This window comes from Notechis scutatus, chromosome Z (assembly GCF_049901735.1).
Source record: "Notechis scutatus isolate UNSWTSFEM ecotype Mainland chromosome Z, rNotScu1.2, whole genome shotgun sequence".
Classification (NCBI taxonomy): domain Eukaryota; kingdom Metazoa; phylum Chordata; class Lepidosauria; order Squamata; family Elapidae; genus Notechis; species Notechis scutatus.
The window spans coordinates 103,381,645-103,633,347 of record NC_142025.1 but is presented as its reverse complement, the minus strand read 5'-3'; the positions used below and the strand labels follow the sequence as shown (position 1 = coordinate 103,633,347).

The window sequence follows — 251,703 nt, the reverse complement described above, 5'->3', positions numbered from 1 at the left end:
TGTTATGGTTGAAGCTGAAGTATTCATTGACAGGTAGGACATTGCAATGTATGATTTTATATACTATACTTAGATCGGACAGAAGACGGCGTAATTCAAGGTTTTCTAGGTCTAGAATTTCAAGTCTGGTGGCATAAGGTATTCTGCAGTGAGTAGAGTGGAGAACTCTTGTGAAATATTTCTAGACTTTCTCAACTGTGTTAATCAGATACGTAACGTGGGTTCCAGACTGATGAGCTGTATTCAAGTATTGGTCTAGTAGTGTAATATGACCAGAAAAAAAACTACATAAGATTAGGTTAACAACTCTTAATGCCTTTTTGGCTATGTAGTTACAGTGGGCTCTAGCACTTAGATCATTAGAGATGAGTTCTCCCAAGATCCTTGACACAGTTTGGATCATCAACAAAGTCTTGACTATTCAGCCTGTATTTTATTTTCTGATTTTTTCCCCCAATATGTAAGACAGAGCATTTATTTGTTGAGATTTGAAGTTGCCATTTGTTTGACCAATCTGATATATAGTCGAGGTCTTTTTGAAGGGTAGCAGTATTGTCTGTGGTGTTGAATAGCTTTACATCATCAGCAAAGAGAACGTAGTTGCTCTTAATATGATCACAGAAGTCATTTAGGTAGAGTATGAAAAGAGTTGGTCTAGAGGAAGCTATGGAAGCTGCTGTGACCAATCATAGCTTTCTTAGTTCTATTCTCTTGACCCATTCATTCGTATATTTGTTTTGCAATTCAATTCTCACTCATTCTCTGCATGTGATGATGTTTGAACATGTCTTTGTATTGTTTGCTGAATTTGGTGGTTTAGCCCTCTTCCATTCATTCTTGTTTTACCATGCATTCCTGTTGCATTCAGTTGCATTCAGTTTTTTTATTTTTTATTTCTCCTGACATACCCACATTTCCATATAACAAAGTGAGAGACAAACTTAGTCCTTGACTTATGACCAACATTGAGTCCAAAATTTATGTTGTTGAGACATTTGCTAAGTGAGTTTGCCCCATTTTACAATCTTTCCTGCCACAGTTGTTAAGTGAATCATTGTAAGTGATGATCTCTGTAGCAAAATTAATGCTCTCTCCAAAGCACCATGCCAAAGGGCACCATGCCAGAAAATAGTGATGAAATCCAAAGCACCATCTTCTTAACTTAAGTAATTTTCCTGGGATCAGGTGGCTATAACAACTTTGGCTTTAGTTCCAAAGAATTGCTTCTTAAACTTATTACTGCTTACTATACTTACTACTTATAAAACAATTAAATGTAGGAGGCTGCAGCTGGTATTGCATAGGCTCCAGCCCCAACAAAATTAACCTTTGGAATTAAGACTTGGAAGTATGACATTTTTACCAAACGGTGCAAATATATATAGAATTACATCGCATGTTACATTTCAGAGAAAAAAAAACTCATTTGATACCAAAGAACTGTCAGATTATTTAGACCAGGGCTGTCAAACTTGCAGCCCACAGGCCAGATGTGTCATGCGCTGGCCATGCCTACGCCCAGTTTAGTGAGGTGGGGGAGTCGCGATATGTCATGTGATGCTGCAGTGATGATGTGAGTTTGGCACCCCTGATTTAAACTATACCAGATCAAATGCAGAAATGAGGGGTGTTGAATTACGATTCCTATCACCCTTGTCAATTAGCAAAGAATCTTTAAGTTTTTTAAATTTATTTATTTTTATTTATTTTGTCAAGTGATTATAACAGGTATAAGTATAAACATAGTTATGAATACATGAAATGGATACATATAAGAAAAATAAAAGAAACAATAGGACAGGGACGGTGAGGCACGTTGGTGCGCTTATGCACACCCCTACAGACCTCTTAGGAAAGGGTGAAGTCAATAGTAGACAGTCTAAGGTTAAAGTTTTTGGGGTTTGGGAAGAAACCACAGAGTCAGGTAGAGTATTCCAGACATTGACCACTCTGTTGCTGAAGTCGTATTTCCTGCAATCAAGTTTGGTGCAGTTAACCTTGAGTTTGCATCTGTTGTGTGCTCTTGTATTGTTATGGTTGAAGCTGAAATATTCATTGACAGGTAGGACATTGCAATGTATAATTTTATATACTATACTTAGATTGGACTGAAGGCGTTACTCTAGAAACACATTTTCCAGGATTTTATCACTATTTTACCACATCCCACAACCAAGACTTTGTTATCCAGAATGCATAGACATGGGTACCAGCAAATATTTTTAAGAGATAGTAACAAAATCCACAAGTGTATACTAGGGAGGTGAAAAGGCTCTAATTCCCTAACCTAATTCCCTCCAATTAAGGAGCAGTGCAATTCCCCTTGCTTCCAATTGTACAAGAACAGATCAAAATTCATTTAATTGTTTGCTAGATCTCTTAATCTGTTTCAGAACGGTCAGTTCCTCCATGAACCAAGTGGAACAATGGGAGCGAAGGGTCACAAGAGATCACATAGGCACAATCTTGTCCAGTCTCAGTGGTCTTTTGGTTCCAAACCATTAACTAAAGTTTTAGCAGGATCATATAGCAAATTACCCAGGTTATCCCTGTTCCTTCTGGAACCCATTTGGGTCCATCAGTCTCCAAGATGGACCATTCTTACAAATCCAGTGTTCTTATGGAGGAGGAGGACATAAGGGATATCAGGGCTGATATTATCATAATGTGGGGATAACGTTAGATTCCATACCAGATAACATTGACATTGCTTGGATAAGAATATTAGATTTGGTATGTGACCATTGTTCTAAGTTGGACCTGTGACTATCTGGGGTAAGTCCATGTCCGTCATGGAGGATATGAACTCTTCAGCTGCTTCTAAAGCCAAACACAGGGAAGGCAGATTTAAGCCACCCAGAAGCATGAGTTTGGGAAACTCCACTGACAATCTTGAGATGGCTTCTAGCAGTTTAGGCAAGGAGGTTGCTATTCAGCCGGAAGGTCATTATAGTAAAACAATCCCAGCTGATCCTTTGAGTCCCATATCAGAAACAGAATCTCGTAGCCAGAGACTCAGGAAGCAAGGCCGTTGAAGGTGGAAAGCGTTTCTCTAATGACTACTGTGACCCTGGGGTCTTGGCTGCTGCTCTAAACTCTAAACTTGACTGGACACAACTCTGAGAGGTGAACTCCCATCCAATGACAGCCAGGTCTCCATGATGTATGCCAGATCAGCATGTTCCTCCTCAGTAAGATCTTGGATGACGGGAGCCTTGTTATTAACCAGCCTGGCATTCAGCAGTAGTAGCCAAAGCTCCAGGCCTCCTGTCCAGGGATTGAGCGTGAATTAAGGCAGCCAAAATACGCCACTGATACTAAACATCGGGAACTCCATAACAGCCTGCCTTTCTGTTCCCATAGAGTCCTATGCCCATCTCTATACTGATGCAATGTCCTACCCTATGGCTACATCCCCTCCTAGTTGGCCTCCCTGTAGAGCCCCATCCCAATCATTCACATGCATCCACTAAGCCTTTCTAGGGAGGATAGGAGTGGGAGGAAGCTCCCACAGTGCAATAGCTCAAGCTTTGCGCCAGGGTTTTCTCCCATTCCATTCATTCTTCAATAATCACGATCACAAATTCTTGGAAAACTCTTTATAATCTACTTAGGTTTAGGAAGTATCCTACATCATGTTCCTGTTCCCATTTCCCCCACAACTCTGGAAAGTTGGATTAGGTCATAATCTAGGTAATCTAGTCCATCCTCAACCATGGAAGTTTCCTGTCTTAAAATAGCTTTGGGCCAGTTACACCTTAATCAAGAAGGTGTATCTCTGCTCTGTGCATCTCTGCTCTGTGAACTTCACTGGCTAATGGTATGCTTTGAGTGTAGTTCAAGATGTTGGTTATAATCTTTAAAGCCCTTAATGACATAGGTCCAGGCTACCTGATGAACTTCTTCTTCCCGCTAGGCTAAGCCTGTCCTTGTGCCAGTAGAGAAGGCCTACTTTGAATCTCATTGGTCAAGAAAATCCGACTATTGGAATCCAGAAAAAGAGCCATCTCTGATGCAACCGAGTAACACCATCCTCCCTTAAGAGCCTGAAGACCTGGCTCAGCCATTTGGCCTGGGGAATTCCATGCTGGAGGTAGTTGCTTGATTGATGGCAGATTCTACCCCATTCCCTCCTTCCCCGTGCTCTGCTCTCCACCCATTCATCTTTTTGGTGATCATACTGATGTATGCTCGTTGTGTTCTTTTTCCACTGTTTATTTTATTGTTTTATTATTTACTTTTGTTCTGTTTACACTCCTTTGATTTTCTTCCATTTTATTATTGTAACCTGTCTAGAATAGCCCTACGGCAATTAAGATGGCAAATAAATTTAACAAACAAACAAATTAATAAATACGTTTACAAATTTGATAGGCTAATTATCTAACTTCAGTACTCCTTCATGACAGATTTTTAAAAAGGAGGCAAAGTTGGCATCATTGGGCACATGCCAAGACCCATATCAGTGTTTGGATATTCTTCTCCTTGTTGATCCATGTAACTTGGCCCCTGTCTTTCCCTTTGGAGAGTAGCTGTTTATTGAGGGTACAGAGATGAGGAGAAGAGATGTCGCAACTCACCTCATCCCAGAACCCATAGGAAAGAGGGCAGTCAGAATTTTAGGCAGTACTCAAACGACATCACAAATCACAAAACTTTAATTCATAAATAAACAAATGGGGAGTAAATTCTGGGGAAAGTATAGTGTCCGCTCTCTTATTGCAATATGGAATTTTGTCTTACATTTGGATAATCTGAGCAAATTTCTGTAAAGACAATGCTGAGCAATACAATGTTTCTCATGTAAACCCCCAGATTGTGAAAAGGCTTCCTTCTTATTTCCCCTTCACACACTTCCTTTTTTCTCCTCTTTGGGTTTATAAATGCCCATGCTTATGCAAAAAACACAGAACTTAATCATTGTGCTTAACTGGAAGATAAACTGGATTATGTCCTGAAATAACTCTTGAAAGTTATGGGTTCAATTTTATTTATAGTTCTATTTGTTTTGCACATTGTGCTAAACCATAACATTATTTCATGCTTTTGATTCAACGTACTGTATGGTCCCAGTCAATTGTCATTTATCTAACAAATCTTAAGCAACCCAGATACTTAGTACAGTATCTGAATCCAGCTACCATGTAAAGTTTTTAACATGTTCGAATTTGTTCTGGGAGATGATATTTTTTCAATTCTCAGTCATGAAGCATACTAAAAGAATGGATTGCTTCTTCTTACAATCTAATACATCTTGACTTTTCTTTCTATAATTCATGCTGGAACTTGTTTTTCAAGAATAAAGTTTCTTTGTCAGATCCCTAACAGACTGCTGCTCTCCATATAAAGTTTAGAAGGTGGAGGGACTTTATCACTGTATTATTTGGTGCTCTTTTCGTAAGCCATCCCAAACAACTGGAATGCAAAAAAATAAATAAACATAAACGTGATTAAGAAAACCGAAACAGAGTGCTATAAAAATTGGATTTAAAGGATGTGGAAGTTTTGAATTCAAATCCAGAGCCAGTCTGAAATTCAAGGGTGGCCTTGGGAAGAACTTCATTCACCTGTACCATATAAAGTCTGTACCATATAAAGTTATGAGAATCTATAGGTTTCTATAACCTTTTTAAAAATTAGCACTATACATTTATTGAGGAAAAATATTACTGTTTTTAGAATAATATACATTTGGCAATTTAACAGCTGAGATAGTGCTGGATTATATTTTGTCAGAAGTTCAATCATTATGACAATAAGAGAGTTAGTAGAAAACAGCAACATCTAGATATCAAATAATTTCTATATTTTAATGACTTCCTCTTCTTGTATAGCTCTTTTTGGAAAGCACTTTCCAAATAATAGCTCAGGTGGTTTTAAAAGCCATTGGATAAATTAATAGATCAGTCTATTGGTTCCTATTAGCAATTAACAAAATGGACACTCCAAATAGAGAAGTAGGGGAACAGTTGTGCAGAAAAGTTCTTGTTTGATTTATGGAACTATTAAAAGTGTTTAATAGTTCTTTTTTGTGGGAAATAAAAAGATACTGGATTAGATGGATTGCTCTATTCTTACAGGATTTTTAATTTTTCACACTAAAGGGCATAACAATATGTCACAGGCACCTATCAGATAATGCCAATATGACATTACCGGAAATGTGTAGAAAATTATTTCTGTTCCTCTCTAAGCTTGTTTGAATGTCCTATCAATTTCAAATTGATAATTTTCTCTGGGTTTCCTCTCATTTTTTTTCCTTTATCCTTTTCCCTGTTTAGAAGCGATGTGGCTATCTTCTCAAACACCCAAGAACATGCTTTGTGCAGAAAAAAAATGATCACAAAAAGATTCTGTGTGTGTGTGTTGTGGTTTGCTACACACTGTAGCAAAGCACTTAAAGTGCTTGATATGATATCACTACAGGCATTAATGTGGCTAAACCCACATTAATCCAACATTTACCCAACATCTTCAAAATTAAATTGGATCCAAATTTAAAATAAATGCAAATATAAGCATTCTCTTGGGAAAGCATGAATGCATTCTTGTATAGTTTGGCCTTCAAGGATCAGAGTAAAATAAAAAATAAATAACAAAACCAAGCCTTTATCTTACGTTATTGCAGTTTTTTTATGAATAACATAAAAATAAAGAGGCGTTTGAATCAGTTGGTCCACCTGATGACAATCCATGCAGGAAATGTACCCGTTCCTGCTCTGACCCCACTTAGCTTTTCTTAACCATCATTGACCAAGACTTCCACCAACCATAGCACACCCTGAATCAACTAATTGGGGGAATAGCTATCACTGTGACTAATGATTGCTGCATTCCTGTTGCATATTTATTTATTTCCTTACTCAATTCCTTTGTAATAATAGCAATGATAATAATTTGTTCAAACAATCTAAACTTCTCATTTTCAGGATTGGAAATGTTGGTACTTGGACCACTGATTGTCATTCTTTTCCAATCCCGGGTTGCAAAGTAGGACAGTGAATTATACTTCCAAGTCTAACTCCCTTGGGGGGAAGGGAAATATTCTTTAGATAGATATCCAGCTATGTATTCTTCAGATATTTCGGGTTTCCGTTTCCATCAACCCCAGCATTATGACCAACAGCTTGGATGACTAGAGCTCATGGGAACAGCAGTCCACAAATCTGGAGGGGTATCAGGTCAGAAACAGTACCTCAAAGTAGCAAGCCTTGGGAATATTGTGTCTTGGTTTCCATAGTACCGTAGGGGTTGGTGTATAATAGTTCACCTAATCTCTAGAGAAACAAAACGTTTTTTTTTTTAAAAGAACAGAAATGGCAATATTGAGCTCACAAAAGATTGGTTTGTTATTGAATTGGCAATATTGAGCTCACAAAAGATTGGTTTGTTATTGAAAGATTAAAATATGTTCAGAGAATAAAAAGTCCCTCAGAACAGTCTTTCTTTTGTTTGGCATTTTGCCCTTCAGCCAACTACACACTTTTATCACTCCTGACCTGTTATCAAGCCTCCAAGAGATCCTAATCTATTGTGCTCTTTTATAGTTAAAATCCCTTTGTACTTCCTTGAACACAGTATGAGCAGATCCAGGCTGTTACATTATGTTTCACTTATTTTGTATTGTATTGGCAAAAGATCTAAACCAATTGGATGACAATATTAGTAAACTAGCCACTGGGGTACTACACTGGATAATTTTAGAAGGTCAATATTAGGAATGGCTTCTTCCCATATGTGTTTGCTGAAAAATGTTGCTCTGATTTTGAGGTGTTTTTTATGTTTATATGCATGGTAAGCTATATTTCTTAAGATCTGAGACTTAGTTAGGAATGAACAGTATACTTTTGCATGTGGCTTGATTCTTCCCACCTGCTACTTTCTGTTAACAGCAGTAGATAAACAAACCTTGGTAACTCCTACTGTGGTTTGTTTAATATTGTATGAAAATTTAATCTGTTATTGGCTTTTGACTTTGATTTATTCTCAAATGGCAATCCATTGATCCATATGGAAATAATGCTAAGCTAGTAGTGGAGAACCTAAAGTTGCAGATTGTAATATACCATAGTGGTGGGATTCAATTTTTTTTTACTATCGGTTCTGTGGGTGTGGCTTGGTGGGCTTGTCAGGGGAAGGATACTGTAAAATCTCCAGTCAGAGGTGGTATTTGCCGGTTCTCTGAACTACTCAAAATTTCCGCTACCAGTTCTCCAGAACTGGTCAGAATCTGCTGAATACCACCTCTGCTAGTGCCATATAGATACTATGGTATCAGCACCCAGATTCCTATGAATGCATTTTCCATAGGGAATGAGGGAAAATGTGATTACTCCTCTTGGGTCAAGCTAAGGAGCCTATTTCCATGCAGGATGCTTATTCTTTTCCATATTTTCCTAAGCCAGATTGTGATTAATTCTATTTTTTTGTTTTCCAATTCTTAGCTATGCATACCCTATTAGGAGATTGAGTATTAATGTATTAATCTTTGATGTTTTTGCATATCTACAAGGTTTATTCTTTAAGCCAGAGCTGCTGCTTCTTCTAATGACTAAATAATCATTTGCAACTACTGACTGGAAACAACTAATCATTTGAGTTATCCTTTTGAATCTATGCTTTTTATATCCCACCTCCAATTCCATGATTCCTGCTCTGGGCTTTGGAGAATACCAATAAACTGCTAAGGGCAAGGCATTTTCAGATTACATTGTGAATTATAAGAAAGAAATATAAGAACTGAAGTCTCATGTATCACGGACATCTGGGCCAAAGAATCCTGAATTTTTTCTTAGAAGAACTTTAAGCCATTTACACGAGACCTGGAGTTTTCCTGAACAACAAAGATATTTACCATGCTTGGTTTCTTAGCCTGTGAATCTTGGGCTCCAACTCTTAGTTCATTCCAAAAGAAAGATGTTCCTAGAGTAGTTTTTAGTAGTATTGATGTCTTCTGGGTGTGATATGCTATATGATGGCTGGAAATTAGAAGTTGAACAAGTCATACACCAATCAATAGATTTGGAGCTATCCTTCTTCTTCTTCTTCTTTTTCTTCAGCATTTGTCTCGCGCTCTGGCGAGGTCCGCTAATGTCCTTGAGTACTGCTTCCACGCCTCTCTGTCTGCCACGTATGTCATAGCTTTCTCACACGGTGCAGGTGCGCCGTGCTTTCCGCGTGGACCATTTCGTTGATTTTTGATGCAGGCCAATGGTCTCCTGCGCCCGTTGGTTCCCCCGAACGCGGTAGCATTGGGCGTGTGTTCTGTAGTGGACGTTTCCACCATGTTGATGCGGCATTTGAGTACTCCAGCCGGCCTGTCGCGTGGGCCTGTCGTCGGAGGGTCTGCTCTCAGTTACGGTCAGCGTTTGACGGCTTCGCGCATCCAGGGGACACCACTTGGAGGTGGCAGACCGCTCGTCCCCCAGATTTGGAGCTATCCATTCAACTGAAACCCAGCATTTCCAACTTCTGATTTGGATTTTATTACGACCATAAAATCCAATTCCTGTATTACCAAATCCAGAGAGCCTCAGTGTTTTCTAATGATGAGATCTATTCCCCCTTTTGAAGTTTAGGAATTTCAACAGGGCTATTGACTTTGTTCAAGGCCATGAAATGGATCGAAATAATGATTTGGAAAGTCCCTGTTTGTAGAGCTGGACAAGGAAGAGGAATGGATGTGGGGGATCCCCTACTTAAGAAAGTACAGTACTTAGGAAGGTAAGTGAGGATTAACAGACTAAAAATGAATTAAGATGCATTAGTACTATACAGCATAAGATGAAAGACAAGCTCTTACAGAATAATGCAATATAATGCAATGGTGGCTTATTGCTTTGAGGAAGAATCAAAGTGGTCTATAAGAATCAAAGTGGTTTGCCAGAGGGGGATTGGAATGAAAATGCCGCGGAACTGACATAAATCCAACTGGTCACATGACATTTCACTTAATGATCATATCTTTTAATAACAGAGATGCTCATCCCAACTACCTGTTGAAGAATTACATAATTTTTTGACCAGACAAACCATCAATATATTTTTATTATATAAATAATAAGTAAGCAGCTGTTTTCTCTTCTCCTACTTCTCTTTTTGTATTTTTTTCTGCTGGAGCATTACCTCAATGTTTTTAAACACACTGTAACTTGGATCTCACCTTGCCTTTCTTTTCTGCCAATCCAAGCTAATCTGTATGGGTATGTTAAAACCTACAGCAACCACAGTGGTCCATGAGGAAAAATATAAAAAATGTTGCTCCAACTCCAGTTTCTAGAATTAGTAGAATTACTGAGATGAAAAGCCATCTAGATAGTAGGGGAGACTGTGAGATTCTGATATAGCCTTTTCCAATGTATAAATGCATTTAATTGCAACTTTCACCATTCTAGCCCTGATCATGCTAGTTAACTGGAGCTACAGCTATGCAAAGCAGTCCAGCTAGATTCCAGTTCCCTGCATGCCCGCAAAATCCTACTCTTTTTTTGCTTCCAGCTCTAAGGTTTCTACCAGGAATATTTAGAAAATGTCACATCACTATTCTACTTTCCCAATTAATTCTTTCCCCACTTAACAACAAGAGAGAGGAGTTTAGAGAAAACATAGGAAAAGTTCCAAATAAAAGGTGATGTTATCTGACTCCCCAGTGTAAAATATTTGTAAGTGGCTGAGACAAAGTGATAGTCCTCGGTGTACAACAATTCATTTACTGACTGTTCAAAGTTACAATTGCCCTAAACAAAGTGACTTATGACAATTTTTCTCACGACCAATATCTCCATGGTCATATGATTAAAAATTAGGCCTCTTGGCAACTGGCATGTATTTATGATGTTTACAATGACCTAGAGTCATGTGATTAAATGCCATCCCATGCATTGGTGGGATTCAAACATTGTTGCCACCGGTTCGATGGGTGTGGCTCGGTGGACATGCTTTGCGTGCGTGCGTGCATACACTTTGCGTGCATGCGCACGCCAAACACACACTTTGCGCAGGTGCAGAGGCATTTGCGCAGGCGCAGGTGTTCTAACTTGCCTCCTGCAAGCCTGCACTCTCCCAGTCGCTTCAGCAGCTGCCACACAGCACTATTCTGTGCCGCACAAAGCAGCTGTGCTTCAAATTCAGCGGATAAAAGTGAGTATGAGAACCCGGGCGGGCAGGTAGGCCCAACAGCAGAATGGCGGAGAGAACCGGTTTCTCTACTGCTCATCACTCCCACTGGCTCACCAGAACTGGGCCAAACCGGTCGAATACCACACTGATCCCATGACTTGATCCATGATTTGATCATGGCATAATCTAAAACAGATAATGCCTGACAAATCTTATTGCAGTGACAAAATTAGTAGGCCAGAGACATGCTGTGGGTATAATTTACTTGGACTTTAGTAGGGCATTTGATAAAATAGATCACAATCTACTTCTTGATAAAGTAGTGAAATGTGGGTTAGGCAGCGTCACCAACAGTAACTAGCCTATAAACTGCACTCAGTGTGAAGTCCTTAATGACACTGCAACTACATGGAGGGATGTATGCAGTGTGGGTATCCCAAAGCTTTGTCTTAGACCCAGTACTCTTCAATATTTTCACCAACAATTTAGATGAGGGGATAGATGGGGAACTCATCAAATATGCAGACGACACCAAGTTGGCAGAATAGGTTTAGATATAGAAAGATCTTGACAGACTTCAACAACGGCCCTAGCTAAAAAAATGAAATTCAATGGTTAAAAAAAAAGGTTCTACATTTAGGCAAGAAAAACCAAATACACAGGTACAGTATAAGTCAATGGTTCTCAATCTGTGGTCTGGAGACCCCTTGGAAGGGGGAGCATGATGTCTTCATAGAAGGTGTTGAAGAAATGTTATGATTTAAATCTTGAGTTAGGTCTTGGTGGTCTATGATCATGGTCTGTAGCCACAAAAGGTATTTAAAGGGAGTTTGTGGTGAAAAAATATTGTGAATCACTGATACAGGTGATAACTGGCTCAATAGTAACTGCAAGAAGGATCTTGGAGTCCTAATGGGCAATCATTTAAATATGAGCCAGCAGTGTGCTGCCAAAAGCCAAGGCAATCCTAGGCTGCATTGACAACAGAATGGAACCAAGATCGTGTGAAGTGTTAATATTTTATAATGTCTTGGTAGGAATACTGCATGCAGTTCTGGTCAGCGTGATATAAAAAAAAAAGTTGAAACCTTAGAAAGAGTGCAAAGAAGAGCATCAAAATGAATAGGGAGCTGGAGGCTAAGATGTTAAGAATGGTTGCAGGAATTGAGTATGTCTACTTTAATGAAAAGGACTAGGGGGTAACATGATAGCATATTTGAGGAGCTGCCACAAAATGGGGAGTCAACCTATTTTTCCAAAGCACCTGAAGACAGGACAAGAAGTAATGGATGCAAACTAATCAAGGAGAGAACCAATCTAGAACTAAGGAGAAATTTCTGACAGAATAATTAATCAGTCCCAACATCACAATGTTAGAAAGACCTGCCCCCAGAAGTTGTAGGTGTCCAATACTGGAGGCTTTTAAGAAGAGATTGGGCAGCCGTTTATCTGAAATGGTGTAGGGTTTCCTGCTTGTGCATGGGCTTGGACTAGAAGACCTCCAAGGTCCCTTTCAAATCTGTTATTCTTATTACCTTTTGCAACCTTCTGACAAGCAAAGTTAATAGGGATTCCAGATTCACTTAACAACAGTGTTACTAACTTAACAACTACAGTGAGTCACTTAACAACTGTGGCAAGAAAGGTCATAAAAATGGGGCAAAATACACTTCACTGTCTTCAGGGGTGAGATTCTACCGGTTCTGTTCAGCTCTACAAAACCGGTAGCTCTGAAGAACAGCAGACACAGACTACATACATTAATTCATTAAGAATTAAAAATTGTAGAAGGGCTCCAAGTATTTCAACCAAGGCTTTTAGGGTTGATGGGCCCAGGGCCCAGGGGTGGGATTCTACCGATTCTGTCCTCCAACTCCGGTTGGTAGTTCTGAAGAGCAGCAGACAGAGAGCATACATAGAACCTGTTCTATGTCTGCTGCTGTTTTGGCCCACCAAAACCTTTATTTCCTGCTTTTTCAACCGCAGCTGCTTTGCGCGGCACAGCTGCGGTTCAAAAGGCAGAAAAAAAGGGCTTTTCCAACTGCTGCGCACCCACACACAGCGCTGCTCAGCTGTCCGGGCAGCTCAGAAGGTCGTAAACTGCACTCGCGTGACTCACACGACTCACACATGCGCGTGTGACGCAGAACAACAGAACCGGTAGTTATACCGGTTGGATCCCATCCCTGACTGTCTTGCTTACTAACACATTTTGGGTTGAATTGTGGCCGTAAATCAAGGGCTACTTGTAAAAATCTCACCAGGAAAATATTCCAAGTTAAACATGAACAGCTTTGCAAATAATAGAAGAACATTCTCGAGTGTGTGTTTGTTTCTGGTGGTCATAAGGGAAAGCAGTAGATGAGAGGTCACCCTTAAGACAAAATGTTCAATAATTTTCATCTTATTTCTTTTTCCACAGCCCTTGGAACAATTGCAGCTTTCTGCTAGCTATTCATGCACTGCTGGTGAATTCAGATGACTATGTGAACAAGACATGGACTTTCCCCAATCAGATTTCTATTATGCCATTCTTCCTAATTTTTTTTTTAAAAAGATATTTCATCCATTGACAAATATCTACCTGTTTTGACAGCTCTTGGACCATGTCACACATTTTCCTTAACAGAGATTTATTGGTTGCTTTCTATTTCTCCTTATTTTCTGTGGATTCATAGTATCTTCTTCTATAGCCTGTCTAATCTAAAGCAAAGTTACTTTTCTTAATCCAGGAATAAGAACTTGTGGACTATGAAATCTATTTCAATTTTCAGAAGATTTCTGGAATCTTCTAACTGAAGCCAAGAGCAAAAGTAGAAAGTTAAATGGTGGGCATTGGATCAAAGACCAAATCTTCTTCCAGAATTCATTTTTCAGTACCATATTAGAGAGCTCATATTCAAATACACTTCTTTAACTCCCATTTTTTTAAAAAAAAATTCAGAATGATTGCTAAAATTAGCAAGGTCAAAACCTCTTGCTGCTTACCACAAAATTGACCTAGATAATGTTAAGCCATAGTTTTTAATCTATTCCATTTTATCCCTTCTATCTAACAAAAAGGAATTTGGCAACAGCTGTTTAAAACTATATCTCCCACTGTGAATATTAAATTGTTACAACAGAACGTAATTTGTAAGAAAGGCACATCTGTGCTCAGATTTAATTAGAGCATTGTCTAGAACAAGGTTGTGTAAGAAGATTCTCTTTGTGGACTTCCGGTGACGAGATATGGGCGAATGGAGGTGCTGAAGCTCGCTCTGGGTTTCATGCTATCTCCTCTTGCTGTTGGAGTGACCCTTAGGGGTGCACGCATCTTGTAGAGAAGTGTGCCATTGTGGGGAGACTCAAGTCGTGGTGTGGAAAAGGCAATTCTCATCACGACGTAGAGAAACCCTGCGGAGACCGACAACAAGAGACTGTCAGCAATGGCGGTCCTAAAGCCTTGATCGTTGCATACAAGAAGCGAGTGAGTGACAGATTGTGGTGAAAGAAGAGTGCGAGTGAAAGAATTTGTGATCCTGATTGAGCGTTGAATATTGGAGTATCTTAGTCGGAGCGAAGCCCGAAAACAGCGGCCAAAGCAGATACGAGCGGCGGTGAAAGCGAAAGAGCTCGTGAGACGGAAGAGGGTAAGAACGCGAGCGATCGGACAGAGAAGATAAGAGAATCAGAGGGATCTGAGAGACTGATAATAATTGGGGGAGAGGAAAAAAGAAGTAGAAAGAAAGAACAATAATTTAATTTAAGGGAACTTTGAAGGATTTGAATTGTGGACTTTGGGGAAAATTGGAAGGACAAATTTGAGATGGGGGAAGACTTGAAGTAAGGAATTAAACTACAACTTTAAATATTCCACGAACGAAATTGAATAATTTACTAGTCTCCTTTTGGATTATTGGACTGGAGCTGTAATAAGTGGAGTTTATTAAAGAAAGAGACTATTTGAATCTAAAAATTGACTTGTTAAACTTTCAAACGAAAGGAGAAACAACTACAGTGGAAAGTGTGGTGAGATAGTGAAATCAGAGACATTATTCAGCAACTCTGTACTTCCGGTGCACTCGGTGAAGGAATCTTGAAGAACTGAAGAATTATATTAAGACACTTTAAGCATTTAAATTTGCGGATTGCAACAATTATTTCTTGACACCAACTTAACTGATTTTTGAATGTGGTAAATGTAATTTATATATATTTAATTGAAACATTAGTAATATTGTAGTTTATATTTGGTTATAACACACATAAAAAAGGGAGATGATAATTAATTAATTATTTAGGTATTGATATTTGATTATAGGCGTTGAGTAAATTGAATTAAATAATTAATTGTGATTATTATAGATTAACTAATTAATTATTGTATGGTAAGGTTGATATATCTATATTTAGATTTGTAAATATTTGAAATATTATTTTATAACACAATTTTGAGATTTGGGATTCTATAGTATTTATAGATATACAGGTTAATATTATTTAAATTTAAATAGAGGAATTTGATATATTATTAAGAATTATAAATCCAGATATTTGATTTAGAAATTAGCTGTAAAAGTGTTCTGGAAAACATATATATATTGATAAGAGAGGTTAATCCTGTAATATATCATATTATTTAGTGTAGTGGCCATTTATAGTTGATATTTCTTAACAGTGAATGTTAATTTGGGACAACATACTTAATATAATACAAAAACAAAAACAAATTTTACAAGAAATGACTTCTATCACTAATACAATGCTTAAAACTGGAAAGAAGACTTCTTCAATACAAACAACTTCAATGCCATCAACCTCAGTGATGGCACAAAAGACAATTGAAGAAACTTTATCTGGAGAAAAACAACCTATCATCACGAATGCCAATATTCAATCGACCCTTCTTACTTTACAAGAGTCCATGCTGAAGCTTCAGGGAATAGTGATAAAAAATCATATCGAATCAAGAGCTGACACAAATGAACTAAAAGAAGAGATGGGAAACTTAAAGGCAGAAATGAAACTAGACATTCTAAAGCTGGATCAAAAAATTGAAACAATACAGCAAGCACTAGAAAGGAATGAATCAACAATAAAGGAGGTTGAGAAAAGAACGGAAAAAACAGAAAAGAAGCTGGAAATGGTTGGTCAGCAATTAAGAAATGTGAGTAAAGAAATGGATGACTCCTTGGTATATTTGAAAATGGATAAGGCCGCAGCATATCTAAGATCCAAAATATAATGGAATCTAAAGAAGAGGACTTAGAACAGGTGATGGCAGGAATATTAGCAGACCTATTGGAAAAAGATAAGGACGATATTCTGAAAGAGTTAGATGAAGTATACAGAGTGAGCACAAATTATGCAAGACGACATAAACATCCAAAAGAGGTCCATGTGAGATTTGCCAGAAGGAAAGTTTGAGATATTATATATAAAACTTCTAGAGAAGAAACAATTACATACAAAGGGAAAGAAATCTTGGTGCTTAAACAAATCCCAAGAAGAGTGAGAGAGCAGAGGCGAGATTATAAATTATTGGCGAACCAATTAAACCAAAAAGGTATCATATTTAGATTGCTAATCCCAGAGAGAATGCTAATCACTTGGTAAGAAAGAAAAATTAAAGTAGATTCCATGGAAAAAGCCCAAGATTTCTACGAACGATTGATAGGCCATGAACAATCGAGTAGTAGAGACGAGTTAGAAATGAATTCACAAGACAACCAAGACTACCAAAAAAATAGAGATGGAAATTGTAGGAATTCAAAAAATAAACAACATCAAGAGAGAGAAGAACTAAAGACGCACAATCAGCCACAAAGAGACTCTTGCTAAAGAGCAAGAGTCAATTAGGTGATGGATGAAGAAAAAAAATACTATCAATTAACATAAATGGCCTAAACTCTAGGATAAAAAGGAAAAGAATATTAACCAAATTAATTAAACAAAATGCAGATATAATATGTTTACAGGAAACTCATATAAGGAAGGGAGAAGAAAATATTTAGAATATGTTTAGAATGCCCCAAGCTAGGGAATTTGTATACATCGCTAGCAGATTTTAGGAAAAAGAAAGGGATAGCAGTATATGTGAAAGACGATATGAAAGCAGAGCCAATTTGGATAGACCCCAATGGAAGAATTCTGATGTTACAAATTTGGATTAAAACAATTCTAATTCTACTAGTGGTAATCTATGCCCCTAATGATAACCAAAAGGTTATTTTTTAAACAATTACATGAGAAATTAGTGGAATTAGATAAAAGGAATATTTGTATCTTGGGAGATTTCAATGCTATTGTGGACCACCAGAAAGATCATAGTAGTGGGGGGGAAAGAAGAAAAAAAGAGAACTACCAAAAACATGTGAAGAAATGATGATTGAACTAAATTTGATAGACATGTGGAGGAAATTAAACCCTGAGAAAAAGCAATTTACATTTTACTCCAACCCTCACCAATCATGGACACGAACTGATATGGTGTGGATGAATGGTGAATTAGTAAATGAATTAAAAGAGATTGAAATCTTACCAAACGAATGGGCAGATTATAACCCGATCCAGATAGTGTGGAAAGGCAGGAAGAAACCAAGGAAAAGGTGGACCTTAAATACACAGTTAATTAAAGAGAAAGAATTTATGAATAAACTTGACGAGGAATTAGACTATTTTTTAAAAGACAATAATAATGAGGCAACTACGAAACAGAATATTTGGGATACAATGAAGGCAGTAATAAGAGGCATAACGATATCATACACTGCTAAAAGAAATAAAGAAAAATATGCCCAACAAAATAAATTAGAACAAAGAATCAAAGAATTAGAGATTACAAACTGAAAAAACAGATGATAATAACTAAACATAAATTAAATTTAATCGAACAAGAAGGAATGGTCTCAAAGTTAAATACAGCCAGACAGATATTTTTTGAACAGGCCAATAAACCAGGAAGGTGGTTGGCCTATAAACTTAAAAAAGAAAAACAAAAAAAGATTGATCTACCAATTAATAGATGAGAACGGGGATGCCCAACAAAGGATAGAACAGAAAAAAGAAATTGCATGTAAATTTTTTGAAGATCTTTATAAAAAGGAGGTAAATGAAGATATGATAAGAAACTATTTGGGTATTACTAAAGATAAAATAATTAAGGAGGAGATGAAGGAAATGTTAATTAGAGATATTACGTAGCCCGAGTTAAAAGCAGCAATAGAAAACCAAAAGGACAATAAAAACCCAGGACCCGATGGGATACCAGGGGAACTTTATAAAAAAATAGGAGAACAAATAAGACCTCTCATGGTGGAAGTATATAATGAGGTCCTACTAGCAGCAAGAATGGCGGAGTCATGGAAGGAGATATTGATATCGTTGATTCCGAAAGAAGATTCAGATTCACGACATATACAAAACTATAGACCAATTTCCCTGTTAAATACTGATTATAAAATATTTACTACAATTATAGGAAATAGATTGAAAAAAATATTGAACGAATATATACATAAAGATCACAACGGATTTCTTCCTAATAGACAAATCATGAATAATTTAAGGATAGTATTAAATGTTTTGGAATACTACGAAGCCCACCCGGAAAAACAAATAGCCCTTGTATTCTTGGATGCACAGGCGGCCTTTGACAATTTAAATTGGCAATTCAACAAATTTACAATATGAATCTAGGCACTAAGTTTGAAAACTTCGTGACTACAATTTATGATTCACAAAAGGCGAATATTATAATTAATGGAGAGTACACACGCTCAATAAAAATAGAGAAAGGAGTCAGGCAGGGATGTCCATTATCCCCCTGCTCTTCATATTATCTTTGGAAACATTGCTTACACGAATTAGACAGAACCCAGGAATAAAAGGACTAAAAATTAAAAAAGAAGAATATAAACTCCAGTCATTTGCGGATATGGTATTTTTCATAGAGGAATCAATTGAAACAGGTCAAGAATTACTGAAAGAGTTAGATCAATTTGGGGAAGTTGCAGGACTTAAAATTAATAGGGAAAAAACAAAATTAATAACTAAAAATTTAACAGAAAAACAAAAACTAAAATTGGAAAGGATAATGGGATTACAAATAGTAAAAAAAGTTAAATACCTAGGAATTTGGTTGATGGCTCAATGCAAAACTCTAATGGAAAATAATTATAATAAATTATTACAGCAAGTTAAAAAAGATTTAGAGATATGGGTTAAATTGCAAATCTCCTTATTAGGGAGGATTGCCACTATAAAAATGAATATTCTGCCCAAATTTATTTACTTATTCCAAACAATACCAATAAAAATACATAAAAATTACTTCGTGGAACTTAACAAGATAATCACCAAATTTATCTGGCAAGGGAAAAAAATGAGGATAAACCTAAAGGCAATGCAAGATATGAGGAGCAGGGGAGGTATGGCACTCCCAAATTGGGAATTATATTATAGTGCAGCCTTCTTACTCTGGTTGAAAGAGTGGGTAAATCTGTCGAATAAAAGGATCTTATTTTTAGAAGGCCATGATTTACAGAGGGGATGGCATGCATTTTTATGGGACATTGGGAAAATTAAGCAGAAGTATTTCCACAGACATATAATTACAGATTCCTTATTGGCTAATTGGAACAAAATAAAAAAAAACATTATTTAAAAATCCCAATTTGGATCTCAACGATGGAGGCGATGATACATCCAAACAATCTAGATCTTAATAAAATAATAAAATACAAAAACCTTGATGCGCAAGGAACTTTAAAATCATGGCAAGATCTCCAAGAACAGGGGCTACAAGTAGACCGGTGGGCTTACTTGCAAATTCAAAATAGATGTAGCCAGGACAAGAAAATTTTTGGAATTTATACTAAGGCACAACAAATAGATAAAATTTTATTAGGTCCAGATAAAAAAAATATAACTAAATTTTATAATTATTTACTAGAGACGGAATTAGAAGAGGAAGTAGTCAAAGGCAACATGATAGCTTGGAGCAGAAACATAGGACGAAGCATTACATTATTAGAATGGGAAAAGGTTTGGACAAGGAATAATAAAATTACAAGATTAGTAGCATATAAAGAAAATGCCTATAAAATGTTTTATAGATGGCATCTCTCACCGTTGAGAATAGCGAAAATGTCTCCTAACATGAATCCGAATTGCTGGAAATGTAAAAAGAAACAGGGAACATTTTTTCATAGGTGGTGGTCCTGCATTGAAGCCCAAAGATACTGGCATAGAATAAAAAAATGGTTAAAGGAAATAACGGCGGAGCAAACTGAAATAAAACCAGAATTCTTCCTATTGGGGATATTTAATAGACAAATTCCTAAAAATGTTAAATATATAATATTGCACATTCTTACTGCAGCCAGAATAACCTTTGCACAGTGTTGGAAACAAGCAGATATTCCAACAGATGAAATGGTCATTCAGAAGATAACAGTCTGTGCAGAGATGGATAAGTTAACCTTAGCACTTAAGGAAAAAGAAACATCAGAATATTATAGAAGCTGGGAATGCTGGTATGATTGGATAGAACAAAAATAGAAAATATATTAGTAAATAACGTAAAATGTAAATCATAATTATATATTCGCAATAAGATGTATTTGTAAATGTATCACCAATATTGATAACAAACAAGGAACCATAGACTGTCGATAGTAGAATTGTTAGTTTTTTAATCATTTCTTTTTTTCTATTTCTTTTCTTTCTTCTTCTGTGTTGTGTTTGTAATTATTTTGGTTTTGTAATCAATAAAGTTTTTTTTTTTTTTTAAAAAAAGAAGATTCTCTTTGCAATACCCAACAGATTCCTTATCTTAACCAAGTTATAATTAAGGAGCTGATACTCTGTAATGCAAAGCATCAATGTTTAGTAGGAATCATCTTCAGTTAAAAGAATGACTGTAAGACTCATGTACTCCCCATATGAATTCTTAGTAAATTGTATATGGCTCAGTTGAAGGAGTAAGTTTCCAGGCTCAATTGAAAGGGTTGATTATCCCCTATAAAGACTACATATTGCCTTACTAAGCAGGATAGAAAGGTTCTGCTGAAAGTCCTGTTTCCTATAAAGTAAGAGAGGGGATGGTGGATTATAAAATATATTTTTTAATATGTAGCCCTAGGTTGTGGAATACATTGCCGCTGGAGGTATACTTGGCCCACTCCTCTTGATATTTTGGAAAGCATGCTAAATTTCACCCCACTTTTTTTTTTTTCAGTAGACTTTTGACCTGGAATGAGGAACTGTAGGCAACCAACCAAGATTATGATATATTTCTAATGTGGGTGGATTAATTAGTGTCCCATTCTATTTTACATTTTGACCAAAGTCTGTGGATTGGGGATAATATGCCAATATGTGAAATAAATAAACGAACAGATGGAGTAATTAGAACCGTGAAAGCTGTTTCATTTTTTACAAAACCTCTGAAATCTACTGACTGAAGCCAAATGCAAAAATAGAGGATATCCATAGAACAGAACATTACATAGCTCTGAGTTGAACTGTGGTGTCCTTGGTTATTTCCTTGCAGAGCTTTAATTACCTGATAAGGTAACATTATCAGTTCTGATGAATATGGGGGTCAACTAAGAAAGCCTATCACAGACAACATAATGTTGCTTTTGCCATACCATTTTCTCTATTCTTTACACCCCCAGGCTACAATGTATAATCTTACTTTATCCTATCTTTCCACATCTGATAACTAAAGTTTACAGAGACTGATGTTACAATAAATCTAATAAATAAATAAGTCCTAAAGATATCAGGAAGCTTTCTTAGTTAACATAACAATGTTAGAATGACTGGCTTATCATCAGTCCCTGCTCTGAACAACCATTTTGTTGAGATCATTCAGGCTTACTGAAAATGGTCACCAATCCTACTTCATGTATGCAGTTTATCTTTTTTTTCCTGTCAGGCTGTACTTTTCCGTAAATTTCCTTAAATAAATAAATGACTCATGTGAGAACGAAGTGCAACTATACTCATCCCACCCCAGAAAACAAATAGGCAGAATGAGAGGGGGGGGGGGACTGGAATAAATAGTGGTTGTACAATGAAACAAACCCAATTCTTGATATGTTATGGTAATTAAAATAAACTAAATGTTTATTTAGTTAAAAAAGCTAGTTGATGGGGGAGACGGAAGAAAAGACCCATATGGTATCTTTTGGTATTAGTGTAAATTGTTTTAATCCTTAAACTTGTCATTCAAACTGGATCATCTTGAAATCTGCTTTTTCACCTCATTTTTAAACCAGTAAATTTTTTTATAAAAAGTTCCCATAAATTGATTAGTTTGAAAGGTTTGATGGCCACAGCAAGAAGAGAAATAGGAAAGTGGAAGAGGGTAAAGGGTATTTTTCTGCAAGGTTTGAATAATAGTTAATGTGATAGCCAGTTTAATCTAGTGGTTAAGGCACCAGGCTAGAAGCCAAGAGATTGTGAATTCTAATCCTGTCTTAGACCAGAAAAGTAGCTGGTGACTTTGGACCAATCATTCTCTCACAGCCCAACCTACCTCAAAAGGTTGTTGTTGTCGGGAAAATTGGAAAAGGAAATAATAGTGTGTGTGTTCACTGCCTTGAGTTATTTTTAAGAATAATAAAGGCAGGAAGTAAATAAATACAATCTATGGTGTAGCAGAAATCTATCTTTCCATTCTTTTTGAAACCAATATAAGATAACTAACCCAGCCAATTCCTACTGTAATTATAAGCCTTGTTTGAACACAAACTGAGGGTTTATTTTCAAGAAAACCAAGGGATTACTCGGATTCATCTCAAAAATAATACTTTACCTTATCCCATCTAATGGTTGTCACCAAAATCAAAACTTACTATCATAGCAAGTTTTCTGGTATAAGACTGAGAAAACTGCAGCAGTGGCCAAAGTATTTTAAAGATTTTGGAAAGCCCAGAAATAACATATTAATTTGAAAGTTCCCTTCCATCCTACATCAATGTGTTTTATTTACTTCATTGTGAATATTTGGAGAAATCTTGGAAAAAATAATCAAGTAATGGGTTGACAAGCACTTAGAAAGGAATATGATGATGCTAAAAACCAGCACAGATTTTTCAAAATAGATCATGGCAGACAAATATTTTTATCCAGTTAGTTTTCAAAAGAGCAACTAGATCAATAAACCAAAGGAATGATGTAGATATTATACACTTAGACTTCAGCAGGGCTTACAATAATGTTGACCACCACTTCCTTCTTGATAAAATAGAATGATTTGGGAAGGATGGTTCCACTACCAGATGAATTCATAATTGGTTGAACAACCATACCCAATAAACAAATCTGTATCTACCTGAAGGAGTTGGTTCTATCTTAGATTCAGTGCTCTTTGATGTTTTCATACATGACCTAGACAAGAGTATAGAAGGGCTGTTTGTTAAATTTGCAAATGACACAAAATAGCAGGGGATGGGGATTGCTAATACTTCAAAAGACGGCTCCAGTTTTCAAAATCCCTTGTTATGGAAGGGAAAGAATGCAAAGAATAGCTACAAAAAGGGCAAGAGGCCTGAAGGCTACGAAGAATGGTGAAAAGAATTGGGTATTGTTTTGGCATAAAGAAAAATAATAAGGTGATAGCAGTTTTTCAATGGTGAAGGACTGTCACAGGGAAGAGGATGTGGATTTATTCACCATAGTGCTCAAGGGTTGATCAAGAATCAATGCATGGAAGATAAACCAAGGGAAATTAAAACCTAAAACAAGGAAGAATTTTGTAACTGGAAGTCTGTTAAGTGGTGGAATAAACCTGCCTCTGGAGTTGAGTTTTCCAACACTGGAAGTTTTCAAGCAAAGGTTGGGCAGCAATTTCTCTAAGATGTCTGAGTATTCCTGCTTTGGGCAGGGGATTGGACTTCCTTCCAATCTTACAATTCTTGTTCTGTCACAAGTATAATGGTTCAGCAAGTAGAAATGTTGAGATATTTTTTAGAAATCTATTTTAATGGATTAGTTTGATTGCCTCAGATAAAAATATTGATCTGGTTATTTGAACTCTACTGTAGTTTAGATAGGGATTCCCCTCTTGAAATCCATGTGGCCCCAAAGCCTGCTGGCTTTTAGGAAGGCAATTGACTTTTTAATTGATTTTTCTGAACTCCTTGGAAATTGCCCAGAATTATTGGCAAGCAGGCAAGCTTAGAAATTAATTACGTAAGCAAATAAGCAAGCATGTGCCATTGCCTCCCTTTAAAAGAGTCCTGACTGTGGGGTACTCTCCTACTATGACGGGGAGAAAAGCTTTTGCTGTTTTTTTAAAATAAACATTTTTTTCAGGAAGAAAACATTAATAGGGACATGGCGACATCCCTGGAAGGGGTGGAGTCAGTTTTCCCATTTGGGGGGCCTTCAGTAGGTCTGGTAAGTGGGTCTGGAGACGTATCATACCTCTTACAGTTCTCATTTTGAAAGAAATCAGCCCATTGTCTCTTGGTGTTTTCCTACTGAATTTCAGCAGCAGGAAGAAATGTGGCAGGCCCTGGGGGTTGCAGAAAAAATGATAGTAAGACCATGTGTGGCTTGGTGACAGTTGATTGCTCAACCTGTTCTAAAAGATAAAGGCAAACTACAAACAATTTCAGTATTAAGGAAACCATCTGTATTCTAAATTGCCTTATTCCTGCTTTCGATAGCTTATTCCCTGGGTTCAGAGATGCTTCACCTGGCTAACAGATTAGGACATTTTGCACAATTCACAGAGTACTACATTTAAACTAGTTGAGCTTTATGTATTTATGTTGCGGCAATGAAAGCAACTAGAACTTTAACTGACCTTGTTAAGTGTCCACTGGGTTAACAACTCTCATGACTTGCAACCATAATAGGCAGGAGACATTACAGTCATAGGTGGAGGATTACCTGTATAGTTAGCCCAGAAGAAATTGATTAACTTTATGCAAATTGGTACTTATTTGCATAAAAGGTTTGAACTAAAGCCAAATTGTTTTGAGTACTGAACTTTATAAAGAGAAAAAACAGTGTTTCCCTATTTCAAATTCTGGGGTATTTCTTTTCCATTTATTTGGGCGAGGCATATACATTACATTGTGTTAATAAACTGCCTCTGTATTTCATTAGGAAGTTGAAGGGGAAAACCCAGTGGCCACAGAATATAATTGGAAAGGTAGAGCAGTTAGAAGCTGTAGGTTTTGTACGACCTCTAGTGGACAGTCTTAAAGTCACATGGAGGAAATCCCCATTTTCCTGACAAGGCAGGGGTTTCCCTAATTGCAAATGGGAAGTTCCAGGCCGGCAGATTTAAAGGCAGCATTGGGAAATATAACATTCTGGACTACTTTTACTTTAGTCCTCCATAGGTCCTAGATTGAGAGAACTGATTATTTATCTGATTAGATTTAAAGGCCATTTGACTACAATATATACTTTTAAAAAAAGGGGGGGAAACAATGTAAAGCAGAAGAGACCACACACATCTGGCATAACAAATGAGCAAAGCTATCAACTAACCTCCACAAGGCCTAGGAGAACAGCCTACTTTTAAAGACTTTGGGAACACCATCAAGGTGACAGCCACACAGACTTCGGGGGTGGCAGGGTACTATTTCAGAGCACAGGAATCATGCCTGCTTCCTAAATGGCATTGTTTGACAGGACCCGAAGTATATTAACATATACTGGTGCCTAGCTCCAAGGAAATTTCAATAAATAACCAATTTTGTAATTAATTTTTGGGGAAACTAGTTCAGAATCTCCTGTATGTACTCTGCCCTTACTTCAGAGAACCAGAGAACTATGTAGGACTGTCCCTTCCTTTATTGTATCATCACAATGACCTGGTTGTAGACCTGGCTAAGTGATCATATCTGACCCAAAACCATGTAATTAAATTATATTAATTAGAATTTAAGTCTCTGTAGCCCATAGAAATGTTGATAGCCTAATCCATGCCGAGGGCATCCTTGGGCCACAATGTGAAATGCACACAGATCTTTAAGAATGCTAGCTTTCAGCTTCCCTTGGATCACAAAACTCAAAAATTCATTTCACATGTGGCATTAAATATACAATGTAAAATGACTTGTACTGGCAAAGAAATATCTTGTAGACTCAACCCTCTGAATGTAATAAGCCACAGTCAGTAACAGGAATAGACAATTATGTTTTAACTGAGGACTGCCCTTTTTTCTTCTGTAGTCCTCACTTAGCAACTACAATTGGGAGGCAACATGATCGCTAAGTGGGAAATCACATGATCCTGACTGAAGCATATGAGCTTACTTCACCTTTAGTCGTTAAGTGATATAGTCACTAAGTGAAAAGTCATGTGAATGTGACTTACGATTTTATTTCCACCTTTCATACTGTACAATGTTAACTGCTTATCACAAGCGAAAATTGCTCAATGGTTGCAAAGCACATGAATAGCAATCATATGACTGCAGGATACGGCAACTGTTATTAAATGTGAGGATTGGTCACAAACGGTGTTTTTTTTTTTAGCATTGTCACAACTTCGAATAGTTGCTTGCATGAGACAATCAAGAGTGGAAGCCTGTGTGGTTTTTTTTTTTCTTCGCCTTATAGGGTTGCAAAAGGTATGAAGGACAAAACTGGAGGATTAAGACATGCTCCATGAGTTCATATTATCTTAAATTTATAAAGAAAACAAATTACTCACATAGTTAAAAATCCTAATTTTGCTGCCACTAGAATGTTCCAGGGACTAAACTCTTGCTTTAGCGGCCAGCATGTGACACGGAATCGGCTATGGTGGGGTACTTGTGAGTACACATACACACTCACACACATCCTTTATGAATGGTAAGTGAACTCAGTCAAGTATTCTTAAGAACTTTGCTTCCTTTCTCTTCAGACAAGACCCTGGCTTTCCACAACCCCCCCCCCCCAATCCCTCTCCCCTGCCCCAATTAACTACAAGGGAGCATTTCTCACCCAGGAGAACAGTGAGATGTTTCATTTTCATGACCAGTTTATTTCTTCTGGGTATTTGCCTCATACAACCAGGTACTACATATGGCAATCTCCTCTTATTTTCATTGTTAGAACTCTTCCTTCCCTAAGTAGAAACAGTTCTCGGTTGTCTTGCCATCGCTGTTAAGTGAATCTGTACATTAACTTAACTGCAGTTAAGTTAACGATGCAGGGCGCAGCTGTTTGCTGTTCACAAACAGGAGAGGGTGCAGTCTTTGGAGGAAAGGGTTATTTTTTTTTTCTTCACTTCTCCCTCTTCCCACTCAGAAGGAAGTTGGTGACCGACCTCCCCTCCCCCAAATCTGAAGCAATGGAAGAAAGATGGCGGAGAAAACGAAAGTGCTTAGTAGCTCACTTGACTCAATTCTTTTGGCAGGATCCCAGTCCAGCCATTGTAAGGCTTATGCTGAATCCAAAGACTCGCTACGGGGAACATGCCTGCTGGTGCCACTGGGAGAGGTCTGCCTCTTCCCCAGTCTCCTTCAAAAGGTCTATTCGTGGACGTCCCAGATCTCAGACAGAAGTGGCGGAAGCTTCTTATCTTGAAGGCGCAAGGCAAAGACCTGCTCTGAGTGCACGCTGCTCAACGTCCGCAGGCTCACCAGCTTCATCAGCATGCGGGGAAACATCAGGTGGTCCTGTGGGAAGAAAGGGAGGCCAAAAGAGGTCTGGTGAAAGGCGCGACGCCTTTAGTCAGAATTGTGTCATTTGAGAGGCTCCAGGGCTGTGTGTGTGGTCCAGAACCTTCAGAAAGTTGCCTTTCAATGTTAAGTGTCTGAGAGGAATACAAACTGATTAAATGCACGGGGAACTAAAATTTCATTTTACCTACAGTTAAGAATCAGCTATGATGGCAGTTGGTACTGGGATTGCCGTCACCGAGCGATGCAAAGCACAATGCGACGTGGCCGCGTTGCTCACTGATGGCAATCCAGGCAGTTCCAGTTGCTGTTGTGAAGCTGGAGACACACAACAAATTAAGAAGGAAGGAAGCAGCAGCAGCAGCAGCAGCCCCAGGTAAGGAACAAGGGGTGTGTCACAGGGGAGGCCCAGCGCAGGTGGGGCGTGAGTTGGGGAGGAGGTCCTGTGGAGCAGCATGAACAGAAGAAAGGTGAGGGAAAGAAGAGTCACGGTGTGCGTGAGCAAAGGGAGGGAGGAAGGATAGTATAGGTGAATGAAGGGGGGGGAGGACACTGTGTGTGTGTGCGTGTGTGTGTGTGTGTGTGTGCAGGTGAAGAAGAATGCAGTGAGAGAGAAGAAGAGCTGGGGGAAAGACTTGCCCAACTTGTGATCTTTTCTGCTAGGTTCCCCACTGATTTTACTTGGGAAAAGCCAGCAGAGAAGGTCACCTAATGCCCCCCTCCCACCGTGACATCAGGACCCTGCCACCATCCTAAATACAACCTGGTTGCCAAATTTGGTTGACCCCAAATTTACGTGACTGCAACACCCCAGAATTTCAAGGAACAAATTTAAATCCCTTTGATTTTAAATCCCTTCGTTCAGTGCCATCGTAACTTTGAAAAGCTGCTGAAAAAAAAAATGAACTCTAGGTGAGATGGCGGCCGACAAGTCTAATAAATAAATATACAAAAATGAATGTTAAACGAGGCCTGACTAACAACCATTCATTTAGTGACAAATTCAAAGTTACAATGGCGCTGAAAAAAATCACTGGTGACCATTTTTTCACATTTAAGACCACTGCAGCAACCCCATGGTCAGGTAATCAAAATTTGGATTCTTGGCCACTGACGTACGACGGCTGCAGTGTCTCAGGATCATGAGATAACCTTCTGCAACCTCCTGAGAAGCAAAGTCAGTGGGAAAATTAAATTTGCTTAGCAATCACGATACTAACTTAAACAGTGGTAATGATTCATTTAATAACTGTGACAGGAAAGGGTGGTAAATTGGGGTGAAATTCACTTAACAATGATCTTGCTTAGCAATGGAAATTTTGAGCTGGATTTTGGTCGTAAGTTGAGGACTATCTGTAAATTGAAAACGTTTTTTACTTAATCCTGCCCATCTATCTGAAAATAGTATGTATGTATGACTATGGCCTATGAAAGATACATGATTTATTAAGATACAACCTGAAGGAAAAAAGGAACTGGAAGAATTGGGAAGGGGAAGGAAGGAGCCATTGGCCTACTCAGGCCCTTGACAGGTAGTATCTAGTGAAAGCAGGACAGAATTGCACAATCCAAAAATGTTTCAGGAAGAACACTTGTCTCCACACCCTGTCACCACAGTCTAGCTATAGGAAACTGTCAGCAGGACTAGAGGCGATACTTCTAAAGATTGCTATTTTTGTGATTGCAGGATGGTGACATCCTTGGATAAAGCAGGAAGAAAACCATTTTTCCATCTGACAAGAATGGGGGTTGAAAAAGTTTTTAATTTAAGCGCTAAAATAAATCTACTGGAGACTTACCACACTTACTTTTTAAATTAGAAGAACATCATGCCACAAATACTGACACTTTGTCACTGGTTTTTGGCATTGCAATATTGGGAAATTTCTTGGCAAAAAAGAACTTCAAGGCTGTAAAAGGCCTTCTTCCACCTCTAAACCCAGCATGTTCAGTACAATTTGTGTTGTTACGCTTTAAGGTCTGGCCTAGTGTACTATGCAGTCCCAGCAAACTTTGAAGGAATATGCCTAGAACTGTTGCACTCTTTAATATTAAAGGCTAATCTGAAGCAAACTTCCCTGGGATTCAGAAAACATATTCTTATGATTTTGTGTCTTCAGTTCAGGGACTGTTCCACTCTGCAGTTCTTACTGCAATAGAAAACTATCCCTTTCTCCCCTGCAAACTAAGAATTAGCACTTGCTCTGCCAAATCAACTAAAGTGAAAAAGAAAATGTCTGTACAATACAGCCTTCTAGACACTGATCTCCTATCATTCATGCTCAGCATAAAAATAGTCAGTGGAGATGAGAAGTGTAGTTCAGCGGATGGAACAGGCTACTCATTTCCCAATCCTGTCCTAAGATTTACCAGGGACACCCAAAGTTATATTGGCTTAAGTCAGCTGTGGTCTTTGCAATCTAATAAAATGTGCTAAATCGTGAGTTTTGCCTTGGGCCTTAAACCAGGAGGAATGTTATTTTTTTAATCACTTTTCTTCCACCCAATGATGATAATCTATCCCCTTTGCTCTATGGTTTTCTCCCTCAGCATTCACCGTTGCCCTTCTCCCCAATCCAGATACCTGTGGCCGATTGAGGTGGATGTAAGAACTGAGGGCCTCAATGTAGGGCTGCTGCAATGCCTCTACCAAGCCATGGTCCTGCACATTTGGCCTGTCAGCAGAGAAGATGTTGATTGCAATGAGAAGGGCATATTCGGCATCATCCAGCTGCAACTCTCGCATGGCCCGGGAAAACTCAAATATGGGGTTGATGAATTCGACCTGAAGACCTTGTTTTGGGGTGAGGGAATTGGAGAGGGAGAGAAATAAAACATTAGGGAACGACAGATGTCATCTACTTTTCTATGCTCAGACCTCCAAGTGTATTTGTTGTGTGTTTTAGATTTCTATCCTACCTCACTTTAGCCATTTTGTACTATAAGTGCTTCAAAGCATAAATGCATAAGAGAAATTAAGTTGGGGATGCAGATAGACATGAAGATTGAAAAGACTCCCCAGAAGATGGCATCCTATAGATGCAGCCATAAAAATGAGGAGCTAATTTATTATAACGGTAACTATCTTTTAAAACAGAAAACAACATTGTAATTTCATTAGACAGTAGTACAACCAGAGCATTGTTAGTGGCACAAAATAATCTGAAAACCTGGCAGGCTAAATGCTTAAGATTTCTTTTAAAAAAAAAAAAAAAGCCAGGCAGAAGCAAGAGAAATAAGGTTGATACAGATTTTCTAAAGAAATTCAGTAATCATCCACAGCTACAAAATATGTTTTCTCCTTAACTAACCTTCTTGACTAGCAGTAAAGTACAATTCTTCAGCTGAATTCAGGATGCTGATAGTTTAGTAATAAATAATCTTGATTGGATGAATTTACCATAAACTGTCAGCATTTTGAACAAGGCTTAGAAATGAACATACAGTACAACTAAGATAACAAATGCTTGCTACAAAATAACTCTGGCTATAGGCAAAAAGAAAATATGTGAAGAACAAATACTTTTAAGTTCCTCTAATACAAATTCATCCAAGCTTTCTTCCAATATAGAAAAATTTTATAGAATATGACGTGTAAACAACTGTTCCTTTACAGAGGAAGGACGATAGAAACTAAACTAGAGAGCCTGAACTAACACACCCTTTTCACTGCACAATAAAGATCCCAGAATCAAGACCAGACATGCAGAAGATACAAAGGACAATCTGTGTTATTTCCAAATATTTAAGTCTTGCCTCATAGGTTCACCTCTGCAAAAGGATGATTGGAAACAAATGCAAACTCTCATTAAATATGAAAGCTCAGTAATATTTACGACACCTTTTCACTTGAGATGTGAAACATGGAATCAGAAGAAATCACCCAGAAACACATCACTGGTCCACCCAGATTTATCCCTTTGGAAATATATTAGTAACCTCAAATATATTTTTGAAAAATAAAATCTATCTCCATCTCGGTAAGAACTTTAAACAAAACACATTTTGGGAAAATACAAAATATATATTTCTAGACAAAATAGTAATTCTGCTTACTTTGAAATCTACTCAAAATATATAGATTTGACTGCAAAACTTGGGCTAGCAAGAAGCTTCTCTGGAATGGAGAATTAACCAACATTCACATATGCTAGGTTCTCAGTTTCTCCATTTTGTATCTAAGGGGAGTCATAAAGTGCCAAGAATCCAAATGCCAGAAAAGGAACTGCTAAGATTTTGCCTTCTGTATGGGAATAGGGCCTCTTCTTTAAGCAGAGATAACCATCCTGGGCAATTTAATAAAACATATGAAACTAAAACCTCTCTTTTGTGAAGTTTTATCAAATGTGAGATTTATGTGTGAAGTATGATTATTTATACTGTCAAGGCAATTTTCTCAAATCTGGTTCTCCTTGTGTTTATATCACAATTCCCATCACTCCCAGCCAGCTAATTCTTCTTGGGTGGACCCAGGAATTTTTTGGGAGTAGCTTCTACCATTCCATACACAATTTTGATTCCCCCCTCTGGCTGCAGATTTCTTGCCTACATCACCCCGTCATGAATTACTTTTCACTTTTCACTCACCTGCACGGTGAAAGTCATCCTTGCTGTATGTAAAATCTTTAAGAAATGTAATGCACTGAGTCTCATGATTATAGCGCCGGGCTGTCTCTAGTAACATGATCTAAGAAGACAAGCATGTGTCAAAGAACAGCTATTGCCCTTCTAAAAAAACTATTTGTGGTATGTGCTTAGGTAGATAACTTAATATACCACATGCTTATTAATTCTCTAGAAAGCTAAACTCTCCTTCCTTTTCTCTGCTTAAAAAAATTATATCCTTTCCCATTCTGAGGCCCTAAAAAGCAGAAGCAACACACAATGCAGTACACAGTTCAATACAGTAAAAGCAGTATTAACAGCAAGTATCATAAATACCCACTCTGTGTTCATAGAAAAGTTTTTACAGTACAGCCTAATTCTCATAGACAGTAGTCTTTGTACCTGGATTATAAAACTACAGAGCCACGTTTTAAAATTCTATTTGAAAAACTTTGAATAGAGAAATTATTGTTATTTTGCTTTAAGATGAGGAAGTAATGATCTTTGTGAGCAGGTCTGTGTAATTTGTTTTGGTGAATCATATATTGTTAAAAATAGGATTGTTTATACTAAAGGAACTCATTTTCCCAGTGTCTATCAATGTTACCCAACCTTGCCATCTTGAAGAAATGGCTGACTAGGGAATTCTGGGAGCTGAAGTCCACACAAGCTGCCAAGGTCGAAATCAATGGCAGCAGATTACAAAAATCTCCTTGGCAGAAAATCTTTTTCATCACTCGCTACCTGGTCCACTTTTATTGGAAATATTACTGATTAATCTGTTTGTGCAAAACATGTGCTATGCCAGATTTCATTGAGTTATTACTGTAAGGTGTAGGATCGTTGGCTACACAGACATTTTCAGGACATCAGCCTTAGCCAACGTAAGACTTTTAGCTCTTATAGCTTTGGAAGCAAAAGAATCACCCCTGCTCACCTCAATGGTAGAAGCCTTCAGCAATGCGATTTGGTCTTCTCGCGAGAGCTGCAGGAAGCCAGGTACTTGCTTGGCAAAGTCCACAATCTCTTGTACTGAGATGATGGCTAATTCTGTAAAATGGGCAAAGCGCTGCTGGCGTGCCTCCCGGCTGTTGGGGTCACTGCTCACTGGCCAAGGCTGGAAAGTAATGGGAAAAATAAGAGATAAGGGAGGAAATAAAAAGGGAATGAGGTCTGTCCAGTACACTTTATGGCTTATCCAGAATAACAGAGTTGGAAGGGACCTTGGAGGTCTTCTATCCCAACCCTCTGCTCAGGCAGGAAATCCTATCGCATTTCAGACAAATGGTTGTTCAATCTCTTTTTATAGAATAGAATAGAATAGAATAGAATAGAATAGAATAGAATAGAATAGAATAGAATTCTTTATTGGCCAAGTGTGATTGGACACACAAGGTATTTGTCTTGGTGCAAATGCTCTCAGTGGACATAAAAGAAAAGATACATTCATCAAGAATCATAAGGTACAACACTTAATAATAGTCATGGGGTACAATAAGCAATCAAATCCTACTAGGAAACAGTCAATATAGATTGTAAGGATACAAATGACAAAGTTACAGTCATACAGTCACAAGTGGGAAGGGATGGGTGATAAGGAGTGGTGAGAAGATTAATAGTAATAATAATCCAGACTTTGTAAACAGTTGGACAGTGTTGAGGGAATTATTTTTTCAGCAGAGTGATAGCATTTGGGGAAAAACTGTCCTTGGGTCTAGTCCTTTTGTCCTTATAACCATGGAAGTCACAGTTCAACTTACTCTGGAGACCATTAGGACAGGAAAGCTGTTCTAGAAAGTCATTAAGACTATTGCCTGCCTTTGCCATAGGCTGTAGCCTTGGAACTAGCCAGGACTTTACACCAATTTAGGTCTCTCTCTCTCTCTCACACACACACACCCACTTACTGTGACTTTGGGCTGATCGCTAAAGCTCCTCTTGTTGCACTGCTGTTGGGCCGCCACCAACTGCTGGATCATGCCCTCCTGCTGTGGGGTAAGAGGAACTGGCTCAGGCTGGGATAAAGCAGGATCACAGAGCAACGGAGGTACTCGAAGTACTTCACCTCCATCTCTTTCCCCAGTTGGAACCCCATCTCCCTCGTGCTTAGTGATCTTCTTCTTGCGGATTTGCTCTTCTGAAAGGACACCTGGAGACAGAGAGAGAGTCTGGCATGAAATGAAAAGACCTCAAAAGTTCAACAGAGAATTCCAGATGCACTTAACATTTTGAAGAATCATCTTTCTCAACTGTGGGATGCACTGCCCAGAAAAAATTATTTCCTGCCTCAGTACTATTTTCCCTCAGAGTACAATCCAATCTATCCTGTTGACTCAAAACTTCACACTTTCAGCATTTTCTTTTTCTTTTTGATGTTTGTAACTTCCCAGTTTCTTACTGATAAAAATAAGGATCATTCGGCCTATCAAATGTGGACAGTACTTCAACTCCCATCGTTTCTCACTATTGGTTATTTTGGCTTAGTCTTCAGCGCCATCTGGTGGGTTATAGATCTCTCATTTCTGCAGCAATGTTTCTCAACTGAAGCAACTTCAAGATAGGTAAGATTTTAATCCCCAGAGTTCTCTAGCCAGGTTAGTTGGTGAATTCTGGGAGTTGAAGTCCACACATCTTAAAAGTTGCTCAGGTTGAGAAACACTGTCTTAAGAAGAGTGTTCAATCTTTAAAAGGTCAACGAAGCATTTAGAATTCTGGGAGCAAATTTTCCTTCCTGTCTTCTCTCCCAACTTTATTCCATTAGGATGGTCCCTGCTAGTCTGCTGGTTCTGTTTATTTCCCAGGCAGATCAATCCCTTCCAAAAGGAAGCCACCAATCATCTATTTTTTAAAGAATTGTCCCTTGGACGACAGGGCCCAGTGCCATTCTTGGAAATCATTATAATGGAGGCAGTGCCTGCACCAGGACAGTTCCCATTCCTAGCTAGGCCCTGAGAAGTGACCTCAACTGGTTGTAGTGGCTAAGATTCCATGACCTACATTCTTCCCGCATGCCTGCTTGTCGGCATTTTTTCAACCGGCATTCCTGGCACTTCCGGCGCATGTACATGTCCATGTGGCACTGCCCACTGCCCTTGCAGGTATACTGAGCTCCTTTGATGAGACTGCGCCGGAAGAAGCCCTTACAACCCTCACAACTCAGGACATTATAGTGAAAACCCGAGGCCTTGTCACCGCACACGCTGCAGACTTCATCCCCCAACATCTTGGGGGCAGGTCCCTTTTTGCGTTTGCGGGCTGGCTCCTCAGCTGCAGAGGAAGAGAGAGAAAACCAAAGATAATGGCTATAAGAGAAATAGGGGTTTCCCCCACACACGAACACTTCTTAATTGCCAAGCATTAATTTCAATGTTTTTAAACTGCTCACATGCCTGACTATTGCCGAAAGAGTGTACTTGATTTATTCTTAACCCCTCTACCATCTCCAGTGGCCAATCATTTGGTAGCATTTTAAAAAAATAAGCAACCATGAGTCATGATGGAACATATAAGACTGATAGAGAAGGGATTGCATTTTATTGTGGTTAGTGTTAAGCAGTGTTTTTCAAACATTTAAGATGCGTGGACTTCAACTCCCAGAATTCCCTAGTCAGCATATTTCCTGTTATATCCAATTAGACAGGCAGACTTAACCACTCTTCCTCCTCTTTTTCAAGTGGTATCTAGCTACAAAGTCAGACTGTTCATGAAAACAGAAGCTTTTGCCCTGGATCTCCTTTCATTTATTTAGTTGCTTGCTACCAAACTACACAATCTAAAACACTTGTTCAGCTCTCCTAGGCATTTATATCATGTTGAAAGTGCCTTGATGGTTTTTAGTGGTTTGTGGCTTCCATATTCCTGTGAAAATATGTGGTTATTATCTGCTTCTTTCAGTTCCTGAAAGTCTTGAGTGCAATCTTTGCAGTATATCCATATGTTACCATATATGAATTATAATTTTAAATGAGGCAATGGGCAAGTTGGAAATTATAACAACTGAACTAGTTAAATAATCAACTTAATTAAGTATTAATCAAATTTCATTTCTGACTAAACCAATTATTTTTGAGATTGATGCATCAATATGAAAAGACTGTCTTTTTGTGCCACCCATACCAATATAGTTGCTTAATTATTCCCACTGGATGGAAGAACAATCAAATCAGGACAGGCTGCGTAAGTACATTATCCCTAAAATAAAATAAAATTCATGGGAATCTGGCCTATTATTTCATACAAACTAGTTATTTTCTTCAAATTTCCATATAGAAAAAGAACATACAAACATTTAAAACATAACAACACATGGACTTTTGCTTTAAATTCCTACTACGACTGTACAGGCAGTCCTCAATTTATGACCGATTGCTTGGGAACTGTTTGAAGCTATGACAGACCTCCCTCCACAACCACATGACCATACTTCAGATACTCAGCAATCAGGTCACATTTACAGCTGTTTACAGTATCTTGCAGTCACGCGACCACATTTTATGTTTTTGCCAAACATTCTCAGTTAATTCAAGTTTTCAGCAAAATTGGGCCCATGGTGAACTATTGCTTCGCTTAATGACTACGGCAGTAACTGAAGGGTCGCTGCAAAAAAAATAAATTGTAAAATCAGGTTGGTCATTTGGGCGACCTGATTTATGACCATCACGTTAAAACTGTGACGGGCTTGCTTATTACAGTAGTAATTCAGGACTGCCCGTAATGGTAATTTCCGCAACAATATTCCCCTTTCTAATACGCTTCAGACTGCTGAATTGATTATTTTGCTCACCAGGGCTGTGCGTAGAACTTTCGCCATCATCTGTGCAAATAACTTCAATTTTCACTGTGTTCTGAGACTCTGTCTTTGCCACTGACCATTCATTTTTGATCTGTGAAGTGGGCTCCCCACAGTCTGTTTCTTTGAAGGAGGAGGAAGGAGAAGTGGAAGAGGAGGAGGAGGAGGAGGAGGAGGGAGGAGGAGGAGGAGGAGGAGGAGGAGGAGAGGAGGAGGGAGGAGGAGGGGAGGAGGAGGAGGAGAAATGGAAGAGGAGGAGGAGAAGGAGAAGGAGGAGAAGGAGGAGGAGAAAAAGGAGGAGGAGAAGGAGAAGAAGAAGGAAGAAGTGGAAGAGGAGGAGAAGGAGCAGGAGAAGGAGAAGAAGAAGGAGAAAGAGAATAAGAAGAAGGAAGAAGTGGAAGAGGAGGAGGAGGAGAAGTGGTAGAGGAGGAGGAGGAGGAGGAGGAGGAGGAGGGGAGAAGAGGAGGAGGAGGAGGAGAAGAGGAGGAGGAGGAGGAGGAGGAGGAGAGGGAAGTGGAAGAGGAGGAGGAGAAGGAGAAGGAGGAGAAGAAGGAGGAGGAGAAAAAGGAGGAGAAGGAGCAGGAGAAGGAGAAGAAGAAGGAGAAGGAGAAGGAGAAGAAGGAAGAAGTGGAAGAGGAGGAGGAGGAGAGGAAGAGGAGGAGGAGGAGAGGAAGTGGAGGAGGAGAAGGAGAAGAAGAGGAAGTAGAAGAGGAGGAGGAGGAGGAGGGAGGAGGAGAAGGAGAAGAAGGAGAAGGAGAAGGAGGAGGAGAAGAAGGAGAAGAAGAAGGAAGAAGAAGTGGAAGAGGAGGAGGAAGAGGAGGAGAAGGAGCAGGAGAAGAAGAAGAAGGAGAAGGAGAAAGAGAAGGAGAAGAAGAAGGAGAAGGAGGAGAAGAAGGAGAAGGAAGAAGTGGAAGAGGAGGAGGAGGAGGAGAAGGAGAAGAAGATTAAACTCTGAAAAGTTTCTCCTTCTTGTTCAGCAGTGGGCCATCTGGTGGATTTTATTAAGCTTACCTTGTGATAACTGAGGCTCATTGTTGCCTGTTTTGGCCATCTCAGGGCATGAGCGACGGCAGCATTATATAGCTAGCTTTTGAATCAGACAACAAAACAGTCCCTTGGAACTCAGCTTCTTCAGTCCTCTTTCATTTCCTTGGGAAAGACAAAAGTCCTACCATTCTCCGTCTTGTCCTGGGAGAAGTGCTTTATCTCAAAAGTTGTGCTCTCCTGCCTGATAGGAAAAAGAATCCATATGCACCTAAGTGCGCCCTCAAATAACCAATTCTGCAAACAACATAGGAAAACTATTGTCACATGGATCAAAAGTAGCTACTTTGTGAAACATAATTAAAAAGATAAGCCAGATTTACTGAGGACAGATCAACAGCTCTTATCTATGATGGCTCCATGGAATATCCATATTTGGAGAAGCACATCAGTGGATTCTAGATGCTGAGGGCAATAGCATAAATAAGTTGTTTCTTCATACTATGCTTGTGATAAGGCCATTTTAGAAATTATTACTAGATTGCCTTTGCCTTGATTTAACACAAGTCTACTTCTACACCAATGATGACGAAACTGTACTTTCAACTAAATTTCAAAGACCTCAGCGAGTAAGCGAATCACAAGCAAAGAATGTTTGCCTTTCTCACTGGATAGGAAACAAATGATATAGAGATGGGGGAGACGGAGGGGGATGGCGAATAACAAACAGAAAAGAGGAGAGAGAGGAGAGAAACTTCCACCTACATGTAATTCTTACTAAGGTGAATAAGGTTCACAAGATACAACTATTAATAGACTTTTCCCCATGAATATACAAAAGGGAAAATGTGAAAAAGGATCATCTTCATCCTATATATCAACAGCTCCTCACATCTTTTATTTTTGCATCTTCCTATGTCAACCCTCCCCTTTCAACATTTATCCACAGGCAAAAGCTGCTTATTCCCCTCCCCTGATCTTCTTTTCCAAAACTGTTACTTACCCTCATATAGTTATTTGCTCTATGTCAAACATTCCATGAGAACTTTATCCAAGGCGGGGAAGTTGTCCTTAAATTGTGTTTCACCTTCCCCACCCCCCCAAATATGGAAAGATATTCAGCTAATATACAACCGCATAGCAGGGTTTATGAAGGGGCACAGCAGCAGTTATTAAGAAGGGGGTACAGATGACCTAATTACTGCCTGGAGGTAAAAAAAAAAAAAGAGAAAAAAGCCTGAAAAAAGAAAGAGAAAGAAGAAATCAGCAAATTCCTTTATTGTACACCATAATATATGATTGTGTGAAGGGCATAAGGCAGTTTGACTAATACTTCGTTTTCAACATGTTGATACGGGTTTCCTCTTATATGTCCAACAGTATTAAAATAAAAAGTGAGTAACCTATGGCTCAAAGCCATATACAGAGCCTAAAACAGTTTTTTTTTTTTTTTGCAACCTCAGATCTCAATTATATTAATGAATTTTGTTTTCCTGCTCTTTCCCAAGGTGTGAAACCTATAAAAATTATTACTGAAGTCTAAAAGAAGTTAAAGAACATTTTTGAACAGCTAAAAATATCAACAATCCACTTACCCCATAGTCCTCCCTGCAAAAAGCCAGAATTCTGGCTAGCTATGACAAAGAAATTTGAGGAAACAAGTTCACCCAGAAAAAACCGTAAAAATCCTTGTACATCCTATCAATATATTTACTAATATATTCTTTTTATGTATTTATCAATAATATATGCTTTTGTTACCCTATCTTTGTGACAAACACCAATATAATCATACATCAACCAAATATTTAAAAAACCTAATTACAATTCCTGTTCTAAACGCTCTTTTAAAAACTGAGCTTTTCAGGGACTCCTGCTTTAAATCCTTAAGGCAGGTATTCATAGCTATGATGCCCAGAATTATTATCTTAACATACAATAGTCTCTGAATGAAGGCTGATGTAAAAAATTGTAACATTTGTGTAACTTTCAAAAGAGAGGTAACATTCTGAGATCTCCGAATTTTTAATGTAGTCTATTGTGTAAGGGTCACCCCCCCGCCTGCCCCTCCAATAAGCTCTCAAAGCAAACTTATCGGGAGGCCTGGCACCCCTCCAAGCTAACGATCTTCCACTCATTGGAAACTGACGTCTCCTCCCACTTGTAAATTGCCCTAGCGAACGGTTTGAAGCATTTGGTGTCACACCTCTTCCTTCGTCGCTGATCCTCTCCTGAAAGCAGGGCCAAGATTTCTCTTTCCCAAGTTCTCTGCCTCCCTCCCACCTCAACGAGTCGGAGGAGTGATCTGGGGATCCTCCCTGCTCAAAAGCCCCAAACCTTTCGACACCGCTCCAGTCTCGCTCAGAAAACCTTCCCTGACCGCACAGGATTTACCCCCGAGAAAACCAATATGGGACGACGGAGTTAACAGGATGCGAGCAGCTGAGATCTCTACCCGTCCTCTGAACTGGGGACTGCGGGGGAGTGAAGCTTTACTTCCCAGATTTGCCCCAGAGCCTGCGACGCAAGGAACCGGGAGCCCAGCCACTATAATCCCCATCCTCGCCCGGTGGATACCACGCGATGTCCCTCTCCCGCGTACAATACTTCGAGACCACTCTTTACCTTCTGTTGTCTCGGAGTCCCACCACTTGCCTAAACCAGTGAAAACACTTCTTTCGCATACAGAAGCAAAGCGTTTCCGGGAACCCTGAGCAGGCGTCACTTCCTTTCCAACGTGGGAAACCACCCCTTCTCTGGAGGGCGCGCCATCCTCTTCCTCTGCTCTACGTTTGCCGTCGCGCTACTAGCTGAATCGGGGGTGGGGGGGGGGAGTGTTGCACAACACCGAGCGGGGGTGGACCCGGGAAGGAGAAGAGCTCTTTGTGCTTCCAGAAAGGAGGGGGGGAGGTGTGTGTGTGGGGGGGGGAGTTGTGCAATTCGGACTCCATTTAGCCACATCACAAGACTCTGATTTGGCAGCCTCATTTATATCCACTTTGCTGAGTGGCAAGTGCGTGGATTTCACGCGCGCTACTTGAAGCAAGTTCCGTGGTGATGGTTCACTCTTCAACCACGGGGTGTATTTTTTGCGGGCTCCAGGTTGCTTTTCACAACGTCTTCACACAAAAACAATGCATTGATTAAAGTTCTCTTTTCCCTAAGAAGCAAACCTTGGATGTTCTATATAGAATCCAAACATTCTAAAGCCAAGTCAGATTGAATTTATTTTATTCTCATCGGTTATGTTATACAGTTATGCAAGTACAATTACAAACTTTATTTGGCCTTAGAATTACATCAAACAACCGCAGTGAGAGACGTCCACATAATTTGATATATAGTGAGTCTGACTTGTCTGGAATGGCAATCTTGTTAAAGTGCATCTTGATAAGTACAAGATGGCAGATAATTTATATATTCATCTGAATGCATAGGGAATATTTTAATAAAGGGAAGAAGCTTCCTTTGTCTCAAATCAGAATGAAATTCACAGTTTAAAAGAACATGTTCAATAGATAAGATTTCACTTGTCGCAACTGGGCATAAACCAGGGGTGGGATTCACATTTTTTAACAACAGGTTCTGTGGGCGTGGCTTAGTTGGTGGGCGTGGCTTGGTGGTCTTGTTATTGGCTGGGCATGGCCAACTCAATATCACATCGAGGCATGCATCTCCTCGCCTGGCCTCTCATGACTGTGGGGATGCTGCAACAGTCATAAGTGTGAAAAATGGTCATAAGTCATGTTTTTCAGTGTCATCGTAACTTTAAATGGTCACTCCACACAAGCAAAGTACCAGCAAAGGAGGGGGAAAAAACTCAAGAGAAGTTCCTGAGACAGGAAGTCTAGTCCTGCCAAGAATGTAATAAGGGTTAACGGAGAGGCAGTTTCTGTAAGTAACACCAGAATTTTTCCTTCCTGCCTTCCTTACAGGATTAGGCCAGTAATTTCTTCTAACAACCGGTTTTCCAAAGTGCTTAAAATGTTAACAACAGGTTCTAGCGAATAGGTGCAAACTGGTAGAATCCCACCCCTGGCATAAACTTTGTAATATGGGTGTTTTATTAAATATGCATTTTATAATTGTTTAGACTAATGTATATTATAACACAACTAAAAGGAATTTATGCAGCAATTGCTAGTGAATACAGGTAGTCCTTGATTTACAACAGTTTGTATAATGACTGTTCAAAATTATAGCAGTACTGAAAAATGTGTCTTATGACCATTTTTCAGTTACAACCTTTGCAGCATCCCCATGATCATGTGACCAAAATTTAGATATTTGGCAACTGGTTCATATTTATGACTGTTGCTGTATCCCAGGGTCACATGATTACCTTTTTGCGACCTTCTGACAAGTAAAAGTCAATGCGGAAGCCAAATTCACTAACAACTGGATTACTAATTTACCAAATGCATGATTCACTTAACAACTGTGACAAGAAAGGCTGTAAAATGGAGCAAAACTCAATTAACAAATGTCTCACTTAAAACTGAAATTTTGGGCTCAATTGTAGTTGTAAGTCAAGGAGTGCCTGTAGTTGAAAAGATAATAAACAAATCAATAGACTTAAACAGGACAAGATTTTTGTTGATGTCTATGGAGATTCTCAATATTTTAGGTCATGACTGTCCCGCAGGTGCTTTTCAAAAGGCATCTGGGCTTTTTTTCCCCTTCAAAACATTTCGCTCCTCATCCAAGAAGCTTCTCAGTGCAACAATTTGCCTCCAAAACTTGTGGGTGCTCCAACACTGGGTATTTTAAGAAGAGATTGGACAACCATTTGTTTGAAATGGTGTAGGGTTTCCTGCTTGAGCAAGGAGTTGGACTAGAAGATCTCCAAGGTCCCTTCCAAGTCTGTTATTCCTTTGAAAAGTACCTTTAGGGTTTTCGTTGATGTTGCTGCCATGGATGAAATGTAGCTTGTCTTTGTGCATTTTACTGAAGGGATGTGTTTAGAATGGGGACATTAATGTGGAATACTGTAAGCTATGGCTCTCTCAAAAATCAATACTCTCTCTTTTCCTCACTCTAAAATGGGTAAATTCTGATCAGGATTGCCCAAAGCAAGAAGGGTTTATTCAGAATCTCTGCTTTTGCTTAAGAGTTATTTATTTATTGCTAAAATTGGTTTCTTATTATTGAGTACACTAAAACTATAAGCTCTAAAAGCTATAAAGTATAATTCAACACTGGACTATCTTTAGGGCTATCCTTAATATTTTGAGGAACCCAAGATCTGCCTGAAAATGGCTCTGCATCTTATGTGGGAGTGGAGAGAAGCCTAGATATTTTTTATGCATGTTCTCTCTCTCTTCTAGATCTATTTTAGAACCGTGACTATAGTTTTCATTTGTTTCCTATGTTAGAATGGTAGGAAACTACCTTCAGTTTTTAGAACTCATGATCCATATTTTTTGTTTCTGATCATTTTGATCATTTTCTTTTCTCTGGACTGGTTTTAATTTTTCTGAGTACTTCCTGAAGTGAGGTGCACAGAACTGGATACAATGCTCACAATAGAATTCAACTTTGCATCATTAGCCTCTACAAAAATGTACATCCCCCTGTTAATCAAAATTTGGTCTCTTCTCATTTTATTCAGTGACAACTAATTTTACTGTCATTGGTGAGATATTTTGTCAAAAACATTCTGGTAATTTAAGATGTCAGCAGGTTAATAATTCCATTGCTGATTTCTTCCAAGAACTGCATTTTTATGGAGCTGATTAATAGTCTTTATCTCTATATCCTAGATAAAGTTGAAGCTGCATGTAATTACCAATATTACCAATTACCAATATTCCCTTCCACTTGTTTTCTCTAAGCATTGTGTGTTACATATCATCTCGGTCAAAGTTGCTGTGGTATTACACTGTTCAGATAATATCCATCACTTTCTCAGTCAACTTGAATATAAAGTTATCTTTATTGAAAATTTTAAAAAATACATTATTTACAACACTGAGACATTATTTGACATCTCATCTCAGGTTTTATCTAGATAAACATAAAATGGAATATCGTAATGGCTGCAACTTTAAAAGATATCAAGGGCATTGGACAAATACAAACCTAAAGATCTGCAAAGTCCTGAAGACGTGGCTTTGTGCTTACAATCCTGCAGCCTATGTGCAATGAAGCCATTTCCTGTTTACACTGAATGATAATTATTGCTTTTATAATTTTCTCAGCTGCTATACATTTTATATTTTTTGTATATGTTAGCTTATCATTTCATCATTTTTTAATGTTGTTAGCCATTCAGGGTCATATATTTTAAATAGGCAGCCATATAAATATGGGAAATAAATAATTGCATAAAATAGTTCCAGGATTCATAGGAATTATAAGAGAAGTTCTCTTATGATTAATACTGCAAGAGCTTGGGCTTGGTGGCATACTTTTATTTTTATTTGATTTGTCAATCGCTTACAAGATAATAGGTATAAGTATATACATAGTTATGAATACATGAAATGGGTACATATAAGAAAAATAAAAGAAACAATAGGACAGGGACCGTAGGCACATTGATGCACTTATGCATGCCCCCTACAGACCACTTAGGAAAGGGGTGAGGTCAATAGAAGACAGTTTAAGGTTAACATTTTTGAGGTTTGGGGAAGAAACCACAGAGTCAGGTAGAGTATTCCAGACATTGACCACTCTGTTGCCAGGTAGGACATTGCAATGTATGATTTTATATACCATACTTAGATCAGACTGAAGATGGCGTAATTCAAGGTTTTCTAGGTCTAAAATTTCAAGTCTGGTGGCATAAGGTATTCTACAATGAGTAGAGGAGTGGAGAACTCTTCTTGTGAAATATTTCTGGACTTTCTCAACTGTGCTAATATCAGATACATAATGTGGGTTCCAGACTGATGAGCTGTATTCAAGTATTGGTCTAGCAAATATTTTGTATGCTCTAGTTAGTAGTGTGATATTACCAGATAAAAAGCTACATAGGATTAGGTTAACAACTCTTAATGCCTTTTTGGCTATGTAGTTACAGTGGGCTCTAGCACTTAGATCATTAGAGATGAGTATTCCAAGGTCCTTTACAGAGCTTGGATCATCAAGGTCTTGACTATTCAGCTTGTATTATATTTTCTGATTTTTTTTGCCAATATGTAAGACAGAGCATTTATTTGTTGAGATTTGAAGCTGCCATTTGTTTGACCATTCTGATACATAGTCAAGATCTTTTTGAAGGGTAGCAGTATTGTCTGTGGTATTGAACAGCTTTACATCATCAACGAAGAGAACGCAGTTGCTCTTAATATGATCACAGAGGTCATTTATGTAGAGTATGAAGAGAGTTGGTCCTAGAACACTGCCTTGGGGGGACACCACTATTGACAGGTACAGAATTTGATAGGACACTCCCAATTTTGACCATTTGTGGTCTATTTGAAAGGTATGCTTCTATCCAGTTATGCAGTTGTCCAAAGATACCATAAGATTTTAGTTATAGGAATAGTTTGTCGTGTACCACTGAATCAAAGGCTTTACAGAAGTCTATGTAGATTGTGTCTATTGCTTTGCCCTGATCGAGTTGTGTAGTCCATATGTTTTTGCAGTGTAAGAGTTGCAGATTACAGGATAGTTTTTTTCTGAAACCAAATTGTTTGTTAGAGAGTAGGTTGTTTGTCTCTAAGTGGAGGATAATGGATTGGTTAATAATTGATTCCATGACTTTACAGGTGGAAGTGGAATCCAAAGTGTGGTTCTTATAGGGCTGTGCTGCTCAATCCTAACATCATTCAGAAAAGCATAATCTATCTTTTTAAAAATTGGTATTCTATACCTGAGAAATATTTATTCTTTCTTTGAAATCAGGCTGATGAGTGACGGAGTTGTAAGATTGTTTGTGTCTTCCATGATGCAGTAGGAGAGTTTCTCAGCTACGGCAGCTTGAAGATATGTGTACTTCAACTCCCAAAATTGAAATCTGCACTTCTTCAGATTGCGAAGGATGAGAAACACTGCAAGAGAGCATTCATTATAGTAGTGGCTTAAAAAAACAAGGCTAGATAAAAATAAATCTTAGCTGGGCATGAAGTTCCCTGGATGGGCCCTGTTAGTCAGTTGTATGCTCTATCTCAAATGCATCTCATAACAACAAAAAATAAAAAATGATCAGAGTACAGCCAAAGATTCCCTTTCCTCCTTATAGAAAAAAGGTCAAAATTAATATAACATACTATTTTTAGTCTACAATACCCTTCAATTACACATTCCACATACTTCCAACTCACTTAACAGAAGGTATATTTTCCATTGTGCCACATCAGCCTTTATATTTAACCAGCAGGTCCCATCTGATAGACATCTTCAATACATTTATTTATCTTCCTGATATGTGATTTGTTTAAAATTTTCCCTGATTGCTTTATTCTAAACATGATTCCAGCTTTGACCATTACAATAGCGACTCAGTTCTCAAGGGGCTATCAGTGGGTGGCGGGGCGGGGGACGGGGACGACGACTAAGGGATACAGAGCAGATGGTCTGCATGCATCCTTGGCTGCAGCCGTGTACGAGGCAGACCCCAGGGCCTTATTCTAGCTTCTTTTCCCGGAAGATCGAAGAATGAAAGTTTCAGGAAACTGCAACTTAGCGGCGGAGAATGATGGGCGCATGCGCAGACCGGTAGGGCAAACTTTAAGAGGAAGTTTGAAGGAGATGGAGAACGTTTCGTGCTGAGTAGGTAGAAATTTTTTCTGCGCTAGTGCTTGTGGGTTAAATCTATTCTTCGTCCATCCTAAAACGGAGTTCTTTATCTCAAAATAGGGTGGGAAAGGGCAAAGAGTGGGAGAAGAGATTCGGGCCAAAATAGGGTGGGAAAGGGCAAAGAGTGGGAGAAGAGATTCGGGCCGAGAGAGGCAATGAATGAGCCGCGGGAGAAGAAGCTAGAAATGCAGGTTTCACCCTGTCTGGTCTTCTCTAGAAATCCCGCTGGACTCATTTAAATTTGCCTCTTTTTAGAGGTTGCGTTTAAAGTTGTATTTCAGTTTTAGACTGAGTTGAGGATCTGAAAGTCAACCGAAAGACCTGATAAGAAAATACTACTTTCGGGTATTGTAAGTATAATTTATTGCTGCGGTTTTGAGAGAGGAATTATGATGGCAGGGTTGAATTGTAAAGGGGGTTTTAAGAAACAGATGAAAGAGGCAGAAGAAGCTATATATTGGCTACTAGAGCAGTGTTTCTCAACCGGGGCAATTTTAACGTACAAAGAATGGACTTCAACTGCCAGAATTGTTGTGTATAGACTTCAACTCCCAGAATTCCCCAGCCAGCATGGGGATCTTAAAGTTGCCAAGGTTGAGAAACATTGGGTTAAATGGTTGGACTGGAGAGGCCTAGGTCCCAATCTCCATTTGATCACAAAACTGACTGTTTGATATTTTGATGTAGTTTACTTCCCATGAAAACTGTGAAGATAAACAAAATTACATAGCCCCAAATTATGCTTCCTACTGCACCTTGGAGAACAGGAAATAAATACAAATCCTAAAAGAAGAATATCATATGTGGAACAAGGAAGTGTTTTTTCCCCTATTACTCTATTGAAAGTGATGCAGTGTTGTTGCCCGAGTATGTATGCTTGTGTTTGTTTGGCACAAGCAATGATCCTAAGCATGATTTGATTCTGCATCCCACAGGATGGATGAATAGATACCTTCGATTTCAGGCAGGCAGCTAAATAAGGTTCTTGCAAATTCAGGAGAGAACGGGAATGTGACCATGGTTAAGATCTGTCCAGGGAAACAGTGAGAAAGCAGGTGCAAGAGATGATGAAAAAAAGGCAGCTGGCAGAATAAAACTAATACAGTATTTTCTGTGGGTTTGTCTCCCTTTTCCTTTCAGGGGTGATGGTAGTTGGATGAAGAAAGAACTCTTCCCTGCTTTGAAGCGCCAGCCCACCCTTGCATAATTCCAAGCTCATGGCTGGAAGTCCAGTGCCCCGTAGGAGGAAGGTGGTTGAAGAGACGCGGCTGGTGTTGGAAGCATTCTTGCAAGGGGCATTAAACAGCGGAGAGGATGGGGTCCCAGGTCATGTGGGCCGTGGCTATCATGACCCCCAAAGTTACATGTCCAGGTAATGACTTTGCAGTTAAAGATTTGGTTTACCTGTAAAGGAAGGAAATAAACAGTGTTTCTCAACTTTGGCAATGGGACGAAGTGTGGACTTCAACTCTCAGAATTCTCCAACCAGCAGGGGAATTCTGAGGAAGCCTACATATTGTCAAGCTGCCAAGGTTGAGAAATGCTGAAATAGTGGGATTTGAGCAGAAATCCAATAATCTATAGATGGCAAGGGCTTCTATAGTATTGAAACTTGAAATCCAGACTTGGATTTTATGGGATTAATCTTCTGGCCTAATAGAAAGGCTTTTGATTTTAGTAGAAATTTGAAAACTGAGAGACAAGAAGCTTAAATAATTTGACCAGAAGTGCTGTGATAGTCAGGATTTATTTTTTTTGAAACACTTCTTCCAGTATCTCCACCCTGACATACAAAATACCAGTTTGAGACTCATTTTCTCCAGAACACTATTACCATGTCCATTTCATTAACCCATCCTTTTAATATTATATAGCTAAAGTTTTTCTCCCTACCTCAAATATTTAACCTTTCTGACTTCATTTTTTAAAATAATTTCCCCAACCCTTTACCATATGTGTTGTTCTGCTGCTCCTCAGAAACCATTTTATTACTTTCAGTTTCATGAGATCAAATGGATTTGCTGCTCTGAGATGCCTCTTACAGAATAAGAGAAGAAATATTTGCAAATTAAAAAAATGACAGAAATCAACCAAGGAGGTTGAGGAGTAGAACAACAGACTATGCTTCCCATTTTCAGTGTGCTTTCTTCTGTCCACAGGTCTCCTGTAGAACATTTTCCAGAGTGTCCTGCCTGTAGCCCTGTCCATGAAGGAAGTAACTCTGTGGAAGGGAAAAAACATGGCTTCCGCGCCAGCATTAAACACCTGTTGCAGAAGCGGTCCAGTTCTCTAGGACACTCAGATAATCTTCCCTCCCCTGGAGACTCTTTAAAGAAATCTAAGTCAGGACCTGAAGGGACCCACCGCAAGCACCACTTCTCCTTCAAGGGCCTTCTGAAGAAGAAGACTGCTTCAGTAGAGATAACTGACTCCAATGCTCTCCCCAAGCGGCCTGACACTTTACCTGTCATAACCTGCTATTGTAAAAAGCAGGCAGCTGAGCCAGAAGAGGCCCAAACAACAGGCAGTATGAAGCTTTGCTCCTTACTCTGTTTTCTTCTTCTTTCTTAATTGTAATGCTCAGACCTTGCTTGGAAAGATGGATGGAAACATATCTTGGCTTGTTGGAGGAAGAATAAGATAAAATTATGTTTTATCTTTCCAATGTTCATTTTGAACAAAGATTTGAGTCTGGGCTTATATTTGCTCATTTTTAATATATTTTCAACTTTCTTGAAGTAATGGGAACTTCCTGACTCCAGGCAGGATGCAGCCCTCAAGATCTTTTTATTAGCCTACTCAGACCAAGGTAGAAATCCCTCCCACTTTCCATAACCTATTTGAAAGCCAGTTCAGATCATTCCATAGTTCGCTGCATGTACTCAAGGATCATCTTATTCTTGGCACCCAGAGGAACAAGACGTTACCTGTTTATAAGGCCTGCTTGGCAAATCATTGACTTCTCCAAATAGCGAATTCAAAAAGTCTGTTAGCAAATAAATTTGAAAGCAATTTCTATTGCTATTTTGAGGGATTCCATTGCTAGGCTATAACTATGGTTGGTAATTGACTTCAGGAACTTTTTTTTAATGCTGTCCTGTCTTTTTCACAGAGATCAAGGACATTTTTTGCTGGCTTCCCCTTAGCTAGACAGATTGTAGGCCTCCTGTGGTTGAGGTCAATTGAAATTAGACAATAGGTAGCAGAATTTAGGAAAATGATATACTTTTTTTTCCACAGAATGACACAGAAAAAAAAGTTTTAAGTTTTTGGATTGGTTTAAGAATAGTAATTCCTCCACCAATCCTAACATTTGAAGTATTGTCCCCATGTCCTATTGCCCATCACTGAGCTAGAAAAATTGAGAAATACTGTAGTCTTTGATATACAACCATTTGCTTTATGATTTAAAGTTACCGTGGCACTGAAAAAAGTGACATGACCAGTTTTCACATTTATGACATCCCCCGCAAACATGCTCAAACTCTGGGAGCTTGGCAATCGATGGTTGCAGCATCCTGAGTTCATGGGATAGTCATTTGCAACCTTAGGGAGCTTCTGACAAATTAAGTCAATGGAGAAAGTCAGATTCGCTCAATAACTTTAGTGGTTTGCTTAAGATTGTAAAATGAGTCATGACTCACTTAACTATCTCACTTAACGGAAATTGTGAATTAGGTTGTGGTTGTAAGTCAAGGATTGCCTATAAATAAACTGTACAACCTCAAGCAGTCTAAAAATCTTTAAAATACCCAATTCTTGTAGTAAAGCAAGATTGGATAGGTGCTAAATATGGATATTTCAGGAAAACTTGAGCTGCAAATAATTTTGTCTGTAGGCGAACAACAAAAAACAATTTGGATATACTCCCTAAATTAATGGAAAACATGCAATATTTTTTGCTAGAAGAAATTAATTATTGGATTAAGGAAGTTATACTTAAGAAATCTTGTCCCTCAATTTCAAGTATACCCTTTCTATCTCTACCTCCTATCGCTTTCTTGGTGAAGCTCATACTTGGCAATATTAATAATTTATTGGGCAAATCTGAAGTCATTCAAAAATTCAGACTGTTATATCTCCCCTTGACAATATTCATTTAATTTGCTTTTTTTAATCACTAGAACTGATAAACCATGATGTACAAATAACATTCCACTCCAATATTAACATATTCTTACAGTCACTTCCCACCTTAAGTATACTTTTATAATATGATATTCTGTATTCAGGACAAAGTGTTGAAATAAACATTTATTTGTTAAGATTTAGAACTCAGGCCCATTCAAGAGCTCAAAATAATATATAAGCACATCTTCCTCCTATATTTTTTCCCAACAGCAGTCCTATGAAATAGGTTGGGTTGAGAGAGAATGATTGTTCCAAAATCATCCAGGCAGCTTCTATGGTTAAGGGAAATTTGAACTGAACCTTTCCGTTACTAGTCCAAGTCCTTTAAAAAGCAGTGCGACCTAATACCTCTTTATATAATCAAAAATATAGGCTGAGTTTCCTTTTCCATGCTACTCTATATCAGAAATTTAATTATGATATTGTAATAAGTAAATTCAAAGCTGCTTGAAACACTTCACCCCGTAGCATTCAACAAGGTATCATTTTCAATATATTATATTTATTATGGCATTTGTTTAGTCACATCTCTCATTGTGACTTGCATTTGCCTTTCTTCCAATTCTTTATTTTCCTCAAAATCCATTGCTTTCTGAAGAGAATTCAAAATCTCTGATATTTAAAAGTGAAAATCACCTCTTCCAAATTATCCCCACTAAATGGAATCTTGTTTGTCAGGAAAAAAAAATACTCTTTTCTCTTAGAGAATTCTAATTCTAATTGGAATGACTTTAAGTACAATTATTTCTGTATTATTAATTTTTCAATCTGTGGTTAAAATGCTGCTACAAAACTGGATCTGTCTTCATGACAAAGTATAGAAGAACGTCATTTCCCAAATATTACATAGTTATTGGATAGATGATCAAGTTATCTATCAAATCAAGCCTCAGCAGATCACAACACTTAGGTGGTTTAGTTGATCTCAAAACACTAAGTAGGAATAGACCTGCTTAATTCTTGATAGCAGCCTATTAGAATATTTCAAGTAAAATGGGAAATAAAAAAGATCCTATAAGAAAGCAATGGCAAAAACTTCTATATTGCTCTATCAAAACTATACAGACTTGTTCAGATATTAGTAGGAATTGGACTTGATTTGATGGAATCTGTACTTTTATCATGTTAGTATGGTACCATATTCACCTTTTAGTCTTTTTGCTGTTCACTTGTTTCTGTAACCTCCATGATATACGATTTGATTTTTTTTTGTGCACCTTGCTTTAATAACTTTCCACTCTTTTTTTCCCAGATGGTGAAGCTGAGGATGCTGAGTTTTATACTTTGGTGGCTCAGAAACTAGATTACTTTGTGAAACACCAACAACGGATCAGCCCCATAGCTGCAAAAAGCTCAGTTTCTCCCAAAGATCCAAACATTACAATTTCCACAGATACAATCTCTGACAATTCAGGTATTACATTGATTTTCTTGTGTGTTTAAGCTGCCTCATCCAAAAACTCTGGGTTTATAACAGTGATAACACAGAAACCCTTTCTTGATCTTTGAATCGGGTATCTCAGTGTTTTCTGTACTGCATTGCCACCTTCCTGTTTTGTTGAGACTTTAATTTCTCAACATTCCAGCCAACTTTTGGCCAATACGTGTGGAAAGCACCAGATTAGAGAAGTATGTTTTGGATTAAATCATGGGGAAAGAAAGATGACTCTGAGTTTAAAACAATCTCTTCACCTGAAAAATAAAGCTTAGATGAAACAATTCATCTCCTTTTACAGCAATCTTACAAATCTAAATAGATTCCTCCATTTTAAATTAAACTTAATTTAATTTAATTCTATTTATCTAAATTTGGGGGGGAAACTAGCCTTCCTTTGAAGAATAGGTAGCCATAGGACGATGGGGATCAAATGATGACAAGTAAATCTTGAAATCATCACAAACTGATATATTTTCCTCAGATCTTAAGATGCCTCTGACAAATTATATAATATTTATGCAATGACTTTACAACACACATGCTGTCATTTTGACAACTATGTGGCTTAAAACTGATGACTGCTCTTTCAGGGAAATACTGTTTATATTTTGGAATCACAATAATATGCTTTACTCAGTTGCCTTGGAAAAAGTGCCAGAACAATCTGATGAGAAACAGAAAGAACAAATCCTTCAGAAGTTGGTTGCCCTTCTGGAAGAACAGGCTGCTGTCTTCAATAAAAAGGTACACATGCAATAAAGAGTTACCGCATAAAGTATTCACATTCAAAGTGCAGAGCCAGGCACTGGATGTATTGTGGCTGCTGTGTGTAATTTTACACAATGTTGAGTTGCTTTGCCAAATATATTCTTCCTTTTTTTTCTGAGTATGTTTTGTAAATCTTGGATTTTCCCTGTCTTCAAATAAGTCCCTGTTGTCTTTGATATTTCTGTTTTGACTGCATATATTTTTTATTATTTGTTTATAAAATTTATAGCTCCCCCATTTTACCTCAAAGTAACTAGGCAGCTTTTTGGGACGTAAGGTTCCATACACAAGTCATATGTTTTGTGTGATATTATAAAGTTAACAAGTATGTATAAAATCTACCCATTTGTTTTTCTCTGTTTTGTTTGTGGAATGGGTTTCTTTTTGGGCTGTGTAATTTAGATTTGATAGGGAAGGTATGCTTCAGAGTAAGTAGGGATGAGAATACAGCATCTGTCTGCAACTCATTGCAGCAATCGTAGAATACAGATACAGAGACTTTATTGAGTCTCAGACTTCATATATTTTTACATGTTCCAAAGCATTATTTTTTTTAATCAAATCTGTAAAATTGCAAAACTCTAATCGTTATTTAGGGATCTATTCTGAAAACAGTACAATTTAGTATAGTTGCACTAAACCGATCATTTTCCCTACTGTTCTCTCTCTGAATGCTCAGCTTTGTTTTTTAGATCTTCCATTAACTAGTTGAATGTAGCCATGTTAATTTATTTGTTCAATTAATCATTTTTTTCTGTACTTTTCATGACTACAGTCATCTCAAGATGGGAAAATAAAAAATAAAAATGCAGTCAATTCAAGTCAATTATAAAATGTATAGAAATAATTAAGAATGAGAGAATTAACAGAACAATACATGTAAAACTTTAAAAAGAAAATAGCATTTGTGATAAAAAGCAGTAACTATAATAAAAGTCTTTCCATAAGATAGCTTACTTCTTAGTCCAGAATTTCAGAATATAGGGCAACTTTGGTAATCTGTTGCTTTAGGATGGGGATGGGCTTGATATAATCTGTTTCTCAATCATTTAGAGGGTCTGGTACTTATAAATAAATTAAAGTTTTAGAGTATTTAATAAAACAGTATATGAACAGATAACATGAGTATAAATGGCTTCAATTTAAATAATCAAAATATCATGCTTATTTATAGATTGACTCTTTTTCTTGATATTTATCAGTACTTCATATGTAAACTTTTCTCTAACTTCTTTTTTCACTTTTTGCTTTTGTTAAATGAGTTTTTCCTGTCCCGCTGACTACTACCAACCTGTCATTGCTTCTCTCTTGTAGTTCATATAGCCCCCTGCTCGACTTGCCTAATAAAGAAATGCCCAGTTAAGTGTTTATTTGCCTTACACTCAAGCAACAATATCATTTTATCACATCCACAAACTGTATAACTCTTAATAAACCAGCAAATAGGGCACTTGAACTGAACTTCTTTGTTTTGGGGGGTTTGTAGTTTTGCAAGAGACATGGTTTTATATAGCCTTTTCTCATCATTTTTAATAGTTGCATTATTTCCCCCAAAGGACCATAGAAGCAGCTAATTCAGAATTGGTTTTATAGACCTTTGCTGGAGCTACTGCAAATTCAAAGTTGCAAATCCCTTAGGAATACTTCAGTGTTCAAAGCATTTAGGTAAAAAGTTACTAGACCTGAATTGCATATGTAAAACAAATATTTATATTTGTAATGGTATTGATCAAGTATGTAATTGTGGAATCTTATGTTTTCTTCATCTCAAGTACACAAAGGTGTATCTTCATATAAATAAAGATTCCCCAAACATAGGCTGATTAATTTTGGGATGAGTAACTCTCTGAGAATGTTTATATACCACCTGAATTCTGAAACATTATAAAAGCAGAATATAATTGAAAATAGTAGGATTTATTGTATGCATGCTACCCAAATTCATTCTTTTCACGGATACACTCATGGTTTTTTTTTTAATTTGTGAAGCCATATTTTCATACTCTCCAAGAAAGGAAAAAGTATGTTAATCAAAGGGAAAAAAACAGGATTTCATTCCTGGACTAGATTTTGATTTTTTAAAATGATGACTCTTTGTTAAGTACATATTACTTAATGAGTATGCTCTTGAGTTCCATAAACTTTCTAAGGAATAGCTTCCAAATGAAAGAAGAACAGTAGTAAAATGTTCCTAAGAGTAGGGAGTTGCCTAGTCCCACACAGGTACCTCAAGCAAATAGCTGTCCAGCCTTTATTTTTTTCACCTCTACAAAAGGAGACTCCAACTCATGTCTCTATTGTCTATAAGAAAATGTTCCTATTGTTTTGTCTGTTCCTTTGCCATTGACACTCATTCTACTCCTATCAGCAAAAGAAAATAACTACATCTTTGATGCAACAACATTTCACATATTTGAATGCTGCTATTAGGTTTCCTCTCAGCCTTCCATCTCAGAAGTTCCTTGTCTGGGAGACAGTGAATCATCTCTTTTTAACTGCTTCCTTTAACATTTACAATCTTGCCATTCATGTCATTTTCTTTCATTGGCAGATTGAAGCTGACCCACTGCTACGCAACACTATCTCCCGTCTCTCATACCGCAGTTTTACACACCTGGCTGAAGCCTTTACATCACGTACCCCACCTGGGGTCTCTAACCCTGAACTAGCCAAGCTAGCCCTTACCATGGAACTCACAAGGAAAGTGGCCGGCATCAACAGCCATGCAGTACATACCCTCATGGGCTACAGTTTGCAGTATATGGATATGTTCATACCTTGGCTGCAGCAGCAAGGTGGCTGGGTATGTGGAGAAATATCTGTTTCCTTGGGTTTTACTTATGCTAGGCCAGATCACAAAAATCCCCCCAAAATGAAACAGAGAGAGAAAAAATCCTGATTATTTTGCTCAAAATATAATTAAGGTGACGAGGTTCTGATTAAATACTTTGGGAAAAAACCAGACATCTCTTCTGTGAATTGTCTGCTTTTGAGGGTTACAAAATTGGAATAAGACACCTTATTTAGCTGAATATATTGTCTAAAAGTTGCAACTAAGAGCTCATACCATAAGCATCTCAGTTCTATATTAGAAAATAACCTGTATTATATGCATAATATATAATATATAGTATATGATCTTGTGTTCTCTACCCTGCATTATCAAGTACAATTGTGTTGCAGTTGGCAGCTGACAATTTATTTTTTCTTACAAAAAAAAGTTAATTATTATAAGTTTACTATAGCAGGAGTGTTAAACTGGATTTTTCGAGGGTTAGATCAGCATTGTAGTTGTCCTCTGCAGGGAGGGGGGAGAGACTGGACAGACGTCTCCTGCAGCATCCTGCTGGTCAAAAGCACCCCATTTTTGGCTTGGGTGGCCTCCTGCAGTACTCTGCTGGCCAAAATGGGGTGCGGGAGGGCTCATGCGGCCACCCCACACCCCATTTTGGCTGCCAGAGGCACCAGGGGCTGGTCCTTTGCTATTTCCAGGCTGGCACTGTGGGCCAGATTTAAGCACCCTGAGGGTTGGATCCAGCCCACAGCCTTGAGTTTGACACCCCTGTACTACAGGGATATTTTCTTGTGGTCAAGGGACTGCATTTTTGATCTCCCAATGGAATAATAGTGATATAATAGTATTGATGCAATGGGCCATTTTTTTGTCTTCTAAAATCAGAGGGTTTCCCATACTATATGTCACAATTCTGTTTGTTGTCAAAGTTGGAGCATAACACAATGGAAAAGGAAGAAAGGAAGGGAGAGTGGTGGGGGGGAGAAAGAGAGGGAAAGAAAGAAAGAAGAAAGAAAGAAAGAAAGAAAGAAAGAAAGAAAGAAAGAAAGAAAGAAAGAAAGAAAGAAAGAAAGAAAGAAAGAAAGAAAGAAAGAAAGAAAGAAAGAAAGAAAGAAAGAGAAAGGAAAGGAAACCAAGCAAGCAGGCTTAATGGTGAAATGGAACTAACTGTTGTTTATTTTTTTTCTTAATAGGAGAACATTGTAGCCCAGGAGGAGATATTCGACTTGCAACTTGACTGAACAAACTTCCATGCACCAGTGGCAATGCACTTATGATGAATCTTATTTGCAGAAGATTGCTGGGTAGAGCTGCTTTCCTCCTAAACTAAATTCAAAGGGACATTTTGTTTTAGTAGGCATGACTGGAGCTAATTCTGAGATATTAAGAATTAGCAGAAATCAACATTAATATTTTATTTGGAGTGAACTACAAAATTTGACCACAGTATGCTAAATGTTTTTGTCAAGTATTCCTGCAGAAGTTTGAAATATTTACTCCCTCATAAACCTTCCAATTGTCAAAATATTTCTTAAAGGCTGTTCTTCAGAAATCAGAGGCAAGAAAAGTGATGCCCTCTGTGAGAGCCTCTGTTCTTCCAAGTGAGCTTTACTGAGGAAGGCTAGTTGGTTTTTTTTCCATCCAGGATGAACTGTCCTCAGATTTTATACTTGAGTTTAAATAGATACATTCAAATCTTATTTTATCCCTATTTTCAGATGGATGGAAATTTTCAGGTGTGCCTTTTCCTTGTTCTGAATTTTTTGTTTCGAAGTGCTCTGAGAATTTTTGGGATTTTAGAACAAGAAAAAGAATTCCTATGCAAAGCTGGCTAATATGAGGAGACTCATATTACCGTAATTTCAGTGGGACTAAGTTTTGTGTAAATAGGAGGAGAAAAGAAACTTAATATCAAACTCAGGGATATGGAAGCATGTTTGTTTAACAGCAATAGCTTCCCTGAAGCACTGTGATTTTTTTTTAAAATAAAAATCTAAAGATTCTTATATTTTGGTGTCAAATACTTTTCCTAGCATCTGTCACTTTTCTTTGGGCAAGCCTATTCTAATAATTTGATGAAACATAACCAACTCTCTTTTGGCTGTGCTAATGTGGAAGTGAAGTTTGGAAGTTCTGTTGGAAGAAATATCCAGGTCCAGTTCCAAGTTCGGAATAAAATGGAGGCTGCTTGGAAAGGAAAATTCTGTTTATTGGTGAACAGAACCAATACACACAGCGTGCAGTTCTGGGACAGCTGACAAAATGGAGTTGAGAGTGGGTGGGTTTTTATACTTATTTGGAATTTGTATTTGAGCTTCCTGTTCCTGTGCAACATTCCCTTTATTTATTTATTTGATTTGTCAATCACTTACAAGATAATAGGTATAAGTATATACATAGTTATGAATACATGAAATGGGTACATATAAGAAAAATAAAAGAAACAATAGGACAAAGAGGTAGGCACGTTGGTGCGCTTATGCACACCCCCTACAGACCTCTTAGGAAAGGGGGTGAGGTCAATAGTAGAAAGTCTAAGGTTAAAGTTTTGGGGGTTTGGGGAAGAAACCACAGAGTCAGGTAGAGTATTCCAGACATTGACCACTCTGTTGCTGAAGTTGTATTTCCTGCAATCAAGTTTGGTGCGGTTAACCTTGAGTTTGCATCTATTGTGCGCTCTTGTGTTGTTATGGTTGAAGCTGAAGTATTCATTGACAGGTAAGTCATTGCAATGTATGATTTTATATAATATATACCATACTTAGATCAGACCGAAGACGGTGTAATTCAAGGTTTTTTAGGTCTAGAATTTCAAGTCTGGTGGCATAAGGTATTCTACAACGAGTAGAGGAGTGGAGAACTCTTCTTGTGAAATATTTCTGGACTTTCTCAACTGTGCTACTATCAGATACGTAATGTGGGTTCCAGACTGATGAGCTACATTCGAGTATTGGTCTAGCAAATGTTTTGTATGCTCTAGTTAGTAGTGTGATATTACCAGAGAAAAAGCTATGTAGGATTAGTTTAACAACTCTTAATGCTTTTTTGGCTATGTACTTACAGTGGGCTCTAGCACTTAGATCATTAGAGATGAGTATTCCAAGGTCCTTTACAGAGCTTGGATCATCAACAAGATCTTGACTTTTCAGCTTGTATTTTATTTTCTGATTTTTTTTGCCAATATGTAAGACAGAGCATTTATTTGTTGAGATTTGAAGTTGCCATTTGTTTGACCATTCTAATACATAGTCAAGATCTTTTTGAAGGGTAGCAGTATTGTCTGTGGTATTGAACAGCTTTACATCATCAGCGAAAAGAACGCAGTTGCTCTTAATATGATCACAGAGGTCATTTATGTAGAGTATGAAGAGAGTTGGTCCTAGAACACTGCCTTGGGGGACACCACTATTGACAGGTACAGAATTTGATAGGACACTCCCAATTTTGACCATTTGTTGTCTGTTTGACAGGAATGCTTCTATCCAGTTATGCAGTTGTCCAGAGATACCATAAGATTTTAGTTTTAGGAGTAGTTTGTCATGTACCACTGAATCAAAGGCTTTACAGAAGTCTATGTAGATTGCATTTATTGCTTTGCTCTGATCGAGTTGTGTAGTCCATATGTTTTTGCAGTGTAAGAGTTACAGGTTACAGCAGGGGTCCCCAACCGCCGGTCCGCGGACCGGTGCACCGGGTCGTGAACAAGCCTTACCGGGCCGTGGTTGCTGGGCGCCGCCATCTTTTTGTAAAAAGCGCTTCTGGTGAGCTTTTCCGGGTAGAAAGCTCACCGGAAGCGCTGTTTCGTCATAAAAGATGGTGGCGCCATGCGCTCGATGAGCTTTTCCGGGTAGAAAGCCATTTCTACCCGAAAAGCTCACCAGAAGCGCTGCGCTATCTTTTATGACGAACAGCGCTCGGTGACGTCACCGGAAGCGCCTTTTCGTCATAAAAGATGGCGGCGCCAGTTGACGCCAGTACCGGGCATGCGCCCAGCTGATGTCGGAACCGGGCACGGCGTCGAAAAGGTTGGGGATCCCTGGGTTACAGGATAGTTTTTTTCTGAAACCAAATTGTTTATTAGAGAGTAGGTTGTTTGTCTCTAAGTGGAGGATAATGGATTGGTTAATAATTGATCCCATGACTTTACAGGTGATGCAGCATAAAGAGATTGGTCTGTAATTTTCAACTAGGCTGGGGTCTCCCTTTTTGAAGATGGGGATGACCATGGCTTGTGATCATAGGTTAGGCAAGGAGCTGGTCCTGAAAGATTTTTCAAAGATTTAATATTCTAATTGCTGTTGTCAGATTTCTATGGGTCATGGATGGCTCTACAGGCAGAAGGGAAAATGCAAATCCTAGGTGTTTGTCTGAGTTAATCTTGTCAACCTAATTGCTTATCTGGAGTTTCTGTCTGGGCCAGTCTTTCCCAAATGCCAAATCTGCATTTCCAAAAGCTCAGTTTCTGCTTGGTGCAGGTGGACTCGTGCTGATTTCTGCCTCCCTTAAGATTTTTTATTATTATTATTTCTCCTTTAGGGGAAATATTCTATCCTGCCTTTTTTTAATATTCCCCAAAATATTTAATTGTGAAACGGTATCCGGAGCAAGCAGCAAATATTTTTTTTCATTTTTTTTTTCTTCAGAGCAAGCGGGTCATAGACGCACCTAAGATCAACATGATTGAAACGGCCCCCGAGGACGTGCAAGAGGCGGGTTGACCTCAATGGTGCCTGCAAAGCACCAATGAAAGCGTTCGGGGCACTTCCATCGAGAGGCGAGCTAGAGCGGTCGGGAAAAAAAATCACTCGGGGAAGATTAAAGCGATCATAGAAGCTCGATTACAAATTCACCCGAGGCACTTCCTGTTTCCGGGTTTTGCTCCCGGCCTCCAGTGGCTTGGAGAAGGCGGAGCGGGCTGCAGCTTAGAAACGGCGCGAGAAGGAGGGTTGCAGGAATAGCAGCATGGCAACGGCCGCGGTGAGCAACAGCCTCGTTTTCGTTCTAGGAAGAGACTCGGCTAACCCTCTTCCCCCACACGAGTACACTCCGGGTCCCTGGTCCTCATTGAGCTTCTGATGGGGAACCGAGGCCGGAGTAACCCCCGTGGGTTGCATTAGTAGTGCTTTTCCCCATTCACTCCCTTCTAGAAAATACTAGGTTTCTGCCTGCCTGCTTTGCTTCAGATGCATTGGATTACAGCTCCCATCATTCGCCGCCAGTCCACGTGACAAAAGTGGGAACAGTAGTTCGGCTCGTTGGGAAGACAGCATTTTGGGGACTGGGATACATTTCCATATCGTGTGAATTGCATTTATGTATAGCTTTTCTCCGAGGGGTTTACCTAGTTCTGTTTCGCCGCTTGCCAGCTTGTCCTTTAAACTTTGTAAACTAGGTTGGGATTCTGATTCTATACAGAAAGATTTTTAGCGGTGCGGTGACTTCTTCTGTACCGATTTCCTTTTGAGTTCACAAAATGTTAATCAGGTGGTTGAGGCTTAGCAATAATCTTTGTACAACATGTGTATCATGGCTAAGGTTATCCTAATGACTTTTTGCAATTTAACAATGGTTTAATGTATATTTTCCCAAGATACATTAATTCAGTTACTTATTTAAGCAAGTTGTGTGAATATTGCCTTTTAGGGTGGATTTCCACTCCCAGATATCTACTGCACATTCTCATAACTTTCCTCTTATCCCCTTTCCTGAGTTAGTTATACCAGGCCTATTAGGAGGGAGTTGAGACAGTGATTAACTTGTCTTCCAATGATTCTAATTAGGATTTCTACTTGTCCATTATCAGAATGGAAAAGTGGCCCCCCCCCCAAGCAACATCCAAAACAGTTTGGTGAATATCTGAGAATTTTGAGAATTCTTGTTGCCCCAGCAACAATGGATCCTATTAAACAACTGATACACTGTCTGAAAATTTAGTGGGAGAAATTGGAATGTTATATATAGTATATTGCCAATTTGATTTAATGGTTAAGGCACAAGGCTAGAAATTGGAGGACTATAAGTTTTAGTTTTGTGTCTTATGCACAAAATCAGCTGGGTTCTCTTGGACAGTCAATCTCTTTCAGCCCTAGGAAACAAGCAATGGCAAACCACTTTTATAATCTTGCCAAGAAAACTGCAGGGACTTGTCCAGGCGGTTGCCAGGAGTCAAAAAGTGACTGGGGGGGATGTCATTTAGTTTGCCAAATCACATTTTGAACTATTTAAGAGTAAGGATATTAATCTAGATCAGTGGTGGCTAATCTTTTGGTGTGCCAAAAATTGTGCATGTGCTCACACCCAGAAGGCAAGGCTACAGCCCCTGTGCATGCACGTGCAATCCCTCCCCCTGTGCCCCCTTACTGCGCCTCACAGCTGATTTTCGGCTGGTTTGAGGCCATTTTTGGCCTCCTAGAGGCTTGAAAAAAAGCCTCTTGCAGGCTTTGCAGACCGAATAATAGGCCGGTAGGAATAATAGGCCGGTAGGAAGTGACGAAACAGGCAGAAAATCAGCTGTGAGGTACGCGCATGCCCAATGAGGTAAGTTTGCCTGTGGCTCGCATGCTGGCACAAATGGCTCTGTGTGTCACTTGGGGCACACATGCCATAGGTTCGCCATCATGGATCTAGATTATCTCTGACACTAAAATACCATGATATTCTAAGCACATTATTGTATGCTCGGGCTCTCAGGTTTACAAAGTCTTCAGCTTGTGTCCTTTTATTCAGTGGCCATTTAAAGTTATGGTTGTGCTGAAAAAAAATATGGATGTAGATAAGTCCCCAAAGTTCTGGCCATTGAAGTACCCCTGTGGTCATACAATCACAATCCAAGCCCCTGTGTGTTCAGCTTATGGCAGGAACATTGCAGTTCATGTGATCACCATTTCCTATCTTCCCTGTCAGTTTCCCACAAGTAAACTGAGTAGGGAAGTCAGCAGGGAAGGTCGGAAATCATTTCTCTCTTTTTCTCCCTCTCACAGCACTTCCCTGTGTTCAGCCTCTTCACCATTCTTTGGCCTCCTACAACTCAAACAGAACCTGTGATGGCCCTCCCCTGCCTCCTGTGACTTGTGTGCAGTCTGCACTGGCCCTTCCTCAGCCTCCCCGCACACACACCTGGAACTCATACCTCTTTCTGCTTCATGTATCTTGGGGTTAGGAGGTATCACCGAACAATGCAGTCACATGATGCCACGCAACCACATTGCTTAGCAATAGCAATTCCAGTTCAATTGCCATCATAACCCAAGGACTACCTATATGTGCAGTCACACAAATACAACACTTATACAAATGTATGCTATTATTCATATAGCTACTGTATTCTTCAATTTCCAGTGTGACCTTGTTCACAGTACAATGCTGCTTCAACTTGTCTTATCTATTTCTTTGCTCATCTTTCTTTTTTCCTCCTTTCTCTCCCTGTTCCAATTACATTTTATTTTGTTCCATCCATTCGATTTCATTCCATATATATATATATATTGATTATTTTATCAAGTGGTTGATTGGGGTCATGTTGGGCATTTTCTAACAACATGTAATCTAATTATAAGATATTCTGTGTTTGGAGTGATGTGAGATGATGAGAGTTCAGCTTCAGCTCTGACTAAAGGATGCAGAATAGAAGGATTTATACTGCTTGAAGGCAGCTGGTCATTTGCACTCTAGAAAACACCTTTGGGAGCATTTTATGTTTGGATGCCACACAGTTACAGTATATATCACTTTATATGAGGTGTTTCCAAATGAGATAGCTGTTTTGAAAGAGATATAGAGAATGATCCATTCTATATCTATTTAGATGAAAAATTCAAACCAAAATGTGTTACTTATTTGAGGTTTAGGACAGAAAAGTTTTGATATGTGAGCATATCCTCATCTTCTCTCTTTTCTCAGGCTACAAAAGTTCCTGAAGTCCGCGATGTTACCCGGATTGAACGTATTGGTATGTTTTCATTGCTGCCTGTTCTTGGAACGATTTCCAATTTTATCACTATGGGGTAGTTCATCATTAAATCAATAATTATGTGACAAATCTAACAAATCAATGTGCTTCTGTCTGTATGGAAATGGCTGCCAAATCAAAAGCTCCTATAGAGTTAGATGGAATTGTAATTTTGATTCTTCATATAGGGCAAGGCAGTCATGCTGAGTCTCAGGACAGATTTTTTTTATTTGTGGCTTCCAAATAAAATGGACAAGAAATTATCTTCTTTATTTTGAGTGAGAAAAATTAAACATTTTAGATAGATCTTTAAGTAGACTTAACTTACTAATTGAAGAAGTCACCTTCCTCCAAATTAAAAAAAAAAGACTTAAAAAAAACTTTCCAGAACTGTCTTCATCTACTTACTTGAGGTTGTCTCAACAACTTTGCATCATTACATGTGGAAATTGCCTTCCCATAAAAAATATTAAATAAAGCCTCCAGTCAGAAAACACTCTGCTTCCAGTATACAATGTCACCAACCTCTTTTCAAATAATCTTTCTCTTTCATGTACACAGGAGCCCATTCTCACATTCGAGGACTTGGCTTGGATGATACCTTGGAACCCAGACAGGTACTTGAGAAACTAGTTCTTAGAAAGTTTTTGGATTGTTGGGAGAAGAACCAGTTTGTTCAAGTTAGAGAGAGAAGAAGAATTGCTGTAATAATTGAGGATAGAATTTTAGTGTTTAAATTTAAACTGCAAGAGAAGAAAAAATATTCATTAGCCAAATTATTCAATTAATTTGCTTTATCTATGCTGATGTGTTTGTCAAATAAATGAATTTCATTATAAATAAACTATCTTAACTTTTAAAGAATAAAAATATGTAGAACATATATAGCTATAAAAAAAAACTAAAAAAAAAAAACTAAGTTCTTCAGACAATTATACGTATCTCATGGTGGGGGTGCTTGGTGTTATAACTTTGAATCTGAGTTGTATCTTTTAGGAGGACAGTCATAACTTCAAATGGTCACTGAGTGACTGATCATAAGTCAAAACTATCAATATGCACCCGCACCCACCCACACACAAGGCAGTGAGGTTTTTTTTATCAAGATAAAGACTAGTCAGCTTTGGATTAGTTTTTCTCTAGTCATTTTTATTTACAAATATAATGTAAGTAAATTCACTACAATTTACTACTTGAATGTTTTCCAAGAAATTATTCATCTTAACTATCTCCTACTGTCATAGAAAATAAGCAGGACAAATAAAGTTCCTGATTATAATTTTGCAATCTAAATTACAATCAATATAGAGTTACATCTATTACCCATTAAATGCAGTATTGAAATAGTGCTAAACTGCCTTTTAGGAGAGATTAATAGGTCAAGTGTTATAGCATGGGAATGCAAATGTGAGAAATATGCTTTGAGGATTGAAATAAAGGAAAAGAAATATCTCCCTCATGTCTATTTTCCTTCCTTTCCCCCCCTACCTGTTAGGTATCCCAGGGCATGGTAGGACAATTGGCTGCTCGTCGAGCTGCTGGGGTGATTTTGGAGATGATAAAGGAAGGCAAAATTGCTGGTCGGGCTGTCTTGATTGCTGGCCAGCCAGGCACAGGAAAAACAGCCATTGCCATGGGTAAGGGCAAATTCTATGAGTTGCTGATATCTTGAATGATGATGGGTCTATCAACAAGAAGATTCCTCATTCTGAATCTTTTTTCTTGAATAATTTTGGCTGCATTCTCTTTATATTAGTAACCATGCTATTGTCTCTCTTCCAGGCATGGCTCAAGCACTGGGTCTTGACACTCCTTTTACAGCGATTTCTGGAAGTGAAATCTTCTCTTTGGAGATGAGCAAAACTGAGGCATTAACTCAGGCTTTTCGGCGTTCCATTGGTGTTCGCATCAAGTAGGAAGTTGCCTCGAATTTATCTATGAAATGCTTATACATTAGCTTGTTAATTGCAATATTTTTTGTGTTGTTTTCAATGACTTTTGGCAATTATTGTGCAATTACTAAATGGGAAGTAGAAACAAATTAATGAAAAGATTTCTTGATTGACTTATATTTCCATTTTTTGTGCAAAAGAAGTTTTCTGTAATGAGACATGCTACCATATGTCCTCTTTTTCCAATGACCATTTTAATGCTTTTTTACAGGGAAGAAACAGAGATAATTGAAGGTGAAGTTGTGGAGATTCAAATAGATCGTCCAGCAACTGGAACTGTGAGTTGATGGTAGAATAGAATAATATGGGGAAAATGAAGTTGATTGTCTCCATTGCCCAGTACTGTCTATAGAAACTGTCTATAGAAGCATCTTTGTTAAGGTCATGATCACTGGAGAATATTGATTGCTCCCTTCCTGTTGCAGGGTGCCAAAGTTGGGAAGTTGACCTTGAAAACTACAGAGATGGAGACGATCTATGATTTGGGCACCAAGATGATAGAGTCACTGACCAAGGAGAAAGTGCAAGCAGGGTGAGCTCAGGGCAAAGAAGGGGAAACAGTTGTAAGAGGCAGCATTAGGCACAGAAGAAAATCAAGGGCTTGTAGGAGATAGGTAGTGGCCAAAACTTGAAATATTTGATTTGTCTGGTTTCTAGAGAGTCACTTTGTGAAAATCACTCAGTGAGTTCCATGGTCAAATACAGACTTGAATGTCAGTCTTTCTGGTCCGGTGCTTTTAACTCTATGGTGTCTGGTTCTCCAGCAGACATTAGGATGGCTTATCAGTGCTGTCAATGTGGTTAATGGAGATCATACAGTGAGAAGCATGTATACGTTAAAGCAAAAAGGATAACAGATGGGGAACAGAAAATAAGTTCATCCTTAAAAATTTTTTTGCTTCATTCTTCTTTCACTTGTGGGTAGAAAACAGAAATTAGCTGGTACTTCTGATGTCATAGATTTTCTTCATAAGATGTCTTTCATTCAATGTTGAATGGCAGGCCCAATCCAAAGTTACCTCTGTCTGTTTCTACAGGGATGTCATCACTATAGACAAAGCCACAGGAAAGATTACCAAACTAGGACGTTCCTTCACACGGGCCCGGGATTATGATGCAATGGGCTCTCAGGTATTGTCATGGGGCAGAAGGTAAATTTGGAAGGCTATAAAGAGACCCAAGGTTCACTGTGGGGAGTGGGGAGGCAGGGATTGTGATCTGAGATGGGCAGCTTTTACAGGCCCTATAGACTGGCCAAGATGTGGAGGGTTTGTTTGGCAGAAAGCTTCCAATTTAGGCCCTGATAAAGGATCCTAGGAAGCAGAAAGACACCCATCCTATTTCTAGGAGAGTACATAATGTTGGGCTTAGCTGGATGCTATAACAGCTTTATAAGTATCCATTTTTCAGATACTTTCTGCCTGAGCTCAGAATTGCAGGTCCCAGCTAGGAAGTGATAAGTTAGGGAGGATTCAAGTTTTAACTACCTCTGTCTGATTTAGACAAAGTTTGTGCAGTGCCCTGATGGAGAATTGCAAAAGCGTAAGGAAGTCGTGCATACAGTCTCACTACATGAAATTGATGTCATCAATAGCCGCACCCAAGGATTTCTGGCGCTCTTTTCTGGTAGGAAAATGGAGTGGGAGAAATGGAGACTCTATCAAATTCTGGTATTGGTATTTTCAATCAAGGAAGAGGTCAAAACAAATAATAGCATTCCAGTATAATGTAAATTTTGAATGGAATGATTGCGGAAAAAGTTCCATATCTTATAATTCTTCAAAATTTAAGCCTTTGGAATTCATGGAACACTTATTGTTATTAAAAAAATGTTTTAAAAATACATTTTAGGCACCTTATATGCAGAGGATATAGGATACCTAAGGACTGATATTTATATTTATATTATATTTATTTATTTATAATGGTGATTAATGGTAAGTATTCAATAGCTCAGTATGGTATTTTTCTGTGTATTTTAACAAGTATTGAAATTATATCTGATAGTTAGATAAATGGGAAATGTAAATATGGGATAACAGTAGTTATGATCTTCAACAGTTACCCTTTTTCTTTTATTTACCAAAAAGTATTTTGGGTAGTATTTTCAGAAATTATAATTACTGAATCCTTTTTAACTGAGAAAATATCTGCAAAACTGGAGAACAGAAAATAACTTTTTTCAGGGGGTAGGGTGGGGGATTTTGCATTTTTAAAATAATGCTTTTTAAAATTATTATATTAATGTTAATAAATTTTAATAAGAAAAGAAGATAAAGGATAAATTATTCTGATATATCTACTCTTTCAATTAAAGTGAGGTTTTTAGATTCCATCTACATTTAGAGACAAAAAGTATGGGTTTCCTCTCATTTCTGATCCTAAATTTCCAGGAGATACAGGAGAAATAAAGTCAGAAGTGCGAGAGCAGATCAATGCAAAGGTAGCAGAGTGGCGAGAAGAAGGCAAAGCTGAGGTGATCCCTGGGGTGAGTTGTACATTTTAGAATGTGGATTAAATCTCCACCAACCATTCATTCAGCAACCAAACTTAACCATGGTGCTGAAAAAATAAGTTTACAGCCAATTTATGACTTCGTAGTGTATTTGATCATGATTACAATCAATTTGTGTTGTGCTTGACCTGTGGGGCTTTTCCCCCACTAACTTGTAGAGCAGGGAGATTGGAAAAGAAGGGATTTCAAGAGAGTAAGCTGTTTACACAATAAGAAAGATAATAAGTCTCTTGAGCAGTCAGAAAGGCAGAGGAGTGGTTAGTAGGCAAACAAAAGCCAAAGTGGCAAAATGGAATACCATTTTGTCTTTCAGCCAAAAAGCACAGTGATGGTCATGTAATTTCCCGCTTAGTAACCACTTAGTTTAGCAGAGGAGTTGCCAGTCCTACTTAGGAAGATTAAGTGAGGACTATTTGTATTTTTTTTTCTGACTTAAAAGTTCTGCAAGAGTAAACCTCCCATGTAATATTTCTTCTCTCCCTATTCTATAGGTTCTCTTCATTGATGAAGTCCATATGCTGGATATTGAGTGTTTCTCCTTTCTTAATCGAGCCCTGGAGAGTGACATGGCACCTGTCCTCATCATGGCCACCAATCGTGGCATAACCAGGTTGGTATCAGGCGATTCAGTGAGTAGTTGAAAAATTTCATCATGGAGAAATGCATTAAAAACCCAGTTTCTACAGTACCCAGAAAACTAGTCTAGGCTGCAGTCCCATTCTTCTGTTTCCTGCATAATTTCTCATGTGGTTGATTTTTACTCTTTACTATTCTGTAATTATTGTAATGCTTATATGGATCATTACTCCCTTTTAATGAGATTAAAATTGAGCTGCAATGAGATTTGCTCTGCAGTGAAGGAAGACAATGAGATATTGATAGACAAGGATACATTTGAAAGAAAGATTACACATGATCATAGTGCATTGTTGAGTGGAGAGCTGTATTAGATGTGCTGGATATTTTTAGTAAAGTCAGCTTAAGATAGCACAGAAACTATTTTCAAGTAATGACTTTTAATGGGATAATATCAAACAAAGGTGAATGTGATAACAGATGCTGAAGATTTACTTATATTCATTAAATGTGCAGAAGAGAAACCTGTTATCCAAAGATGACCCCTTTGTATTAGATCTACAAGCTATTCTTTCTATTGGCTTATTAGTCCTGTGGACCTCCTCATCAATTTCTTTTCCTTGCAATGCAGGATTCGTGGCACCAATTATCAAAGCCCCCATGGCATTCCTATTGACCTGCTGGATCGTATGCTGATTATTTCAACCTCTCCATACAGTGATAAGGAGACCAAGCAAATATTGAAAATCCGGTGAGGAGCACATTGTATCAGCTTCTGCCCTGAAACAATGCTCCTACATATTTCCTGTATCACAGATGCCCCCTTCCCAACTACAATAATAGTTTATTTTTCTACTTGAGATGAGGCATTCTCGTGCTGATTATTGTCAGACTTCTCTTTCAGGTGTGAAGAGGAAGATGTTGAGATGAATGAAGATGCCTACACAGTACTAACCCGCATTGGTTTGGAAACTTCTCTGCGGTATGCCATCCAGCTCATCACAGCAGCCAACTTGGTGTGTCGCAAAAGAAAGGTAAGCTCCGACCTGGTGTATGTTTCAATGTCTTTTGGACAATGTCTTCTGACAATGGACCATGCTACTGCTCAAGGTCTTTAGATGGCCAAGAACATTCTACTGTTCTTCTCAACGCCACCTGCAGTAACTACGCCAGAGATATATCACTTTTTGTGGACAGCTTTAAAAATTCCCTGGTACATTGTTAAGATTAAAAGTGCATTAATAAAAACTTTTTATTTATTAAAGTTTATTAATAAAAACAGAGTCATAAAACAAGGACAGTTTGACAATTTGGAGTGCAGTTATAATTTCGAAGCCTTGATGATTGTATACGGAGTCCAGAAAACTCATTCCTGCTTGTTCCTTTTACTCAAGAGATTCACACATGTAGGACATGCATGTTCACAATTTGTATTGTTTACCCCTTGAACTAAAACCTTCACTTTTCCACACATTTTTATATTCCTAACCAAACTAAAAATCTTACCAGAATAAGCTAGGTTTGAATGCCAAAAGAATCAATGTGGAAAACGTTTGTGATATCTTCTTGATTGCAATGGCTCCCGAAGTCTAGATTTCCATGAATTTTATATTTCCCAACAAAGTTTGACAAATCCATCCACATTGGTTGTTCCCATGTTGGTACTTATCTTACATCTCCCAGTACTATGGTGCATTATTGCTTCATCCACTTAATATGAAAACAGTGTTGTTTTGAGAGCCCTTGTTCATAATATGTCTTCTCCAGTCATTACTGCGGAAACTTTGAAAGGAATCTTTCTTGGCTGTTTTCTGCAAGTTTCAGATCTCCTTATTCAACACAAATACTGTACATGACATAAAACTGTCCATCATTAACCTATGGTGATTATTCCATATCTTCACAATGATTATGATATACTTATAGTGGGGAGTGCAGTCATGAGCAGAACAGTTTTACTACTTCAGTTAGTGGGGGTCCTTTTCATGGGTTGCTGCCTGTGCACCAGGAATAGTGACTCTTTCTTTTCATGTCCTCAGGGCACAGAAGTTCAGGTTGATGACATCAAGCGTGTATACTCCCTGTTCCTGGATGAGTCACGCTCCACTCAATACATGAAAGAATATCAAGATGCTTTTATGTTTAATGAGCTCAGTGAGTAAAAGTATGAGTGAAGAATAATCAGAGCTCCCAGTCCCAAAATCATCCTCCCCTGTAGCAGCCGGTTTTCCTAATGGCAACATTTATATACTCTGCTATAACATTTGGGTTTAAAAAAGCAACATGCTAAATCATGAACTATCAAAAGTACATTATGGCAAGGGGTTATATGAACTCAAATCATTCTATTGAAATTAAGGCTTAATCAACAAGGATACAAATTAATTGCAAACAATTGAGCACTCTTAACTTCAGTCAGGCCACCAAAGGTTAGGACTCCACATCCTGTGTTTATTGTTCTTTTAGAGTAATTGAGCATGTACCAAGCTTTTCCCTAGCGAAAGACCACCCAGTTATGGCTTGTCTTCTGGAAAGTATGAGAGCTGCTAAACAAAATATGAAATGGGAATATAGAACAAAATGATCCAAAATGCAGACTTGACAAGTATGGGCACTTTTGATTCTAATGCCTTTAACTTGGTTATTGATTTCAACTGCTGGAGGCTTCCTAATATAATTTTGTAAAAATAATTCTGAGAATTATGTGGGAGTTTCATGGAGTTGAAATTTTAAAAACAGGCCCTCTTACACAACATCCTTGTATGTTGATGATCTCCTGCTCATCCCCCAAATCATCTTAGTAGAGTTTTTCCATCTTGTGTTTTGTGTTTATTTTTCAGAAGGAGAGACCATGGATACATCATGATGAGGTTTAAATACCCAGAGCAGACGGAGCATGAATTAGTAATCCTTTATGTTATTAGATTTTTATACAAATAAAGCTGAATTACTGAATTTCTGCTTGATTTGAATTTAAAAATCACCATTTTTATTATTTCAGTAACTGTTTCCTACGTGTCTATACTGTGCTGTAATGGAAATCGATTACAGCATTGCTTATTGCTCTAAATACAGTGCTTTCCTCAAACAGATTTAAGACTGTTAAATTCTGCAAACTTTTTTCTGCGACACAACAGATTGATTCATAAAAGGATTACATACAATGAGGAACCAATTCTGTTGCTGGTATTATCATTCTCTTTCTTTTTTCCCCAATCTATAAATTAGCCCATGTTGTTGAGTGGAGAGATTTACAAGAAAAGACAAAAGCAATTTGACTTTCAAAACTTTATTTCAGATATCTTCTCGGGAAAAAAAGTCATTATAGGAATGTCTCTGCCCCATTTTAGAGTTTCAGCCCAATTACAATGTTTGACCAGTTGAGAGAACTTAGGCACTCCATAAGTGTGCCTTCTCTGGCAAAGGCAGGACAACAAAACAAACGTGTCCAATATTATGCTGCTGGTTCATCCTTCTGAAAACTGCCGGTAAAGTGATTCCAATTTGGAGTCTGTAAACTGAGGCACAAAATTAATCTTGAGAATTTCAGAGAAACCCTCCTCGAGGGATGGTTCCACGTACTTACTCCTGTCAAAAAGAAAAAATAATCATTAAGTAGTCCCCAGAGTTGGGAACATTTGCAGAGTTTTATTTAACCAGTCTGTTGGATTTTTGTAAGGATGGAAAGTGCGAAAGTGCCTAAGAAAACTGCCTGAGGAAAGTAAAAAGTTGATAGTGACAACCCCATGACCTATTGGGTCATTCTTTCCAGATGTAATATAGCACGGGTGTCAAACTCGTGGTGTCACATTGCCATCACGTGATGTTTTTTCCCATTCACAGACCTGGATGTGGCCTGCACATGATATATCCGGCCCAGAGGCCACCAGTTTGACATCCCTGTAATATAGGTTTGCATCATTTCCCCTAATTGGAAGGCATAGCACTGAAGGGATTCCAGCTTTCCCAAATTTCATTATCATGGGGATCATAGATTCTGGCATTCTGTATAGAATTAGTTTAGTTGAATAATTGTTGCCCTACATTTTCCAGTTTCACTAATTTGAAGCTTACAGATAATGTGAGATTTATTTATTTATAGAGAAGTAAAGAAAAGGAGGAATTTTACTCCTTGATTATATTTGGCAGGGTAAGTCTGTTTATAACTTAGCACTTTGAAAACTGCAAATTAGCTTTTTGAATTCAGCTTTTGAAAATAAGTGTTAGCTAATACTTCTAAATTTCCAACAAAAGTAACTACTCTGGGAAGAATAGATGCCCAGGAAGAAATAATTTTCCTTTCCTGTTCCCACTCTTAAGATTTTCAGAAACTTACTTATAAGTATTCAATACAATGTTGTTGACTGGCACATGTTCTTTCTCTGTCATCTCTCGGAACTAAAAAAGGAAAGAGTGTTCTAGTCAGCAGGACATAGCAATGGGGAAAATAAATTGGATAATACTTAACTTTTAGAAGAAATACAGTACAGGGAATCCTTGACTTACGACCACAACTGAGCCCAAGTTTTCTGTTGCTAAGTGAGAACATGATTAAATGAATTTTGCTCCATTTTACAGCCTTTCTTGCAGTTATACAGTTATTAACTGAATACCACAGTTAAGTTAGTAACTGCGTTTAGGGAACCTGGCTTCCCCATTGACTTTGTTTGACAGGAGGTTGCAAAACGTGAACACATGACCCCAGGATACTGCAACACTCATAAATATGAACAAGTTGTCACACATCCAAATTCTGATCACATGGCTGTATGTTGCCAAGTACCCACAATCATGACCGACCACAGGGATGCCTAGAATTCAGAGAAGCAGTTGTAATCACTTATTTGTTCATCACCTTTGTAACTTTGGTCACTGAACAAATATTATAAATGAGGGGTCCTTGGTACTCTGGGCTTGCTTGTTTTCTTGCAGATGTTTCATTATCCAAACTAGGTAACATCATCAGTGCTAATTTTAAAGTTACCGAGTAGCCTAGTTAGTGCTAACCTAATGTTACCTAATTTGGGTAATGAAATTACTGCAAGAAAACAAGCAAGGTCAGAGAGCACCAAGGGCCCCTCTCATGTCAACCCTGAGCTACAAACATTTCCTTTATTGGAATATTATAAATCAAGGACTACTTGTACATATAGAGAAGGACAGTAGAATATCACAGAACCCAGGTATTGATTTGGCTTGTGGGATGAAGAATTTTTAGGAAGGGTTTTGTCGGGTCTTTATAAGACTCCAGAATCAGATCTTTCACCTTCAAAGACAGAATACTTGTACTAGAAGAAGCTGCAAGCTACCAATGCTACATTCATCTTTAAACAAAAATGTGATTTATAGCAAAAAAAAATCTAGGCATGTAAAACTATTCAGATTCAATGTGGAAAAGATGCGCTGGGTACACCACTCTATCTGTCAGTGTCACTTGAAGTACCTTCTTCAAATCTGAACAGTAGCATATTTCTAATCTGTACTTACATCTCGTCTATTTCTGAAATGCCACAATTTATACATATCTTGCTACTGCCCTGTGCCAATGGTTCCAGAATTTAGATTCCTGGTTGGATTATAAGAGAAAAGTAGGAAAGTCTGCAAGTCCTCAAAAGGGGAGTAGAGATGGAGACTAAATTCAGAGAAATTAGCTTTCCCAAGTGAAGAAGGTATAGCATGGTATAAGGCAGTGTTTCTTAATCTCAGCAACTTTAAAATGCCCTTTATTATTTTAACACTTCAAGATGAATTATTATAAAATCAGTATGAAAGATGATGAACATGCCTAATACTCCTTCCTTTTCCTATGTTCCCTTTAACAACAAGTCTGTGTGGCAAGTTGAATTCAGACAGAGTAACTGGCCCAAAACCACCCAACTGTCTTTCATACCTAAAGGAGGGCTAGAACTTACAGGGTGCTGTTTACTAGCTTGGTGCCTTAACCTCTAAGCTCAGCTGGTCCACTGGGAGTCCATCCATCTTAAAATTGCTGATTGATCCAAAGTACTTACTCTGTTGTTATGCTTGGCTTGTTCCAATGAGGCAGTAAAAAGAAAGCAGCGGCAGGGAACCTTGGCCTTCTTAGCACATTCAATATACCTAGGTAAGGGAGCAGCATTTTAATTTCTCAACTTGTCTGATTATTTCCCATCTTTGGGCTTGCAGCTTACACATGATTCTACTAAACTTAAGGGAGGAACCTTACCTGCGTCTCGATTCCAGTTCAGGGTTGGTATTATCTACTACTACACTTTTTCCTGCTTGCAATGATGTTTCACACAATGCCACACATTTCTTCCATGAACCAAGGGTGTCCTGAAGGGGAAAAACGAAGGATATAAAGGAAAAAAGGAAGCAATAAAGTACGGTGAGAAAAGTTTTAATCTTCATTACTTACCTGGTTGACATATGCATATCCAACTGAGACTAAATGTTTCTTCAAAAAAGTTGATTTGCCAGCTGGAGTGGAAAAGAAAGGTGGAGGGAGTATGAACAATGGGGTAGAGCAGAGATTTCTAAAAGTCAACAGAACACAAGGAACATCATCAATACATGCCTTAATTGTGCATACATTTTTTAAGATGGCATCCATGTTCCTTGACACATTCGCAACTAGTAGTCAAAATGATAAAATTCCTTAATTTCAACAACACTTGGACAGACTTAACTACAGTTTCAGCTGGGAAACTGACCACACTTGACCAAGCCAAATCCAAAAACTAGAGAATGCCAAGAAGCCTGGCAGTCTGACAAATTGGCCATTAATAGACATCAACAACATCAATATATCATGAAAAAGAGACAATCAACAAGCCAAAATGGGAAAGACCAAAACACCTCCTCCCCAGCAATCAACACCCATATGAGCAATAGTTAATACCAAGATTAACATTTGGCCAACAATCAAGAAGCAAAGACTATCCCAATCAAGGAACTGCCAAACAGGCTAACAGTAAACATTCCAACCAAACAATCACCAAGACCATTCCCACTAATACTAACAGGATAAAAACGAGAGCAAAGCCCATTCTCTATTAGCACTGATGATGTTACCTAGCTCAGGTAATGTCTGCAAGAAAACAACCTAGCTCAGAGAACACCAAGGACCCCTCACTTCAACCTTGAGCTACAAATATCTTCTTATCTGGTAGGGCTGTGTAACATTCCAGATTGACACTGGAAAACAGGATTCAGACTGAATATAAGACTCATCTCAGAACTTATTAAACTAAATATGAATTTTCCTGGAACTTGCCAATCATCTCACATCTGTTCCAATCACTGTTTCTCTTTTGAAACAGGATCACTGCATAATCTTCATTTCTAGACACCAAGACTGAAAAGGAAATGTGGTTTCAGAATATTCCTCTTCTACAACACAAAGCTCTTCTGAGATACAGATTATCTCATTTTTGGGGCTAACGAAAGAAGAAAACTTGAAGAAGTTTCATTACACAACACATTAATGCATGATTAAATGAACCATAGTTTATTGGATTAACTAAATTCCAGACTTCATACTGCACTGTCTACTAGTCAACCACTTGCTAGACATACACAAATAGCAATAACACTTAAGACTTATATACAGCTTCACTGTGCTTTACAGCCCTCTCTAAGCGGTATACAGAGTCAGCATATTGCTCTCAAACAATCTGGGTCCTCATTTTACTGACCTCAGAAGGATGGAACGCTGAGTCAATCTTGAGCCGGGTACGAATCAAACTGCCGAACAGCAATTGGCATTTAGCAGAATTAGCCTGCAGTACTGCATTTTAACCACTGCGCCACCAGGGCTCATTGAATGGTTGTGAGTGAAACTAGTTCGGGCTCACCACTCAAGCCATAGGGAAATCTGGCAGATGACCAGACCAGAAGTTCAGAGAAGCTCTGACCTTGAAGACTTCATGTATCGCATACTACTGTTCTCCCAATTAACCTTAGTATTTGAAGATCACACTGTGTGAATGCTGAGGTTGCAAAGATCATCACTCACCAGCAGGGAAGCCAACAGCTACAACTAACTCTGAGGAGGATGAGATCAAGGAAGCACTGGGTGGATCATACAGTTGAGCTTTAGGGTCCACTGCCCGCTAGATTAGGAGTTAAAGAGAAAAGCAGTATTTTAATACTAGAATACAAACTTGAATCCTGGATGTGCTCTGCAAATCTTAAGTGAGCCTAATTTTTTTTTACCTGTTGTCCTAGTTTTGCAGCTTGTTAGATCTTACTGGGCCCAGTATCATTAACTTGAAAAACCACACATTTTTCAAGAAGCAGAGTATTAATGTAATGTGAACATAAAAGAATAAAAGAATGTAGTTTAAAATAATGGCTAATTTATAATAAAGACTCGTTAACTCATTATTTTAACCTGTACAAGTACAATTTTCGCAATAGTCACCAGGTGAAGGAATAGCACCCCAAATTATTTTACTTTTATGATGAAACAATAAATAATATTAAAAAGATTGATACAAACAAATAAATAAATGCTGGAAGAGAAGCTGTTTTTTTAAGAGACAGAGAAGTTTCTCACCGGATCAAAGTTGGGGAGTGCAAACAATGCCTGTTTCCAACCCAGGAAATATTCTTCAGGCGTATGGAAGGGAAGCCCAGCATTCAAAGCAAACTGTAAATAAATAAGGTAGCTTTCAATGTGGAGGAAGCAGATCAAAATGTTTTCTGGTATCCTGAAGATATGAGTGCTCAAATCTATTCAGTTTACTTCTGATTCTATTCATTTTGCATCAATTGTTTCTAAGCATGCTGAAAATCTGAATCTGGGACCAAAGCTGATAAGTATGCATATAACCTTTTACCTTCAGTTATTTTACTATTGATACATTTTCTTTCTTGTTTACAAACTAAGAGATAGTAGCATGGAATGGAATAGAATGAAAAATAGACTAGACTAGACTGGAAGGGACCTTGGAGGTCTTCTAGCCCACCCCCCTGCTCAAGCAGGAGAACCTATACGATTTCAGATAAGTGACTATCCACTCTCTTCTTAAAAACCTCCAGTGATGAGCACCCATGATTTCTGAAGGCAAGTTGTTCCTCTGGTTAAGTGTCTTCATTGTTAGGAAATTTCTCCTTAATTCCAGATTGCTTTTCTGTTTGATTAATTTCCAACCATTGTTTCTTGTCCTGCCCTCTGGTCCTTTGGAGAATAATTTGACTCTCTCTTCTCTGTCGCAGCCTCTCAAATACTGGAATACTGCTATCATATCATCCTAATTCTTCTTTTCTTTAGACTAGACAAATCCAAATCCTGCAGCCGTTCTTCATATGTTTTAGTTTAAAAGAAAAAGGTTCAGTTTGGTTGCCAAATTTCTTACATGATGTAAAACCAAAAGCTATTTTTTTATTTCAGAAGTTCATAATTTTTGATAGAGAAAATAATTGATGTAGCTCTTAAAGCAGTGCTGGGAGAACCTGTGGGTCTGTGGTCTTGCTGAATATTGCAGAATCACAAATCTGAGCACCCCCAAAGTCATAGGATTCCTGTTCATATATGAAAGTGAGTAAATTGGAAGGAATTATGCAGATGTGAAGACTACCAACTCATAGCTGGAATATTCTATGCTGATGCAATGCTAGCTTTTGACTGTGGAGAAATGCATATCCCTGCAGCTTTTCTGCATTTTTTTTCTCAGCAATAAACCCCTGCAAATTCCTATTTTTCACTGCTTAGACTGCCAAACCCTTCCTAGACCTCTAATCAACTTTGTCTGCCCCAAGAAACTTAATTAATGTTACAGCCCTGTTTAGGTTAACTATGACTTCTATAATTTAGAATAATAATTTTGAACTTTAACAATTCTTACATTCAAACAAAGAAGTGATCATATATATAATTCTGGATCAATTTTTCTATTTATTTGTAGGATATATTAGATATTTAAAGAGGGGGAAATAAAGTGAGACAGATAAAAAAATTTCCCTCAATTTAACAAGAAAAATATTAAAAACGGCCTAGCACACTTAGAAAAAGCAGGCTACCAATTTTTGAAATATTTTTTTAAATATTGGGTTTATTTTACCTCAGGGGGAAAAAATAAATTCATAAACTCTGGATCTGACTGAAAGCAGCAAGGCAAACACACTGTCACACAGAATTCTGCACACATAGTGATTGTATCAAACTATCATATCACAGACAACTAAAAACTAAAGAGATCTATCAATCATCCTGAAAACTGGATTAAAGATAAGAGAAACAGCAAGGGATATGAATGCTCTCAAATTGATTATATTTTCATCCAGGAAGTTCAAAATGATTAATCCCGAGACAAGAAATACTGTAAAATGTAAGAAGGAGCATGTTTTCTCTCTTACCAGACGGTCACTGCAAGAAAAATCTTTCTTCTTCTGCCCAGGGGCCCAGTTTGCTGGACGTCCAGCAGCATCTATGCAACAGAAGAAAGATACGAACACATCCATTGCCTTGAGATGGGAAAGTGATCACTAGGATATCATTAAAGTTTAAAAACTGGGCCTTGACTTTGAAAGCTTAGAAAATATCATTGGCCAAGGCAGCAAAAGTAGATTCTGGGAGTGAGTCAAATCTACTCTTCTATTGTCATACCAAATGACTTTTCTGATGGCGGAATTCATCCTGGTGGCACATGGTTCATCTGTAGTACTACCAGCTAACTCTGTCCACAGCCAGAAGTTTGATCCTGACAGGCACAAGGTTGACTCAACCTTCCATCCTTCTGAGGTCAGTAAAATGATGAGCCAAATTATTGGCGGCAAAATGCTAACAATCATCCACAGAGTGCTCTAAAGCACTATAGGGTGATATGTAAGTCTATGGTGCACTTGCTATTGCTTCCTTTGTGCTTGACTCACCTCCTACATAGACACTTTCTTGCAAAGACACTTCTAAGCCACCATTTGCCTTGAAGAAAGAGGAGAGAGAGAAAGAAAGGGAAAATCCAGATATGGAATAGCAGACTATGTTTTTGCTCCTTCCCAGCCCTCTTCATATGCACACCCTCTTTTAGTACCTTTTTGCAGAGATAATCCCACATGCCAAGGACAGGTTTGCGGTACATTCCTGAATTGGTTGCCACAAAGACCTGCAGAGAAAGTGAGGTAATGTAAATAAATATTCCAGTTGGGCCTGGATCCCATTCTTCCCTCAGAAGCTGATTCTTACTTTCAGCAATTATTATTTAGGTCCCAGTCCATGACTTGGGTTGAATATTATTATAATTATTCATTAATTATAATAATATAATTAATTAATTAATCATTATAATATACTCCTAACTAATGAATTCCACTCAATTCCTCATAGGTGACATAGGTGAATGAGGAGTTGAAACATTTCTAAAAAATTATCCATTTGGGATACCCGATTCATCTTTTATCACCTCAAAATGACAATGTACCTGTAGTAACTGTAAGAGACTACAAGTGCACAAGCAGCAGATACAACTTTTGAAGAAAAGGAACAAACCAGCCATTCATGTTAACTAAGGATCAATAGCTATTCTTCCTATTTCCTTCCTTCCTTCCTTCCTTCCTTCCTTCCTTCCTTCCTTCCTTCCTTCCTTCCTTCCTTCCTCCCTCCCTCCCTCCCTCCCTCCCTCCCTCCCTCCCTCCCTCCCTCCCTCCCTTCCTTCCTTCCTTCCTTCCATTTGATGCAACCAAAATAAAGGCTGTAGAGGAACATAGCTTGGAGAGATAAGAAACCTTCCACAACTTGCCAAAAGCAATTCTACATAAAAACCTACTTTCTACTTGAAAATATTTGTGGTATAGTTTTCCTTTAAATCCTAATGGATCCACAAGACAACTTAATAACAAAATAAAAACTATACTATTAAAGATTTAAATGGAAGAAAAGCACCTGATAGCAGTATGAATAACATGCAAACTAAAATATGCCAAATTAGCTAAAAAAATAATGGTTACTTATTATCTTTTTTTTCTGAAATAGAATATAGTTCCCAATTTACACTTCCATGTCAAATATTATAAACGATGGGAGTAACAAATTCAACCCATCTAAAAAGCACAGCAAATGAGACAATTGCTACAATTTAGGTGCTACAACCTAGAAACACTTGAGAAATTTTTACATATTCTCTTAAAGTCTTAATGGTCTCCCATGTTTCTCTTCTGAATCCAAATCTTTAATGAAACCATATTTTCTTTTCCACACTTTCTTTATTCCATGTGTCTTAATATGTAATAAAAAGGTTATTTAACACTGTTAGCTCTTCAAAGTTGTCATGATGAGATAAGCAGCCATACAAATGGAAAAGGATTTCCCCCCCATGAGATTAAGTGGACTTTGCCATAGACATTCAAAGGCCCCCTATTCAACCTGCAATGTTTGCTGAGCAACCTGGACGAGATACTGTCTCTCCTAGCAACTCACCTGCAATGGGACACCCAATCGCTCAATCACAGCTTCTACTTTAGCTTTGAAAATTTCAGGCCTAAGACGCCCACGGCCAATGCCCAGTTGATTGGTAAAGATCACAAGCTGCCGATGAGATGAGAAGACGAAAGATTACTTACAATGAGAAGGGGGTAATACAGAAAATGGATTTGAGACAGGAAGGACCATACCTTGTATCCTTCACTCTGAAGTTGCTTCAGCTTGTGAGGTACTTCAGGGTACAGGATCCTGCAAATCAGAGAAAGAGTTAAGGCTGCTGTCTAAACACTCATGCTATTATCATTGCTAAAAATATGTAATCCTTAATGCAGAAATGGCACTCCTAATTCACTTTCAGTCCTTTACTCTGCAAAAGTGCTAAGTATTTCTTACGGTATTTGATCTTTCCTCATGGAAGCATGACTAATCCCCATTCTTCTTTTCAATTTTTTTTTAATATTCTATCTGACTTGAAGGAACTCTGGGTGATGTAATTCCCTTCTTCCTCCATTTACATCAGTGAAAATCCTGATATGTTAGGTCAGGGCTAGAGAATGAGGTTGGCTGAAGTCTTCCAATAGCATCAAAACTGGCTGAGGACTTGCAGGTATTTGCAGATGATTTAGAAACAGGACCCAAACTAATGGGGAAAATAGAAGAGTATGGTGAAGTGGCAGGATTAAAAATAAACAGGGAAAAAACTAAATTTTTTAGTGAAAAATATTACAGAAAAGCAGAAAAAAGAATTAATGATGAGCTTAGATATTCAGATTACTAAGAAAATCAAGTATTTAGGGATCCACTTGACAGCAAGATGTGTAACGATTAAAGAGAATTATTTTAAATTGATACAGCAAATAAAGATAAATCTGGAAAAATAGGAAAAAAATTGCAATTATCACTAATAGGAAGAATAGCAATAATTAAAATGAATATACTGCCAAAGTTATTATTTTTGTTCCAAACAATCCCAATAAAATTGGAGAAAAAATATTTTGAAGATCTTGATAAAATAATACTAAAATTTATTTTGCAAGGGGAAAAGGCTAGAATTAACTATAAAATGTTACAAGATACAAGAACTAGAGGAGTGTTTGGATTACCTAATTGGGAGTTGTACTACCAGGCTGCAGTGTTAATATGGATGAAGGAATGGATTGTGCTGAAAAATACAAGACAATTGACATTGGAGGGACATGATTTACAATTGGGTTGGCATGCTTTTTTATGGCATGGGAAAAATAAGATACACGGTTACTTTCAAAGACATTATATAAGAAATGATTTATTGTTAACATGGGGAAAAAATAGAAAACAGCACTATTTGAAGGTACCAGCTTGGCTTTCAACAATGGAAACACTTATTCATCCAAATGTTATTAATATGGGAAATATTGTTAGATATAAAGATACCTTGAATGAAAAGGGTGAGCTCAAAACTAAACAAGAATTAAATGAATTAATTTATATAGTTTGGTATTCATATGTACAAATGCAGTCGAGATATGAAAAAGATCTGAAACAAGATGGGTTCTATAAAGAATTGACAGAACTGGATAAAATATTAACAGGAACAGAAGAATAATTGATAAAAGGTTTTATAGTTACTTACTGGGTATTAAAATGGAAGAACAACAAGTGAAAGAGACAATGATTGCATGGGCAAAAATGTTTTTGTTACCCTGCAGAATTAGATAAATGGCAAAAGTTGTGGGAGAGAAATTATAAATTAACAATATCAACTGCATACAAAGAAAACCTGTATAAGATGTTTTATAGATGGCATTTTGCACCGGCAAGGTTGGCAAGGATGTTTAAAGATAAATCAGCAAAATGCTGGAAATGTCACCAGACACCAGGAACATATATAATATGTGGTAGCTATGCGTAGAAGCAAAAAGATATTGGACAAAAATACATACGTGGTTGGAAAAGATGATACAACCATAATATTTAAAACCTGAAATATTTTTGTTGGGGATCATACCAGAAACTTACAGTAAAGATAAGATAAATTTAATTATCCATGTAGTAACTGCAGCTAGAATTGTATTTGCACAAAATTGGAAAAATGAAAAGATTCTGACAGAAGGGGATGTAATAAAGAAAATACTAGAATGAACAGATTAACACTTGCAACTAAAGAGAAGGAACAAACTGAATATTATCAGATATGGGAATTATCAATGGCTAGAGAAAAAAATATGAAAGCTAGAAATAATTATTAGAGCATTGAAATAAAGAAAATATGTTAATAGAATTGAATATGTAAAGAAATGTTATAGTAATAGAAATAATTTGTATACTAATATGATAAGAATGTGGTAATAGAGAATTAATATTAAAATAATGAATATGGTTGTAAAATTTAATTGTTATGGCACAATGTAACCAGATGACACACCTTTGAATGAAAGATGAATTGAATGTACGTATTTTAAATAAAAAAAATGTATTTAAAAAAAGAAAGCTGCCTGAGGATTTCATACCAATTTTTCCTGGCAGAACACTAGTGACTTCAATGGCCTGATGATATTTAAATGGCTGTCCATTAATAATTATATTCTCTGATAAAGTGATCAATTACCAAGACAATTAAACTAAAGTATTAAAATATAAAACAAGAGCAAATTAAATTTTGGTTTTAATAATGAGAGCTCAATTAATAACACAGATGAAGAATCAGGATTTCCTGATACAAATAGCCTTCCCAAAGTAAAGGACTGTAATTTCATTTTGTAGTGCAAAAAATCTGAAGGGAATCAGTTTGGAGAACAGTGATTTACACCCTTTCCCCTTGCTCCAAGGAGCTAAAGATATGGCAGCCTGCTGCCCTTCTTTCTCAGGCCTCATCTACATAATAGTTTTGCAACATTAGGTTGAGAAAAAATTCCACAGATTTAAAAAAAATAGATTTTCAAATCTAGCACTCACTTTCTTCATCTAAGAAAGAACTTGCCAACTAACTGGCTGTCTACAAATCTGCTCTTCCTTCTACATCCCTTCGCTCTGTGCTTACCTCCAGTCATCAGGACTTATAGGAAACACTTTTCCAGATTGTGTTGTGATAAGGGTTCCATCCAGATCAAACCCTGCCACCTGGGTGAAAAAGTACCACAATAACCTCACATCCACACTCACCAACCACCCATAATCAACACTACTTTGCCTTACTTTTTATTCATACATTTCTTTATTACAATTTATCCCATCTTTCATTCAAGAACCCATGGCAGCTATATAGTATAGTGTGTTCTTCTCTTCCATTTTTACTCTTATTTGTTGGGGGGGAGGAGAGAGAGGGAGGGACGGAGGGAGGGGAGAGGGAGGGGAGGGGAGAGGGAGAGGGAGAGAGAGAGAGAGAGAGACTGGCCCAAAGTTCCCAGTCAACTTTCATGTATGAATTTAAACAAGAAAATCAATCCATTAGTTTGCTAGATTTCTTAGGCATTTTTGCAAACAAAAAGTGAAATGTCCAGACTTTACAAAATCAGGACATTGCTTGACAGTCCTAGTGATTACCAGATCATTGCAAGATATACTTTTAACAACAAGAATCACCCTAATACACCCATTCCCTGGATTGCTTGGACCTATGACAGTATACTGAGTTTCCCCAACAATAAGACCCTATCTTATATATATTTTTTGCCACCCAAAAAGGCATCAGCTCTTATTTTCGGGGGATGTCATCCACTGACTAACTTCACTTGCATGCATCGCCCCTGGCCTCCTTTTTGCTGTCAGAGGCCTTCAGGAACTTTTTCTTGTGTGGCCAGCAAGGCTTTTCTGAAGGCCTCTACAGCCGATAACAAGAGCTCCAGATTGATCTGGGACTCTGTTAGGAAAGCCTTGCTGGCTGCAGAAGAAATGGGCCAGCAAGGCCCATGTCGAGGTGTGCGAGGCCCGGCTACAACTGTCCAAAGGTAAATAGTAGGACAGTTCCACCACCCCCACCCCCACCCTAGCTTCATTTTTACCCATGCACTCTGGAATGGGCGGGCTCTTAATTAGGGCTTATTTTTCAGATAGGGGGCTTATATTGGGTGCAGATGTAAAAATTAAGCTAGGACTTACTTTCAGGGTAGGTCGTATTTTCAGGGAAACAGGGTAGTAATAATTGAAATTGGAGCGCCTCCAACAGGAATGTATGTATGTATGTATGTATGTATGTATGTATGTATGTATGTATTTAACTGAAACACACTGGATAAAAGGCGCTTTCCCAAAAGTGATACCGATTTTGATTTACTCAATGGAACTTGCAACTAAATATTTTGTGGGGTCCTTGGTTCTTGCTGAGCTTAGTTGTTTTCTGCTACACATTTCATTACCCAATTAGATAACAATGCTAGCAAGAATCCCAAAGTTCAACCTTGAGCTACAAATATTCTTGTCTATTGATAAATACTTTGTCTACTGATAAATACTCCTTAATCTGTGCATTATTCCTCTGCATTTGTAAACAAAAAACAAAAACACAAGAAATTGTTGTTCGAGATAGATTTCTACTCGATTTGTATAGCTCTGGACCAATTACACAAACCTTCACTTTATACTTCAAAGAACAGGACAGAATGCAGAAATAGTCTTTTTTTTTTTTAGCAACATTCGAATAAGCAGTATTCTTGAGGCTACATTTCAGAGTAACAGGCAAGGAGACTTACTTTAGTACTTGATACTAATCCTTTTTTGGTGAAGACCAGCAACTTGCCTTGGTCCTCCCAAGAATCACAGGGCTGGGGGGCCAGTTTTGAAAGAGGCTTCTGAGAAGAGTGTGCCTGTGCTGCTGTCTCTTGCAACTGCCTCAGTTTCTCAGTTATAAATGCGTCGTCGTCATCCTCTTCTTCAGAAGGACAGGAAACTTTGAGACGTTTGCCTGTGTGGCCCATGCTGTCTTCTTCTGCCTTCTGCTGAATCTGCTTGCTGCAGAAGAACTCCAGTGGGTTCTTCTTTGTGGAGTTATCATCTTGCTCAAAGCGGATGCAATAAGGATATAGTCCGTTTACCAGGCACAGAGTCTCTCCTTCTTGGAGTGTTGTGCTGTCTCCACAATGCAGGTGTATCTCTTCCACAGATGTGGGATTTATACCTCGCTGCCAACACATAATAATATGAGAATGCCATGCATGATCAGTTGGCTCTTATACCCAGGGGCTGGTTAATTTTGAAACTGCTTCTGCTCCTGTACAAGAAACTTCCCTTTGGAATCAAACAGGATACCCCAAAGTTTTCCCCAACTCACCTGGGTGACTCGAACTGATCGGTAGGCATAATTTGCCAGCAACTCCACTATGAGAACAGAAAAAGAGAAGATGATTAATTTTCAGGGTGTGAAGAATATTTCAAGGTCAACTCTTTTTGATTCTAAAACTATTCAGTTCAACTTTCCTAAAAATGTTCCAACTAATCTTATACTCTGCTTCAAAGCTGGGCCAAGATACTTTTATGAATGAAAATGAATATACATGTTCCTTGATAAAGTTGCAGGACCGATTTCTGCATCAGTCATCAGGCCAGTGGTTTCCGAGCTTTTGGACTCATGCTAGAGTCTATCTTCAGGGAACTTCTTTTCAACAGAGTGTGTACTGTTCTGTGTGTGGTATTTATAGTGTGTGTTGCATGTGGCCTTTTAGATTGGGATGTGTTTGTTATGATATTTACAGAATAACCCTTGAGTAACAAGGATATGCACATGGAAACATTTATGGGAATAGTTATTAATAATTATCCAGCCACACACAGATATACTAAATTGAGTTAAAGTTTACTTTAAGAAATAGCACAGTCCAATAAACGGTCCAGGTCATATATGTTTAACCGTCCAAAAAATATCCAATTACGAAGTCTTCTTACCGGTTGCCTTTGTCATTTACAGTAAACAAAGATATCAAAGTATAAGTACAGCATAAATACAACAGAGAATCTTAGATAGCAACAGAATGTCAGAGAGACAGAATGTCAGAGAGAGCAAGCTGTGATCTCTAGCTCCCTTTTATGGTAGTTTGCAATATAATCAACCAATCGGAATATAGTATAAATCAATACAGTGATTTAGTCTTAAAGCTACAAACATACATTGTTGGTTTATATATTGCCAACCCAACTAATTGGTGTACAGATTCCTAACATTCTCCCCTTTGGGTTGGTCAATATATAATACATTACATCTTTAAACCATATTTCTCACAACACTCTTTATGCTTAATTGCACCTTGAGCTTTCATGTAATGATCTGCAATATTATGTTCAGTCATGCAGTATTCTAACTAAATTAATTTATTTTGAGCACACTGTCTAACGTTCAAATATCTCAAATCAGTATGTTTAGACTTTGTTTTAACAGCTAAATTAGTAGCCATACTAATTGCAGATTGATTGTCTTCATAAACAATAAATGGATCACGTACAGTAATTCCAATATCCTTCAACAATTGTTTATAATATATCAACTCTGTACACATTAATGATAAACATAAGAATTCTGCTTCCATAGTGGATAAACTAATATGTTGTTGCCTAATAGACTTCCATCCTATTAAAGCATTACCCAACATTACCACTATACCTGATGTTGACTTACGAGTCATTATATCAGTAGCAAAACTTGCATCAGCATATGCAGTTAACACTAATTCATTACTTGGTTCTAAATATAATGAATAATGGATTGTGTGTTTTAAAAATCTAATTATTCGCTTAGCTGCTTGCCAATGCCTTTCATTAGGTTCAGCGCTATACCTAGCCAATTGGTTTATACTGTAAGATATATCTGGTCTAGACCAATTACCCAGATATGATAGACTACTGATTAAGGATTGATATATTTCCTTATCAAACATAGGACTTTCGATATCACTATGTGTAAATTCCTTACTCATTGGTGTCTTAGCAAATTTACAATGCTCCATGTTATAGCATTTTAATAATTGGCTAATCTTCTTGGCTTGTGAAATTTTAAAACCTTTATTCGTTTTCACTATATCAGGACCCAAATAATGCTTAATTTCCCCTAAATTTCTAATCCTGATCTTTTTCTGTAATCTATAAACAATATCATTTGCTTCTTGTTCAGTTTTAGTTATAATTGCTATGTCATCCATAAATAACAGTAATAGAGAAATTAAACCATCTTTTTCTCTTTGGAACAAACAAGGATCAGCTATACCAGCTTCAAAACCTATTGAAACTAATTCCTTTACAACACATTTATTCCATTCATAACCGGATTGCTTTAGACCATAAAGACTTTTCTTTAATTTCCAATAATCAGTTTTTCCATCATCCTTTAAACCCAATGGCTTTTTCATATAGATGATATGTTGTAAAGGTGCATGTAGATATGCAGTTTCAACATCTACATGGTTTATTTTACATTTATTCTTAGCTGCCCAAACTAATGCTGCTCTCAATGTATTTGCTCTCAGACTAGGTGCAAACACTTCATCATAGTCCTTATCTGACTGAGCAAATCCTTGAGCAACTAATCCTGCTTTATGGGTAATAGTCCCATCCACACCAGTCTTTATCTTATACACCCATTTGCAACCTATTGCACACTCACCTGGTGGTAACTTTACATCCTCATACACCTCTAAATCCTTTAACGATTTTAACTCCCTATTCATAGCTTCCTGCCAAGCTACCTGATCCTTTGTAGGATACAGTTTTATTTCATTGAAATTAGAAGGTTCTGTCTTACCCTGACATACAATGCTTGCTTGAAATCTGTCAGGTGGACGTCTCTCCCTAGTTGACCTCCTAGGCAACTCAGTACATGTTGTTGGTATGTCCTCTTCCTTTACCTTTCCTATCAAATCCTCGTTTTCTACAGTCATAGAGCGTTCTTCTATTGAGGATTCCTCCATTGAGGATTCCTCCACTATCTTATCATCAATATTATTATTAGGATTATCTGTAAACAATGAAGTCTCAACAACAACACTATCCTGTACCTTATTATATTCCTGTTCAAGCTTTCTCCAGCCAACATGCTCCAGAAATTTAGCACTTGCACTGCAATATACATTAGTAGTACCTGGCTCCCAAAATCTAAATGATCTATGATTAGCTTCATAACCTACAAAATATAATTGTCTCGCTCTATGTTGTTTCTTTCGCCTTATTTGCGTGGAAATATGAACCCATGCTGGGGTTCCAAATGTATGTAAATAACTGAGATCTGGCTTTTTTCCATTTCAACGAGTAAATGGTAATTCACCAGTTGTTGAATTCACTACATTAGTCAAAACATGGTTAGCACACATTATTGCTTCACCCCAAAGTTTCTCTGATAAACCAGAATCTGAAATCATAGTCCTAGCCATAGCCTGTAATGTTTGTCCTCTACAGTCAATATATGAGTTACGTTGTGGTCTATAAGGAGCAGAACGCTTATGTTCAATGCCAGGCTTTCTGTAACATGGCTTCAAATTTTCTATTGATAAATTCAGTACCATTATCTGTTACTAAGCTAATAATTTTCTGTTTTTTTTTCCTTTCACCAAATTTTAGCCAGTTTACAAAATGCTGGTATGTTTCTATTTTCGTTTTCATTAAATAATAGAAACCATATCTGGAAAAATGATCAATTATACTTAATATGTAACAGGCTCCACCTAAATTAGGTTTCTTAGGTCCAATAATCTCAACAAAAACAACCTCTAATGGTTCACTGGTTTTGAATCCATTTACCCTATTTGCAGGAGTTACCTTGCTTTTTTCTTGATTGCAAACATTGCAATTTAAATACTTTGTACAAGGTTTTAATTTTATACCATTAGATAACTCAACAGTTTTCTTTAGCATTTTGAAATTTATATGTCCCATACCTCTATGGAGCAGATGAATACATTCATCATGAGGCTTTTTATTCTCATAAACTGAGCTAGCATTAATTAATGGATTATCATGTATAATAAACAAACCATTATCCAATCTTGCAGTAATGATTTTACCCTGTTTTTCAGTTAAACATTTATCTCCCTGAAAGGTTACAACAAATCCTGCTTTTACCATTGCTCTTACAGATAGCAAGTTAAATATCAGTCTAGGTTCATATAAAATTGGTAAACGTTCATTAATACATGAACAATATGCAGTACCTTCTCCAGATGCTCTCAATTTCCATCCAGTAGCTAATGATACATGCTGTTTACTCTTTGTAATGTTAACAACCTCTCTTTACTTTTAGTTATACACTGCGATGCTCCATTGTCAACTACCCATATATCATGGTTTACAGTTGTAGTTGTACTTGATATGGCTAAACTAACATCTTTATAAGCTCTCTGTATATTAATAGCATTCTGTTTCTTTCCTTTTTTACAGTATATTATTACTATATTACCTTTAGCTCCACAAGAAAAACATTTCCTGGGACTTCCGGTTTGCAGGTCTTCGGCGGCAGGCAGGAATCTGCGATTGTGCGTGGTTTCTGCCTGGGCTCACCGCTGGAGTGCCCCGAGTCAGTTGGCTTCGGGGCTAAGCCACCCCGTAGAGGTGGTGAAGATGGGGGAGAGCCAGCAGGGTCGAGGAGAGAAGCATCTCTCCTCTTCAGCTGGCCAAATTCCCTTTCCCGAAGGTGGTAAGAGCGGCGGTCAGAAATGGCCGCCTCAAAGAAGCACTCAACTGGAAAAGAAAGTGCAGGAGGAAGTTAAGAAGTGAAAGTTTTGGCTGACCGGGATAAAAAGCAACAACTAAGGTATCCTGGAATTTAAATTTTATAAAAGATACATCACTCCCAAAGAAGAGTCAGAAGCAGCGAATGAAAGTGAAAAGGGAAAGTTTTTTTTTTTCACTCTCCTTCCCTATGTTGACAGAAAAGAAAACTGAATGAGAAATTGGAAAAATCCGCTTTAGCACCAATAGGTAACTAAACTGGAAATATAATTAAATGCCAAGGGGACAATAAAGATTTCTGAACACTAAAAAAAAATTTTTTTTTTGCTATAAGTGGGGAGGGAGAGGAAAAGAATAAGGGCAGGATTTGGAAGGAGGAGTCTGCCTGGAATTCAAAAGAATCTAAAGTTAAATCTTAATAAGACTTCTCAAAGATACATTCTAACTGGAACTTTGCAACTAAATAGTAACCCCAGGAAGAGAAAGTGAAAAAAGAAGAAAGTGTTAAATGAAACAGCTTGTGTGTATTTGGATTGCTTGGTGACATTGGGATTTCTGGAAATTATATTTGAATGACTAAAAACAATTGGGTGGTTGTTTAAAAAATTCTACAATGGCATCACTTCTGGATGAACTGAAAATGGAATTTAAAAAATATAAAGAAGATGCACAAGAAGGGAAGGGCTCCTTTGGCTCCGTTTTTCAATTCTTAGAAATGGTGATCTGCACCTATGAGAAACAAGAAGAAAAGATTGCACAACTAGAAAAGTGGGACAAAGAAGAAGCCATCTTTAATGAACAAGTAACTCTATCTGGGGAAGAAAGGGGAAAGGGGGGAAAGAGAATGGAGAATTTAAGACTTAAAAAAACAGCCAAAAAAGGGAAAAATAATGTAAAAAGTGGATATAATGTTGGAAAGCAACAGAAAAGGGGAACACAGAAGAGGGAAATGGAGGTGGGGAGACAAGGGGGTAAAAAGGGGAGAGAGAAGAAGAAAGGGAAGAAGGAAGGGAAGAGAAGTTACAAAGGTTTGGAGCAAGATGTAAAGAAACAGGACTTATTCAGAGATAACGGGTGAAAATTTAACTGAAAAAGGGATTCTGTAAAGGTACATAAGATTGTATTGTTATATTTGTATTAGAAATAATGTTAGAAAATTGGAAACAACATGTGATTAAAAAGTGGGTTAAAATAGTCAGTGTAATTCAGTGAAACTTTTGTGAACAAAATAAATGAAATGAAATAAAGGAGAGAATTGAATAAGGAAGGAATGGGAACATTTTAACTAATCAATGTTTTATAAAATATAAGTGAAGTGGGGGGAAGTAACTATGGAAAATTTATAAGTGTTCCCATAGAAGTATGATATTTATTTGAAAAGTAATGTGTAAAATGTTTAAGATTTAAATGAATATTAATATTAATGATAGAATTGAGTTGGTATGGATTGTCGTTTTAATTATATTATATATTTATAATTTTTTCTTTTTTAAAATGCAGTGTGTAGTTTTAGAATGTACCAAGCAGAATCCGAACGGAAGTTATGTATTATATTAAGTGTTATAATTTTAGGGGAAAGATATAAAGGCGTCATACTCCAATCAATGATTACAGGAGAAATTTTGTTTAATGAGAAAAGATAATAGATAGCTGAAACAGGACAGACAAAGAATATAAGTACAATGATTTGAATTGAGATGAAATAAATAAAATAAAATTAAGAAAGTTAAAAGAGGAGAGAAGCTATATAGAAAATGTAGAATGGTAATAAGATATGGAATGGTATATAAAAATGAGCATGAACTTGAATTTGTGTCTGTACGAAGAGATGTAACCCGGGATCAGGCTGCTTTCAAAAAAGATGTTTTATGTTTTTATGTTCTATGTTTTGTTTGTTTATGTTTGTTTTTAAAAATCAATAAAATTTTCAAAAAAAACATTTCCTAACAATATAGGCAGTTGAAGATAGTCTTTCTTCCTGTGGTTGTCTTTCTCTCAGTTGATTTCTATCTTGCCTTCTTCTTGACTCTTCTAACAGTCTTCCAGTCAATGTAAGTTCATCTCTGTTTAAAACTTCTAGTGGAAACACATAATCATCATAAGTTTCATCCAAAGAAGAAAGAATGATGTAAACTTGATGCAACTCAGAGAAAATCAGCTCCTTTTCTTGTAGCTCTTGTAAAGTCCTTTTCATAAACTCCAAATGAGCTAACATATCACCACCTTTTATAAGACGGGCTCTAAACAGTTTATGTGTAAGGTGTATCTGTGCACCCATACTATCTCGAACATAAATCCTCTTCAAAATGTCCCAACACCTAGCAGCAGATTCTTCATCATGAATATGGACTAACTGCTGATCACTCAGTGTCAGTCCAATTATACTAAGAGCCTTTTCATTATCCTGGTTAAAGTCAGCTATTTTCTTTTTATCTTCATCATTCAATGGGTCCCAAGCTGTTATATCCGGTGGACTATTAACTACAGTCCACAATCCGTCTTTACGCAGAGGTAGGCTGAACTTCATAGACCAGGAAACATAGTTTGTTCCATCCAACCGGGTTATCTGGGATATACTGGTTGACTGTTCTTGTGCCATTGGTAGTTTAACAATAAACCGCAATCAGCTGGCTGAATATGAAACTGTGTATTCACATTGATTCTCAATATCTCTCTGGGCCCATAAGCAATGTTATGATATGTACAGAATAACCCTTGAGTAACAAGGATATGCACATGAAAACGTTTATGAGAATAGTTATGAATCCAGCCACACACAGATATACTAAATTGAGTTAAAGTTTACTTTAAGAAATAGCACAGTCCAATAAACGGTCCAGGTCATATACGTTTAACAGTCCAAAAAAATATCCAATTACAAAGTCTTCTTACCGGTTGCCTTTGTCATTTACAGTAAACAAAGATATCAAAGTATAAGTACAGCATAAATACAACAGAGAATCTTAGATAGCAACAGAATGTCAGAGACAGAATGTCAGAGAGAGCAAGCTATGATCTCTAGCTCCCTCTTATGGTAGTTTGCAATATAATCAACCAATCGGAATATAGTATAAATCAATACAGTGATTTTGTCTTAAAGCTACAAACATACATTGTTGGTTTATATATTGCCAACCCAACTAATTGGTGTACAGATTCCTAACAGTTTTAATGGCCTTCCTTTGCTTGTGTCGCCCAGCCTTCTCCTTCTAAGTACTTAATAGGCTTGTGGTAAATCAGCGCTCCTTTTTACTGAGGGGCCTGTTTCCCAGACTTCAATCACTTCCCTGGCTGTTTTTGTGCCTGCTTGTCCAACAATCTTACTAACTGCAAAATTGAATATGTGACCATGTTCACTGTTGGACTCTACAAGATACTTTTCAAAATTACTGTTTTACAATTACAATGTATAAAGCGATTCAGAAGGAATATGCATAAGACAATACCAAAAGAACTGGAGTGATAGCATTATTTAAAAAAAAAGAATGGTGAGAATGTTGAGGAAGAGGGGAGGGGAGAGAAATAGACAAAGGGAAAAAGAAATGTAGAGAATAAAGGAAGGGAACAAGAGCAAAACAAAGATCATTTACCTTATTGTAATTGTATTGTTATTTATTAGGTGTCAAACTAGAAGAAGACCAAGTGAAGGAGACGATGATAGCGTGGGCAGATTTTTTTGGGTATGCTATAGAATTAGATAAGTGGCAGAAGCTATGGGGAAAAAACTATAAATTAACAGTATTGAAGGCATATAAAGAAAATTTGTATAAGATGTTTTTATAGATGGCACTTTGCACAGGCAAAATTGGCAAAGATATTAAAAGATAAATCAGCCAAATGCTGGAAGTGCCATCAAATAGCTGGATCATACTACCATATGTGGTGGACATGCGCAGAAGCTAAAAGATACTGGACAAAAGTACACACGTGGTTGGAAAAAATGATAAAGCAACATATAGATTTAAAACCTGAAATATTCCTTTTAGGGATGGTACCTGAAAGCTATGCCAAAGAAAAAGTATATTTAATTATTTATGTATTAACTGCAGCTAGAATTGTATTTGCTCAGAATTGGAAAAGCGAAAAAATTCCAGTAGAGGGAAAGATGATTGAGAAAATATTAGAATGTGCAGAGATAAATAGATTAACATTGGCAATTAAAGAAAAAGAAGAAATTGTATACTATATATATGGTATGAGATCTATTTTATCAATGGTTGGAAAATAAAGAAATAAGTTAAAATTAAGTAGATGAACATATAGAGAAATAAGTTAAGATCGTTATAAAGATAAAATATGTAAGCGACAATGGTTCATAAAGAAAATGTGATTACTGATATTTTGGCAAAGAAAGTATGTTAATTATAATTGTTAGCACAAGGTATATGTACCCAGTCAACACACTGTTTAAATAAAAGATGGACTTGTTGTAAATATAAAATAAAAAACTTAATTTAAAAAGTATAAACTAGTTAATACTGATGAAATTTGCATTGCATTTGAAAAGATAGCCAAAATAAGAAAAAATAGGGCACAAAAATATTAAAGCTTTTGGATTTCTAAAAGATAAAATATAGGGGAAAGATGCAAGGTCCTGAAACAGCACAGAGAATTGAATCTTAGCTAAATTTCAACATTCCTGACATGGTTTATACAGAATACCAATTCTTTTCTAATTATAATATTGCGCAGGAAGAATTCAAAACATGGTACACCACTTTAGACACAACAAATGTTATGACGGTCAGTGAACTAACTGAGGAAGAAGAAAACTTCTATAAATACCATACACACAAAACACGCACTCTAGTAGAGAGAAGTTCCTTGAAGAGAGGTTCCAGTATGAGTCTGAAGGTTCAGAAGACAAAACCACTGGACCTGGACATTGACCCAGATTGGATCCTGCAACATTATCCTGGGACACATATATTTGCCTTCATTTGTAAGAAAAAAAACTGCTCCTGAAGGCAATTTTTTTTGTACTAACAATGATATCTTTTCAAAAAAGAGAAAACCTACAGACCTTGAGTTCGAGAACATTTCTTATCAGTGACAAGGGTTTCTGGACCCCTGCCTAGAACTACAGTCACACCATCTGGCAAAAGAACTGGATCATGTCGCTTATCTTGACTGATGAGAAAGCACTGCATACTGGTGAGCATCCTGCAAGCAACGAGAGACATTTGGCTTCCAAGTAACATAGTGCCATGTTTAGTTTTCCACTATCCCCAAACATAGTAAATCCCACTGAAAGCGTGCAAGAAATACATCCCACACTAAGAACATGTGTTGAACTTTGGGAGCAGGTTGAGAAATTGTTGCATGAAGAGAAAGCTAAATTTAGAAAGTATTGTTCTCAGAGACATTAAATCAGTGTAGACAACTTGAAGATGTGTAGACTTCAACTCCCAGAATTCCCTAGCCAACATGGCTGTCTAGATAATTCTGGGAGTTCAAATCCCTCAACTTCAAGTGCCAAGGTTGAGAAATATTGCTATAAATCAACTAGAGAAATAAAATATATTATCTAAATTAGTGTTTCTTAAAAACTTTTTGCATTTAGGATTCCTTCCCACTTTTACAAAAACTGCAGAGGACCCCAAAACACTTTTGTTTGTATATTTATCAATATTTGTCCTATTAAAAATTAAAACCAATGCATTTGCAGAATATTTATTGAATCATGTAAAATAACATTAAACGCATGGGATGTTAATATAAAGTATATTTCACAAAACTCCTTTTAAATATTGAAAATATTTGCAAACATTTAAAACAATGTCATGTATATAAATGATATTGTTTTAAACGTTTGCAAATATTTTTTAATATCTAGCAAATCATTTTAATTTCAGATCCCTAAGAGAGTCCTGGGGAAGCCCAAGGGTCTTCTTCACATCATGCTTAAAAATACAGTTCTAAATGATTTAAAATTATGGGTAGCAGCCAAAAAAAGACTGGGAAAAAAAGAGGAAATAATTCAACAACCTGGACTGGGATTATATACGTTTACGCGTTTAGAAAGAGGTCTTCTTTTTATGAAAGGATTTCAGGTTCTCTCGCCCACGTGAAGTGGGAAGCAAAAGTTCCACTTTACCAAGGCTCCTAACTAGTAAATGGGACCATAACAATCTTATTCTGCATCCGCAGAAACATGAAGACCTAGCTGAGACGTTATTCCAGAATACGAAGTCCCGAAAGGCGGAACAACACCTTCCACCGATCCGAGTAGGAAGTGAACTTCATCCGCCCTCGGACGAAACAGTTTGTGAAGCTTTCATCCAAGATATTCCGCTCTCTATAGAGGTAGGAAACTAGAGAAAGACGCTCTATCTTCACTGGGAGGAGAAAACGAAAGGCATTCAATGTTCATGTCCTAAGGATGCAAAGAGTCATAAAGCTGGAAGAAAAGTAATCCGCTTTTAGAGGTAGATTTTCATTAAGGCTCTAAAGCTGCAGCCCCGCACACTTTTGCCCAGGACAAAGCCACACTAAGCACAAAATCGGAGTGTCATCTCCCCTTTCAGAATTCAACCTTTCCTGATTCAATCTGTCTGTCTGTCTGTCTGTCTGTCTGTCTGTCTGTCTGTCTGTCTATCTATCTATCTATCTATCTATCTATCTATCTATCTATCTATCTATCTATCTATCTATCTATCTATCTATCTATCTATCATCTATCAATCTATCTATCTATCTATCTATCATCTATCTATCTATCTATCTATCTATCTATCTATCTATCTATCTATCTATCTATCCATCCATCCATCCATCCATCCATCCATCCATCCATCTCCGCAGAGATGGGTTCTTCATTATTAAAATTTTCAATTCCCCCCACCCCCCACCGCACCCACAAACGCAGGTGTGGGAAAGCGAGAGTTGCCTTGCAGTTGTTGACACAGATTGCAGGGAAAAGATTAAAACTCCTTTATTCTCCTGGGTTCTTGCTGCCATCAACCCAGCAGCCCCCGCCCTCCTCCGCCATCAACCTTCCCCAACCTGGTGCTCTCCAGATATAATTAACCGTTCCCATCCACTGGTGGGGAAGTGTGGTATTGTCCTCCAACAACGCGTCTGGAGTGGGGGGGAGGGTACCAAGTGGAGAAGGGAAGCACACCCAGACACGGCGGGGAAGGAAAAGTCACAGATTCTTCGGCTGTGCTCAGAACGATGTAGTTAGAAATTGCTTGTAGGTATAGATTGTCATTCAGAAAATGTATCTGTGGGATTGCTGGTGAAAAACGATTTGATGGCATATAATAATAGTTATTTAAAAAAAAACCTGCCCATCGAGTAAGCGACAAATTACCCTCCCCAAACACACCTTAGGCTGCGGCAAAGGTCGGTCTGGTCAAATGGCCCAAATTCGGTGCTGAGCGATCCGCAGAAGCAACAGCTTCATACTCCAGGGACTGGTTGGCGTCAGACCAGCCGATTTAGTGAAGCACGGTCACAATTTGGGTCGGAAATAGTATACAACTCTCTATTCCTATCTCTACCGTAGCCCGGCGCTTCGACTAGGCCCTCTTCCGGGGGCGCACGAGAAGGACTGGAAATGAGTTCCGGCAACTTTGGTTCCCTTTCAAGTTGTTCCCTGGGAATGAAGGGACTCCTATGACAATAGGATATGAAATTTGGGGGCCTGCGTCGGTCCTAAATAATAACCGGTCAAATAGCCTGTAATCTTTTTTAAGCTTGATGCTGTTACAAACAAAAAAATATGCAACATGGATGTTGTTGGGACAAGAGGGCTTACATTTCTAAAGTGAGAATTGCCGTGAATGATCATGTCACTCTGGAATATTAGTACTAGCTGGGGAATTCTGGCAAATTCCACAATTTCTTAAATTGTTGAAGGTGAGAAACACTGAGGTATGCCTTTCTTTCTGCCCCTTTTTAATGATACATGGTTAGATTCCACGTTAATAAATCTGAAGCAGTTTACTTTGTGAAGGGGATTTCATAGGCATGATGATCAGGAATTATTGTGCAAAAAGATTTGAAGGTTTCTGGATTTAAAAAAAAATACTTTTAACTTTCCATGAAATGCATTTAATTAAATATATTATAAAATACCACATGATTAATAGTACAATTTCCTTCTGTTTATTACAGTTTCAGAAATATGCATTCTAACGCTTCTGTTATGTACTTCTAGCAATGTTAGAAGAAGTAATATTAATTTAACCATAAAGTGGCATTTATAAAGAAAATTGATTTGGTAAAATGGCTTGATTTGTAAATACCCTTTCAGTAACCATTTGGCTCACAAACAAGTTCACAGTTTAAAAACCCTAAAAAGACTGAAGGCTAATATTGAAAACTAAATGCTATAATTATTCTCTGGAACAAACTTTATTTTCTAGCAATATAATACTATTCTGCAATTACCTGTAACTGACCATCGCTACTGTTTGCCCCCCTTGCTAATCTCCAGAGTCCTGGGACTGTTTGACCCATGATTATAAACAAAGCTGAGAATCAATATTTCATTAAGAGAGCAGCAGATTTTTTTGACCTCAGGTCAGGTTGTATCAAATATGATGGAGAGTTATGATCCTCTTTAATAGGATTGTCTGCTGGGTTTAAGAAACAAACTAAAAACAGCTGTGGAAATGGGCAGGAAGTAACAGAGTTCAAAATTATTGTCCTCATAAAGCTGCTCCTAACATAGCCAGGAGGAAATAAATATGATACCATGAATACTGATTTCTCAATGAAATCAACCATATTTGAAACAGTTTTAACTTGATAATGGTACAGGAGAAACTCTAAATGCCTGATTTGCTCACTTAAATTTGCCTAGGCATGTTTAGTTTTTTGTCTGCTATGAAGTTTTCTTAACAAATTTAAAAAGTACAATTTGTTTTACTGACCAGACATTACGTATGTTGAAAATACCAAGAGGGAAATTCAGGTTAAATGCTGCCTTTTGTCTGTTTACAAACACACAACACCCCCTCCTGCATATAAAGGATCTTTGGTCATGTGCAGGCTGAAATGGATACAATATTCTTTGTATTTCCCAGCACTGAGTGGGTTAATCAAAAGTCTTAGGTGATCCAACTTTTTTTTAACCCTAGAATCTTAATCATCCAGTAGATGTAATTTTAAAGTATAAACTAACCAGGTTTTCTTCTCAAGCAAGTCACAAAAGTATTTACATGATTAGGGAGTATGTTCTTTTGGCTTGCAAGTATCAACCTTGCTGTTGTCTGTAAATTCCAGCCATTAGATCCGGTGGATATATCGTCAGTTAGAAAAGTTCTAGTTTCTACTCATTGTTATATTAGAAAATGATATCACACATGACTTCACTTACTCACACTTGCAAGGGCATGGCCCTTTGGCTGATTGAAAGACAACTAGGAATGAGATGTCAAGCAAACATGCACTTGAGAAATTAATGTCAGCCTGGATTGTCCATATGAAGATTTATGGAGCTAATTATCTTAAGAATACAGAAAGTTGTTTTGTAATAGGTCATATCATTGCATTATCTATTTTCATTGATAATAGGTTTAGAGCTTTCAGGAAATAAGAAAATGTTTCTATCACCTGCTACATCAAGATTCTTTTGACAGGAATGCCATGGACTGAACCTTGGGCCTCCTGCATATGAAGCATGGACTTTAATTAATTCCCATGTATTCCTTTAAAGCATAGCATGTCCTACCTATTCCATTAATATTATATCAAGTGTTTTATTTATTTATTTATTTAGCGTATGGCATGTATTTAGCCAGGGATCACTGAGGTGGCTGGCTGCCTCTGTGAAAGGAATTTTTACTGGTGGTGTTATCTTTACCCGCAGGACACCTGAATGCCAGTAGGCAATCGGGGGAGGCTCCTTTCTTGTCCCTCTGTGGTTTATTTGCTCACGGGAATCAAGCCACCGAGCTGCTGGCCTCGGTGATGAGCAAACCCAGCATCTTACCATGTGAGCCACCGTGGCCCCTATATCAAGTGTATCATCAAATTTCCATCCAAAAGCTCCGAGCACTATACCAGAACCACAATTTCTTGCTAATTTATGTCAGGAATCATGGGAAAACCAAAGTATAACCAATAAAAACAAAGAACATTTTCTCAAACACCCCAGAAAAGCTAATCAGGTTTGCATCACATTATTTCTTTTTGAACTTTGAGGAGCTCAATGTAATTGTGGTCTAGCCATCAAAAGATTGCCCATCTCAGTATTTACACAAATATATTATTTTAGCAATAGCACTTAAATACCACTCCATATAACAGCACTCTGAGTGGTTTACAATGTTCTGAGTCTTCATTTTACTGACTGCAAACAAAAGTAGCAGCTGATTCAGTTATTAATATAAGTATAGGACAGGATTATTATCTATTGTTTTTGCATGTCTGGCATATCAATATTTTAACCGTCCACATTTCTTTCTCATTGAAATGCTGTGAGGTAGATAATTCATATTTCCAATGAAGAAAACTAAAGTCAGACGTAAGGTATTTTGTAGCTGAACTGAAATGCGATCCTGGATTCTCTCAATTATTTCCTGCTGAAGTCTACATTTTAATTCTCTGAGAGATCAGATGTTGAGACACTTTTGGGATTTTGTGAACAGCAGCAGCTGATATTTCTTCCCTGTCTTTTGTCATGTGCCATGGAAAAGTTCAATCTGTAAGAAAAGAGAACAACAAAAGATGTGAACTACTGTACTATTCTGTTACATCCAAATAATCCACTAGGGGGCAGTGATTCTCATTAGTCTTAGATGAGATTAATTGTACAGGTAGTCCTCGACTTATAGAGTTCATTTAATAACCGTTCGAAACTACAGTGGTCCTGAAGAAGTGACGTATGACCATTTTTCTCAAAACTATTGCAGCATCCCCATGGTCACATGATCAAAGTCTGACTACTTGGCAAATGACTCGTATGTCCTGGCATCATGTGATCATCTTTTGCAACCTTCTGACAAACAAAGTCAATGAGAAAGCCAAATTCATGTAACAATGGTGTTATTTAACAACAGCAACTGTAGCAAAAAGGTCATAAAATAAGCTAAATTCATTTAATAACTGGCTTAGCAACAGATATTTGGGGCTCAATTATGGTAGTAAGACAAAGACTACCTGTATTCTGTTGGGGAGTGTTTCTTCTGAAATAAGTGGGATTTTCCTCAGCAGAGGAATAAATAATTTGATTTTCCCATTCCACACTTGGCAACTAGTCTGATAGTTAGCAACCCTTTCCACCCCTCAGAGTGATGCTACTTGATCTTTACCAAAAAGAACTTGTGTGAAGAATAAAGAGAACTAAGGATCAAGAAGATTTGGGGTGCCATCGCATCTAATTATTGTTCCTTTCAGGAACTCTAGTAATCTAGCTATAGTTTGTCACATTCTTATAATGGAACTCAAATTGCCCAGTAATACTAGAAAGTCTAGTTAATCAAGAGTGCATGCCATCTACATCCACACGATTGCTGTATTCCTTTTCACCACAACTTACACCCATCTTTGTTTTGCAAAGGAAACACAGAAGATTCAGCGTAGATGCAGTTAACTAAAAAAGGGAGATAATTTTCTTAAACCTGTATTTCAAGCTCTGTTGAATGTCAAGAATGTGAATCATGATTGTATAGAAATTAAGTAAATAAATAACATCAATTGAAAGTACAGTATAATTACAGCACTGTTTTTTAAGTGTATGCTTGCTTTTTCTAAAATAGTAAAAAAAAATTGGAGGAGCAGGTTGAAGTAAAACTATCTTAGATCATAGAATTCTTTATTGGCCAAGTGTGATTGGACAGACAAGGAATTTGTCTTGGTGCAAATGCTCTCGGTGTACATAAAAGAAAAGATACATTCATCATGAGTCAAGAATCATAAGGTGCAATATTTAATAATAGTCATAGGGTAGAATAAGTAATCAAATCATACTAGGAAATGGTCCATATAAATCGTAAGGATACAAGCGACAAAGTTACCGTCATACAGTCACAAGTGGGAGGGGATGGGTGATAAGGAGAGATGAGAAGATTAATAATAATAATAGTGCAGACTTTGTAAATAGTTGAACAGTGTTGAGGGAATTATCTCTAAATCAGTGTAGCACCCCAAGCTCCAGATTATTTTTTACCATTCTTTTCTTGCAAGAGCTGTGAAAAAGACTACTTCAGATGGGGATTATCTAACCTCTCTGTGTTCACAATGAAGCTATGGGAAGATCCAAAGTGTTCAGAATTCATAGAATTAATTATAGCATAAAGAGCCCCAAAAGAAGCTGTGAAGGAGGTGGCCCAAAAGAAGTTGCAAATTATGTAAATCTATAGGTGTCGTGACACACCTTTCCTAAGAAGGCCAATAATAAGAAAGGAGGAGGGATGCAAATAAATATAATGACATCAGTGAAGATACTGGAACAATTTAGCCTAATCCAACAAAAGAAAAGAAGGTGCTCCACTCTTTCCTGTCTGTTTTGTTGGTTTGAGTATGATGGAGCTTAGGAATAAGGTGGTTCTGTCAGCTCTGGATTTCACCACCCTTATCAATAAGGAAGCTTTCCAGAGGAATGTATTTATTGAACCCAACACATTTTGCATTTCTTCAAAGGGGTGTGGAAACTAACATCTCTGCTTCTAATTCTCTTGCAAGAGATTCCGTTGCATGGCTGCCTCATCAAATCTAGAGAAGCCTTGGATCATTCTTCTCCATTTTTTTGCCCTCTAGATGGAAATATGAAAAGGAACTAAGTATCCCCATGCCTATGAAGCTTTTCTTTAGCAATTTGCCAACTTTTCTGAAGTTCATTCCCCACAAATTCATTCAGGGCAAATTTTGCATATAGATTACATGTAGATACATGCACACATGCACATTAAGAAATCTACATAGATAAATGCTATCCTTTACTTAGAATAATGCTTATTTGTCCATTAAATATACATATCCTTAAGTATTTCTGAATTTTCCTGTCTACTTACCTTTTTTTTGAATAGGTGGAACTTGTTTTCCTTTTGCTATGTCACTCTGGGCCAAGATATCTACTACCCAAGACAAGGCACTGGTACAATACTCCATCTATTGTGAGTAAATGAAAGAAACATATTTGGGAGGTAGTCTTTTTGAAGGTTTATGGGATACAGTTGTCATATTATGCCATATTGTGTTTTTCTTGTTGCTGGCTTAGCCAACCAGTGTGGCTTTAAAAAAATTAAAACATTGTTAAAACCAGTTGTGATTCCTTTAGATGTATTTAATCCATTTAGTGAAAAAGTGCAATTTCAGTCTTAGAGGAGAAATCTATGGTTGGTGTACTACAACATCCAGCTATGGTTGGTATGGGAGCTGGAGAGAAAAAGTCAACAACTTATTGAAGGCCAAAGATTCCCCTATCCCCGAATTTACTCTCTTAATATGGCAGGCCTTTTTCCATCTACTGCTGCTACTTTTCACCTTTGCTGCAAAACCTTTGTCCTATCAGTTCCCATTTTCGTCCCATTTCAAAGAATCCATTACTATTCCCATACCTGCATCTCAAGGGTCTTCAGACGTCGCTCTGATTCTTTGATATCAGAAAGCTGCTTTAAAGCCTGATCGACTCTGCAGAATTAGAGGTGTGAGGCAGTTACAAAGAAAGGAAACAAGTCAGTCTTCTTTTTCCTCTGTAGGGGCTTGAGACAACATTTTATCCTCTCTGATAGTCTCCTATATTTGATTCCAAAGCTCTCATTTCCCCCACATAAGGATGCTAGAAGTGTTTTTGCTCTAATACATCTAGGCAGAAAGATTGGATTTTAGGAAATTATAGACAGGCTTTTTTTAGAAGGAAGGGTGAACACTTTCCAATCTCAATATTGAGTAAAGAAATTGGTTTATGTGTGCATCAGTATTAATAGTTGATACTTAGAGCCATTGAAGTGAATAGGACAAACTAGTAATAGCTAATGTAAATCCTATGGGTTATAGTGGGTCTTCCTAAATATGGAATTTCCATATGGTATTTGGAACACAGGCATGGTGAAGAAAGTGTTTTTAAGAGGAGAATGCACCATCCAGAAAGTCTGCAAAGCTACAGCCCCCAACCCAGCACACACACACACACACACACACACACACACACACACACACACAAAATACTTGCAACAACTCTATAATGGTTCTGAATGCAGCCTAAGGCACCTTCCGGAAACATTGGACTGCATTTTACCACACTATTGTTCATTTTAGGAATGGTTGATCAATAAACAGGGAAGATTCTCCAGATGTAGCATGCATAGAAACTTTTGTTCTCATTTCCCAAGCAATATCTCTGGAAGAAGCTACCGAAAATATCTGAAACAAATCAGGTTTAGGAAATCTGTCTGTAACATGCTTTTCGTAATTAAAAATGGATATGAAATTTTATCTAAAACTAGCTCGATACCCGTGCTTCGCTACGAAATTATGTGGTCGGGCTTAGTTTTTGGGGAGGAAAATAAGGGGGGGAAATGTCCCTCTGCCTACCAGCATCCATCGGTATTCATCTGGCTAGCATCCTGTCAGTTTGTAAGAGAGTTGAGGGCTGTTTGGAAACTGAAGCAGTATTTGTTGTGTGAGCAAGAAGGAGACAGCAAGAACCCTGGGTGTGGCTTAGCTCAACTGTTCTGTACTAAAGCTGCTTGGTGCTCTGAAACTAAAACTGAAATTCTTCTCCTCTGCTTGTGTTTTGCATTTGGAACAGATTTCTTTTCAGGTGGGGAGGGGGAGTAGAACTCCTTAGCATCAGAGCATGTTAATAATAATATAGGAAATACTAATGCTCTGAGGGTTATTTTGAAAAATCCTTTCTTAGTGAGCACCTAGAGACCAAGAGGAACATACGTGCCAAATTTCAAGCTTTATGTTCTGGAGATTTTGTGATGATGTGTGAGTGGTATTTTGATTATATAAAAATATATATATAGATTTCAGTGTAAATTGATTTGATCTGCACATTCTGGTCAAACATGCTGGGATTGTAAATGTACTTATATTTTGGATTTTGCATTTCTTTGCATTTGATGAAATATTCATGATTCAATATATTTTAAAACATATTTTGAAATTAAATGATTAAATTGCATTTTTAAGAAAATGTTAAAATATCTATTTTAAGTCAATTTTCACAAACTTTTAAAACATTTCCGTATAAAAAAAATATCTTAATTAACAAAAAAAAACTGATTCAATTTGGACTTAAACTGATCAGTCCTTCTCTAATCTCAGCCTCCTCCTTTTTCTTTATTGTCTTCTATTCCCCATTCTTACTTTTGGGAAGTTCTCCGAAGTCGCTCAGTGTCGCTGTCACGTTTCTGTCGAGCCTGGGTTACTAAGTAATTTTCTTTCTGTACTGATTCCCATGTCAGTAGTCGCCTATTTTGGATCTCAGAGAGTTCTAGCACTGTCCAAAATAGATTAATTATTGGTTCACAGAATGATAATGATTCAGGAGTCAGTTTAGTAAACAGCTACCTGCAAGTCTATCCATTATTGGTGAAAAGAAATGGCTCATCACTAATTGATGTGCAATGCAAGTCTCTGCCCTAATGGATCAATGGATCAGTTAGCTGTAAATCAGAAATAGTTCTGAAATTCTTGAAACTATATCTCTGTCATCTCAGTAAACCTTATTAATGATTCTCACAGAGGGAGAATCTTGCTTGGAAAAAGAGGAAAACTTGGGAAGGAGCCAAAAGCCAGGCACCTTCGGCGCAGAACCAGGGGCATTAATGATTGATAATGACATAGAGTTAGAATTAATCATTTTTGATAATCATAAAGAGCTGATGTAGAACAGTGATTTCAGCATTATTGCTGATCTAGTTACTTGCTCTTCATCTGTAAATCTATTTTGTGGAGATGAACATAGGAAAGTCCTTTCTTTGCCGCCTTGAGCTTTCAGTTGAATGGCAAAATATAAAGACAACCAATGAATGAACGAATGACCTTGAAAACCCTTCCCATATGTGATGTTCTCTAGATTGGTTAACACTGCAAGAGTTCCAGCATTCCTAGGCAGGTTATCTCTATCTATCCCAAAATTGCCTATAGCACTCACAGAAGTCACGTCTCTTTGCCGACTGCACCTTGTGGATATGACGCTTGCACAAAAGATGTAGGTGGCTGATCAGGATGAAGGGTGGAGCCAATGCAGGCCGGCTATGATACTCCAAGATAAGGTTGTAACGCTGTGATTTCCAGTAGATATCACTGTTGCCTTGCACTTTGGAGAACGTGTAACTATTAGTGGGGGAAACAATATGTTAGTCCTACCTTTCTCCAAATTGGAAGAGTCAACTTCAAACTGAATGGCTCATCCCTTAGCTGGCACACAATCGTAGACAGCATATGGATGGAAAAGAAACATGAACCAACATATTTCTACATTTCCTGTTCTACATGAAAATCTCAACAAAAGACCATACTGTTTAATCAGAACAATTAAGGGTGGGTTAAAGAAAATGTACAGGTGCAGCCGTCTTGTTCTATCATTCACTGGCCTAGCAGCAAATATTTTTCTTTCCCTGAACTTGAGCCGTGGAAAAAGTTGTAAAAATATTGTGAATGTATTTTCATAAATATATGAAACTGCCATGTTTGAAGTATGATCATAGAATTAATTCAACAGCTTATTCTTTAAATATTTTTTTGAAAATATTTTGCTGAAAACTGAACTTGAAATGGCTAAAATAATTACAGTCTAAATTACTTTTGAAAAGTATAATGTCTTATTGAACTAGGTTTGGACCATAATCTTATTCCTATTTTTATTATGGAGATTTGTGTAAGGACTTTTTAAAGATTTTTTTTAATCCTGTTTTGATAGAATTCAGGTAGTGGTACCTGAACATTGCAATCAGCAAGTTGAGGAGCAGAATATTGGCTACCAACAGGAAGATCACAAGAAGAATGAGCACCAGCCAATTAGCATAGGTATTGGTACAAGGATTCGCGTCCTCCATCAAAATGGCTAAAGGGTCATAGGTGCAATTCGAGGCCGTAAACTGGGCAGCTAGGGAAGAATATCAAAGGAAAAAATGAGATGAAAGTCATAGATTGAGGAAGATTTTACTACTGCCTTTCTAGAAGAAAGAATGCACCAAATTCTTGTATAGGGTAGTTTTAGCCCTAGCTGGTTTAGTATTTCTACATATTTGGTTTCCTTCAGTTCTTTGGGTTTACAGTTGGGCTTACAGTTCTCATCAGTGGTGGAACCTGGCTATATTGGTTGGGACTGATGGGAGTTATGGCCCAAAAGTTTTGGTTTGAAGGGGCTGTTCTGGAATAAAAGGTAAAACTCTTAAAAATATCTACTCGATCAGATTAGCCTGCAGAATGCAGAATCCCATTCCTATCAGTGGCCACCCAAATACTTTATAGAAACTACAGGTTTCTCAAACAGACCCCTTCATAAAGTTGGCACTGTCTCTCCTTATTTGCCAACTAGCATTTAATATTCTGAAATATACTATTAAGCTTGTATAAAAATATGAAGGCCTAGTGGGAAGAGGAAAAAAAAAACTTTAAAAATATTTCAAATTATTTCCTTTTTTTCTCCTTTCAAAAGCCTACTCTTAATTTTATTAGTTGTTTCCATCTTATTTTTTTAATTAACCCTCTCAATATTGTAATTGTCTTGCTTTTTATATTTTCCATCTTAGACTATCTCTGTCATATATTTGGGGACTAGCTTTATCACCGTAGCTAACCGACATTCCATGCAGATGAGGGAGCAGACTGTCAGAAAAGAGATGGAAAGCTCTATCTTTTTTCTGCATTAGCACAGAAACTAAATCAAATATAAATAAATAAGAAATAAAGGAGTTGTTTAACAATCCTCAGCAGGCAATTGCCTATTTGGTACTTTATCTATAACATGCACTACTCTTTCCTGGGTTTCAACAGGCCAAACTGGATGAGAATCAGAGAAGTCAGCAAGCACCCCCAAAATACACACCATCAATTTCACCGAGTGGGATCTGTCCAAAAATTTGCAAGTAAGGTCGGTAGAAAACACGTCGAAATATCCAAGGGATTCTTCGATCGTGGGGGAGAAGAAGACCCTCAGTCGTGACCCCATAGGCTACCAGCCATACCCCAAGGAAGAACAGAAAGAAAAATACATCCTTCATCTAGGAAGAGAAGAAGGAGAGAACAAAGGAAATTATTCCACCCATCTCACCTAGCAGCAATTCTAGGTTTCTTGCAATGATATAAAGCAACAAGATAAAACATTAAAACAGACATATCCAACTTGCAGCCTCACAAGATCGTAAACTTTTAACATTACTATGTGATATTTAGTTATATTTACTATATTATTGTTGTTGTTATTATTATTAAATTTATTTGCTGCCTATCTTACCATGGGCTATTCTAGGCAGATCGCAACCATAAAAAACAATGAAATAAAAAGGAAATTAAAACAATGCAAAAAGAAAATAATAGAACAATAAAAAAAATAAAATTACATATTTTGTATGCAGCCCCAGCCTCTTAACTCAATGTAGTTTGGACATGCGTGCATTAAAACATGAAAATAAATAAACGTTAATATTAAAATTGACTTAAAAATTAACAAAGATGGCATGGAAGAGAACAAGATGCATGTGAGAAGGAGGTGGGGTCTTATCTGTCTGTTAACCACCTCTATTATGACAAAACCAGGTTTGAAGGCCTTTTTGGAAGACCAAGATGAGGGTGGATCTTATTGGGAGTGGGGGGGGGGTGTATGATATTCCAGAGGATAGGAATTATGACAGGATAGGCTCTTCTGGACCCAGCCATCCAGAATTCCTTGACCAACAGGGTCTGCAGCATGCTCCTTCTGCCAGCACAGGTAGGGTGGGCCAATTAATTGCCATATTGAAAGACAATTTGCTCTCCTATGTTAAATCCAATAGACTTTGCAGCTCTATTTCATTTGCACTTGGCTTAAATTTCGTTAGACAGTGCCCGTTCATTCTTAAGCAAGCAAACAACCCTCCTGCGTATTCAACAATCCTCTTTCTGTGTATTATTCCATGTGCATAAAAAATGCACCTTCTCACCATCTTGCCAACGATAATCATCTTGGGCCCCAACTGTTTGTTGACTGCAAAGATGTGGATGAGACGAAGGGTGAAGATCATGAAATCCAGGCACAGAATGGTGCGTCCTGATTCATATGATGAAGGAAACAGCCTGTGATTTAGACAGTGGAGTAAAGAAAAAGAAAAAAGAAAAGAAACCGATTCTAAACACTACCATTTCTCTTTATCTTCAGCTGTATTAATCACTGATCTCACAAGCTCACTCAAAAACATCAGAGTAAAAGAATAGTACTGAAGTCTTACAATCCAGAAGAGCACTTACCTGCACACTAGCCCCACCATGAAGAGTAGCAGGGCCGTGATATCAAACTGGTTCCAGGTGTCCAGGAAGTACCGTTGTACTCTCTGCAACAAAGGACGGGAACCCACAAAACATCCTTGACGCACCTCTTCACAAACCAGTGTGAAGACCCAGATGTACAGAACTATCTCAGTGCCAGATGGACCTTTGGGAGGTGGAGGGTCAAAATCCAGCAGCAGGACGTAGGAGAAGAGGAAGAGGAAGAGCAAGTACATCACCACATTGCCCAGGAAGGCTGTCACAGGTGCCATCCAGAATTGATGCCACCGTCGTAGCCAGAGTTGTCGAACAGAAAGAGGGGAAGGAGGTTCCAAACTTCTAAGATATGAAAAGGAAAAGAAGGGAGAAATGTTTTGAGTCCCACTGATAAATTGACTCTATTGCTTGAATAATTAATTCATTAATTAAATATATTTACATATGAATAAATGTTTGTCAGCAACTTCAAAATGTCCCTCCTGAAAAGAGGCGATTTAAATAAACAAGAAGTGTTCTTTTAAAAAAAAAAAGAACTTTAAGCTTCCATCAATAGTGGGGAATGCTAGAAGTTGTAGTTCACCTAAATTTCAAGGACCACAGTTTCCATTCCACGTTTTAACATTACTTTTTGACAAAAGCTGGATATTCACCGGGGTAGGGGGGAACCTAGAATAGCTTGAAGAGATCCAGGCTACCCATCAGTCCCATGCATCAACAGCCTTCATTTATGCTAGCCCATACTTCCATCCTCCCACAAACCCATGTTCCCAAAATCATGACCATTCCCCCTACTCAGACAACATGTCTCCGATGGTACTTTTCACATCTGTATCAAGACTGTCCAGTTCAAACTGTTCCAAGGAATCCAGACGCAGATCTTCATCCATGTTCCTATTAAAGATCACATTATGGATCAGCATGACCACCTTGACCACATTTAAATGCAGATGCTAAAATTTAGCCATAAAATTTAATGCTAGAAATTAAATTGACTGCTAGAAATTCCAGGGACAAGGACTTAAGATTTGAATGTATTGGTTCTACTTGTTCTGGAAGGTGGATTAATTGTCCTGTGGCAGGTCAATTGCAGGTTTTGAAAGAGCTATAACAGAACGTGGATAGGTAAATATACCTATTAATGCTCTGTTATATAAAGAAACACTCGGTACTTTTTATATTCAGGAATTGCAGTTACTACTGTAAATAACTACAGTATAATAGCTACATTGTAGGCTGCCAGCAATGTACAGTTCCTCTCTGCCACACTATTAAGTGTCAATCAAACCATGCCCAGTAGCACCCACCTGAATGTAATGAGTTCAGTAAAGATGAGAGGGGGGCAAAAAAAGGTTAGAAGAAGCTTCCAGACAGAGGTACTTCGGTCCATTTCTCCCCACCAGTTTTGGGTAAGCAGGGACTATTAGAAGAACACAAGAGAGAGAGAGAGCGCTGAAAAATACAGAGACCAGCCATAATGTCACTATTGTATGTAATTCAATAATTAGCTTAAGAAGCTGCTTATTAATATTTGTACTAGTTTAGTTTCTCCCATTGACAAGGCTTGTCAACTAAGTGAAAGGCAGGGATAAGGTCAATAAAATTGACAAAGGTGTGTTTTGTGTGCCTTTTGTTATATTTTTTTAATAAGGGCCTTCAAAGTAGTGCAGCGGTGTACCGTGCTGTCCTTTTGGAAATCTTGACTGCTCTGAAGAAAAAGTTTTATTTCTCCTTCCCAATCTTCTGGTTTTAGAAAATGTCTGAGATAGAGCTTAGAAGAAATGTCCAGCATATTAATTGCATGGTAATTAGCAGGTTCCTGTTAGTTTGCCCTTTTAAAGGTTGGGTATATTATGCTTTGTTTCCAGTTGGGAGATTCAACACATGTTTTATCTATTTCTCAGAAGAGTTCTTGTCAGGATGGGGATCCACCAGGAATCATATATCTTGTCTGTCACTGGAAGAATTGTCCTAGTGAGGAACTTTTTCAAGGTTGGAATCAGCTGCTGAGAGACTCAGATTGTGAGACACCTGGCCATCTGGAAACATGCTTCATTTGGTAGAGACTGTTGCTAGCTCAGGATGTGGGCAGCTATAAATGGAAGAAAATGTTGGTCCAATTTTGAACTGAGATATCTACATGAAGCATGATGTGTGTGGAAATACCATTAGCCACAATTTCCAAAATTTCTTCTCGTTTTTAAGCTAAGACCAAGTTCCCTCTATTGATCTCTATAGTATGGCTTTATAATTTTACTATTAATTGCTATATTATTCTATTTTATGCCATTCCTATATTATATGACTTCTGGTTATAATGATTTTATTTGCTTACATTCCATATCCTCACCCCAACATTATTAGCATTCCATGTAGTGCTTAACAATACTTGTGCCCTGCGGTTTATAAATCTAAGCATCCAGAACCTAAGAACACCCAACTCATAGTCATCAATGGGAAGTAGGTACATCCCAAGGCTGGAGCTTCCTCAAACAGCTGGTAGAATGAATCCAGGAATCAGAGTATTATAGAACTGGAAAAAACCTCAACAGTGATTTAGTTTATTGCTACAACATCATCAAACATTATAGCATACATAGTAATTACCGGTACCCATCCAATTTTGATTTAAAAACCTCTGATGAAAAACAACAACCCTCCATTGCCTAGGTAGCTTGCTCCACATGCCACCATATTATTTTAATGTTCAATGTACCTGCACACCATCCTGTGCAAAAAAGAGACGGGCATCAGCCTGGTGAGCCAGATGGAGGATAGTGGCTCCACCCCAGAGGTGGGAACAGCGCACCAGTAGTTTGTAGGCCCGTGGCTCACTATTACGGTAACATTCATTGAATACTCCTAGAATTGTGGAGTTAAGAGGGAGGAGAGAGATATTTGAGTATAAAAAGTCAAGGAATTACAATATCTGCACAATTCACAACTTTCCTTAATTTAAGGAACTGTTAATCATAGAACAAGATTAATATTAATACTTTAAACTCAATGTAAATCGTTCTAAACTTGACTGTAAAAAATATAATTCTGTAACCCAATTGTCAAAGTCTGTAATGTCCTATCCAATTCAGTTGTCTCAGCTACAAATTTTCACAGTTTCAGGCACAAATTGACTTCCGTGGATCTTACTTCATACGTAAGTGGACAGTAGAGGGGATATCCATAAGTTCATTAATGGGCCTATTGTCCCTTCCCTGTCATTGTATTTTTATTCTCTTATTCTTTTTCTCATTTTTGTTTGACAATTTCCAATCAATCAATCAATCAATACAACATTCAAAGACTTCCAAACAAACCATCCGTGTGCTAAGACTTTGCAATTCATGTCCACATTAATTCGTAATAATTCTGATCTGTCTTTGGATCTTTCCCATATTCATACTGATATTCATATTGTTAAAATCTATCCTTTTGCTAGTTTGGAGCTCATAGAGAAGGTCAAAATCAGAGGTTTTCCACTTGCTCTAAATAGGTCAGTAATCAATTGTACTTAACTAAAAATGTTCTGCGTGCTAACAAGAACAGTTTGAGTCTTCCAGTCCACAAAAATGATATAAAATCATTGTCTCACAATACTCCGATACACGCATGCCTATATATTTGTCTACATTTTCTCACAACCATCTAAGAAACTTAGAAATGAAGGCAATGGAAAATTAATCATAAAAATAACAAATATTCTTGGATATGGCAGTTCCATGATAATATAGGAATTATTTTAAACCCCAAAACTATTGTCAATTAGACAATTTGACACCAACATTTCATTCAAAAACTTCTATAAGTAACTTTTTATTAAAGTTTTTCCAAGTAACTGCAAACATTACATCAAACCTTCATATACGTATAACGAAATGAATCAGTTGTAAAAATGTTATACTTTCCCTCTTTTCTGAAAAAACAAATAGCTAAAGCTAAGTCAGGATGTGGGAGGTTATAGTAAGAAATTGCTCCTATGGAAAACATATACTTGTTAGGCTGCTTATATACTGCAAAAAAGTTTTTCTTTTTAATAGTAAACGTGATAGGGGGCTAAGAAATACTGGATTTGAGATGGAGCAGCTTAGATATCACCCTACCAGTCAGAAGAAAAAATTCAAAATTGGTCCATTTACATCAATTTTACAAATTAGTGGAGACTGTCAATGCAAAATTTAATCACCTGAAACTAGTCAGTAAATCTATATTTAAGTAATAAAGAATTTGAAATCTATTTCAGTTAAATGCCAAACTGTACAATTTTTAATTTTCAGGAAAACCTGGGAACCCATCACTGGGTTTCTCCATAAAATCTTTCATTTCATGAGCATTACAACTTACCGTATTTGCCGGCGTATAAGACGACTTTTTTGCTCTGAAAACATGCCTCCAAGTGGGGGGTGCGTCTTATACGCCGGGAGGACTCGACTCCCACTTGAGCTTGAGTTGCAGCCGGGAGGGAGGCTGGGGGAGCGGTGTATGTGTGTGTGTGTGTGTGTGTGTGTGGCGGGTGTCACTCGCCACGCGCTGCTGCAACCTTTCCCCTCTTCCTTCCTTAGCGGTGTGGGAGGAGAGGATTCGAAGATCCTCACGTGCGGCGTACTTTTCTTTTTCTTTTTTTCTTTCTGCACGCAGGTTTTGCATGCGGCGGCTGTAGGTTAAGGATGGGGAGCCCCGGGTGGGTTATCAGGTTTTACGGTGCTTCCAACATGTGCGAACGGTGGGAGAGCGGAGAAGAGAGCGAGCGAGCGCCCTGCTGTGTGAAATCCTGCCGTCAAAGCAACACTGGGGGAGGCAGGGTATAAATTTACCAGGTTAATGTAGCAATGGTGATTAATGCCCAGAACATTGTTTGCGGGTATTGGGGTGTGTGTGTGTGTGTGTGGTGGTGGTGAGGAGAGGTTGTCCTTTGAATGCGGAAAAGTAGGTGTGACCTTGTGTAGGAAAATAAAGAGATCCTTTTTAGCGTGTTTGGCTTCTTTGCCTCCCCTCGTTCGTTTTGACGTGGAGATAATGGCCTTCGGGCGGGAGGGGAAGAAAACGGTAGCTGGATCATTTCAAATTTCACTTACTCTCCTGCCTCACTTCAATATGTCTGAGCGACTCCAGATACTGGAAGACTTTTTGAATGAAAGTGTTACCTCCATTTTTTTTTTTAAAGAGGGCCACTTGGGGAAAAAAAAGATTCTAAGGAATTCCTTGTTTCTTGATTAAAGAGAAGGCATTCAATATACTGTTCCTTGGCAGCCTTTTCAGTGTCCGGGTTTTTGGTGTGTGTGTGTGAGAGAGAGAGAGAGAGAGAGAGAGATCAGCTGTATTGAGAAGAGAACGTTTCCTGTGTTCTCATTTTATTTACAACATATTTTACGCTTAATGGTAAGCAATGAAAAATATTTTAAAACTCATTTCTAAACTCCATAGCTATTTGCATATTCTTGGTTCAAAATTGGATTAGCTCATTTCAAAATTGTCCAAAGCAGAAAAGTGCGTCAAAAAAAAAAAAGTGCAAAAGTGGAAGGTGTGTGGAAGAGGGGGTAGTCTTATACGGCGAGTATATAACAAACTCTATATTTTGAGTGGAAATGTTGGGGGGTCGTCTTATACGCCCAGTCGTCTTATACGCCGGCAAATACGGTACTTCTTTTCCTTCTCTGTTATAACTCTTCCTATATTTGCCTGCATGTTGTATTATGCCAATAAACTCTTCCATTAACATAGATTCCATCCTATGATTCCCTTAGGATGGCTTGGAAATCTCTTAGTATTTATGCCTGTTGTCATGATGGGGATGGTAGGTTGGTATATCTAGACTGATTGGTCTAGATCAGTGTTTGTCAACCTCAGAAATTTTAAGGGATGTGGAATTCATCTGAATTTTTGAAGTTGAAGTCCAAACATCCTAAAGTTACTAAGTTTGAGGTACAATGGTTGAGATAAATATCTTTAGTTATATCAAAAATCAGCCCCTTTCCCTTAAGCAGTCATTTCTCCCATCACCCCTTTTCCCATCTCTCACCTATGGCCAAGTTTTCAAACTGCATTGCTAAATCCTTCATGGCTGCCGCTTCCTCTGTCTCTGTCTCTAGATGTGAAAGTTCCCGCAGTATTTGTGCTGCTGCCAATGCCCCAGCCACTGCATCAGGTGCCTGGGGTTGAAATGAAAAGAAAATTACTGGAGAAGTTGGCAGATTTGCAATGGGTTTGTAACCCATCAGTGTGATATCTGCTTTGACACAGAACAAATGGCACATGGTCCAGCATATCTTTTGTGACATCCCTGCACTGTGAAATACTGTTTGTTTTAAAGCTGTGGTGCATGTAAAATATTTTTAGAAGAAATGCACAGTTGCTATCTGTAGAAACAAAGAAAAACAAGCAAACAAATCAACACTGTAAAACTGATCAGGATATACCTTTGATACCATAGAAATACGTATAACATCCCTTGACACCATTGTAGCATCCCTGGACACTATACAAGCAAGTTTAACAAACCTTGAAAAAAATGAGACAGCACAAAAAAATGAATATCAAACATCCACAAACCATATTTCTACCCAACAACCGCAACCAAAACCCAATCCACAAAAACAATAAATCCTACAAATATTGATATCCCCATCTTCATCAAAGAAGCCTTTGAGTGTGAACGGAAGCGACCAAATGCCATCTTATTTGGAATGACAATGATGACATTACTAACGTTTGAAACATCGTCAGAGAATATCAAGCATCAACCATCTTCCCTGATGAAATTTCCCATGTTGGTCCTGAGCTCAAAAAAAAGACAGATTGATGACCCCCACGCCTCTGCAGGGTCGTTTGCAAAAACAAATCAAGCAAACACAAATTCATCTTCTCAATAAATTCACTCACAAAGAGCAACAACAACCATAAGAATCTTCGTTCTCACCCTGATCTAACCTTACAGCAACATGTACAATCCCAGAAACTACGTTCTGAGCTCAAAAGACTACATGAATTAGGTAATTCTAATCTATACATTGATTACCGTGCAGATTGTGCAAGAGCCACAACCCACATCACAATAACCATCACCCAGACATGCCCCTTACTTCCTCCAGACCCACGACTTCATATCTTAAATGCAAACTACCTCACAAATAAAATGCATGAATTCCTCATCTTACTAAGCACAGCCACATTCGACATTATATTTGTCTGTGAGACGTGGTTGAATGCATCTTTTTCCAGACTCCATTACCACTGTAAGAGAATATCAAATTTATCAGTCTGATTGCGAAATCCATAGAGGTGGTGGAGTTGCTATATTCTATAAAAAGTCTCTAAATCTAAAAAAGATTCAAATTATACAAGAGCTTGCTCTTCCTGAGACCATTGTCTGTGAACTGTCCTTAAATACTTCAATCCGCTTCTTATTTTGCTATCGAGCCCCTGACTATGATATAATTCATGCAAACAAACTAACTTCACTACTGACATGGGCTGCCTCTTGCCCACACCCTCTTATTTTTCTTGGTGACCTCAACTTACCTCTTATAAATTGGACACTAAATGAATGTACATCTGAACCTATTCATACAACCCTGTACAATGTTGTTACCACATTGGCACTGGATCAATTAGTATATAACAACACCAGACTAAACAACTGCCTCGACCTCATCTTCTACAACAGTTCAAACTCCATTTATGGCCTACAAATACAGGAACCATTTTCAAACAGTGACCATAGCATGATTGACTTTTGTCTAAATTTACACCCTCTCAAAGAGGATCATAATGATGGATCTCCGAAATACAATTTTATAAAAGCCAATTATGAACTCATAGCTGCCAACTTTTCATCTCTCGATTGGCACATTCTGTTCTCTGGCTGTAACACTACAGAAGAACATTATAACTTCTTCTTGCTTGAACTTGAAAGAGTCATTAAACTATATGTTCCACTAGTAACCCCCCAAAACAAAATCAAAAACAATTTACCCAAAATAATAAGAAAACTTCAATCTAAAAAAAATCCTTATGGCATAAAAACCAAACTAAATACGTAGCTAACTTTAAAAACCGATACAACACCTTATGCTGACAGATAAAGGCAGAATGCACCAATTACCACTGCAAGCAAGAGGAAAATCTATGCACAAAATCCATCCGTGCCTTCTATAACTTTGTAAACACCAAACTTAAAGACTAAAAAACCATCCCACCCCTAAAAGGTCCTAATGGGAAAGACTATAGCGATGAAGCCATTAAGGCAAACCTCTTCAACATGTTCTTCAGTTCAGTCTTTGTGAACAGTAATGGCTCATGCCCCACATTTCCTAATCATACAACAACTAACTGCAATGATCTACAAATTGACTTTACTGAAGATAACATAGAAAATGCACTACACCACCTAAAACCATCCTTATCCTAAAGCCCTGATGGCTTATGTGCATTCTTCTTAAAAAAGCTCTCCACTACCATAGCAGAACCCCTAAGCATAATATATGAGATATCATTCAGAACCAGCTCCTGACCAAACCTATGGTCTTTAGCAACGGTCATCTCTATTTTCAAAAAAGGTGACCCCTGCCTGGTTGAAAACTACAATCTCATTGTGTTGTGTCATGTGCAAAGTTATGGAATCAATTATTAATCAATGCATTACCTTCCACCTAGAATCAAACAACTTACTCTCCAATAAACAATTTGGTTTCAGAAAAAAATTGTCCTGCAATTTGCAACTTCTACACTGCAAAAACATATGGATTACACTACTGAACCAGCGTAAAGCAATAGATGTAATTTACATTGATTTCTGCAAAACTCAGTGGTACATGACAAACTACTATTAAAATTAAATTCTTATGGCATTTCCGGATCCCTTCACAAGTGGATTACTGCCTTCCTGTCAAACAGACAACAAATAGTAAAAATAGGAAACACCCTATCAAACCCTACACCAGTTATCAGCGGTGTCCCCCAAAGGAGCGTTCTAGGACCCACACTCTTTACCTTCTATATAAATGACCTTTGTGATCACCTTATTAGCAACTGCATCCTCTTCGCTGATGATGTAAAAGTATTCAACACCAGCATCAATGCTACCGTCCTTCAAAAAGACCTTGATTATGTGTCTGAATGGTCTAACAGTTGGCAACTCCAAATCTTGACCGACAAATGCTCTGTCCTACACATTGGTAAAAAAGATCTATATACCAAATACAAGCTAGGTGGATATGACCTTGTTGATGACCCTCACTCTGTCAAGGACCTTGGAGTTCTCATATCGAATGACCTAAGCACCAAAGCTCACTGCAACAGTATTGCCAAAAAGGCTTTAAGAGTTGTAAATTTAATTTTACAAAGCTTCTCCTCTGGTAATACTGATTTTCAAACTAGGGCATTCAAAACCTTTGCTAGACCAATACTTGAATTCAGCTCTGCTGTCTGGAATCTGCACTGTATATCAGACATAAATACAATTGAGCGAGTCCAGAAGTATTTTACCGGAAGAGTACTACATTCCTCTGTTCGCAACAGAATACCCTACAGCACCAGACTTGAGATTCTAGGCTTAGACAACCTTGAACTACGCCAGGTAAAATTGAACTTAAGCATAGTACACAAAATCATATGTTACAACGCCTTACCAGTTAATGAATATTTCAGCTTTAACTACAGCAACAAAAGAGCACACAACAGATATAAACTTAATGTAAACCACTTCAAACTTGATTGCAGGAAGTACGATTTCAGCAACAGAGTGGTCAATGTCTGGAACTCACTACCTGATTCTGTTGTCACCTGCTCAAACCCCCACTCCTTTACCCTCAAACTAACCTCTGTTGACCTCACCCCATTCCTAAGAGATCTGTCTGTAAGGGGCGTGCATAAGCGCACAATCGTGCCTACTGTCCCCGTCCTATTGTCCCCAATTATAAGTTCCTATTTCTTGTATTTAAACTTATGTTTGTTCTTGTTTCTGTTATATTGTAAGCTCTTGACAAAATAAATAAATAAATTTTTAAAAAAAGGATTTCAGAAACTGAGTAATATTAGATTTCATCTAATTGTGAAACTGATTTAAGATTAGGGGAACTTTTCCTCAATGTTTTCTTCCTTCAGGAACTCTATTTCTTGTCTGTAAAATAAACTGCAACAAATGCTGAGGGGGAAAAAAGATTATTTGAGTTTGCCTGTAATTGCGGAGCAACAGAACTCTGCCACTGCAATGTTATTAGTCACCAAAACACATTGTTCCTATAGCATCTTCTATTCCTTTGACAATTATAATGTGTTTTTATTTTATTTGCACTTGCTTCCTGAGCAGCAATTTCAGTTTAGAAAATTATTACTACTGCAAAACCTCATACATCCTTCTGTGGAACATTTATTTCTATTGGCATAGAAAATAAGTCATTGACTTTCATTCTAAGCATATTCTTCTGCTTTCTCCCCTATCCCATCCACTCAGCTCCCGAAAAGGCAATTATATGAGACCCACAGAGTCATAGTTAAAGCAGACACTTTTTAAAATGTAAGAGCAGCTGAATTAATTAATTAGCAAATTTTCTCTTTTCCTCTGAATCATTCCTGGGTTTGACTTACCTCCCCACCCTCTGGCTACTACTTGATAATGGAGCGGGGGAGGGAGGAAAAAGAGGGAAAGGGAGAGGGAGAGAGAGGGAGAGAGAGAAAGAAAGAGGGAGAGGGAGGGAGAGGGAGAGGGAATGAATTAGGAATGCTTTTCTGAATTGGATTCACTCATTTACACATCAGCGCCATGGTAATGTGGATCTGGCGATGTGTTTCTATGTCTCCACAATGCTAAAGGCTTGGATCAGCCTTGAGAAGGGAAGAAATTTGGCAACAGCAATTCTTCTTGAGCTGTAGGGTAGGGAGTTTCCCACTGTTGGAAATACCTACTTGTTTTGTGGCTTCTAGATTCAACTCTCTCCCTTCTGTGTTACCAAGATGTCTCATCACTATCCATTACCATCCGTTGCTAGTCATTTCATCCCCATCCATTGTTATTCCACCAGCACTGTGACAATTGTGGGCAGGCTTGTTTCTTTGCTTTTGCTCACCGCATAAAGCATATATATCAGGGGTGTCCAACCTTGGCAACTTTAAGACTTGTGGACTTCAGCTCCCAGAATTCCCCAGCCAGCATGGCTAATTGAGGAATTCTGGAAGTTGAAGTCCACAAATCTTAAAGTTGCCAAGGTTGGACACCCCTGATATATAGCATGAGATGAATGACTGCCACCCCTATATCCTTTTAGTAACAGCATCCACATGCTCCATTAACCATTTTGGGACATTTTGAAATGGGTGTCCCAATGACATTGATTTTGTCTCATCCCAAGCCCACAAGAGAAGCAGTTTAAAGTTGTCTTAAAGTTGTTTCACTTTTATTGTAGCACTTTCCCTTTTCTCCTGATATGGCTTTTGCCATGGTGCTGTTATCCTTCTAGGATGTTTCATCAACAATTTATTTATTTGTCAAGCTATTATAAGATAACATGTATAAGTATAAACATAGTTATGAATACATGAAATGGATATATATATAAGAAAAATAAAAAGAAACTATAGGACAGAGACAGTAGGCAGGTTGGTGCGCTTATGCACGCCCCCTACAGACCACTTAGGAAATGGGTGAGGTCAATGTAGTTGATGATGTGACCAAAGGTTAGGAGCTTCTCTGCTCCTATTGACTCCTAGAGTGACCTCCTCCTCTAGCCATTTGCATACTATTCTCCAGGGTCATTTTTTTTAGTTACTGGAGAAACCAAACACCTATCTTTCATGGCGGATTCTGCCCTAATGTTTGCCTGATGCCTTTCAAAATGCTTGTGAAGTCTCATGTAAGCTCTTTGTATACATGGCTTTAGTGCCTATGGAGATTCTCAATCATCCAGGTCATGGCTGTCCCAAAGATGTTTTTCCCAAAGGCAATTGGACTTTCTTGAGGTTTTTTCCTTGAAAATGTTTCACTTCTCCTTCAGGACTGAAAATGTCCAGTTGCCTTTTGAAAAAACACTTTTGGGACATGGGTTTAGTGTTTTCTGAAAGAACACTAGACCTGTGTCCAGTAGTCTTGCACCACACAAGAAAGTCAACTTAAATTGAAGTAAGAGCTGGGTTCTGCTAGCTACATGCTGTTGCCACCAATAAGTGTCTTCAATGCATTTTTATTACAGGACAGACCAGCAAACCAGTAAGTGTGTAAACAGATTTTCTTCTGCTTCTGCTGACAAAGGATTTCATGCAGTCATAGTACTCACTATTTCTATTATTTTCAGGAAGGATAGTACTGTTATTTTATCTACTCTATGGCTGTTATCATTTGCTGTTGCGATGCATTTCCATTTCTTTACAACACGAATTGAAGAAAGAGCATGTTTGATATTGATTGACTCTTTTGCTTTATCCTTACAAGAGCAGAACACACTTATGATGAAGAAAAGAACCTTACCAGATAAATTGTAAGAGCTTCCTGTTGCTTCATCTCTTGCTCTTTCTCCATATATGCACCTGCCAGACAGCCTTATATTTAAATATGAGTTTAGCACTCTTTTAAAAGAGTACTAAAATCATGTTCAGAAATAGGTTGATTGACAGAGCTTACGCATGGAAGGCCCATAGTGTCTGTTAATCAAGCAACTTGACTGTTGACCATGCATGATTTCCACAGTATCTGCTTACATTCCTAATCGCACCCTACCGTCTATTAAAGAAGGCCCACCCATTATTTTGCTTAACTTCTTTTGAATTTATATGTGAGGGAAAGCACTGAAGTGGCTCAGCAAGTTCTGTGATAGCAGAGGAATTCGTAGCAGTTATATCATCCTTTCTATGCGTTTGCAACATAATATTTCTATGGTATTCTGTAAGAGACACTGCTAAATATTATTGCTAGATTCATATAAAAATACAGACCATTTCCCAGAAGTAAATTGCCATCTCTTTTCGATTCAGCAACACTGCCCAGATAAATAGATCAGTCCATGGGTTTGGTGACAGCTCATGTTGGTATGTGGAATCTCCATTTAGTAATAATACTTTTTTCTAAGCAGAGAAAACATCTTGATCAGCACGAGGAAGAAAACATTCACAGACACACATTCTTGTCTTGGGTTGGTTTCATACATTAATCAAAATCCATTATCAAAATTGAAACCAAAACTTAACTCAAACTTTACCCTTAGCAACATCAGAAATCCGAAGATTTTTAAAATAAAGTTAATATGTTCCAAACCTCTCAAGCGCTAAAACTGTTTTTAAAACAGTGCCTGTTTCCTCACAATGAAACTGGAAACTATTTTTAAAACTCACAAAATCTGATATCAAAAATGTGTTTCAGCCACAACAAACATTGTGAATTATACAGATTTGAACTTCTACTATTACAAGATTATAAAATAGATCTACTTTTCAATTTTTGAAATCAATTATTTTAGTAATTACTTGGAATAATAATGTACTACCATAAGTGATTTTTGAAACAATGCATGCCATTTAAGTTCAAAGTGTTAAAATGCCTGGATAAGCCAGACCTTTTAGGAGCATTTCCATCCTTTTGCTCATAAGAAGAATGTTGTAGGGAGGAAATGGAAATGGGAGAAATTTCTTGAAATTTGACACTCAGAGAACCACAAAGGTTCCTTTCCCATTTTTTGAAATTATTTTATTTAAAATGCTGCCCTCTTCTAAAGCAGGGGTCTCCAATCTCAGCAACTTGAAGACCTGTGGACTTCAACTCCCAGAATTCCTCAGCCGGCTTTTCTGAAGTCCACAGGTCTTCAAGTTGCCAAGATCGGAGACCGCTGTTTTAAAGAAAAATAGGTTTAAAGCAGCAACCATAAGAGAACCACATTTATTTAGCTTATCTCCTACTTTCCCTCGGAGAGTCAAGCTGAGAAATGAACAGGGTAAACTCTGCACATATTATCCTCGCAACAACAAACCTGTGAGATAAGCTTGGCTGAGACAGACAACTAGTGAATTGCGTGGTTGAACAGAGTTAAGAATCTTGGTCTTTCTGTTTTCAATCCAATATCTTAACAACTAGAGTGCCTTGGTGTTCATGCTTCCCAGTTCTCAAAGCATCCTACTTGTCTTCATGTACTCCCTATCTAATTGAATGTACACAGAATATTACCACTTACGCCTATCCCTCTGTGGCCAGTAGGGTATAGTCCTGCATAAAAAGGAGCACAGACATTCCCTAGTAGCTCGTGCAGAATAAAAGCCACATGAGATAAATGGCAATCAGGCAAAGATTGTTTCAGTAGCAAGTCTTCAGGAGAGGTTGATGGCTCAGAGCCTGTCCCATGGCATCGCTCCAAAAGTTGGTGCAGCAGTGAGACCTTGGGGGACCCAGCATACAGCTGTTCCAGTTTTCCCCATGTCAGGAACTGTCCTACATCCAAGCCATTCTCCACAAAGAGGCGCACTAAGTCAGTTCGATTACCCAGCAATGCATCACGCATTGGGTTCTCCAGCAGGCTGGGCTGCAAGAAATGAGAGAGGAAGAATAAGAATAAACTATTTATGTCTCAAGAGAGTAGATGTTTGCAATTACCTGGAGATCAAAGTATGTACTCCAGTAGCTAAAGTGTAGTAATAGCAACTTGCAGGGTTATGGGTAGAACAAGTTATTCTTCTATGAACCCATGACTGCTCTCTTCTAGTGCTGTGCTAGAGGATATTATTCCATCACCAGGACTCAGATACGTTCAGCCAGTTCTGTTTCTGAGTACCATTCCATCCTTCACCTTAGCCAGGAACATTTGTTGATGCAGCCCTGATGATCCTTGGCAATGTGTCATTCACAAAGTCAGTAAGACTTTTGACAGATCATCATACTTTAACTATCCTGGAAAGGTTTTGGGATGAACAATGGGCATATTTTTGTCTCTCAAATAAAGGATTCTCCTTGTATTGCCTATTCTCTCCATATTCTGCTTCTTCCCAAATAATTTGTGGCTAGTCTTCAACTCATCTCCCTTTTCCTCAAAAAGAAAGGAGAGATGGAAAGCCTCATTACCCCAGCATAAGTTTGGGAAAGAATCCAAGGATAATAAAATGGGCAGAGGTTTCCAAATGCAGCAGCAATGGCTTACCAAATCTCACAATTTATTGAAGAAAGAAAACATTAGGTCTGAACACTAAAATAATTGAATGGCATCACTGTACTTAAAAAAAAGTATAATTTTGCAAATATGGACATTGTGGGAAGAGAGCCATGTTAATCTGTACTATAATAGCCCCAAATCAGGTGGAGCCTACTAGTACTTTACCAGACTCATAGATTTTATTAAATGGCACATACTTTTTGTGAGTGGCATACTACCAGCTGATGAAAGCTTTTGTCTTTTTTAAAAACATTGTGAATCTAAGAAAGTGCTACTATGTTCATCTTGATTTTTTGAAAGTACAGGGAATATTGTTTAAAGTTGGAGTACCAATTCTTTATGAGCACTAAAATAATATTTCTGAGCAGGTCTGGTATACATTGGCATGAGCTATGCACACATCCAGCCAACCTTCACAATCAATTGATCCCCATATGCATTTGTTCAACCCATATGCTACTTTGAGGTTATGAAAACCAGAGTCCACCAAAGACAAAATATAGGGAAGGCTCTTTATATACTCAAAACAACTTAATTCAAGGCTTATTCTTCTCTATTCTGTGTTCCTCACATACTTTTTTTGTATGTTCCAGTAAAGGATTAAATGCTAAAACAAATCTGCCAACCCACCTCCCAGAGAATGTCCCCACGGAACAGTTCTGTGCTGGCAATGTCCACCCGATTCCAAGCTACTGCCAGACGTAGCTCATCCAGATAACAGGTGGCCTTGCTTGACCGCTTGCATGCTGCCAGGAGGAGAAAAAAGAATTATAAACATCCTTGTTCATAGTTTTGTTATAATTTAAACGTCAGTTATTTTTTCTGCCCAGCTCCATATTGATAAAACAGCTACTGCACTTTTAAGGCAATTTTTGCAATATTTATAGGTAATTCTCGACTTACAACCTTACAATGCTTAGAGTTTTCCAGGGATAATTACGATCCAGTTCTGAAATTCCAACAGCCACTCCCACACAGTCACATGACCACATTTGGGATAATTAACAATTGGCCTGCATTTATGGTTGTTTGCAGAATCCTACAGTCACATGACAGCATGTTATGTTTTTGTCAAAAACTGGCAGCTACTTGTTTTCAATGGAACAGGTTCTTACTGGTTTGCTTAGTAACCCCTGCATTTGCTTATCAGTTGTCACAAAAAAGTTGTAAAATCAGGTTGGCCAATTATGACCACAATGAGGTTTAGGATCATAAGCTGAGGATTATCTATATCTTCAGTGAGATATATGCATGACATCATCTCCAAGATTTCCTTTCTTTTATTGCTAGTACAGTCTCCAAATCTCCCACTGTCAAAGGTGTGTCATAGCATAGTCACTGTCTAGTCATTTAGGAATGTCTAACCAAGCTGTTGAAATCATAATAGGATGTAATTTCCATGGGTACATATGATGCTATCTCATCAATTAATCTCAAATAAGGGAGGGGCTTCATGAATGGGAGTTGAGAACATTAAGACAACCATAAAGATGTTTGCATATTTAGGAGCCCTGACAGTGGTTGGGTTCCAATTTTTTCCCTACCGGTTCTATGTGCACCTAAAAAACCAAGGAAATATAATGGCAAGGATGGGTAGGCGGGGCCAGCCAGAGGTAGTATTTGCCGTTTCTCCGAACCAATCAAAATTTTGGCTACTGGTATGCCAGATCCGATCCGATCCAGCTGAATACCACCTCTGAGCCCTGTGTGTTCGTGGCTGTGCCACTGATTTGCAAATACATGTTATTGCCAAAGTGGCAATACATGATAAATAAAATGGAGTTGCCAGAGAGATTTCTTATGGAGTTCAGTCTTAGGTTGTTTGTGATATTTCTTACATAGTTGGGGACAGCAATTCTTGGAACTGGAATCTTAGTGAATCCAGCAGACACCCTTTGGGGACAAGGCTCCACTAAAAAACAACAACACCCATGTCTAAATATTCCATATAACATTAACTTCCATTGTATTAAAATAAGAAGACATAATTACTGTTTCTCCTAATCCTAAAAAAGCATAACTGATTGGAACCGAGTTGATTTATTTAAAAGGAGGGGTAATCTTTTTTTTTTTTAACTGAAGCTCCTAATTTACCTGATCCAGCCATATGCCAAATAGTATGTTGAGGTGGGCATGATGCATTCTTTTAAAATCAAGAAACTGAATGCTTTCTGCATATGGTCGGCTTAAAAACTACAGTAGCCTCATGCCAGAACAGAATACAGGCAGTCCTCGACTTATGATCACAATTGAACCAATTTTTTCTGTTGTTAAGTGAGTTTTGTCCCCATTTTATGACCTTTCTTGCCCCAGTTGTTAAGTGAATCACTGCAGTTGATAAGTCAGTGGCCTGGTTGTTAAGTGAATCTGGCTTCCCCATTAACTTCACTTGTCAGAAAATCGCAAAAGGTAATCCCATCCCATCTGAATTTCGATCACTTGATCACGGGGATGCTGCAACGGCCATAAGTGTGAGTCACTTTTTTCAGTGTCGTTGTAACTTTAAACAGTCACTAAACAAACTGTTATAAGGCAAGGACTACCTGTACACAGAATGAAGCTGATAATCATTTCCCCTGATTTAAAATTAGAAGGAATAGCATCAGACTAAAAAAATCTTCTTAAAACCCATTCGCTTTTCTGAGCTGCCCATAAAAGCTCTTTTAATTAAAATATGTTAGTTGGAAAAGATGATCCTTTTGATTTTATGTCATCTTTGACTAATATTGCTCTTTTCCTAGAGTGTCTCCCTAAATTGAGTATGTTATAACTTTTTAAATATGTACAAGATTATTACTATATTTTGTTTTTATTTATAACTGATGATATAAATATAAGGTCTTCATGGGATCTGAATTCTGAAATACGGGATATAACGTAACAGAATAACAGAATTGGAAGGGACTTGGAGGTCTTCTAGTCCAACCCCCTGCTTAGGCGGGTTATATACCATTTCAGGCAATCCAATCTCTTCTTTAAAACTTTCAGTGTTGGTGGCTTCCGGTTTGAAGTCTCTTCAGCGACAGACAGAAATCCGTGATCGTGCACGGTTTCGGTCTGGGCTCGCCGCTGGAACGCCCCGAGCCGGCTGGTTTCAGGGCTAAGCCACCCTGTAGAGGTGGTGAAGAGGGGGGAGACCGCCAGCAGGGTTGAGGAGAGCCACATCTCTCCTCCTCAGCTGGCCATTACTCCCTTTCCTGAAGGCGGTTGCAGCAGTGGTCAGAAATGGCCACCACAAAGAAGAACTTGACCAGAAAAGAATGTGCAGGAGGAAGATAAGAAGTGAAAGTTTTGGCTGACCGGGTTAAGTCGAAAAAGCAACAACTAAGGTACCCTGGAATTTAAACTTACAAAAAAATAACATCGCTCCCCAAGAAGGGTCGGAAGCAGCGAAGGAAAGTGAAAAGGGAAAGGTTTGGGTTTTTTTTCTTCTCTCTCCTTCCCAATACTGACAACTAAGAGACTTAAATAAGAAATCGGAAAAATCCGCTTTGACATCAATAGGCAATTAAGCTGAAAATAAAACAAAATGTCAAAAGGATAATAAAGATTTCTGGACACTAAAAAATTTTTTTTTTCATAAGCAGGAAGGGAGAGAAAAAGAATAAGGGCAGGATCTGGAAGAGGAAGGAGACTGCCTGGAATTAAAAAGAATCTATAGTAAAACTTCAACAAGACTTCTAAAAGATACATTTTAACTGAAACTTTGTAACTAAACAGTAACCCCAGGAAGAGAAAGTGAAAAAAAAGAGCAAAAAGAAACAGCTTGCGTATATTTGGATTATTTGGTGATCTTTGGATTCTTGGTTATTACATTTGAATGACTAAAATTAATTGGGTGGTTGTTTAAAAATTTATACAATGGCACCACTTCTGGATGAATTGAAAATGGAACTTTAAAAGTACAAAGAAGATGCACAAGAAGGGAAGGGTTCTTTTGGCTTCGTTTTTCAATTCTTAGAAATTGAGATTTGGAACGAAACAACAAGAAACGTCTGCAAAACAAGAAGACTGAGACAAAGAAGCAGTCATCTTTAATGAACAAGTAATTTTATGTGGGGAAGAAAAAGGAAAGGGGGGAAAGAGAATGGAGAATTTAAGACTTAAAAAAACAACCAAAGAAAAGAAAAATAATTAGAAAAATAAGTATAATATTGGAAAGCAACACAAAAGGGGAATACAGAAGAGAGAAATAGAGGTAGAGAGACAAGAGGATAAAAAGGGGAGAGAGAAGAAGAGAGGGAAGAAGGAAAGGAAAAGAAGTTACAAAGGACTGGAGCAAGATATAGAGAAACAGGACCTATTTAGAGATAATGGGTGAAAATCTAACTGAAAAAGGGATTCTGTAAAGGTACATAAGATTGTATTGCTATATTAGTAATAGAAATAACTTTAGAAAATTGGAAACAATGTATGATTAAAAGGAGGGATAAAATAGTTAGTGTAATTTGGTTAAATGTTTGTTAATAGAATAAGTGAAATAAAATAAATGAGAAAATTGAATTAGGAAGGAATGGGAACATTTTAATTAGTTAATGTTTTATAAAATATAAGTGAAGGGAGGAATTAATTAAGGAAAGCTTATAATTGTTCCCATAGAAGTATGATATTTAATTGAAAAGTAATGTTAAAGATGTTAAGACTTTAATGAATATTAATATTAATGATAGAATTGAATTAGAATGGAATGTGTTGTTTTAATTACATACATTTATAATTTTTTCTTTTTTTAAGAATATAGTGTGTATTTTAAGAATGTACCAAGTAGAATCCGAATGGAAGTTATGTATTATATTGAATGTTATAACTTTAGGGTATATATTGAAGCCTAAATAAGAGTTAAATGGATAAACTTAAAAGATATAAAGGCGTCATACTCCAATCTGTAACTACAGGATAAATTTTGTTTAATGAGAAAAGATAATAGATAATTGAAACAGGACAGACAAAAAATATAAATACAATGATTTGAATTGAGATGAGATAATTAAAATAAAATTGAGAAAATTAAAAGAGGGGAGAAGCTATGCAGAAAATGTAAATAGTAATAAGATATGGAATAGAATATAAAAATGAGCATGAACTTGAATTTGTGTCTGCACGAAGAAATGTAACCCGGGATTACGCTACTTTCAAAAAAGATGTTTTATTTGTATTTTTTTCCTCTTTGTGAAAACTCAAATAAAATTTACAAAAAAAAAAAACTTTCAGTGGTGGAGCATTCACAACCTCTGGAGGCAAATTGTTCCATTGATTAATTGTTCTAACTGTCAGGAAATTTCTCCTTAGTTCTAAGTTGCTTCTCTCCTTGACTAGTTTCCACTGATTGCTTCTTATCCTACCCTCAGGTGCTTTGGAAAATAGCTTGACTCCTGCTTCTTTGTGGCAGCCCCTGAGAGATCAGAACACTGCTATCATGTCACCCCTAGTCCTTCTTTTCATGAAATTAGACATACAGCAACTGTTCTCCGTTCCTCTATTCATCTTTATTGCTCCTCTCTGCATTCGTTCTACTGTTTCAACAATTTTTTTAGACCATGGTGACCAAAACTGGGTGTAGTATTCCAAGTGTGGCCTTACCAAGGCATTATAAAGTGGTATTAACACTTCATATCATCTTGATTCTATCCCTATTTATTTTATTTATTTGATTTGCCAATTGTTTACAAGATAATAAGTATAAGTGTATACATAGTTGTGAATACATGAAATGGGTACATATAAGAAAAATAAAAGAATAAGAGAAACAATAGGACAGGGACGGTAGGCACGATGGTGCGCTTATGCACGCCCCCTTTATATAATGTTTTTCTAAATGATAAAGAAGGTTTGATAAAAATGAGAAATCAAGCTAACAAAATCTGCCATTATGATTCTTGGATACGATATGTGACACATTATAGAAACACACACATCAGTAAAATCAAGTCTTGTATGAATTCAGTTGTTTGATGAAATCCAAACCATAAGACTGTTGAAAACTTCTGAGGTTTGATGATGTAAGTTTTTTTCTGTTTTCAATTCAATCTAGGTAAAAGTGTCCACAGCACTGTATGAGACTGCATATTTGTATCCATCGCTATTATGTGAAAAAGCTGCCTATCTTTGATTTAGGGATATATGTGATGAACTAATTACCTTTCACCAGAGCTTTAAGCAGGACAGTCTCAAACTCCTCCAAACCTTCTTGGTCTGAATAGACAGTCACCAATTCCCTCAGATTCCCAATGCTTTCCACCTGACAAGAAGACATGTAGACAAGTCAGTACACTTATCTTAGAAAAATCGTACAGAGAGAGAGAGTTAAAAAGAGAGAGAGACAGAGACAGAGATAGATTTATCCAGGGCCAATATCTTTTGGATTTTTGAGTTCTGAAATGTAGTCCAGAACAGGAGGAAATATTGACATAAAAAGAAAGGAGAGATGGAAAGGCATTGCATACTAGGTCCTACCTGCTCAGCCAACTCCTCCAAATCATTGTCTGGGAATTTCCCCTGCATTTTCTTCATTGCCAGAGTTTTCAGGGACTCCCCAGGTTGGGTCTCTTCCAACAATTCAGCTAAGCAGTCTGCTGCTCCCCCAGATCCAGCTAGAAGGAGGCAGGGAATGGAGGCATGCACAGCCTCTGATACACGCTTAGGAAATGAACAAGGCAGAAACAATTGGTATGACTAACATGCACTTCAGGAAGGAGCTACAAAGATTCATCCTCAATCTAGTGTTTCATCTTCTCTCATCATCTCCAACCAGCTTCATCCTCCCCACACATTCCTCATTGTCTTTCTCTTGCCCTTTGACCTCTGAATTTTAATTTGTTAATGTCTGATCAGGTTCACTGCTGTTCTCAACTCCCATGATCTCACATCTTTAACTTTCTCCTCTCGTTGTTATTGTCCCACCTATCTTTAAGAATTCAAAACCTGGATATATTTTCCGCTCACACCTTCTTCCATAAGGATAATTGCTATCTCACATTTCATGATCCTTCTCTCCATCTCTTAGTTTGTTTCCAGAATGCCTTATCTATATTCTATTGTCATATCTTTCCTTCCTTTTCATTTTTTTAACACATATGAATTTCACCAGGGGTTTTACATATTTTTCCCATATTACATATACTGTGCATAGGAAGACCAAACTTTCCATCTTGGTCTATTCCATTTTTCAGTTCTGTGCTTCTTTTTTGTCTTTCTAAACCCACAGCCGATTTAGGTAACTGCAATTTTGGTCTTAATAGTCTTATTATTGCTTTCTCCTTAAATTAATTTTGTTCTCTCAGTCAGTGGTGGGATTCAAATTTTTTTTACTACTGGTTCTGTGGGCGTGGCTTGGTGGGCGTAGCAGGGGAAGGATACTGTAAAATCTCCAATCAGAGGTGGTATTTGTCAGTTCTCCGAACTACTCAAAGTTTCTGCTACCGGTTCTCCAGAACTGGTCAGAACTTGATGAATACCATCTCTGTTCTCTCTCCAAAAAAATTTATGGAGCACTCTTTCACTGGAAAAAGAGGGTTACATTCCTTCATGTCCAAATGTGATAACTTAACCCTGTTATCCTTGGAGTGGAACTATGGACCACTTCCTTAAAAACTGATGGTGAAACTATTTCTGTTCCAGGACACTACATCTTCTTCCACAAAATCTCAGTTCCTTTACCTTGAATATGGCTGAGTCCCCACTGATGAGCAGTAGCAACACAGGAATCTCAATGCTCCCTTCACCTATAGGGTGGAGGAATGGCAAAATGGGGGGAAATTAGTTAAGGGAACAGTGGCCAAACCAAGTCCAAGTAAAATGATGTTGGAAGACCAAATGCAAACATATTTTGCTACCGCTCTGGGAAGAAAATAAGGCCAAGATAATGATATCCTCAAACTAAATTGAGTTTGAACTTAGTTGATGAATGACATAGATACATCATATTGGTTTTTGGCCATAGTATGAAAGTGATTTGTCACTGCTTTCTTTTTTCCTACTTTTTCAGTCTTGCCTACAACCATGGGGTTTTCTAGAGTCTCTTGTGTAAGTGGTGGCATGATGGCTCAGCTCTTGGGCAGTGTGATGGCTCAGTTGTTAAGAAACTGGGCTTGTCAGCTGGAAAACCTACAGGCCAGGTTTGAGACCCAAGCATCTTCATCTAGCTCCTGCCCACCTAGCAATTAGAAAGCACACAAATGCAAGTAGATAAATAAGTACTTGGGGAGAAACAGTTCTCTGTGATGTCACACTGGCCACAGGAATGTCTTTGGATAGCACTGGCTCAATGGAGATGAAGTTGAAATGGAGATGAGCATGGCCCCCTGTAGTCAGCACTGATTTTATTAGAAGTAAAATCAGCAGGGATTCCTTTCCTTTCCTCTTGTAAGTTGTTATCCCGGTTCAAACCTGCCTAGCTTTTCAAGGTCATTGCAGAAGAAAAGAAATTTCTATGAAAAAAGGTTAATCTGGGGCATAAAGGTATAGAAGAGCAGCCCACATAATTATGAGTAAATATGGATTAACCACTATAATTCTCTGGCTTGGGAGTAATTAACAGAATTGATATTTAGGTGCAAAGTGTCTGTAATGAGGCTTGCCAGAACATTGTATTCCTAAAGAATTGGAGGAAAGAGTATCCTCTGATCGAAGGACAGATAAACTGTTGTTGTAGACACAGTGGAGTCAGCAAGCAGACTAGAGTCAGAGACTTACAAAACAGGAGGGGGTTTCTTTTCATAAAGTAAAGATCCAAAAATAAAGGAAATAGAACTAGAGAAGAACATAAAAGTTGTGAGTCTGGATGAACCTTCACCTCCGAGCAGGAACCCCTGAACACAGAGCTTATACTTCACCCTGAGAAAGCTAGCTTTCGGACCACATTTTAAAGGATGCAGAACAGATTTCCCCCAATTTAGTGACTTTAGTGATATTAAAGTGCAACTCTTACTGTATGTTCTTTAGATTTACCTATCTAAGGATTATAGAAGCTGAAGTCTGACACATCTGGAGATAAGAAAATACTATTAGTCTGTTGCAGGGAGCATGATAAACAGGGTAACTTCCTGTTCCATGTTTTATGTTCCTGTCTACATAAGAAATTCCTCACCTCCAGCTCCCACTTTTTGCTGGGCAATATAGCGTTCCAAACGGGCTCGGAAGGCGGTCTCTCCGCCTGCTCTGCCCAGTGTCCCATTGTCCACCAAGAAGAAGGCAGAATGATTGGCATCTAGAGGGCAGAAAGGACTCGCAGGGTTTGTCCTGGGGTAACGTGCTGGGAAGGAACCCTTTTGGATAAGAAAAGAAGCAGATTAATCAAACAAAATAAAGACAGGCATCATTGCCTTTTGTCACTTTGAGTTAAATTAGGAACTCAACTTTTGAGAGGTCAAGAATTAAATGGCTTGCTGGGAGATATAGAACATATAGGGCAAGGGAAAAGAAATGGGTAAATCAGCACTGTAATAATTAACTGAATTAATTTAATCAAATTATTCAAATATAGTTAAAGTAGCTCACTCTTCGTGTATTAGTTTTCCATTTTGGATATTAAACTTGAGTGTGGACTTTTATGGACCATGTTTATGGGTTCCAGGAGGTGCCTATGGTCTTAGGACTTCACACCTCAACTTGTAACTTTGTTAAACTTCCCAGCCTTAATTCATCATCTCTGGTAGCATTTCCCTTCTCCAGCCCTCCTACCTTGGGGTTGACAAGGCAATGGTGCTGTTCAACGATACCCCATGGAGCAATGCCCATTGCTACAACATGAGTGCTGCGGCTGGTACTGGCCATAGCGTGGTCTCTCACCGCTTCTCCCACATACCGGCCCACACCAGCTTGGAGACCACTTGTCATAATCCAGGCACCTGTGTAGGTGTAATAAATACAGTAAGAACTACATAAGTATATTGGCTATTCACGGTATTTCAATGTTTGGGAAATCATATGAACATTGAAATTAAATAAATTAAGTATTATTCAGTTGTTGTTTTTTAAATGATCACAAGACAGTTTAAGAAATCATGATGAAAAACATGATCAGATTTTTTTGGCCACACTGTGGAATCCTAAGCCAAGCTATCAGAATTATGCCTGAATATTTCCTTTACTACTATCACCCAGCTAGATCTATTATGATAGCTCACATGACTGACCTTGCATGACCATTAAACAAACTGCAACCTTAGTACATGTTACAGTATAAGTTCTTATCTCAAAAAGGCACCCATTAAAGGATCAATCAGGTTACAACCAGCCTTTTCAGCAACCACCCATCCATAGATTCAGCATTATTTTTTCAAACACAATTGCTATTACACAACCAGAAACACCTGTATTATGCATATAAAGTCAGATTTTTTTTAAAAAAAAGACACCCTTAAGGAAGGGAGAATTTGTCCATGCAAGTGTACTCCCTGCTGAATAATTACACCACCCCTCCACACCTTTCTTTACTCCTGCAATAAGTTGTATCAGAAAAGTCTTAGCCAAAACCATACAATTTGCCAAACACGGAACAAAGGTTTCAGTATTTTTCCTGCATATCTTGCTAGTAGAGGCAGCCAGATTAAGCAGACACAATTCACCACCCAGCAAACTGAAGAAGCAGTATATACAGTTCATAAATTAAATTCTGTATTATGCGATGTCCTAAAACTTGATTTCTGTTCATTTTTTCTTTATCCCTATTCACAAAATGCTTCAAAATTTTAACATCTCTTTTATAAATCCAATGTAAGCTATCCACAGTTTGTTATTAGCATATTCCCTTTAATTAATAAGACATCAGCTAATTTTATTTATATATCCAGTATAACACTGTTTTGCATATATTCTTAAAGCTTATCATTTTTAAAACCACTTTCAGACCAGTTTCAATCTTGTCCAGTGAATCTTTTTCCTCTTCCACAATATCTTTTAAAGGTTATCTATACTGGTTACGTTCTTAAAATCAACTTCTGGATCCATTGTTCAAAATATCCTTCATTATTTCTTTGTTAAATATTCCTATTCTTTTTATATTCAAGAAACCTAAACTAAGAAGCATGTTTACTTAGGTTTACCTAATTGCTATGTAATATGCACACGTATCTTTCAATAACTTTACACCCAAGAAAGCCTTTCTTAAGTAATTGTTGCAATAGCAAAGATATGCTAGCATACCCATTCATCATTATTCAAATGTACCCCACATCAAACTAACTGTTGGCTTCCCAACCCTCCCTTCAAAAGCTTCAGCCCCTTGTTCTGCAGTGATGTTTTAAATGATTAATAAAATTAAAGCAAACCGCAGGAAGAGATTACCTGTGCTCTGAGCTGCTTTAACCAGCCCCTTTCTCAGCACATCTTTGAGCCAGGCCTTTACGGGCCCCTCACCTTCGCCTCCTACCACTGACACCACCAAGTTGGGATGTGGGATTTTCCAGTGATTCGTTACTAAAGCATAGGCATTTGCAGGATCAGATGAGTCGGAGAGGCGAATGAACTGTAAGGGAGAAAAAAGGATTAGACCAAAGAGACTACAAACCCTGAATAGCTTTATCTAAAGTCATCTGTGCTTTGTCGCACTTCAGGCATCTTACACTCTGGACTCATTGTCTTTCTTCCCAAATAAGTGTATGGGCCACTTTGAGAGACTTTTCCAGGTGATCCTTTATTAAGAGGTCTGGAATATTTACCTGCAAAGATACCCAGTATGGCAATTCATTGCTACAAGCAACCCATTCAGACAGCTATCTAGAAAGCGGCCAGTTCAATAGTCAGCCAGAAGATTTGGCAGGAGTAGTAAATTTGGCAGGAGGAAACAATAAGGGGAATTTATTTATTTATTTTTATTTGTCAATTGCTTACAAGATAATAGGTATAAGTAAAAACATAGCTATGAATACATGGATACATATAAGAAAAATAAAAAAAATAAAAGAAACAATAAGACAGGGACGGTAGGCACGTTGGTGCGCTTATGCACGCCCCCTATAGACCTCTTAGGAAAAGGGTGAGGTCAACAGTAGACAGTCTAAGGTTAAAATGTTTGAGATTTGGGGAAGAAACCACAGAGTCAGGTAGAGTATTCCAGACATTGATCACTCTGTTGCTGAAGTCGTATTTCCTGCAATCAAGTTTGGTGCAATTAACCTTGAGTTTGTATCTATTGTTTGCTCTTGTATTGTTGTGGTTGAAGCTGAAGTAATCATTGACAGATAGGACATTGCAATGTATGACTTTATATACTATACTTAGACTGAAGGCGGCGTAGTTCTAGGTTGTCTAGGTCTAGAATTTCAAGTCTGGTGGTATAAGGTATTCTGCAACGAGTAGAGGAGTGGAGAACTCTTCTTGTGAAATATTTCTGGACTTTCTCATCTGTGTTAATATCAGATACGTAATGTGGGTTCCAGACTGATGAGCTGTATTCAAGTATTGGTCTAGCAAATGTTTTGTATGCTCTAGTTATTAGTGTAATATTACCAGAGAAAAAGCTACATAAGATTAGGTTAACAACTGTTAATGCCTTTTTGGCTATGTAGTTACAGTGGGCTCTAGCACTTAGATCATTAGAGATGATCTGCATCCTGCTTCAGGCACATGTCCTTCTGAGCTGCTTTATCCTCCAATATTCCATCATTGGGTCATCCCTGGCTGTATGCCCTCCTTCTTGTTATTGCATTTAGGGTTGGGAAATAGTTGTTTTGTCTTTAGCTCCACAGTCTCCTGCCACAATCCTGCCTTCATCCTCTGGAAACCTTAGCTTAGCTTTTGTCCTATCACAAGCTCACCTTGCTCGGTCTACGGCTAGTGCCTAGAAATTCCACCTCCCCATAGGCATCAGTTGGCCTCTCTGTGGTATGTTGCGCTGAGTCCCATTTGCTGACAATGGCTGCTCCAAAAGCATCTTCTATGGCGACCGACGTATGGTTTTTGCGAGTACTGCCACACTGGCAGAAATTGGAGGCACTGTGAAACAGAATGATGGGGAAGGGATCAGAACAAGGTTACACTTATAACTCTGAGGCCCAGTATAACAACTTGAAGGAGATAGGTGGTTTAGAAATATGAAGTATCAATAAATAAACAAATTCTCTTTTATCTTTCACATTTTTTAATGCTCAGTGGAGTGAGTTTTTTGGGGGTGGGGGCAGAGTATTCCTTTGGGTCAATGTTGACTCCTGGCAACTGTACAGACTAGTTCCTGCAATTTTCTTGGTAAGATTTTGGAACTTGTTTGCCATTGCCTCCTTTTAAGGCTAAGAAAGAATGACTGGCTCAAGTTTATCCGGCTGGCTTTGGGCCAAAGATAGGAATAAAACTCACGATCTCCCAATTTCTAGCCTGGTGTCTTAATTACCTATTACAAACTGGCTTTCCAGTTTGCTCAATAATTCAGTAATGTTCAGATATGTTCAGATATAGGTAACTCCTAGCAATAATAAGGTGTTAGATAGATATACATATAGATATAGATATAGATATAGATACACATACATACATACACGGGAAAAGTTCTGGAACAAATGCACTAGTTAATCAATCTGCATTGAATCAGTTATTTTGCACTAGGTGTAATGTGTTCAACTTTGAGTATGGCCTGAAGAAAGGATACAGCACAAACTGATGGCTCTGTAGATGTTTGGCTCTAGTTCTTGTCATCTCTGGCTACTGGTCAAAATGGCTGGCGCTGAAGGAACTTGGAGTCAAGAATTTGTGAAGGTGAACAAATCCCTCATTCTTGATATAAGCAAACTGAAAGAGATTCAGGAAGGACAAAGAATTTGGGGAATTTGGAAAGTTGAAGGAACAATGTATGCTTAACTTCAGAAAATGAAGACTCAAAGTGGCCATGCTCAGAAAGTGATTTATTTATTTATTTATTTATTTGATTTGTCAATTGTTTACAAGATAATAAGTACAAGTGTATACATAGTTGTGAATATATGAAATGGGTACATATAAGAAAAATAAAAGAATAAGAGAAACAATAGGACAGGGACGGTAGGCACGTTGGTGCGCTTATGCACGCCCCCTAGCATATGAACAATAAAAGCACACAAAGTACATATTTAGGGAGCTTTGTGTTTATGGGATAGAATAATTGTTGCCAAATGCGGTACAAATACTTCTGAATGTTAATACAACTTCTAGCATTTTTCAGAGGTGGTCATGCATTTTAAAATGTAATTAAACGAATTCAAAAAGAGAATGGATGGAGTTAAAGCATTACAGCACGAACAGAGGTGAAACAGTCATGGATGGAGAAATAAAAAAGGTACTAGGAATTGAAGCCATGGGAGAGTAGAGGTGGGTAGGAGACAGAGGGAACAAGAGAGAGCAAAGCAGAGGGAATCTGTGTGGAAGGCTGGTTAGAAATCAAAAGACAAAAATGATTATAAATTTGAATATGACTAGACAAACTTATTTTGAGGATGCTAATAAGCCAGGAAGATGGCTATCTTACAAACTAAAAAAAAAAAAAAAGGAAAGAAAAGAAAAGAGATTGATGTGCCAGCTAATAGATGGAAAGGGGGATATACAACAGGAGATAGAACAGAAAAAAGAAATTGCCCATAAGTATTTTGAAGAGTTATATAAAAAGGAAGAAGTTAATGAGGATAGAATAAGAAACTATTTAGATGAAGTGAAGGATAAAGCAATTGGGGAAGAAATGGTAGAACTATTAAACAAAGACATCACTTGGTCGGAATTGAAATCAGCAATAGAGAACCAGAAAAACAATAAAGCCCCGGGCCAGATGGGATTCCAGGGGAGCTGTACAAGGCAATTGCAGAACAAATTGGACCTCTTATGGTGGAAGTTTTTAATGATGTCTTATTGGCAGCCAGGATGCCGGACTCATGGAGGGGGGCATTGATTTCGCTGATCCCGAAGGAGGATTCGGATCCCCGATATATAAACAATTATAGGCTGATTTCACTTTTAAACACTGACTATAAAATATTTACTTCTATTATAGCAAGTAGACTAAAAAGAATGTTAAACGTGCATATACATGAAGATCAAAATGGATTTCTCCCGACCAGACAAATTAGGAACAACTTAAGAATAGTACTAGATGTCTTAGAATTTTATGAAGCCCACCCCGAAAAACAAATTGCACTTATGTTTTTAGACGCAGAGAAGGCCTTTGACAATTTAAATTGGCAATTTTTAATCCAAAAAATTTATAATATGAATTTAGGCACCAAATTTGAAAACATTATAACAACTATTTATGATACACAACAGGCTAATATTATAATAAACGGGGAATATACCCGCCCAATAAAAATAGAAAAAGGAGTCAGACAGGGCTGCCCACTCTCACCCCTGCTCTTCATATTATCATTAGAAACATTATTAATGCGAATTAGACAGAACCCAGATATAAAAGGATGAAAGGTTAAGAAAGAAGAATATAAGTTGCAAGCGTTTGTGGACAATATGATTTTTTTTCATTGAGGAACCAATAGAAAGACGACAAAAATTGATGAATGAATTAGAACAATTTGGAGCAGTAGCAGGCCTCAAAATTAATAAGAAGAAAACTAAATTAATGACTAAAAATTTAACAGAAAAAAAGAATTAGAAGTCATGGGAATACAAGTGATAAAGAAAGCTAAATACTTAGGAATATGGTTGACAGCACATTGTAAGACACTTAAGGAAAATAATTATGATAAATTGATGCAACAGGTAAAGAAGGATTTAAAAACATGGGGTAAGTTGCAACTTTCGTTATTAGGTAGGATCGCTGCCATTAAAATGAATATTCTTCCAAAGTTTCTATATCTGTTTCAGACGATCCCAATTAAAGTACACAATTTTTTTTGAAGAACTTAATAAAATAACTGTTAAATTTATTTGGCAAGGGAAAAAACCTAGAATAAATTTAAAGGCAATGCAGGATATGAAGGGGAGGGCTGGCACTTCCAAATTGGGAGTTGCATTATATTGCTGCCTCTTTAGTATGGTTGAAGGAATGGGTGAATTTAACTAACAAGAGAATATTATTTTTAGAAGGCCATGATTTGCAGAGGGGGTGGCATGCTTTTTTATGGGATGTAGGGAAAACTAGCCAGAAATATTTCCACAGACACCTAATCAGAGACTCATTATTAACTAATTGGAAGAAAATACGGAAAAAACATTATTTAAAAGTACCAGTTTGGATTTCAACAATGGAGGCGATATCACTAAAATGATTAAATATAAGGATCTATTGGATACACAAGGAAATTTGAAATTGCGGCAAGAACTTCAAGAGCGGGGACTAAAAATTGATCAGTGGGCATACCTTCAAATTCAAAGTAACATAAACAGGACAAGAAAGAATTCGGAATCAACAATAAACTCCAGCAATTAGATGAAATTTTATTAGGATCAGGCAAAAAAAATATAACAAAATTTTATAATTATTTATTAGAAGTAGAATTAGAAGAAGAAATTGTAAAAGGGAACATGATAGCCTGGAGTAGGAATGTAGCACGTAGCATCACCCTAACAGAATGGGAAAAGGTCTGGGGTAGAAATAATAAGATTACAAAATCGGTAGCATATAAAGAAAATGCCTATAAAATGTTTTATAGATGGCACCTTCCTCCTTCGAGATTAGCGAAGATGCACCCCAATATGAGTCCGAATTGCTGGAAATGCAAAAAAAAAAAAAAGAGGGAACTTTTTTCCATATGTGGTGGTCCTGTACAGAAGCTCAAAAATATTGGCAGAAAATTAGAAATTGGCTGGAAGAAATGACAAGGGAACAGATCTAATACAAACCAGAGTCCTTTTTGTTAGGGATCTTTGATAAACAAATATAAAAAAAACCCGAAATACACAATAATACACATTTTGACAGCGGCCAGATTAGCTTTTGCCCAATGTTGGAAGCAGCCTCATGTTCCATCAGAGGAGATGATCATTCAAAAAATTTCAAGTTGTGCAGAAATGGACAAATTCACTTTGGCATTAAAAAATAAAGACACCTCAATATACTAAAACAGCTGGGACTGCTGGTACAAATGGATAGACCAAAGATAGACTTTACACTATAAGGCAAAAGAGGATAAGACAAATCCATATACACAGATATATGTAAGGATTAGGTGTGTGTATATGGCATAAATTAAGGATTTAAAAAAAAAAAGAGGTCTTACAAACTGTTGAAGATGACAATGTTTTTAATTGTTTTCTATTTTTTCTTTCTATTTTCTTCTCCCTTTTCTCTCTCTCTTTTTCTCTTTTTCATTTGTGTATGTTGTCAGTTTGTTTTAATTGTAAAATCAATAAAACTTATTTATATATATATATATAAAAGAAATCAAAAGACAAGATGACAAGATGCCATTCTACAATACCCATTTAATAATTGATGGAGTTTAATTTGCATCTTGTATCTGTATCAATAAAAATCATTCTCCACATTATCTGATTAAAGCTGATTGTTTGAGAAGCCAATATAAGGATCCACAACTCAGTCTTGCAAAATAGAGGGATGCCCAGGAAAATAGCAGCTAGCGTTCTTTCACAACCCACTAACCAGATCCTGAGGCACTGCATTATTTCCAAAGATGACTAAAGCAATGGTGAGAAAGAGGAAAGTACTGGAATAAAGCATAGCACGGAGGATTCCCGAAATTCATTGAGCCAAATGTTCTATCCAGAGTTTAGCTGTGCTGAAATGCATGAGTGCATTTCACGGTTAGCATGAGTGAAGCTTAAGTCTCACATGGGGATCAGATTTGAGATAAAAACTAGAAATATTAAACTGTAAATGAGCCTCAGAGAGAGTGCTCGCTTACATATATTTCAAAGAGCAGAGAAAAAGCAAGCTTTACTTACCCTGTATCATTAGGTTGCTCAATGAAAGTTGTGCAGACTTTCTTCTTGAAATATTTGGGGATCCATGCCTGGAAATAAATCACAGTTTACTATCAGCATCTTCCAGAGGTTTAGGTAACCCACTGCACAGCAAACATCTGATTGAAGACCCAATACCTGATCTTTCTGGTCAGAAGTGGCCATGGAATAGAGCAATCAGTCACAGCCTCCAGACTGATTGGAGCAGAAGTCCCAAACCACAGTGCCTACTGCCTAATCCTAAAGTGCGTAAGTGAGAGAACAAGCAGGAAGAACAGTTTCAAAATCCAGCCTCTTGGCAGCAGCACCGCACCCTATGCAGGAACTTGTTGAACTGGATACACACCACCCAGTGGGTAGAATGAAGTTCCCTAAGAGCTAGATTTTCAACAGTTATTTGCCTAGCAGTATTTGTATCATTAGTGGGTTTGTGTGTTGGTCAGGGTGTGTGCACTGAGACATTTGACAGTGAAATCTACTTTAGAGTTCACTCAATGTTATCCAGTTCACGCCTTCACTCTGAGATCATCGATTTTCATATTCCTAATAGGAGAAGGAAAGGAGCATTAGGTATCCTCACTGCCTTGAGTTATTTATAAAAATAATAAGGGTGGGATTTTTAAAAATATCTTTAAAAATACATTATTCAGCCTATTTCTGTACAGGCAACAGATGTGCTTGAAAGTCTGGAAGTGTTTTCCCCCCTGCATTCAAAACAATCAAATCCTGTAATTAGCTTTAATTGGACACAGAGTGTTGAGCTATTAATGGGTGGAGAACTGAGGTGAGTTGGTTCGTTTTGGAAGTTTTCTCTCTTTCTGCTGTCATTTCTAATTCTTCTGAGGCATTTGCAGCATATCATATTGTTATTGCAAATGGAAAAGGATGACAGCAAAAACTTTATAGCAAGGGTTGGGCTTTATTTGTTTATTTAATCAATTACAATAATTTTCAGGCAGTATTCCTCAACCTGGCAATTGTATGATGTGTGGATTTTCCCAGCCAGACTATTTCTCTTTCTTTCTTTCTTTCTTTCTTTCTTTCTTTCTTTCTTTCTTTCTTTCTTTCTTTCTTTCTTTCTTTCTTTCTTTCTTTCTTTTCTTCTTCTCTCTCTCTCTCTCTCTCTCTCTCTCTCTCTCTCTCTCTCTCTCTCTCTATTTTTCTTTTGTTCCTTCTTTCCTTTCCTTTTTCACATCTGTAATCCTAATTGGTCACTAAATTGACCCTCGGTGGGTTGGGGGAGTTTCCCTCACTCTTGGCTGAACTCATGGACTCGTGGTAACTGTTCTACTTCTATCATTACAAGATGGGAAAAAAAGGATAGGAGATGAACCATCTTTTTACCCACAAGACAGATATGCAAAGGATTGGTCATTAAAGAAAAACTTCATCACAAATGTGAGTTATGAGGATATCTGATGAACCAATAAAAGTACTTTGTTATGAATGTTTTGTGGAGTTTATCTTTCTGCATCTGTACAGGATACAAAATAGTAAAAAGATGGTTATGTGGAATGCTAAGCTCTGTGCCTCAATTTGAATTGCAGGGAGGGGCAAGTATCCCCCCCTTCCTCTTTTACGCAAGAGACTTTTCAAATATCCTATGCGCTGGTTTTCAAAGGCAATCAAATTTGCCTCCTTCAATCCTTTTTTTTCTCTTCCTTTACTGAGGCAGGATTCCTTTGTCTTTGTATCAAGCCAGGAAGGGGCAAATTCCCCCTTCTTTTCTCTTCAGCAAAAAAAGTGCTGTGTCTCTAAATACAACTCCTAACTCAGAAAGAACCAATTTGTAAAAGAAAGGGAGGGGCCAAGTATCTCTCATCCATCCCTGTATTCATCCAATTATAAACCCTTTCCAAATGCAATGAGAAAGTTTCAGAAATCTTGCTGGCATTTCTAGAAAGGAAAACTAACTTTTCCCTGCTCATTTCAGCTGAAAGGCTTTGCAATTTTCCAGCTCAGAGGCAATAAGAGAAGCCTCTCCAGCTATTTTTACAACTGTTTTATTGGGGGTCATAATTCATTACTGACAGACCATCTTCAAAGCAAAGAAGGCTAATCCTAGCAATGTTTTAAAAAGGAACAATTTCTCTTTCAGCTCAAAACCTTAAAATTTCTTCATGTTCCCCTATCTTTATTAAACAATTAAAAAAAACATATAACACTGCAAGCAAACCTTTGGAGTGTTGTATTCGATGAGACTCTACCTACCCTTATGGCAGAAGTCGTGGCCACCATAAATAGTCGACCTTTAGTTCCAGTCTCTTCAGATCCTGAGAATCCGACCATTCTCACTCCAGCTGCCTTGCTAACTCAAAAAACGGGTGATTGGTCTGCACCGTTAGGGAACTTTGATTCTAAGGACTTGTACAAACAACAATGGAGACAAGTTCAACAGCTTGCCAACACCTTTTTGGAACTGTTGGAAGCAAGAGTACCTGCTACCCTACAAGACCACTGTCAATGGAAGACCAAAGAACCAAACCTCGAGGAGGGAGACCTTGTCTTGCTGAAAGACAAGGATGTGCATCGCAACATGTGGCCTATGGGACTTGTGTCTCAAACCATGCCCAGCTCTGATGGACTTATCCGCAAAGTCAAGGTCCTGATGGTGAGGTCACTAGATTCCTCCTGCGACCATCAGACCTTTACCAGGAAGCTCTACACCAAGCCGGTCACTGACCTTGTGCTACTGCGGAGAAGGGCTGAACTTGAAGATTGAACCTCAAGCTTTGCATGTTTTGCTTTGTTTGATGCTTTATTAATGTCTACTGTTTTTCTTAGTTATCTAGCTAACTGTTTATCTTAGTTATATAGTTATCTGCTATTCAGTTAGTATTACTGTCTACTGCTTATCTTAGTTTATGGGTATTTTTTTTCCTCTTATTTTAATAGTGGAATTTACAATTCTAGGTGGGGAGTGTGCTGTCCAGCCAGTGTATGGGAATTGGATAGTTAGGTAGCAATTGTGAGCTGTTCCCTTAAGGGAATGCATCATGGTAAATGTAGTTAAGGTATCCTGGGAACTGTATGGTCTATGTCACGTGACCACATCTGTAATCCTAATTGGTCACTAAATTGACCCTCGATGGGTTGGGGGAGTTTTCCTCACTCTTGGCTGAACTCATGGACTCGTGGTAACTGTTCTACTTCTATCGTTACAAGATGGGAGAAAAAGGATAGGAGATAAACCATCTTTTTACCTACAAGACAGATATGCAAAGGATTGGTCATTAAAGAACTTCATCACAAATGTGAGTTATGAGGATACCTGATGAACCAATAAAAGTACTTTGTTATGGATGTTTTGTGGAGTTTATCTATCTGCATCTGTATAAGATACAGAATATCTTAAGCAAAGCAATTCCCACCCAATTTATTCATCTTTGACCCCATGTTTTTGTTATTTTAATGTTTTATATTTTAACTAGTTGTGTTTTTAAATTATTTTATACATTTTAATTCTTGATTGGGAGCTATTTATTTATTTTATTTATTTATTTTGTCAAGCAATCATAAGATAACAGGTATAAGTATAAACATAGTTATGGATACATGAAATGGATACATATAAGAAAAATAAGAAAGAAACAATAGGGCAGGGACGGTATATACAAGTTATAAATAAAATAAAATAAATAAATATCCTGTGCTCATATTTCACTGTGCTCTACAGTTTTAACATGGGATATTTTCAAGGTAGATAAGGGAGCAATATCTGATTTTTCAGTGAATATTGGACACTAGAAGTTCTGTCATTATTGAAAGTATTTAGAAATCTGGTAAAGCAATGTCTCTGTAACTATGACTCAACAAGGATGTCTAATCTACATACTAGTAAAACTCCGGTTCCTATAACCATTAACTGGGTGAAACAATGCACCATAGGGTAAACCTTTTGAACCAAAGTATTTCAAATGGACTAACAGAATGCACCTGAAATCTGAGACCCTTGATTCCTGTGGGATTAAAAATTGACAATTTTTTAAAAAAATGACAGCAATATTATGGGGAAAATTACAGCTGTCATTGATAGGAAGAATTGCCACTATAAAAATGAATATTTTGCCGGTTTGTCGGCTTTGCTAGCGGCAGGGATTTGCGATCCTGCGCGATCCCTGCCGCGCTAGCCGCTTTGGTGCCTCCGATCCACGGATCTGAAGGCTAAGGCTGCCACGAAAAGGCAGCCAAAGATAGGGGAGCTGGTGAGGGGTTTGGGGGTGTTGCAGACCCCCTTCCCAGCCGGCAAAACCCCCCTCTCCCAAGACGGTCGAGCGGCGGTCTGTAATGGCCGCCTCAAAGAAGCCGGCAGCTGGGTAAGACTGAGCAGGAGGAAGAGAGGAGAAAGTTGTTAAGAGAAAGTTTTTGTGGCTGACCCAGGATTTTAAGAGGCGTTTAATCCTGAAAACTATGGTTTTCTGAATAATACTTCGTTTCCAGAGGAGGACTTCAAGCGGCAAAATTGAGTGCTGAAAGGGAAAGTTCACTCTCCTTCCTTATGGAATCAACAAATGGCCATTGAGAAACCTGTTGTTTTTTTATAAAAGGTAAAAACTTGGCTTCTTGTTATAAGTGGGAAGGAAGAGGACAAATATAGTAATGTAGTAATGGACAGAAAAGACTACGAAACAAAATTGACAGACCTACTCCAAGACTCCACATACAAACCCATAAACACAGACCCAACCACATATCTGGAAAAATTAACCAAGAAGAAAATTATAACCAGCCACATAAGCAAAGAGATCCAACACACGATTATACCCAGAGAGAAATCTTCCAGATGCCCCAAACTATACGGCCTCCCAAAAATACACAAAGAAGGCATACCTCTCAGACCCATAGTCAGCTCCAGAGGAGCACCACTACAAAACCTAGCCAAATACCTAGCAAAGCAGCTACAGCCCCATGCTGAAACAGCAGCTTCACATGTACAAAACTCATACCACTTCTTGGAAATGATCAAAGATCTACACGTGGAGCAAGAAGATCTGCTTGTAAGTTTTGACGTGGTTTCCTATTCACTCAAGTCCCGATAAAAGAGACCCTTGAAATCATCAAAATAAATACCAACCAGCCAAACACCTCATGGAACTAACAGAACACTGCTTAACCAACACATATTTCATATACAAAGGACAAAGATACAAACAAATAGAAGGAGCCCCCATGGGATCACCACTGTCACCTGTCATTGCTAACCTGTTCATGGAAGAATTCGAATCCAGAGCCCTGGCCAATGCCATCCTCAAACCCAAACTATGGTTAAGATACATCGATGACACATTCGTGATTTGGCCCCATGGACAAGAAAACCTAAACAATTTCCTAACACACCTAAACAGCGCACACCCCAAAATCAAGTTCACCATGGAAACAGAAACAAACAAACAACTACCATTCCTAGATGTACTAATCTACAAAAAAACAGATGGCACACTAGGACACACCATATACCAGAAGAAAACACACACCAACCGCTACCTCAACGCCCAATCCCACCACCACCCAGCACAGATAAACTCCGTGGCTAAAACACTAATTACCAGAACCAAACGCCTGGCAGACAAGACACACATTAAGGCTGAACTATGCACCCTGACTAAAGTACTGACAGCCAACGGCTTCCACAAAAGCAAAATCACCAGCTTGATCCACAAAAACACACTGAAACATAATAGAGACCCAGAAGATGAACAGACCTATGGAACAGCTGTCCTGCCCTACATAAGAGGTACTACAGACAAAATTAGTAAGGTACTACACAGACATCACATCAGGACTGCCTTCAAAACAGACAGAAAAATAGCAGCCATCCTTAGCAACCCCAAAGATAAAATTGACCTGAAAAACCAAGGCATATACGAAGTCCCCTGTGCATCATGCCTGGCCACATACATTGGACAGACCAATAGAAGAATAAGCACCCGCCTGGATGAACACAAAAATGCAGTCAAAAAGCTGGAACACACTTCCTCACTAGTCCAACACATGGAAGCCACAGGTCATAGCATCAACTTCAATGGCACCAAAACCCTGGCCACTATGGAAAACCCTAGCCACAGAGTCATCAGAGAAGCCATAGAGATTGAAAAAAGACCAGAAAGCATGAACAGAAGAGATGATTCCACCAGGCTGTCAATCATTTGGAAGCCTGCACTCACAAACAAAAAAATATCCACACCACAAGCCAGGCAAACACCTGGGCACAAACAGATCCCCCTGATACCTCCAGCTCAAACACACCCCAACCAGGCACCCAGATGAAACCCAGCTTCCTAACTAATGATAGCCGTCCATTTACCCAAAGCCAAGCTGCACTAAAGGCCTCCATTAAAGTAACACAATGCTGCCAGCCAATCAAGATACAAAAGAGCCAAAAACAGACAGAAGATATCAGAGACACCCATCAAGCAGAACACAGCAAACTCCGAGACCAATAAACACAGACCAAGACTCCCAACCAATCAGGATGAAGAAAAAACCATTCTGGCACAGCAATAGGCTGCCCCAAATTCAAATCTGAAACCACTGTAAAAGTCTGACTCACAGACGGACACAATACAGAAGCCTGATGATGGCAGATGAGATTCTGCTGAAACGTTGCTACAACTTTAAAAGAACTACAATGACGTGGGAAAATACCCGAACCAAGCCGAACACCATACATGTAAGTACCCGCGAAAACTTAAGAAAACATATATATATATATATATATATATATATATATATATATATATATATATATATATATATATATATATATATATATATATATATATATATATATATATATATAAAGATTTTGTTGGAGGAGATGCCTTGAAGATCTTGAGACCAGAAATTAATTGCAACAAGGCTTTAAAATATAGATTGGAGGTTTTTTCCTTTCCCTTTGATACCTCACCAGGAAGAGAAAGTGAGAACTTTGTGTTTTGTTTGGACTGATTGACTCTCTCTGGAACTTTGGGGAATTGCTCTAACTTTTGAAACATTTTGGTTGCTTTAAGAAGAAGAATAAAGAATGGCTTTATCTGTTGATGAACTTAGAGAATATGAAGAAAGAAAGGACGCTGTGAAAGAAGCCTTCCTCTTTTTAGAAATGGCGCTTGTTAATTATCAAATACAACAACAGATGGAGGAAATGGAAGGAGAAGAAGAAGAAGAAGAAGACGCCATCTTCAATGAATCTAAAAATGTAGTTAAGAGAGAAAGGAGAAAGAAAGGAAGGAAAATGAAGGACTCAAGATTTAAAAAAATACTTAAGAAAGGAAAAAATAAGATGCAAAACCAATTCAATGTTAATGTTACTGAGCAAAAGGAGAAAGGAATACAACAGAGAGGGGAAGCTGGAGGTAAAAAGGTTAGGTGGGATAAGAAAGGAAGGGAAAAGGGAGGAAAAGCCACAAAGGTATAAAACAAGATGGGAAAAAAGGAATTTTTTTAGGGATAAAGGGTAATGTATAATTTCTTTAAAAAAGAAGATTCTGCAAGGTACATAAGATGGTATGGTAGTATTTGTATTAGAAATAGAAAATTAGAATGTTATAAGAATGAACAAAAGACTAAAATATTGAAATGTTTAGTAATGATAGATTTTAAAATTTAATAAAAAATTAAAAGGAATGTTTAAAATATTGAGTTTAATTAAAAAGTTTAATTTACTGTTGTTTTGATCTTATTATAAACTCATTATTGTAGCACTTGTTTCTTGAAATAGACAATTGGAATGCTATAAGATTCAAAATTTAGATTTATTATTTAATTATATTAATTATTATGGACTTATTATTTTCTTTCTTTAGAGGTTAGTAAGTTGAATGTACTAAGCAGAATCAGATTGGGTATTAGGTGTTATTTTAAATATTAATTTAGGGGGAGGATAGAAAGGCATCATACCTTGGATCAGTGATTACAGGAGAATTTTTTTTTTTTTTTACTTGCTGTAGGGAATGAGATAAATGGATAATTTGGAAAGAATGGACAAAAAATGTAAATACAATGATTTAAATTAAAATGAATTAAATAAAATAGAAATAAGAAGAGTGAAAAGCGGGAGAAGTTATATAGAAGATATAGAATGGTAAATAAGATAGGTAATGGTATATAAGATGAGCACGAATTTAATTGAAGTCCATACAAAGAGAGGTAATCTGGGGCCAAACTACTTTCTTAAAAGAAGTTTTATATTTTTGTGTTTTGTGTGTCTATGTTTTCTTTGAGAATTAATAAAACCTCGGAGGAATGTTGGATGAGAATAATGTTAAACAAGACAGAGAGGAATGAAGATGATGATTATAAACTGGATAAATATAGAAAATTAATAATAATTAATGAAATTGAATACGAAAAGAGAAATAATGAGAAATTTGTTAAGAGATATCTATATGGTTATATTGAAATGGTGAAAAATAGAATTATGTTGTATAAAATAATATTTTATTTGACGTAAAATTAATAATGGAGAGGTTTTATGTATTTAATGGTTAACGATGGTTTGTTTGTTTTTAAAATCAATAAAATTTGTTTTTAAAAAAAAAGAATATTTTGCCCAAATTATTATTCCTTTGTAAAACAATTCCAATAAAATTAGGAAAAAATTATTTTTTTTGAAGAATTAAACAAAACAATGACAAAGTTTATTTGGTAAGGGAAAAAGGGACGAATAAAATTGAAACTTCTGCAGGACAGTAGAAGTAAGGGGGGTTTTGGACTCCCAGATTGGGAACTTTATTACCAGGCTGCAGTTTTAACATGGATTAAGGATTGGATAAATCTAAATAATAAAGAGTATTAATAATAGAGGGGCACGACCTGCAGATCGGTTGGCAAGCGTTTATATGAAAGGGAAAAATACATTTCATTCATACTTCCAGAGGCACAAAGTTAGAGACACCTTATTATCTGTATGGGAGAGAATTAAGAGAAACCATTACATGAATATCCCAATTTGGTTATCCACCATAGAAGCAATGGTGTATCCCAGTGTCCTTGACGTAAATAAAATAGTGAGATATAAAGAATTATTGGATGAACAGGGAAAATTGAAAACTAATCAAGAACTGAAGTAACAAGGGATAAAAATAGATGGTGGCCTTATTTACAAATTCAAACAACATATAAGAAAGATATAGAAGAATTTGGAATATATAAAGATCAGCAGGAATTAGACAAAATATTACAGGGGTCAGATGAAAAAATGATTACCAAAATGTATAATTATCTCTTAAGATACCAAATGAAAGAAGTGGTAAAAGATACCATGATAATTTGGGTGAAAAAAATTTGGTTATAATATCAATTTGAAAGATTGGGAAAAATTATGGGAAATAAATTATAAACTAACTCTATCAGCAGCCTACAAAGAGAACCTATGCAAAATGTTTTATCATTGGCATTTACCCCCAGCAAGATTGGCTAAGATGTTCCCTAATAGATCAGCAAATTGTTGGAAATATAATTATGAATAGGGAACTTATTTCTATATATGGTGGAGATTCCCCCAAGCTAAAAATTATTGGTTTAAAATTAGGAACTGGTTGGAGGAAATTACAAAACAGAAAATTGAATTGAGACCAGAGACATTCCTACTGGGTATTTTAAGAGATAAAATGTGTAAGAAATTCCAATATATTGTATTTCATATAATAATGGCAGCAAGAATAGCCTTTGTCCATACTTGGAAAAGTGACAGCATTCCCTCTGATATTATGATAATAAAAATGGTTTTGGAATGTGCAGAAATGGATAGGCTTTCAATGGAAATGAAGGAGAGAGAAGAGAGAGAGTACCATGAAATTTGGAATTTATGGAATAATTAGAAGCAAAGTAGACACAAAATAGAGAGATGATTGAAAGGTTATGGTGAGATGCAATAATATGGTATGAATAAGATAATTATGCATAACTATGTGTAAATATGTAAATAATTATGTAAATATATGTAAATATTATATAAATCAAACATAAAATAATTGTAATAATATTTAGTAATAATCTACATACTGAAGAACATGTCAAAGTGAGTGAATGCTATTACAAATGTGCTGCAATGAATGGAAATATGTTTTTAATTGTTTTTAATTGTAGAATTTGTTTAATAAAGATTTAAAATTTAAAAAAAATTATGACACCAATATTATAAAATAGTTTATGATATAATACAACATATAATACAATATATTCTGTTATGTATATGTAAATAACATAGTTGGGTTGACAATATATAAACTACAAATATATATGTTTGTAACTTTAAGGAAAAATACTTTAATGTATTATGGTGTGTTCTGGTTGGTTAATTATGCTACAAGTTGCCATAAGAGGAAGCTATAGATCATGGTTTAATTCTCTTTTTCTTTTTCACTGATGATCTCTTGATACTTATACTGACTGACTACAGACTGATACTGACTAACTGTTTATTTTGATATTCTGTTGATATTGAAGATTATCTGTTGTATTATGGTTTGATATTTGTCTGCTGTAAAAGACATGAAACCGGTAAGAAGACTTTATAACTGGATATTTCTGGACTGTTAAAAACGTGTATGACATGGACTGTTTATTGGACTGTGCTATTTCTTCAAGTAAACATTAAAACAACTTGTTTAATTCTGTGTGGCTGTATATTTATTCATAACTGTTCTCATAAACCATTTCCATGTGCATATCCTTTTTATACAAGGGTTACTCTGCAGATAGCCTATCATATTCTATGCTAATCTTTGGCTTTAGTATACACATCAACACATATGCTATTTTTCAAGGCAGATATATCCCTGAATATATACCAGTCTTTCTAGGGAAGGCTATGCCTTACAATCTGTGTCATTGTTGAAGGTAATAAAGAACCTGATAAGAAAATATCTCCAAAAGGGTGACCTAAGGGGTCACAGATGGATTGTCTAGTTTGCACATATAATCATCACCCTTTATTTGTCAAGAGAAAAATCAATATAATTCTCAAACAGAATTGTATCATGGCCCTCAACTCTGGGGGCTGTTAGCTGAGGCCCATGCATTTGGCTTGGAAATCTTTATGGATTAAACATATCAGATGACCCAATATCTTTATTTCTCTTATAATCTCTATGTAAAATACATTATTATATGCCAGGCCTATGTGGATTCTGTGATATCCATTCATTTGTTATGCCAGAGACTTTTTAATAGCCCATTTGCAGTTCCCCGAGAGCCTTTTCCTCTCCCCACTCCCAATTATGGAGTATAGATTGATTACCAATCAAGATCTAGCTAATTTTTAAGTGATAATGTCTTACATATATTGAACCAAGAGTGGCTGGAAGGCATGGGTTAGGGCTGAGTACATGCTGCTCAGCATCATATGACTCAGAGGAAGGAGGGGGACTTAATTTGGAAAAATTGTCAATATTCCAAGCAGCTATTCAACAGGGATGGTGGGGAAGATTTTTCAGCCTCCCCTCTCTCTCTTTTTTATTGTCCAAAGACAATACTGTACCGTGATTAAAGTGGGCAGAGAGAATTAGGTTCTAGCCTGCCCTTGGCCATGGACATTCATTTGGTAACTTTAGCTAGATGTTTGTCTGTCCTCTCTCTGTCTCTGTTTCTCTCTCCCCCCACCTCTCTCATTCCCTCCCTCTTCTCTCGATCCCTCCCTTTCACTCTCTCCTCAAATTATTCAGCTGGGTTGTTGTTATGGAGGAAAATAAGAGGAAAATAAATGTTTTAGTTCCTGGGTGAAAGATAGGATGTAATTCAAATCAAAATAGTTGGGCAGCTGTATGTATTTGTGCCATCCAAACAATAGGTTGGCTGTCCTACTGTTGTTTAAAAAAGTAAACAGAGGCATAATAGATATTTGATGTATTGTGTAGTTTTGTCCTTGGACTGCTGCAGCCAGCCTAAGAAATATAATACTGAGTCTATACATTCAACAGAATGTGATGAGAATTTTGTATGGTGGAATCATATTTTGAAACATTCTTCAATATTAAAAGTTTAAGAGAAGTGGGGGAACTATATTTTAATAAAATATTCTTTATATGCTATTTTTCTACCTATAGGGAGCTTTATTTCCCTGGAGAAATTCAGTTAAAATGATTAATTGCAATTCCATTGTGGTGTTTTAAACTTTAGCACTGCACACAACATTGATATTCTTGTATGAATTTGGGTGTATGGCTGGGGGATTCAGCGAGGAAGGGATGCCATTGACCGGACAATAAAATATCACAGATAAAAGGAATGGGCCATATGTCAATTTCATTTTTTCTAAATTTGTTATTTTTCTGAACTACAGGATATTGTAGCAGTTGTAAATGTCCTTCAGTTATGAAGCACCTAAATCTCAATCACATGACTGCAGAAGGCTCTTGCAATGATAATAAATGCAAGGACTGATCTTAAAGTTATTTTTTCAGCCCGGTCATAACTTCAAATGATCACTAAGTCATTAAGCAAGCATTACCTGCTTAATATGTACATGAATTTATAATTAAGAGACTATCCATATGTGCGCTGTAAGAATCCAATGCTCACTAGATGGCAGCAAAAAGTTATAGGAGATTCCAATTCTAGGCCCCCTAGTAATAGCATTTAAGTGTGCCGCCAGTTGCTAAACCTATTTTGAGGGAGCTACAAAGTTATGATGTGGAAAAAGCATGGGTAAAGCCAGAATATTACAGATTTCTTTTTTTCTTATGGTTTGTACTTGCTGATTTTATTTTATTTTTTCTTTTAAAATTTATGTTCCTTGGGATAAAGCTACAATATTTACAAGTTTCCAACCTCAGAATATAATGTAATAGAGCTGCTGATTTTTTTTTACCATTACCATTTTACCTTTTTTTTTTTTAACAATTTGCCAAAGGTGGGAGAAAGCTTTGAGGATTGGAAAATAGAAATATACAGGCTGCTTGATGCTTCTAAAATAACACCTGCCACTCTAATTTGAGTAATTCTTCTCTTAAAACTGTTTTAAATCAGCCTGATAAATCACCTCCATTTTTTCATTTTCCTCACCAAACTTTATGGATTCATATTTTTGAAATATGGCAGCACTGAAAGTTATGTTATGTTGCTGTATGGCCTAGCACGGGGCTATTCTGGTTATCAGAGAATGTATTTCTCTTGTGAAGCTTCCCAAGGGGAATTATTACTGGATAATCATATGCTCTATTCCTGAAATATTATGATCAGGGAGGGCTAGAGCAGTGTTTCTCCCATGAGCTGTTCAGAGCATCCAGAAATGGGAGGTGCTTCAGTTTCTTCTGGTAAGGCTGGGCTTAAAACTCCGGGACGCTCCTCCTCCTCCACGGGACACCTCCTCAGCGTCCCCCAGTTTTAGCTCAGCTTTCGTGGTAAGAGGTTGTGCATTCCCTGACTGGAACGGTTTTTGAATCAGGTTTGCTCTTGGGTTATTCGGGTTTTTTTAAAAAAAAAATCTTCCCCATTTAATTTGGCCTTTTCAGGCTTGTCCCTCTATTAGGTTACCTTGATTGCTTAAAAAAAAAAGTTTCTTTGTAAATAGCGGAGCCTGCCACTCCGCAGGCAGCTTGAGGCTACCGCCTCAGGCAATTCCCTTATCTAACTTTCCGATCGTCTTCTCTGCGATCGTAGCGGAGCGCTCGCAGCCGCGGCTCACTTCGTCTTGCCGTTTCGTCTGACAGGAGCATTTAAATCGCAAGTTAGAGCCTCAGTAGCAGCGGCTCATTAGACGGCTCAGACATTAGCAACGGTGATTCTGCTTCCCGCCCTTTTCAACGACTGGCTCAAGTTCGCGCTTAATTATCACAGGCGCTATTCCTCGCTGGTTTCCCTTTCTGGGGACCGAGGCAGTACCTTCCCACTTTGTTCTCCCTGGGTTTAGCTCTCCCTTGTCTGCCTGATGTTGGATAAGCAGGCTAGTCATTAAACAGGCATTTCTTTGCAACTGCCTTTGGATGATTTCTTCAGAGTGAAACTGCAAGTGCCACTTAAATTGCGGGACATTTGGTTTTGACAGGAAAGGATTCACCTCAGATCCTGTATAGCTGTTTCCCTTGTTGGGGACCAGGGATCCAAAGTTTTTCTCGCTTGGAGCACTTGGAGGTTTCCCTTGTTGGGGACCCTTAGATACTGTTTACCATGTACTCAGTTATACATATAGATATAGGCATATGTATATGTATATATAGTCTTACTCTCCTGGAGGAGCGTTCTACTTTCAACCGCAGGGGAAGGCATCACCCCAAAGTACAAATATTAATAACACTAATAATAATCATCATAATAATTTTAAAAAAAGAAAATTTAAAATTAAAGTCAGAGGCAAGAGAATCAGTCATGCACAATGAAAGGTCACAACGCTTTCCGCTCCAAGCCAAATAAGTCCCGGGATAAGCCAGTGGGCCCCAAAAAGGCCTCTAAGGTGGCGGATAATGATGCCCATAGACGGCACCTAGCTTTGGAAAGGCAATTGCAGAAACGAACCAGGGAGACGGACAAGATGGCTATGACACATCAATCTGATCAGAACCCAAGCCCATTGATGGGGCCCTTGAACTTATCTACCCAGCCCAGGCAGGCTGTTTCTGGACAACCTCCCATAGGCACATCTCCTCCAATGAGCACTGCCCAGCTAATCCCAGAGGCAACCTTCACCCCTACGGTTGCCGGCCTAAGACAGGAGGAGAGATTACCTGAGACTATCCCCATCGAAATGAGGCAATGGATGGAGATGGCGATTCAAAGGGGCATTGCAGCTGGAGTTCAGCAATCCATCAGGACCAGACACTTCTTGGCCACTTCGGATGCGGGATCCCTGTCCGCTCGATCCTTTGCACATATCGGACAACATCAAACTCAGGTATTCCCCAATATTCCTAACATACCAGCCCAGGGTCTTCGGGAGGAGGTGGACTTTGAAGATTAGGATGTTCTCATGGAGTGGGGGGTTGATCCATCAGATGGACTTGGGGTTGTCAGAGGCTGACCCACTAGAACGGGAAATGTCGGATGACGAAGGCCTCATTCCTGACCAACCTACTTTTTCTGGCCTTTTTCGCCCGCACCTCTTTAAATCCTTCGAGGATCTAATATTCTCACAACCGGCTAATGAGGCAGAAACTATTCCTGTCCCTCGTATGTTTGCTGAATTAGTACAAAATCAGTGGGCATTAGTAGCATCATACCCAGTCCCAACAGGGTACAACAAACAATATTATAATTTGGAACCAGAGTTTTTAAATTTTCTCAAAAAGCTGGAGCCGATGAGCCCATTGTGGCACTGGCCTCTTCTTCAACCTTTCCCAACAAGGCCGAGGAAGCCCTGAGACCAGAAGAAAAGAGAGCAGAGTTGGCACTCCGTAGGGTGCACATTTCTGACGCCTGGGCCATTAGGGCTGCTACAGTGGCGTCCTTTTTTTACATAGTCCTCCCTACGATGGCTCTTCCACTTGAGGGATATATTGCCGGCGTCAAATGTCAGGGCCCACCAGGACATAGCTAAACTTATTGTAGCAGCAGAATTCTTCACCAATGCCACATTTAATGCAGTCAAATTCTCATCTAGGGCCATAGCATCTCACATACCAGCACGGAGACTGCTATGGCTCAGGCATTGGCAGGCGGATACCAAGCATAAATCCAAGTTGGCATCAGCCCCAATATTGGGGGATAAATTATTTAGCAGTATCTTGGAGCCCCTCCTTATAGAGAATAGAAACAAGAAAAAAGTGCTTCCCCCTCTTTTTTGGAGGTCTCAAAACAGAACGCCCCAGTCGTTTCGAAGGGGTTCCTTTCAGCCCTACTATCAAGGCCCATACCTTCCCAGATCTCAGAGAATATCAGGTTACAGGCCCAGTTTTAGACAGGATGGGTCTGAATCTTCCAATAGAGGTCAGCGGGGAGGCCAAAACAGACAAAACCCCAGAGGCACTGGAGGCCGATTTTTTTGTCACCCCAAGTGAGTCCTTGACAGCAGTTCCCATTGGAGGGCGGCTAAAATTGTTTGCTGATCAATGGGACAGCTCCACCTCTGATGGTCAGGACACTATTAGGTTTGGTTTGGCGCTAGAGTTTCAATCCTTCCCCCCAAACCTTTTCATTAGGAGCCCTGGGTCCACTGACCCCATTAATGCAAGAGGCTTCAATCATCTTCTACATAGTCGGGCCATTAGAGAGGTCCCATCTGAACAGCGGGGTCAAGGCTGTTACTCTCTATTGTTTGTGGTCCCAAAGAGTTTGGGGGGCTGGAGGGCAATTCTGGACATCAAACGTCTGAACAGATCATTGGTTTATCAAAAATTCAAGATGACTACTCTCCAGTCCATTCTGCTCAGCATCAGAGAGAATGACGTCCTGACCTCTATAGATCTCACAGAGGCCTATCTACATATACCAATTAGACCTACTCACTACAAATATCTTAGATTTTGCTATTGTGATCAGCACTACGAATATATTGCCCTACCATTCGGTCTGGCTTCGGCCCCTAGTACTTTTACCAAAGTCCTCGTGGTTTTGGCTGCCTCACTCAGGATCAAATCTATTCGCTTACAATGTTATCTGGATGATATTTTAATTTTGTCATCTTCCAGACATCAAGCAAAATTGGATACCAAGATTACTCTGGAGACCCTTCAGGGTCATGGCTTTTTCAAAAATTGGGATAAAAGCCATTTGATCCCCTCAACTAGGTTAGTTCATTTAGGGGCAGTGATAGATACCGTGGAGGGCAAGGTCTTTCTCTCTCAGGACAGGTTAAACAGTATCCAGTCTTTGGCCAGAGAGATCAGAGCTTTAAAGAGGGTTTCCCTGGCAGTGCTGTCTCAACTGTTAGGGAAACTGATTTCTTGTATTTTCATTGTGCCTTGGGCTTGATTCCACTCTAGAGAGCTGCAATGGTTCCTGCTACCTTTCCAATGTCCGGATAAGGGTACCACACAATGTTCTCCGATCGCCCCGCTGGTGGTCGGAAAACACGATAAACAAGGGGTGTCCTTTCAAGGAACCTTACAGGGCAACGATCACTACTGATGCCAGCCTGGTAGGATGGGGAGCTCACTTCCAATCCCACACTGCGCAGGGAATTTGGACTATTTCCGAACAATCACAAAGCATCAACCTGTTGGAGCTGCGAGCAGTTCACCTGGCCTTACGCAACTTCTACCCCTTTTCCAATCACACCACGTTCTGGTCATGACAGACAATATCACAACCAAGGCCCACGTAAACAGACAGGGAGGTACCCATTCCAAACTTCTGATGCTGGAGACAACCAATTTGTTCAAGTGGGCTGAGGCCAATCTGTTTTTGCTCAAGGCAGAACACATAGCAGGGGCCTTAAATACACAAGTGGACTGGCTCAGCAGGGCCACGATAGATCAGGCAGAGTGGCGCCTACACCCATCTGTCTTCCAGGAAGCAGTGTGGAGGTTTGGGCAACCGGTGATCGATCTACTTGCCTCTTCTCTCAACGCCCAATTGCCCCGGTATATTTCAAGGTACCTGACTCGGGGGCAGAGGCCGTCAATGCCCTGCGTTGTCAGTGGCCTCCCGGACTTCTATATGCGTTTCCTCCACTCCCAGTAATACCCAGGTTGATCCGGAAGTTATTGGAGGAACGAGCAGAATTGATATTGGTCGTCCCTTATGGGTCCAGGCGAACGTGGTTCTCAGACTTAAAGGACCTGTTGAGAGAACAACCTTGGAAAATTCCACCGTCGAAGGTTTTCCTCTCACAAGGGCCAATACTTCACTCGAACCCACAATGGCTCAGTCTAACCGTATGGAGGTTGAGCGGAGCCATTTAAGGGCCCAACAGATTTCAGAGGATGCTATTGCCACCATTCAAGCATCCAGATGGTCCTCAACAAATCGTATATACGAGGCCACGTGGTCCACCTTCTGTCGCTGGTGCCAAGGGTCTAAGATCGACCCAACTGCCCCATCAATACGACAATTATTGGCCTTTTTACAGGAGGGGTTGACCAAGGGCCTATCTCCAAATACTTTACACAGACAGGTGGCAGCTTTAGCCTTGGTGATAGCCTGGGGTGACCTCCGGTCCATAGCGCACCATCCACATGTCTGCACCTCTCTTAAGGGTGCTGCAAACTTATGACCTCCTGTAATTCACTGCTATCCCACCTGGGACCTCAACAAGGTGTTAACTGCACTTACAACTGGCCCGTTCGAGCCTTTAAGAACCGATAGTCTTAAATTCCTGACATATAAGGTGGCCTTCCTAATTACAATCACATCAGCAAGGAGGATTTCCGAATTGGCGGCATTGTCAATGAGAAAGGACCTGTGCGTGTGTCATGCGGACAGAGTGATTCTCCGATTGGATCCATCATTCACTCCTAAAGTAAATTCAGCCTTCCACAGAGTGCAAGAGTTGGTGCCTCCAAAAATTTTGTCCAAAACCATCTCATAGCCTGGAGCATCAATGGCATCGACTTGACGTTCGGAGGGCCTTAAGCATCTATCTAGACCACACGGCGGCATTTCGAAAATCTGAGGCTCTATTCCTATTCTTCAACCCATCCACTTTAGGGCAAAAGGTGTCAGCGACGACCATTGGTAGATGGTTGAGAGCCACCATAGCTAAAAGTTATGAATGCCAGTCCATCTCAGTTCCTAAGGGCACTGCAGCCCACTCAACAAGGAGTGCGGCAACATCAGCTGCATGGGCCACACAGGCTTCAATAGACGAAATTTGCAGAGTGGCAACTTGGGCTTCACCATCTCCCTTTGTCAGAAATTATAAAATTGATGTCTATGCCTCAGCGGACGCTTCATTTGGCAGAAGAGTCCTGCAGAAGGTACACAGAGTGTAGGAGTAGATTTCGATCCAGACGGAGTCCCTCCCTAAGGACAGGCCAAGCTTTGGTATGTCCCACTTCTGGATGCTCTGAACAGCTCATGGGAGAAAGGGCGTTGGTACTTACCTGATAAGCCCGTTCTCTGTGAGCTGTGAAGAGCATCCAGCCCCACCCATTTCTTTCCGTCTGGTGGGGTTCCGTTCCAGTCAGGGATCTAGATTAGATGATGAGTCCCGGACTTTGGCACTCAGTCTTCGCAAAACTGGGGGATGCTGAGGAAGTGTCCCGTGGAGGAGGAGGAGCGTCCCGGAGTTTTAAGCCCAGCCTTTCCAGAAGAGACTGAAGCGCCTCCCACTTTTGGATGTTCTTCACAGCTCACAGAGAACGGGCGTATCAGGTAAGTACCAACACCCTTTCTCAGACTCATCAGGTTTAAGGTATGTGGACTCCAACTCCCAGAATTCCCAGCCATTCATTATGGGAGTTAAACAATGGTGGGATTCATCCTGTTCTCACCAGTTCAGGCGAACCGGTAGTTAAATTACACAAAGCAGACACACTCAAGTGGATCCTGGATATTGCGCTGCAATGGAGAAACAGGCAATGGAGTGGCCAGTGCAAGGGAAGGAGAAGGCCACCTTCCCTCTTTCTTCTCCCTGCTCCTCCTTCCTTCATGCCGGCTGCTTCATTGCCCTTTTCTCCATTGCAGCGCAATATCCAGGATCCACTTTGATGGGGGGTATGTATGATTTAACAACCGTTTTCCCCCAGGGTTAGGTTGACCATTGCGGGAGGCTTGTCCCACATGTGCAGGACTTCCATGACAGCCAACCTGACCCACTGAAGTCAACTCTGCACATCTTAAATCTGCTGAGTATCCTCCCCCATTTTCCCAATAATTATTCCATTTTATTTCTTATTAATGTTAAAGTGGGAAGTCTAGAATAGCTCCTCAGTGGCAGCACTGGGACAAATTTGCCTTGGAGCATTCCTGAGTTTTTGTTTTATTTCAGGCAGGCAGTGTGAGTCTACCTTTAAATCAGGGGTGTCGGTCATGCTACGAAAAAAGCATTTTGTTCTACTGCCAAGAATGCTTGGAGATGCCCGTCTCTCTGAAAGAGGACTTACGACACAGTTCTGTACATTTCTAGTTAGAAGCCAGTCTAATTGGTCTTGATGGAATCTATTTTCAATTAAGCATGAATGGAAGTACAGCTTTTACTGAGCCCCTAGCATTTCCTTTATGCTTATGTCACAACTTCAGCTTTAATGACCTCACAGGAAATTATTGTGATTTGCAAAGACACACAAAAGGTGTACAAAAGCAATACTTCCAAGCATACCCATTGCATGCCACTCTTACCTGATACTGCGGGTTATATCAAGTGGCCACTATCTGCTGTTGCAAATTCTCATTTGAAGAAGTATCTTCCAAAGAAATAAGACACAACTGCAGTTCATGAAAATCTTTGGGATAGGATTTGCAGCCACATAGTAACCTTTTGTCTTGACAATTTTGTCAAGAGAAACTCCAAGCTGAAGTTTCACAAGAAGAACGCTAAACATGCTATGTGGACTGAAGGTAATTCATTACAAGAGCAAGGAATCTGCCCTTGAAAGATGGCTATAAGTTGGGGGTAAAGCAGCTAGAAATATTTATAGGGAAGGTGATCTTTATGGAGGTGTAAGATAGGAGTGTCTTATATGATATTTAATTTAGTGAATGGGTAACTTTGGAGAGGAAAATTTTTAGTTAACTTTTCTTCTACTTACAGATACTTTTCTTTGGTGTGTGGATTAAATTGGGGTAACTCATTTGTGAGCTCAAGAAAGTTTGTGTAAAGGATTTTCTCTGTTACTTTTACTTGAATCAATCAGTTTTGGTTCTGCTGTCAATTATTTAGGCCTGACTCAGCAATCTTTTGCAACTATTTGGGTCCTTTGGTGCTCTCTGAACTTGATTGTTTTCTTGGGGACATTTTATTACCCAAACTTACAGCATCAGTACTTATCAGCCTTCATTTCACCCTAAATATTTTCCTTTATTGGTATTTATTTTTGCTTGCAATATAGTTTCCAGTCTTATCAAATTTTGTTAATGGTTAAGGGAATTTGTTAATGGTTAAGGGAAAATTAACAGGAGTGCAGAAATAGAGTTTATTTGATTTTTACAATATTTTGCCTATAAAAAAATACTTTTCATACTTTCAAATGTGGCAAGGGGAGAAATGATTAAATATATGATGTAACAGCATGCTAGAATGACCCTGGGAGTCTGGAGGGAGAGCTGCAGAATAGCTGCAGTGTGTTCTCAGTCCACTGACAAAGGGAGGATTTGCGAAATGTTTCAGAAGAGTAGAGTGGAGTGAAGTTCAAGTCCTAGGAGTTATAGAAATCAGAAACTTGAAGGTCTCTACTATTGATACTGCGTTGTCTAACATTGTAAGAAGTGGTAGAATAGGAGGGCTCCTTCTAAAATCTATTACTATCTCTACTGTTTTAAGTGTGTTCATTCCAGATTGTTGCAGCTGCACCACAGCGGAGAATCAAGTCCTGCTAACTAGCAGAGCTAGTTAGCAGGATTGTCCAAAGTCTTTCCTTCTATCATCTAAGTTTTTCCATACCTGAGGGTGTACAGTAAGTCAACCTCCCATCTGTATGCAGATTCATCACCATCTCAAATGAAACCAATGACTGTTGTCTCTCTCTAGCTTAGAAGAGATCTTGTCTAGTTTTCTGGAGAGTAAAATGAGAGAAGGGGTTAGGATTAAGGTTTCAATCTTGCAAAATTCAGTTAACTTTACAATAAAGATAGAACCAGTCCAGTACTCCTGGTCGTGCTTCTTGTCTGGACTAACTTGCAGTGAAACTCCAGAAATATTTCACAAGGAGAGTTCTCCACTCTTCTACTCGTTGTAGAATACCTTATGCCACCAGACTTGAAATTCTAGAACTAGAAAACCTTGAATTACGCCGTCTTTGGTCTGACTTAAGCATGGTATATAAAATCATACATTGCAATGTCCTACCTGTCAATGAATACTTCAGCTTCAACCATAACAACACAAGAGCACACAATAGATACAAACTCAAAGTAAACCGCACCAAACTTGATTGCAGGAAATACGACTTCAGCAACAGAGTGGTCAACGTCTGGAATACTCTACCCGACTCTGTAGTCTCTTCCCCAAACCCCAAAAACTTTAACCTTAGACTGTCTACTATTGACCTTACCCCTTTCCTAAGAGGTCTGTAGGGGGCGTGCATAAGCGCACCAACGTGCCTACCGTCCCTGTCCTATTGTTTCTCTTATTCTTTTATTTTTCTTATATGTACCCATTTCATGTATTCACAACTATGTATACGCTTATACTTATTATCTTGTAAACAATTGGCAAATCAAATAAATAAATAAAATAAAATAAATAAAGTGCTAACACATGGGGAATAATCATACTAAATAAATCAAATTTCACTTTTGTCCAGATCTGGTAAGTTTTTAGCACACTTTCCAGTGTACGATCTAAAGGCCAAATGCCACTAAAAATCCTATTCTTAGGATTTTTCTCTTTTGGTATCATCAGTGGGGCAACTCACTTATTTTAATTCTTGTACTTAATGGCACCCAGCAGTCCCACTTTGAAAGACTGTATTATGTGTTGAAGGGGGGGAATATACATTTTAAATAAAAATAAAATCTGCCGTTTGAAAAACTTGAAGGGATTTGTTGCTTCAATAATGTTTCCATTTTGATGAGGAACATTGATTTGAACTAAAAGTTTGGTCCTTTCCTGTCTCTCATTCATACCTTGGTTCAGGAATTCTTGCAAACTTAACCCTAAACATCCTGCTTTGCATGTGATTTTCAGAAATACCAGAGCTAGCTAAGAACCCAGATCACTGGCACAGAAACTACAAATTGTAGCTAGAATTATTCAGAATCAGAGATCTTTAGATTATTTGCAGATTAGGACCTGTTGGCAGTTAGTGCTTTCCCTTTTCTACCTTCAAAGATATCTTAAATTCCAGGTCTTGACAAGTCCTTGGTATTCATTGAGTTTGGTGATTTTCTTGCAGATATTTCATTACCAAACAAGGCAACATCATCAGTGCTAGGAGGGAGTAGGGTTTGCTCTTATTTTTATATACTAGTGACTTGGCCTATCACTGTAGGTCGGATGTTCTTGGTGGTTCCTTGGTTAGGCTATCATTTATTGTTAGTTTGTTTGCCTTATTGATAATTCCTTGACTGGGGTATTGTTTATTTCTTGCTTATTGGTCTACTGTTCAACTTTGTCTTAATCTTTGCTCATATTGGTGTTGATTGGTTGTGAAGAGTGTTAGGGTCTTTCTTTTCTTTTGGGCTTTTTGATTGTTTCTTTTGAAGAAACTGAATTCTAGCCTGAGCAGCTGCTTATTAGGTGGGCCTGGTCTAGGTTCCCAAAGATTAAGAAATTCCTATTTTTGATCAGGTCAAGACAGGGTCTCACAGGGTGCCAAAGAAATAGGATTCCTTGATGAAGATGCAAGCCCAGAAAGGCAAATTCAGAAACTTGAGCAAATGGAAGAGAGTAAAAGGAAAGGAGAAGCAGGCCCTTTCACAAGTCAGCCTTCCCTAATCTGGGTGTATTCTATATGTGCTAGGAATCCATTTAGCTAAATAATTGGGGGGGGGGGGTATCTAAAGAGATGTTCAGTCACCCAGGTCATTGTTGTCCCAATGATGCTTTTTCAAAAGGCAACTGGACTTTATTTTTTCTTGAAGACATTTTACTTTTCATCCTTCAATCAGAACTGAAGAAGCTTCTTGAATGAGAAGTGAAACATCTTCAAGGAAAAACAAAGTCCAGTTGCCTTTTGAAAAAGCACCTTTGGAATAATGTGGGGACAATGTTCCAAAGACATCTGAAGAGTAGCAGGTTGTGGAAAAGAGCAAACTCTTCATCAGGTCCTGTTGCATGAATTTTGGTTTGTGCTTTGTGTTGATATTTGGGTATAGCACCTACACCTGAGTAGTTTCTCCCCATGCCTAAAAGAGATTATATTTAAATTTCTCCTAGAGTCTGGTGGTGTTCAAGAGTCTGATTGGCTCAACACAACCTGTTATGGACCCTTCTTCCACTGTCATCCAGAGAACAGAACACCAGTATCAGTAGGAGTGTGGTAGAGCTGCACAGGTATTTATAGATTTCAGCCGGCACTTTGGATTTGGTTTCAGCTCCCAGGATCCATCAGCACATTCCTGAAACTGCCGAGAATGTGTCTCCCTTCCAGGTCACTCTCTCCCTCTTTAAATACCCCGGACCATCTCTTTAACTTCTGACCACATAGTTTCCTTCAACCTCACCCTCCAAATCTTTTTATGCCATACGCCAGTCTTTTACTTCTTCATGCACTTCACTATTTTGATACTCATATACGTACGTTTCAGTCTGTCCAGCCTTGCATTTCATCCAACACCAATAAATCAAAGAAGGAGATATTGACAATGTATCTATGTTGTTTTATTTTAGTGCAAGCTTAACTAAAATGGTCATGTTGCAGTATTTAAATGAAAACAAATACACATATACACAAGAGCAACACAATTACAACAATTTACTTGTTATTGCTAATCTTTTATCATCTTCTCCGGCCCAATTTCTAAACTGTTTGGTTTAATGAAATCCAATTATCGGCTCTAAATCCACAAGGCCCTTTTCTCCTTTCAAGGACAGATTCACTTCATCTAATCCCAGACAATCAAGAAACCAGGATTCTGCTATATTACACACTTCTTAGTCTGATACCCATCTAGGAGCTGTAGCTCATATTTCTCATTGCACTTAAACTTGCTGGCTTCTACTTTGAGAGACTAAGGTGCAGTTGCTCTGAGCAGCTAATAATAGCGTGGCGGTTTGGCAAAGAGTTTAGTTCCCTAATGTTGCTTCCCAACTCATCCCAGCCCAGTGTTGTCATATAAGGGCATGGCAGGAAGCCCATGGCTTGATTTTCTCATCTATCCCGGAGGCTGGGCCAGGCAGCTATTGGCTGTGAACTGAAGGGCTAATTTAGGCCAGCTGCAAACGTCACTCACATAAGTCCTAACTGGAAACAGTATTCTACCCCTGAGTTCTCCTTGGGTGCTGTCTGCCTTTCCTGATTGCCTGTCTTTGGGACTTCCATTAAGAATTCTGGGTGCAAGCAGCAAGGCTCTTACCATGGCTTCTAGGAAAGTCTGTATGCTTGGCCTTCTTCTGGTCCTCCTCTGTTCATTCCAGCTTCCTAGAACACAGGGTCAACAACACCATCACCAAAGCGATGTAGAACACCATGGAAATGAACATTATCATCCCAAAGAGCATCAACATGATACACACCATTCTCAACATACAGAAGATGATGGCGATAATGATGGCCATCCTCATCATCATGCTGCTCAGTATAAGGATGCTGGACATTACCAAGGAAGTTATCATTCTGAACATGATGATGATGATGACAATGAAGAGGAACATTCTCATCCTCATAGTGCAGATCACCACATTGACCATCACCACCATGATGATAGTAATGTTGATGATGATGATGATAACAGCCATGACAAGCATCATCATGATAAACATCATGGAAATCATGATGATGATGATGATGATGATGACTATCATCATCAGGGACATCATGAAGACCACCATCACCACAGTGATGAAGAGAGGCATCATCAGGGAGACCATCAGCATCAAGAAGACAATGATGATGATGATGAAGAAGAAGATGATGCTGAACACCAGCACCACTACCATCATCAAAGGCATGATGATGATGATGATGATGATAATGATGATGATGAAGAAGATGATGATGACAATGACAATGATAAAGATGATGATGACAGTCAGTCACATCATGACCATCACAGCCATCACCAACACCATAAAGATGATGACAGTGATGACAATAATGATAATGAACACCAACACCACCATCATAGACATCATGGAGTTCATGGCAATGATGATGATGATGATGTTGATGATGATGATGATGATGATGATGATGATGATGATGATGACGATGATAATGATTTTCATCATCATCAACGCCATCACCAAAAGCATGCTGATGATGACGATAACGATGAGCATCAACATGAAGAAGAACAAGACGAAGAAGAAGAAGACGAAGAAGAAGAAAGCAATAATAGTAATGAAGACGAGGATGATGAAGATACAGCTCACAAATCCCGTCACCAAAGTGGCCATTATCAGCATCGGAAATATGACAAAGAAGAGTCTGATGAAGTACCTTCTAAGGAAAAGGATGAGCATAAGCATGAACGACACCGACAAAAGCCCCATCACAAACATGAGGCCTATGAAAAAGCCAAAAAGCACCATAAAGAGGAAGAAGGTGAGAAACGTGTGAATATTGAGGGGGGAGGTACATGATTGATGGGGGAAATCTTGCCCAACCTACTCTCAAGCCATCATAGAAAAAGAAATTTGATATCTACATCTGGAGGACAGCTGGTTGGGGGGAAATGTATTGGAAAAAGCAGATATAATGAGGAAAGCCAGCAATACATGCTTCAGCTGCCATCATAGCCTCCTTTAATATCTCAGAGAACCTGAACATTTTGTTCCAATCAATTCAATCTCCAAAACCCTATTCTAGCTTTTGCCCACTTGTCAGCCCAAGTGTGTAGGACTATAATTACAGAATATCAAAGTTGGAAGACACCTTGGAGGTCTTCTAGTCCAACCCCCTGCTTAAGCAGGATGCCCTACACCATTCCAGACAAATGGCCGTCTAGTCTCTTTTTAAAAGCCTCCAGTGATGGAACACCCCAATTTCAGAAGGCAACTCATTTCATTGGTTAACTGTTCTCATTGTCAGGAAATTTCTTCTTAGTTCTGAGTTGCTTCTCTTCTTGATTAAGTTTTCATCCATTGTTTCTTGTCTTGCCTTCTGGTGCTTTGGAAGATAAGTTGACTACCTCTTCTTTGTAACAGCCTCTCAAATATTGGAGCACTGCTATCATATTTATAATTGACATGCTATAACTGAATTATAAATGAATTGAGTTATAGCATTGAATTGTAGCACTGCTATAATTCAAAGGTCTGTAAATAACAGAAATTAGATCTACTAAGGACTCTGATAAGGTAAGGTAAATAACCTAATGCTTTTATCCTTGGCTTTCAGCCTCTTTCGAAATCAAATGAAGTTTATATTTTCTTCAGAAAACTCAAAATTTCCAACCATCTTCTGTTCAGTCCCTACTCTGGGGGTCCCATTTCGTAGTTTGTTTGTCCCTCTAGAACTAGCCTACCAAAAACAAAACAAAAAACCAGCAGAGAACAACCATAATGGAGCTGTCTCTGTATCTCTTTTCATTTGAAGATGAGGATGAGGATGAAGAGGAAGAGGAAGAAGGTGAAGACAATGAGTATGAAGCAGGTTCTGTTTGCCACTACTGTGCCTTCTGCAAGGTAATGCAGGAAAACCTTTGCATGTGATTTTGATAGTTTATTATTCTCAGTTAGGAACCTACTACAGGTTGCTGACCTGTAGTGCCCCCACTAATATGGCCCATGGTGAGAGCTGATAAAAGTTCTCATTCAGCAAATTCTGAAGGATCACTGGTTCTTTATTCTTATTCTAATCCCAAACTGGTATGGCTTTTCATTCACCTTAAACTAATTTGGGAACATTACATAACACACATTTCACAAGGATGCCTTTGTGCCTCTTTTTTTCCACCAATGCATTAGGAACTGTACTGTGGAATGGATTCTCCCCCTTTTCTCTCCTTATTTCTGGTTAGGTCTTTGCTGAAAGTCTATTTCATTTGCTTCTTATCTGCCCCTGATCTAAACATTCTGGTTCAGAGACAGTAATTTGGCAGGTGGAGATCAAGTCACAGAGGAATGTGGCACGTGTAGCTTGTCCTCCCCTTGCCATTTGCACTCTGTTTCTGCTTATATAGCACACATATATGAAGTAGATGAGCTCAGAATCCTCTCTGGAAAAAAAAACCAAGAGTCTTATAGGTCAGTGTATGTCTGAAACACCTGCATATACACAATATTTTCTGATGATTCATCCGGCCACAGATTTACTGTCCATATTCCCTAAGATTGTTAAACTGTTGAAACCCCAGCAAATTAGCTTGTTTCTTTTTCCTCCCTCTTAGCTTCAAATTTATTCTAGAAAGTTACTGAAAATCTTTGGTATATATTGATGCTATTTAAAAGGGTATTAAATAACATTGCCAGGAAAAGAACAGTAAAGAAACTTGAAAAATCATTTAGTTTAAGATTATTTTATTCAAATTATGTATTAATTTTCCACTTATATTAACAGATTACACGTCAGTATATATGTGTATATGAATATGGATATAAATATATTGATTAGGTAAAGAGATGGAGAGAGATGGTGGATGATAGATACAGTAGAGAAATAGAGAGAAAAAGACAGAGAGAGAAACAGACAGACAGAAACCTTGGGCTATATATTGGACTGGATTTGATGAAGAAAAGATTATTCAGCATGCATGTGGCTGAGCGTGTCAGCACCTCTTTAAATCAGACGTGAGACCAAAAAAAAAAATGCAGTTTCCTTAAGGCATTGCCAACGGGTGCAACTTGATCATTGCAGACCCTTAATATATACCTGCAATTTGATTAGATCTGTTGAATATGGCTTTTAAAGATATTTTTATTTTTTTAGTGTACATATGTGCTAAAGCACTAGCATATCTACATTTAGAGTATTTTTTGAATGTGTATATGTACACATGTACAAATATACATTATTATAATAGTGAACTGCTGATTCCCAAGCCCTACTCCTCAACAAATGCTTATATGTCTGAAGTTAAACAGTAGATCAGTAAATGCCTATTCTGAAACCTAAACTTTTCTATTATTATAGTTATGTTATTCATTTTCTATGCTTTGGTTTTATGTTATTTACTGTAAGCTGCTCAGAGTCTTGGCAAATGAAGCAGTAAATAAGCTGAAACAATTAATACATCAATACTGCTGCCCTCCTATGCAGCAGTATATGCAGGCTGCCACAAAAAAGAGTGGGGTCAACCTATTTTCCTGAGCACCAGAAGGCAAGACAAGAAGCAATGGATGGAAATTGAAAAAAAGAGAGGAGCAACTTAAAACTAAGGGAAAATGTCCTGACAGTGATAGCAATCAATCAATGGAACAACTTGCCTTCAGAAGTTGTGGGTGCTTCAATACTGGAGGCTTTTAAGAAGTGACTGGACAGCCATTTGTCCAAATTGGTATAGGATCATCTGCTTGAGCACAGGTTGGATTAGAAGACCTCCAAGGTCACGCTGATTTCCAAGGTCACACTGAATTATCCTTGCTGGGTTTGGGGAGATCTTTACAAACATTTCAACATTTCATTTCTCCCTAGCTAAGCATCCTACTACCGCTTTTCTTTCTCCCATCTTTTTTTCCCCCAGCATTGTGCGGAGTGTGACAAGTGCCCTTGTAAAGATGGAGACAGCAGTGACTACTGCACAAGCTGCCAGGTTGGTATTTCAGTTTCTCTGCCACCATCATCTCTTCTCTTTATTCTCCTGCAAGGTTTAGTAGTCTGGCTTCATGAATGTTCAGTAATCTTACCACACCTGTGTTCTTTTCCTCACACAGTATTGTCATTTCTGCTACATTTGTCCTGTGTGTGAGACAGCCTGTGCACCAGGTGAGCTGTGGGTTATTTATTTATTTTTGTTTAACTGACAGGATGTCAAAGCCAGCCAGGTGTAAAAAATAAACCTGAGTTCAAATCTTGACTGATTCAATTGATTTGCCATCTCTCAAATCATTGAGAAGAAACAGGAGGGAACCCTTCCTACCACAGACATCTCCGTGATTGAATTCACATACCACACTAAGCCATATATTTTATTTTGCTTAGCACCTTGCATGATTGCAGCCATTGCAGTTTCTAAATGATGGCTAATAGTTGTCTGTTATGCAAACTCATTCAATTGTGGTTTATTCAATGAACTATAGTCAATAAATCATGGTTTGTGTGATGTATGAATCTAGCCTATGTATGCTTTTTGGAGACAAGACGATGCAAATTAACAATCAATCTCCTTATCTTCCTGAACTTGTTCTAGAAACATGAACCCGTGTTTTCTTCTATTTTATGCAGGAAGCATCGTAGATGAAGTATCTGGAGCCTTATTTCAGTAAGTGAGAACCTCCTCCTTTCATAGTATCACAAAGTCCTTTTTTTGTCTTCAGATCTGTTTTTGCAGCCTCTGTTTTAGTTAATTTTTAACAAGCCTTCCATTTAGAACTTGGGTCAACTTTGTGTATGATAACTAATGTTCCTTTATCTGAGTGTTGCTCTGATGATTTCTAGGAGGAGGAATAGGATGCAAATTTAAGATGTCACTGCTACATTATAATAAAATCACGTAAAATTATAGTAATAACAATGCAGTGGGAAATTACCATCATCCAAGAATGAAATACTTTTTTCTTTCTTTTTGCAGGACAATCGCTACCATATTTGAGCAGCAGGAACACTGAAGCGCCCCCTGCTGGATAAGCCAAAATTAGGAGAGATTATGGCACCGTGACTTTTAGAGCCAAACTGTAAACAAGAGCATATATATGGCTGTTGTTTCCAGCAGTGTTTTCCTCTTCCTCATCTTTGAAAAAAAGCTTCCTAAGATTGATTTTGTCCTTTGGGGTGGGTGGGTGGGGGGAAGCAAAAGGGATTTTCTATCTTTTCTCAGAAGGCAGCAAAGCAACTTAGAGTTGATACCAAGTGGGCAAAAAAAGATGTATCAAACCATCTACATCACTCCTTCGTTTGCTGATAAAAATCTACCTATTGAAATTGCTTTTGATTAAAATAATAATTTAAAAAAATCTATTGGGATGAAGACTCACAGAACGGTTGTCTTGTTGAGCATTTGGGCTTTTATTTGGGCAAGGAGATTGCCCTATGCAAGCCAGAGCATGTTAACTGAGATCAAATTTTAGACAATCCATTTCACCTTGAGTTAAGGAATACATATTGTCTATTTAATTTCCTTGGCTATTAAATGTTTGAGAACCGCATCACACTTGCAGCTTATTCCTGAGCAATAGGTGCTGTAGTTGTTTTACCCTCACTCATGGCCTCCAGATTTGTTGGAGTGCCACTTCAATGTCAGCTACAAGAGGAATCAAACCTACCACCTCTGGAAAGTACCTGGATAGAGAGGAAGTCAGCCTTAGTGAATGAGTCAGAATAGGAGATGATTCATGCTAGTGTGCATCAATGTTTGTTTCTGAATTGTGATTTGATTCAGTGAAAAATATCTGTCCGACACTCTAATGAAAGTTGGGTCTATTTGAATTAAATCTAAGTGTGTTCATTTTTACAATTACTTAGCCTGTCATTCTGCTCATAAGGTCCTCAATGTTTGATCTGTGATAATTCTTTCGGAATAGGAACAGTTTCAAGCAGCCTTCATCAAAAATTATAGGACTACCTAAGCCGGCTTTCTACTCTGCACAACCATTTTAATATTTTATTTATTATTATTTTACAACAGTTTGTTTGCTACTTAATAGCAATGATTCTAAGTAGCTTGCCTAAAACCCCATCCTACTAATCTCTCCTTTCCCAACTCTTTCTGGTCTATCAGTTCTTTGGAAAATGACTATTTTTATGGCTTATTCATAGAATAACAAAAGGCAAAACTGACAACATAAAACTGTATTGGTACCAAATATGATTTCTGCCCTTTGCCAAAGAAACTTTGAACATTTGTAGATTTTATGAAGATACCAAAGAATCTGACACAGACAATAGCTTCCTCATATAGCAGCTTTCATAACCTGGGATCTTCCCAATATACCGGCACTATGATACCAGCAAGAGAATCTTTTCTGGAATGCCATCACAGCTAAATTGATTATAGTACTTTCAGGAACTAGGTTTCTAGTGCTATCGCTTTCAATATATCAGGTCCATTTCTTCTTGCATAACTGTACAAAGAAAAGACAGGAGTTGGAAAAGATGTTGCTATTTAAGCCACCATTAACATTCTGTGCTTCAGGCAAAGTTATGCACAATAAAAATGCTGACATAACCAGAAGTAGCCCTTTTCTTTTTGTAGGCACAGCCATAGGCTTTATACCCTATTCTACATTTTTTTAATTAAAAGTATTGTATGCAATCTTCCTAACCAGGTGCTAAGAAATGAGTTATTTTACAACCCCCATTATATTCTATTCTCAGCCACTTTTGCTTATATATTAGCTAGCATCCCTCACTTGATAATCAGTAGAATTGATCTGTTGTATCATTTTTCCTCTTCCTGCATCATACCACTTTTTCTGCATCTGATGTCTGGCCATTGTACTGAATCTCAGGAAGCCAAAATTGGATACATTAAACCAAATAGGGAACTTCAGCTGAAGACTAGATCCTATAGACTCAGAGTGAGGATAAATTGCAAACAGAACTTGGCTGAGGGTAATTAATGGTTTGTCTCATTTGTTCAGGTGTAGATTACGTTTTTGAACAAAATCAAAACACAAGAAAGAGTTTGGTTGGGGGATGTTGATAGAACCTACTGCTTCAAGAAGTAAATAGTGTGAACAGAATCTGATTCCGAATCTTATTTGTTCACATCTGAACAGATGCGCGAGATAGACTCCAAGCTCAATTCTGAGCTTTCTTGTGACTTCAGATTTTGAGACTCACTTGCTTTGGTTCAATTAAAAGTAATCTTCTCTCTCCACTCAAATGGATGCTCTTCTCCAGACTTTTTAAACTTAATTTATAGCCTTCACTTTGTCTAGTTTTCACGAACAATAAACTTTAAACTTGCTTCTAAACTCATTGTTTGTTTTCTCTAAAGCCTTCACTTTGATGAAGTGGCCTTAAGAAATTTGATCATCCAAGGAGCTCAACGTTTTAGGGAATTGGGGAAAGGGGCATATTTTTTTTCCTCATTAAATGGAGGAAACCTCTAGGATGCCATGAAGAATAGGACAAAGTCTTGTTTCTGTACCTTTTGTCCCTGATTAGCTCTTCCTTGGATCCTCTGTATTGAGTAAGGAAAAGAAAGCCACCCCCTTTCCATTAAAATTATTTTAAGAGTGGCACCTTTTAGTGAGTATTGACCACTAAATGTGTTTTTGACTAAAATAAATCTGCTTTCAATTTGGGTTTCTGTTAGTACACTAAATTGACCCTGGATGAGGATTCTATATCTAGGCAGATCCTGACAACTATTGGATGGTAGTAAAAACTGCACACTCTTCGTTTTGCAGCCTGTATCTGATATATCTACAACAGATTATTCTGCAGATGCTACCAAGCTACCAGAATGCACGATCTGGGCACTAATGCAGACCTATGATCACAGGTGCAGATGCAGAGGTACTAACAGAAAAGCTAACACAAGGCCCATCCTTATTATGAAAAGAGCAATGTATTTATAGAAAGAGAGTTAGAGACCATGAGGGGAATTGATTATGGGGAGGAAGGGGCTTACATATTGGTGTCCAGTGTTTTCTTGGACATCTCTTTCCCCCCTCTAATATAAGAGAAAAGTAGCTGTCAATGAAGAGGTAAAGAAATCAATGGGTTCAGTCTTGGGCATCAAAAGAGGCTGGACAAAACCCAAAAGCCTTTGGACTTTTGACTTCTAAGTATCCTGTTTTCAAATAATTAAATAGACACACAAAGTATTAACCAACTGCCAGGAGGAAAAAAATAAAATTCCAAACCTGGTGGTCTTATTGTTCCAATTATGTTAGTTTGGAGAGGTAGATTATTAACTAGGGCATTTCTAAATGGATGGCTCCTCCACAATAAATCCAGTGGCCTGTGGAACCATGCATCCTGGCAAAAAGGGAAAAAAATAAAACTATGCGAGTTTTAGAAGTATAGGAATAATCATCTGAACAACATATGAAGTCCATTAGCATTAGGTGATTGCTTAAGAAAAAGTCACAGGTAATTGCTTAAGAAAAGTTTAGTCTGGAAAGACTCTAAATTTCACATTATGGGTGCTTCTGTGCTTACTTACCCACTGTTTAATGGATCTCAATTTTATAGATTTTGGATTTAATGGACAAGCCTTCTGAATGGGAGATGTAGTGCTGAAACACCAGCTGAAGCAGAGAAGGAAAGGGTGTAGGAAAATCAGGTGAGCAGACAGAATGGAAGGCAGGAGAAGAGATGGAAAAATAAAACCATGAGAATATTAAAAGTGGAGTGGTCAATTGGGGACGGGAGCTCTTGAAACACACCATGTGGAGAGTTGCTGACAGGAAAGAGGTGGGCAACACACTCTTTTATTGCTACAATATTCCTGTAAGTTTGCTTGGGCTGAAATGGCAAGTAGCCCCAAGTCACCCAATGAACTCCATTGCTAAGTAGGAATCTGATCCTTGGTGCTCCCAATCCTTTTGTATCAATATTGAGAGTACGTCAGAGAAAGCACCATATTATCAGTAGAGTGGGTGGCATGCTAGGTAGAAAGGCTAAAGCTAGCAAAATAAAACAAGATTCTAAAGACCAGAGCAGGATGTGTTTCTGGTGCCCTTCCCTTCAAAGACCAAGAAATAAGGGGCAAGAAGTCTGTTAACAAATAAAAGTGGAAGGAAAAAGACCTAAGATTTAAATTCTGGCACTATTATGTACTGCAGCTTGCATTTCTGGATCTGTGGTAGCTGCTTCTCATACAATTTCCTGTATCTACAATAAAAGCAATATATGTATAAGCTTTATCCTTCCCACTGCTATGTTAACTCTTAAATGCTGGTTGTACTGAAAGTAGTTTACAGTATTGCAATATAGACAAGGTTTTGGGTGCAGGATCTGAAATCAAGCAGTGCTGGGCTGAGCAAGGGAGCATTATACTCTCCCTCCAACCTCTGGTTCTGTTAGAAGAATGGTGGGCTCCTAAAAGCTACAATACAGTAGAAGCAAAGAATGTCAGGAATTGCCTCACAGAGAGCAAATGGGAATCCTCTTGTCAATTCTGTACCTTGCTCATAAAGAAAAATCTGCAGATCCTAGAAAACGTTTTCAAAGTTTTTTTTTCTTTTTTTCTTTAAAAAACATTTCTTAGCTCATTCCCCTTTGTAACCCACCCTCTCTGCCTTCCCTGGAAGCAAACGGGAATGAAGGGGGACCAGAAGAAGATAGCTCCTCCAGTACCTCAGCTTCCTGCTTACCCCTCACAATCTCCCTGACAGATTTGATTTCTTAAGATTGTATATTATTTTTCCTCCCCTACCCATTTTTTGTCATGCAAAACTACCCCTTTGCTTTGCCCCTCACACCCACACATTCTCCTCGAAGGAACAGCTGAAATAAAAATGTAAAAAAAAAAAGGTGAAAATATATAAACATCAAATAAAAATTATTGGCGTGCAGGGCAGAGGGGTAGCAGGACACATTATTAAATTAACAGAGAACCTGTAATGGCGGTCGAAAAAGAAATTCAATTTACACGAGATTCCACAGCACAGATATACACAGAAAATACAACTCTTATATTACAATAGTCTTGGAGGAAGGGAGATCTGTGTGCCATATCAATAAAGTCCAGAGTCCTATCTCCAGTGACCGTCACAGGCTGAAGTCTACTCTTTCCAGTTTGAGCATCTCGGACTTGAATTCCCCACTCTCTGCTCTCATAAAAAGAAGAAGAAAGAAAAGAAGAAATGTGATGCTCCATCACACCAGATGGACCACCTATCTACTGGGACTGCTTCATGCCAGCACCAAGAGAGTTTGGATGACAATTTCTAGTCCTCTTTCCTCCTCCTTCCTCCTCCGGGCGTTCTCTCATCTAAAGGAAGAGGGAGCTGCAAAGGCAAGGGGGAAAGAAGAGAAAGAGGGAACTCTTTTTATTTGTTGACTTGTCCTGAGAAGCAGCTACTTCTGGACAGAGAAGAACCTTTATATTCAGGCATCCAAAATTTAAGCTCTGTGTTTCGGGCCTAGAGGCAGGTTGCTCTTTGGGGTAGGTGTGAGCAGGAGGTGGTACACTGGCTTTGTTCCTCCTGGCTTCAATATTCTCCCCTTGTTGAGAAGAGGGATAGGAAGGGGCAGGGGAAAAAAAAAAAGAACTGGCCTTTGAACAACCATCTATTATTATTTTTTTGTCATCAGGAAATGAAACGGCACCCCTTCATAGCAGCAATGCAAAGGAAAGGAAAGGAAAGGAAAAATGCTGGCGGAATATTTAGCACCTATGGCAGGGCAGGGAAGGGGAACTGGCCAAGATGGGCTGCTTGGTCCAATATGTGGCACATGGCAACAGGAAATAGAGGCATCCCCTCACTTTTCCTCCCCCTGCTCCACCGGAAAGATCTGGTGTCAGAGCAGCGGGATAGGATGGGCGGGCAACCGCATTTTTCTCATTCACATTCTTAGGTCCCTGCCTGGAACAAACAACAACAATAAATAGAGGCCGAGGTGGAAGGCCATTTCCCTCTGCCGCTCTGGGGAAGGAGCCCCTCCCTTGGCTTGAGTCCCTTGAGTTCATCATTGACCATCGGCCACTGCTGCTACTAGGAAGAGGGCAGTGGGGAGGAACATGGTTGGTTGGTTGGTTGGTTAGTTGGTCTGTCCAGCATCCCCCACAAGCATCCATATTTTTTCTTGGCAACAGTGGCAGCAGCGGCGATGGTGCTAGCAGCAGCAGCAGCAGCTCTTCATACCCTCATGTGAGCACATGATGGAGAAGGAGAGGCAGCAGCGGCGGCGGCAGCAGCAGCAGCAGAGGGTTTTCCTGCCCAAGGCAGGGAGGTCAGACATAACTGGGACAGCAGCTTGCAAGAAAAAGAGAAAGAAGAGTAAGGAAAAAAATGCATCTCATGCCACTTTAACAGTTCTGAAAAGACATTTCTTTCATTTTTGATCCTAACTTTCCCCCATGGCACACATGTGATTCCATATCGGTGCTTCTCAACAATTTTAAGTTGTGTGGTCTTCAATTCCTAGAATTCCCTAGCCAGGATGTTAGGGAAGAAGACCAAGGATAAGAAGACCAAGGATATTGATATTCTAGGGCATAACATAGCTACCTAGCTGAGTTAAATTGTTACATTAATACATATAGGATGCTTAGCCTGGCTACTAAATTAATTCATTTTCTGTGTTTTCACCCAGAACCATCAATTAATCAACTGTGTTGGATTCATACCAGAGGTGGTATTCAGCAGGTTGTGACCAGTTCTAGAGAACCAGTAGCAGAAATTTTGAGTAGTTTGGAGAACCGGCAAATACCACCTCTAACTGGAGATTTTACAGTATCCTTCCCCTGCCATGCCCACCAAGCCACACTCACAGAACCGGTAGTAAAACATTTTTGAATCCCACCACTACTTATATTCTATGTGTGAAGGTTGCTTTCAAAAAAAGAAAACCACATTTTGACAATACCATTATGGGGACCAATCAAAATGCTCTGAAAAAATTTGCAAGTTTTCATTTCCTTAAGCAAAAAGTTACAAAAAATATAGGATGGGGAAAATCTCAAAAGTCCAAAAAGCTAACCATTTTTTTTTCAATCTTGAGGCCTACAGTTAATGACCATGCTGTCAGCTATATGCAACTGTTAGTGAGAGGTATTAATAATGTTAAAGTACTCCTATTCTTCAGGGATAAAGTATAATGGTTGCTACCCGCAACTGTGAAAACACAAGCAATAAGTGCTTATCCTGCTTGTTGCCATAGGTAAAATTCACAGGGTCCTGGTCTGGCATGAAATAGAAATAAAGGAACATTAAAAATTTTTAGTCAAGAAAGCCAAAAAATATTTTTGCAGTGCCTTTGGCAGGAAGCTTAAATCCAGCCTGTGGAGTCGGCCTGGAAATAACAAAGGACCAGCCCGCGGTGCCTCTGCTGGCCAAAATGGCCTGCATGTGCCCCCCGTGCCTCATTTACACGCTCCATGGCCTCCTGCAGCACTCTTCCGTCACAAAACATGGCCCCAAAAAACAGGCTGAGAAATGGGCAGCAAAGAGGCCATGGAGGGTAAAAACAAGGTGCAGGTGGGCTGCGTGCAGACCCTTCGTGTCCCGTTTTGGCTGGCAGGGTACTGCAGGAGACATCCATCCTGCTCCCCCACAGCCGCCCCTGCCTCCCCTTCTCCATAGAGAACCACAATGCTGATCTAGCCCTCGAAGAAATCCAGTTTGACACATTTGCTCTATAAAAAAGTATTCATTTTTAATCTGCAGCTTTTACTATCTAGAATTGTTTGTTATCATCATTATAGATGGTGTTGAGAGACAGTTAAATTGATTTGTTTAGACCCCCCCCCCCAAAAAAAAATCTGCATTTATTGATGATTGGAGGCTACTTATAAATTTTTTCCCATAAAAATAAAAATCTGTGATTTATAGTTTTGATGATTAGACACAATATATTATAGAAAGAAGAGTAATATGATGTAGCTTAGAGAGGTTAAAATATATTTGTAATAACTACTGTGAAGAATATCAGGAGACACTTTGTTATATTATTTTTCTTTCTTTCTTTTTCTATTTTTCAATTTTTTTCTTGCACTTTTTGCTTCTTTAATGTCTTTCTTTTTTCATTTTACATTAGTTTGTGTTAGCTTTATCTTCTTGTTTAAAATTTTAATAAAGATTATATACAAAAAATGGTGTTGAGAGACAATGCAATCTAATCTTCTCAATAGCAACAATGATTCTCAGTGCCAAGATCCAAAATCAACAATCCCAAACTGCTAGCCAGCAGCTGGATTAAACCATCCCATAATTCACGAATACTATACAAGATTGTGCACACTACCATTCTCTTACTCATGACTGGCAGAGGCTGGAAAATGGCAATGAGAACCTGAAGACTGGGAAGCAAATAATTTACAAAATTATTAGAAAAGTAAATGAAAAAAAAATAGATTTCTATTTGTTGATTCCTCACTGAAAAAGCCTCTGCTACCCAACAGCAATAATATCAGCACTGGGCAGTACTTAATTAATTTTGGTAGAGCTTTAAAAAACTAAGAGTCAGACCTGATTAATAATTGGATGACAGGGAATAAGGAAATCCAAAAGACATAGATTAGATCAGGGGCTTTAAAAACATGAGAACACAGCAACAACCAACATGATCAGATTGATGTCAAGAAAACAATGCAGATATATTCATGTAGTTCTCAAAAGTGGGCTAGACCCAATGGATTATTCTTAGCTTAAATGTGGATGGTTGCCAGTAGAAAAGAACATGTTTTTCTTCATTTTGAGGGTGTGTCCTTTATTTGAAACAACTGACTTATTATATTGGGATATAACAGAATCCCAGTAACAATGATCCATGTCAATTATTGGGTTCTGGTTATTGCATTTTCTCACTAAACACATTTTGGAGAAACCTTTTTGGCCAGATCCCTTCTAGGTTACTTTATGTTATTGAACTGTTTTATTTTTAAATAAAAAAGAAAGATCAGAATTCAAACTATGCTAATCCATCCTTTGGACATAGTCACACTACATGGATGTATTTTGCATTGCATATTTGTGGGGTGTCCTATGTCCTATTAAGCAGTAGCCTACCTGCTCCATCTTGGCATTAACAGGAATATGTTCTCACTGACATACTGTCTGTCCGTTGGCTACCTAATGAGTTCCCTGAGGAGAAAAAAAAGGAGAGGAAGGCATTCATAAATATATCCATCAGAGCTTTAAAAATGACTTCTTGACTAGCCAAAGATGTCCTGAACTTTTAATGCCTTTAACCCTTTTGCAGGCCAAAGGAACAGCCTGTATCCGTGATGGCGAACCTATGGCACGTCATTTGTGCTGGCATGCGAGCTGCAGGCAAACCTACCTCGTTCCGCATGCGTGCACCTCACAGTTGACTTTTTTTGGTTGGTTTGAGGCCTTTTTTGGCCTCCCAGGCCTGAAAAGCCTTGCAGAGGCTTTTTCCAAGTCTCTGGGTGACCGAAAAAGGCCTCAAACCAGCCAAAAAACAATCAGCTGTGAGGTGCAGTGCAGGTAAAGGGGTGGCAGGGGGGATTGTGTGCGCATGCGCAGGTGGTGTGGGGAGAGGGGGACGCACATTGCATTTTTGGCACAGGAGCCCAAAAAGGTTAGCCACCACTGGCCTATATGCTTTCTCTTCCTAACCCACAGATAATATGCAATGTCACATCATGCGGTCCTCACCCTGGCCATTATTGTTGACAAGTCTCATCTTTTCTCATTGTTCTATATTAGGAAATTCATGAATATTGAAATATAAGGGCTGAGCCTGTTTTTTAAACATTGGCTCCTCTCAGTAAACATAAGGGGAAAAAGCAGCTCCACTCATTTGGTGTCATTGTTCAAGCAACTGGGATTGGTAGCCTCTCCAGGAAGATGAACTGTTTCTTTCAACAACTAAACGATTGTTCACTTTATCCTAAACAGTTTTATGCTACAAGAGTCCCACAATGGTTCTTTTCAAAAACAGCGGTTTTTGGCAGTATAATGCAGTACAGATAACAAATGCATTTTTCACAAATATACACAATAACATTGAAAAACCTGCAGCCTTTCAGACTGTTACTGAATCAGAATTCCCAGCATCTGTCACCAATGACTACACTAGCGAAGGCTGTTGTGTGTAGTAGTAGAGAGAACCATAAATTTCCCATCTCCCAGATTAATTTGCTATGATAATGACAAGGAAATATGTGCAATTGATTTTTTTTTTCCTGATCACAGCGAGAAATCTTTATGCATAGAAATTGAAGGATACATCAACTTCCACGATAGAGGAATGGATAAAAAATGTGATGGAGCTAGCAGAAATGATAAAATTAAGTGTTTTAATTAGAGAAAAGAATATATTCAGTTTCGTTTCTACCAGGAAACTGCTTCTGGACTTTGTGGTTGAGATAGAAAAAATAAAATAAAATCTTGGCTTTGGGTTTTGCTGATTAAACTGTTGTTATAGAAAAGTCTTTCTTGTTAAGTTTTAAATTAAAAATTTGAGGTTATTCCTTTTCCTTTCTTCTCATTCTCCACTTTCCTATTACTTTTCTTTTCATCTGTATTTTATCATCTCAATTAAAAAGGAATAAGTTCCAGAAAAAGAGAACACTCTATTCCTTATTAGCTTGGGGATAGAGAATGGGCAAAAAATAACATACTTTCCTGACAGCAGGAAGCTTCTAATTTTATGTTTTATTCTTTTATTTTTTTTATAAGCAGCTTCACCAGATGGCAGCACTTAACTGTCATTGTCTGGATTTGAAAGCTAAGCAAGGCCAGGGAAGTTCAATTATTGGAGGGATTCTGGAAGTCATTGGAGGGATGACTTCCAGAGAATCTCAGAGCTGTAAGCTAGATTGAAAAGTTGAAAATAATTCCTGGGAGAAAAAGCAAACAAACTATATCTATAATAACTATTAGGAAAATCATATAAATGTGTCCACTAGGAATTAAGTTTGACTTTAAGGAGCCTTTATGTTTGTATTGGATAAATTGCCTAAAGAATATTTTGATAAATAAATGGAAATTAAAGAAACATGATTCCCTCTCCTGCCATTGTGTGCTTCAGTTCAGAACGCAGGCTTAGATAGCCTAAGAGTTGTGCCTATATACCCTCTGGCTGCATCTTACGAAGTTGCACCCCGGGTGAGGTAATGGAGGCCACGGAGGCTGTGCGGAAATTGGCCGGCAACATCTCAGCTGAGTCAGGGCTAACACCACGGAGGTCTTTCTCCCGGAACATCTTCCGCCAAGATGGGGAACGACTAAAGGTCTTGGCACTATCCTAGAAACAAAAGTGTAACAAATATGGGCCAACAGCAAAGCGTGAGGATGTCTTTTAAGATTAGAGACTCTGGTGAAAGGAGAACTCACCTCATCCAGTCGCCGGTCGGTTCCCATGGTGATGAGGTTTCCAAATTCTTTTTCTAAAATCTGCCGAGCCTAGGAGTTTTTTTTTTTTTAAGTAGATTATTTTAGTCTTCCTTTCCATTCCTTTGTTGTTCTGTAAAGCGCAGTGTTCCCTTCGGCCCTCCACTTTTTTCCTTTCTCCAAAAATATTAAGGAATGGAGAAAAAGGGCCTTGGGGTGCAATTGCTAGGACAGTGTGATGCGACTTAGGAATATGCATTGGCAACATAGTGCCCATGGTTCCCAGGCAATTCCAGTTAAATAAAAATCAAAGCAATTGAATAATGAACAAAAATTTCCAATGTGTACATGTTCCCTCCCAACAGACCTTTCACGAACATTTAATAAGATGTCAATCAAGAATTCAGAAAGAAAAATTGGGGGAATTTTGAGTTTATGACTGAAGCCAGAGGCCTAATTCTCATACTAAAAGCATTAAAACCTAGAGGTTATTGCTACACTGAAAAAGGTTCTAGATTCCCTTCTTCTTCACATGAAAGCATTAGGCACAGCTCATGACTGCTTGATTCTCTCCCACACCCCACCCCGGCTATCCAGCTTCCCTATGCTTACTCCTGACCTGTGTATTTTGGGTTGGGATCTGCAGCAGCAGGGCCAAGTCATTGCAATCAAAGGTGTCGTCCAGGGCCAGGAGGGCTCCGTGCACCCCACTTTCAACTAAGTTGTTGGCAAACTCTTTTAGCCCAATCATTTGCACCCAGCACATCACACGCTCGTTGGACCACACCATCACATCTAAAAAGGGATGGGGAGGGGAAGGGAAGAGACAAGCTTAGCACCAAATTCAGTCCTATGATCCACCCACTCTAGCTATTTCATTGCCGTCCCTTATTTACTTTCCCCAGTTCAGATTTGTAGATGCTGCTCAATGGCAACCTATGGTCTTATCTTTTCTCATCTATATCTACCTTTGTTTTGATTCTGACTCTCCTCTCGTCTTCTTTCCAGTTCCTTTCGGTCATAGTTAAGACGTTTCAGGCACATGATTCCATAATGAAGGCTCACCCTTGGAAGATATATCATAAGTTACACCAGAGAAATGGCAAATGGCTCACTCTGGATCATCTATTAAGTTTGCAAGGGCTGGTGGAGTTGGTAAGTGCAGCAGTAGTACTAATTAATGCTAGGTAGCTTGATCATGGAGTTGGAGTTCCCGTTCAATTTCCTAAAATGAGGCATCAACTTGTTGGGGGAAGGGAGTCAAATGATGAAACGTGTGTTGCAACATTGCGACGCAAACTCTACCCCTTCTGTACATGCACTGTGATATTGCACACATGTATATAAGAGGTGGAGCTTGCATTCCAATGCCACTCTGCACATTTTGACGAAAACTCCACATTCAGCAGACACTTCTTTGAGCACAGGGTAGAAATCGAAATGCTTTCCCTCAGTTCCAGCATTGATTGGAAGTGCAGCAGGGCAGGACTTTAGGACAAAATCCAGACCTCCGCTGAACAGAAAGACCACAAAATAGAGCATGTTGACATACCGTATTCTGAAGCGAGCAAATATATATATACGTTGTAGCAACAAACATTGCTACAACTTTAAAGGCACAACTATAATGAATACCATACATGTAAGTACCATGAAAACTTATATATATATATATATATATATATATATATATATATATATATATATATATATATATATATATATATATATATATAGAGAGAGAGAGAGAGAGAGAGAGAGAGAGAGAGAGAGAGAGAGTTCCTGCAAGATCATTATATCCATTGTCTACTGTGCATTTCTTAATTGCATCATTGAGAATGATCTTGCTTTAAAAAAAACCAGGATTGCAGCAGATGCCCAAGAGGATGATGATGTTGGATCCAGGTTAAGTAACAGAGGGTGTCCTGGTAAATTTTCAGTTCCCATGTTGTTTATACCAAGGTTTTCTTTGAAGATTTCAGTTCTAAGTGTTCCATTTTATGGCTAAGAAGAGCAGGTGATATTCAAGGCAACTTCTCCCAGCTTTAATCTTAATATCCACATGAAACTGCAATTCCAGAATCTTTTGTAAGTGGATGAACAATAATAAATAATGTTATATTTGGTTGAAATTACAGACTTTGCACACATATATGGATGTATGCCTCACAAACACAGTGCTGTAAGTTATGTCAGTAACATGAATCTATTCTTTCATATGGAAGGCTCAAGCCATTTGCTCTTCTCACCTATGGAAGCTGTCCACCATCTTGAGTTGGCCCCGTAGTTCCTTCTTGTTGAGATGGTCCAACATCCGGGCATCAACTAGAGACTCCATGAAATAGCTGCGGTACTGAGGCAAGCCCAGACTGGGCAGCCAATCATTTCCCACCCACTCATGGTTCATATCTCCATATGCCAGGATCTGAAAAAGCAGAAAAGGGAGAACCTTAAATCATGTATTTGTATAATAAACCTAATCCAATCACTGAATTAGCCTACTTTTGGGGGGATTCACAATATATAAACCACCAAGGACAGGCCAAAATGTACAGTAATCAAGCTTAGTGTGCTATTTCAATGCATCTGAGCTGGTTAAGCATCTCTGGTTAACAAAACAACTGGGTGAAAAAATATGTGCTCTCTTTCCTTCCATATACTGAAGATCTGCACTGAAGTTTTTTTCTATTTTCTTGCTCCTGCAATATTTGAGCATCTGCTATAAATCCATATCCATTCATTTGTAATATTTGCTTCAGACAATTTCAGTAACTAATGTGATATCAGGCCAAATATCTTTCTGTGAACTTGGGGCAAGTCAATGTTTCATAGGACTATTATGAGGATAAAATGGAAAAGACTTTAGAGTTGATGTATGTTTATGGCTCTCTTCCTTTACTGTGTTGAATTTGCCTGTGTTTTTTGTCTTGCTGTAGGCACTTTCACATTAATGCAGCCTTTTCTAGATATCACCCATGAGAATTTTTTTCTCCCTGCCAAGCTTCTGGGAAATAAGGAAGTGTAACTGGGAAGACTGTTCTCTTATTAGAAGTTGTCCATCATAGAATCTTTCCTTGATGGCATTCCAAATGCAATATACCTTCCAAAAATGGTTTTTTTCATGTTATTTTTGTATTCCAAATGGTAAGTTAAAATTATTCCATTTCATCAACATAACAATTTAGCTGTTAGCTGTTCCCTGATAAATGCTTCTTTTAAAATATATTTGGGGAATTGGCGGATTATTTTTAAATTCGGTACCCTTTACTATGGATATAAGAAATCTTAAAACATTGCTGCTGTCTGCAATCCAGATGGTATTGACGCAAACGGACTGTAGATCTGACTCAGCGGCAGGCTTCAGATACTGTGCTCTATCAAACGTTGCTCGATTTTGTGCCATGTGAGCCCAGTCATTGGGGCTTGAAAACTATCCTAGTTTAATACATTGAGAAAATTCAGGAATTGTTTATCTAACAAATCATGGTTAAAATTATGTTTTATTACTATGTAAAATCCCAACAATGAATCACAAAACAGTAGTGTAAAAAATCTTACACAAAAGCAGAAAAAAGCAGCTTAGTTGAGAGAACAATTTTCCAGTCAGGATCCAGTACTGAATAATTTTCTAATCTGGGATCTGATATGAAATCCCTTTTTTTATGAAACTCTAACATTTATTCTTAGTCTGAAATCTTACTATGGAAAGCAGTAGCCTCTAGATGGGGGGTCACAAGTGTGAAGGCTGTAATAACAGAAGCATAGAGGTAGGAGACAGTGAATTCAACCCTTTGCTCAGAAGAGGAATAAAAGCTAAAAGCATCAAAAAGAGGTGTCTTGCCTTAGCCTGTACATATATCGATCCAGGGAAGAGAAATCATCAGATAAACAATTGGCTCAATTGTTGAACTGCTTTTCTTGCTAGGATCTTTTCCCTACATTCAACAATTTAAAACCACTATTCTGTATCTTCACACAACAGAGAATAGATCTTAGCCATCTTCTATGTAACAGTCCTGTAGCTACTTGAGGGATGTTATATTTCTCTAATCTCTCTTACCAAGTTTTAATTTCCAGTTTTTTGATTGTTTATCTTCCCTTCCCTTCTCTGAATCAGTTCCAGTTTCTTCAAAATCTTCTTAAATTATAGGTATTTAAATAGCCAGGGAAGAATATTTTTCCCAACCACCACAGGAGGGCGGGGTGGGTGGGTTTCAAGATACCCTTTTCCTCTTCACTTATTTACAGAACAAGAGAACTTCCTCTAGTTAATTCATGCAGCTGTCCTCAGACAAGATACTTCCTCACCTAATCACAGCTGGCCATCAGAAGATACAGAAGCAGGGGATAGATAACCATAATAAGTGGAAAGCAGGACAAAACAAACGGAGGGAATCAAAAAGATTCACATAATTGTTTTTCTCTTCCAACATTGGCACAATCTCTGATTACTGTAATAAATATCAGATGTGCCTGAGTGAATAATTCTATTTAAACAAATATTTATAGAGAGTTTCCTCACATAACATACAGTGAACACATCTATTAGAGCTAAAAGAATTCTACTGAATTTAAGTTATGAATTTCAGCACTGATTTAAGACCAATTTGTAGAAGCATGTTCTCGGTGCAAGTATTTTCCCTTCACTTTGAATCATTTAGCTGCATATAACATTCTGATCATATTGTCCATCACTTAATGAAATGCAAGTTCTTTTAGCTTCAGCCCTACTCTCTACCATAAAAGGAAATAAATACATAGAAACAAACGCAAATTAAGACAGTCAGCATGTGAATCCCGCCCATACCTGCTCCCAGCTGATTTCCTTTGTCTCCTGTATAGTGATTAAATGGAAAGCAAGAAGGAAAGTAGAAAGGAATCATTAAGGCAATCTTGAGATGTACTTTTTTTCCCCCACAAACACACATCATAGTAGTTCAAAGCAAATGGAAATGTCTCCATTGTGGTAAGCAATTTCCAGTTGATCTTATATAAATCTACACATGCAATAAAAAGAGATGGGTGAAGGGTATGGATCCCATTACATTAACCAATGAGCCCAGCTATTGTCATGCAAAAAAAGTGAGTCTTAAGGGAAAAAAACCTAGCATCAAAGGGAGAGAATTGGGCTACACCAACTGGTGGTCCGCGAGAAAATTTTGGTGGTCCGCAGAAAAATTATTTGCATTTTTTATATTGCACTAAATACTATTTATCTTTTTAAAAATGCATATTAGTGGTCCACGGGATTTAAAATTATGAACTTAGTGGTCCCTGAGGTCCGAAAGGTTGGTGACCCCTCGGCTACACCATTTCTTCTTACTCTCTCCCAATAAAAAGGTCTCCTACAATGTGAACCAGTATAATCTTCTCCATTGATTCATTTTGCTGCATCTGGACATCCGGTCTCCAAACAGAAGCATTTGCAGAATCCACAGGGAAATTAAGATTAAAGGAGCCAATCACATGAGCTCAAGAAAGAGTGACTACTCTACTCTACTCTATAAATTACTTATGTTGTCATTCTTGTTTTCAGGTAATAGACCAAGCACATTATTTCAGATGGTTTCACTCAATGATAGGGTGTTTTTTTAAAAAAAAAATTGGCAACCATGAAGATCCCACAGTCCCACTGCAGTTTTTAAGGAATTCCCAAGGGGACATGGAATGATAGATTAGTTCAGTGTTTCTCAACCTCAGCAACTTTAAAATCTGTGAACTTCAATTCCCAAAATTCCCCAGCTAGCATGAAGTTGAAGTTTTAAAGTTGCTGAGGTTGAAAAACACTGGATTAGTTCAAGATGGGGCACTAGTCAGAAAAGGCTGGCCTACATTGAATTAATGTTTATTACTAGTTCTTCCAAATATAAAAAGAAACTAGAACGCTTACACCAAGTGTTGTCCCTGAGCATGGATTTCCTGCCAAATCAATAATAGGAAGGAAACTGTAAATTTGGATAGGAAAGCTACTGACAAGATGCGCGCAAAGTTTGTGCCATCTAATCTTCTAATCATGCATACGTATAGAATCACACAGAGGAAACTGCAATATAAGATCCGGGATACAGCCACAACATGGAAGCAGCTGATTTGAGGGACAGGACCTGTAGCAGTAACACTTACTGGCTTTGTTGTGGCTGTAAGAGATTCCATCTCTTCATGTGTCATCCACACATTTCCAGTAGACTAGCAAGAATAGTAAAGGGGAAGAGAGAGAGGAGAGGAAAGAGGCAGTTGTGAATCTTAACAAACAGAGAAAGCAGAAAGCTGTCAGTTTCCCTGCTAGTCAAGAGAAGGCCCAGCAAAGGGCAGTGTATACAGAACCCATCACTTACTGTACGCGAAGTAGAAGGAGCTGAGGGGCTGGTCAAGGAAACCATCTCCTGAATGGCAAGGCGCAACTTAAGTCGGTGCAAAGGATTACTGATGCCAATTTCTCGCTGGATTTCTGTGTCAGACAGGTTGGCCATAATGGCACCACTCTTGACGTTGGCACGACAAGCAGCCACATACCAGGCTGGCATGCCCACCCACAGCTGCCAGAGTAAACGGGAAGAGAGGTTAAGCAGACACAACAAAATCAATCCCTAACCCATGGTCTCATTTGGCCCTGGTGGAATTTCCATGAAATTGCTGGTTCTTGGATGAGCAAATGTTGCCCTTTAATTCACTGTCAACAGGAGGGATTTAATGTTCACTGCCTGTGCTGGGGTGGGAAGAAGTTCACAGATCCATGTTCCATGCAATCTTTAATCTTGATGAGATACTGCATGTAATAAAAAAGCAATCTTTTTCTCTGAAACTTGTGGCTGCTTCAAAAAGTACTTGAAAAAACTGTAGCAGAAAAAACCCCTCTGCTCTATTAAAGCAACAATTAACTTTTTTTAGGTTCAAGTAGAATACAGACTGCTTTAATGAATAGAAAAAAGAAGGAAAAATTCCAAATAACATTCATTGAATTTCAGTCCAGTCCAACTCTGTGTGTGCCTTTCTCCCTTGTTACTTTACAAACAGTGGAAAGATTCTATGTAACACAAGGTGCAGTTTTATACTTTTTGTGATAAAAATTGCTGATTTATGCTTGATGTTAAAACAAATTCTTAAGGAAGTTTTATGGAAAGCACAACTGATCCTATATGGCTTGTGCCAGGGGACACAGCTAAATCAATCTCAGATGCATCTTCCATTATTCATTGAACATCTCATATAAACTAGGGGTTCTAATGGCTCCCCATGCAATTAAACCACAGCTAAAAGTCAAGGTTTGATCTTGGTTTTGAATTCTTGGCTTATTTTGAATAATGAGATCAGGGAACCTAATTTGTATACTATGCTAAACAAACCAGAAAAGGAGTTTCTGTAATTTGCTCATGGTACAGAGTTAATGTGATTGGGATGCAAGTAACCATTTTCCCAGAACCTGACTTTTCATCCATGCTGTTTACCTCCAGCCATGAGACAACAGTAGGTCCATCCCAGGCAGCAAAAGGCAACCCTTGTCGACAAGCTTCTTCCAACAGCTCATGCCTGTGAACAGAAAATACAGAAATAAGAGAGAATTGGGGGGCGGGGGGGAATAACTTCTGAAAATCCCAAGATTGTTTTTCCTTCTGAACCTCAATTTTCCTATGCCTGCCCTGGCAAAAAGAAATATTCGACAGTTCAGAAGACAATAAATCCCAGGATGGAATGAAGAGACTAAAAGACTATCAGATCTTCCTACACAGCAGTGATCTGGAGATCCCCAATGATCTCTTACACAGCTTGGATGCAACTCAATGTAAGATATGGAAACAATGCACAGAATCACTAAATTTCAGCAAATCCAACAGGAACCTATTAAGGAAACTGAGTGAAGCGAGACAACCTGCATAACAAACACCCAAATGTAATGCCTGATCTAATAGCCTCTCAAGTCGTATCTCTCTCAAAAAGCACCAAGGGTGAAGGGACATTCCACTCTCATCAAGAAAGCACTTTCAGCTTTTCAGTGATTCAACGCATTCTAAGTACTCTTGTCCCTTTTCTATAAAAAAAAAAATGAAACTGCCATTGACAGCCTGAAACACAGTAAAGCACCAGGCTTCGATGGCATTCATCCAGAATTCCTAATAACACCAAGAGGTGCACATGGAATTGGACGTAGTTTTCAAGTAGTTTGCCTGCTAGCAGAGTTCAAAAAAACTAAAATAATATCACTTCTTAGGTATGACAAACCACAAGATAGAATTGTAAGCTACCGCCCAAAGTTCTTTTGAGCTTCAGTTCCAAACTTGTGGAAAGATTAAACAAGATAGTTCTATAACAGATGAACATCTGCCCATGGAACAAGCTGGTTTCCAACAAAACCAGAACTGTGTGGATCAGGTGCTAAGTCTAACATGCTATATTGAAGCAGAACTTCAACAAGGCCTAAAAACCACACCATTTTGGAGAACTAACTGTGCGGCATATGACCCAGTATAACAAGTTATTATACAAAGTTGTATAACACTGCTGTATTATGCCCTTCAAAAGTCTCTATCAAGTAATTAATAACATCTGAGTGATAGGTCCCTTCAGATAATAATGGGGACAATATAAATAAGGTAAGATTAAGCAATGGTCTCTCACAAGACTCTGTAATGGCACTTACACTATTCAATTTATATATATCTAATTTGGATGTGCTGATTATTTGCCCATAGCAGAACAAGAAAAACACATGGAGCTGGTAGGTAGCCTCCTGTCCAAAGAACTCAAGATTTTAGGAAAATTATTCACTGACTGGAGGCTTATTCCTAGCACAGCACAACAGTAACTATGTGGTTCCACCTTAACAAATTAGCATATAAAGGTTTACTTAAACAACAGCATACTCCCCTTTAACCGACACCCAAAGACTCTTGCAATAACTTTGGACTGGACTCTCTCCTTTAGCATACATCTAGGGAATATGGTGACAAAAATCAATACTAGGAACAATATACTTCAGAAATTATGTGGAACTAAATGGGGGTTTCAGCTGCCACTCTCAGGTCATTAGCACTAGGGCTGCTCTACTCCACAGCAGAATACTATGCCCCTTTACGGCTTAACAGCTGCCATACTAGTAAGCTAGACACCAGACTCAAAGACACCATGAGGATTATAAGTGGATGTATTAAAACCTCTCTAACTTGCTGCCTTCCTGTTCTGAGCCATATAGCACTGCCAGCTTCACAAAGGCAAGATGCTACTTGTGAAAGAATACAGAAAAATTACGAACAATTCACTCCTACTGGTGCATACTGACTTTCCTTGTTTATCAGCAGGAAGATTCAAACCCAGGAAGCCCCGCTGGCATTTGCACACCTACTCAACAACTTTAACACTGATTCCCAATGGAAAGCCAAATGGGTCCCTGAACACCCAAATATAGGAGAACATAAATGATTCCACAAAAAAGCTGCCAGGCTTTGGAACTATCATGCCAGCAATGGACAATTCAAATCCTGACTAGGAGTTGCACCTCACACAGCATCTGCCAGGACCCATTATATAAATAGTATCACACAGCATCTGCCAGGACCCATTATGTAAATAGTATCTTCCTCTCAGGTGATTGCGGGATTCCATGTCAAACCGTATGTCACATGTACCGGTCCAATAATAATGCTGATTATTGAAATAATGATTTTTTTCATATAAATAATGCTGTAGTTCAATGGTTAGATGGCCTAAACATTGGTATTTGAATATAGAAATTTTTAACATTTATTTTATTTTATTGTGATTTATTAATCTAGATGAAATGTTAATATATATTGCAAGTCCATGTATGATGGACCATATGCTAAATAAATAGGTGCCTGCATGTCAACCAATTTAACATTCAAAGACAAGTGTGGGACTGCTCAAAGTGTAGTACTGCTTCCTCCAGGTACCACCCAGTAACTTCAACAAGACAGGCTAATTTTGGAGTCTTGCAGGTGAAAAACTATGGAATCTCTATCAGTCCTCCTCTTCATCCCCATTCTTACTTCTTTTTGTTCCTACGATCCTTGTCCACAGGTCCTGAGAGTTTGGAAAGGCCCAGGGGGTCTGCAGGTGACATCTCATCAGATGGTGTCCCAGCTGTCAAGAAAAGTGGACAATTAAACAGGAAGAAAGAGAAACGCATCATGGCCGCCATTAACTGCCTTAACTTTCAAGAGAGAATTGCTATTGCAGCTACTTCTCCATGTGATGAAACTCACAGACTGGAGATAGCAGAATCTTTGTGCGGGATCCATGTTGCTCATTCCAGTAAGATCAGCTCACCCAAAAGTTAAAGGGAGCGAGGGCGAGGATCTCAAGAAAGGCAAGAGGTTGTTTTTTCCCCTAATTGTTAGAGTGTTTTTGACAAGAGACAGAAAAGCCAAGTTATGAGTAGTCCTTCTGAATTTGATATGCTCCAGATGTGTTGGATTACAATTCCAAACAGAGGCCTTGGTCACAAGGATATAGATATAGAATTATATTTACAGGAAGGAGTGGGTCTTGTTTTAGTGGGAGAAAAAAAGATCAAACTGAGTCTGTGGGTGGGGAAAGCATACCAAGTGAGGGGGACTCACGGCCCAACTGCCCCAGCCTCCCTTTCTCTTTCTTGCCGAAGAGACGCCCAATGGAAGATTTGATGCTTTTCTTCTTGGTGGACTTGTGTAGGGAATCCTGACTGCTATTCGTGCCATCTGTCCCCAGACTGTAACAAAGGAAAGAATCAGAATTAGAAATACTATACGGACGGCGTATGAAAAAGGACAGCAATAAATTGTCCCAATATTAAAATTGCCTCCTGGATTGGGTTGGTATAACATTCTAATCTAAGACAAAACAGGTAGATTAGTGTTCTTGGAGACTCAACTAAGATCTAAGCATATAAGGTGACACTATAACCAGGTAGGATTCTACAGGTTCGCACCTATTCACTAGAACCGGTTGTTAACATTCTAAGCAGTTCAGAGAACTGGTTGTTAGAATAAATTACTGGCCTAATCCTGTAAGGAAGGCAGGAAGGAAACATTCTGGTGTTGCTTACAGAAACTGCCTCTCCGTTAACCCTTATTACATTCTTGGCAGGACTAGACTTCCTGTCTCAGGAATATCTCTGGAGTTTTTTTCCCTCCTTTGCTGGTACTTTGCTTGTGTGGAGTGGCCATTTAAAGTTACAATGGCACTAAAAAAGTGACTTATGATGATTTTTCACACTTACGACTGTTGCAGCATCCCCACAGTCATGAGAGGCCAGGCGAGGAGAAGCATGCCTCAATGTGAGTGAGGTTGAGTTGGCCAACCCAGCCAGTCACATGACCACCAAGCCATGCCCACCAACTAAGCCACGCCCACAGAACCAGTTGTTAAAAAATTTGAATCCCACCCCGACTATAGACATGTTTATTTATTTGGGCATAGTATGGTATATAAACTAAAGTCTGTACGTAAATGTCTTGAGTGAATTCAGACCTTAAAAGTTCTGCTTTGTCTATATACCCCACAATCTTTTACTCAAAACTTCACTTTATAGCCTCTTTTTCTTTAGCAACTAATTCTGTCTTCAAAACAGATATCTTCCTGAAGCTCTCAGCACAAATTCAGCCATTCTATATAGTCAGAAGCAGCTGGTTGGTATCTAGTATTAGAATTTAGGGAGGTCTCTAGTAGGTCAGCCAAGGATTTCCAATACTTTAGGAAAATAAAAAAAAAATGGTTTTGAAAGCCCCAAATTAGGCAGCTAAAACCAAGAAAAATCGATACATGGTAATTCATGTATGAATGTATGTTCAGTCATTCCTTCCTTCCTTCAATGTATAGTTTTTATATGTTCAATTAATAGGTTTTGCACAGAATTCAGTGGAATATAAGTAGGCAATGGAAAAAAACAGAAATATATTTTCATGGAACTTGTTGCCTGTCCAGCTACCTACTTTATGAGGTGCCTGCTTGTTATGCCTGCTTTATGAGGAGAGCTTTTCCTGGGTCTCCTGGGCTCTAGAATATGATGCCTGGAAGAACTAAAATCAAACTGGCTAGAAATACTGATCTACCAAGCCAACAAGATCTATCCATAAGATGTCAGGAGGAACAAAGCTGCTGGAAACAGCTGAGCAGTAGCAACAATAATCGAATTGGTGCCGGTGGAGTAGGGGGACAACTGTTTGCCTGGGATTTGCTACCAAGCCCAGCTGATGAGCCACCAGGAAATGCCAAGGAATATTGGAGCCATCAGGAATAGCTGAGTGGTAGTGGCGGCAATCAGCTGGATCAGGGGTCCCTAACCACCGGGCCCCGGACCAGTACCGGTCCGTGGAACATTTTCTACCGGGCCGCCGGTTTGCTGGGCACCGCCATCTTGTTTTGATGAGAAAGTGCTTCCGGTGAGCTTTTCCGGTTGAAGCGGCGTTTGGGTCCTGAAGGAATCCTCGCGCCTTAGTTTCATCGAAGGGGGCGACTTGAACAAAACTAAGGCGCGAGTTCTTTCAGCACCCAAGGCAAGGCGGCGAGCGACCGTCCCAAGCCCATCGACAAAGGTACAAAGGAGGAGTTGAAGGTGGCGGGGAGAAGCGGGGGATGGCTGGCTGGCCGGTTGCTCCAGGATCAGCTGGGGAACAAACTGAATTACTAAACATCCAGAGGAAGAGTTAGATAACTGTCTGACCCCTGGAAGAATTCATTGGACAGGTAAGCAGCGGCTAGGGAGTTCAGTGATTTGGCATAGGTAAGCAAGGAGCAAAGCTGATGGTGGATGCCTGCAGATCAGCTGAGGAGCCTGCTGGAGAAGTAGGTGACGATCAATTCGAACAGCAGTAAAGTGGCCAGCCTGATATACAGCTAAGACGCTGGTTCTAAGAGCAATTGGGGCCCAAGGAGTAACTGCACAGCCAGGCACAGAAACCACTGCACTGCTGCAAGCACTTGGGAAAGCAGCTGAACAAATGACTTTGAGCCAGTATCAGACCACAGAAGCCCAATTGGTGGGTGGGCCCACACCAGCCTCCATTAAGGACAGTCACCAAAGCTCTCCTACAGATTGGACAGGAATGCAGATTCTATGCCCCTGGCAGGAGGCCCCTCCAGTATGTTAATGGTGGGTCTTCCACTCAAGGGAGAGGGACACATGGTGGAGGCCCAAGAGTTGGTGTTGCTGCATGTGTAGTTATTATATTCATTCTTTTCCCGAGTGAGAGTCAGGGCAATTATGGGACCCACCACTGACCCCTGAGTGTTTGCATTCATGTGTGGCCAGCCAGGAAGAGAAACTGGAAGACCAGAGATGGGGCAAGCAGAAGACCATGCAGTCAAGCCCTTCCCCCATCCTTAATTAATTAATTTATAACATCCCTTGCCTGTTTTAAATTTTATATAGTGTTTTATGCTTTTAATATTTTATCGTACACTGACTCCTGTGAGGGAAATGGGCAGTTCTTAAATATGAATAAATAAAAATTTAAATGACTATAAGCTTGATTCTAACCTACCATTATTCCTGTTCATTGTAAGTCTGTGATGTCATAACATTATATTTTATGTATTTTTTGTATTTTGCCTTTATCATTTTTACAAATAACTCACGGTGGAGAATACATCCAATGCACCTTTATTTTGGTTGAACTTTGCAATTCTAATAAAGCAACAGTTTTGAGCCTAGAAGTTGGAATTTGACACTTTATTCTAATATAATTAAGTCCAACTAGGTACAATTGCAATAAATCTACCTGTCCAGGTTGTGGAACTCAGCTGTGGGCCTCTTTCAGGCAAGATACCCGACTGTCTGGCCTATTCATTCCTTTCTGCCACATCCTTAAACATAAAAGCCAGCCCCTGCACTGAATGCTCTGCCTCCGTTCTCCCATTCCTCACCCCAAGGCCCAGTAGGGTTTTGCAATTACCTGGTCCTCAGGTCCCTGCCATCTTCCAGTGCTCCAGCCTGTAGAGCTAATGCTTGAGTCATACGTTCAAGACGCATTGTGCGGGGGGTTGCCGGGGTTGGGGGCTCGCATAACGCTAAGGCCTTCTCCTCAGAGCTTCGCATCTCTTCCTTGGCAACATGGTTCTGCCGGGAGGAGAAAATGGTACAAAAAACAATCCATTTGTCAGTTGGTCAGATGGGGTGGAAAATGCTGCTCTCTGGGAGCTTCTCAAGTTGCATAGGAGTGAAGGTCACATATCCTTGAGACTAAAATCAGGGATCTCATGGTGCAACGTAGTATCTCATTTTAAAATCTCCTTGTAAATTGTGGCAATATTGCATATGGTTTTGATTCCTTGTTTAACAACCTCAACAAGAATTTGGGAGCATTGCTCTAAAATTGGCTGCTGCTGAAGTTTATGAGAAAATCAGGATTTACAGCCAGAAAAGCAGAAAATTAATCCTGCAATTAGATCATTTTATAGATTGAGCATGTGTTGAGGGGAACCTTATTCCTTATTTCTATGTCCTGCAATAAACTATTACTAATTTAAGAAGCATAAATTTAACCAACCCTGGGCTACATTCAATCTAAAACTAATTTAGCTCAACTAACTGTTCATAAATTTGGTATCTCTTTTATATATATATATCTCTGATGTCCTTCAGATTATTACAATAGCAATAATAAGCTTTAAACACACATGTACAACAAGTAACTGAACAATTAAAAAAAGATTTTGTTTTAAACAAATGACATTTAGTCTCAAGAGGAAAAGGCTAAGCAAAGCAAGCCAAAGCCCTATCTAATCCCTACTGTTTCTAATAATGACCACTTCAGATGTCAGGTAAACTTCAAATCCAATATCTGGACCCTTGAAAATTGGGATTTATCACCTAACGCTTGTAGCTAAATGATAGAATGGGGTAAGATCTCTGTAGCCTTGAAGAACTGGGGCAGCACTGCATAATTCCAAATGGACAACCTGTGACTTGGAGACCACATGCAGCCCTTGAAATCAAAATATGTGTATTCTGGGAGTAGAGAGAGCCCTGGCCAGTTTTCTAGTGGATAGCGGATGAACAAGATAAAAGGAGTCACCAGGAGTAAACTGGTATTTTCTTTTATTGTTGATAAACTTATTGGCTCCCTCAGAAGATAATCAACCAACTGCTGGGGAATAGATCACTACCTTCTTGCTCTTACATCCTGAAATAGGTTGGGAAGAGGAAGAAGGATGTGAAGAGAGTAAAACATTTGATATGTGAACAAAAGGAAGGATGTGCATGCGTTATGGTCCCCTTTCCCCCTTGTTCTCCATAACAACCCCATGAGACTGAGAAATAGGGACTCCACAGGTGAAGATGAAACCTGGGTTTTTACAGTCCTGGCTGAACCTCTTAACCACTACAGTACACTCTTTGGTGATTAACATCAATGTTTCTGCAATGAAACAATTGTACGGATGCAGTCATGTGCAGCTGTCTCCTGCCCAGATCTGTTTACGATGTACCATTTTTTCTCCATCACGAGCAGGACTGTGGGGTGCCAAGCGCGGTGTAGAATGGCCACTGCTGGGGGGAGAAGGGCTGGCAAGAGTTGAACTGGTGACAGAGGGAGGAATGGAAGTGCCTGAACGGTAGCGCCCCAAGGATCCATCCAGACTGGCACTGGTGACTCGGCTCTCAATCTCCTCTGCTCGCTGTTCGGTGGATTCTTTCTCCTCTTGGATCAGTCTTGTTATAGCCAGCAAAGAAAAAATATGATAAGTTGTGGATGATCAGGGTAATGTGTTTTACCTTATCTTCTATAAATTATAATTGCAGTATATAATTTATAATTACGTATAAAATATAATACCGTGTTTCTCATATAATAAGGCCGGGACTTATTTTTTTTTTGAGCCCCGAAAAAATGGCTAGGTCGTCTTTTCAGGGGTGACTTAATTCCCTCCCCCCTTGCATCTTCGGGCAGGCGGCGACGGTTTGGATGTTGACCTCGGTGTTGGTGGGGCACTTCGTATCGGGGTCAATGCAGGCAGCACCATATCCGGGTGTGCAACAAAAGTACTTCCTAACGGCAAGCTCCCCCACCATTCCCCCCATTTCGCATGTTTTAATATAGGCCTTAATTTGGGGGGAGGGGCTTAATTTCATTTCATGCCTATAAAACATGCTGGGACTTCCTATTGGGGGAGGCCGTATTGTTGGAGAAACAGGGTACTTTATAAATTATAATATGCAGTATAATCTACAAGCATGGAATTAAATGGAATTACTGGGCTTCATTTGATCCATAACCCACTGGTTATTTGTCCTTGTGATGTAGAGCAATATATAAAATAATTGTAATACAGGGCTAGATGGAAAGAGACCCTCCCTTTGGTTGCAATGTACGGTGCTGGCTGTCATTATCACCTAAAGAAAATGTAAAAGTAAAAAATGTAGGGACTAAATCAGAATTCTCTTGATATGTTTTTCATATACAGATTTCCTACATTGGGCATTGGGGCATGTGCTGAAAACATAGGGCATTGTACTTAGGAAAAGCCTTAAAACAGTTTCAAAAGAAAATCTAAGGCACGAAAACACCTGGGTCAAGCAAGCAGGAGTAGAGAGCTATAATTCAGGCAGATTAACTATGCCCACGCATGTTGCTCTACGTCTGGCCAGAACAACTCACTTGATCTCTTTGTTAATGGCTTCCAGCTGCTCTTGTAGCATGATGGCTAAAGTCTGTACATCAGCCTGTCCGCTGGGAGACAGCAGATCAGCTGAGTTGAAGAGAGGATCACGTTCATCCTCATCCGAACCATCCAGCCCACCCTCAAAAGAGCCTCCAGCTGCTTGCTGAGCCCTCTCCCACTCCTGAAATTGGGGGAGGGGAAAGGCCTGTCAAGAAAGAAAACAAGACAGTGAGAGAAAATCTAATCCCTCCTTTCTTGGTTAGTTAATAGAAAGCAGGAACCACAGAAGGACACCCACAAGACCCAGGATGCTCACTGAGTTTTAAGATTGCACTGAAGTCTCGCATCCTACCCAAAATTAAAAACCAAGTTCTTGAGTTTACGTGAAATTGTACAATTCCACTCTAAACTGCTTTTAGAACATGGTCTTGAACCATGACTTGCTTCATGTTATTCCATCTTCTGTATACTACAGCAATACAGAGGAATGATGTTGACCTTACTTATGACATATTTTCATCGACTTGAAAAATGCTATCACAGCCCTGCATGCCACCTTCTCTCATTCCCTTATTTCTCTATAAGGCTTCTCTGAATCTTTCTCAAAATTTGGTGACCAGAACTGCATGCAGTATTTGAGACTGGATTTGACTGATGCAGATTGCAATAGGACTACAAGTATTAGTGCCTCTGATTTAAAATGTAAACGTTATTAATACAGTCTAAAATAGTGTTTATCTTTTTTTGGGCAGCTGTGTCACAGTGCTGACTCACATTCAACTTGTGATCACTTATAACTCTACGAATGTCTTCACTTGTACATTTCATTCCTATTTCTATCTCTTGTGCTTTTAGTTGCTTTTTCCCAAAGAGAACTTTGCATTTATCTTTCCTCTCTCCCCTCTCCTCTTTATTTTTTATTTTATTTTTCACCCCACATTTTTAACATACAAAGAATATTTTGAATCCAGCTTCTGTTTTCTAATGTTTTCTAATTGATATCCTATTTTACACCCTTTTGTATCATCTGCCAATTACGATGCATGATTCTAATACAAGAGCTAATGAAATTTAGCAACATCACATGAGCTGAGACACAAAAATCTCAGAAGGACAGGTATCTGATGCTTGAAAAGATTGACAATTCCTACTAGACAGATATGAAAAATACCATAAGAGCTACCCAGCTTTAGTAGGTAGCAACATTTAGTAGGTAGCAACATTTAGTAGGTAGCAACATAAGACAGCAACCTCAACTTTTTGGGCACCAGAGACCAGTTCCATGGAGACAGGTTTTCCCATGGACCAGAGGAGGTGTCGGATGCTGCCAGTATTCGGTAGATGGAGCTTTGCTTGTTTGCACCCCCAGTTTCTGGCATGCTGTGGCCCGATGTCAGTTCACAAACTGGGGGTTGGAGACCCCTACCATAAGAGACATGATTACCCACATCCCAATTGCCAGTACTCTTTTGCTACCCATTCCTCTAAAGAGACATCAGAAGATACTTACAAGGTGTGTGTCCAATGGCAAATGGAGTACAAAGAAAAAAAGAACAGAAACAAAAGAACAATGAGTATAACATGGAAAATGGAAAGCAAAATATTACAATTATTGCTATGCTCTATGCACATTGTCCTGTAAAAGCAACATCTACATACCTAGACTTTCTAGCTGTGCTACAATGAAATCAATATCATTTCCTCTGAAATCTATCTATTTCTAAATAACAGAGCCTATCACTGAACCATGGAAAGATCAGTAATTCCGTAACATTCTTTCTTAATTTCCGTGTTTTAACAGCTTTAATTATTCCTTTTTCAGTTTAATATATTTCCCTAACTTCATCAGTGTTCCATAAATCAGCTGTTATTGGCAATTAGGTATTTTCTACTTAGACAAGCAACACAAAACCCCAAATCAATATCCTACACATATATGAAGAGTTTGACAATCTATCGGAAAATACAAAATGTTTGTATAATTATGTGTTATGGAAGATTGGATACCCATATATATTTCAATTTAATTATAGTTCATATGGAAAAAATATTTAATTCCAGATTTATGATATACAACACAGCAATACAGCTAAACTGTGCATAATTTGACTGATGCTTAGCTGCAAAGAACATCGCGGAACCCTCCAAATACATTTTTACCTCCACGATGGAACAAAAGCTATATTCAGTGTTCCAAAAGTATAAGGAATCCTTATGTGTCTAAAATGCAGAAAAGATATGCAGATTCCTGAGATGCCTCCAATAAGAGCCCTTTCTTATTTTTCATCCAGCATCTTCCCATATTCTATTGCAGTGAGTGTACTCAACCTAGACATTAGTTGTACAAATCTCAATGAAATCAATGACAAAATAATTACCTCTCAAGTCCCATTGATTTCATTGGGCATTAAATGCAACTGACAGAATAAATATAAGAGAGGAGAGTTGAGGCAGATTTAATTCCCAGCCTTGCTGAACCATTCCTTTTGTCATTTCAATGCTTTCCAGACGCTGCTGGGGGCTTATAGAGGCTTTATTGCAACACATCTAAAGGGAATACCTGTTTTAGAGTCATGAACTGGCAGAAGGCAATGGGGAGTATTCGCTAAAAAAGTTGGATTGCTAAAAATTCAGAATGACTATGGCCAAGAATTGTAGGGAAGAGAGTTGTTGAAATATTCTAGAAGCAACTGCAATTAAAGATGTTCTCTGACATATGGATTCTGCTATAGTGTGCACCATAATTTTCAGCTATGCTTTTCCAGATAAATAGCAAGGTGATGATTTGGTAAACCTTAAATGTTTCTTTTGCAACTTATGTGTTTTCAGGGATGATACAGAAACCTAAAGGCTGCAAAACACCTTTAGGTTACAGACCAAATAATATGCCTCTTCTCAGTTCCCATTTTGAATGGATACTGAAGACCAGAAAATACAATGGCCAAGTCTTACAGAAGACAATTACTTCATTTGCAATAGCGGCAAATATCTGTAGCTCAGGTGTAGGATGAAGGTGAAGGTACTTTCTCCGAGATTGTGGGTAGATTTCCGAATATTTTGTTACCAGGTTAGGTAAGATCCCTTAAACTCCACAGAAGATGTTAACTAACCTGGTAATGAAACATTCAGAAACCAACCCACAAATTAATTCATTTTATTAGGAACTTTGATATGGGATCTAATGAGCCTAGCTTCTATTTTCATCAGTGTACAGAATAGCTAACATCCGTACTTCGATAAATCATGAGACAAAGCTCATTTAACAGTAGAAATAAGCTTTTTTAGTGAAAATTTACACTTACAGCAGTTTATTTAGTGACCATTTGAAATTACAACAGCACTGAAAAAAGTGACTTATGACCATTTTACACATAGCCATTGCATCATCCACATGGTCACATGATCAAAATTCAGACACTTGGCAACTGACTCATATTTATGATGGTTGCTGTGACCCGAATCATATGATCCCCTTTTGTGACTTTCTGATAAACAAAGTCAATGGGGAAGCCAGTTAATCACCATGTTAGTAACTTAACAACTGCAGTGATGCACTTAACAACTGTGGAGGAATTCAGCTTAGGGAAGGCTGCTCTGAGCAAACATGATATAACATGTTTCACTAATACCATTTTAAAACTCCCTGACGGTACCTTTCATTTTGGTTCAGTTTTTTTCATAAACATATCAATTCATCAACAGACAATCCATACCTTGGTAGCCTCATCTTTCACAGTCCAGCGCCCCTTCTTTGAACGTCTTGCTACACCAGCACTGCTGTAATGGTCCACGTGGGCCCCTACCGGCAGCATGGGTGCTTGGAAGTAACACAACTCCCGCACGCTACCTGGCAGAGACCTCCGTGGAACAGAGAAAAAGAACTATGAGCAAGAATAATCATGGAGGAAGAAGAAAAGATCTATTCCATTCAAGTTAAGAGCTCTTCTTTTAATCAAAACTTCAGCCATTTTCTATACATCTATTCCCATCCTTCAAGAAGTCTGAAATGTTGTAATGATGACACAGATGATCATCAAAATATGGGTGTGAGAGGAAGTTTAAAGGAGTAGGCCAAACGTATTACAAAAGGCATGTTCTAGATATAGAACACCTTTTCTAGCTTTAACTAACAATATTAATAAAATAATTGGCTGGATTTGCAACACTGAAGATTAGTTTAGAATAGGCTGAGAATTAGTGATTCAGTTTATTGTGGGAACCTAGCAATTATCTAGCAGGGTTTGGGAACTTGGATATTGAGAATGAGCACTGCTCGGTTTCTGAAAGCATGAAGCCTCCTTACCGAGAATAGGTAGAGACTGGGCGTCCTCGTAATTGGTCTATCTCCATTTGCATCCTCTCAATCTCAGCCAACAGTTGCTCCTGCAGGACATGGTCAAAGGAGGAGATCAGTTCTGGAAAGCAACCTAGCTGACCTTCCTTCAAATAATTTGGAAACTTTCCTCATTATTAACCCAACCTCATACTCCCTAAAATTCAACATGTTTCTCTCCAATTTTGGACTTAGAGATTCCCAACACACACACACACACACAGAGTTCAGTTGCCATCTGCCTCACCTTGTTTGCCAGTAGCTCATCCTGTACTTTCTTCATGTTGGCAATTTCCTCACTTAGCGTATTCTTAAGGGGGATAATATGAGAGAAACAGAAGAATTTAATCAGAGTAAACACATAGTAAATTTCTTACAGGCAACTCAACATACCTTCCTCTCTACAGATGCCATATATTTCCTCTATTCGTCAAGAGATAACCAACTTGTGTTAGAGCAGGCTATGAAATGGATAATTTCATATTTTTTTCTATTTGAGCTTTTGCTTTATGACCATTTCTGCCTCTTCTTGTCATAAATATCCACCCATCAATCAAATCCCACCTAGGATTAGAACTCTCAATTGACAGTCAATGGTCTCTAAACAGCCTCAGTTGCTGGTTCTCAAAACATTAGACTTCTGGGGCTCCTTTTATTCAAGAACTTGGATGGTCAGTTTCTTTAGCAGCTAGAATAATGGCTATCATCTTTATGACTACACAAAACAAAACAAAAACTATCCATAATGGCTGCTATGAGATTTTGTTTTGTTTTGTTTTTAACAGCAGTTACTATGCTTTTACCCATAATCCCTAAGATCCAAAACATCCAGTACATTTTATTTTAGAAAAATAAAGATTGTGCTTACTATTTTATGTTTAAAGGTATGATATTCCTGACCTCTAGCAGTTCCGTCAGTTAGATTTTCACTCGGCTGATTTACAGATACCAGACAGCTGATTCCCACATCACAAATCTAATTTATGCCTATAGAAACATGTACCTTCTCCTCCAGTGCCCCCATTCTTTCCTTCAAATGCAACTGGAGACGTTCATTGGATTCAGATAGTAGCTTATCTACTGTTTCTGAGAGGCGCTTGTTATGTTCATCATTCATTTTCTCCCTTTGGCGTGCCTATTTTTCCAAGAGAACAAAAGCAAAAAAGATTATCTGGAGGTCATTTATCCATTCTACTATCTTACTATATAATCAATGGTTCCAGTTTCATACACATTTCCATATACATTTCAATTAGTATATTTTTAATGCTTCCCATGCACATGAAATATAACATCAGAAGCTGTCTTGTACAAAGAAAGACCATTGGTCCATCTTGTGTATTATTGTCAAGGCTGACTGGAAACAGTTCTCCAGGATTTGTTGAAATCTCCATTGTTCAGACATCAGATTAAATTGGAACATTTTTCATGCAAGGCATGTGCATGAGCATAGAACCATAGCTCGTCAGCAATATCCTTGTTCTTCCAGTACCCATCTAATTTTACCCAGGTTTTTACTCATGCCCTCACCCGCTGGAGCTCCTGATTCTTCTCTTCCAGTTGGGCTTCAAGTTGACGCAAACGCTCTTCAAAATTGCCATGCCTCTCCTCTGCCTAGATAAATAAGTGAATGAGAGAATGGAGCCATATTTTGTTTCTCTTAGAACTCAAAATCCTCCAACTTTTCCAATTTCCACTTGTCCTCCAACACCAGTAATCAGTGTTCCATTGGCCATTCCCTCCCTACCATACATCTCTTGATGGCACATTCAATTTCTTCCCTGTTTTGCACAGTACCTTGTTAAGGGCAGCTACTCGCTGTGCCAACTGGGCCTCTATCTCAGGTAAAGTCTCAGCCTTTTGAAGAGTCTGCTGAAGTTTCTGTTTGGCATCTTCCAGCCAGTCTTGTAGCTGCCTGTTTTTTTCTTCACTCTACACAGATAAATAAATACTTTTAAGGGGTTGTCAAGAAACAAAACCTTGCAAGGCAAATCATCATGTAAGTAACTGAGTACAGTGGAGCCTCAGGTTGCGACCGTAATCCATTCCAGGATTTCGGCCACAACTCGATTTGGTCATGACCAAAAGAACGACCATCTACGCATGCACTGACAAAAAACAAACAAAAAGGAATTGGCACCGAAGGGGAAATAGGCGTGGAAAGGGAATCTTTCTGTGCTGATTTTGTTTGCCACCTGATTTAATCATGACCCGATTCAAAAATTGGGTGGATATTTTGCTCGCTACCCGATTTGGTCGCAAACAGAAGTGTTCGCGACCCGACGTTCCACTGTATTACCCACTAGCAGTGTGCATGGAGAAACAGGGAGGAAAATGGACAACTACCAATTTATCTGCAGGGTGTGCAGAATGTACACATTAAGGTGAATCAGACATAAACAGAGAGATACTGGAGCCAATAATAGTAATAAATAGAATGACAAAAAGGCAAAAGTAGGAACTCACTTGTCTGTAGAGGGATTCCTTACTGGCCAACTCATTCTCCAGTTTGTCATTGACATCATGAAGGGATGTTGCCTCCCGCTGAGCACTTAAGTAACGTTTTTCTAATGTGGTAATTCGTTCCTCCATGTCTTCTCGCTGAGCTAATGCCTGTTACCAATACCACATGAGGAAAGGTTAAGATCCTTGGTGGCATAATAGTTAGAATGCAGCATTGCAAGCTAATTCTACTGACTGCCAATTGCCAGCAGTTCAATTCTCATCGGCTCAAGTTGACTCAGCCTTCCATTCTTCCGAGGTTGGTACAATAAAGACCCAGATTGTTGCAGGCAATGTGCTGACTCTGTAAACTGCTTAGACAAGGCTGTACAGCACTATGAAGTGGTATATAAGTCTAAGTGTTAAATGCTATTGCTGTTAAAAATGGCAGGAGGTGGATAGAGCCACACTCTCTCCAATTGTCTGGAAACATAAGATACTTTTGGCCAGATTCTCCACTTATTAGTTACGAATGAAATTAAGATTTTTGAGGTCTTACAGATTCTATCATTTTTCAGTTAATTTGCTTATTACATGCAAAAACTATATACTTCATGACATGAAGCCACTTAGTATACAGGTAGTCCTCAATTTATGACCACAATTGTGATAATAATTTCCATTGCTAAGCGAGGTGGTCAGTTAAGTGAATTATGATCAATTTGATGTCCTTTTTGCCAGTTGTTAAGCAAAAATCAATGCAGTTGTTAACTCATGCAATCATTAAGTAAATTCATTCGTCTCTTGATCATTTTTACTATGTTTTATCTGCTTTTTCTAAAACTCAACATGATTCTATCTATATACCACTAAAACTCTTGTGTCTGTAACCATTAAATGGGTGAAAAAGTCCACCACAGAGCAAAACTTTTTCAACTGAAGTACTTCAAATGGGCTAACTTATGAAATGTGTCAAAGATCCAGAATCTTTGATTCCATGCTATTAAAATTTGGCAAATTTTATAAAATGTTTCAATTATAAAGTATTTTGGAATATAATCCAAAATGTCATAAAGCATTTCCTGTGGTCCACTGCTAATGTTTGACTGTTCAATATGGGGTGTTTCAAGGTGAATATATCTCTGAATTTTAAAGATTTTTTCCAAGGCATTGAGGAATCTCTGAAATAATGGCCCAATAGTCATACTTCTATGAGCTTTTGGATCTGAATTGGAGCTCATCTTCAGGGAATTTTTCTCCAGTACAAGTCTGAAAGCTTGGAAGATAAACCTCTGGTCCTGGTGGACCAACCCAAATTGGATCCTGCAACATTATCCTGGGACACATATATTCACCTTAATTCATGGGTTATCTTGTATTTTACGTATGGATGCCACTTAGCTTCATATATAGTTTTACATTATTGGCTATTATAGCACCAATCCCTTCTGAAAAACTCATGATTACTATATTGGCCTCCTCCTCCTCCATTATCACAACCCATTTTTGCTGTGGAAACCCGCCAGTTGAGTAAGATGTTTTTCTGAAAAACAGTCTCCGAATGATTCCCACCTTCTGAATTTCATAAGCTGAGACATTTGAGTATTTATTTATTGCAGACCTGTCTGTCCTAGTGTCCTGTTGATAGGTTTAGATTGTGATTCCCAAAAGTCTTACTTTTTGATCATGTTAACTGGGAAGATGCACTTTCAGCATACCCAGAAGAGGTCAGATTAAACACTTACTTGATCTAGATAAGAGATAATCTGTCATAAAGTACGTTGGAATACCAATTATTGCCTTTTACCTCCTTGAGATCTCTTTGTAGCTTGGCATTAATTTCTTCAGACTTAATAAGATCTCGTTGGGCTGTGGCTAACTCTTCCTCCAATTCTGCCATCTGCCGACAGAGCAGGGTAAGTCTTTCTTTCAACTGGGACAGTTCTCCTCTCTGGCGCTCCAAAACCTCTTCTAGCTCAGATTCCCGACCCACACGCCCCAAATCAAGAGCCCCAGATCCATTGGCCTAAAGGATAAAGAAAGTAAAGAGAGATTCGTGTATTATAAGTTAATCCTGCTTGATATGGACATTAGGTCTCCATCCTCCCATCCCTCTCCATGTTCACTGCATAAGTGAGGCCTATAAATTACTTACATTGATCGTGCTCTGTATGCAAAATAAATAAATAAAACTAAATAAAAATCCTAGCCTAAACCAGTGACATTTCTGGGGAGGCAGAGGGAATTGGAAAAAAAAAACCACCCATCTCTTTTATATGATTAGATTGGCAGAAACAACACTGCCACATTATCTACATACAGTCTGACTCGCATGTTAAACTCACGTTTTATAATCTCCTTTTGACTTTCCCACACGAAGCACACTAAAAACCAAGATGCCTTAAAGCTAAGGGTAATCCCCAAGGTCTTTTTACAATTCCTAATGATTCACTATTAGTGAAACACAGAGGTGATATTCAGCAGGTTCTGACCAGTTCTGGAGAACTGGCAAATGCCACCTCTGACTGTTTATGCCCCATCTATTCTCTGCCTCCCATTGAGACCCAGCTGATCGGTTGGGTCTTCTTTTGTTGCCCTGCACAGGAGAACGGAGCTGGAAAGCATGTTAGTGAGGTGGGGAGGGAATGGGGATTTTGCAGTATCCTTCCCCTGCCACATCCACCAAACTATGCCCACCAAGCCAAGCCACGCCCACAGAACCGGTAGTAAAAATTTTTTAATCCCACCACTGGTGAAACATGACGTTAGGAGGAAGCAAGGCAGCATAAAGAACAAGAAGGAACTTAAATAGAAAAATGTCTGGAGCAATTAGGGACATTAAAAAAAACAAAATACCCCAGAATTGCTATATAAGAAGCTTTCATAACTCAATAAAAATTAAAAAATGTCCTCATAGAAGGGCACAATGAACATGTATGCTTGATCTAACCAACTTTTTAAAGTAAACTCTCTATACATTTACAGAATAACAGAGTTGGATGGGATCTTTTTGATCTCCAGTTCCTCTGCTCAGGCAGGAAGCCCTAAATCATTTCAGCAGGAAGCCCTATGTCATTTCACCTTTCCTTCTACTATCCTCATCTGCTTCCCCTCAAATCTGCCTTCCAGAGCCACTTACACATAACTGGGCATCTCCTTCTTTGCTGGCATCATCTAGGCCAGATCGGCATCGGGCAAGCTGCTCTCGAAGGGAAAGAGACTGCAGATTGGAAAGAGGTAACAACATTTTAAAAAATAAAATATGTAGAATTACTATTAATTTTAATGAGTAAAAAATAGGTAGCAACCAGGACAGCCTTTTCAGCAGCAGTGAAGATTCTTTTAGTATGGAGAATATACTGTCAACATTACATACCGATTACCATGTTCCAGCATAAAATATTATCTCCACACTGTTTCACTACCATGAATTTTCATCCAGATTCTCTGACTGCATTCATTTATAGGACCATGTCAAGAGTTTATGTAATCATGATTTGTTCAACAAGTCAATGTCGTCAGTTCTGGCACCCATGGTATAACTATCAGGCTTTGTAATAGTACCATAACCCAATACCCTATGAAATATTCCTGAAAGTTGCAGTATTACTACTTTAAAACAATTCACAGAGATGTTATACAAGAATATCAAATTCAATATGTAGTAGAAATCAAAAGCCCCTAAGAGATCAAGCAGGATCAGTGAAGTTGCATTCCTTCTGTTTTTTTTCTGTAAAGGATTATCTACCTATCTCAAAACTGAAGAACTGAACTGAAAAAGGCCAAGACAATTGGTGTCTTCCAAAAATATCTGCAGCTGCACAAATTCCAATCTCTCAAGCATCTTGCTCAAAAAGGCTATTTGTGACTGAACAGTTGTTTCCTAAAATATGAGTATCCAAAGAAGGTTTCTTCTGGAAAGGGCAAATGATTGCTTCCAACAATCCCACTCTATCACACAAAGATGCATTCACTCATCCCTTCAGTTCTTCCAAATAAGCCAAGATAAGCAATGATCAAGAACTCATATAGAAGACTAAACAATGATACATCTTATCCTTGTTCCCAATTCCCAAATTCCATGTGAATATTATATTTTCAAGGAAAGACCATGCAACAGAAATTTGACCATATTCAGCAGATGATGATGTGGCCATGATAAAGTCAAAATGCTAATATCAGGCTGCTTCTCTCTCAAGAAGAGATAAAACCTAAATCACAGGAATATCTCCTTTTTTATCTTAAGTCTAATAACAGTTTGAGATAGACTCAGATAGAAATTGTCACTCAGCTCATGAAACTTTGAGCTAACTTTGTGTAAAGTACTTTAGGATGATTGCTAAAATCCCCCAAGATACTGCCATAGAGTTTTCCAACTTTATATTTGAGACTACTTCAAATGAAGCTGTAGCACAGAGAGATGGTGGCTTACCAACAGCACCCTTAGCCTGTCTCCTTAACCAAGTGTTGGGTAAAAGGTCTTAGAATCTTTCCCAAGTTGGGGAGTCTTTCTGGGAAGCAAGATAGCAATCTCCTGGCCTATAGCACCTTCCCTGCTCTGAGCACTCACAATCTGGATAGATGCTGCACTGAGAATTCAAAGAATCACAGCTGAATCAGCTCTACAACTCTTTTTCTGCTACCCAGATTTCAGCAAAATATATAAGGTTAGCTTCTGAGTAGATTTCAGTAAGATTCTAAGCTAAACCCAAACTACATTATAGCTTAGTGCAAGAAATGAACTGCCCTGTAAGGTCCATAGACTGTATTTCACAATAACTACTTGAATTATGGCTTTTAGGGATGAGATAGGCCACTGAACTGAATTTTTGAGATAATGCAGATCTGGAGCTGTAAGTATAAAAGCAATGATCCTGCTATCAGATACTGTATAGAATTTGACTGGAATAAACAAACATCTTTAACAACTGTTGATATTTTTTAAACAAAGCATCTCAGCCCCACAAGCGGACAAAGAAAAACAAGTTCAAGGAGTGGACACCTGGACCTGAGTATTAAATTTGGGCCCCCGGAAAAACTGCAAATATATTAAAAAATTTGTTTTCAAGTAATAAGCCTCGGGCAGCAGCCCAACTTGCATTTATGTGCTATCTTGCCTTCCACTATATTCACAACGAAATCTCCAAAGACACAATTCTCTTGTTAGTCTCAACCACCACTCATGTGAAATCATTGATATTCAAAGACTCACCAGATCACATTTGTATCACAAAGTATTTCTGGAGTACTTTTTAGGTAATAATATCCCTAAGATAGAAACAAGACCTCTTTCTTACCTCTTGATTAGACATTTCCAGCTCCTCCTCTAATACTGCAACACGCTCTAATGCCACTCGCAGCCGTTCTCGAACCTGCCATGAATCAGATATAGTTACAATTAGTGAAGTAATAAAGAAATAGCTGGACTTCCAGATGAGAAAATGGTGAACTAGATGTGTCTCTGAAACACCAGCGATCCCACTGTGGTGACAACTTATGAACTGGCTCAATCCAACAGAACCTCTCCGAACAAGGACAAGAAATCACCCTCTTGAGTTCCACATAACTGCTTTCACAAGATTACAGGCAGCATTCATCCCACAAGTCTGAGCATTGAGAGACAAGGAAAGCCATTAAACTCTGCTGCAGCCTTTTTAAGGATACTGGGTTTGTCTAATCCCACTTTTGGCTTTACAATGATTTCATAGTTAAAAGAGGTCTTCCAAACTACAAGCTTGAAAAGCTGTATGATGAGTATAACCTGACCTAATTATACTCCATTCCTAAAAAAAGAACTAATGAACAGTTTAAACAGTTTAGAATATAACAAATAAATGCAAAAAGCTAACTAAAAATGTAGTTTAAGAAAGTTTTAGCTATAGCACTTAGATTTATAAACCGTTTCACAGTACTTTACAGCCCTCTCTAAGTGGTTTACAGAGTCAGCATATTGCCCCCAACAATCTGGGGCCTCAATTTACTGACCTCAGAAAGATGGAAGGCTGAGTCAACCTTGAGCCTGGTGAGATATGAACTGCTAAATTGTAGGTAGCCAGCAGTCAATAGAGGTAGCATGCAGTACTCCATTCTAACCACTGCACCACCATGGCTCAGTTTAAGTGAATTAAGGGACTACATAAAATTGATATCCAGGTAGTCCTCAACTTATGATCATAATTGAGCCCAAAATTTCTGTTGCTATGTTGTTAAGTGAATTTACTTCATTTTACGACTTTTTTTTGCCACGGTTGTTGCATGAATCAGTGCAGTTGTTAAATTAGTAACATGATTGTTAAATGAATCTGGCTTCCCAATTGACTTTGTCAGAAGTTCACAAAGGGTGATCACATGACTCCAGGACACTGAAACTATCATAAATATGAGTTAGTTACCAAGTGTCCAAATTTTGATCATATGACCAAGAGAATGCTGCAATGGTTGTAAGCGTGAAAAATGGTCATTACTTTTTTCAGTGATATTGTAACTCTGAATACTCACTAAATGAATTATTGTAAGTCAAGAACTACCTGTATTAGGACTTAGCAAAAATCTAAGTTTTTTCAAAAATTGATGTGAAAACATGAGTTGTTTATTAGCAAAGGAATCATTGGCTGAAAGTTGAAAGTAGGATCAAAGAAGCATGAGGCTTTATCAATACAGAAATGGGCACTCGTGGGGACTAAAATTCCAGGCAGGATGAAGAAAAAGTGAAATTTACAAAATGACAAAGGTATGACACTTGAGACATTTCATGATTTTTGACGAACTGCAAAAAAACCTAAACTGACAGCAATATTTTCTGCATTTGTATATGCAATTTTTGAAGAAGGTTCTAAACTATGTGGAAGAATTTATAGACAGATGGGATGAAGATGTGAAATAAATTCCATCTGATGCAGAAATATTGGAAATTTTTAAAAAAGGAATATAAAACAGATGATAATCAGAGTGGAATTAAAAATTATAAAGCAAAATTTGAAAAATGACCTGGGCAAGGACATTGCTGGATATTAAAAAAGGGTTTCTAAAGCCTTGAAGAGGAAGAAAACCTTGAATGGAGATTTAATCCCACAATAGCAACCTGATAATTGATAGAACAGAATATAAAGTTGATTTGATCAGGGTTAAAATGAGAAATATTTCTATAAAACTCTGGAAAACCTTGGTGGACTTTTATCAACATTTGAATAGAAACTATAATGAATTTTGGATTTGTGAATGGGTAAGGTGGGATTTGGGAAGAAGTGATTTATGTATGTAACCTCATAGAAGGTGGAGAAATATTAATTTGCTTGTACTTATTGCAAAGAAGACTGGGAATCACTTATTTCCATTTTTTTTCTGTCTCTTTTCTTTCCTCTCCTGTTTTTTTCCTTCTCTTTCTTTCACCTTTTGAATTTACGTTTCTTTCTACTCCTTTCTTTCTGATTTCAGTTGATACTACCCTTCAGTACTGTAAAACTTTTTAACAAGCATTTTTTTAAAAGAAAGGAATAGTTATGCCTTGTGTCCTATACTTGATTGTCTCTGCCTTGTGCCTTGTGCGTCTGCCTGATTCTTCAGCCAATTCAGTTTTGCATCTTGAGAACAATTCAAAATAATTCACCCGGTATGTGCTGCTTCACATAGTGAGGGCTTTACATGAATTTTAGCCAGCAACACTCTGGCTGCTGATGAAGGAAATGTTCAGGACAGGTAAAGCTCCCTGTCTCCAAAAGCCAAGCACTCTTGGTTTCTCCAGTTAATATTTTTTTCACCTTCTCATCCAGAGCTTTGTGATGTTCAAAGAGTGACTTGAGAGCCTTCAGCACCTCCACCTCACTGGAGACTCCAGCTGGGGACTGAGCCTGACGCTTCACTACTGTCATGCGAAGGGAACGCTCATGTCGTGATACTAGGCATTCCAGATGTTCTAGCAGCAGCTAAGAAGAAGCAGACAGATGAAGAAGATGAAAGATTGAGAAAGATACAATTTTGTCACAGTGCATTCAGACTCCGAGTCAGAGGAGGGAACCCACAACAAGCAGTCAGCTCCAGAAGTGCTGAGTGAGAGAAGCAGCAAGCTCCACTTCCACCAGCCAGATCACTGTTTGAGAAGGCAAAGGAGGTAGGCAAATCTCAGCAGACAAACTGCTATTGTACTCTGATGATGAGGGTATAGAATTACTGCCCCTACCCAAAGAAGACCTTGGCAAGCTGCAAAGAGAGAAGAGCAAAGGTATGTTGCAAAATTGCTTGCACAGTTTTAACTCCACTCAGATTGCTTCTACTAAGGACAAGATTCCCCCTGACAACTACCACCCATTAATTCCCACATAGTGCACCTTGACTTGTGAACCTCCCAATCCTGTCACTGAACCTGGCTGGCTGACAAATCTGCTACGAGCTCTGACCCTCAGATTCCACTTATTTTCTCCTACGTGCCACATTCATATGGATCTCTTGAAAGCTTTTAATTTGGAACTCTTGCTAAACTTTGGGGAGAATTTGTCTCTATAGTGCAAGCACATATGTTTGCAAGCCTCATTTAGTAAAGAACAAAACTACCCCTTCGTGTATTTGTGCCCTGGGATAGGACAGTAACTGGAAAGATAGCAAATGCCAAAATCATCAGAGTTGTAGGACTCTGCACAAAGGTTCATTTGTTTTGCAGAAATCATCTCTTCTCTCTTCTCAAACATCCATTTCTATAAAGTAGATAAATCAGGGCCAAGATGGTGGCATTTTCAAACAGCAAGGACAGAAAGGCAGTTTTGCTTTCAGATACTGAGGCAAGCTCCACTGGAAAAAAAACCCCAGCTTTTAGAAGCAGAAGGAGCTAAGTTCTACTCTGATGGGAGACTAGGAACGGGGAGCAAACAAGAAGACAATTTCTTAATGAAGATTTAAAAAAGAACAGACAAATTTAATGAACAACTAAAAGGTAAAATAAATAACAGACATTAATAATTACAAAATTTCCTTTTGCCTGTACATACATCTGCATCAAAATTATTTTTGTGTAGTATTTTACCAGTGCACATACATAGTTATATATAATGAAAAAATATGATGAGAAAGGAAAATTGACTGTGTACAAGGCTTTAGTTATTTAGTTATTTAGAGTGGTGTTTAAGATCATATACTGTATGTTTGTATCAATAACACAGTACACCAACATAATTTTATAAAATACATGGAATATGTCAACAAACCATTTTGAGGAAAAGTGTTTCATATTAATAAATATATTAGCTGAAAGTATAGTAGACTGCTGAAAGTAGTAGACTGAATTTGGGGGAAGCTATCATTTAATATTACCAATTAATATACTAGAATCTGGAATATTCTAGCATTCAAAATAAAACTGGAAAAACAGCATTTTCTATTCCTTGAAGATATTACCCGTGTGTTGTTCCGTTCTGCCTTTAGTTCTGAGATCTCTTCCTCACGCTCTGACAGTTGTTCCCTACATAAATTCAACTCCTTAGTAAGTGCTGCAAATTCCTAGTAGAAAAAACAGATAATTGTGGTAAAGAGAAGCATTGAAGGGGAGACAGAGACTCTCATTTCATGCCTTGATTGTATGTGTTATAATATATTGATCTCCTTGAATAAATCCCTGGAACACTAAGAAAATATCTTATTTTTATTTTTCTGGCATGTTCTATAATACAATTTGCTGGCAGCTTTTGGAAGTCTCTTGAGAGTCATACTCTGGGAATGCATGCAGCTCTGGAAGCTCAGGTTGAGCAACTTGGCCTTGATTATAAACTTGCAATTTAGATTAGGACATGCAAATAGGACCAATGAGTAAGTCAAAGATTTGAAATGAGTACAAAGAATAAAAAAGCAAAATGTTCCAATATGCAAAACTACATAACAATGGAGAAAAGTCTAAACAAAGATGCATAGGAATCTAATTATCACATTCACAGATAGTACTCAATTTACAACCAGAATTGGGACCTGAATTTCAATTGCTAAATAAGGCATTGTTAAGTGAATTGTGCCTGATTTCACAACTTTTTTTTTTGCTTGCCATGATTGTTCGATGAATCGCTGCAGTTAGTAAGTGAGTCATGTGGTTATTAAATGAATCTGGCTTCTTCCATTGACTTTGCTTGTCAGAAGTCCTCTGAGGTCAACAATTGTGATCATGTGATCCTCTGATGCTGCACGAATCAAAAATTCAGGTTGGTTGCCAAGTGCTTAAATTTTGATCACCTGATTATGAGGATGCTTTAACAATTGTAAGTATGAGGACCAGTTTGTAAGTCACTATTTTCAGTGATGTTCTGACTTCGAAGTTACTAAATGAATGATTGTAATTAAAGGATTACCTATTACTATTAGGATTACCAAGCAAAATGGGATGTACATCTAACATTAGATGCTTGAATAGAATGAAGAAAGGTGTTTGTTTTGTTTTGAAACCCTGGGCTCTATACAAAATGGTGCTTAGCAATATTCGGCATACCAACAGTTGCGTTTTCTAACTGAATTTTTATTTGGGTCAGTACTTTCTTCAGCCACTAGATGGAAACAGACAGGCATATAGACCAAGTTTTCTAATTTATGGAAAGGTTCATGCTTTGATTAGAGAAGGTAGCCTATTACTTCTAAAGCAGTGAAGATCAACTCCAGTCTAGTACAGTACATAGAAAAAGAAGGATGGATAACATTCTAAAAACTATTGGCAGGATTCACACACTTCAAGAAACAATCATTTCTTTTAAATAATATTTTGTTTACTGTATAAACCACAATGTATTGTCTCATACATGATGTTACAACAAAACTATGTTTTGCTAACTGCAGTAGCTGAATTCAAAAAATGCCCAACCTTTTTCATGGGTTTAAACTGTTTCAGTGACTGGGGGAACTAATAAATGCATATTATTATAGTTTAGGCTGGATTTGGCATTTATGTACACCTATCAAATCTTTCCCAAAGACTTGGGATAGGCAGATGTTGTTTAATAATGTTAATGGTATAATTGCAGGATGTAAGCTGTTCTAAGTAAAGTTGCCTTTTGTAATTGATTGATGAGGATTTTGTCAATGCCAATGGGATTCAAAGAATTCCAGTTTGGGGACTGGACTCAAGATGCCTATTACAGTTGCTGCTACCTTTGCTTTCTTTTACCATAGTTATTCTACTTCTATTTGTAACTCTTTGTATTTTGCCATCTTCTCCAGCTCTTTCTCTTCTATTTTACTGCCTCTAGGTACTGCCATGTCCACCAGACATTGTCTTTCTTATCAAAAATGGTTATGTGACGAATATTTGTTTGCTTGAATTTTACAGTCCTGGAGTACTTTAGCATCTTCATTTGTTTATTTTGTGGTTCCACTATTATTTTTATTTCATTTATTTTGCTCATCGTCTTCAAAATTAAAAAGTGTCTGGGTGAGGAAGCTCTAAATTGTAGTAGGTTGCAGATGATCTATGCCAAATTAAACAGATCTCTGCTATAAATATAAATATGATGTTTCTCCAAACTGAAGTATTCATGATCTTTTTTTTTCTTTCTTTCTTTCCCTCCCTCCCTCCCTCTCTCCCTTCCTTTTTGCCTGCTTGCCTACCTGCAGGTAGTCCTAAACTTACAATCATTCATTTATTGACCAAAGTTACAGCTACTTTTAAAAAAGCAACTCACAATCAGCTCTCATATTTACAATCGTCAAGGCATTCCTACAGTCACATGATCAAAATGTGGGTGTTTGGCAATCAGCATGTATTTACAACAGTTGCATCCCAGGGTCATGTGATCATCATTTGCGGATTTTCCCAGCCAACTTCCAAAAAGCAAAGTCATGGGGGAAGTTGGATTAGCTTAATGACCACATGATTCACTTAGCAACTACAATGATTCACTTAACAGCTGTGACAAGAAAGACTATAAAAACAGGCGCAACTCACTTAGCAACATTTTGTTGTTTAGCAACAGAAATTCTGGTCTCAGTTTTGGTCACAACTCAAAAGATTGCCTAAAACGGAGTCCTCTGGGGCTTTTGGCAGTAGCTTCAATCTTTGCACTAATGTGCAATGTTGTTCTTCATAAACTTCTCTTTTTAAGCAAAGTAAGTATTACTAACTCATGGTTGGTTAAAAAAAAAAAAATCAAGATAGCTCCTGCAATTGAGTGACTGAAGCCCTGCTCTTTTGATCATGGAGCTGCCACCTTGACTTTTTTTTAATCCTTCCTTACAGATCGTCACATACACTGCTGTTAATATCACAAAGTAATTCAACAACACTGATTCACTATACCAGCTAAATCTACTGAGTCTAAATCACTGGTTGTTCCTTTTGTTCGGCTATGAATTTATATTAATCTGTTTGATTTGAAGATAGCCAGAATTCACTTGTTATATAATTCAAATATCACTCTGATTTTCTTCCTTTCAAAACCCACATTTTTAAATTATGAAAGGAATGAAGAAAGAAAGTTCAAACAGTATATTTTCTAATTTGTTCCATACTGATTTATATATAATTCATATATCCAACAATTCTAGCTTTGCATCCCTTCTTATCATGGCTTGCCTGTTTACTCCTCACATGCTAATTGATTCTGCATTGTCTGTGACATTTTTATGTTTATTATGGCTGAGTTTCACTCATGTTATTACCAATCCATTTCTTCATTGAAAAGAGATTATTTTGCATTATTTTTTTATTTCCTTTCCCTCTTTAGTTTGACATGCATGATTTAGCATCACACAGAACCGTTCATGTGGAAGGATGCGAAGAGAGTGGTAAGAAACAAAGTGCAGTTAACCTGCTATTATTATTATTATTAAATTATTTCTTTTTATATAAATGATTGACATTATCAGGTTTACTGTTTTTATTGTTTGAGTCAATAGGGATATTGATGTCAATGTATATAGAGATATGTGTATTATATATATTAGAACCACTTTAAGCCAATTTAATATTGTTTAAATGCAATACAACATAAATTTAAATAATGAAATGCATTACATTTTCTCCAATTTTTTTATTACAACCTTATTGCAGATTTGACAATCCTTTCAACCATTTTAATACCTTCTGAAAATATATCAATTCAAAAGCTGATTAAAATAGTAAAACTATTTTATTTTAACTATATAAAAAATGAAACACTGCATTTGTACTGAAGGCAACAGCCAAAGAAAGAAATGTGTTGTTTTATTTTTTATGTGTAAAAAACTGCTATCCAAACAAGTCAAATCCAGTAAATGATGAGGACCACAGTGTAATGTGCTTTAAATTATGCTCTTGATAATTATTCTAATGTTTTAAATCTCAGAAATAGGAGTTTTAAATCCTACAGCCAGATTTTCTTCTTTACATTATTATTTTTTCTTAGCAAAACCTTCCAAAGTCTCTTCCATATCCGGAATGTTTGGATTTAATTTGGAGCGAGGAGTGTGGTGGTGAGGAGAAATTGAGGGGGGCACAGCCTGACATTCTCAAAATTCCAATCAAAGCCACTCATTTCCATCTTAGATGTTGGGGACCACATGTCAAAATGGCAGTTTTGTAGATTTTCAGGACACTTATGGCTAATAGTAAAATACATCACTATAACTATGTTATTATAATGTATGTGATAATAGTAGATAGTCAGATTTCATCCAGATGTTTTATATGCTAATCCTCACAATTCCTTTAACTGATTGAAAAGCTAAAGTACCATACCGACCAGCCTGTTCTTATACTACAATTTCAGGGAAAAAATGCATATATATTCTAAATTAATAATGATTTCATGTCTTCCCACATCACCTTTTCTTCTCAATTGCATAAGAAACAAAAAAGGAACACAAAACAGCAAAATATTGTTTCTTACCCCCAAAGGATACATATGGGAATGTATACTCACACAGGGTCTTAACAAAGTCTTGTTTTTTTAGGACTTTGTGAATGATTTCAACTTTAGTGTTATTAAAAATGGCAGCAGTCCTACGGCAGGAAATAGTGAATGGACAATTACAAAATGTCATGTTGTAGCGATAAATATCTGCTTACTTCTTAAAAATGTATTTTTGAAAAGAAATGTGAATAGTCACATTAAAATTGGGAAAACTCACATTTGCATCATATATATAAATATTAAATCTGCCAGATATTTAGAGAATCATTGTTTGAATAATAATTTGTGCCCAAATGATGAATTTGCATTTTCTAAACTCCCTGTCTTGAGAATAAAAAGTAGGAGCAACAGGACTTCAGAACTACTGCTAGCATGGCCTTAGCTGAATCCCGATTATCACATTTCTTTGCATTCAGAACTCTCCTCAAAAATGATATAGAACTAAAGGGGGCGGGGCAAAAGAGTGCAAAATGCAATAGATCAGAGTTATTGAGAATCAGGCAACATTCAAGTTTAATAAATTAAATTATCCAGAATATTTGTATTTCCACATTTAAAACCCTATTGGACCAATCCCATTTCATTTTCATACATTTTTATTTCTCAGTATTATGTTATTATCAACCCCAATGGTCAACCTCATGGGGTAAACCAGATAGGAATCACAACAGGCAAGATAATTCTACTTTATTGTAAAGCAAGAATGAAAGTATATATCTATCCTGCCATCTCCTTTACAGCCCCAAAAACCTTTCTGAGCCTCTTGCCCCACAACTATCCAGTTTCAGGCTGTGCTATCTCTTATCTGACCTTTTCCTTTTTAAGTCTTTCTTGATCCAGTTTCCCACATACCAAAATTTACAGGTAGTGCTCAACTTACAACCACAATTGGAACCAGAATTTTGTTGCTAAGCAATGTGATCATAAACTGCATAGTCACACGACAGCATTGCTTATCCTATGGCAAATTAGACATTCCCTGTTGCCCACGTAATCTCAAGACCAACAGGACATTAAGCAGAAAGAGACAGGAATCCCAAGTAAAAAAAAGTGGGAGGACATGGAAGCATGAGGGAGGCCTGGGCTGCGAAAACAGGGTGCCATGGTATAGTGGAAACCCAGGAAAGCTGGAGAAAGCTGGGGCTCGGGGCTTCTTGGCGTTCTTGGCTTTGGGGCTACAAGCTTTTTGCAACTCCAAAGTCACAGTGTACCACAAAGCCCCTTTGCACCATAAGGAAAGCCTAGAGTTGCAGCACAGCAGGGAGGCCTTTTGCACCATGTGAAGTCCAGCCTGGCCCAGCAGTGTGACACAAAAATCACTGAGTCTTGGGAAGCAAGCCTAGCCTGTCCCAGCAGCCTTTATTGTCATGCAGTCTGAAGCCCCTGCTGTCCTGCGCTCTGCTGCTCCAGCTCATTTTTGTCATTTTTGTGCTCCTGAGGCACACCTGCCACAGTCCTTCATGAGGCAACTGGTTGTCACATGAGGCTATCCTCCCCTGATCTCACAAGGAAACTGCCATACGTGATATTGGGAAAACAGCTTGTGTTGCAGGAGCAGGCCTGACATCTTTGGTCAGCAGCAAAAGCAAGAAGTTGAAAGCCAGGGTGAGGAGAATTGAAGTGCCTCTGTGGTCGTTAAGTGCAGGCAAGTTGCCAAGCACCTGAATTTTGATCACATAACTTCAGGAACTAGCTGTGAGTTCCTTCATTCAGTGCCATTGTAACTTCACTCCCTGAATAAGTGGTTGTTAAGTTGAGGACTACCTGTATGTCAAGAGATGGGAAGTCTTCAGACTTCCATAACTGTTAAATTCAAGATCTGTCATTCTTCATCTCCATTCGTATGTGGGTAGATATTGGTATTTATATTTGGAGGATATAAATCCATCATGAATTATAATAATCAGAGATATTTCACTTATAAACCAATTAAATATAGCCATTACATAATGCAGGGGGCCATAGATGGGGAACTACTTTCAGAAATGTGTCAGCATTGACTATTGGTTTGCTATTGGTTTCAAGTAGACTTACCAGACATTCAACAAAAGGGCCACATATCCTTTTTTTTTCCCCCTCGGGTCCTTTGTCCCATAGCCACAGCATTAAAATCAATTGTCCAGTTTTTTGAGTTTCTTTGAAGGTGAATTTCTTTTGAGAGGGATGCTGTTTTCACAGCAGTCATTCAATTTTTGTTTAATAGTATGACTCTGTAAATTGTCTGTTTGTTTCTATCGTACATCAATAGACTTGACAGCCTAGATTTACATTATTTATTTCCTGATTCCAGCAATTGGCTTCAATCCAGCCCTTTCAAATCTATGATCACTACAGTCTGTAGATCACATGACTTGCCATACATTTCTATGGTGAAATTTTAAAAGTGCATCATTGTCAAATCTATATTAATATAGAATCAATAATATAGAGTGATCTTGAAAATAAAGATTTGTTGGAAAATTGTGACTGAAAAAATAGTCTTTCTGATGCTGGAAAAAATAATATTCTAGATGTAGACCTACTATAAGTACATTTTTGCTGTATTTCATGGTAATGTTTGTTTCTAAAGAAAAATAATTACTGCTTTCTCCTTTTAATCTCACTCCCACCTTTAACCTCTTATCCAATTGTCTTGTCATTTCCTTTGCATGTTCAGATATCTAGCACCCTAGTTTCAGAGCATAACATCACAGTATTTTTATTTTGTGAAGCATTTTCTGAATTTTACTGCTTTGAAACTGCTGGCTGTTACATTTCCTTTGTTTCCTTCTAAAATCATTTCATGTATTAAGAGTTTTGTCTAATTGCTAGGAACTGCACTGTAGGCCCTTAATAGGAAAAGAAGATATCAAAAGAAAAGAAGATATGAAAAAGAAGGTATCAATACATGCACTATTTTAAAAAGAAAAAGACTGTTACATAGTTTATTTTCACAATCCAATATGTGCCCATTTGTGGCATTAGACAGGATACCCAAAGGGATATTTTCAAAAATTGAATATTCTTAAATTTACTGTAAAGTACAATATGAATATAATGTATAATATAATATAATAGAGTATAATGAGCCTAAGGAGAACAGTTTTGCAGTTTTAAAATACATCCTCTGGTAGAACAAAGAAATCACTGTAATTCAAACATTGTGGTTTTTTTTTAATCTTTCTTACCATTTATAATTGGAGCTCCCAAATAAACAAAAAACTTTTCACCTATAGCATTCTTTTCAATCTATTTTCCTCTGACACAAGGAAATTGTCATTAGCTACTTTTACAATGATTGGCAGTTTAATGTAGTGGTTAAGGCATTAGGTTAGAAACTGGGAGGCTGTTTGGGCACAAAATCTCTTAGGAATCCTTGGGCCAGTCACTCTCTCTCAGACTAGGAAGGAGGCAACAGCAAACCACTTTGGGGGGTTTGTTCAGAACAGGTCACAACTTAACAAAACAAAAATAAGATCCTTATAGTGGCTTTCCAAATCTAAATCATATAAATGTCTCAGATCTGCTGATCCTCATGTGTCAAGAGAACAGCCACAACTGCTTTCCTCTTTTGTTATTTAATAAGACCATTCTCTACCCTTCACAAAACCAGCAGAGGCACTGGAGTAAAAATCTTTACAATGTAGTGGAGGAAGAATGTTCATAGAGCATCACCCCACTTCTTCTAACCATATCTTATATCCAAATAATATATTTTCATTTTTTTTCTCCACTGAAATCAATGATAAAATAAACTGTAAGTGTGGGGATTTCCAATGTGCAGAAATAATTCTTGGGATTTACATTTCAACTGATTAACTTCTCTGCCTCAAATGAAAAATTTCTGGCCTCTAATTTCACCTCTGGTTTATCTGATTTTTCCAAATATTAAATCATATTTTGGATGGAGTTGCCTCTGAGTAATTGCCCAGAGCAATTCTATCTTCCTCCAAAGACTTCTGAGCCAATGCAGTAAATTGCCATCATTGCCTTCTCCTAGGAATGTGCAAAATACAGGGATCTAGGAAGGAAATGTTCAAGAATGTTCCCCAATATTCCATTTCTCCTCTCCTCTCCCCTCCATCACTAAGTCGCTTGTTTCTCCTCTTGAAGGCCATTATGATTCACTATCCAATGAGAAAGATAGGAAGTTCAGGCAAACATCACTGTCATTATTTTTATGACTATACTAATGGCACACTATTATTATTATACCGAATCTTCTATCAGTCACTCTACTAGAAGCCTTATCCAATAAAAAGTAGGATAAATATTTCAAATTAATAACTGAATAAATTACTTAATGCAAGCACAAATTATACTTTGCCAAAGCTATAAAAGAACTTCAAAAACTATGTACATTCAGGAGACTGCCTGGAACTAAAAGGAACTTATAGTGAAACCTTAACAAGATTCCTAAAAGATACATTCTAACTGAAACTTTGTAACAAAATAATAGAACCCCAGGAAGAGAAAGTGGAAAAAAGAAGCAAGAAGAAACAGTTTTGAATTATTTGGATTACTTGGCGATTTTTGGATATTTGGCTATTGGATTTAAATGACTAAAATCAATCGGGCGGTTGTTTAAAAGTGTTTAAAATGGCATCACTTTTAGCAGAACTGAAAATGGAACTTAAAAAAAAAGAAAGAAGATGCACAAGAAGGAAGAGGTTCTTTTGGCTTCGTATTTCAATTTTTAGAAATGGAGATCTGGAACTATGAGAAACAACAAGAAACGCTTGTAGAACAAGAAGGTCAGGACAAAGAAGAAGCCATCTTTAATGATCAAGTAACTTTATGTGAGGGAAAAAAAGGAAAGGAGGGGAAAGAGAGTGAAAAGTTTAAGATTTGAAAAAACAACCCAAAAAAAGAATAGTTTGAAAAATAATTACAATATTAGGAAGCAACAGAAGAGAGGATTACAGAAAAGAGAATTAGAAGTAGAGAGACAAAGGGGCAAAAAGGGGAGGGAGAAGAAGAGGGGGAAGAAGGAAAGGAAAAGAAGTTATAAAAGACAGAAACAAGATATAGAGAAACAGGGAAAATATATAAGGATTGAAAGTATAAGCCTATTTAGAGATAATTGGTGAAAATTTAATTGAAAAGGGGATTCTGCAAAGGTACATAAGATAGTATTGTTAATTTAGAAATAGAAATCATTTTAGAAAATATGAAACAATGTATGATTAAAATGATGGATAAATACTTACGGTAATGCAGTGGAATGTTTGTTAATAAATAAATGAAATAAAGAGAATGAGAGAATGAAATTAGGAAAGGATGGGAACATTTTAATTATTATTAATGATTTATAAAAATATAAGTGAAGAGAAATATGGAAAAAAAGAATTAATTATGGAAAGTTTATAAGTGTTCCTAAGGAAGTATGATATTCAATTGAAAAGAATTGTTAAAGATGTTAAGATTCTAACTAATATTAATGATAGAATTGAATTGGAATGGAATAAGTGTTTTATTTACTATTGTTTTATATGTATGTATGTATGTATGTATGTATGTATGTATGTATGTTATTCAGCTTTGTTCGGATATTTTCCCACATCATTATAGTTGTGCTTTTAAAGTTGTAGCAATGTTTCGGCAGAATCTCATCTGCCATCATCATTTACTATTGTTATGTATGTATGTATGTATGTATGTATGTATGTATGTATGTATGTATGTATGTATGGTATTCAGCTTTGTTCGGGTATTTTCCCACATCATTATAGTTGTGCTTTTAAAGTTGTAGCAATGTTTCGGCAGAATCTCATCTGCCGTCATCAGGCTTCTGTATTTGGTTCGTCTGTGAGTCAGACTTTCACAGCCGTTTCTGTTTTAAATTTGGTGCTGGCCTATGTTGTGCCAGAATGGTTTTTTCTTCATCCTGATTGGTTGGGAGTCTTGGTCTGTGTTTATTGGTCTTAGAGTTTGCTGTGTTCTGCTTGATTGGTGTTTCTAGTATCTTCTGTCTGTTTTGTAGCTTTTTTTGTCTTGATTGGCTGGCAACATTGTGTTTCCTGTATTGGAGGCTTTTAGTGCGGCTTGGCTCCGAGTAAACGGACGGCTATCATTTATTAGGAAGCTAGGTTTCATCTGGGTGCCTGGTTGGGGTGTGTTTGAGCTGGAGGTATCAGGGGGGATCTGTTTGTGCCCAGGTGTTTGCCTGGCTTGTGGTGTGGAGATTTTTTGTTTGAGAGTGCAGGCTTCCAAATAATTGACAGTCTGGTGGAGTCATCTCTTGTATTCATGCTTTCAGGTCTTTTTTCAATCTCTATGGATTCTATGATAATTCTGTAGCTGGGGTTTTCTATAGTGGCTAGGGTTTTGGTGCCATTGAAGTCGAGTGAAGGGAGTGAAGTCGGCACCAAAACCCTAGCCACTATAGAAAACCCCAGCTACAGAATTATCAGATAATCCATAGAGATTGAAAAAAGACCTGAAAGCATGAATACAAGAGATGACTCCACCATCTGGAAGCCTGCACTCTCAAACAAAAAAATCTCCACACCACCAGCCAGGCAAACATCTGGGCACAAACAGACCCCCCTGATACCTCCAGCTCAAACACACCCCAACCAGGCACCCAGATGAAACCTAGCTTCCTAATAAATGATAGCCGTCTGTTTACTCGGAGCCAAGCGCACTAAAAGCCTCCAATACTGGAAACACAATGTTGCCAGCCAATCAAGACAAAAAAAAGCTACAAAACAGACAGAAGATACTAGAAACACCAATCAAGCAGAACACAGCAAACTCTAAGACCAATAAGCACAGACCAAGACTCCCAACCAATCAGGATGAAGAAAAAACCATTCTGGCACAGCGTAGGCTAGCACCAAATTTAAAACAGAAACGGCTGTGAAAGTCTGACTCACAGATGAACACTATACAGAAGCCTGATGATGGTAGATGAGATTCTGCCGAAACGTTGCTACAACTTTAAAAGCACAACTATAATGTGAGAAAATACCCGAACAAAGCTGAATACCATACATACATACATACATACATACATACATACATACATACATACATACATATAAATATATGAACATAGTGTGTATTTTAAGAATGTATCAAGCAGAATTCGACTGGAAGTTATGTACTATATTGAATGTTACAATTTTAAAGGCATAAATTGAAGTTTAAATAAGAGTTGAATGGATAAAATTAAAAGAAATAAAGGTGTCATACTCCAATTAGTAACTACAGGGCAAAATTTGTTTAATGAGAAAAGATAATATGAAATTGAAACAGGACAGACAAAAGCATAAATATAATGATTAGAAAGACATTGAAACTTAGAAAAAGATATATAATTAAATTAGGTATGAGATCATTAAAAATAAAGTTGAGATAACCAAGGGAGGGGAAAAATTATGGAGAAAATGTTAAAATAGTAATAAGATATGGAATAGAACACAAAGATGAATATGAAATTGAGTTTGTGTCTGTATGGAGAAGTGATAACCGGGGATCATGCTATTCTCAAAAAAAAGATGTTTTATTTGTATTATGTTTTTGTGAAAACCCAAATAAAATTTATATTAAAAAAAAACTGGGTACATTCAGCCCACCCATTGGATGCCAGTTTTTCCAACCAGTGAAGATTTTGAGATCCCTACCACTCAGTTCTCCCAAGAAACCCTTGTAGCCTTCCAGCTTTTATTCTCACATCCCCATTCCTGACCTGTGGGAGGGCAATGTTGAGCTGACGCTGAAGTGACTCCTTCTCATGACCCAGTTCACGCAAGCGGAGTTGGGAGGTAGCCAAACTTTCCTGGGTGTCACGTAAAGTCTCCAGTAGTCGTTCTCGCTCATTCAACATGTTGACCATGAGTTGCTCGAAATTGGCATCATCGGCCCCATAGGCCGAACCACGGCGGTTGTCCTCATTAATGGTTGGCATCACTTCGCACATCATCATGCCAAGTTAAATGGGGAGGGATGCCCTGAGGGCTCCTCTAGAAGGAACAGAAGAGTACCTCTAGATTCTGAAAAAAGAAAATAAATTTTTTTTTAAATATCACCTGGCAAAATGAGAATCTATAGAAAAAGAGTCAAACCAGAATGTTGATTTCAGATAGCCACTAATAATAATAGTTTAAAATAAGAATTTTTTTACTTTGCACAATGAGAGTCCCAAGCTTAATTGCAGGCTATTTGAGTAAAAGGACTGAATAGAAACTAATGGAAGAAGCCATTCCTTAAAACTAAGCGCTGTTATCACCATTTGGGACAATCACTTTGACCAAGTTGAGCTATAAGAACTGTAAGTCGAGTTCTCTAACTGATATAAACTACAATTCACAGCATTCCTCACTATTGGTCAAGCCAATGAGAACTATTGGAAATTGAAACTGAACAAAATCAAACAGGCCATATGATTTCCTCCCTGATTTATACCAAGAACTTTTCAGGGTCTCTTGAATGGAAGTGATTTTCCCAAATAATGAACTGTTAGCATGAGAATTGGATTTGCTGACAATATCATAATAATGGCAGATGGGCTCTTTCTGTCCAATCTGTATTTAGAGAAAATTCCTTAAATTCAGATCATTTTTGGTGGGGTTAGGATAGTCTGAGCTGATGCAGGAAGCGGAATCCCAAATAGACACTCAGAGGATATTTTAGGGAATAGGAAGAAGGGTTAAGGACCCTTAAAAAAAGGAAGGCTTGAAGCCTGTTGCCAAAACCCACCATAGCTTGAAGCATTTGACGTGGCAAGATAAATTGAACTCAGACAGCTATAAATTCTAGTTTAGAAGTATAGCTGGTGGGGTGGGGGAGATGGAAAAGCCGCTTACAGCCACAGGGTCTGGAATCAGCAGACAAGACGACACACATATTTCTGCTAATTTATTACAAATGGGAATAATGGGATGGGGATGTTACCACAGTCAGTGTTGCACTTTTGTCACCACCTCCCAAGTGAAAATATCAGTTCCTCTTCAACACTGAGCTGCTAATGGAGAAGAAGAATAGAAGGATAAGAGAGCTTGAAATAATTTAATTGACTTTGTGGGCAGATGGAGAGAGGCAGAAAATCACGTGGCAGGCATGAAGTTCAGCCGGTTGGGGAACTAGAGGTGCCAGAAACCAGTCCAGCCTCACCCCCGCTTTGATTTCAGAGCAAGTCAATCTCTAGACCCATCTTTCCATCCTGTGCAGATAGCTTTCAACAGCAACTCTTATCACTACTATAGTTGCCATGGGCGAATAGGCGGCAATATAAATGAAATAAATAAATAAATAAAATTGGCCATAATACCTAGGAGAAGATTGGTTTTATAATCTAAAATAGATGGAGGCAATTGATTGGAGAAGTGTCCTAGAGCCAATTCAGTCTTGATTCTATGTGCCACAAATTAGGTAATTTCCAAGAGTTATGCAGCCATTCCTTTACTTCTAGAAGTATAGCCGAGTAGCCATATCTCTCTAAATTCATATATTGGTTCAGCAAAGTAGGGTTAAAACAAACAACAAACCAAACACTCCTTCCTGTCTATTAAAACAGGTGGATTGCTTAGGATTCATATAGGTCTTTTTAATATTCAAAACATGATGTATATTTTATAATAGTAATAATTGTGCCTTTCTATAGGATAAAAGTTTAGAAAGATAAATAAGATGGTCAAAGAATTGAATTATTTTTGTTTAGCACATTACAGAGTTGTAAATTTTGTACTGAGTAATAAATATTGTACAAGATGCTTACTAAACCCATCAAACTGGTTTTATTCTGTACCTAATCTTAAAATTTTTATTAATTTTGTTTAATAACATTAAAAAATTTTTTTAATATACTAGATTCTGCAAAACATTGCAACAAGCACTCCACAATATTTGGATTGGAGGACTGATACCTTTTAGTTGGTAAAAAAAAGCCAGAAATATTTCTTCTTTTTTATAAAATTCAGCTTTTAAGAGGATTACTATTATTTGCTGATTTACATGCTACATAATTTAATTTCATTTATTTTTTTCTATTGAACTTTTACCATTTTACATGTTATTATTTATTTATTTGAAATATTTACTCCCCATCTGATTTCTAGGCTTTGTATATTTAAAATTAAAAAATTAAAATGCAACATCTGTTATAAATAGAACAACAATAAAAATAATTCAATTATGCCATCATAAGCTCTCAAATGTTAAGGTGAGCAAAAATGTTAATGTAGCCCTGAAACTGTAAAATTGTATCAGCTATTGTAGAAAGTAAAGGTATAAATGGCTGTGTTCATACAACTCATAGAACCATAAACTCACTGATCATATTTTAATCAACCATGTGCAGCAAATTCAACCCATCCAGTTAATTTATGACTATGTGCCATATAAATTCAAAATCTGATAAATCATGGACAAGTTAATAGTGGTAGTGTCTATTGTGTGAACACACCTAGAAGTAAATAGTAGAAATAAAGAAGGTGGAAAAAGGCTTGACTGAAAATTACAAGACAATGTGGTCTCTAGTGCAATATTTTGATTACAGATGGGATAGACACCTAAGAGGGTATAGGTAAGTTTCCAGGAACAATGTAGTATGTTGTTGATTCAAAGGTTTGTACAATTTAATCCTGTGCCAATTATTTGGGTAGAGAGCTGTCATTCCTGTTCTGTGTGTTAGTACCATGCATATAGATCAAATACGCACAGAAGGTAGAACAGGATTTACTGGTAGGTCTTTGGATGATATGCAGTAAATCAGCAAAGTTTTTGACTTATCAGCAGTTTAACAAAAGCAAGTAAAAAGGAAAATTAAACAACATCTGCAAAGTGTAGTTTTATGCTAATCCTATATTACTTAGGATACTAAACTTAGTTATTTTTGGAACACTACAAAGATTAGGGGAGTCCTGTGTTCAAATCCCCCAATCTATATAATTTAGATGTAGCTTCTATTCACACACAAAAGTAGTAAAATAGAATATAAGTAGTCCTTGACTTACAACTATAATTGAGCATGGAATTATTGTTGTACATTGTGGAGGTTGTTAAGCAGGTCACTCTGTCTGATTTTAACATTTTTGTGGTGGTTATTAAACAAACACTGAAACAATTAAACAAATATATTTTATTCAATAGGAGATTTTTTGCTGGAAACTGAAAACAATGGAAAACAGCAAAAAGCAGCAAAAATCATGATTATGTGATTGCCTATATACAATCAAAATATAATCATGTGACTATGGCGTGGGGGAGTACATAGCTATCAGAATTTCAAAACTACCTTTTTGGGACCCATTATAAGTTTGAATTGTTACTACGTGACTAGTTGCTAACCTGTAAACCTCTCTATGTCTTCTATTTTCCTCCTGCAATCTAATTTTTAGTCAATCTTTGATCAATGGATTTTACAGTAAAATGTACAAGCAAAAAGAAGTTACAATAGAAGCTCCGGTCATGACGGTAAATCATTCTATGATTTCAGTCGCAACTTGATTTGGGAATGACTGCACATGCATGTACAAAAAATGGTACGAAAGGGGAAATCGCTGCGGCTGTGTTTGATCACCCCCCGAGTATTTGTTCATGAGTGGTTGCAAAAATTTTGCAAAATTTTTGGTTGTCACCCAATTTGGTCATGGTCAGAAGCATTCGTGACCAGAGGTTCTAAAAGAATAAAATATGTCTACTTCAGATCATAATGAATTACACCAACAAATAATCCAACACAATTTTCACACACCCCCACACACCTGATGCCCTCCAAAAATTGATTGGCCATTTTGGGGACTGAAATCTAAGTCCTTTGGAAGAAAGTAGGTTTGGAAAGAGTGTTAGGGCAATTCCTTATACATCATAAAGTTTAATATTTTTACTTTACTTTCCCACAGTCCCTTACAATATAGGAAGTGGGTTCAGAATCAGCTTGCACAAATCATACAATATTCTTAGTACCGTATGTGAGCTCAGTTAAGATGGGCGGGAATGAAAGGACTAACTCTCATCTGCCACATCTTCCTAAATCATTTCCTCTGCCCCTCAATACATTCCTTAAGTCCTGCCCTTTACCTTCTCTTCAAGAAGAGTGATGCTTATGTCCTGCAAAAGGAAGGAGATACATCATAAAATGGAACAAACTATTCAATTACTAACATCTTTTAAATGCAGTCCAAAAAGAATTGGTATAATTTAACAAGACACCTTGCCACCATAGGAAAGTTAGTTGAGGAAAGTATCCAAGTGCTAGTAATGGCAGCTTCAAGGCTTTCATTTTCTCACAAATCTTTCCATGTGAAACCAGGTTGGGGACAACAATCCTTGAAAAAGACAACCGTCTTCTGTGAATTAGGGCACATGGGCTATTGTTATCAGTATCCTCCTTTTCCTTTTATTTATGTGATCATTAGAACTCTGGATAGGGAACCTAATTCATCGTAAGCATGGTACTTCTTCTAAAAAATTGCTATCTCTGTTGATGCTGAATTGAGTCTTTGTCTTAAAATACCTCCCATTTTGTTAGTTCATAAATTTTCTCCAGCACCATTGCTACAATATTCATGCTTCTTCACCTTCTGCCAAGCTAGGCTATAGGTCTGGAACAGCCACCATATTCAAGCCCTTCCCAAAACCTGCCACTTCCACAAAGCTAATGCAGAAACTACATCTTCATATCTATTCTTTTTGTTTTGTTTGCTTCCATGAAAAGCTTTTGATTCAAATATTACTTCAACTGGACCAGTTAGGTAATTTCAGGCCAAGCCACACAGCCTTGGATGGAAAGACATGACTGCTGCATAACAGGATATATTTTTGTGATTATGGTAGGTTTTTTTTGCAAAGACACGAGAGTATGCATGCATATAAATGCTGACCCCAAGCAGAATATTTTGCTAGAATAATGGAGACAAAAATATTAAGCAGAGGGAATAAGGTAGATCCTGGCTGGATTCAATCAACAGGTTAAATCCCTATCATTGTAGGGAGGACATGATAAAGCAGAATGGGGAGTCAGATAGCTAATGGGGACAGGGGCTCTGGGAAATAAGAGAAGGACACAGCTGTAAATATAAAGCTTTATATACACAGAGCTATAAACTATGGTGCAATAAACAGAACAAGGATGACTCTGAAGAATAGCAGCTTCATTTATTCCTCCCGCCTTCAGTCACAGAATGGATGGGGTCACATACCACACTAAAACCAGGTTAACAAAACAACTGTATGTGTTTTATAAGCTTTCATCTCCAAATACTATGGCTGAATGGATGGCCTGGTTCCCATAGCATGCTGAATCATAAACTATGCTACTCAATGTTAGCTTAGGCTAGTATATTGTGCAAGCTATCTTTAGGATTTTAAGTGGACCAAAAAAAAAGCTCCAAATAAAATTAAAGAATAATACACTGCAATACAATAAATAGTACAGAGCTAAAGCAGACCCCACTGCCCCTTTTCAACACATCTTTGTTCAACACGCAATAATTTAAATTTAATACTCTCACACACTATATATTGCAAGCACAATCAACCCTTCCTTGATCTAAAGACCGTTTCTATAAATCACTGTTGCTCAGAAATCTACTCCAGGTGAGAGAAAGGTGCACTGTGTCTCTCCAAAGCCACACCTTCTCTCCAGTTGGCCAAAAGAGTTGTAAGATTTAGCTCCTGATACTATTCCTGGCCAATCAACACATTTCAGCATTGTTATTAGAGATCCAACCTCCTTTTGGTATGATTCATGTTGCTGGAGAAATTTTGTTTCCTTGATATAATAATATTCTATTTTATGATCTTCCAAACCTGCCTTAAAAAAAAATACAGGCAGAACTCAGAAGAAGGGAATGCATTTGCTTTAGTAAAGAATACTTCAGCTATTCAAGCCCAATCCCTACTATAAATCATAACTATGAAGCTGAGCTCAGAGGAAACTAAGAACAAACCCCACCAAAAGAGAAGGGGAAAGCAGTACAAATCAAAAGTGAGTCTCAATGGCTGTCCTTCACCACAAGCCAATGAAAGAGCTCACCAAAGAAAGTGAAGATTTACAGTATCTTGTTTCACTCAAAGGCTCATTCCATACAGTCCCTCTTCTTCGCCTCCAACATTAAGAATCCATGAAGCAGGTGTAGCAATCTACAGGTAAGACACATCAGTTGCCTTCTTCAAATAATCAGGCAGATGAAACCACATTGCCCATTAGGACATATCACAGGGACATTCTATATCAGGGGTATCAAACTTGCATCGTCATGTGACTGTATAAGTGAAGATTGAAGAAATCGAGAGGACATGACTTATCTTATAAAATTATTATTGCAGAGCATTAATTCACTCAGTTACTGCATCTTTTTATTTGTCATGGCAAAATCTAGAAACTTTTTCGTATGGAATTATAAGGGGGGAAAGCAGTAAAATCAATCCAAACCATGGTAGTTTAATATAAAACAAAAATAATATGAGTTTATTGTGAGTGAAGAACTTCAATATATTTGAAACTTAATATACAATTTCATCATAGTCACATTTAGCCTATAAAGGCACTGCTAAGATTGGGGCAGGAATGGAGGTGCTCCAATTTTCTGCAATAATGCCAACTTCCATTTGCCTCCACCAGAACATCTCTGCTGTCACAGTACAGGTTGGATTCATAACCATATGGGCAGAACAAAGATAACACCTATCAAATCCGGGAACAGTCTTCATGTTTATTTATGAGTTTGGGGAAGCATGTCTTGGAGCATGTCAATGAAGTCACAGGTCATTGCAAAGGTATAAAAAACAGAATAATACAGGTGGGTCCAGCCAAGAGTGCATTTTAGCTCAATATTGTGTGCCATTCAAGGGCTAAGCTAGTGCAATGGAGAAAATCAGAAGTAGGACCACAAAGCAATCTTCTTCCATGGTTGGTCTCCTACAGCTATACTTAAAGATATGTCTCTGGTGCTTTAAGAAGGCATATAACAGTCTTGAAGATTACTTGTTGTGTTACCCTCCTCCATGAAATTGTTTAGTCTCCTTTAAAAGCCATAACCATAGATGATGGCAATGAACTTCATAGTTTAACTACACTTTTGGCGAAGAAGTAAAGCATGAAAACTATTTTATGTAGTTAAAAATAGTACATTTATTGTGGGAGAATTTATCCATTGCTGTGATTCTAGACAAATACAAGAAACAATGTTTTGATTTCATTACCAAATACAGTAATGTTCAGAACCAAATATCTTTCAATTACATGTACCTGGACATATAAGATGGATGTCACATCTAATATGGACATAAATCTGAAAACATGTATATTCCAGGACATTTAGTTATTTAGCCTATGGCAAATACATGGTGGTTCAAATGTTAATGTCTAGTCCATCCAGCCATTCAACGATAGGGTGGTCTACGTTGAAAAAAATCAGACATTGGGCTGGTGTAAGCTCTTGATGGACATTCGGACACAATGTGATGGATGTTTTGTTGAGGAGCACCACAGTCACACTGAGGGGTAGAGACAAGAACCCACTTAAACAATGAGTCCTGGCAGACACCATGTTGAGTACGGATTCCAGGAGAAATATGCACAGAAAAGAACTTTGAACTCCTAACACTGATTGTATTTTTCAAATATTTTCCAATATCTCTGCTCATACATGTTACAACAGAAGTCCAGCCCTACCACATCATCTCCAACATTTTGGTAAATGGGTATGTACATTACACTTTTTGCAAATATGTAAAGGAATAATTCTTCTGTTCAGAAATGCACATTCAAACATTTGTGCAATATTATTGTGTTACTCTACAACACTGGGTACTGTTGTATGTAAGTTTGAATCTGTGTTGTACGTAAGTTTGAATCTGTATTCTACCCACAAAATTGAAAAATGTCCTCCCTGCAAATATAATTCACATAAAAATTTATATGGGAATAGCTGAAAAATTCCCCTAGAAATATTTATTATCAACAACTTGTATGAGCACATTTGCCAAATGGAGGTGGTGCATGAAATATGCTTATGAGTCTGTCTGCAAGTGTCTAAACAGTATCTTCTAGTTTATCAAAAATAACTATGGAAAGCTGTCAAATTTTTGCCTGCAAAAATAAGAAGCAGACAGCAAATCCATCAACTCTTCCAATAGGTGTGCAATGAGGATAGAAAATGTAACTCCCTGAGACCACAAGAGGAGACTTTTCCAACTTTTAACTTCATATAAAGAATTTTAGGCTTTGGACAAGAGATTGTAATCTATTGGCTGCTCCTATATATTTTGAGTTTTAATGCATAACCCATATTTTGTGCTATCAAAGCCTCATACATCTTTCTTCTATATATTATGGTACAGTAGCCTGATATATAGCAAGAGGGAGTCTTAGCAGAAGCAGCTGATCCAACAAACACATTGTCTGGTTTGTCAATGCAAGAAAGACTTTTCCAGGCAGACATCTGGGAAATAGGAATTACATCTGAAGAGAATTCAGTGCAGATATTTGAGAGATAAAAGAAGAATAGGCAAAATGACTGACTGACTGAATAATAAATGAATGACCAAAATATTGTATTGATACAGTACATATGGAGGGCCAAAAGAGGAAGCGAAAAATGAACTAGTAGGTGGATGCTGAGATGGAAGCTGAGCCTTTTTTTTTAGAAGAAATTAGATGCAAGTAAGGTTGTGGAATCAAAAGTTGAATTATGTTCACACATCATACTACACTATAATTAACCATGGTTTATTACATAAGTAATTATTGACACACAGCAAGCAACACAGCAAGTCATAAACATATAATACACCAAGCAACACACCAAACCATAAACATGGCTGATAAATTACAATGTTTGCATTCATCCAACAGACTCAGCTCAAGCAAGCAAATCACATAATTGCTTAATGTGTTGTATATATCCTGCCATGGGGTAGAAGGCAGGAGCATCTAGGGGTACATGTCTTGAATGGGTGTAATCTTGGGGAACAAATAGCATTGGTAATTGTGGAGTACAGGAAAAAAAGTTGCTGAAATGGACAGGAATAATGGAGTAAGACCATGATGAAAACCTGGGATGTGCTACGAATGCAACATCACTTGGACTTGGAGGTCATATGTGCAAGAGGGTATAAGCTGAAATAGATGTAGACCCTTTGGGCAGAGAGGCTGCTTAGGCATAAATGTGGGTGTTGCACTTGAAGCCAAATGGAGATAGGAAAGTAAGGAGACACTGACTAAAGTGGGAGACAAAGTATAAGTAGTAGATAAGTACCGAGGTTGAAACTTGGGTCTATCTTTCAGTCTGGGAGGCTTTGGAGGCCCAGATAAGATGACATCAGAAAAGGGGAGTGCTATTGGGGAATGCAGTTGCGGGGTAGAAACCAAAAGTTCTCTATGGAGGTAGGTGAGAGCTTAGAGGTTGACAGCTGAGCAGAACACAGGCAAGGCCAGTGAGAAAGCAGTGAACAGCTACTGAAAACGGCTTCTTTTCTCATGGATTAAAGATCTACTTTACAGGTAGATTTCTAAGGGGATGTGGAAAGTGAGAGTCACCTATGAAAAATATAGGACTTTTGCTGAGCTAGTGACATGAGGCAAATGGGTGTGATGTATGGCCCTTCAGATGGTGATTCAAAGGGGTGCTAGCAGCTGAAGCCCCCTCATGGAACTGACCTGGGTTGGGCCCCTGAGTCAGTTCCGTTTTGGGAACTAGAAGGCCTGGACAGACAGAGAGGTAAAGAGGAAAATGGGCTAGGTGCTAGGGGTTTTAGAAGAAAAGGATAGGAGGGGGTAACAGACAACATGGCTGGGGGAGGGCCGGTTAAGCAAAATAGAATAAACAAGAAGCGGTCTCATGGGAACAGGCTCAGAAGCCTTGGTGGTTGATTGGACAGAAAAAAATGGAGATGCCCAGAGCCTGGTGGAGAATCCGGATGGCTGAGGGGGAAAATGCTATGGCTTATGAGATCTCGTTTATATACTGGTGTTTTTTTTTTCTGAGGCTCGGTGCAGAGTGCGTGGGAAAGACGCAGGTGCTCTAGGTGCAAAGCAAGACGGGTGAAAGTGAAGCGGCGCGGGTGGAGAGCAATGGAAGCCGTCGGGAGCCCGGGGATGCGGAAACCAGTGAGACATTGAAGCAAACGAGCTAAGGAGGGGGAGGGAAGCAGAGATGCGGAGCCGGACGATTTCGGATAGCGATGTTGCGAAAGGGAGAAGGAGCAGACGTTTCAGCGGCAGCCAGGGAACAGCCGGTACTAGAGGAGGTGAGGCATATTAAGAGAGGACAGAGAGGGCGGAAGCAGCGGGGTGCAGCGCAGGTTTCCAGGGAGGAGATGGGAGCTCCCAAGCCCGGTTCTTACCTGCCTTTGCAGCAGGCGGGGGAGGCGGCGCTGCTTCTGCTGGTGATGTGCTGATTCAAGAGGGATGCAGGAGTCAGCCGGGGGGAGGGGGATGATGCCTAAGCCCCCTCTCCCGGCTTTCAGGGATGTATCCCTTCCCCCCGGGAGAATCCACTCCCCAGCTCCGGCATCCCTCCCTCCCGGCCGGCCGGTCGGCCACCGCCTGGCGCCCCACTCTAGCCCGCCCAAGCAGATCCAGAGAGCAAAAGGAGGAGACAATCCCGCCCCTTTGCCCAATGCAAAGCTACGGTACCCCTGCTCCTTTAAGAAAGTCCTGACTGACGTGTATTCTGCCCAACGAGCTACCCTCATACTTGGGGGAGACCCTGAGTTACGGCCCACTCGTGGAGATGGGAGGGGAAACCATACTCCGAGTGGCAAGGAGGACAAACCAATGTATGGAGGAGCTAGTGGGCGGGAGGGGAACACGAGAAACCAATTGGGGAAGCCCGAGGGCGGGGCTGACTTTTAGGATGATGTCATTCAGTGGTTCTTCAGGAAAAAAAAAGGGGGGGGGGGAGGAAGAGGAGGAGGAGAAAAACCAGATGCATCGCAGGTAAAACCGGTGAGCGAAGTAATAAAAAAAGCAAGCAGTCTTTGGGTCCTGGCCCAAATAAACATCCCGATTCCCAACTAATCGAAGGGAACCTGGTCGTGAGGTTAAAAAGAAAGAGACTTCGACAAGTGTACAAAAGGCACCAAATACTTCCATTGGCATAAACAATACAATTCAGGAAGGGACTGGCTACTTGCATTACCTGGAAGAACACCTGAACCTGCGAAAATGCAGCAGTCTGGAGAAAGCATCAAGCACATTACTTTATCCTGAAGATGCACAACTCCACCCCAAAAAGAGGATCGTTTCATGCATGTATTATGAAGAGGGAAGCAGCAGTCGAGGAAATGCACCAGTCCATGCGACATCAAGAGAAATTAATCAAGCCGCCCACTATGAAAGAAAATGATGCATCAGTCTGTTTAACCGAGTGGAAGTCCTATACCTCAGAGGAGAAGAAGATTCTCTGAGAAAAGCATGGATGGATGGAGAGGAGGAACTAGCTCAGGGAACATGTTTCTTCATCTTCTGGAGGAAAATTCATGCAGGAAAATATAACAATCTTCTCAAGAACAAAACATGAACCTATTGCCCTGAAGGGAAGGTGTTCTTTGCTGGCACCGTGGATGAAATGTGTTAGATTAGGGAAACCAGCCCAGAAATGGAAATATATCAAGAGATGCTGTAGGGAAAAATGCAAAAATCAATGCACAAAGCCAAAGAACTGCAAATCAATGCAACACAGAAGACAATCCAGGGATGGAGAGGCAGCACATGCATCATTAAAGTCCTTTCCAGATGGTGAGGTGGAGGGGAATAACACATTTTATTTTTGGTGCTATATAAATGCTAGCGCTGAATCAACAGCAGTAGAGCACACTACGTTCTCCCCACATAAATGCTCTGGAAGACCAGAGAGGTTAATTTTCCTGACATTTTCTTTAAAAATGGGACAAATGTGCACTTACTTCCTTCATTAAACATTTTTAAAGAGACAATGAATACAAAATAGGCAACAAATGACAGGACAATACTACAAAAGGACAGGTGTATTATGTTTAATTTTGTCTTCAAAAGGTTTGGCATGTACTCAGCTTTTTAAATGTAATTGTTTAGTTAAAATTCAGTGGTGCATGGCTACAAGCCAATTGGGTACAGTACTTATGCAGGCACATACCTTGGTGGCATTAGAAGACAGCATGAGAATGCAGTAGTGGTTTTAAGGGCTGGTGCTACATGGTTCCTCTTTAAAGGAAATGCAGTTTAGAGGAGAGATGACTAAATAATAAGTTACACTTTTAATATAGTCTGCCAAAATCCCAAGATAATAATCAACAAGATTCTAACCATCCAAGCTATGTTAACACAGGCAAGCAAAAATAGTATGATAAACAAAGCATTCCAGCAAACCTCAGTAAATATTAATTCACAAATAAATGTATTAAACAGCAGATTTCAAAATGGTAATTCCATATAGGAAGATAAACCTGGGAAAGAATAGAAAACTTCATTTACAGTGTGTGGCCACAGACACTGACATAGCAACAAAATAAAATACACCTTACAATTACAATTATAGGTGCAGAAAAAAACTGAGAAAACACACACATTAGTGCCATATAGTGTAATCTAAAAAATAATCTGTATCCCCCCACTTATGCAATCAACAACAACAAAATATTCTAGGGACACGCCCTGGGTTCATGCATTTATAAAATTCCCAGGGAGCTAAGGAGATGGGCACAGCATAAATGTTGAAAGCTATTCTTTAGAATCCATTTACTGAAATCTGGTTTCAGTCTTCTATTACTATAAGAAGACAAGAAATTTTGTAAACAATTGGGTAACAATGTATATATATTTCTCAAGCATGCATTGGCTGTTTTCATAATAAAGGAGCATTCCAGAGGTTTCCTCTGTGATGGGAAGGTGTCCACCATAAAGTATTCATCAATCAAACTAGAATTCCCTCTAGAGGCCTTTTTACCTCTCTTGCAGCTTCTTGACTTCTCTTTTAATTTTTCTCCCACCCCCAAGTTTTTCCTGCCTTTTCCCTCATCTATAAAAGGGAGGAAATTTTTGGATGGAAATGCAGTTTTTCTTCTACTGCACATTTGACAGGGAAAAAGATTATCACCTTGACCTAGTCCATTATTATAGCTGAAAAACAGACAAGTGGTTATAAGAAGTTTGCCAGGAAGGGAGAGAGGATCTTGTTTTTTTTTAATGTGTATAAATTAAGCTAAAGTGTACTTCTATAAAAGGAAGTCTAATTAATTAATAGCACATTGCTGATAACGTAAGCATGTTTCCAAAACTGAACCGAGCCAAGGAACCGAGCCTTTGGACATCTAGATAGAGTTAATTCTGGAAAATTGTACATCCCATATGCTATGTGTCAGAACAACTTGTCTTCTTCATTGTTCGTGGGAAGTAAGCAACAACACATTGGCTTGCAAGATAGATGGTACTGCTTGAAATAAATCAAGTTTGGGTTGTGTTAGTGACATAATGGCTAGAATGGGCTTAAAGAGCATAGAGTAGCTGTACACCTGAGGATTCATCCCACCAATTAAAGCAGAAGGATGCCATTGAAGCTATTTTAAAAATAGATGTCTACATGATATCACTTTTGCCTTATCCCAGCCCACTGCAGTGTTTCAATACTCTTACTTTCTCCCAACCCAAGTCTTGCTGGATGAATCTTCATTATAGGAGATGATGATATGGCTCTGGGTATAGGATTTGCTCAGCTTTATTGACCATCTTAGCCTGCTTCAGGCATTCCCGTTTTCACTTTTTATTTAAAAAAATTGATTAAACTTCAAAAACATTGCAACTGATTTTCTTTCAGAAAAACACAACTTAACATAACAACCGTCGTTTTATGTTACTATTGTATGAGAGAACTATGTAAGTTAAAAAAGAAATCTAACGTATCACTTAAAAGCTATATAATAAAAAAGGGAAAAAGTAAAAATCTTATATTAAACTAAGAAACAAAATAAAACAAGCACTACACACACCTCTGACATTTCTAAATTGTGTTGTCCATGGCCAGCAGTGCTTTATACTTAATAGTATTTATCAAATATTTTCTTCTGCACAATCCTGGGTCCAAATGATGGCCTATCAGTCATGCTGTTTTATTTTGTAAGAATATATCTTATAACACTTTTCCAAACAAGCACCAGATTCATGTTTAGCAATAGTGCAAATGATCAGCACTCATGGAACATTTCCATAGCAATGACCTGAGACTTAGGGCAACTTGAAAGGTGATAAAACCCTTCAGCTGAGCCTCATCCCCTTAAACTATCTTGCGTTAGAGTTGCAAGGACATCATCAGTAGAAAACCTTATTGAGGCACCATTTTATAGAACATTTTTCTTCTATGTCAAGTTTTGAAGAACCCTCAAAGCAAAATCAAACCTGGTCTGCTTTGTCAGTGAAAGATGATTGGAATATGTTATTATAGAAATAATATAGACTATTGTTAATTTTAGAGTAAGAGATGGATGTCTTTTTATTCTTTTTTAATGCATTTTTTATTTTCTTTCTTTTATTACATCTCTATCTTGCTTTCTTTTTAACTTGGCTTTTCTTTTCAAGTCTTTTTTTTTTTTTTTGCTTATTTACATTTTACATGTTTATTTACATGTTTTTGAAATTTAAGAACATTATATTAAAAAAAATACATTGTCAGTGAAGGAAGCTATGGATTGGATAAAAAAAACATAAAATATAAAGATTTCATGTAAGAAAAAAACATGAGAAAGAGATAAAAGTATCTACTTTATTCAGAGAGAAGAAACAATTGAAATATAATCAAAGAGATCAAGAAGCCAAATTAAGGAGGACAGAAAAAAAATGCAGAGTAATATTGATGGAAATAATATTTGCTTTGGAAAAAGATAAAAGGGCTAAACAAAGAACCTCCAGCAGAGTGAATGGGATTAAAAATGAAAGGAATGACATGGTTTGGAATGAAATTACAGTGAGGATATATGTTGAATAGTGGAAATATACAATATTATAAACCAATCGTATGCTAAGCTACGCTAGTACACTATGCTCTGCTACGCTATGTTATGGTACGCTAAGCTATGCTATGCTACATATTGGTGTTGAAGGAAAAGTTATGAAAAAGTAAGTAGTGCTGTAAAGAAGTTGAAAAATGTAAAGGCTGCCTATGTAGCTGGTATGACATATGTATGAAGACTGTATCTGTGCCTAATATTGGAAGATTGTTGTTATTGTTTCTCTGTGTAAGGAGAAAGATTGCAAGAATGAATGCAAGAATTACTAGTAGAGGGAAGTAGTTTGGCAAACATACCTAGAAAAGTGTTCAGCAGAATTCTGCCTTAAAGAATACAGGAAATTACTATGAGCAAAACTTGAGAAGTCCCAGACAAGAACTGCAATACAATATTTTTTTTCTCTTTAGAAAATATGTTAATCTGAGAAAGTTGTGTGTGTGTAAACAGAGAATGAATATATATATTTGTTCGGGTATTTTCCCACGTCATAGTAGTGGTGCTTTTAAAGTTGTAGCAATGTTTCAGCAGAATCTCATCTGCCATCATCAGGCTTTTGTATAGTGTTCGTCTGTGAGTTAGACTTTTACAGTGGTTTCAGATTTAAATTTGGTGCTAGCCTATTGCTGTGCCAGAATGGTTTTTTCTTCATCCTGATTGGTTGAGAGTCTTGGTCTGTGTTTATTGGTCTTGGAGTTTGCTGTGTTCTGCTTCTAATATCTTCTGTCTGTTTTTTTGGCTCTTTTTGTATCTTGATTGGCTGGCAACATTGTGTTACTTTATTGGAGGCCTTTAGTGCAGCTTGGCTTCGGGTAAATGGACAGCTATCATTAGTTAGGAAGCTGGGTTTCATCTGGGTGCTTGGTTGGGGTGTGTTTGAGCTGGAGGTATCAGCGGGGATCTGTTTGTGCCCAGGTGTTTGCCTGGCTTGTGGTGTGGAGATTTTTTTGTTTGTGAGTGCAGGCTTCCAAATGATTGACAGCCTGGTGGAATCATCTCTTCTGTTCATGCTTTCTGGTCTTTTTTCAATCTCTATGGCTTCTCTGATGATTCTGTGGCTGGGATTTTCTATAGTGGCTAGGGTTTTGGTGCCATTGAAGTTGATTCTATGACCTGTGGCTTCCATGTGTTGGACTAGTGAGGAAGTGTGTTCCAGCTTTTTGACTGCATTTTTGTGTTCATCCAGGCGGGTGCTTATTCTTCTATTGGTCTGTCCAATGTATGTGGCCGGGCATGATGCACAGGGGACTTCGTATATGCCTTGGTTTTCCAGGTCAATTTTGTCTTTGGGGTTTCTGAGGATGGCTGCTATTTTTCTGTCTGTTTTGAAGGCAGTCTTGATGTGGTGTCTGTATAGTATCTTACTAATTTTGTCTGTAGTGCCTCTTATGTAGGGCAGGACAGCTGTTCCATGGGTCTGTTCATCTTCTGGGTCTCTATTATGTCTCAGTGTGTTTTTGTGGATCAAGTTGGTGATTTTGCTTTTGTGGAAGCCGTTGGCTGTCAATATTTTAGTCAGGGTGCATAGTTCAGTCTTAATGTGTGTCTTGTCTGCCAGGCGTTTGGTTCTAGTAATTAGTGTTTTAGCCACGGAGTTTATCTGTGCTGGGTGGTGGTGGGATTGGGCGTTGAGGTAGCGGTTTGTGTGTTTTCTTCTGGTATATGGTGTGTCCTAGTGTGCCATCTGTTTTTTTGTAGATTAGTACATCTAGGAATGGTAGTTGTTTGTTTGTTTCTGTTTCCATGGTGAACTTGATTTTGGGGTGTGCGCTGTTTAGGTGTGTTAGGAAATTGTTTAGGTTTTCTTGTCCATGGGGCCAAATCACGAATGTGTCATCGATGTATCTTAACCATAGTTTGGGTTTGAGGACGGCATTGGCCAGGGCTCTGGATTCGAATTCTTCCATGAACAGGTTTGCAATGACAGGTGACAGTGGTGATCCTATGGGGGCTCCTTCTATTTGTTTGTATCTTTGTCCTTTGTATATGAAATATGTGTTGGTTAAGCAGTGTTCTGTTAGTTCCATGAGGTGTTTAGCTGGTTGGTATTTATTTTTGATGATTTCAAGGGTCTCTTTTATCGGGACTTGAGTGAATAGTGAAACCACGTCAAAACTTACAAGCAGATCTTCTTGCTCTACGTGTAGATCTTTGATCATTTCCAAGAAGTGGTATATATATATGGATTGGTGAGGAAAATGGAACAAACAGTTACAAGTTATGTATACATAGCAAAAGAATCATTGGAATAATTATATTAATTTGTACATCTTGATTTCCTAAAGGCAGATGAATAGATGGAGACATTTTAAGACACACAAACGCTTGCAGAAAAGTAATGAGTAGTAGTATAGTCTGTTACTTGTCAGAAAACAGTTGTAAAAGAGTCTGCTTCTGCTCATTTTTTTACTCCAGGATGACAGTTGAGTATGACCAGTATGCAAAATGACTAGTATGAAAGAAATACGTTGAGCTGGTTTGGTAATATGGAGATAAAGAATGATTCAAGTGAAAAAAAATGTATGTACACAAATAAAAAGTGAATGGGTGAAGATTGTGGTTGGGTAGAATTGATAACACTCTCAAGAAAACAAAGATGAAAATTTTATGGAAGAAACCAATATAAGAAGCTATGCATGAATGTGAAAGAAGCAAGAATGGTTTGCTAGGATAGAAAAAAAGCGATATAGTGGTTTTTAAAAAAATATTTGTCTTTAATTTCTTTAACTTGCCATTTCTTTTCTGTATTCTACATAACATTGCTTGCTGAAATGTGAATAGCATCATGAGTATGTATGTACACATAAATAATTACTATTCAGAGGTGATATTCAGCAGGTTCTGACCAGTTATGGAGAACTGGTAGCAAAAATTTTGAGTAGTTCAGAGAACCGGCAAATGACTGGAGATTTTACAGTATCCTTTCCCTGCCACACCCACAGAACCGGTAGTAAAAAAATTAGAATCTCACCAGATACTCTCACTATATTCCAGTCTTAAGCTTCATTCTTCATACACTGAGCTGCTGAGAGTATATTAATTAAAGAAGGAACCTTATAATCATCCTCTGCAACTTGAGCTATAAAGTTGGGCTGTAAAATCCTGACATCTTGAGATAAATTGCTTGAATCTGTGGAAAGTGAAAACTATAAAGTATTACAATCATAGATAAAGGGAAGCTGCAAGAGATAGACCATTCCTCTTGCACTTGGTCTGTTTCCAGGCAGTAAAGGAAATACTATAAGCAATTGTCTTTAAGACCTATGGACTCCAGCTCCCCAAATTCCTCAACCAGCATGGGGGTGTTAGTGCCCCAATTGTTTCTACAGCACGGAGGTCTTGTCAAATTCCTTGTTTTGCTTTCTTGATTTGAAAGAATGAATGTTCCATTTTTAGTCCTCTATGCTTTATTGCTTAGAATATAATGAAAAGAGGAGAGTGATGACCCTTTATGGCTATATTTATGTATTGGACTATGCTAAAATAGGCCTTGGTGGATAGTGTTTAATTCAGCTGGTTACAGGAACTCAACTGTTGTCTTGGTATTGTCTAAGCAATCAGTTTAGCTTTCTGGTAAAAGTGTCACCTCTTCCAAGCAGATAACCTTCTATGTAGGGAATCAAGAGGCAGGAAAATGTCATCAGGAGAAGAAAAAAGTGGGGGAGGGGTGTCAAAGAGAGAAAAGTTGACAATAACTCCTCTGGGGTTTGATTTGCTTGCTTCAGACCTGCTTTTTTTATAGTTTAATCTCCAAAACTATAAAAAAGGTTTTGCAGTTTAATCTCCAAAAAATGACTATGAATTTTGCCATCAGCAAAATGGAATCACCCCCCAGATCCTTAGTCTAAATCAGGGGTCTCCAACCTTGGCAACTTTAAGTCTGGAGGACTTCAACTCCCAGAATTCCCCAACCAGCACAGCTGGGAGTTGAAGTCCTCCAGGCTTAAAGTTGCCAAGGTTGGAGACCCCTGGTCTAAACCAAATTGTATTCATTGGCAAACAGAATGCTGCTGGAAAGGAGGCAGTTTTCTCCAGTACTACCTAGCCTGTTTTTTTTTCCCCACTGAGGTAATTTTTGAGGAAAACTTCTGTCCCACATGGTTGATACTCATGAAATTTTCTGGGGAAATCACAAGTGAACTATAAGAAATGTTTCTTCAAACGTATTTCCTGTTTGCAATTCAATGCACATTTAAATATTCTCCGTTGAGGAGGAGCTGCATTATCACTCTATAATGTACACTTTGCATACTGAAGCTATGTAATCAAATAATCTCCAGTCTCTCCAGTTTCAGTGTGTCAAACAGGAAGGGCTGGTCCAAAGGGATAGGTTGACTTGCCAAGCTGCTTCCTCTAATTGAGAAAATGGCTGTTTGTCCTGCCTTCATTGATTTTACTAGTCTCTCTGTCTCAATCCTCAGTATGGAAGAATGTTCTGTTTCTAATGTTTGTTCATATGTACCAAGTAGGAAACATAAGAATGGTCTTATACTGGATAAAGCCATTGATCCATTGGCAGTAAAGGATTATTCTAGCCTTGCTTGGAGATATCAGAAATGATATCTGAATACTTCTGCATAGAAAGATACAACATCTTTTATCTGATCATTCCTGCATCTCACTGAGGATTATCAGAAGACTGGAGATTCAGTCCATTAAAATAAAACTGAAGGGACTGAGAAGAAAAATTGGGGAGGAGGCATACATCTGAAAGGATGTATGCCTGCTCTGTCTTTCTTCTTCCAGAGTGAGGAACATATAATAATGGATTTAAGGTAGAAGAAGGCAGATTTCAATTTAATTTGGGGGTTGGATGGGAGGAATTATAGTAGGAAAAGCAACTCAATAATGGATTCAATTGTCTAAAGGTTCAAACCAATAAAGGCTGGACAGTCAATTGTATGGGATGCTATGTTTAGCAGCTTGGAGTAGGAAGCACCACTGGACAATCTTATTAGCCCCTTCCAATTTCAAGCTTCTGTTATTTTTCCAGAGACTTCGTGCTGGATTCTATTTCTGTACATATCTGAATATTTTTAATGTCCTTTTTATTCCACACCCAGTCTCCATAGTAGCAGTAGGTTAATTTTAGATAGTGCACACAACAATCATTCTATAATGTTGAAATCCCTTTCCTGGATTATTATTTCTTGTGATGATGGGGAAGATGGGAATTTTTGAAATCTTCACTCAAAAACCCTAGGGTAAAAGTTTTTTAAAAAAGGACAATGAAGCATATCAATCTGAAAGCCAATGCATGAATTTGGTCCAGGGTAAGTACTTAGAGAGTAGTGTTCCCTTCTTCATCTGAACTAACTATTCGTGATGGTGATAGTTTTGTTGGTGGACTGGCTTGTTTTTAGCTTGTGAAGACTCTTGCCAATCTGCAGAAATGCAAGAAAAGAGTAGCAACATAGGGAGAACAATTTAGAAATTGGCCCTTGTTTCATCTGCAATATAATTGGATTACATTAATACTTTTCTTTTCTTTAAGGTTGTTTCTGACTTGTTCAATAAAAATGGTAAATATAAATAAGGAATTGCAACTCGATGTTAGTTACCAAGGAGAATGACAGACTGATGGAATGGAACTTTGTGTTTTTACGTTTGCTTGTGCATTTCTAATAATTCTCTGCTGTGGTTTACCAAAGGGAAACAAACATATAGGCCCACAAATTTGTATTTGTTCTAATATTCTGCAGTATTTTGGTTGTTTGATTGAGTTAAGAAGGTAGAAGTGTCATAACAATTGAACCCAAATTATGTTAAAACAAAAAAGAAAGATAAGACAGATTTAGGAGGTAAGAATTATACAAACTTCAGTAAGATGTCTAATATTAATCTTAGGATAAATACAGAATATTAGAAACTGGAGGATGAATTTTCTAGTCTTATTAGTGAGTTAATTTAGTTCAAAAATCTTGAAACATTTTGGAGTATTTCTTTCCAGATTTCTTACCACCTGGACTCAGTTGCTATTTAAGAGTTAAACTACCAACAGGCTCTTATTCTGTCTCTTGAATATTTATGTCTAATATTCCTTCCATTATTCTCACAGATTCTCCACAATCTCTCTCACACAGAAATAGGAGTATGAACTGACATATAAATGAGTAGTGATTAACCAAAGATGATGCCAAGTCAGCTCAAATACTCTCATTGCCATCAAAATGCTTAAAGGTAGAGTTGACAGCAATTATTTTGTAGAGGAGCACAAGAGAACCTCACAGCCAGCTGAGCAGGGTGTGTCTTAGTACCAAAAGGCTAGTTTAGGAGGTGCCAGGAAATTGTGGATGTCAACATTTTTAGTATTTTAGTATTTATTTGATTTGTCAAACGCTTACAAGATACAGGTATAAGAATAAATATAGTTTTGAATACATGAGATAGATACTTATAAGAAAAATAAAAAACAATAGGACAGGGACGGTAGGCACGATTGGTGCACTTATGCATGCCCCCTACAGGCCTCTTAGGAAGGAGGTGAGGTCAATAGTAGACAGTCTAAGGTTAAAGTTTTTGGGGTTTGGGGAAAAAACCACAGTCAGGTAGAATATTCCAAACATTGATCATTCTGTTGCTGAAGTTGTATTTTCTGCAGT

At 38.2% G+C, this 251,703-nt stretch overlaps 8 protein-coding genes and 2 long non-coding RNA genes across 54 annotated transcripts; 5 read left to right on the top strand and 5 right to left on the bottom strand.

The window, feature by feature from the left end:
• Window positions 1-14,248: 14,248 nt before the first annotated feature.
• On the bottom strand, window positions 14,249-25,014 carry LOC148129035 (uncharacterized). The gene is made up of 3 exons (XR_015745779.1): window positions 24,926-25,014; window positions 24,541-24,631; window positions 14,249-14,514 (listed from the first exon to the last, which is right to left on the bottom strand). It is a non-coding gene; the product is annotated as an uncharacterized LOC148129035 (long non-coding RNA).
• A 2,071-nt stretch (window positions 25,015-27,085) lies between these two features.
• NR1H2 (nuclear receptor subfamily 1 group H member 2) lies at window positions 27,086-40,827 on the bottom strand. Of its 17 annotated transcripts, none has more exons than XM_026669577.2 (10): window positions 40,750-40,827; window positions 39,128-39,361; window positions 38,152-38,421; window positions 37,135-37,263; window positions 35,349-35,618; window positions 34,259-34,500; window positions 33,289-33,468; window positions 32,334-32,433; window positions 30,331-30,539; window positions 27,086-27,743 (listed from the first exon to the last, which is right to left on the bottom strand). In XM_026669577.2, the coding sequence occupies exons 3-10, from the start codon at window positions 38,189-38,191 to the stop codon at window positions 27,597-27,599; spliced, it is 1,317 nt and encodes a 438-aa protein (XP_026525362.1). In that variant the 5' UTR covers window positions 38,192-38,421; window positions 39,128-39,361; window positions 40,750-40,827; the 3' UTR covers window positions 27,086-27,596. The 17 variants fall into 17 exon arrangements, with proteins under 17 accessions (XP_026525362.1, XP_026525365.1, XP_087802383.1 ...); XM_026669580.2 differs by having other exon boundaries at window positions 37,135-37,257; XM_087946257.1 differs by having other exon boundaries at window positions 35,544-35,618; window positions 37,135-37,257.
• Window positions 40,828-46,778: 5,951 nt separating this feature from the next.
• On the top strand, window positions 46,779-58,006 carry BCL2L12 (BCL2 like 12). Of its 2 annotated transcripts, none has more exons than XM_087945224.1 (7): window positions 46,779-46,842; window positions 48,010-48,241; window positions 49,029-49,396; window positions 52,253-52,414; window positions 53,076-53,182; window positions 55,758-56,009; window positions 57,194-58,006. In XM_087945224.1, exons 2-7 carry the CDS (start codon window positions 48,087-48,089, stop codon window positions 57,239-57,241), a joined length of 1,092 nt encoding a protein of 363 aa, XP_087801350.1. In that variant the 5' UTR covers window positions 46,779-46,842; window positions 48,010-48,086; the 3' UTR covers window positions 57,242-58,006. The 2 variants fall into 2 exon arrangements, with proteins under 2 accessions (XP_087801350.1, XP_087801351.1); XM_087945225.1 differs by having other exon boundaries at window positions 46,794-46,846.
• A 2,885-nt stretch (window positions 58,007-60,891) lies between these two features.
• Window positions 60,892-71,945, top strand: RUVBL2 (RuvB like AAA ATPase 2). 2 transcript variants are annotated; one of them, XM_026669590.2, is made up of 15 exons: window positions 60,892-60,977; window positions 63,900-63,948; window positions 64,510-64,565; window positions 65,444-65,585; window positions 65,731-65,860; window positions 66,112-66,178; window positions 66,326-66,432; window positions 66,938-67,031; window positions 67,403-67,526; window positions 68,294-68,388; window positions 68,907-69,025; window positions 69,623-69,742; window positions 69,896-70,025; window positions 71,031-71,145; window positions 71,835-71,945. In XM_026669590.2, the coding sequence occupies exons 1-15, from the start codon at window positions 60,963-60,965 to the stop codon at window positions 71,855-71,857; spliced, it is 1,386 nt and encodes a 461-aa protein (XP_026525375.1). In that variant the 5' UTR covers window positions 60,892-60,962; the 3' UTR covers window positions 71,858-71,945. The 2 variants fall into 2 exon arrangements, with proteins under 2 accessions (XP_026525375.1, XP_026525374.1); XM_026669589.2 differs by having other exon boundaries at window positions 71,832-71,945.
• Window positions 71,946-72,264: 319 nt separating this feature from the next.
• On the bottom strand, window positions 72,265-98,464 carry PNKP (polynucleotide kinase 3'-phosphatase). 5 transcript variants are annotated; one of them, XM_087948142.1, is made up of 18 exons: window positions 98,343-98,460; window positions 97,226-97,412; window positions 96,036-96,175; window positions 86,637-86,683; window positions 86,059-86,487; window positions 84,411-84,490; window positions 81,583-81,640; window positions 81,389-81,496; window positions 80,007-80,078; window positions 79,849-79,897; window positions 79,333-79,403; window positions 77,531-77,623; window positions 76,988-77,084; window positions 75,389-75,450; window positions 75,197-75,306; window positions 75,003-75,090; window positions 73,328-73,389; window positions 72,265-72,579 (listed from the first exon to the last, which is right to left on the bottom strand). In XM_087948142.1, the coding sequence occupies exons 3-18, from the start codon at window positions 96,172-96,174 to the stop codon at window positions 72,459-72,461; spliced, it is 1,686 nt and encodes a 561-aa protein (XP_087804268.1). In that variant the 5' UTR covers window position 96,175; window positions 97,226-97,412; window positions 98,343-98,460; the 3' UTR covers window positions 72,265-72,458. The 5 variants fall into 5 exon arrangements, with proteins under 5 accessions (XP_087804268.1, XP_026525369.1, XP_026525372.1 ...); XM_026669584.2 differs by having other exon boundaries at window positions 97,001-97,412; window positions 98,343-98,459; XM_026669587.2 differs by lacking the exon at window positions 97,226-97,412 and having other exon boundaries at window positions 98,343-98,464.
• Window positions 98,465-98,564: 100 nt separating this feature from the next.
• Window positions 98,565-109,090, top strand: LOC113413404 (uncharacterized). The gene is made up of 3 exons (XR_015746095.1): window positions 98,565-98,685; window positions 103,993-104,079; window positions 108,920-109,090. It is a non-coding gene; the product is annotated as an uncharacterized LOC113413404 (long non-coding RNA).
• Window positions 100,436-164,803, bottom strand: TRPM4 (transient receptor potential cation channel subfamily M member 4). 3 transcript variants are annotated; one of them, XM_026669592.2, is made up of 25 exons: window positions 143,464-143,579; window positions 143,308-143,375; window positions 138,252-138,429; window positions 136,780-136,960; window positions 135,175-135,341; window positions 134,582-134,759; window positions 133,153-133,217; window positions 131,950-132,132; window positions 131,635-131,734; window positions 126,127-126,242; window positions 124,528-124,872; window positions 123,299-123,427; window positions 116,397-116,526; window positions 113,100-113,245; window positions 111,691-111,803; window positions 111,179-111,277; window positions 110,369-110,725; window positions 110,065-110,197; window positions 108,972-109,146; window positions 107,858-108,026; window positions 107,073-107,254; window positions 106,283-106,415; window positions 104,524-104,596; window positions 103,978-104,074; window positions 100,436-101,667 (listed from the first exon to the last, which is right to left on the bottom strand). In XM_026669592.2, the coding sequence occupies exons 1-25, from the start codon at window positions 143,488-143,490 to the stop codon at window positions 101,663-101,665; spliced, it is 3,549 nt and encodes a 1,182-aa protein (XP_026525377.1). In that variant the 5' UTR covers window positions 143,491-143,579; the 3' UTR covers window positions 100,436-101,662. The 3 variants fall into 3 exon arrangements, 2 of the variants coding, with proteins under 2 accessions (XP_026525377.1, XP_087804267.1); XM_087948141.1 differs by lacking the exon at window positions 143,464-143,579 and adding an exon at window positions 164,741-164,803 and having other exon boundaries at window positions 100,440-101,667; XR_015746093.1 differs by lacking the exons at window positions 100,436-101,667; window positions 106,283-106,415 and having other exon boundaries at window positions 104,042-104,074.
• On the top strand, window positions 117,580-118,541 carry LOC148129034 (uncharacterized). Its single transcript, XM_087945897.1, has one exon. It carries the CDS (start codon window positions 117,580-117,582, stop codon window positions 118,414-118,416), a length of 837 nt encoding a protein of 278 aa, XP_087802023.1. The 3' UTR covers window positions 118,417-118,541.
• A 3,383-nt stretch (window positions 164,804-168,186) lies between the features above and the next one.
• HRC (histidine rich calcium binding protein) lies at window positions 168,187-175,975 on the top strand. Of its 3 annotated transcripts, none has more exons than XM_026669601.2 (6): window positions 168,187-169,505; window positions 170,499-170,587; window positions 172,585-172,653; window positions 172,775-172,826; window positions 173,286-173,322; window positions 173,632-175,975. In XM_026669601.2, the coding sequence occupies exons 1-6, from the start codon at window positions 168,317-168,319 to the stop codon at window positions 173,666-173,668; spliced, it is 1,473 nt and encodes a 490-aa protein (XP_026525386.1). In that variant the 5' UTR covers window positions 168,187-168,316; the 3' UTR covers window positions 173,669-175,975. The 3 variants fall into 3 exon arrangements, 2 of the variants coding, with proteins under 2 accessions (XP_026525386.1, XP_087804269.1); XM_087948143.1 differs by having other exon boundaries at window positions 168,193-169,505; window positions 170,505-170,587; XR_015746094.1 differs by lacking the exon at window positions 170,499-170,587 and having other exon boundaries at window positions 168,193-169,505.
• Window positions 175,976-178,171: 2,196 nt separating this feature from the next.
• On the bottom strand, window positions 178,172-240,862 carry PPFIA3 (PPFI scaffold protein A3). Of its 19 annotated transcripts, none has more exons than XM_026669600.2 (30): window positions 240,470-240,811; window positions 229,869-230,172; window positions 217,731-217,832; window positions 216,104-216,268; window positions 213,644-213,718; window positions 211,486-211,566; window positions 210,154-210,372; window positions 208,371-208,517; window positions 207,702-207,836; window positions 207,435-207,518; window positions 206,908-207,039; window positions 206,152-206,214; window positions 205,875-205,954; window positions 205,285-205,429; window positions 201,568-201,752; window positions 200,399-200,621; window positions 198,865-199,028; window positions 195,535-195,680; window positions 194,980-195,073; window positions 192,424-192,505; window positions 191,314-191,514; window positions 191,102-191,164; window positions 189,786-189,812; window positions 187,228-187,403; window positions 185,947-186,044; window positions 185,598-185,773; window positions 184,982-185,050; window positions 184,721-184,892; window positions 182,687-182,761; window positions 178,172-179,932 (listed from the first exon to the last, which is right to left on the bottom strand). In XM_026669600.2, exons 2-29 carry the CDS (start codon window positions 230,103-230,105, stop codon window positions 182,703-182,705), a joined length of 3,600 nt encoding a protein of 1,199 aa, XP_026525385.1. In that variant the 5' UTR covers window positions 230,106-230,172; window positions 240,470-240,811; the 3' UTR covers window positions 178,172-179,932; window positions 182,687-182,702. The 19 variants fall into 19 exon arrangements, with proteins under 19 accessions (XP_026525385.1, XP_087804257.1, XP_087804251.1 ...); XM_087948131.1 differs by having other exon boundaries at window positions 205,285-205,348; XM_087948125.1 differs by having other exon boundaries at window positions 195,553-195,680; window positions 240,470-240,699.
• Window positions 240,863-251,703: the final 10,841 nt, after the last annotated feature.

Excerpts from the sequence above, each read along its gene's own strand:
- NR1H2 (XM_026669577.2), bottom strand. The coding sequence starts at position 38,191 with ATGGCCAAAACAGGCAACAATGAGCCTCAGTTATCACAAG. Across the intron at positions 35,619-37,134 it reads AAGTTCTACGCACAGCCCTG|CTGAGGAGCCAGCCCGCAAA; the intron begins GTGAGCAAAATA and ends CTTCCTCTGCAG. Across the intron at positions 27,744-30,330 it reads TCCACCTCAATCGGCCACAG|GACCACCTGATGTTTCCCCG; the intron begins GTATCTGGATTG and ends TTCTTCCCACAG.
- BCL2L12 (XM_087945224.1), top strand. The coding sequence starts at position 48,087 with ATGGCTGGAAGTCCAGTGCCCCGTAGGAGGAAGGTGGTTGAAGAGACG. Across the intron at positions 48,242-49,028 it reads CCCCAAAGTTACATGTCCAG|GTCTCCTGTAGAACATTTTC; the intron begins GTAATGACTTTG and ends TTCTGTCCACAG. Across the intron at positions 53,183-55,757 it reads CTGCTGTCTTCAATAAAAAG|ATTGAAGCTGACCCACTGCT; the intron begins GTACACATGCAA and ends TTTCATTGGCAG.
- RUVBL2 (XM_026669589.2), top strand. Across the intron at positions 63,949-64,509 it reads TACCCGGATTGAACGTATTG|GAGCCCATTCTCACATTCGA; the intron begins GTATGTTTTCAT and ends TCATGTACACAG. Across the intron at positions 68,389-68,906 it reads AAGCTGAGGTGATCCCTGGG|GTTCTCTTCATTGATGAAGT; the intron begins GTGAGTTGTACA and ends CCTATTCTATAG.
- PNKP (XM_026669587.2), bottom strand. The coding sequence starts at position 96,174 with ATGCTCACCAGTATGCAGTGCTTTCTCATCAGTCAAGATAAGCGACAT. Across the intron at positions 81,641-84,410 it reads ATAAGTCCTGATGACTGGAG|GATCCTGTACCCTGAAGTAC; the intron begins GTAAGCACAGAG and ends TCTGATTTGCAG. Across the intron at positions 80,079-81,388 it reads GATTGGGTGTCCCATTGCAG|GTCTTTGTGGCAACCAATTC; the intron begins GTGAGTTGCTAG and ends CTTTCTCTGCAG.
- LOC148129034 (XM_087945897.1), top strand. The coding sequence starts at position 117,580 with ATGCATCTTTTTCCAGACTCCATTACCACTGTAAGAGAATATCAAATT.
- TRPM4 (XM_026669592.2), bottom strand. The coding sequence starts at position 143,490 with ATGGCCACTTCTGACCAGAAAGATCAG. Across the intron at positions 111,278-111,690 it reads ACTGAACTCATTACATTCAG|GAACATGGATGAAGATCTGC; the intron begins GTGGGTGCTACT and ends GATCTTTAATAG. Across the intron at positions 110,726-111,178 it reads ATCGGAGACATGTTGTCTGA|AAGTTTGGAACCTCCTTCCC; the intron begins GTAGGGGGAATG and ends TTCATATCTTAG.
- HRC (XM_026669601.2), top strand. The coding sequence starts at position 168,317 with ATGGCTTCTAGGAAAGTCTGTATGCTTGGCCTTCTTCTGGTCCTCCTC. Across the intron at positions 170,588-172,584 it reads ACTACTGTGCCTTCTGCAAG|CATTGTGCGGAGTGTGACAA; the intron begins GTAATGCAGGAA and ends TTTTTCCCCCAG. Across the intron at positions 173,323-173,631 it reads GTATCTGGAGCCTTATTTCA|GACAATCGCTACCATATTTG; the intron begins GTAAGTGAGAAC and ends TTCTTTTTGCAG.
- PPFIA3 (XM_026669600.2), bottom strand. The coding sequence starts at position 230,105 with ATGATGATGTGCGAAGTGATGCCAACCATTAATGAGGACAACCGCCGT. Across the intron at positions 186,045-187,227 it reads ATGGTGGACAGCTTCCATAG|GGTGAGCCTTCATTATGGAA; the intron begins GTGAGAAGAGCA and ends ATATCTTCCAAG. Across the intron at positions 182,762-184,720 it reads TCGTAAGATGCAGCCAGAGG|GGAACTCATTAGGTAGCCAA; the intron begins GTATATAGGCAC and ends TTTTCTCCTCAG.